General features: G+C 42.6%; 9 protein-coding genes and 2 long non-coding RNA genes across 24 annotated transcripts in view; 4 read left to right on the top strand and 7 right to left on the bottom strand.

The window, feature by feature from the left end:
* Window positions 1-15,813: 15,813 nt before the first annotated feature.
* Window positions 15,814-58,094, bottom strand: LRRC8A (leucine rich repeat containing 8 VRAC subunit A). 3 transcript variants are annotated; one of them, XM_072632614.1, is made up of 5 exons: window positions 57,401-57,500; window positions 56,749-56,932; window positions 53,931-54,055; window positions 25,252-27,417; window positions 15,814-18,069 (listed from the first exon to the last, which is right to left on the bottom strand). In XM_072632614.1, exons 4-5 carry the CDS (start codon window positions 27,406-27,408, stop codon window positions 17,794-17,796), a joined length of 2,433 nt encoding a protein of 810 aa, XP_072488715.1. In that variant the 5' UTR covers window positions 27,409-27,417; window positions 53,931-54,055; window positions 56,749-56,932; window positions 57,401-57,500; the 3' UTR covers window positions 15,814-17,793. The 3 variants fall into 3 exon arrangements, with proteins under 3 accessions (XP_072488715.1, XP_072488716.1, XP_072488714.1); XM_072632615.1 differs by lacking the exons at window positions 56,749-56,932; window positions 57,401-57,500 and adding an exon at window positions 57,912-58,094; XM_072632613.1 differs by lacking the exon at window positions 56,749-56,932 and having other exon boundaries at window positions 57,401-57,529.
* KYAT1 (kynurenine aminotransferase 1) lies at window positions 57,647-117,467 on the top strand. 3 transcript variants are annotated; one of them, XM_072632619.1, is made up of 15 exons: window positions 57,773-57,847; window positions 88,901-88,992; window positions 94,399-94,521; window positions 99,691-99,749; window positions 102,240-102,387; window positions 102,630-102,779; window positions 102,892-102,978; window positions 103,176-103,304; window positions 104,007-104,127; window positions 110,955-111,031; window positions 111,181-111,270; window positions 115,475-115,661; window positions 115,772-115,851; window positions 116,100-116,186; window positions 116,675-117,467. In XM_072632619.1, the coding sequence occupies exons 3-15, from the start codon at window positions 94,402-94,404 to the stop codon at window positions 116,738-116,740; spliced, it is 1,401 nt and encodes a 466-aa protein (XP_072488720.1). In that variant the 5' UTR covers window positions 57,773-57,847; window positions 88,901-88,992; window positions 94,399-94,401; the 3' UTR covers window positions 116,741-117,467. The 3 variants fall into 3 exon arrangements, with proteins under 3 accessions (XP_072488719.1, XP_072488721.1, XP_072488720.1); XM_072632618.1 differs by lacking the exon at window positions 88,901-88,992 and having other exon boundaries at window positions 57,647-57,847; XM_072632620.1 differs by lacking the exons at window positions 88,901-88,992; window positions 94,399-94,521 and having other exon boundaries at window positions 57,756-57,847.
* Window positions 117,468-134,191: 16,724 nt separating this feature from the next.
* Window positions 134,192-148,786, top strand: SPOUT1 (SPOUT domain containing methyltransferase 1). Of its 2 annotated transcripts, XM_072632626.1 has the most exons (14): window positions 134,192-135,617; window positions 135,947-135,989; window positions 137,505-137,627; window positions 138,335-138,494; window positions 138,770-138,859; window positions 139,090-139,139; window positions 139,816-139,946; window positions 140,129-140,201; window positions 140,691-140,789; window positions 141,672-141,774; window positions 142,999-143,146; window positions 143,574-144,922; window positions 147,547-147,989; window positions 148,621-148,786. In XM_072632626.1, exons 1-12 carry the CDS (start codon window positions 135,582-135,584, stop codon window positions 143,640-143,642), a joined length of 1,125 nt encoding a protein of 374 aa, XP_072488727.1. In that variant the 5' UTR covers window positions 134,192-135,581; the 3' UTR covers window positions 143,643-144,922; window positions 147,547-147,989; window positions 148,621-148,786. The 2 variants fall into 2 exon arrangements, with proteins under 2 accessions (XP_072488727.1, XP_072488728.1); XM_072632627.1 differs by lacking the exon at window positions 134,192-135,617 and having other exon boundaries at window positions 137,428-137,627.
* LOC140519529 (uncharacterized) lies at window positions 140,546-143,945 on the bottom strand. Its single transcript, XR_011972221.1, has 2 exons — window positions 143,817-143,945; window positions 140,546-140,835 (listed from the first exon to the last, which is right to left on the bottom strand). It is a non-coding gene; the product is annotated as an uncharacterized lncRNA (long non-coding RNA).
* On the bottom strand, window positions 145,667-167,349 carry ENDOG (endonuclease G). The gene is made up of 3 exons (XM_072632631.1): window positions 164,827-167,349; window positions 164,055-164,164; window positions 145,667-149,832 (listed from the first exon to the last, which is right to left on the bottom strand). Exons 1-3 carry the CDS (start codon window positions 165,325-165,327, stop codon window positions 149,550-149,552), a joined length of 894 nt encoding a protein of 297 aa, XP_072488732.1. The 5' UTR covers window positions 165,328-167,349; the 3' UTR covers window positions 145,667-149,549.
* A 117-nt stretch (window positions 167,350-167,466) lies between these two features.
* Window positions 167,467-189,117, bottom strand: TBC1D13 (TBC1 domain family member 13). Of its 4 annotated transcripts, none has more exons than XM_072632622.1 (13): window positions 188,915-189,117; window positions 188,549-188,711; window positions 186,756-186,829; window positions 184,591-184,631; window positions 183,813-183,874; window positions 183,448-183,547; window positions 182,314-182,396; window positions 181,819-181,978; window positions 180,154-180,364; window positions 178,782-178,945; window positions 177,671-177,831; window positions 177,266-177,323; window positions 167,467-171,143 (listed from the first exon to the last, which is right to left on the bottom strand). In XM_072632622.1, the coding sequence occupies exons 2-13, from the start codon at window positions 188,557-188,559 to the stop codon at window positions 171,078-171,080; spliced, it is 1,191 nt and encodes a 396-aa protein (XP_072488723.1). In that variant the 5' UTR covers window positions 188,560-188,711; window positions 188,915-189,117; the 3' UTR covers window positions 167,467-171,077. The 4 variants fall into 4 exon arrangements, with proteins under 4 accessions (XP_072488723.1, XP_072488724.1, XP_072488722.1 ...); XM_072632623.1 differs by having other exon boundaries at window positions 188,814-188,930; XM_072632621.1 differs by lacking the exons at window positions 188,549-188,711; window positions 188,915-189,117 and adding an exon at window positions 188,262-188,333.
* A 944-nt stretch (window positions 189,118-190,061) lies between these two features.
* Window positions 190,062-211,443, top strand: ZER1 (zyg-11 related cell cycle regulator). 2 transcript variants are annotated; one of them, XM_072632616.1, is made up of 16 exons: window positions 190,062-190,180; window positions 196,476-196,738; window positions 197,385-197,535; window positions 199,073-199,509; window positions 199,865-200,041; window positions 200,694-200,808; window positions 201,127-201,273; window positions 201,947-202,120; window positions 203,252-203,467; window positions 203,858-203,899; window positions 204,135-204,254; window positions 205,624-205,739; window positions 205,880-206,068; window positions 206,609-206,706; window positions 207,657-207,759; window positions 209,347-211,443. In XM_072632616.1, exons 2-16 carry the CDS (start codon window positions 196,581-196,583, stop codon window positions 209,402-209,404), a joined length of 2,301 nt encoding a protein of 766 aa, XP_072488717.1. In that variant the 5' UTR covers window positions 190,062-190,180; window positions 196,476-196,580; the 3' UTR covers window positions 209,405-211,443. The 2 variants fall into 2 exon arrangements, with proteins under 2 accessions (XP_072488717.1, XP_072488718.1); XM_072632617.1 differs by lacking the exon at window positions 190,062-190,180 and adding an exon at window positions 190,313-190,420.
* LOC140519530 (uncharacterized) lies at window positions 210,345-212,590 on the bottom strand. Its single transcript, XR_011972222.1, has 2 exons — window positions 211,812-212,590; window positions 210,345-211,687 (listed from the first exon to the last, which is right to left on the bottom strand). It is a non-coding gene; the product is annotated as an uncharacterized lncRNA (long non-coding RNA).
* Window positions 212,576-215,189, top strand: ZDHHC12 (zDHHC palmitoyltransferase 12). Of its 2 annotated transcripts, XM_072632630.1 has the most exons (5): window positions 212,576-212,714; window positions 213,012-213,163; window positions 213,288-213,368; window positions 213,795-213,961; window positions 214,159-215,189. In XM_072632630.1, exons 1-5 carry the CDS (start codon window positions 212,615-212,617, stop codon window positions 214,469-214,471), a joined length of 813 nt encoding a protein of 270 aa, XP_072488731.1. In that variant the 5' UTR covers window positions 212,576-212,614; the 3' UTR covers window positions 214,472-215,189. The 2 variants fall into 2 exon arrangements, with proteins under 2 accessions (XP_072488731.1, XP_072488729.1); XM_072632628.1 differs by having other exon boundaries at window positions 212,711-213,163.
* PKN3 (protein kinase N3) lies at window positions 215,036-233,841 on the bottom strand. 4 transcript variants are annotated; one of them, XM_072632611.1, is made up of 23 exons: window positions 233,710-233,841; window positions 232,486-233,629; window positions 228,971-229,253; window positions 227,739-227,875; window positions 226,127-226,241; window positions 225,840-225,979; window positions 225,106-225,289; window positions 221,580-221,723; window positions 221,162-221,271; window positions 220,780-220,923; window positions 220,498-220,573; window positions 220,263-220,428; window positions 219,668-219,794; window positions 219,450-219,517; window positions 219,097-219,160; window positions 218,768-218,859; window positions 218,419-218,595; window positions 217,473-217,535; window positions 217,171-217,247; window positions 216,595-216,737; window positions 216,364-216,471; window positions 216,101-216,181; window positions 215,036-215,838 (listed from the first exon to the last, which is right to left on the bottom strand). In XM_072632611.1, exons 2-23 carry the CDS (start codon window positions 232,501-232,503, stop codon window positions 215,626-215,628), a joined length of 2,730 nt encoding a protein of 909 aa, XP_072488712.1. In that variant the 5' UTR covers window positions 232,504-233,629; window positions 233,710-233,841; the 3' UTR covers window positions 215,036-215,625. The 4 variants fall into 4 exon arrangements, 3 of the variants coding, with proteins under 3 accessions (XP_072488712.1, XP_072488711.1, XP_072488713.1); XM_072632610.1 differs by lacking the exon at window positions 233,710-233,841 and having other exon boundaries at window positions 232,486-233,685; XM_072632612.1 differs by lacking the exons at window positions 232,486-233,629; window positions 233,710-233,841 and adding an exon at window positions 230,918-231,046.
* Window positions 233,842-245,405: 11,564 nt separating this feature from the next.
* The window catches only part of SET (SET nuclear proto-oncogene), a 7,820-nt gene continuing 7,780 nt past the window's right edge, over window positions 245,406-245,445 (bottom strand). The window contains exon 8 of the mRNA XM_072632609.1: window positions 245,406-245,445. This exon is cut by the window's right edge and continues 1,835 nt beyond it. The gene's annotated coding sequence lies outside the window, so the exon portion shown is untranslated.

Raw genomic sequence — 245,445 nt, 5'->3', positions numbered from 1 at the left:
GTTTATGTATTCATACATCTGTCCAAATCAAACATTTACTAATGTCTTGCTTTGTACTAAACCCAAACTAGGCGCTTGAGATAGAGGAGATAGGAGGCAGAAGACAAGGCTGTACAAAACCAGGTCCCGGTATCAGAAATTTGATCTCTACTGGGAAACAAGTGGGAGTAAGAAGAGAGAGCTTTGAGTTGAAGTTCTGAACTTGTAAAGCCCAAGTGTGATCATGGTACTCCCATGCTGAAGAGCCTCCTGGGACTTTAAGCTCAAATGGAAACTCCCAAATTTGATATGTCAATTCTTTCACAATCTGACTACAATGTACCTTTCCAAGACTCTTTCATACTGCCTTCTCCCCCTCCCCCAAATACTTTATATCCTTATTTGCTTTCCCCAGTCTCCTTTTGATTTCTGGACTCTACCTCTGCATACACTGTCTTCCATGACTAGAAGGTCCTTGGTCTTCAGCCTTACTTATCTAGATTCTTTTGGAGCTCAGGTCATAGGAAAGCCTTTCTTGAGCTTCTCCCCTCCCCCCTCCCCCACATTGTTAGTGCTCTCTCTCTTCTAAAATGATCTGGTATGCAAGAGCCTTAACCTTTTTAAGGTCATGGACCCAGGGATGGGCTGCAGCCAACTCTCATCAGGTCAGTAGAGACAATTGTTAAGTTTTCAGTCCAAGCATTTATACCCAGGAATTGTCAAACATTACAAATCAGGGCTTGATTTATGTTTTGGTGATTGTCTAGACTTAAGAAACTGAGGGAGAAAATGTAAACTGTGTAGATTAAACTTAAAAGTGTATCATGCATGTGTTTTTCCCCAGAGAGCCAGTGGTTAAAATATTAGCTAGCATAACACTATATGAACAGTCTGGACACCTTTGGTAGTCTGGTGAAACCTATGGACGCTTTCAAAGAAAATTTTTAAAAACCAACCAACAATCATTTATTAAGCACCTACTATGTTCTAGTCAGGGATTGTGCTGGGGGGGGAGGAGAAATAAGTATTTATATAATGATGGGGTGCTTGGGTGCCTGTACTTGGACCCCAGTTCTAAAATCACATTTCTTTCTAAAATCACATTTCTCCCTAACTTCAAAACACTGTCTCAGGGCAATTTCTCCCCAGCCCAAGGATAGCCTGCCCTAGATCTCTTTCTGATACTGATATAACTGTACCTATAGAATTTATTAGTTTGAACCTGTTGTATACTGGCTGAATTGGTTGTATACTGGGTCATAATGACATTCACTACTCACTGACCAATCATATGTATCCCAGACTTAGACATGTATACTCCCTTACATTTATCTTGTGTAATAAGACATTGATGAGAGTAGCCTGGGTACTATTTGGTCCAGACCTTTAGGTGACTTAATGATGTTTCAAGCCTAAAACCACACCTCCATGTATTCCCCACCTTGGACTATTTCCCGATGAACTCTGGGTAAAATACCTGCCTGTAGTAGATGCTAAATGTACCTGTTCCTTTAAGCACTAACCACTCCTTAATCTAACTAACTCCTTAACCTAATTTAATCTAACTCCAAGGGGCAATTAGATGGTGAAGTGGATATGCTGGGCCTGGAGTCAAGAAGACCTGAGTTCAAATGTGACCTCTGACACTTACCAGGTATGTGACCCTGGGCAAGTCACTTAATCCTGTTTGCCTCAGTTTCCTTCTCTGTAAAATGAACTAGAGAAGGACATGGCAAACCACTCCAGTATCTTTGCCAAAAATGGGGTCACAAAGATTTGAAAACTGAACAACTAACAACTTCCTGACTTCAGGCCTAGTGTTCTATCCACTAGACTACCAGCTATCCAAGCATACAAATACAGTAAAAAGCATGAAAAAATCCATAGTGCAAGGAGCTTACTTTCTGACAGGTATGGCAAGTATATCTATAATACTTGTCATATTATAGACATTGTATTATATTGCATAACTATATACTATACTGTACATGGTATTATATAAATATACAACACATAAATATACAATATACTGCACATTGTATTATATAAATCTGCAATATATTATACATTGTATTCTATTATATAAATAGATTGCATATTGTAATATATACATACTATATCATATATTGTATTATATAAGTATATATCATTTTATTTATTATCATATTATATGAAAATGCTTGTTGAATTGGATAAAGGAAGTTTAAGCATCAGAATTGCTGAATTCTTTACCCTCCTTTGTGTTAGGGAGGCTTCTCCAAAGTGGGGCAGGCTCCTTAGGGACTGCTATCCTGAAAGGAAGAGAGGCTACAGAAGGTCTTTAATTGAGCCCTCCAAAGCATGTTGTGTATAAACATGAGGACCATCCCATTCCTCCTCCCCTTCAAAGACTTTAGAAATAGAGAATTTAGACCAAGGGTGGGGAACCTGTGACCTCTAGGAATGACTTTGAGTGGGATAGGTTTAGTGAAGACTTCTCAGATTGTAATTCTTCTCCCAGGGGTGAGGTAAGACTGAGAGGCTCAAGGTTACTGTATTTTTAGAACAGAATAATTCCATATAAGGATATAAAACTGTGTAGTACATTAGGGTCTCAATGACTGGATAAAGTTTACCTAATTCTTCAATGTCTTCATTTCAAAAGGGATGGGTTAGATTTCGTGTCTAGAATGTAAGATCATATTCTCAGCTAATGAAAATAATGGTCAGGGGTGGGGAGGGACTTGCGTTAGGGTCTATATAAATCACTGCCTTTTCTTTGTCTTTGTCTTTCCTACTCCAGGTAAACTGGTGTAGGATTGTGGTGTAGAATCTAGTAAATAAACTTCCTGTCATCACTTTGAGAGGCCTCTGAGTAATTGATTTAAGTAGGGATCTGAACCATCCCACACAGTTTGGGGGCTCGTCCGGGATCTGTGATTTTTCAGAAAGACGGCTGGCAACTCAGTTCAAAGACTAGGCGCCCGTGGAGAGATTCCCCCATGCTCTTTGAAATGGGGTCACCGGGCCTCCCTCTCTGCAAAGTAACAACCCAAAGCAGAGGAACTCAGTGAGGACAGAAAGAATAGAGATAAGGACTCCAAAGACTCTGAAGCTGTGAAGTGTATGAAAATGCCAACCAGTTGGTGTTGAAGGTTGCAGTCAGGCAACTTGTACGTGTATGACCCGGTGGTAAGCACGGGAGGGAGCCTGGGGGGGTCAATTTGTTGAGTCTTAGATAGACTCGGGGAGAAGGTGACGACTCCCAACCAAATTAGTGGACTGCAGGACCCCAGGGTGAAGGGCCCCCCCAAAAAACGTTTGCCAGGTGACTGATGGTGGGTGGGTGACCCCCACTGAGAGCTAGCAAGGGAGCTAGCAAAATTTGTTGAGTCATAGACTCGGAGGTGTTGATGACAACTCTCGTCCAAAAGAATGGGGAAGGGGCAGTCCAAACCCCACCGAGCTTCGGAATGGAGTCAGGAAATACCAGTAAATAGTCCTTTGGGAAATCAATTACAAAACTGGCACGAATTACCAAATTATAGAGGAAAGGACAAGAAGAAGATGATTAAGTATTATTGTTTCATATGGGGTGAAAAGATATCGGAGGAGGAGGCACAATCTGGCCCAAATATGGTTCCTCCGAGGATTGGGTTTGCCAAAAATTTAAACCTATATGTACTATTCTATTCTGTTACATGTTTTGTCTGTATATGTTGTGTTGGTATTTCTGTGTGAATGAAAGTCTGTATGTCTCTGTTTTTTTATCTGATAAGGTTATAAATTTAGCCAGCCAGCCAGCAGGAGCAGAAAGGCTGAGCTGAACTGTCCTTGAAATTCTTGTTACTCCTCTCTTTAACCCCTCCAGATTAGTTTCAGAGGGGTGGAGAGACAAGGAGGGAGAGAAAGGGAGAGAAAAATTATTTTACTGTTCAGTTTATATGGTTGGTAACAGAAAGTAAAAGAATGTAGAAGTGTCAGGTTAGGAGTAGAAAGAAATAAGTTATGTGCAGTTTCAAAGGGGCTTGAGGGAAAGGCAAGAGAATTTAAGCAGATAGAGATGATGAGAGGAGCAGCGGTACTGTGTAATCAGAAGGCTTGGAAGAAGTACAAAAGGGAGGGAGAGAATTTATCTTTTTCCCTCAGACCAAGGAAGCATGCTAGCAACCATTTAACCATTTCCTGCCTCACCCAAAAGAAGAAATTTTAGTGTGATGGGAAATAACAGAAAGTTAATTGAATTCATTCTGGTCATATTTGGAATTGTGAATAGGTAAAATGTGTCATTCTTAATTTAATGTTTCAGATAGGTTAGAATTTATTAAAGTTTGGTGGAAGTAAGCAGAAGATTAGAAAGTAAAAAAATCTCAAGAAAGCAACTGAGAGCTGAGAGTTTTGAATTTAGGTTTAATTAGATCAATATATTTGATGCCAGACAATGTATTTAAACTAAAAAAAAAAATAAGTTTAGGTTTTTCTTTTTCTTTGAAGAGTGGGAGGGCCAGAAGGGGGTGGCCTTGGGAATCCTGGCACAAATAAGAGGAGGGCAGAGACACCCAGTGGCATTTCTGCCAAAAATGTTAGATCCAGAAATAAAAGGATAGGTATTTGTTAGATGCAACGTTAATCTAATGTAATTGTTACACGATTTTAAATTTATAATTTATTACATATAGATTGGGGTTTTAAAAGGATGTGATAGAAATTTGATAATTTGAAACTTATATTTGGTTATAAAAAAAGAGCTGAATAGGTTAACGGCTTTTTTTAAGTTTTAAGTAAACTTAAATTAAGTTTAAATTTTTAGGTAATCCATCTAAATATTGTATTAGGAATTGCATTGTTAAGTTAATTAATGAATTGGTTAAAAAGAGCTGTTATGAATTTTTTTTGTAAGAGTTTCCTTGTTGTAGCATTCTTATTGAGAAAATGAGAATGCTTTAAAAATGTACATGTATATATATGGGTGTGATTTTCAAGCCCGTTCCATCTGAGGATGTATTATGTTAAAAGTTTATTTCTGCTGTTGAAAATGAAATTTTAGCTAAAATTGTTTTTGCCATGAATCAAGCATTTACTCTAAAGTTATGTTTGTAAAAGAAAGTTTATGGGCAAATGTGAAAAGGCTTTGGGTTTAGGTCTTTTCTTGCTATTTCTGTCAATTAGTTTCAAGGGGATTGTGATAAATTATAAACTGTTCGTAAGAGAGGAAATATTTGTTGTATTAAGAAATACTTTGTAAAATCTTTTGTATGGGTTTTTGGAAGGCCTATCTATCCAATTTGTATTTGTAAGTTACAAAAGTGGGAAGAATTTAGTTTCTCTAATAGGATATGAAAAGGCAATTGATGTCATCTGAAATTTATTGTTCGGGTTCATAGCTAAAACAATTTGTTATCACTTACGAAAATTATGTTTGCCATTTGTAATTCTAATGCTAAAACCTAAAGCTGGTACACTGTGTGTATATGTGGGAAAAGAAGCAGTCCTCAGGCTAGTAACAAGTACAGCCCCAGCAGCTGAGGAGATTGTATATAGAACTTGCTTGGTGAGAATTTGAAAATGTATAAGAAATGATCTTCAGTGATTGGCTTTTTAGGGCAAATTTAAGATCTAAGATGTAAATAATAACCTGGGAACATTCTTTCTAAATCTAATGGGAATAAATAGATGTTGTATCATTGTTCCATAGAACAAGATTGGGATTTAAAGTTAACTGTAATTGTATTTTATTTACAGAAGGATTCAGGGAAAGGAATCCCTTACAAAAAAAAAAGGGGGGGGTGGCCCCAGGTGGTCTGGGAGCTCCAGGAATGGTCTTGATGGGAGTGGCCAGTAAACTGGAGATTTGGACTGATAGAATTAAGAGGGGGAAGTAGAATAGACTTGGGCATAGTGATAGAGTGGACCTTAGGAGAGCCAGTTCACGTGGAAAAAAAAAACCAAAAAAAACCAAGGAGTTTTCAAAGTGAGGTTTTCCAGGGCCTTTAGACAAATGGGACTAAAACTCTTTCGGGGTAATGGATAAAGGTCCCAACTTGGAATGAGATCTTTACATGTTACAAAATGATATAAAAGCAATTAGTATTAAAACAATTGACTGAATTAATTACTGAGACTAAATCAGAGACATCTTCAGTTTGGGGAAAAGAATTTCAGTCTAATTTTCTTAAGAGGTAGGTAGCCTCTGGTAATATCTGGCATTGAAAGTTAAATGATTGTTTGGATTTGAATTCATTACATGAACATAAAAATCCAAGTTAGTGTTTGAACTTATCACATGTGTAGCTCATTCTTTTAGATTGAGCAGGGTTAGAAGGAGATAAAATAGTTTGGGAAACAGATATAAATCTACTAGAGCAATGACTTATGATTGTTATTCAATCAGGAACTAGAACATGTATAGAAAGACATGTAGGCTACTTAAGACCTGCTTCAAAAGATGTTCCTTGGCCAATGTGAAATTAGTCATGTCTGAAACTGATTATTGGAGCTTGATATTTTAAGATTTTTGTGGTACTATTAACTGACTGTTCTTCTGAGTCTAACTCCAGGTGTGGATAGCAAGAGAGGTGGTCTGAGCCACTGATCCATGATGCCAGTAAGCCTGTGAGATGCTGGTATGAACTGCAAAAAGGCGATCTCATGGGAAGGTCGGGAGAGCGGCTGTTCAGCCTGGGCTGAGGTAGGATTCTCCTGACTCAATTTCCCCACTGACACCTGGTAGACTTTAAGCCTGGCTGAATGCCAGTTGACAATCTACTCCTGCCTGGAACTGACATGAAGTAAGGGAGATGTTGTTTCCCTGCAATGTCCCTACTCTTAATGGCAAATTCCTAAAATCAAAAGTTTTTTAAGTAATAATACCAGATCTGTTGAATAATAGATTGTTGGTAGGGAACATCTGAGGTTAAGTCTAAAATTAAGCTAATAGGTTTAGGACTTTAGACCAACAACAATAAGCTAGGGTCCTTTAATTCTTAGTAACAGTGTGAAGACAATCAGGTCAAGGGCTTGTGAGGCTAGCATGCATAGTTATTATTTTATCTTAGTTGGTTAATGTTAAATGAAAAATGGTTTGTGGACTATATTGTAAATGCTTTAAAAGAAGCATCACATAATCAGAAGTTGGAATTGTTTTATGATGTGATATGCACTGTGTTAAAAATGATTATTTATTGTGTTTATGTAAGTACTAGAGCCTGGTATTGACTCCTTAGTGAAATCTCATCTTCCTAATGAGAGAATGAGTAATGAATTACTGTGAAATGTAGAAGCTGCATTTTAATGTGAATTTTTTCTTTTTTAAAAAAAATGACAATTTGTCAAAGTTTCAATTTTGATCTTTGTAAGAGTGATAGGAATGGTAATCTAAGATGGTATTAAGTTCAGTTTTGTAGGAGAGTGGACATCTGGATTTCTACAAGAAGATAAAGAGAAGAAGATGCTGAGATGCTGTGCTGAAGACTGTTTGAAGGAGCATCCAGATCAGAAAACTGCATAAGATGATACTTCTCCCCAGACTGCTGTATGAGATGGAACCTCTAAATGGACAATTCATTAATTTACCTTTCCCTTTGAATCTCTGTATGAAGGGAAGGATTCATAAGGGAAAGAATGTGAAGGGGTCATGACTATGACTATTTGTGGAGTTGCATATATATGAATAGTACTAAGAATAACACAGAATATAAAGAATGGGTATGGAAGTGGGAGAATGGGACACATAGGATGCTGTTTGATACTTTCTGGAGTGTAATCAATAGAACTGGGGAGAATTATCAACATTATATATGGAAGAGGAAGCAACAACTATGGAGGTGTAAATTAGAGATCATGAAAGGAGGACCATTAGGCTGGGAAGATGTGAAGTACTTTCTGGCTGTGGATTATAGGGTAAGACTGTTGCTTAGAGGAAAATCCTGGTTTGAGAGGACATTATTGGATATGTGGACAGACAGCTTATACTCACCTTCCGTTAAACTGGAGGGGTGTTTGTTATATTGGATTGGTGAGACCTAAATTCTTTTTCTTGCCTGAATCAGGGAAACGGCATCTGGGGGTTCCTCTATATGATGATCTAGCCAAAAGGAAGAGGAACATTGACACTCCTGGTGAACTGGTGTAGGATTGTCCTGATTCTTGAGAATCTAGTAAATAAACTTTCTGTCATCACTTTGAGAGGCCTCTGAGTAATTGATTTAAGTAGGGATCTGAGCCATCCCACACAACCTCAAGGTCACAAGTTCCCCATCCCTGATCTAGAGGAAGGAATCATTAAAATTTCTGCTGAGTGGAATGGTCCCACTATTGATATCTCCTCTAACAGAGAGTAAACTTCTTGAGGTTAACTGAGCTATCAAGGCTTTTCCTTTGTATCTTCCAGTCCTTACATGTAGTAGGTACTTAATCAATAGTTGTTGAACTGAACTGAATTCTTATACCCTAGGCAGTTTCTGGTTGTTCTTTTCCCAGGCCCATGACAAATGCTAGGAAGTTTTGGCCCTTCCACTCTGAAATAGTCTCTAGGAAACCAAAATCAAGCCAGTCCAAGGCCTTGTAGATGGGGGCAGTTATCATGGAGCCTAGCAAAGCCTTACACAGAGATTAGAATAGTTCCCAGCTATTTTCTGTCCTAGACTGGTTGGTTTGCATATTAATGACACAGTTTCCCAACTGCTAGCCAGAGCCAATAAATCAGCTGAAACCTATTAAAACCCACCACAGAGCCTTTCTCTGAAATGACAGCTTTGTTCCTGTTAAAGCTTGAAGGGACAGAGTGTCTCAGGCTGTGAGAATGAAGATGAGATCTGACTCTTGAGATTGCTGGCCAGCAGTCAAGTCTTGCCCTCTGAGACTGCTTCCATGGTGGACAGAGGTTTCTAGGAGAAGGGAATGGACTGTAAATACCCCTGCATCGGAGGCTGGACCTTCAATTAAGAACAAGCTGGCGAGGAGGATGTGAGTGGAAGTTGTAAAAGGAGCTCTGAACTTCTTTCACCCTAAGAAAGGTCTTGGTCCTAATGAAAGAAAAGAAATCCTAGAATTCCTGTATATTAAAGCTTAGAAAATAGAAGGCAATACATTTATAATAATAGCTGAAATTAAAAAAAAAACTTAAATGGAATTGAGCATATCACAATGCTGAGTCAGCATGTTCATAACCAGTAGGAGGCACCAAGGTTTTGGGGACACCTTGTATAGTATAAATGTATGTATACATATGTGGGGCAGTAAGGTGGGACTGAGGGTCAGAGAGATCTATGTTCAATCCTGCCTCAGACACTTAGCAACTGTGACTGTGGGCAAGTCATTTAACCTCTGTCTGACTCAGTCTCCTTATACATAAAACACACATGATAATATAGCACCTATCTTACAGCTCTGGTGAGGATCAAATAAGATATTTGTAAAGTGCTTTTATATGTATATGCTAGTTATTACAAAATCAATATCACTAAGTTTTATTCATCTTTTTTTGCTCTCCTGCTGACCAGATTAATATTAATTAATATTAATTACTATTTAGGGTGGCAATGTAGTCGAGTGGAACGAACACTGTACTTGCACTTGGGAAAGACCTGGGATTGAATATTGCTTGTGATCTGGGGCATAATGTGACCATCTCACAATCTCGGTAGTTTGTTTCCAGATGGATAAAATAAGAATAATCATACTTGTGGTTCCTGTTTCACAGGATCATCATATGCAATCAAATCAGATAATCTATGTAAAATGCTGCATACAATTTAAATTGTATAATAAATTTAAACAAATCCATGAAATATTATTTTAAAAATTCCATCTCCCACTTCACCTTTGCACAGGCTGCTCTTTCCTATGCCTGGAAATGATTTCCCTTCTAGAATTCCTAGCCTCCTGCAAAGTTCAGCTCAGTTACCACTTCCCCAAGTGAGGCCTTTTCCAAATTCTCCAGGGCCTGGTGCCAACACCATTCCAGATCAGGACCAAAAAACTTGTGTCTACTTTGCATATGTTTTGTATCTATTGATACGTTATTTCCCCCTTTAGCATATATGCCTCTTGAGAGCAAGAGCTGATTCATTTTTGTGTCTGTATCCCTAGAGCAGTACTAGGTCTATAATAGGCACTTAACAAATGCATCTTGATTGTTAAAAGTAAAATAAAGAATTATAGGTCTAGAGCTAGAAAGGGCCTTGAAGATGGATGGGTGGTTTAATCTTATTTCTCCATTTTACAATTGGGGAAGCAGAAGTCTAGAGAGGTTAAGGAACTTGTTCAAGGTCACACTCCGGTAGGTCCAAGTCAAGCTAATCTAACTGTCCTACAATGAGATGACACACCTCGAGCTAGAAGTGACTTCAGAGGCAATCTGGTCCACACAGGTAATAAAGAACAGTCAGAATTTGAACTCAGGTCCTCTGATTCTAGGCATTGTTCTTTCTATTGAACCGAGCTACATTTTAACAGTTACAAAGTATTTTTCTCTAAAACAGGTCTTGGGTGAGAGGAATCTGTGATTTTATCAGGCTGAGGAAACACCTTCCACCAATACATATTAGCATCTTGTCCTAGCGAGTTGCCTGAGGTCAGGAGAGGTCAAGCCCATTTGTCCAGGGGCATATAAGTGTAAGGGGTAGCCCCTGAATCCAAGTCTTGCCGACTCCAAGGTCAGCACTCTAACCTGATTTTACAGATGGGAACATTAAAGCTCAGATTAAGTGATTTGCCTGTGATTATTTTTGCTTTGAAAAATCTATGACAAAACAGACAGTTTCAGAGGAAACTGGGAAAATTTGCACGAACTATTGTTGCAGAATGAAGTGAGTTGTATAGAAAAATGACCCTGAAAGACTTCAGCATTCTGATCAATAATGTAATGACCAATCATGATTGGGGGGACCAGTGATGAAAGCATGTTACCCCACCTCCTGGCAGAGATGGGTTCAAGATGCACAATGTTTTTAGACATGGCCAATGAGGGAATTTGTTTTACTTGACTATGTATGTGGAAATGGGAGGGAGAAAAACAAATGCTTGTTAATCGAAAAAATAACAAAATTAAATTTGAAAAAATAAAGTGCCTGCTTATAGTCCTTTCTGAAACAGAGCTGTTCCAACTAGTACTTAGATATAAAGCAGCTCCCCATAGCAAGAAGGTGGCACAGACACCCATTTATCCCTCCCACCATTGCTCATTCAGCCCCCAGGCAGTTGAAAGAGGGTGTGGATCATTTCCAGTTTGTTTTTGCATCCGAAAGCAAACAAGACCAAGTTCAGTCCTGGTTGCAACACAAAAGACCAGTGGCATACCAGGGCACCGGAAGTGAGAGGGAACTCCAAATACCAGAGCTATTAGAGTCTATGGGAGGCTTCAATTCACTGAGTAGGGTTTGGGGTAGAAATGGGGAAGGGTGCTATTTCAATCAGCAGGACTTCACAGGCCTATGAACTTTCAAAACTTCCCAAACACATCAATCCAAGAATAGCTTGAGGTCAACAGCAGACTCTCCCAGTTAGCAGTAAGCAGGGCCACAGAGGTCTCTGAAAGCTTGGTCATTCCCCAAAGATTAAGTGAAAACAGTTTCTATGGGGTCAGAGCATCACAGCTTACAGGCAGGAAACAACAGAAGTTTCCAGTCTGTCCTATAGAAGGTGTCCAAAGAACTCCCTCCCCTCTTCCTTAGTTTGGAACCTCAGGCAGAATAAACACTTAGTTCAAGACCACTGTTTCCTGTTGACCTAAGCAAGCATCCTTTTCTTCAAGGCCCCTCCAAATATGCCATCCTATGCTCTATTGGGGATTCACAGAATCAGAATGTTAGAGCTGGGTATGATCTTAGGGTCATCTAGTTCAACTTTAATTTTATAGGAATAGAAAACCAGGGTCCAGAGAGGATAAAGAACATACTTGCCCACATGATACAGAAAGTAATGGGGTCAAGATAATAACCCCACACTATTTTTCTTGAAGCCCAAACACAGATGACAGATCTTATCATGCCAGTGCCTCAGAGTAGCTAAGGAAGCCATTGGGTGCTCTTAGTGGATAGTGAACTCCAGAGTCTAGCCTCCATTATATCTACGTCTCCAGAACTGGGAAAAGTACTCTCCCTGGCATCAGTGGTCATTTAATCAAATCCCCCTTTGGGTAAGTTTTTTCACTTTCCTGAGCCTCAATTTCCTCATCTGTGAAAGGGGAGAAAGGTTCTGACTCCATGGCTCTGAGTTGAAGGGCATACATGAGTTGAAGGACATACATGTTCCTCATAAGTGGGAACTGGAGAGAGCCTTCAGCCTTATACAATTATCCCAACTCCCAAACCCACTAAGTTTCTTATCCTTTTGGCTAGCCCTAATTATATTATGAAGTGTTAATCATTAAACTGAATCTTCAGCCTCTCTCCCTGTCAACTGGCTCGATCCTTACTGCTTAGACAAACCTATCTTTTAAAAACTCCCATGACCATCTGCTCACTTTATTCACCCAGGGGTGAGGAACCTGCGGCCCCAAAGCCACATAGGGCCTTCTAGGTCCTTGGGTGTGGCCTTTTGACTGAATCCAAATTTTACAGAACAAATTGTTTTATTAAGGGGATTTGTTCTGTGAAGTCTGGATTCAATTCAGTCAAAGGACCATACTTGAGGACCTAAAGGGCCACATGATAGAGTTCTGTGAAGCTTGGATTCAGTTAAAGGGCTGCACTTGAAGACCTAAAAGGCCACATATGGCCGAGAGGCTGTAGGTTCCCGGCCCCTGCAATACCTTTCCTCTTTTTCTAGCCAAAATTCCAGAAAAAACTTCCTATACTCATTGCCTCTACTTCTCCCCACCTCCCTTGGAGGCTGGAAGCTTCTGGCTTCTGATTTCTTCACTCTAATTATTTTTTGCCTTTCTTTGTATTCCCTACATCCGCACAGTGCCTAGCACACAGTAAGCTCTTAAATGCTTATTGATGGATTTGACTCTCAAATATCAATATTTATGGGTTCAATTCTCATGTCTACTCTGATGACTCACATCTATCTATCTATCTATCTTCAGCTCTAGTCCCTCTCCTGAGTACCAATCTCACATCATCAAATTTGTTTGCATGGTGGAAATTAAACAGAGTAAGCATTTACATAGCACCTACTATATGCCAGGCAATGGGCTAAGGCCTTTTATTAAGGGGATTTGTTCTGTGAAGTCTGGATTCAGTCAAAGGGTCATACTTAAGGACCCAGAGGGCCACTCACTCCTAGCTAAGCATTTTACAAATATTAGCCCTTTCAACCTCATCATAATCCAGTTAAGGTGGGTGTTTTTATGATCCCCATTTTGTACACGAAGAAACTGAGGTAGACAGAAGTTATCTGCCCAGGGTCACACAGCTAGTGCCTGAGGTTGGAATGGAACTGGGTCTTCCAGACTTCAGGACCAGCACTTGATGTCTCTGCACAGTCAAGTGGGAATCTCAAAATCAACACACCAAAAACTATCTTTCTCACCCCAGATCCAAAATTCTTTCCTAATCTCTCTATTTCTCTTGAGTTTGCCACCATGCTTCTTGCTTAAGCAATTTAAATAACATAAAATTTAAAAGCTTTTTTTTGCATGAACAAAATCAAAGCAGCCAAGATAAGAAAAGAGGCCCTCAAAGGCCTTCAGAGTCAGCATCATTTAGATTCCTCCTGCTTCCTTACCCCACATATCTAATCAATCACCAAACCTTGTGGATTCAACCTTTTGTATCTTTGCTCTTCTCTTCTCTCCCATGGCAACTACCCTACTTTGGGGCCTTCATTATCTGTTGCAAGGACCAGTGCAGTAGCCTCCTGTTTGGTCTCCCTGCCCCATCTCTAACCCCTTCTCAAACAATCTACCACATAGCTGCCAAAGTGATATCCTTAAAGCACAGAGTTAACCATGACATTCTCTACTTCAAAAGGTTCCAGTGGTTTTTTTTTTAGCTTTGGGATTAAATATAACTAATAGCAATTCCTTGCTAAAAACCCTTCATAACCCACCTCCAACTTACCTTTCTAATATTACCATAAATGACTCTCTTCCGGAACCCTCTGGTCCAGCTAGATTGGCTGTTCCTATATCTATAACATTAGATGGAAAGGGCAGGCCTCCTTGCCCTTGGATAGCCTGCCCCCCTTCCCCTACCACCAATGACTAGAATGTATTCCTCCCACCTCTTAGAATCCTTAGTTTCCTTCAAAGATCAGCTCAAACAACACCTTTTACATACAAAGCCTTTCTTGTTCCCTTAAACAGCTAGTGTCTTCCCACCACACAAATTACCTTGTATATATTTGTATGACCCTACCCCCCATAAGATGGAAATAAATTCTTTGAAGGCAGAGACTGTTTTTTGTTTTTATATGTCCAACACCTAGAATAGTGCCCAGCACACAGTAAATGCTTAATAAATCCTTGTCTGCTGGCTAATTTTAAAAAAAATAGAAAATGAGATTACTGGAAAAGATAAGACCAAATGCAACTAGACACAGAAGCCTGGTGTTTGAAAACCCCCAAAATGCCAATGATTGGGGGAAAAACTCCCTTACTCAACAAGAACAGCTGGAAAAACTGGAAAGCAATTTGGCTGAAATTACGTTTAGACCAGGGCCTCAAAGCACATCCCACAACGATCTTCAAATAGATTCATGATATATATATATAAAAGGTCCTATCACAGGAGAATGGAAGGAAGTACTTTTCAGATCTATAATTAGGAGAATTCTTTACTAAGCATGGGATAGAGGAAATCATAAAGGTAGACAATTTAAATTACATAAAATTTAAAAGCTTTTACATGAACAAAATCAATGCAGTTAAGATAAGGAGCTCTCAATTGTTTAAAAAAAAATCTTGGTATTAAAGATCTCTTATAAAAGTCTAAGATCTAAAATATGCAGCAAATTGGTCCAGATTATAAGACCAAAAGCCATTTCCTATTAGGTAAGGGAGTAAAGGATGTGAAGAGTTTTCAATAGTAGAAAGTTACTAACAACCATATTAAAAAAGGCTCCAAATCACTCATAACAAAAGAAATGAAAATTAAAACAACTTTGAGGTTTCAACTCACATACATCAAACTAACAAACATGACAAAAGGCAGAAATAATAGAGATCTGGAAGGCTGGTTCATGGAGGCATGAATTGATTCAGTCCTTCTGGAAGATCATTTGGAATTATGCCATCAAAGCAATACATTATTCGTATCACAGGACCCAGAGATCCCTCTTTAGGGCATATTAACCCCAAGGAGGTCAACAGTATATGGTAAAAGGGAGTTGACAGGGTATATGGGAGTTGTAGGGAGATGGCCTTTTTCCATTTAAAAATAATGATAGCAAATAAAAGTCCCACATACCATGATAAAATATTCTTTTTTTGTGGTTACAAAGCTAGAAACAAAGTAGGTGCTTGCTCACTGACTAATGAATGGCTAAAAAATTTGTGGGATATGCACATGAAGATATATTTGTCAGTTTTGTTTTTCTTTGTTGTGAGAGTTCATGTAAGGAAATGACCCTGATGTAAAAATAACCTAAAACAAATGGCATTAATTTTAAAAATGGTTTAAAAATGAACCGTAAAAATAAAAATAAAGATAAAAGGATGGGAAACAGACTGAAATCCCACGCCTGAAGGCAACACTCAGACCATGCAGAGATCATCACCTCATTCCCATCAGAACCACAGTCATGCATCTCACCACTCCCTCTTCCCCAGCTTTTTCAGGTCTAGACTGGGGCACAAAGGGTCAGCATCAGCAAGAAAGCATCTATGACTTCTCTTGTAGAAGGGCAGATTCATGGCCAAGGCCAGAGGATGCTCCCCACCCTCACCCAATGATGTGGAAACAGCAAGGGGAATTTTGATGTCATAGCTTTATTGGATATGTGAACTGAGTCAGCGAGTCCAGACCCAACTGTAACGGATTGCTTCATGTTTGTCAGTCTCTAGTGTGCATTATCTCGTAAGATTACAACCAATACAGAAAAAAATCATTAAGACAAGAGACGCTAAAACGTGCCCTAGTGTCCTATGTGATCTAAGGCAGGGTCAGGTGGCACCTCGGCTTCACTCCACCCCAGACTGGTTTGGCAACATGCCCAAGGAAACAAATTGGCATTAAAATAAAAGCCCCTTCTTTCTCCTCTTTTACAGAAATGAGACACCTGGGGAGAGACCTTGGAAAGCTATACTTTCAAAGCCTCTCCCCACTCCCAAGCTACATCCCCATTAAAGGAGCATAATGGTGATTATCGTAGACCATGGTAAAGGAAGAGGAGCCTTCCCACATGGCCCCTTGTATTTGGGGCTGAAGCTAATGGCAGCTATCACAAGAAAGTCACACCATGAAGCTGAGGGAGGGTTCAGGAGTGGAAGCAAAATAAGGCCAGTGATGTTAGGCAAGCCCAGAGTTCTGTCTTCCAGGCATGATGCAGGTAAACTGCCTCCAGGTAGAGTTTACCTACTGCTCATGATACTGCTCCTTAAAACTGTATGGAGTGAAGAGGGATTGGGGAAAGAGGAAAAGGAGAGGACAGAGCACCAGGTTCATTCAGGAATTTGCTAACATGATTGCTCTATCTCCATGTTGCTCCCAAGTCTGATTTCTGCTGTTCAGCAAAATTCCCTTTGGGTGAGAACAGCAGAAATAGACCAACAGCTGCTGCCAGAATACCAGAAAAGGGAAAAAAAAAAGTTCACCCCAAGATCAGAGAGGAAAAAACAGACCTTTTGGTCTAAGTTCACGTAAAATGCTGGCAACACCTCCCAAACCTCAAGGGAAAAGGAAACACAATTCATTGTTGTCCTGTTGCTTTGCACAAGGGAAACCACCGCCCTATCCTGAGACGTTCCTATCTACTGGCCCTTAGTGTCTTTTTTTAAAAGTTTTATTTATTTTTAATACCCAAACCAAAATTTAAAAAACATTTTGCTTTTAAAAAAGAATCCTTAAAAAAAAAAGAAAAAAGGATCTAAAACCTCCACAAAAACTCAGACATGTCTCAGTGGACAAGTTTCAGACTTTTCTTCTTATCCCACTCAACTTGTTGCAGGCACCACAGCAATGTTTTGGAAAACCAGCTCAGTCCTCATGACCCCCTCTTTTTACCCCTGACCCCTGGGTCAGACCTTTAGCAGCATGGAGGACTGAGCAGGGAAACTGTCCAAGAGCAGGGTCACAGCTGGATCTTTTGGCTAGAAAATGGGGTTGGGGGAAAAAATGCACTTCTAATATCATTAAAAAACAAAATTAAAAAAACACTACCCCAAACACCCTATTATCTGCGCTGAGCTTTCAAGGGAATGTATAAGTTATTTGGGAAGAAAGGAGGCAGGCCAGAGGAGGAGGGAAAAAATAAATACCAATAACCAACAATAGTCATCAACTCCCCTAATGTGAGCAGAGGCCCCCTGGCCCTAACTCAGCTGCTTGGAGAGAGACATCACCAGAAGAGGCTATCCTGATCCACTGACCCTGACTGTCCAAATACTGCATGGTCTTCTGGTCTGCCCCAGGCAGAGCAGGACCAGCCTCTTTTCACTGCCTGTGCCCAATCTGATGGCAGTTTCTACCGGCTCCTGTTTCCTCTTCAGTTCTGTGATCCTGGAGCCTTGCTTCCCTCAATTGGTGCAAGAGGATCAGCCTGCTCTCCACTTTGCTGGGCCTGCTTGGCTTATCTCTGGCCTCAACACTCAAGGATTTCTTGGCTAGTTGGACGTGAGAGGATGGCGGTAGGGGGGGAAGTGAGTCTGGAAGCGGGCCTGGAATGGAATGGGCTCAGCATTGCCTACGCCAGCAGCATTGGGAATCATCCCCTGGACTCTCCAGAGGGGGTTCAGGCCTGCTCCTTGTCTGCCCTCCACAGCCGCTCCTTCACTTCCAGGGGCAAGGTGTTAAAGAGATCCTCCTCTACCACCAATCCGCTGCGCTTCAGCAGGGGACACTCCCCCAGCTCCACAGGCAAGCATTCCAATCGGTTGCCCCGAAGCTCAATCTGGGTCAAGTTGGTCAGCTCACCCACCCGGGATGGCAGTGACTGTAATACATTATTACCCAGATGCAAGGTCCGGAGCTTACGACACTGGAAGAGTTCAGGTGGAAGGCCCTCAATCTGGAAAAGAAGGCAGGGAAAAGAAAATTTCAGTTCCAGGATTCCATAAACCTTCAGAAACTCTGGACTTTCCAGATTCCCCAGTCCAGCACAGGGACTACTGCCCACCCTGCATCCCTCATCTGCCCAGGATCTTTGGGGCATTTTCCTCTTCAATTTCTTCCAGACCATACTCTGTACCATTTTCCCCCAGCAAGCACTGTGAAGGACAACAATGGTTATCATGTTTGATTATTATGACAAATATTGTATTCGCTAATTGTCTTGAACATCTATTGATCAATTCTATACTGAGTCTTCTGACTTTATTTTTCTAGGATGACTGAAACTCTTCTGGGTTGAAATATTTACCAAGATAGGTAAAAATGCATTCCTGCCCTCCAATAAAAGTGACCCATGCTGCTGCCTCTATCAGGTTTGATACCCAATTCACCCCTTATACTTTGGAATACAAAGCAGGATGGGAGACTGCCAGCTCCTTTCTCCCAGAGAGAAGAGTAACCTTTCCTTCTGTTCCTGAGCAGGCTACTCTGGAATGCACAGGGTAGTCCTGTCACCCCACAATGTTCTTGAGGGAACAAGGGAAAATAAGGGAAGGGCTTAGTTTCCCTCTCTCCCCAAGATAAGACTGCCTAGGCTAAGGAGAATATGAGGACAGCAGCTAGTTCAGTCTAAGGGCAAAGGTTCACTGGGGCAATCCTTCTAGGGGGGGCCCTCTGCCCCTCAACTTAGCAGGCCTCTTAGGGATGATGCTCCCTTGCTCTGTTCAGAGAACAAGGAGTCCCAGCAATTCTCCATGAAGGTCAGCAAGAGCTCCAGCTTCCTTTAATAGCCACATCCGGCATCTATTGCCAGGGATTTCTCTAAACCCTTCTTATGCCTATTTATATTTCTAGTCTGTCCTTTTTTGGCGGGGGAGAGTAGTAATGAATTCTGGATTCAATACCTTGTGGTGTCAAGTACAGCTTTTTTCTGTTTCTAAAACTACCTCTTTTCAACTTCAAAGGAAGAGGAAAGGAGCCTCAGTTCTAACCTTCTAAGATAAAGACCATTAGCCTGGGAATCAGAAGGCTTGAGTTTCAATTTTGGCTCTGTCCCCAACAAACCAGATGACCTTGGGTAAATTACTTTCCCTCCACAGGCCTCAATTTCCTCATCTGCAAAATAAGGGGACTGGACAAGATGATCTCTAAGCTCCCTCTCAGTACTCAAAAGCCATGCTTCCTTTATTCCATGCCCCCACCCCTTCCTCCCCATCCCCTTTAAAGACTGATCACGTTTACTCAGCCTTTGTCTCTCCAGACTGAAAAGGCTTTTTGAAAAATGAAAACACCTGCCCTGGTTTCATATTCAGTTCCTTCTTCCAGTGCCTAGAGACACTGGAGCCCCTAACCCAGAGTAGTTGGTGTAGCTTCATCCCAAGCAGACACTGACACTGTTTAAAAGGAATATCATGACAAAGTTTTGAATTACAACAGCCTGTTAAGAGTACAAAGGTGGCTTCTCCAGTATAGGCTCATGCTTTCCCAAGATAAAAAATCTCAAAATTTCAAGGTCAGGAAAATTATCTCCCTGGAGGGAGGCAGACACACACACAGAAGGACAGCCTTACCAGTACAAAACTTGATACTAACTATTAAATCCCCAGAGGTCTAGGTCTGGAATACACCAAAGCTACTGATCTCACTTCCAAAGGACACAGTGTTGTGGTTAGTTCAGATCAAGTTTCCACCCTTTTTCTAGAAAAATCCCATAGCCAAAGGGCTTCCTCTGATGACAAGAGGCCACCCATCTGGACCTACTTCTCCAAGTAGGTAAAGGGCAATATTTCCCATGACATCAAAGCAGGTGGGTGGTTGAATATTTACCATAGCTGGAATTGACCTTAGGTTCCTTCTCAGAACCCTCCTGCCATCCCAGGGAGCTTTTTCAATAACTGTATAGTCCCCCTCTGCCTCTTATCTTCTCCCACCAGAGAAGCTCCTTCCTTCATCTGGGTCTTTAATGGAAAAACAGATCCAGATTTTTTGGAGGGGGAGAGGAAGGGAGGAAAGAAAAGGAGAAAGGGGGAGAGAAGGGAAAGGGAAGAGAGAGAGACAGAGACAGACAGACCCTCACCCTGACTGAATAGGCATCTGAAAAGAAACAAAGTCCTGTGTTCAGCTTGGCCCAATTATGGGTCTGGGAGGAGAAACCTAGAGCAGAAATAAGGACCAAGGTGGTTTGAGGAAAAGCTACTGAAGTGCGAAAGTAGGCATACTGCGTTTGCCAGCCCATTTAGTCACACACAGATGTTTCCACAGAATCCAGAGCCAGACTCCTGAAGCGTCTGAAGGGTTTTCCTCTAACTGAGAGGATCCAAAGTGGGCAACTAAGCTCTCCTATCTTCACATCCTCTTGTGTGTGGTCTGCCCCCAGGAGACTATAAGCTCCTGGAGGGCAAGAACCGTCTATTTTTGAATTTGTATCCCTAGCATTTAGCACAGTGGCTGGTACATAGTAAGCACTTAATGTATATTGACTAATATCCTTTTATTCACCTCTGACTTCCTTTCACTTTCCTCACAGCTGGTATTCCTAATGTGTGGTGCAGGAGAAAGCACTCTGGATTTGGAGTCAGAGGACCCGGATTCAAATTCCAGTTCTGACATTTATGACACTATCTGGGCCTCAGTTTCCTAATCTCTAAAGGGTTGGAACTGGTAGATGGTCTTTGAAGTCCCTTCCATCTTATAAACTATGAACTTCAAGACTCCAATCAACCAACAGGCATTTGTTTAAGCATCTACTATATGTAGGATTGGGCATACAGATACAGATACAAACAATGGAAAGATTTCTACTCTCAAGAAGCTGATGTTCTATTAGGAGAGACAAGACATGGTTGTGTACACACAGAACATACACAGAATAAAAGGTGGTTAGGAAGGGTAGTCACTGGCAGTTGGGGGGATTTAGGAAAGGCTTTGTGTAGAAGGTAGAAAGACAGGGAGTGTGGTGCAGGAATAGACAGTCGGTGCGAAAACAAGGACTGTTGCTTTTCATCTCTGTCTCTTCAGTGTTTAGCAAAGTGCCTTAAGAAATGTTTCTTGGATTGACCTGGTTTAACCCACTCTCATTCTCACACGGGGGATACGTGGTCCCAAAAGGCCATTGCTAGTGCAGGCATGAGGTGATGAGGGATATGTGGTCTCAGCAGCTCAGGAAGGATCTACCCCTAAGAGGCATCAGTTTTATCTAGATGCAACAGAGAACTCTAAAGGGGAAGGAGCACAGAGTTGTGTGTAACACTCGCACACAGGTGAGTATCTCAGCATAGTCTGCTGATCTGCTTCAAGTTAGAATTCTGCACACTAAAAAACTGGGAAAAAGCAGGAGATAGGTTAACAAAAAATAGCCCATTTTCATGTAAACGTGTACTCAGAAAAGGCAGGGCAGAAACATAGGAAATGATTACACAGACTGCTAAGTAGGGCTTTCGAATTTCCAAGAAGGTCTCTGGCAACACAGGCCAAATTCGACATCCTTCTCTTCCTCCCTTACTCATCTGGAGGAGCCCTTTTTTCCTCAGAATGACCCTAAGACTGCCAAAAGCCAAACAAAAGGATAAGCTGGAGAACAAATTTCACAGGAAGAGAGCTGGCAGGCAGCACAGCATCTCTGGGATAGATAAGAGAGTTCTTGAGAGCCTGACACCAAAGACACCAGCCTCTCCACTACACAGCCTTTCTCACAGGCTTAAGGCTGTACCTGCCCACTGCTCTTATACAGTGGAGGTGAGAACAGGGAAACAAGTGGTCTGGAAACTGGACTGAATTCCCTTGGGACCAAACCAGGGTAGTGGATGACAAAACTAGATTTAAAGTTAAAAGTGCCATGAGAAGCCATCTAGTAAAACCCCCCTCATTTTATAGATGAGGAAAACAGGATTCAAAGAAAGTGACTTACCCAAAATCATACAGATGCTAAGGATAGAATTTGAATTCAGATTGTTTGATTTCAGGTCCAGCCCCTTTTCCATGGCATCATGCTGAGTCTTAGATCTGGCTCTGCTACCACTTCACTGTATGACTTCAAAAAGTCCCTTTATCTTGTTTCTCAGTGCTCACATCTATTAGGAGATGTTAGCGGAATTGGACTGGGTAACCCACCCCCCCAAATCCCTTCCAGCTCTAACTTTACAGCTCTGTTCTACCCACCCTCCTTATTAACTTAACTCATGCTACTTCCAACCTAAGATACTAAAGAATTCTCCTGAGAAAGGGTTAAAGAATGTGATATTGAAGGGAAGATAATATTATTGTCCCAAATATCTGCACAATTATTTCCAAGGGGGGCACTGAGCCCCTGCTCTCTATTTTCAAAGGAAGCAAGTTTAGGATATAGCAGGAAAGAGGGAGCCAGTGAGATGCTTGTACACTTCACTGCTATTGAAGTCTCTGCTTAAATGACCTGTGACTTTTCTTGGTCTTAAAGGACTTGTAGGGATGAAAAATTCACCCTGTACATGTCCAACCTGTGATGGGCTCCACCAAAGTTAGCTAGCTTGGTCCTAGGACAACAAACACACACACAGCTTGTCACTGAACCCATATTCTAAGTCTTTCCAGCTTGGTATGACAGCCACTTGTTTGGCCTTCAAGAATCCAAGGTTACGTTCATTTTTATGATGAAACATCACTGAAGGACTTAAATGGAAGATCTTGTTGTTGTGTTTGTCCTTCCTTCTCAAAGAGGACCATGACATCAAGATGATGACATGACTTGCAATTGACTTTGGTTTGAGTGAGGGAGGGCTGTGCAAGGTCACCAACCTCACTTTCTCCTCCTGAGCCATCTGGGTCCAGTGGCCTGATATTTATCAGGACGACTGGAGATAGTCCAGGATGCAATGTGAAACCCTGGCCCTTTCAGACTAAGGTCGCATCACATTCTCACTTTGAGTGAGATACACCCATTCAATGAATAGGCTTCTTTAACTGGTTGTTCAAGGGATAGTCTCTTTAATTTAAAAAAAAAAAAAAAAGATCAAACCCAGAGAAGACCCTCAGGTTCCTGGGTAAAAGAGAAACAGTTGTTATTTAGTATTTAAATCTACTCTGTGCTAGGTGGGTGGGGAGTTGTTGTCCAGACTATGAGCTCCAGAGTGAATTGGGTTTGAGGCCTGATCTTTCAGCAAGAGATGTAGCCAGTGAGGAAAAAAGGCAGCTTTTGAGTAAATGGAAGAAGGTTAAGATAGAAGCGGGAAACTTCTGGTAAGTGATTAAATTTAGGGAAAGAAAAGGTTGGTGATCTCTAGCTTAAGAAATCTTAGAGAATGCACTTGGTTCTTGGTCTGTTCAGGTATGCTCCTCTGGGCTAGAGCTACAGTACATAATCTCTTTAAGTTCCATGTTGTTCTAACTATATAAGAACTAAATATTGGATGCCAACAAGTTACCTGGCATAAAACATATGCCATTCCTCTACTTGTTCTTCTTTCAGCACCAGAAAGATCAAAAGTGGGCTACAAACCTTTTATAATCCACACATTTAACCCAACCAAAATGCTTTACAAATACTCCCCGAGAAAGCAAACTTCAATATATGATTCTCCTATAGGGTAGGAGGTACATGGAACAACTGTGATATTATTTAAGAAACTCAAACCACAAAAACCACAAGAAGATCTTTCTGTAGGTCCCACCCCTTCTTAGCCTAGTCACACCCAGAAGTGTGAGGGTATAACAGAAATTACAAATATTTCCTACTTCAGGAGGTGTCCTAGGCACAGTTCCCAAATTATCACAAACCCTCTAGGGGTAAGACCACCAAAGCAAAGAGGCTGACCCTGAATAATCCTTATGAGAAGTCTCATAATATGCTATAAGCTGCATACTTTTATTCCAAGAAAAGGTAAATGAAAGAAAGAAAAATCCAAGTCCTCTAAGTTAAGTATCTGGATACCTTTCTCACAACACCAATTCTCACAGTATTATACACTGCTATGGTAAGAGTAGAAAGGGTCTTTAAAATCCATTTTAATATCTCTAACTGAAAACACTGGCTGATTAGAGTCTGAAGGCTGGTTTCATGTCAGCAGTTAATATCCTTCCTCAATGAGTCCTTTTCCCTACTAACAGATATACAGATGAGGATGGTTCTTAGCCTTATTCTGTGTCATGGACCCTTGAGCAATCTGATGAAGCCTATGGATCTTTTCTCAGAAGAATCCTTTTAAATAAAGGAAATGCTCAATTTCGGTTAGAGGTAACTGAAAATAAAGATGTAATTTTTTCCCCATCCAAATTCATGGACTTGTTGAAATTTACCCCTTAAGGGTCCATGGATTCCAGATGAAGAACCTCTATGATAGATGAGCTAGACTTGAAGAAGTAGTGTATTTGCCCAGATTCCCAGTCCAGCCAACAACTTACTGTTAAGGCAACAAAGTTACCTCACTTCTTAATTCTCTAAATTTCATTCATGCTTTTCTGAAAAATGTAATTCCTAGGAAAGGCAAAGAAACAATCACAGAAATGTCATTTTCTTTGTATGAATTAAGCTCCCTATTCCTTTCAGCTAATCTAAATCCTTCTGCTCTCTCCTCCAAGATTCTTCTAAGAAAACAAAAGTTCACTTTCAAAATTCTGATTAACCTACCTCCTTGATCTTATATAAACTGCACAGGCTCCTCTGCACTGGGTCCAACTCTGTACTAGAGTGATTTTTGAATGTCTTACTAAAGCTTTCCTTCAGTCCTATCCACTTTCTATGTCAGTCAGTAATCTCCTTGAGGGGAGTAACTAGGTCTTCTACTATTCTTGTATCTCTCTCCAATATTCACTGAGATCAAATTATTTTATGTATTCAAGTTTTCACAAGCTCCTGTATAAAAATATACTTCTTGACCAGCAAAGTATAATAGAAAACACAGGAGGTGGAGTCAGGAGACTTATTATTTGAATTCAGGTTCTGATACCTACTTGCTTATACGACCTTTGGGCATGTCACTTTACCTGACGACCTCTTATTTTTCATCTATAAAAATGAGAATAATAGTATTTAACACTACTATCTATTTCTTGGGGCCATGGTGAGGAAAATACTTTGTAAAATTTAAGGCACTATAGAACAAGAGTTGTCATCACTTGCTTCATCATCTCAAGCGTCCCCCACCCCTTAATTCTACCATGAACTTACCCGATTGGCTGTCACAGCCAAATTCTGAAGGTTCTGTAGCAGTCCAATGTCAGCAGGAATAAAGGTCAAATTGTTGTGACTGAGATCCAGGTAGCGCAGCTTGCGGCAGTAGAAGAGCTGGGTAGGGATCTTCTCTATCTTGTTGCGGTTCAGGTAGAGACGCTCCAGGTTGGTAAGGTTCCCGATCTGGATGGGGATGTAGGCAATCTGGTTGTACCACAGCTTAAGGCAGGTGAGGCGATGCAGGTGCTGGAAACTGATGATCTCTTCTATGGTCTTGAGGTTGTTATCCTTCAGATCGATCTCCTGTAGGTTGTGGAGACTGAAAATGGAGTGTGGGATGCGTTCTAGGTCACAGCGAATCAGTTCCAGCTCAGTCAGGTTCACCATCTTCTTCAGGCTGTTGAGGACAATCAGCTTGGTCCCTTCATTGTTGATGGAAAGCTTCTGGAGATGGACACCCACATCTGTGACCACCTGTGGAAGCTTGGTCAGGTTGCTCTTAAGCCGCAGGACCTTGAGCCGCTTCAACTCCCGCAGACCATCTATCACAATATAACGGTTGTTCTCCGCACTCAGGTTACCAGTAAGGTGGAGTTCCTCTAGAGTCTTCAAGCTATAGATCCACAAAGGGATCTCTTTGATATCAGTGAATTTGATGTGCAAGGCCTTGAGGTTCTCCCTTAGGAAGGCCAGGGCAGGGGCCTCAATCTTGGCTGCTGTATGGTAGAGCCAAAGCTCCTTGAGGCTGGTGAGCTGTGCAATGCTGGGAGGGATGGTCACATCAGGGATGAGCTCCAACTTGAGCACCTCCAGCTCAATGAGGTCGAACACCGTGTCTGGAATTCCACTTAGCATGAACAGGTGCAGCTCCAGCTTATCCTGGGAGTTCTTGGTGATGCGCTGCCGCAGCTTCTCCAAAGTCCACTCATTGTTGAGGTTCAGCTGCCTTAACTTATTTTCACTCACCTCTGAGAGGAAGACAGCAAAGCGCTTGGAATAAAGGGGGTCATACTGGTCAATAAGGTGCAACATGAAGGCAAAGTCATTTTTCACATCAGGGATGTCACTGTAACTACTCTCTTCTCGGATGGACTCAAATGAGTACTTCTTAAGGGAGCGTCGGAGCATCCACCATAGTGTATACATGCATATCAGGCCATAGAAGATCACCAGACTAATATAGAAAGAAGCCAGGATCTTGAAGAGAGTGGCTAGAGGGTGAGCACAGCGGTAGGTGCGGTAGCCTGTTAGGCTCTGAATGTCTACAGTACAGTCAACATCAAATTTTATATTGTTGACATAGTATACTGTGTAGCTAATAATTAGGATAAACTTGATCACCTTGATGATTGTCTGCCGCATGTAGAGGCGGTAGACAATGTCTCCTTCCTCCACATGAGTCCGAAACTTCTTCACTTTCTCAAAGAGAGCTTTGGCCTGCTCCCCTTCCTTCTTGTCTAGTACTCCCGTCTCTGATCGGTCCACAATGCCTTGCTCAATTCTTGACTTGCTCCGCTGCAACATGGGCACAGTAGCCTCCACATCTTCACTCACAGTTGATGACTTTTTGTCCATGGAGCCATTCATCTTGCTAAAGGCTGGCTTAGGGTCACTCTCCTCCACCACTGTCTCTGAGAGTGCCCGGGTAGTCCAAGGTGAGTCAAAACATTTAAGGAGGATAGAGACAAAGTGCTCCAGTTTCGAGCTGGTCCGGGGAAACTTGAACCAGAAGTTACTGCAGGCCAAGAAGATAAGTGTATGGAGCAGCACCAAATAGGGGAAATACTTGGCAAACCAGTGGAGCCGGTTCTCATAGCATACCGCATCCACATAGTTGTACTGATGACGATCGAGGTCATACTTGATTCCTTTGGGCCCTGGGTCTGGAGACGTAAGGATTGTAGAGTTGTAATAGGTGGGATCTGGGGCAGGAGTAGACCAACCTTGAAAGGAATCATTGCAGGAGTCTTTAGTAACCCATTTACAAGGGAGACAGATCATCTTGTCCTGGGTGACCTGAAGGGTTCCCCCAAATACTGCTATCATCAGCATGACAATGGATATGTAATCTGTGAAGACATCCCACCATGGCTTCAGGATTCGGTAAGCTGGCTGAGTATCAGCAAAGTACCGGAGCTCAGTGACAGGAATCATGGTTTAAACCTGAAAGGAACCCACAGGCAGGTATTATTGGCAGAGGGCAGCCTGGTTTTCCCCAGAAGAGTTATTAGCAAGTCATCTGGGACTAAGTCAGAGTGAGATAAAAGACCAATTGTTTTAAATTCTACTTGAAGTCTAAATGAAAATCACATCCACATCATTTAAATAACATCTCTTAAATAATCTTCTAGAGACACCAACAGGTAAAGGAAAAGACAAAAGGCTTTCACCCCATTTTTAGAGGCAAAACAAGAATGAGAAGTTAGATAATTTGTCTGTGAACACTTGGTAAAAATCAAAGGCAGAGACAAAAATTAGACCTGGTTTCCCAATTTTTAATGGGAGATTCTATCCATGAGGGCTCTCAATCATCACGACACAACTAATAAATAAACTTCCTTCATTTCTATTTCTTCCTCATATTAAGAATCATTTTTCCGTGTCAACCAAAAGGATCCAGATGTCACTTTTAACAAAAGATTCTGTCTAATCTGAATCTTGCTTTCTATTAACTCAAAGAAAGAGAAAATTAATTAAATATTCAAATGATTAGGAGTAACACCAGAAGAACATCTAGTCTACATCCTTGTCTCCAAGTACTCTTCTCCTACATAACCCAATAAAAAAATATTTAATATACATGTTTAAAATTAATTATTTAGTATTTAATATTAATTTCAACAGCTCTGTCTCAAGACAATCAACACTTTCAGGTGAAAGGAAAATGTCTAGGAAATTTGAATTTGGTCACTCTATTATTAACAAAAATAACAACAAAATAATCTTTTCTATTCAAACATCACCTTTCTTCAAGTAGTCCTAAGTATTTCATATCTTCAACACACCTAGGATATGCTAACATGACTGTAAAAGATAAATGTGAAAAAAGAGGGGAAGTCAGGTTACTCGAAAGGAAATGAGGCACTTGATCCCCATGGGGGAAGGTCATGATGGATCCAGAAAAAACAGATGCCAGGAGCCTTGATTCCCTAGGCTACCAGAGCCAAGATCACAGGTTTCCAGGAGCCAGGTCATAGCAAGGATAGCATATACCACCCCCCAGACTTGGGGGTTTCTAGAGCAAATATCCATATTTCTAGAGAAAATACCCATATTTACCCTCTCCTTGGAGGGCTTAATTAAGTCATAAGCAGAGTGACTGAAGGCTAAGCCATTCCAGGAAAAGGACTAGAGGAGAGAGTCACCCAGGAATGGCTTTGTGAATCCACAGGGTGGTAGCAAGATCTCTATAACAGGGATGGGCTTCCTTGAGCCACCTACACCGTAAAGAAACCAGCCATGTTATAACTTGCTGAATCACACAGCTCCACCTTCCACTAAAAAGCAAAGATACCACTTGCTCCTAGTCTTGACTGGTAACTCCCACAGCCTGCATCTAAAGCAGTATCTATAATTTAAACATGTCCAGGAAGAGCCACTCATGAAGTCCATAGTACAGAGAATACAGATAATGGGAGTTGCTAGCATGATCTAAGTCACTTGAAGAATCCGTAAACCAGAGACTCGAGTCATATGAGCCAGCTGCCCTGATGCTCAAGGTCTCCTCCCTGACTCTCTCAGACTGGGCGCCAACACTGAAGGTGGGGTGGGTGTCCCTGGGAAGGATGTGGTTACAATTGCTCAGCCTTTAAAGAAGGTTGGGGGATGGGAAAAGAAGTTATGAAATAGAGAACGAGGAGCTGGGCCTAAGGCAAATTAAAGTCTCTGATGAATAAACTGGTTCCCTTCTTCAACTCTCAGGTACATTATCCCTATTTAATGGAGGAATGAAGATCATGAAAGTTCTTTTGTTTAGCAGTGATGTATCCAGAAAAGGGCAACGAGACCAATGGATTTGGTGGACTCCGTCAAGAAAACTAATCTAATGGAGTCAAAGTCTCTCCATGGATAATTTGGGAGCAGCTCTCTGCTCAGTTCATCAGGAGAGACAGACCTGGTCTGATTATTGCATCAAGTCATCCTGGGTAGTTTCCTTAAAGGAGGATGGAAAAGTTGACTGCAGGACAAGCTAGGAAGCTTGATTATAGCACAAATTTGGGGGAAGACAGCTCAACCCTCTTGGCCACAATTGTTACTATATCAGTAAGAGAAGCGACTTTGGATTGGCTCATCTAAATTATCAACATGAACTGAGTAAACTGGGAAAGGAGAAACAGTGCTCTTAGTAAAGTCAAGAGGGCAAAATCCAACAGGCTTTCTTCTGATGTCCCTCCCTCGGCTATAACATGGAAGGAGAGAGATTAAGGTTCAAAGGATAGCTGTCCATCTCCTTCAAATGCCTGCCCCTTTGGAATGTGTCAGGTACATATCACACAGTCAGAGGGTTACTGGAGTCCTCCTTACACAACATGACATCTTTGAGCAGCTGTTCTCACAATTTAAAAAATACAATTTTATAATAGCAATAATAATAATGATGATGGAGTTAGAAAGGGCATGAGACTATTAATTATTATTGTATGTAATTGATAATTATTATCACAATAGCTATAAAAGCCCTACACTAATGCCTCATCATGGCCTGGAATTAACCTAGGGCACTCAAAAGAACATAAGCTCTAGCAGGATCTGCCCAACTGAAAAGGCTTTGAATTTGGTCTTGAGGCAGGGAAGACCAGCCTGGCTAAGTACAGAGAAGCCACACGGTGACAATATCTTTAGCCCTGACTACTCAGAGGCCCTCAGTCCTGGGAAGTGCCTTTCTATTTCCTCAGTGACAATGTAGAATAGTGAAAAAGGAGGCAAAGTACAGGATAAAGAATCACATGATTTTTAGATCAGTGATAAACATGAACTCAACTGGTGGTACTCTAAATATGAGATCCTTATTCAAAAATCACAGGGAAAATATTACTAGGGGAACCAAACTGTATAAACATTAATATTCTTTTTATAAAAGAAACCAGAAGATAGAAGCTGTAGCTAAATGAAGAATGACTCACAGGTTCTCTGATGACTAATTAACAAACATTTTAGGTGCCAGATGCCAAGGGGAACCAGGGGCATAAACACAAAAGTAAGACAGCCCTTGCCCTCAAAGAACCTAATAGTCTATTACAGGGATACAACATGTTCACAGATGAATAAATATAACATGTACAAAGTGAACACACAATGAATGACTCAGGGGAAGAGGTATGCACTAACCACTGAAGAAATGGGGGAAGGCCTCTTGAAGGAGGTGGCACCTCAGATAAGCTTGGTTCCAGAAGTGTAGGGGTGAAGAGGGAGGTCAGTGCAAATATGGCAGGTGGTGGAGAGAGGCCAGCCTGTACAAAGAATGGCGTGGAGGCAGGAGATACAATGCTATGTAGGAGAAACAGCAAACAGGCTAGTTTGGCTGGACCACAGACCGCCAGTAATGTGTAATCAGCCTGAGAAGATAGACTGAAGCCAGATTGGGAAGGGCTTTAAACGCCAAACAACAGAGGCATTTGTGTTCTATCCCAAAGGGAACCTCTGATGCTTCTTAAGTAGAGGAGTGACATGGCCAGTCAGACCTGCACTTAAGGAGTATCACTTTAGATCTGTGGAAGAAGTCTTGGAGAGCCACAAGAGCCATTTGAAGGCTCTTCCCAAGATTCTAGGAAAAGCAGCAATGAGGACCCAGAGTAGCTGGGTATAGTGATAATGAAGCCAAAAAAGAAAAGTGCATCAGTGAAACAACGATGAAATACACAGAAGAAAGTTCAGAGTCACAGAGAAGCTGGACAAAGTTGGAATCACTGTGTTTAAATCTATTATGTACCTTATACATCAAAAAACTCAAGCTGTACATAATAGAAACTTATAACTTTGTAAATAATTATCTTTTTCTGTTCTTTTATGTATATGAAAATGATAACTTTTGTTGATGTCTGGCAAGTATGTCATAAAAACAGACATTTTTTAAAAGCGAGGCAGTAAGTTGGAAATCTGGACAGCTTTTTCTAGGAGTTTGTCTCTGAATGAAAGGAGAAGTAGAGGATGAAAGTTGGAGGGGATGGGAAGGTCAAACAAAGGTAGTGTTCTATTTTGTTTTTTTAAATGATGGGTGAAATGTGGACATGACTGAAGGCTGTAGGGAAAGTAGCCAGTCTATCAGAAAAGAATAAAAGGACTGGCATGTGGTAAGAAAACTCACAAGAGGATTCAGTCAGTATGGCTATGTGACTTCTAGCAGTATTTAGCAGGATGGAAGCAGAAGCAGAGAAGGAAGATGATGCAAATAATTCAGGCTCTAGAAAGGAATGAGGCACATGCCTTAGGAGTAAGGGATTCGAGGGTCCAAGACAGTGTTAAAGTTGAACTGAAGCAAAGCCAGGATAGGAATGATGACATGGGAAAGCAGTCTGAGTTGGAGGTAGGATAAGGAGAGAGAATGGATTTAGGAGGGATAAAGCACAGGGAGGGCTGGAAGGACAGGTAGCTGTGGTCAGGTACAGGAATTTAAGAGTTACAGATAGAAGAGTTAAAACAGATACAGGGGATGATGATGAGATCAAGGGTATGACAGCCCTATGAGTCTAAGGTAGAATGAAGGTGAAGATCATGGGAGCTAATGAGACTGATGAACTAGAGACTAATATGAATAATGAACACATAATCAGAAAACACTAAAAGAACTTTATAATTCAAATTAATGTAATAATTAATCTTCGTTCAAAAGGAATAATGGTAAAACCAACTTCCTTTCTCTTGACAGAGAAATGATGGGGTACAGTTATAAAATGGTACATTACTATTAGACATGGTTTAGGTTGTTGTTTTGCTGAACTGTTTTTCTTTTATGTAAGGGAAGGTTCTATATGGAAGAATTATTGGAAAATGACAACAAAAAGCATTAATTTATTCAATGCAATTTTAAAAAATGTATTAAAACCCTATGATGCAGCTCAATTATACCTCAGGGAAAAAAATCATAGCCTTACAATCATACATTAGCAAAATACAAAAGAGAGGTTAATGAACTGAAAAGGCATTTTTAAAAATTAGAGAATTACTTAAGCCCAAAAAAAAAGAGTTACTTTTAAAAAGTAGAGGAGGAACAGCTAAATAGGGAACAAAAAAATCCCTAGAAATAATAAAACTAAAAGCTGATTTTAAAAAAGACTAATAAAATTGACCAATCCTTAGCTAATCTGAATAGAAAGAAGCTAACGAAAATCAATAAGTTAGCAAATGGCCAAGGTGAAGTCACAGCAAAACCAGAAGAAACAAAAAGCATAATGAGAACATATTATTGAGTTAGATGCTAAAAACAGAACACAAAAAATATAGAAATACCTCCAAAAAATATGTCTAAGCCACCAAAGTACCAGACAGAGATCATTTAAAAAGCCAGTCTTGGAAAAGGAAATGGATCTGGCTGTAAAGGGTCTGAACTTGATGGATTCACAGAGAATGGAGAATTCCATCAGACTTTTAACTATGTGGTTAGTACTCATACTTCACAAATTATTTTCAAAAATTAAGAAAGAAGGAAAGAAAGAACTCTACTAGATCCTTTTATGACCTAAGTATATTCTTGCTACTTAAGAACTAGGGAACAATAACACATGGAAAGAAAACTATAAGCCAATATCATTACTGAACATTGACTCAAAAATCTCAAACAAAATCCTATCAAACAGATTGCAGCAATTTATCTATGAAATCATTCATTATGGTCAAGTGACATTTATACCAGGGATACAAGGATAGTTCAACATTAGGAAAATAATTTACATAATTAGTCATGTTAAAAACCCAAACATCCAAAACTACATGATCATCTCAACAGATGCAGAAAAAGTCTCTAACAAAGTACAACACTCTTTCTGTGCTAAAATTCCTACAAAGTACATAGGCATAGAGAGATTTTTTTTTTTTACTATCATAAAAAAGCATCTACCTTAAACCAAAAGCAAGAATCATATGCAATGGGGACACACAAGAACCTTTTCCAAGAAATACAGGAATAAAGCAGATTCCCACTCTCTTCACTATTATTTGATATAGTCTGGAAATATGAGCAATAGCAGTAAGACGAAAGGAATTAAAGGAATAAAGACAGGTTAATAGGAAATAAAACTATTCCTGTTTTGCTGATGTTGTGATGATTTACTTCAAAAGCCGCAGGAAATCAGCAAAGATACTAATTAAGGCAAAGAACAGCTTCAGCAAAGTTGGAGGTTACTTAATAAATTTTCAAAAATCAACAGCGCTTTTATATAACAAAACACAAGAAGCAATAATAGAAAGGGAAATCTCGCTCCAAATAACTACCAAATCCATAAATTATCTGGAGAACAATCTCCCAAACCACATCAAAAAACCTGCATATATTCAACTCAATTACAAAGCACTCCTTAAAGAATGAAAGAAAAACCTACAAAACTGGAGGAATATTCAGTGCTCATGGCTAGCCTGTGCTAATATAATAAAAGTGACAAAACTACCAAAATTAATTTACACTTTTAATCCCAGACCAAGCAAATTTTACCAAGAGGATACTTCTCAGAATTGATAAAATAATAAAAAAATTTCATTTGGAAAAACAAAAGATCTAAAACATTAAGGAAAATAACAAAAAAGAAGTAACAATGAAGAGAAAATAACACTTTCAGTCCTCAAACTATATCATAAAATAGCAGTCATCAAAACATATGGTTAAAAACTTGAGAAATAAAACAATGGGACAATGGAGATTCAGAAATAATAGCATTCAATAACCCAGCATTTGATAAAGTAGAAAAAATAAGTTACCTAGGGAAAAACTGCCTATTTGATAAAAATTGCTGGGAAAACTGGAAAGCAGTTTGGCAGAAATTAGGCTTAGACCAACACCTTATGCCATACTCTACAAAACATCTTAAATGTATATGTGATCTTAATATGAAAGACCATAATATAAAAAGAAATTAGAAAAGAAACAGATCATGTATCTCTCACAAGAGACAGAAGAAATTACAAAAGACAAAATAATTACATGTATAACTGTATAAATAATAAATACTTGTACAAAATAATTTACAAAAATAAAAGAGTGATTACTTGAAACTGAAAAACTTTTATATAGACATCATTAATGCATCTAGTTTAAGAAAGGATCTAGCTAAATGGGAAAAAAAAATTTGTATTAAACTTTTCTGACAAGCGTTTGGTATCTATGACATATAAAGAATTTATAAATAGATATAAGGCTAATCTAATAGCTATTCCCCAACAGACAAATGGTCAAAGGATATGCACAAACAGATCTCAGAAAAGGAATGGTAAAGCATTCAAAGCCACATTTAAAAAAATCCTGGGGGGTGGAGCCAAGATGGCGGAGTAGAAACACACAAATACGCTAGCTCCCGAACCCAGAGCCCATGAAATGTCTGTAGTAAAGAGCTGCCAATAAATTCGGGAGCAGGAGAAGCCACATAACAGCGGAACGGACAAGATTTCTGTTCCAGAGAGCCTGAAAACCTCTCACAAAAGGTTCTTCGCGCTGCAGACTGGGAGCCGAGCACAGCCCTGCTGCGGCCGCCCGGTGCTGAGAGGAGCAGATCTGAGTGGGGAGCAGATCCAAGCAGGCTTCAGGGACAGAATCTCCAGCAGCCGCGCAGGTCCCTCCACCCACAGGTGACAAGGGTCGGTGAGAGGGTCTCTTTGGTGGGTGGAGAGGGGAGTGGGGCGCCCCCATAACTCAGGCCCCCTCGGGAGGCAGCAGCGGAGGCGGCAGCAGACAGGGGCTCCCAAAGCAGGCAGGAGCCTGGATCCATTGTTGAAGGTCTCTGCATAAACCCCCTGAGGGAACTGAGCCCATGAGGCGGCCCTGCCCCCAATCCGGGCAGCTGAACTTAATCTCACACTGAATAGCAGCCCTGCCCCCGCCCAAAGCCTGAGGCTGGGAAGCAGCATTTGAGTCTCACACCCCAAGTCGCTGGCTGGGAGGATCCGGTGGCAAGGTGGGTGTGAGGAGAATATTCAGAGCTCAAGTCACTGGCTGGGAAAATGCCCAGAAAAGGGGAAAAAACCAAGACTATAGAGGGTTACTTTCTTGGTGAGCAGGTTTCTCCTCCCCTCCTTTCTGATGAGGAAGAACAATGCTTACCATCAGGGAAAGACACAGAAGTCAGGACTTCTGTATCCCAGCCCACTCAATGGGATCAGACCTGGGAAAAGCTCAAAAAGAGCTCAGAAAAATTTGAAAATTATGTTAGAGAGGTGGAGGAAAAACTGGGAAGAGCAATAAAAGACTTGCAAGCAAAGTATGAACAGCAGATCAGCACCCTGCTAAAGGAGACCCAAAAAAATGCTGAAGAAAATAACACCCTGAAAAATAGGCTAACTCAATTGGCAAAGGAGGTTCAAGAAGCCAATGAGGAGAAGAATGCTTTCAAAAGCAGAATTAGCCAAATGGAAAAGGAGATTCAAAAGCTCACAGAAGAAAATAGTTCTTTCAAAATTAGAATGGAACAGATGGAGGCTAATGACTTATGAGAAACCAAGAAATCACAAAACAAAACCAAAAAAATGAAAAAATGGAAGATAATGTGAAATATCTCACTGGAAAAACAACTGACCTGGAAAATAGATCCAGGAGAGACAATTTAAAAATTATGGGACTACCTGAAAGCCATGATCAAAAAAAGAGCCTAGACATCATCTTTCATGAAATTTTCAAGGAAAACTGCCCTGAGATTCTAGAACCAGAGGGCAAAATAAATATTGAAAGAATCCACTGATCACCACCTGAAAAAGATCCAAAAAGAGAAACTCCTAGGAATATTGTGGCCAAATTCCAGAATTCCCAGGTCAAGGAAAAAATATTGCAAGCAGCTAGAAAGAAATAATTCAAGTATTGTGGAAATACAATCAGGATAACACAAGATCTAGCAGCTTCTACATTAAGGGATCGAAGGGCATGGAATAGGATATTCCAGAAGTCAAAGGAACTAGGACTAAAACCAAGAATTACCTGCCCAGCAAAACTGAGTATAATACTTCAGGGGAAAAATGGTCTTTCAATGAAATAGAGGACTTTCAAGCATTCTTGATGAAAAGACCAGAGCTGAAAAGAAAATTTGACTTTCAAACACAAAAATGAAGAGAAGCATGAAAAGGTAAACAGCAAAGAGAAGTCATAAGGGACTTATAAAAGTTGAACTGTTTACATCCCTACATGGAAAGACAATATTAGTAACTCTTGAAACTATTCAGTATCTGGGTACTGGGTGGGATTACACACACACACACGCACACGCACACACACATAGAGACAGAGTGCGCAGAGTGAATTGAATAGGATGGGATCATATCTTAAAAAAAAATGAAATCAAGCAGTGAGAGAGAAATATACTGGGAGGAGAAAGGGAGAAATGGAATGGGGCAAATTATCTCTCATATAAGAGGCAAGCAAAAGACTTTTTTAGTTTGGGGAAAAAGAGGGGAGGTGAGAGAAAAACATGAAGTTTACTCTCATCACATTCCACTAAAGGAAGGAATAAAATGCACACTCATTTTGGTATGAAAACCTATCTTACAATACAGGAAAGTGGGGGATAAGGGGATAAACAGGGTGGGGGGGACGATGGAAGGGAGGGCATGGGGAGGAGGGTGCAATTTGAGGTCGACACTCATGGGGAGGGACAGGATCAAAAGAGAGAATAGAAGTAATTGGAGGCAGGATAGGATGGAGGGAAATATAGTTAGTCTTCTACAACACGACTATTATGGAAGTCATTTGCCAAACTACACAGATTTGGCCTATATTGAATTGCTTGCCTTCTAAAGGGAGGGGGTAGGGAGGGAGGGAGGGAGGAAAAGAAGTTGGAACTCAAAGTTTTAGGAATAACTGTTGAGTACTGCTCTTGCCGCTAGGAAATAAGAAATACAGGTAAAGGGGTATAGAAAGTTATTTGGCCCAACAGGACAGAGGAGAGGATGGAGACAAGGGCAGAGAGGAATGATGGAGGAGAGAGCGGAGTGGTGATGGAGGCAATTGGAATGCTTGGTGTTTTGGGGTGGGGGGAGGGGACAAGGGGGGAGAAAATTTGGCGCCCAAAAATTCTGTGAAAATGAATGTTAAAAGTTAAATAAATAAATTAATTAATATAATAAAAAAAATCCTTCAAATCATTAATTATTAGAGAAATGCAATCAAAACAACTCTCAGGTTTCACCTCATATCCTGCAAATTGGCAAAAAAAAAACAACCCAAAAATGGCAACAGTAAATACTGGAAGAGTTATGGAAAGACAGACATTCAAATACATTGTTGGTGAAATTGTGAAAGGGTACAACCATTAGGGAAAGCAAATTGGAAATGTGCAAATAAAGTGACTAAAATGTATTTACATTTGAACCAGACACTACACTACTGAGCTTATACCCCAAGGAAAGCACTGATAAGAAAAAAAGCCCCTATAAACTCCAAAATATTTTTAGCAGCACTTTTTATGACAGCTAAGAATTGGAAACAAAATAGATGCTCATCAACTGGGGAATGGCTAAACAAATTATGGTACATGAATGTAATGGAAAGATTTATATGAACTAATATAGAGTGAAGTAAGCAGTCAAGAAAACCATATACACAGTAACTACAACCATGCCAATGAAAAGAACATAGCAAAAAATAAATAAAAAGTAAATGTAACAAAATAATAAAGATGAAGTAGAACTTGAATGCAGAGATAGATACTTCCCTCCTGTCCCTTTCATGTACACAGAGGTTCTATACTGCACGTTTTCAGATCTCAATTTATCCATCAGTTGTGCTTACTGTATGTCAGATGGGATGGTTCTCAGTAAGGGGCTGGGGAAGGAATACAAGGGATACTCTTGTGATGACGTAGGAAATTACTGCTCTTGTTTTTCAGTAATTCAGTTGCATCTAACTCTTCATAACCCCGTGGGACCATCGCATGTCAATGCTGTCCATGGAGGTTTCCTTGGCAAAGATACTGAAGTGGTTTGCTGTTTCCTTTTCCAGTGGATTAAGGCAAACAGATGTTAAAGGGTTTGTCCAGGGTCACACAGTTGGTAAGTGTCTGAGGCCAAATCTGAACTCGAGTCTTCCTGACTCCAGGCCCAGCGCTCTTCACTGAGCCAGCTAGATGACAGAAAATATCAATAAAAATTATTTTAAAAAATATTTATTAAACATCTATTATGTTCAAGGTACTGGGATAGATACTAAGGATCTGGAGATAAAAACTGAAAATGGTCCCACAGTTAAGGAGATGTTATTCTACTAACAAATGAAGAGATCAGGAAAAACCAAGTGTAAAAAGTGGCCCCAGAGCTGTCTTCAAAAAACATAAGGACTCCAGGTGATAGAAGTGGAATACAAGTACTCCAGGTCTGAGGTGTGGGTGGCCTGTACAGAGGCATTAGACACAGTATCAGGAATGCCAAAGAGCAAGAAGACTGTTTGACTTGAACACAGAGTTTGTGAAGAAGAACATGGCAAAAAAGCCTGGAAAGATAGGCTGGAGTTAGCTGTGAAGGGTTTTAGATTCTAAACAGAGGAGACTGCATTTTATCCTATAGGCAAAAAGGAGTCACAGATGGTACTTGAGTAAAGGAAAAATATGATTGCGCCCAGGCTTTAGGAATATCCATTTGAAAGCTGTATGGAAAATGAACTGAAGGAAGGAGAGCAATGATTTGATATTTCAGTAGTCCAAGTGATTAAGTTCTGAACTAGGACTGTGGCTATGTGTGTAAAGAAAGGGGAATGGATATGAAAAGTTTTGTTACCATAAAAATCAACAATTTTGGCAAAGAAGAAATAAAAACAAAATAGTTTCAATCTAATTTATTTAAGACAAGTTACTGAGGTAGAAAAATGAGGAACGAATAAAGGAACAGAATGAAGCAAACTCAAACTATCCCCATGTTCAACTGATTCAATCAACCTGGCACCAAAAGAGACTAGAAAGTTTCTAGAAGAGATTAATAATCACTCAAGGATTTAGCTTAATTATTCAAACAGAAAACCAAAAGAATAAGGAATGCCTGTTGCTACTATACTATGAAGCTCAATGGCCAGCCTGTAGAGCTTGCCCACCGGTACATATATGGAGGACACAGTAAAGGTGTACAACGAACAGAGCTCAGCTTTGAAGAGGAAAATAATGCTCAGGCTGGAGATAGTTTTGGAAATTGCATGGTGCCTCAAATAACTCAGGCTTCTTCCTGAAATAAAATCCATCTTTTAAACACTAATATTTTTTACTTATGTATTAATTAATAGACCAATGCACATTTATCAAACTCTACTATGTGCCAGGCACTGTGATGGCTATAAATGATAAAACATAACAGTCAGGAATCAAAATTACAGGTCATGGAAAGGACAACAACATATGGTGACTATGAGCAGGTTGTAGCATAGTACCAGTGAAGAATTATGCAGAAGAAACTGCATTTAAAGGATATTATTATTCCCCAATAGTTAAGTGGCCAAACAAATCTCAAAAGAATTACAAACTATTAACAACCATATAAAAGAATGTGACAAATCACTAATAAGAGAAATGAAGATCAAAAGTGAGGCTTCATTTCACCCAGAAAATCTACAGATACCAAAATATATGCACAATTAATGTTGGAAGGACTGTGGAAAGATGGGCTCATTAACTTATTATTAATAGAGCTGCAAGCTGGTAACTGCTCTGGAAAGTAAATGGAATTGTGCAAAAAGAAAGTGACTAAAATATCCATAGTCTTTGAGCAGAGATTGCACTGCTAAGGCATATATCCCCTGACCCCAGGAGGTCGTTGACAAAAAGAAAGGGGGACAGAATCACCATGTACACCACAACAGAAAAGGCTTTTGTAGTAGCAAAAGAATTGGAAACAAAGTTGGCGCCCATTGATCAGGAAATGGCTAAACTAGTCCATGAATGTGATGGAATATTACTGTAAGAAACAATGAAAATGATAAATACATAGAAGAAAAGCAGAGGAAACTTCTAGGAACCACTACAGAGGGAAAGAAGCAGAACCAGGACTGCAATGTACAAAATGTCGACAACATAAATAGAAACAAGAACAAAGCAACAGAAACTGAAAAAGGCAAAATTTAAAAGAACCAAGCTGGGCCCATAGGAGCAACTATTTTCTCCCACCTCCTCAACCCTCTCAATGCTCCTCACCCCCCTCCAGTTTCTGATAGAAATAGGAGATCATGAATATGGAATACTACATATTAGACTTTATGACTAGTTCTTTTTACCTTTTTTCTTCTTATTATAAAGGATGGCTATCTGGAAGGGGCAGAGGGAAGGAAAAAAAATGTAGGTGCTGCAAAAACAAAAGATATCAATAAAAAAGTCTATTTTAAAAATCAAGGCTATTATTTAGAGAAATGCAACCTGGAAAAGAAATTAGAACATTCATGGATTAAGAGTGAGGGTGAATGAGTGTTCCACTGGTATTCCAACAAATTCAAGAAATCTAGGGGAAGTCCAGCAAAATGAGGCAGGTGGACATACTACAGAGAATCATGGAAAGTCATGGATAAGAATCATATAGGATTAAAAGGTGAGGATGGGTTTCGATCCATACCACTGAAGGAGTGCCCACATTAGGAAATCACAGCCCAACTGAAATACATTGTATTTACTGAGCACTTTAACTGAGCTTTGTAAACTTTCTTCATAACACCAGAGCAAATAGTAAAAGGAGGATTTTTTTCCAATTTTCCAAATGAAGAAACAGGCTCACAGAGCCTCACGAGAAGTGACTTCCTCATGATTTCACATCTACTGTGTGTAATAGCCCAGTCATCTTGACCTCCAAGGAGTTATGCAAAAGACAGGATAATTTATATGAGTAAGATACTTTGATTTTTTTAGCCTAAGGGCAAAGAATTAAGGACCATGGTGCTACAGGGTTATAAATCTCTCCTATATGGCAAAGAGCCCATAAGATTTTGATTGACTTGAGACCCAGTTACACTCCCTCTCTTGAAGGATCATCTGGTAGATGGCTAAAACCTAACTTTTTTCATGTCCTGGGGACCCCCTAACCCCCTACTCCTGTTTCTCTCTTAGGCAGTCTATTGGGTTGACCCAGAAAGGGACCTTGTGTATACTTTCATTCCTGACCTATAGGCTTATCCAGGAAACACAGTATAAACATGCACCTACACAAATATTAGGCTGTGACCAGAACTGTTGGTGTTGCTGTTGATTAATTCATTCTTCTAGGAAACTTTGAGAGGATGTGGAAAAATAGGTTACATTAGATCCCACGGCTTGTTTTTTAGTCTATGTACAAGACAGTCATTCAAGTCAAGGGTCTTTAATCCCAACAGTTTCTGGTAAAGACTGGAAAATAATTTTTAGTTTAACAATAGAAACCCTGCCACCATTCTAGGACCCAAGAAGAACTTCAAGTCACTTTACTTCTAAGCTTCAGTTTCCTCATCTGAAAAATGAATGGTTTGTCTCTAAGGCCCTTGTTCACATTTTTGCCATCTTTGCCAATTTTCTGGTATGAGGTAAAACCTCAGAGTTTTGATTTGCATTTCTCGTTAGTAATTCAGAATGTTCTTTCATATACTCTTGGTGTCAGAAATCTCTTTACCAAATCCAAGAAAGCTCCTTAATGCTGCTCCTTAATGTCACCCTAGCCTGTCTTCACTTTAGTATCAAGTATTGAGAATTATTCTTTCATCTTGGAAAGATCCTAGTTTAAGGGAAAAGATGGTTTTCCCAATCCCACTTTCTAGAGGAAGAACTAGAGGCATTGTGCAGCTAAATGCTTTGCTGGTGTTCCTGCACTCAGATTCTAGTAGTAGAGTAAGTTCCTTCTGTTAGCCCTCCCATATCTGAGTAAAAAACTGTAGCATTCCATGTTTGGCCCCCAAAAAGAGATATAAGAAATGAGACAGCAACGGTATAGCACTTTGCAAACTGCAAAGAGTGCTACAAATGCTAGCTACCTCCCTTCTTTGCAGGGTGAGGAGAAAACTATGGGCATGGAATACTGCATATGGTATCAGACTTGGCTGCTTTGTTAGGTTAGTTTTGCAGAACTTTTTTCTTCTTTGTTATAAGGACATAAGGGATAGCCCGCAGGGAAGAGAGAAGAGAGGAGTACATTGGGAAATGAAGGTGAAGTAAAAAAAAAAAAGATATAAATAAACATTTCAAAACATAAACAAAAAACCAATAACATGATTCTTTAGTGGCAAGGGCTTAAGAAATATTAGTCCTGAAACCAAGGGGCAGGGCCCTTAGCTCCTGTGAATAAGCCCACTGGCCTGTCAACCAGGGTAAAACAGGAATCAAACACATTAGAAATACTCAATTACAAGCCACAAGCCATAGAGCCAGAAGGGAGTCCTAGAGATAATGTAGCAATTTGACCTCTAAATTTTAAAGAAAAATAAACCAGACCCAAGAGAAGTGAAGTCACTTGTCCAAGATCACACAGGTAATAAGGACAGAACCAGAATTCAAACTGGTCGTGTGCTTCCTAATCCAGTGTTCATTCTACTGTACCCTATAAACTTCAATCTGAAATTCCAAAGATAAGACAAAACTGGAGACAGCCATGGTGTGGTATATTTAGAGTCTATTTTTCACTAGCTACTTCATTAGGTTACTATGGAGTTGAACTGAAATAACACACTTTGTAAATAAAACATTAGAGAAATCTTGGAAGGGTTGTGGAAAGATAAGCATACAAGTACATTGTTAGTGCACTGAACCCAACTGATCCATGCTATTATGATGATGCTGGGTGGAGGACAGACTGTAGCTGACTGTTGCCACGTTCTAGCAACAGTTTAGTCCTCCTAGACTCAGAGACACTGAGTCTAGTATTTGTCCTCCTGGCAGAGAGGAGGATACTTCAGAGAGGAGAATCTTGCAAGGTAGTTAACTTGATCAACTGTACAAAGTCCAGACACCTCCTTCGTCCCAAAATCCCCATCAGGCCAGGCCAGCCAAGAAATTTATTCCCTGTATCTTGGCCAGCTCTTTCATACTTACACAAAAGGTAGGCTCATTAGGAAATATCTAGGCCAAGAAGTGAGAAAAATAAAAAGAATCATAAAAGGGCAGGAAGAACACAAAAGTTATCCAAAGTTCTTCAAGAAGGCAGAACTGTATCGAACCCTACATTTTCTCCACATATACAACCATGTCAGCTCAGCCAGGAAACAATATCAAAATTAGACACTCTTTGCAGAAAGCCTTAGACAGCAGTCAATCACTAAAAGATCCTAAGGTACCCTGGCTACTCCATGTTACAGTCCTTCAATTTCAGGGATAAGGTCAACATTCCACATCCCTTATTCTTCTCCACCCACTCAATGGTCTGACCTCAGAGCAGAACAAGTGAGAGAGAGAGAGAGAGAGAGAGAGAGAGAGAGAGAGAGAGAGAGAGAGAGAGAGAGAGAGAGAGTGTGTATGCGTGGGAGGAGGGAAGGGGCAAGCTCCTATTCAGACAAGTCTACTCCATTACAGTACCTTCTTGGACCAGTTGCTTAGTCAAAGTTTCCACCTCTGAGAGGCAGGGATGTCACTAATGATGAGAAGGATTGATGAGAAAAAGAAACCCTGCTAAATCCTAAGAGCACTGAACACAAAGAAGGCTAATTTTGACTTTTACTGCCTTTCCCCAGCTCCTATTTCTTTTTTTTTTGCACTTTAATAGTACTTTATTTTTTCCAATCACATGCAAAGATTGTTTTCAACGTTCATTTTTGTAAGATTTTGAGTTCCAAGTTTTTCTTTCTCCCTCCCTTCCCTCCCCTCTTCCCAAGACAGCAAGCAATCTGATACAGGTTATATATGTGCAACCATGTAAACATATTTCCACATTAGTCATGTCATGGAAGAAGAATCAGAACAAAAGGAAAAACCACAAGAAAGAAAAAACAGAAACAAAACAAAGAGAAAATAGTCTGCTTTGATCTGCATTCTGACTCCATAGTTCTTTCTCTGGATGTGGATAGCATTCTCTGTCACAAGTCTTTACGAATTATCTTGGATCATTGTATTACTGAGAAGAGCTAAGCCTATCACAGTTGATCCTCCCACAACGTTGCTACTGCTGTATACAATGTTCTCTCCTGGTTCTGCTCATTTCACTCAGCATAAGTTCATGTAAGCCTTTCCAGGTTTTTCTGAAATCTGCCCCCTCATCATTTCTTACTGAACAACAATATTTTGTTACACTCATCTACCACAACTTGTGCAGCCATTCCCCAACTAATTGGCAGCCCCTTGATTTCCAAATCTTTGCCACCACAAAAAGAGTTGCTGTAAATATTTTTGTACATGTGGGTCTTTTTCCCTTTTTTATGATCTCTTTGGGATACAGACTTAGTAGTGGTATTGCTGGATCAAAGGGTATGCACAATTTAATTACTTTTTGGGTATAGTTCCAAATTGTTCTCCAGAATGATTGGATTAGTTCACAACTCCACCAACAATGAACCAGTGTTCCAATTGTCCCACATCTTCTCCAACATTTATCATTTTCTTTTTCTGTCAATATTGGTCAATCAGATAGTGAGGTGGTACCTTAGAGTTGTTTTAATTAGTATTTTTTTAAAGAATAGTGAATTATGATCAACTCCTCTTTCTGAAGCTCCCCAGAGTCAATCTCTACAACTCACCAAGCTATTCACCAGCTGCCTACTCATCAGACCCTGAAACCTGCTGTCAAGTCAAGAACTAGGTGCTACTCCTTGGTGACCAAGTTCTTTCCTCATCTATCACTAATTTCCTAATCCTCACAGCCCACCAGCCAGCATTCTCTCTACTAGAAGGCTTTCCCTCCTATCACTATCACTTTTAGCCTCATCCTTTTCAGAAGAGTCCCTGTTCTCTCTCTTCTCTAGCTTGGCCTCTCAAATGTCTTAAATCCAGAAGCTCTTTAAAAAAAAAGTTCTGATGCCTGTGGCTGTTTGTATTATAGTCATTTCCCAATCTACTCCTCTGACCATTAAACTCTCTTTCTCTCTGTGATTTTATTGGGAACTTCAGGTAAGGCATTCCCTCTACCAATGCAGATGTGCAATCACTCTACAACACAAATCTTAGTTTCCTGGGTCACTTGAGGTTAAATGACTTGCCCAGGGTCAACCAGCCAGTCTATCAGAGGCAGGACTAGAACCCAGGTCCTTGAGGAAAGGAGGCCAACACTCTGTCCACTAAATCACTCTACCTTTACAGAATCCTCCCTTTTAAGAAGGACAATCAGTTAAGCAGAACAGAACCACAAAGTGTGATAGCATGGACACAACTCTGCACCTGCTGACCTTCACCCAACTTTATATACTTTATACTTTTCTTACATTTTTTGAGTGATTGCTCATCTTTTCTAGGGATCACGATTATTCATTACAATAAATCTGAGTTTGGATGCCTCAAGTGTTACTTTCATTTACATCACTGGAGTCATCACAAATACTGTTCTGCTCTTCCTTTCTCCATTCATATAAGTTTTCCTGTGTTCCCCTGAATCACTCATCTTTGTCATTTCTTACCATACAATAGCATTCCATTACACTAATAAACTACATTTGTTCAGCACTCAACCCGTCACCCACTTTGCTTCCAATTCTCTGCCACTGACAAAGTGCAATTAATATTTCGGTATTCAGGGAATCTATCTGTCTCTGGACCTTCTCAGTCTAAAGATCAAGATGGCTTTTTCATCTTTGTCAGTTTGACAGGTGTGGAATGAAACTTCATGGTTGTTTTAACTTACATTATACCTCTTTAGTGATTTGCCCTATCTTTGTCCATATAGTTACCGCTGGTTTGTCTTTTCTTAAACTGTTCAGATCCTTTGATCATTTATTTTACTGGAGAAATCTCTTACCTCTTAAAAGTTAGTTTCTCTTATTCTCCCCTCTTTCTTATGTCTTTGTTTAAAAGATAGCTTTCAGGGAGGAGAAAAAAGGAAGGGGTGCCTTAGAAAACATAAATGATATAAAAAGAAGGTATCAGAAATGGTCAAAGGATATGAACAGGCAATTTTCAGAGGAAGAGGTTAAGGCTATCTATAATCATATGAAAAAATGCTCTAAATCACTATTGGTTAGAGAGATGCAAATCAAAACAACTCTGAGGTACCACATCACACCTATAAGATTGGCAAACATGACAGAACAAGAAAATGATAAATGCTGGAGAGGATGTGGGAGAGTTGGAACACTAATTCATTGTTGGTGGAGCTGCGAGCGCATCCAACCATTCTGGAGAGCAATTTGGAACTATGCCCAAAGGGCTACAAAAATGTGCATACCCTTTGACCCAGCAATATCCCTACTAGGACTATATCCCCAAGAGATCATAAAAATGGGAAAGGGTCCCACATGTACAAAAATATTTATAGCAGCACTCTATGTAGTTGCCAAAAACTGGAAGTCAAGGGGATGTCCATCAATTGGGGAATGGCTGAATAAATTATGGTATATGAATGTAATGGAGTACTATTGTGCCATAAGAAATGATGAACAAGAAGACTTCAGAGAGGCCTGGAAGGACTTATATGACCTGATGCTGAGTGAAAGGAGCAGAACCAGGAGAACTTTATGCACAGCAACAACCACAGTGTGTGAGAGTTTTTTCTGGTAGACTTAGATTTTTGTAATAACACAAGAACTTCTTACCAAAAAAAAAAAAAATCCCAATGGAGGATCTCAAGGCAAAATGCCTGCCACACTCAGAGAGAGAAATATGGAAGTCACTCACATATTGTAGCAGATCATGTTTGTGTATGTGTATGTGTTTGTGTATCATGTTCTGATTTGTTATACGATTTCTTTCATTTATCTTAGTCTGACTACATAGCATGACTATAGTGAAAATATACTCAATAGGAAAGTATATGTAGAATCTATACAGAATTGTATGCAGTCGTGGGGAGGGAGGGGGGTAGTGGCGGGTAGGTGGGGGGGATAAAATCACAATTGTATGGCAGTGATTGCTAAACATTACAAAATAAAAAAAAAATATGGAAAAAAAAAAAAAAAGAAGGTATCAGTAATTACTTAATTAAAAAAAGACTTAGTTCCCTTCTGGGGAAAACTTACTCCATGCTCCAAAAAACGATTTGGAAAGGATCTATAAGGGGAAAAAAGATGAAAACCTGAAGGATACATATTTTTAAAAAGAGAGAAAAAGAAATTCAGTTCACTGATCCTCAGGCTTGGCTCTTCTATTATTTCTAATTCCCTCAGAACTACATCTATCACTTTGAGATTGTAAAGCTCCTATGAGTTAGGGAAGGCAACTCAACAATGGACCCCACATTGTGTTATGGACATTTCATTTGCCTCCTGTAGTGCCCAGCACAGCATCTGATACACCTGTAGGTGATAGCAAATATAATCCATTTGAAGAGGAGAAGAGAGACAAGGGGAAGGGAAGAGGAAGAGAGGAAGGTGAAAACAAGGAAAGGTCTCTGAGGAAGTATCAAGTCTGAAAAGGAAGAATAAGAGTAGACAATCTTTTTAAAAAGTGATGCTACTTGATTTTTAAGTTCGTTAAAAAAAAAAAGTGCTATTGACTCCAATTCTCCCAGTATGCCAGAGTGTTCTTAATGAAATCAAGACTCTCACTGGGTAGGTAGGAAGCAGGAGGCAGCAGCAATCAATAAAAGGTGGAGAAAGAGCCAGAAGGTCATGAGGTAGAGCACAAGAATCTCTAAGTAGTGTTTTGAAATGGCAGGTGGGATTACTTAGCTACAAAGAACTTCTTGGATATATAAAAGTGGTAGGAACCAACCAGCTGCTGAGGTAAGGTCACTCATTTTCCCTAGAGGACTGTAAATTGGCCCCCGTCAAATCTGTGTTGTTTGGCTATAGTAGTTGTCAGTTTCCAGGCCATTTTAGCAGGGCCTAAGTCTCTAGAGATCACTTGATGCATCTATTCCCACAAGAATTATGCAAAAAAATCCTCCAAATGGAGGTGCTGCTTTTGAGGAGGCACCAACTAGCTAGCCCCATCCCAGCTGGCTGACTCACCCCTGTTCTTGCTAAAGAGGTCTATGAATTTTCTTTTTAAAAATACCAATCCTTGGAGCCTCTAACCACCTGGAGACCCTTTGTGTTCACTAGCAGTCCCCAGGTCACCCTCTGAGAAATGACTTTGATGACTTCTTCTCACACTTAGAATTCCATAAGAATAGGAGCAAGAAAGGAAGAGAAATTTAAAGTTTAATCTCTCTACTCATGCACTAGGGAAGCATCAGATTCCAACATATGTCATACATCTACTGAATGAATCCTAATGTACTCAGAATCTTTACCTGGGGCTAATTCAATAATGTAGAAAATAGGGTGGGGATTGTGAAGACAGAGACACAGACTCTGAGATTGCTGCTAGGAAGATGTCACATATATTATACTAATTCTGGGCACCTTGGGTAGCATGGACCACCAGGCCTAGCAGCATAATGGGTAGTCACATTGGCATGGTGGTAAAGGAAGGAAAACTCCAAGAGTGAGGACAGGACCCCTAAGTATACATCATGTACTATCTCACAGGACTATGGAGAATCACACATGGAAGAACACCTGGAGAGAAGTCTCCTCTCCATTTCAGCTCTCTGAGGTAACACCCTGGTCATCCTGTGATAGTTACTGCTTTTGTATACATTCAAATGTCAACAGTATTAATCCAATGTTATTTGTTTCCATCACTCCTTACCGCAACCCATCTCTCTAGGATTTATATCCAGGAGGGGCAGCAAGACTTAATTGTGGATTAAATGAATAGGAATTTGCTTCTAATAAAGAAACCGCCCAAATGTGCCCCAACCAACAGGTTCCTAACTCACCTGAACAGAACTTTTGATTGGGCTTTGCTACCTGAAGGCCTAGGTAAACAGCACACTTCTGTTTAAGCAGAAAGAAAGAGTGTGACTGAAAAAGATCCCCAGAAAAATGCTGTCCACATCCAGAGAAAGAACTTTGGAGTCTGAATGCAGATGGAAGCATACTATCTGTTCTCCTTTTCTTTCATTGTTTTGTTTTGTTTCTTCTTTCTTGTGGTTCTTCCCATTGGTTCCAATTCTTCTTTACAACATGACTGATGTGAAAATGTTAAATCTGAATGTACACGTAGAGACTACATTAGATTGCATGCCACCATGGGGAAGGGGAGAAAATTTAAAATTCAAAATCTAATGAAAGTGAATGTTGAAGACCAAAAATAAATAAATGTTTAAAATAAATTAAATTAAATTAAAAAAAAGAAAGATTCTCAAGCTGGACGAGGAGGAGAAGCTCCCATCCCTCAATCCTCTCTAACTCAGAGCTAGAAGAAAAGGAAGGCTGGAACAATTCATTTCCAGGTATATTTCTGTAACACTTTCCCAGGAAAGAATCATTTCTAAGAAGTCATTTTTTAGTATAAGTTGGATAAGGGTTATTAGGTCACCTGATCCTTAACCCAGGATGAAGTCAGTCGGTGGACAGGGAATAGTGGACACAGAAATACACAATGCCCTCCCCATCTCCCCCACACATGCCTACAAACTGGAAAGACACAAAGGCAGACACTGATGGGGGCACTGCTTTCGTTTCCTTCTAGTTGGAGGGAGCTAAAAGAGACAGGAAGGGTTGTGTCCCCCATGCAGAGTCCACCAGACATCACTAAGAGCAACTTCCAAGCAAATGGTACACGTAGATAGCCCCAGGTTACCCGCACCCAATTGTGGGGTGAGTCAACCAGCTGGGATAGGGCTAGTGCTTCCTGATTAGATCCTTTCCCCACTTCCCTTGCACCCCCAGGAACAGCCACATCCTCTGCTCACTATAGAAGTGAGATCTTATACATTGAGCTGATTACAGTCCTATGCCAAATTTTAGCTCAAGTGATTCTTAGAACTGCATTCAAGTCTTGAAACAGGTTTTCCTTTTTAGCAAACTTATTGAAAGAAGCACTGGTATTTACATGGTGGGAACGTTGAGTAAGAGGCACCAATCTCTTCCTCTTATCAACTCCCCACCTCCCTTTCTTTGCCAAAGCTACCTTGTATTCCAAACACAAACACACTATCCCCCTTTGCTCTCTCCAAGCGGCCAGACTTTGGCTTCAGGACAAGGGCAGCAACCAGGCTCAAAGCCCCTCTGACAAGTAGCTACAGAAGATCAGCAAGAGAGAGTTCTTAAATCTACCTGAGTACTTTAAGATCCTGCAACTATATGTCCTAGAAGGCTCCCTCTCCTAGGCCTACCAGAGACAAGAAATGGTCCCATTTCCCAGAATCAAAAGAAATTTAGGTCTCATTGAGAGTCCATTAAAGGTAGTACCTGCAGAGCTGTTTAACTGATCCTCTGGGAATGTACACACTGAGTCATCAAAGAGCCTGTCCTGACAAGCAAGGAGAAAGAGCCGCTTACCTCAGAGTCAACTAAGGCTTCCTAGATGGATAATGAAATGCCCAAATGACTTCCCCAGTAATGGTGTATGTAGCCTCTTCTCCCTCCATGATCTTGGAGAACAGGACAAAACTACTCTTCCACAAATTCAGAACAATCTCAAGCTGGATATAAGGACAGAGATTGTAAAGGCAGGTCCAATGCCTTTTGGCTCCTGACACCTACAATCTCTCCTTGCTCTAGACCCAGCTTTCAATGACAAGACAGACCACTCTTCCTTCACCTGATACCAGAAACAACTTCCTGATGCCAACAGTAAGTAAAGGCAGCTTCCTAGGGATTCTATTACAGAGATACTTGGTAGAATGATGCAAGAGGAGAGAGATCAAAGCCAGTCTTTCACACCAACAGATGATCAAGCCATTCATCATCCCTCATCACTCCTTAAAGGCTTGGCAATTAGGACTCTGGGGGCATCCAGGTGGCATGGGAAAGCGATGGAATTTTACAACCACTTTTTACTCCATTTGAATGCCACTCTGGGTGTGAAGCTAAACTGTATCAACACATTTAATCTTGAGGTTTCAAGCACTCCAGAGACCTTTAAACACAAAACATACTCACTCAAATAAAACAGTAAAGAACATTAGCAAAGAAATCCAAAAAGAGTAAAAAACTTGTCTAATTAAAGAAAGGCCTCAACCCTTCTAGAAACCTCTCCCACCCCCTCCTCCAAGGAAGAGCCCAGCCCCTTGATGACATCACTAAGAAACAAGCAACATCACCCCACCCAACCCCACAAGGACAACTCAGCAACTTCAGCTATGTGATGGAGCTGAACTAGCCCTGAATTTGGAGTCAAGAGCTCCAAGTGCCCATCCCCACCTGCTACTTGTGACCTGAGTGACCTAGGGCAAACCACTTCATCTCCTTGGGCTTCAGTTCCCTCATCTGTTAAATAAAGGGTTGGACTAGATCTGATTCTCTTAATAATCTTAAGAATTATCACTCAGTCTAGACATTCTGCTGTGCTTCTAGAAAGAAAAACTGGGTTCAGATGTCAAGAGTAAAGGTGAATTCCACTAGAGAAGGAATTAGAGACAGAGACTAGAACTGGATCTCCTGAAGGATCTCTGACAATATGTGTCCCATGTTAGAAGATAAGAATAGGCATCAAAGAAAAGGAAGAGTGAACACCAAAGGAGGGCTAAAGTAAACTTTTGAAAACATCCTTAGGCAAGAAGAGAAATCCTAAGAATAACATACAAGCAAAGGATTTTGTGGCTCTCCCCAGATCCTTCCAAACTACCATACACTCCTCCCTCCATAAATAACAAGTTTCTCCACAGTGCTCCCAACCAAGACATTATATTGACATAGTTTATAAATATCAGCAAGGCTTTGAAACCTCCCTAGGATTTCCCATAACCACCCAAGAAAGGACTCCCAAACCAGTCACACTCTCCCATCTTTAAAAAGGTAAATACTTCTTTGCCCAAAATGCTACAAAAATGTGCATGACCCAGCAATACCACTTCTAGGACTGTATCCCCAAGAGATCATAAAAATGGGAAAGGGTCCTACATGTACAAAAATATTTATAGCAGCTCTCTTTGTGGTGGCCAAGAACTGGAAATCAAGGGGATGCCCATCAACTGCAAAATGGCTGAATAAATTGTGGTATATGAATGTAATGGAATACTATTGTGCTATAAGAAATGATGAACAGGAAGACTTCAGAGAGGCCTGGAAACACTTATATGAACTGATGCTGAGTGAAACGAGCAGAACCAGGAGAACCACGTACATAGCAACAACCACAGTGTGCAAGGATTTTTTCTTGTAGACTTAGAACTTCATTGCAATGCAAGGACTTAAAAAATTCCCAGTAGTTTCTTAAGACAAAATGCCTTCCACATCCAGAAAAAGAACTATGGAATTCAATCGTGGAATGTACCAGATCATTTTCTTCTGTACAACATTTTGGTTTGTTTTATGATTTCTCCCATTCATTTTAATTCTTTTATGCAACATGGCTAAGGTGAAAATGTATTTATTAGGAATGTATAAATAGAACCTATTTAAAATTGTATGCTGTCTCAGGGAGGGAGGGGGGAAGGAGGGGGAAGAAATGTGGAAGTGATTGTAGAACACTGAAAACAAATAAAATAATAATAAAAAATAAAAAAAAAGTGGAAGAATTTCAAAGTACTCTCTGAATAAAAAATTTTGAAGGGGAAAAAAAAGGTAAATACTTGAAATTTAAAATTTAAAAAAAAAATCTCTGTTAGCACAAGAAGTGATCATAACCAAAATGTGCTCCAAGATCAAATTTGTCTCTCTGGGATGAGAATGTTGCTATCAGGGACTGTTTGGTTCTCAGAGGAAATCACACTACCAAGCTAGACACCGCATTTCTCTTTCTCTGGCCACCAGCATTTGCTTCTCAGGGAAAGCAATATGGACTGGAACCCATACTGTCTCAGCCAGGATGTCCCTGGACGTTAGAAGGAATTCTTACCCAAGAAAAGCAAGATGCTCTGCTTCCTGCCTTGCCTCCCTGCTGAGAGGAATGGCAGAGATTACAGCCCCTGACCTCTGCTTCCCTGGGGGTAGAGAGTGCCTAGAAAACAAGCAGGAAACTCCTGCTGGGCAAGACTAAGATTGGGTGATCTTGTTCCTAACAAGCAAGAAAGCCTGAGAAGTCACACTAGACTTAGACACAGTTTCCTTTTTGTTGCTCCAAATCCTGATAACAAATAACAAAATCCAGATTCAAGGATGGGAAAGAGAGACAGGATTTCAGCCACAGCCACTTAAGAGTCATCAAGATGAACTCTCAAAGACCCATTCTACATGACTGGGTCTATGTAAAAGATCTCTCAATATACTTAATTTTCACATTTAAGTAGTATACTAATAACCAGATAAAATAAAATCAAAGAAAAAGAATTACTCTACTTCTAATTTCCACCAGAATTCCAGAGTAATACAGTGATAGACACCAGAGGAACATAGAGATTGTTGTCCTTTGCCCTCAACCACACTCAAGCCTTGCATAAGACATTTCAGTTCCTTTCCATTCGTGCTTAGAGCCCCAATAAAATTTAACTGGCTTTCCTGCCCCTGAGGCTTAAAAGTCAAGGGGGAACATAAGAAAGGAAGCCAGGGCACTTACCTTGCAGCTGGTTTTGCTATCTACACTTCAGTCCTCTGTGCTGGAGTTGGACAGCATCTGTATGGACTGGATTCTGATTTGGTTCTGAAGCGCCACATTCCCCAAGAGCCATGGAAGCAGCCCCCCTGTAAGGAAATAAGAACCCAGCATCAATAAACGAGGTACCAGGAACCAGCAGCCCAAACCAGGGATAAGAACTCAGAGGACCAGGACTCTACTGCCCAGAGCTGCTCTCAACTATATCTTAAAGTGGGTTAACCTGTACCTCAATGCCCCTTTTAGCTATAAAATGGGCATAATCTTTGCTTTATGGATGTCACAAAGGAATAAGGTCCTGGCTAGTTACTCTAAAAGAAAAAAAATTCCAGGAATTATTATTGCCAAAATTTCCTAAGGAAGATGGTATTCCATAGCAAAGGAAGACAAACCTCAAATAGTGGGAATGCTGCCAGGTTGGGATTAGAAGTTAGGGAGCAGATGGTTTAGGGAAAGATTCCTTCTGGGATTTAAAGCAGAATCAAGGCCCTAAAGTATATCATCTTCCAGTTGTTAGACTCTGTCCCCTCTCAAATTATCTTAAATTTCTATACCTCCAGTACATGTAGGCTCCTTAGAAGGTAGACCTGTTTCATTTGTGTTTTTGTATCTATCCCCAGTGCCTTGCACACAGTAGGTACTCAAATAAACATTTCTTGATCCGTACTCTACTCTGTGGAAGTATTTAATGAATGTTTGGTAAATGATTCACAGAATCTCAGAGTCTGAAGTGACTTCAGAGGTCATTTAATCCAAACTGCATTTAGGTAGGGATCCCTTTCCTCTTTCCCCTCCACTAGCAAATGATCCCTGATGTGCTCTTCCAGTACCCACAAGAAAACATCTAGGGACTGGGGAAAAACTGACTGCTTAAGGCAACTCCTTCTACTTTTAGACAACTCTGATTTGTAGGAAGTTTTTCATTTCATCAAAGTAAGATCTTTCCTCTCCACAACTTCTATCCATTACCACTAGTAGTTTTACCGTCTGGAAACAAAAAGAACAAATTTAATCTTCTTTCACCTACTTCAAGAGAGCCTCTAAACAATACTTGGACCATCTGTGCTTTCCTCTGACCAGTCTTAAGCTAGAATGTTTTAAGATGTCTCAGTAATTAAGCAAGATAGAGTTATTTCAACTCTGTGAACCCAACCTTATGAGGTATGGGGAGTTATTTCCCATTCAGGGGGATGTCCGGGGAAAAGGGAAGTAACTTTTTAAGACTTTTCCCCATAAAGTAAGGTTGAAACAACCTCACTTTGCTTAATTGTTGGGTTATCCTAATATGGTCTGTCTTGAGACTGTCCAGTGAAATGCAGTGAGCACACACACATAGAACATCACTTCAACCTCATTTCCTCTGGGATAAACCATCTGTCCTTCCACACCCAAAAACCTTTGCTTATGGGAAGAATTTGACCTTCATGCCTATGATGCTAATATGACCCTGCCATCTGCATTGCCAGGCTCTGCAGAACTGCCCCCTCATGACAACTTCTGAAAAACCAGCTTTCTATATGCAGGACACATCACATCCCTCTGTTTTCTAATCAGAATACTTTACTGACCAGCTGGCTTTTCAGAGAGGAGGTAATATGGTATAGTGGAAAGAGAACTGGACAAAATCAGATGACCTAGGTTTAAATCCTCACTCTGCAACTTACTAATTATTCAACCTTCAATAAATTGCTTCCTCACTTTAGCCTTCAGGTTGCTCACCTGCAAAATAAGTGAATTGAACTAAATAAGATTTAAAATTGACCGTTTCAGCACTAAGTCCTATCATCCTGTGAGGCCGGGATGTTATTTATTGGGAAGCAGCATAGATGCTTCAGACAGATACAATAAATGCTAAATTTAACAGGAAAGAAGAAGAAAGCACAAGGAGATTTTTTAAACCATGTGCCAATTTCAATTTAACCTATGTTTCCTTTCCCATTTGTTCTCCTGTCAACCCCTAATGCAAAGACTTCCATGAGAGCAGGGAATAGAAGAAGAAAGGACTTTCCCAAATAGAAATACACTAAACACCTCTCCCTTAGACCAGAAGTCAAGGTCTTCCTCTGTCCCTCTCAAACAGGATGGCATCAGTTGAACACCAGATGATTACCAAAAAATTCTGCAACTGATATTAAGTATCCAATGACTTAACAGGTAGCCTCTTGCCAAAAGGAACAAGATCCTTATCCAAACCTTGTCTTCCAGGCCCAAGGGAAAGGGAAAAAAAGGCAATGGTTGAGGAGTTTAAAAAAACAGCAAGCACCAACAAACTCTCAACCCCCAGCAAAGAAGACCTGAGGGAGCATGATCATGGTCTTCAAGTATCTAAAGGGCTTTCATGTGAAAGAGACTGATAAGTATGTATGCATGCTTGACTTCACCGAGCAAAACTAGGTACAATGGGAAATTACAGGGAGTTCCATAATCTGAATCTGAAGAAAACTTCCTAACAATAAGAGCTGTCTAAAAGTTGAACAGGAGGAGAGTGAGTTCTGCATCACTGGGAGGTCTTCCATAGGCTTGCTTGCTAGCCATGTGGTGGACTGAACTTCATGCTTCAGCTAGGTTTGCGATTAGAGGACACTGAGCCTCCGATTAGAGATTACAACCTGTAAATTACTACCACTAGGGCCCCTGCAACCGAGCCTCTTCCTTAAAAGTCTAGGCTCCCTCCCAATCTCGTGCCCTTCCAAGGGAAGAAACCAGGCCCCTGATACTAAAGGCTCTGCACACTGGGCTGGGCCCGAGGGGAGAAATCCTTGTTTTGTCCTACCCACCATACCTGGGTAGATGCTGTCATCTACTCCCCAGAGGGCACTGACCGAGTACCACCCCCCTCTGGAGGACTCAGTTTCCCTCTCTGTAAACGAAGGGATGGTGGATGATCTCCTAGATCCTTTCCAGCTTGGAAACCTTGCAATGCTGATTCTCTACGGAACAACCGCTGAATGTGGCGGAGCCCCAGCCTAGGTCGGAAATGGGGTGGGAAGAAAAATTTAACAGCCCCTCTCTCCCTTCACCCTGTGAAGGGGGGCTCTCCAAAGCTGAGCAATATCCTCCCCATAGAGTCAAGGGACCTCTGAAACTGAGTGACACCCCCAAAGCCAAATGATCCCCGAACTGGGATACCCACCCAAAGTGAATGCCCCCCTAAACTAGGTGACGCCCCCAAAGCCAAAGGACTCAACAATGCTAGGTGACAGCTCCGAAGCAAAAAGGAGGCTCTATGCTGGGGAGGGCTGGGTGACACCCCCAAAGGAGAGGCGGGGGAGAGCCCGAGGAAGGGAATGCGCCTGGCACCTCCCTTTCTCCCCTAGGCGCCTAGGACAGGGTTCCGTCACCTCCTAACGTGGGAGCTCTTCCCCGGCCCAGGTTAGGGGGCTGGCCCAGTCTGCCCCCCGGCCCCGGCCCCGGCCCCCGGCCCCAGCACTTACGCAGCAGAGCCCGGCAGCCTCCCGGCGCCCTTCCGCGATTCGATCCCGCCGGCTCCTTCGGCCGGCGGCTCCTTTTGTTTGTCCCCTCACTGCACCACTCGGGCTCCTCCGCCCCGGACGTGACGTCACCCACGGCGCACGCCTCGGGAGGGGCCGCGAGGGATGAAGAAGGGAGGAGGGAACAGCCCCTCCCACCGCCTTATGAGAAAGTGGAGTGGGGGAGGGGAGGGAGAAGAGGCGTAGCCATGTTGGTGAAGGAATCTCAGGCCACACACGGTCTCCCCGAAAGCGCCATCTTACTTAAGGGCGGATGTTTGAAAAAAAAGAGCTAGCGGAGCGCTATTAAAGGGACAGTAACTCCAGGTTAGCCCGAGTCTAGCTCGGGGAGGAAAGCGAGGTCTTGCGATCCAAACTTTCTCCTCCCCTGCAGCCGCGCGCGGGCGCCAGGTGAGTAGCTCTTCCGGACTGGTGGAAACAATGGGCGGAATGCATGCCAACAAGGTTTGCTTACCTGCAACGCCTAGAGGTGCCCAGCGGTCCTGTGCCTGTCACCGGGCGGTGCACACGCACAGCCGGCTACCAGCTGGGGCCGGAGGAATCGCGGGGCACCGACGGCCCCCGCGCCACCCGAGCTGGGCTGTCTGCTCTCGGGGTCCGTGCGGTGGATTGGACACCGTCGTCCTGGAAACCAAGAAACGTGGCTTCTAGCCCGCCGGTTCTGCCTCGGCTTGTGCGACCTTGGGCCCGGCCCCTTGCCTTTTCTAGGTCATTGCCCAATGTCGGTCACCCGTCGTCACCTTTATCATCATAATAGCTCCTATTTGTCCTATGCTTTTCAAACCTTAAAGCGCTTCCCCTCCCCCCTGCCATTCATTAATTAATTCATTCAAAAAACCTTGATTAAGTGCTGGGCACTGTGATCCTGAGGGGGCTGACCGGCTTCTGTCCTCCAGAGGCGTTTGACATTCTTTGGAAGAAAGCTTTAAGTACGAATATAAATTGTATCTGAGGCAGGATTTGTATTTAGGTCTTTATGAGTCAACGTCTAGTGATCCGAATGCTGCTGCACCGCCTGGCTGCCCCTGTGATGTGTAAATACAGCTCCGAAGATAGCGCACCAGGGCTGGAGTCAGGAAGATCTGAGTTCAGATTTGATCTCAGACACTACTAGATGTGTGACCCTGGACAAGTCACTTAACCCTGTTTGCCTCAGTTTCCGCGTCTGTTCAAATGAACTGGAAAGGGAAGTGCAAACCACTCCAGTATCTTTGCCAAGAAAACCCCAAGAGTGTGATACGATTGAATAACAAAAGGGGTTAGGTGGGGTTGGGAGAATCATTAGGAATCTGGAGGAATCAGGATAGATTTTCTGTAGGATCCACCATTCTGCCAGTTATCCAGATTCAAAACCTAATTCGTCTTTAATTCACTCCCCATAGCCAGTCACTTGCAAGGTCCTGTTGATTCTCCCTAGACAACATCTCATGTTCATCCCTTTCTCTCTTAACTCATGGGGTCACAATCCTACTTCAGTCCTACATCAACCCTGCCTGGACTGTTGCAATGCAACATTGCAATACCTCATGTCTCTCCCTTTTCTGATTAGTGCTCCCCAGCACTGCCAAAGTGATGTTCCTAAAGCACAGGCTTGACCACAATCCTTTAGAACTCAAGTTTCATCTCCTATCCAAGGCCATTCCCTTTGAATAGGTCATAAATGAATTTTCAAAGATTAAAATTTATATTCCCTTTGGGTAAAGCAGCAGCAGGTAAGGATGTGATACCCTATGTAGGGAGAGAAAGAAAGAAAGCAAGCTGTGTTGCCCACCTGGAAGTTTGGTTCCTAGTGGTCAGGTTGTTTTTATTAATCCTTAATCATTAGATGGGCTTTGCCTCTGTCACACTGAGACCTGCTAAAGACCTTAGTTTGAAAACATCAAGGTCCTCTTCTGCATCTGGGGCCATCCCCAGTTATCCTGATCTATATCCTACCACTGGACTCAGATGTCTCCAGAGAAGAAAGGGAGGTTGATGACTTTGCACAGCCCTCCCTCACTTACATCCAATTCAATTACATGTCATGGCATCACCTCCCTGATGTCTTGGTCCTCTTCAAGAAGGCAGGACAAACAGCAGTAAATGAATTATCATCTGCATTTTATATCTGGGGAAGCTGAGGCTTAGAGTGATTTGAGTGGACATCCTCAGGATTGCAAAGCTAGAATTCAGGTATCCTAATCCCAAATCTCACACTATATTGGGACTAGCTGAAGCATGGCCACACAGTTAATGAATATCTGAGGCAGGATTGGAACCCAGGTGTCTCCAGCTCCAAGTCCTTTATTCTTTCCAGCTATTACTCAGGGTTTTCCCTTAGAGAACTTTCGGTTAAATACATTTATTTTTGTAACGGTTTTTGGAACAGTTAATATCTAACCTTCAATTAGATACTAAATATCTTTGTAATAGCATAGGGTTTCTGGCTGCAACTGAAGAGATCATTAGCTGATATATTTCCTTCTGAAGAGGTGAGGGATCCAGAATTTCTTACCCTACATGGATTTTTTTTTCTTCATAAAAAAATTCCCTCCTTTAAGAGGCTTCCAGTTCAGTTGATAAGACAACCACATGAAAAGTTCAATACTAGTCTAAGAGTTAAATAACAACACAGGACAAAAATACAGATATCCTCATGATTCTCTCCTTTAAGCCTGGAATTTTCTGTCAGTCTGCTTAGGCTCAGGGCTAAAAAGATTGTTGTCCTTGATAACTAGCAACGTTCCTTTTTATGTTTAACCTAGAGTACTTCCATAAACATCTATGGACATACAGATTTATGAAAGATATGTGAAGATCCTCTTAGGGCCCACTACTAGTAGGAGCTTCCAATCTCTGTGGCACACTGCTGGTTCACTTCATTAAATTTAGCAAACATTTATTAAGTACCTAGTATGGACTAGACACTCAGGATATCCAAAAAAAACCAGTCTTTGCCCTAATGGAGTGTACATTCTACTGGAAATAATCCAATAGCTTGACATTTACAAAACACTTTCAGGTTTATAAAACACTTTATGTTTTTCAAGCTTCACAACAACCACATGTAATGTAGGTATTACAGCTGTTTTATCCTAGTTTTACAGATGAGGAAACTGAAGCTTTTTAGTTTTCTTGCTAATATGGAAATGTTTTGCATGAGTTCACCTGTATAATGGTTGTCCTATTGCTTGCCTTCTCAGTGGGTAAGGGAGGTGCTAGAGAGAGGGAGAGAATTTGGAATTCAAAATAAAAGTAAATCCCAAATAAGGACATAATGTAAGAAAAAGAAAACTTGGAAAACTTGACTTCAAATCCTGCTAAAGCACTTACTAGCTGTGTAACCTTGGGCAAGTCACTTAACCTCTGTCTGCCTCAATTTCCTCATTTGTAAAATCAGGGCTAATAATGGCACCTACTTCCAAGGGTTATTGTGAGGATGCGGTGAGGTAATATTTGTCGAGCCCTTTGCAAACCCTAAAATGATACATAAATGCTAGCTATTTTTGTTTTTGTTGTTGCTGACATCATCATCATTATCATTCTTACCATGGTCCAAGATCTCTTAAGTGGTAAAAGCAGAATTATTCCCCATGTCCATTCTAGATTCAAGTTCAGGTTTCATCCCACTATACCAAGATGCTATTTGAATTTTTCTTTGGTGATTATCTTTTTGGGGTTGACAGATAACTGGCCTAGCATAGACAGTTCTATGCAGAGGCTTTTCCTGTGCTAATCCTGTGCCCAGAGCTTTGTTCATACAGACTCCTAAACAAAGTAACTAGTCCAGTAGAGATCAGGTGGAAAGAGGCTGAAAGAAAGAAAAATAAACACAGGCGTCCTTCGGGTGGGACCTACAGTAATGACACAGCAAGGTTTGGGACTCTCCGAATAATTCCTTTGTTACTAAAGATTCTACATTCCTGGTATGTGCAGTTGAATTAGTGAGATATCTAGCTTCTAGGGAATTTTAAATTTCATCAATATTTGTCTAGGGATATGAGAATGAGTGAGGTAGTTTTTTCAAAACATTTGAAGGTCTGTCATTTGCAGGGGGTAATTAGATTTGAATGTCTCTTGGCATTTTCTCCAGCTGTCTCCCATGCCTGGAACACTCTCCTCTGTTCTGACTACTGACCCCTCTAGCTTCCATTAAGTCCCAGCTAAAATCTTACCTTCTACAAGAAGCCTTCCCTAAACTCTCTTTTAATGATTTCCTATTTGTCCTGTATGTAGCTTACTTTTCATATAATTTGTTTACATTTTGTCTCCCCCATTAGATTGTAAGCTTTTGGAGGGCAAGGACTGTCTTTTGCTTAGTACAGTACCTGGCACATAGTAGGAGCTTAATAAATGTTTACTGATTGGTTGATTGGTTGTCTTGAGTCCAGATGATAAAACTAAAAGCAATAGATGGAAGTTGAAAATGACTTATTTCTGCTTCACCTAAGAAAAGATCTCGACCATCAAAGCTGTGAGATTCTAAAGGACTGCCTGGTATGGTAAAATAGTGAGTTCCCTGTCACTCGAGGTAATCAAGCAGAGGCTACATGACCACTTGCTGGATGGATTCATGATTTAGTAGGATTTGAACTAGATGACTTCTATCCTAATTCTTTAAGTCTGGGATTCTCTAACAATGATTATAGTACACATAGTGGAGTATGGTTATGGCTGAAATTCTAACCCTTTAACCACCTCTCTTATTCCTTACTTACATATGAATAAATCCTTTGAAATGTAGAATCAGGTCCTTTCAGAGTTGGAGTGAAATACCGAGGGCATCATGTCCAGCCCCTACCTGAGCTGTAAGGGCAACTTGGTTTTAGTCAGCACAGCCTTTCTGCCTCCATTCCTATAAAATGAGGGGGTGGGTACCCTAGGAAGTCTATCTCTTAAGTCCCTGTCCAGTTTTCATATCTTATCTGTCAATACTTTGATATCCTTACCATGCCTGATGGGAATATTTATAAATGGCTTATCTCCCATTATCCTTCCAGGAAGGTGGAGTGTTTGATGCCATCTCTTCTGCAGTCTTACTCTTGCCCTTGGTGACCCAATTCCTCCCCAGAATACCTGGGTGTTTACATTTCACCTCTGGGCTTCTGGAGTTACTAATTTGACTGCTCTTCCTGAAAGCAAAAGGAGTTGTTTACAGGTGACTGGTTGTTCAGCTAACTTGTTATCTGGCTTCTATGTGCTCTTGTTCTGTACTTAATCTCTTAATCAGCAAATATTGCTCTTGCTGAGGAGCTAATATATTTAAAGTTAAATGTTAAATATGCTTAGTGCTGCAAGGGATATAGAGCTATGTAACACCTAAGATGGGGAACTGATCCCTAAACGCTGGACACCTGACCCTTTGCCAGAGGAGGGCAACCAGGATGGTGAGGGGATTCAAAATGATGCAGTCAGCCGATCTGTTGAAGGAACTGGGGATGTTTTAGCCTAGGGAAGAGATTTTTTAAAAATATTTTTTCCAGTTGCATGTAAAATTAATTTTTAACATTCTTTTTTTTAACTTTGAGTTCCAAATTCTGTCTCCTTTCCACTTCTCCCTCCTCCCTAAGATAGCAAACAGTTTGATCTAGGTTATACATGTGCAGCCATGCAAAACATATTTCCATATTAGTCATGTTGTAAAAGAAAACACAGACCCCCCCCAAAAAAAGCATGAAAAAAATAAATTAAAAAATAGCGTGCTTAGATCTGCATTCAGATTCCATCAGTTAGCATTTTTTATCCTAAATCTTTCTGAACTGTCTTGGATCTTTGTATTGCTGAAAATAGCTTAAGTCATGCACAGTTGATCATCATGCAATAATGCTGTTACTGTATACAGTGTTCTCCTGGTTCTGCTCACATCAATTTGTGTCTTTCCAGATTTTTCTGAAAACATTCCACTCATCATATCTTATAGCATAATAATATTCCATCACAATCACATACCACAACTTGTTCAACTATTCCTCAATTGATGGGGATCCCCTCATTTCAATTCTTTGCTGCACAAAAAGAGCTGCTATAAATATTTTTGCACATGTAGGTCCTTTTCCCTTTTTTATGATCTCTTTGGAATATAGATCTAGTAATGATATTTCTGGGTCCAAGGATATGCACAGTTTTATGGCATGGGTCCAAATTGTTCTCCAGTATGGTTAGATCAGTTCACACCTCCACTAACAGTGTCCCAATTTTCCCACATCCCCTCCAACATTTGTAATTTTCCTTTTTTGTCATATTCACCAATCCAATACAGGTGTGAAGTGGTACCTGAAAGTTGTTTTAATTTGCATTTCTCTAATCAATAATGATTTAAAGTATTTTTTTTCAAATAACTATAGATAGCTTTGATTTCTTCATCTGAAAATTGCCTGTTCACATCCTTTGGCTATTTATCAGTTGGTCAATTTATCAATGACTTGTAGTCTTATAAATTTGACTCTGTTCTTTATATATTTGAGAAATGAGGCTTTTATCAGAGAAACTTCTTGTAAGAATTCCCTCACCCCCAGTTTTCTGCTTTCCTTCTAATCTTGGCTGCATTGAGTTTGTTTATGCAGAACCATTTTAATTTAATATAATCAAAATTAATTCCTTTATATCCTGTAATGCTCCCAATCTCTTGTTTAGCCATAATTTCTTCCTTTATTCCTTATATATCTGACAGCTAAACTATTTCATTCTCCTCTAATTTACTTATGCTACCATTCTTTATGTCTAAATCATGTACCCATTTTGACCTTATTTTGGTATATGAAGTTGGTCTATACCTAGTTTCTGCCAAATTGCTTTTCAGTTTTCCTAGCAATTTTTGTCAGATAGTTAGTCTTGTCCCCAAAACTGGGATCTTTGTGTTTATCAAAGACCAGATTATTATGGTCATTACCTGTTGTGTATGATGTAGCTAATCTATCCCACTGATCCACCGCTCTATTTCTTATCCAGTACCAGATTGTTTTGTTAATTACTGCTGTATTATATAGATCTGGTATGGCTAGGTCACTTCACTTTTTTTATCATTAATTCCATTGATATGCTTGACTTTTTATCTTAATAGATGAATTTTGTTATTTTTTTCTAACTCTATAAAACAATTTTTGATTGATTGATATGGCATTGAATAAATAAATTAATTTAAGTAGAATTGTCACTTTTATTATATTGGCTCAACCTACCCATGAGCAATTAATATTTTTCTAATTCAGATCTGACTTTATTAGTATGGAAAGTGTTTTATAATTGTGTTCCTTGGTTTGTCTTGGAAAGTAGATTCCCAAATATTTTGTATTATTTAGATAAAGTTATTTTAAATGGAATTTCTCTATCTCTTACTGCTGGACTTTGTTGGTATTATATAGAAATGCTAACATTTATGTGGTTTTGTTTTAGCAACATTTTTATATTAGCAAAGTTGCTAATTATTTCAACTAGTTTTTTAGTCGATTCTCTAATATTCTCCAAGTATACCATCATATCATCTGCAAAGTGATAATTTTGTTTCCTTATTGCCTATTCTAATTCCTTCAATTTCTCTTTCTTTTCTTATTGCTATAGCTAATATTTGTAGTAAAGTATTGAATAATAGCAGTGATAATGGACATCCTTGTGTCCCCTGATCTTATTAAGAAGTCTTCTAGTTTATCCCCATTGTAAATAATGCTTGCTGATGGTTTTAGATAAATATTATTTATCATTTTAAGAAAAACTGCATTTATTCCTATGCTTTTTAGTTTTTTTAAAGGAATGAGTGTTGGACTTTGTCAAAAGCTTTTTCTGCATCTATTGAATAATCATGTGGTTTTTGTGGATTTCATTACTGATATGGTCAGTTATGAGGATAGTTTTCCTAATATTGAACCAGCCCTGCATTGCTAGTATAAATCCCACCTGGTCATAGTGTATAATTTTTGTGATGTACTGTTGTAATCTCCTTACTAGTATTTTGTTTAAAATTTTTGCAGCAATATTCATTAGAAAAATTGGTCTGTAGTTTTCTTTTTCTGTTTTGGTTCTTTCTGGTTTAGGTATCAGCACCATATTTGTGTCATAAAAGGAATTTGGTAGGATTGGGAGGAAATTTTTATAGGGGAAAAATGTTCCTAGGAGATACTTTATGTTAACCGTCCATTGAGTGGTAGCATGTTTTAAACAATTTGACTCATGTAATTTCCTTAAGGGCAAAACCTGTTTTGTTTTGTTTTTGTCTTTGTATTTTGGATGCCTAGCACTTTTTTTTTTTTAAAAAAACCAGATCTGTGATTTTGATTTAAGAAGCTTCAGGAAGAAAGACTTCCTCTGTCTAGGTAGATCTGAACCTTCTCTGTATTTTATAGTCTTATTAGAGAGTTACCTAGATCCAAGGTGTCAAATTGAAATAGAAACTGGGGGCTACTAAATGGTACATTATGGTTCCTGGGGGCTGGGAGGAGAGACATATTGACTTAGAAAACCTTAGGAAACATTAACATTATGTTTTATTGCATTTTCATTTATTTTGTTAGATATTTCCCAAATACATTTTAATCTGGATAATCAGGAGTGTTTATACAGACAGCTTGTGGTGGGGTTGACTTGTTAACACCACTGACTTAGAGCATTGAAAGGTTGAGGGACTTGCTGGGGTCATAGACTGTTCAAGGCAAGATAGAACTTGGGCCCAGGTCTATCTCATGCCAAATACCAGCTCTCCTTCCACTATTGTGTTTTCAGTCATTTTTCAGTCATGTCTGACTCTTCTTTGGGGTTTTCTTGGCAGATACTAAAATGGTTCGAATGGTTTGTCATTTCCTTTTTCACCTCATTTTACAGATGGGGAAATTGAAGCAAACAGGGTTAAGTGACTTGCCCGGGGTCACACAGCTAGTAAATGTCTAAGGTCACATTTGAACTCAGGAGGATGAGTCTTCCTGACTGCAGGTCTGGCACTCTATCCACTGCGCTGCCTTAGTGGCCCTTCCACTATACCACATTGCTTTTTGTCTTAGGCATAGTAAGACCTTAACGAATGTTGGTTGAATTGTCTCTACCTTGTCTCTATATCTCCCATCTGTCTATTCTTTTCCCAATCCACAACCAATACCCTAATTCCTGAGGTTCTGGTCTTGGAGTCTTGAAGGTCAAACCTTGCCTCTGGCACTTACTAGCTGTCTGAATTCTATGTATACCTTTGAGGATTCTGTAAATAACTTATCAAAACCTTCATCTCTTACCTGTGCAGCAACAGCTTTGTAACTCATTGGTCCCTTTCCAGTGCAACTTGCATAGGCAATTAGGATTCATCTTCCCAACATACAACTCTACTCATAAAACCCCACTGTCTGTAGGATAAAGTGTTCAGATCCCTTAACATGACATTCAAGGCCCTCTACAATCTGATTCCAATCTACCTTTTCAAGTCAGATCACCTGTTACTTAAACAGACCTTACTCACCATCATTTGTTCACATGTGGAACCTTCCTACCTCATGCCTATAGTTCATTCATGTTGTTTCCTCATGCTAGAAAACCTTGTCCCTCCCTCAAATCATTGGTGAAATTATGTTCATTTCCTTCAATGTGGCTTCTCTGATACACTTCTCTCTAGCTTCCCACCAACAGTCTCCCTAAATCCCAAAAACATTTTGTTCTTCTGCACTTAAATTTTGCCTTGTGTTTTAGTCATTTTTGTCCATGTCTTTTCACTCCCTAGATTGTAAGCTCTTTAATGATGGAGACTTTATTTTATTCATATTAGTATATTGTTCATTGCCTAGCATGATGGTCCATGACATATAACATGGGGTACTTGATGTTTGTTGAATGAATGAATGAACAAACGAATGAATGAATTCAGGGATTGTTGGGTAGTTATAGTTTTGTGTAAGGGATTTTTGTTATTGTAACATGGGCATGCATTAAGGAAGCTCTATAAACTGAACAGTCAGCTGGACCCTGGAGGAAGCTAGAGGAAGGAAGTGAGTGAGCTCAGAGGAAAGACATGTCAGGAAAAACGTTTTTTTCCTGTAATAGCCAATGCCAGCTGTGGCCTCCCCAGTTCACTCCTGATCCCTAAGCTTTGGGCACCTGACCTTTTGCTGGAGGAGGGCAACCAGTATGGTGAGAGGATTCAAACCATGTAATATGGAGATCAGTTGATCTGTTGAATGAATTGGGGATGTTGAGAATATTCAGGGATGATCTCTGCCTTCAAATATAGAATATAGCTTCCGATGGATGTACATTCCTTGGAAACAGGGACTGTTTTGTCTTTGTCTCCCCAATATCTAGCACAGTGTCTGATACGGTAAATAGTTTGTTGAATAAATATTGAAAAGTCATTAGGAAGAAGAATTTTAAAAAATTTTTTGGATTGACCCCCTGAGGGCAGAACTGGGAGAAATCAATGGATATTATAGATTTTGTTTAAATATAAGGACAGACTTTCTAATAGACATCCAGTGATAAAACAGGTTGCCTTTGAGGTAGTGAGCTTCCCATTACTTACTAATTTCCAAGCAGATGTTGAATGACCACCTATTAGGAATACTGTGGAAAGAGTACCTGAATTAGGTAGGAAACTGGACAACATGACCTTTAAGGCTCCTAAAGCCCAAGCTAGAAGCTTGAAGATTCCTTGATTCTGTTCTCTAATAGCAACTCAGAATAGACAGGATCTTAAAATGGTAGAGGTGGGAGATTTTTAGGGCATCTTGTCTAACTCCCTCATTTTTGAGATAGGAATGCTGAGGCCCAAAGTGGTTGAGTAATTTGACTAAGATCACACAGTAATATATAGCAGAAGTGGGACTCAAACTCTTTCCACAACACCAGTGTATTTCTTACTTTGTATTTTGCCAGCCAGCCTAGCTACTAAATATGACCTTCTCTGATTGGGGCTTGTCCTGGGGGAAAAGGATGGGAAGTTAGTGGTGGTTGATAATATCATGGGATCTTAGATCTAGAGCTGAAGGAGACTTCAGATACCATCTAGACCAACCTATTCATTTTAACAGATGGGAAAACTGAGGCAAATAGAGGTTGACTATTGACGGTCAAACAGCTAGTAAGTACCAGAGGCAGGATAGGAACCTAGGTCTTTTTCATTCCATGGCTGGCACTTAGCAAAAGAGAGGTAAGTTTATTTTTTAAAATAATTTTGAATGAAAATTATTTTTATATAAATAATATTAAAAATAAATTTGAATTCAGATCCTCTGACTTTAGAAATTCTATGTTCATATTTTACTGATTTACTTTTAGAAAATAATTTATTATAAATTTGTTACTGAATTTTCATGCAACCAATTAAACTTTCTTTACAGCTGTTTTCTTTAAAAATAAATTTAAAAAAAAACAGTTTTACTTCATAAACTAAGTCCAGTGTTTTGGTTTCTAAACCTCTTCCTTTGCTTCAGAATTGATGCTTTTCTGATAATGAAAGCAAATATGACTCTCCATGGGGAAGCATTATAAAATCTAAAGCTACAGTTTAATTTCACATAATCTGGAAATTGAGAATTGAAAGGGACCTCAGTGTCTATCTAGTGCAATCCATAGAGAAAAGCAATCCTTTCAATCCCACATTTAACAAGTGGTCATCCAGCCTCTCTTTGAATATCTAAAAGGATGGGAAACCTGTCCCTCTCCAGGCAACCCCAACCACTTTTGAACAGCTCTCATTGTTAGGAAGTTCCTCTTGGTATCAAGCCTCAGTTTCCCCCTTTGCACCATCCACCCCCTTGCTCCTGGTTCTTCTCTTTGGGCCCACCAGAACAAATCTAATCCCTTCTCCCCATGACAGTCCTTGAAGAAAGCTGTCATGTCTTCTTTTCTGCAGGCTAGTCATCCCCAAATCCTTGAACTGATCATTCTATGTCATGGACTCAAGGCCTTTCACCATCCTGGTTTATCCTTCTCAGTATAGTTTCTAGTTTATCGACATCCTTCTTACACCCCTGTACCCATAACAGGACACAACACTCCAGATGAGGGTTGAAGAGGGCAGAGTATACTAGGGTTCGGACCTCTCTGTTCTTGGCAACTACCCGTCTTAATGCAGCCCAAGATCCATTCAAATTTTTGGCTTCAAACTTTGACTTCTATTGTGCTTCTTCTTGGTGGTGGTGGTCAGTCATTTTTTCAGTTGTGTCTGATTCTTTGTGATCCCATTTGAGGTTTTCTTGGCAAAGATAGTAGAGTGGTTTTCTGTTTTCTTCTCCAGCTCATTTTACAGATGAGGAAACTAAGGCAAGCAAAGTTAAGTGACTTGCTCAGGGTCACACAGTTAGTAAATGTCTGAGGCCAGATTGGAACTCAGGAAGGTGAGTCTTCTGACTCTTGGCCTGGCTCTCTATCACTGCACCACCTAACTGCCCTTCTGTTGAGCTTGCATCCCAATAAAACCCTTTCTTAGCACAACCAGTATCTACCCATGCCTCCCCCATCTCATGTACATGAAGCTGATATTTTTGTACCCAGCCCAAGCTTTACATTCAGCCCTCTTGAATTTCATCTTATAAGGTTTGGGCCAGTACTCTATTGTAGCCTCTCAGGCTCCTGTTTGATCCTGATTCTGTCATCCACTGTGTTAGTCATCCTTCCCAGCTTTGTTTCATCAGTAGAACTGATGACTATATGCCATCCTGTCCTTTTATCCAAATCACTGACAAAAATGTTAAATCTCATGGGGCCAGGCACAGATCTCTGGGTCCTCCACTAGAGACCTCCTGGGTAGAGACAACTAGGTGGTGTAGTGCATAGAGCTCTGGGCCTGAAGTCAGGAAGACCTGAGTTCCCACATGATTTCAAACATCCTCTACCTGTGCGTTCCTGGCAATTCACTTACTGTCTGTGTCTCTTAGTTTCCCCAAATATAAAAAGGGGATCATAACAGTACCTACCTCTCAGGGTTGTGGCAAGGATCAAATAAGATAAAATTTGTAAAGTGCCTGACACAGTACCTGGCAGAGAATAGGAGCTATATCAAGTCTAGTGATGATGATATTGACATGAACTTGTTAGTACTGTCGTCCTGAATCCTGATTGTATTATCACCTAATCCACATCCCTGTCTTCATAAGAATCATGTGAGATACTTTATCAGAAACATATGTTAAAATCTAGGTAAATTATATCCAAAGCACTCCCTTCATCAACTAGTTTAGTAGTCCTATGAAGAAAGGAAATGAAGTACAGTTATCTCTTCCCACACTGTGACTTTCCCCATTGTGGTTTTAATATATTGCCGGTTGGCATAAGAAATTAAATGGGAATTTGGGGGGAGTTTTTCAGAAGTTGCAGATGACACAGGAAAAGTTTAGAAACTTAAAAATGCATAAATATATGTGTAGTATTATATAATATTAACTCACATTTCACAGTATGGTACTGTAAACACCCCATAAAACAAAAGAAAAAATTCAGACTTCTCTGGTATGAAGGGAGGACCAAAAAAATTTACACCGATTTTTCAGATCCTGGGGCACTGTGCCCCTGAACTTCACGATGTGGAAGGGATAACTATATTCTGGCATAACCTGTTCTTGATGAAGCCATACTTCCTCTCTGTAATCACTGCTTCCCTTTTTTAGGGATTCACTTCAGCTTGCTCTTTAATGACATGTTCTAGAATTTTCCTAGTAGTCCAAGTCAAACTGACTGGTTTATAGTTAGTTTAAAGGCTCTTCTCTCCCCCCCCCCTTTTTTTTTTTAAAGCAGGACACTTGCCCTTCTTCATTCTTGTGCACTTTTCCTGTTTTCCTTGATATTTCACATCTTGATAACAGTGGCTTAGCAATCTCTGTTCTTTCAGCACCAGAGGATATGGTTCATCTCGGTCAGGTGACTTGAATTCATTATGGACTGAAGCTGTGCTGTTTCTGTCTCTCTTGACTTAACTTGAATGTCAACTCCCTGTTAGTCATTTTTGCCTTGTCACTTCTAATATAAAGGTCATTCTCCTTTGCCATCTGCCCCAAGCAAAGGTCCTATCCATTCTCTGATTCTCAGGTTCCTCTCTCCCCCCGTTTTTTTGTGTCAACTGTGGCTTCTGCAAAAGGAAGAAAAAACCTCTTTTGGTTGCCCTTACCTTCTCTTGACAGCTTAAGCTCATTCTGAGCTTTAACTTTCCTCAGAATTTTACAGGATAACACCAATCAGTAGTCAACTTCTGTTACATAACCTATCCTTTGTGTGTATATTTACATACATACATATGTATGTGTGTGTTTTATATATATGTGTGTGTGTGTGCATGTTGTGTGATTGGTATGTATCACACACTTATATCATCTATCGAGGCTCTGACCTCAGTCTTCCAATTTACATTAACATGTTGGGTCCTTCAGAGAGCACCTGCGTACATCTACCCCCACTGTTTTACAGTTCCAGAGATAACTCAGGGGTTTGTGAGGTTCTTCTAATGCTACTGTTCATGAGTCACCATGCTGTGTGTCTCACCATCACCACCGCTATTAATCAACCTGTTGCTGCCTCTTCAATATCATCTAAACAGTGACTGGTATTTTGACCAGATCATAGCTTGTCAACATCATTGATAGCCAATTAACATCGATTTGCTTTTACACAGGGATATTTACTGAAAAACTACAGTAAGCACCAAAGTTTGGAAATAGACCTTGAACAGAAGTCCGCCCTCCCCTCTCTACCTTAGTCACTGGGGAGAATGAGCTCAAATTGAAAGAAGCTGCAATATCACTTTCCACCCACCAAGTTCACTTCTGGGCTCATTATAGCCAATGGAAAAGTTGTTCTCTTGATTGCTGAGCCTAATGTCTTGGTGACCAGAGCAATTTGCTATGGGGCTGGGTCAAACAGGTCACTCCCCAGGGCTGATTTCTCACTGAGGTTGACTGCAGTAAGCTTCTAAGATAATAAACCTAGTCTGTTCCACCTCCTGTACATATTCTGGGAAAAAATGAAACACAACAAAGATAGAAAAACAGCAGCGCCATGGAAGGCCCAAGGTCCTTCTACCCAAAGGCCTACAAAAGTTCATCTTCTTCCTCATTCAAAAACCAGAAAACAAAGAGAGAAGTCAAATTCTCTGCTAAAGTTCTTTGTAGGCACCCTCATTTCTGGCTCAGAAGCCAAATAAAAGACTTTTCATCATACTCAGTAAGCCAAAAGAACCCGTGTTAGAATACCTACATGCGCTCTAAAGGAGAGGGTAGGACCTTTCCATTTTATGTTCTCTGAAGCAGCTTCACTGATCCTGCATTTGGCTAGTTAACAGACAGAATGCACACGCTGTATACATTTTTAAAGAACTGGGCTCCTCTTGGTCAATCCCTCATTAAATGTGCATTTCTTTTAAAAATCTAAATTAGCTAATGAATTTCCTGTGCATACACATACATAGTCTCTTCAGATAAATCTCATTTTTCTTCCTCAATGGAATCATTTTCTTTTGTACCTTCAGAATTTCATTTTTGAGGACCTCTTATTCCTCCTAGACGGATATTGCTTGAAGCATTTTAATCTGCAATGCTACCTATCTTTGCTACGAATCCTCTGAAACTTGCTTTCCACAAATCTTGAGTGCATATCATACTATGCCAATTTCCTTTCCTTTGTCATGTACTTTAAGATGGAATGATCATTTCTTCTGGCAACTTTTTCCTTCCTGTTAGTATCAGATCTAGAATAACATGTCAAGAAATTATCTGTTGCTCTGTTTGTGAGTGAGGAAAGAGAGAGAGAGATACAAAAGATATCTGGATTTAATTACTACTATTTTGCTAACAATAATAGTACATATTTATAATAAAATATTTTCCTAGGGGAAACCAGTGCTGAAATTCATAAATTTCATAAAAAATAAATTCAGTTTTAAATGCTGTAGAGGAGTTTCCTGCACTGTCTGGTTGGGAGATAAGGCCACTTGGCCTCTAAAGTCAGAGCCTGGCTCTGATAATCTATATTGTCAGGCCTCTTTCAGTATTCCATATTATAATTTTGTTCTAGCTCTGACATTCTACATCCTAAGGTCTCTCATACTGCTAATGCTCTGTGTTCTGTTGTCACTTTCCTTTAATTTAATTCAATGGGCATTCATTAGATGCTTACTGTATACAAGACCCTATTCCAGGTGATTGGAGATAATTTGATGGATCTATGAGCTCCTCAGTGTGAATATTCCTTTCACTGATGCTGATTGCAGCCCATCTATACTTCATCATCCTATGCAATTTTTGTCCATATCTATAAATCCTGGAGGGTAAGGGTGGGGGTGCCTGGAGGTAAGTCCATCTATCCAACATGCTTTCCTCTATATCTCTTGACATGACATATGGATCAGTGGATTTTGTGTGGTCCATTTGTTAGCCTTTACTGTCACTCCATGACCAATCTACCTCCTTTTCTTGTCATAACTCTTCTTCTCTCATTATTTTTCTCTTGCATAATTCTTCATTGGCAGTAAGCTTCATGCCACCACATATCCTTCCACTGTCCTTTGAGTCACCTGAAATTTTGATTCTTTGGAGACATAGTTTATGACTCATATCCAGACAGCACTACCTGAAGCATACTAACATTCAGAAGAAAGGCACCAGCAAGAAAGGAATCACAGGCAAGCAGGACAGCTTTGAAAGTTACATGCCAAATTTACTTAAAAAGAAAAGCAGTTACATGCTAGGTGTGTGGTTTCATGTATAATCCTTTTCTGTTTTACTGTTTATATGAATAGACTCACTTTATTGGATGATACTTAAGTTCAAAATTTTAAAAAATTGCAGGAAAATAAAAAGTGGGCTGGGGGGTCCTTGTTTTAGGGAGATATTTGGGATCATGAAGAGCCCTGAACCTTTTCTCAAATACAATCTAAATATTTGATATGAATAATCAGAGGGCCATTGACCTTGTTTACCTCTTCCAAAGAATTTTATGTGATTTCAAAATATGTTCAGGAGACACCTTGCTTTAAAGGCAGGATTTTCCTGTAGTAGATTTCATGCTTTATCATGAACAAACAATGAACATTGTGGGATCTTATATTTTCTGCATAGTTCTATCATTTGTGTGACTGCAAAAATGTTTTCTACAAAATATTGTTTGTAAAAAAAAAATTGCTTGCAAATGTCTGCCCATTCCCCTCTCCAACAATGAACTTAGTACATATATAGATTTTTCTTTTATAGGTTTTATAGGTCTGGAAAATTAGGCATATATTTTTTATCACATTTTCTTTTTAAAATTATTTCTTTGTTTTTAATTTTTAACAATTGCTCCTACAAGATTTTGAGTTCCAAATTTTCTCCCTCAACCTCTGGTCTCTCCTCCACAAGATGGCATGCAATCTGATATAGGTTATATGTATACATCTTATTGTACATATGTCCACATTAGTCATGTTGTAAAGAAGAATTAGAACCAAAAAGAAGGAACAAAAAAGAGAGAGAAAAAATTGTATGCTTGAATCTACATTCAAATTCCGTCTCTCCTTTCTCTGGATGTGGATAGCATTTTCCATCGTGAGTCTTTTGGAATTATCTTGGATCATTTTATTACTAAGAGGCGTTAAGTCTATCAAAGCTGATCATTGTACAATGTTGTTGTTAGTATATCACCTTTTTCAGTAATGAGGTCTATAGGTTTGGTTTGGTTTTTAAGGGTTTCATGTCTTCCCCCTTTTCAGATGTCTTGGGCATCACTCTCTTTGTGCACTATCAGAATTGGCTCCTTCAGTGCCTGTATCCTTCGTGTATGCTTGTTTTTCCCACCTTTTTCTGTAATGCCATTTTGTACTCTGTTATTAAGTACCTTGGAAATTGTGGTGTTAAGGGTCCAAAGAGGGGGATTTGACTGCTATTTGTGGACAAAAGAGTTTGTTAACAAAGAAATTGATACATCTGTTCGGTTTTTTTTGGTTCTCTTGCTGTCCTCACTAAATTCTCTAGGGATGTTTTGGCTTAATTGGGCCCCTTGCCAAAACTTTCAATAAATCTGTTTTTCCTTCACTGCTTTTCCATTTTATGAGACAACAGAGATACTGTTGTTCATATTTTCTTCTAAAGATTTACATCTTCCTCTTAAGATTTTACAAATAAGCGCATGTTTTAAACCAGTGTTGCTCTTCCCTTAGCAAGAAGATGTAATGTTGGCTAACTGAGGAGATTTCTAGACCCTTTTGTTCTCCTTGTTCAGTCAACCAGCATTTATTAAGTGTTTATTGTGTGCCAGGGGCTCAAATAGTGATACCAAAAAATGAAATAATCCTTACTATGAAGTCAGTAAATCAATAAGCATTTACTTTTTTAATTAAGATTTTTTTTGTTTTAATTAGCCAAAATCTGCCTTCTTACTCTCCCAGCCTACACCTCTGCTCCCTGCCCTCTCATTGAGAATACAAGAAAAACAAAGCCCATTATACATTATCGTTGTTACCGGTGTTCAATCATTCAGTTGTGTCTGTTTGTTACTCTGTGTACCATAGGGTAACTCCAGGCCCTTCCCTCTTCCGTTATCTCTTGAAGTCTGTCCAAATTCATGTTTGTTGTTTCCATGATACTATCTAGGCATCTAGTCCTCTGCAGTTCCCTTTTCCTTCTGCCCTCAGTCTTCCTCCCAGAATCAGGATCTTTTCCAATGAGTTCCATCTTCTCATTATGTGGTCAAAGTATTCAAGCATCATTTTCGGTATTTGACCTTCCATTGAATAGCCTGAATGATTTCTTTAAATATTAACTGATTGAACCTCCTTGCTGTCTAAGGGACTCTCAAAAGTCTTCTCCAGCACCACAGTTCTAAAATGTTGATTCTTCAGTTCTCCACTTTCCTTATAATCCATTTCTCATAGTCATGCATTGCTACTGGAAAAACCATGTCTACATGAACCATTGTCAGCAAGGTGATATCTGCTTTTTAGTATGCTGTCCAGATTTGTTATAGCTTTCCTTCCAAGGAGAAAGCGTCTTTTAATATCATAGCTGCAATCACCATCTGCAGTGATCTTTGAGCCCAAGAATATAAAACCTGATACTACTTGTATTTCTTCTCTTTCAGTTTGCCGGGAAGTGACCTTAGGTTTTTTTTGTTTTTTTATGTTAAGCTTCAAGCCAGCTTTTACACTGTCTTTTTTCACCCTTATCAAGAGCTTCTTAATTCCTCTTCACTTTCTTTCATCAGAGTGATATCAGTTATACACATTTATAGTCAATCAAAACAAATTCTTCATTGGCTATATCCAAAAAGAATTTGTCTTATTCTGTATTGAGCCCTTCACCTCTCCATCAGGAGGTAGGTAGCATGTTTTATTATTAGGTCTCTGGAATTGTGTTTGGTCATTATGTCGATAAGAGTTCAGTATAATAGTATTCCGTCACATTCATGTAGTATAACTTGTTCATCCATTCCCCAGTTTATTCCCCCTCAGATTTTTATTCTCTGTCATCTTAAAAAGAGCTGTAACTATATTTGTACATCCTTAGAGTTTGTTTTGGTTAGGACTAATCTTTCCCCTAATCTACCCTCATTCTGATTCCCTCTTCCCATTTTCCTTTTTCTCTCCTTTTTCCCTGTTGAGTGAAATGTATATCTTTATCCATCTGTGGGTTCATACGAATTCTTCCTTTTTTAATCATTTCAGATAGGAATATGTTTCAGTTGTCAGCCACTCCTTCCGTCTTGCTTGTGTAAAAATCTACCCTTGTACCTTATGTGAGATAATTTTCTCCAACCTTCTTTTCCCTTCCCCTTGCCCCATGCCCAATGTATTTTTCTACCCCTGTCTTTACATTCTTTTCTTAAGAGTGTCTTAACAAAATCATTTGCAGGCCTTCTCTAATTGGACATCCTTTATGAATCCTGATGATTATAAGGATCAGAGGGGACACGTATCATCTGCTCTTATTTGAATGTAATCAGTTACTCCTCATTTGGTCCTCTATCATTATCCATTCATGTTTACCTTCTAACATTTCTTTTCATTCCCATGTTTGAACTTCAAAGTTTTTCTGCAGCTCTGGTCTTTTCATTGAGAATACTTAGAAGTTCTTTATTTCATTAAAGATTCATTTTTTTCCCTTTAGCATTATTCTCAGTTTTTCTGAGAAAGTTATATTTGACTGTAAACCCATCTCCTTTGCATTCTAGAATATTGTATTACAAGTTCTCTACTCCTTTATAGTGATTGCTGCTAATCATGTGTCATTTTGATTGGTTCTTTGGTACTAAATTTTTTCTGATGGTTACAGCGTTTTTTTTTCTTTTACCTAGAATCTCTGGATTTGGGCTGACATACTGGGAATTTTCATTTTGGGGTCTTTTTCAGGAGGTAACTGGTAAATTTTTTTTTCTATTTCTACTTTTCTGTCTGATTCTAAAAGATCTGGGCCGTTTTATTTTAAGAATTCTTGAAATAGGATGTCTAGACTCTATTTTAGATATGGTATCCAGATAGTTCAATGATTCTTTAACTTTTTTCTCCTTGATCAGTTTTCTAGGGCAGTTGCTTTTTGCTATGAGAGACCTTATATTTTCTTTTGTTTTTTTCCAATCTTTTGACATTGCTTAAATATTTTTTGTTGTTGCATAGAGTCATTGGCTTCTATATTGTTCAGTAAATGTTCAGGGAGTTTGTTGCTTGGGCAAGGTTTTATATCTCTTCTGCCAAACTGTTCTTTAATGTATCATCATTGTGAGTGGCTATGTTTGTATAAATGGAAGCACACTTGCCAGCAATAGTGAGGAGAAGGGAGATATATTTCCCTCCATCATATAGTTACTCCTAGTGCCCTGAGAGAGTTTAAATGTAGCCACATCATGATGGTCCTTCTCTAGGAAGGCCTGCCAGCATAAGGGGAGGTGGGGACGGGCTATATACTGTGATGCATCAGGGTGTTACCACTCTGATTGGAAGGGGCAATCTCCAGTCATCCTGATCTATATCTTGCCACTGGGCTCAGATGGCTCCAGAGAAGAAAGTGAGGCTGGTGACTTTGCACAGCCCTCCTTCATATAAATCCAATTCACTCACAAGTCACAGCATCACCTTCCTAATGTCATGTTCCTCTTCAAGAATGAAGGACAGACAGCAACAATTTTCTCCAATTGTTTCTTCCATAACCGTCATGTCTTTTCTAATTTTTTTTTCCTTAAGTATTCTCATTCTATTAACAAAAGCATTTTCAACTCTTTTTTTTTTTTAAATTCTTTCTTTATCTCCTCAGAACTTCTAACTGATTTTTTTTCTTAAGCTGTATTTTTCTCTAAGGCTTTTACTTGTAGATGTTTTAGAGTCATTCACCTTTTCTGTGTTTGTGTATTAAGCTTCCCTCACACCAGAGAAGCTCTTTGTAGTGGGATTCTTTTTTGTTTGCTCATTCTTCCAGCCTATTTCTTGACTTCATACTTGACATTAGGTCTGGTCTCTGCCATCCCTCTGGTAGAAATGTCTGGGCTGGGCCTGTTGCTGCTTCCTTGGGGTGTTGAGGGTTCTTCCAGGATCTCAGGGACAGGCTGGGGACATTCAGTGCTCCCAAAGTGATCTGATCCAAAGGAAAATCTGATTTGCCACTCCTTTTCCTCTCATACACATACCTTCCCCCACTCCACGTCTGAGCTCTGCAAATTCCTCACCTAGGTTTGGGTCTAAGCAAGAATAAACTGCTGCTAGACTCAGCCTCTGTCAGCCAGCTAGAAAACCCTGTTGGTTCAGAGTGGAAAAATTGCAGACTTCTCCTGGTCTGGAATTCTGACCTTGGTGATTCCTTTGCAGGCTGGGCTAGATGCTAGAAGAAAGAAAGACCTTGGGCTGAGTCATACCACTGCTACAGACTCCTAAACTTCTCTTATCTATACGCAACCCACAACCTCCCTACCAGGGAAGGACTGTCCTCTAAGAAGTGCCCCTTTTCAGTACACTCTGGGTCCATGACTCAGAGCTAGGTCATGTACCAATTCGTGCCAATGTCAATGGCAGTGTCGTGGTCAATGTGCCAATTCATACCTGTCCCTATCAGTGTGCCCTGGGGCTATTTCCCTGGGGATATACCATCTGGTCTTATGCTCCCTGCATATCCTTCTGCACACATTTCCCTGGGTGACAGAGTATCCTTCATGTGGCTGGACTTAGTTTCCTGTGTCTTTGGACTTCCCTGCCTCTCTATCCTGAGCTGGACTGGACAAATGACTCACTCTGACTTTTTCCTGGATTTTCCCTTCTGGATTCAGTCTGGTGCATTTTCTAGATGTGTCTGGAGGATTTTTTGGAGGGCAGCTTACTACTCTACTTCCTACCATACCCCCATCTTCAACAGCATTAATTAAGCAATCACCATGTGCCCAGAACTTGCTACAAGCTGGAGATAATACAAAGAAAGGAAAAACCATTTGTCCTCAAGGACCTCACATTCTAATGAGGCACATAACATGCAAATAACTAGGTGCCTATAAGATATATGCAGAATAGTGGAAAGAATTTTTACAACTTGTGTCTCTGACAAAGGCCTCATTTCTAAAATATATAGAGAACTGAGTCAAATTTATAAGAATACAAGTCATTCCTCAATTGATATATGGTCAAAGGATATGAACAGGCAGTTTTCAGAGAAAGAAACTAAAGCTATCTATGGTCATATGAAAAAATGCTCTAAATCACTATTGATTAGAGAAATGCAAATCAAAACAACTCTTAAGTACTACATCACACCTATCAGATTGGCTAACATGACAAAATAGGAAAATGATAAGTGCTGGGGAAGGTGTGGGAAAATTGGAACACATTGTTGGTGGAGTTATGAACTGATCTCACCCTTCTGGAGAGCAATTTGAAACTAAGTCCAAAGGGTTATAAAAATGTGCATATCCTTTGACCCAGCAATACTACTTCTAGGTCTGTATCCCAAAGAGATCGTACAAATGGAAAAAGGACTTACATGTGCAAAAATATTTATCGCAGTTCTTTTTGTGGTGGCAAAGAATTGGAAATTGAGAGGATGCCCATCAATTGAAGAATGACGGCACAAGTTATTAGTATATGAGTGTAATGGAGTACTATTGTTCCATAAGAAATGATGAGCCAGGAAGACTTCAGAAAAATCTGGAAAGACTTGAATGAACTGATTCTGACTGAAGTGAAGAGACCCAGGAGAACATTGTACACAGTAACCACCACATTGTGAGATGATTAACTTTGATAGATATCTCTTCTTAACAATGTAAGGATCTAAGACAACTCCGAAAGACTCATGATGGAAAATGCTGTCCACATCCAGAAAAAGAGCTATGGAGTCTGGATGCAGATCGAAGCAGACTGTTTGTTCTCTCTTGTTTTGTTGTTGTTTTTCTTTCTTTCTCCAGGTTTCTCCCATTGGTTCTAATTCTTCTTTACAACATGACTAATGAGAAAATAGGTTTAATATGACTATATATAGAGCCTATATCAAATTATATGTCATCTTTGAGTGGGAGAAGGGGAGAAATGGGGAGAAAATTTGGAACTCCAAATCTTATGGAAGTAAGTGTTGAAAACTAAAAATAAATAAATAAATTTAATTTTAAAAAAAGGTACATGTAGAGTAGGTGGAAGGTAATCTCTGAGAGGAAGACTCTAGCAGTTGAGAGGATTGGGAAAAGCCTCCTGTGGGTGGGAACTTGAGTTGAATCTTAGAGGAAAACAGATTCAGAAGTGAGGAAGAACATTCCAGCCATGGACAGCCAGTGTACAGAAACCAAGATAGGAAATAGAATGTTGTGCATGAGGAACAGCAACTGGGCCAATATGGCCAAACAGAAGACTTTATTTGATGCTGGAGAGTGTCATGAGGGCTCACTGAATAGTGGGATAATATGATCCAATGTTACAGTTTAGAAGAATCACCTTCTAAAGAAAAGAGGATGAATTGGAGAGGGAAGAGATATGAGGGAAAGAGACTAAATTGGAAGCTGCTTTAACAGTCCAGGAAAGAGGTGATGAGGGCCTGAATTAGGGGAATGACTATGTGACTGGAAAGAAGGGACACAGAGGAGTGATTCTGTGAAGGTGGGAACTCACAAGATTTTAATATCTGGAGTGAGTTTGAGTAATAAATCCAGAATAACATGGAGGTTATGAGCCTATGTGATAGGAACAATGGTGGTGCCCTTGATAATTACAGAGAATTGGGAAACAGGGGATAGTTTTAGGATAAAAGATAATGAATTTTGTTTTGGACATGTTGAGTTTGGGACATCTAGTTTTTTAAAAGGTCCAAAAAGAAATTGATGACTAGAGTTCAGGAGATAGAATAAGGCTGGATATGTAAATCTGGGAATCATTAGCAGGGTTGATAATTGAATCCTAAGAACTGATGAAATCACTAAGTGAGATAGTATAGTTGGGAATTCGTAATCTTTTTTGTGTCATGGGCCCAGTTGTCAACCTGATGAAACACTATGGACACCTTCTCAGAATAATGTTCTAAAATATATAAAATGAAATATATAGAATTATAAAGGAAGTGAATTATATTAAAATACAGTTATGAAAATAAAAAAAAGTTAATGATCCTCCCCAGCTAAGAACTCGTGGCATGGAGGGGAAAGAGATGAGGGCCTAGGACAGAGCTTTAGGAGACACCCATGTTGAGTGGGTAGGACCTGGATGAAGATCCAGCAAAAGAGACTGAGAAGTAACTATCAGATAGATAGGAGGAGAACTAGAAGGAATCAATGGTAATGAAAACTTAGAGGGGAGAGAATATTTAGGAAAAAAAAGTAAACAACAGTTTCAAATGCTGCAGAGAAATCAAGGATGAGAGCTGTGAAAAGGTCATTAGATTTGTCAATTAAGAGATGATGGCAGAGGGGGAAGGATGGGGGGGCAGGAATCTAGGCAGCACAGAAACAGAAGTTGTCAATAAAGATCCATTTTTTATCAAAAGGGACATTGGTTATTTCAGGTGAATGGTGAGCTCAGAGGTCACATTACAGGGTTCAGAAGAGAGTGAGAGGAAGTGGAAGCACCTAGTCTAAGAATTTCTTCCAAGAGTACAGTCAAGAAAGATAAGAGAGATAGAGGATAATAGCCAATGGAGATGATCAGATCAGGAAGGGGTATCTTTTTTTGTTTGTTTGTTTACTTTAAATTTATTTATTTAACTTTTAACATTCATTTTCACAAAATTTTGGGTTCCAAGTTTTCTCCCCATTCGTCCTCTCCCCCCACCCCAAAACACTGAGCATTCTAATTGCCCCTATCACCAATCTGCCCTCTCTTCTATCATCCCTCCCTTCCCTTGTCCCCATCTTCTCTTTTGTCCTGTAGGGCCAGATAACTTTCTATACCCCTTTACCTGTATTTCTTATTTCCTAGTAGCAAGAACAGAACTCGACATTTGTTCCTAAAACTTTGAGTTCCAACTTCTGTTCATCCCTCCCTCCCCACCCATTCCCTTTGGAAGGCAAGCAATTCAATATAGGCCATATCTGTGTGGTTTTGCAAATGACTTCCATAATAGTTGTGTTGTGTAAGATTAACTATATTTCCCTCCATCCTATCCTGCCCCGCATTGCTTCTATTTTGATCCTGTCCCTCCCCAAGAGTGTTGACTTCAAATTGCTCCCTCCTCCCACTGCCCTCCCTTCCATCATCCCCCCTACCCTGCTTATCCCCTTCACTCCCACTTTCCTGTATTGTAAGATAGGTTTTCATACCAAAATGAGTGTGCATTTTATTCCTTCCTTTAGTCGAATGGGATGAGAGTAAATTTCATGTTTTTCTCTCACCTCCCCTCTTTTTCCCTGCACTGAAAAGTCTTTTGCTTGCCTCTTTTATGAGAGATAATTTGCCCCATTTCATTTCTCCCTTTCTCCTCCTGATATATTTCTCTCTCACCGCTTAATTTCATTTTTTTAAGATATGATCCCATCCTATTCAATTCACTCTGTGCTGTGTGTGTGTGTGTGTGTTTGTGTGTGTGTGTGTAATCCCAACTACTCAGAGACTGAAAAGTTTCAAGAGTTACAAATATTGTCTTTCCATGTAGGAATGTAAACAGTTCAACTTTAGTAAGTCCCTCATGACTTCTCTTTGCTGTTTGCCTTGTCATGCTTCTCTTCATTCTTGTGTTTGAAAGTCAAATTTTCCTTTTAGCTCTGGTCTTTTCATCAAGAATGCTTGAAAGTCCTCTATTTCATTGAAAGACCATTTTTTCCCCTGAAGTATTATACTCAGTTTTGCTGGGTAGGTGATTCTTGGTTTTAGTCCTAGTTCCTTTGACTTCTGGAATATCCTATTCCATGCCCTTCGATCCCTTAATGTAGAAGATGCTAGATCTTGTGTTATCCTGATTGTATTTCCACAGTACTTGAATTGTTTCTTTCTAGCTGCTTGCAATATTTTCTCCTTGACCAGGGAACTCTAGGATTTGGCCACAATGTTCCTAGGAATTTCTCTTTTTGGATCTCTTTTAGGAGGTGATCAGTGGATTCCTTGAATACTTATTTTGCCCTCTGGTTCTAGAATATCAGGGCAGTTTTCCTTGAAAATTTCATGAGAGATGATGTCTAGGCTCTTTTTTTGATCATGGCTTTCAGGCAGTCCCATAATTTTTAAATTGTCTCTCCTGGATCTATTTTCCAGGTCAATTGTTTTTCCAATGAGATATTTCACATTATCTTCCATTTTTTCATTCTTTTGGTTTTGTTTTGTGATTTCTTAGTTTCTCATAAAGTCATTAGCCTCCATCTGTTCCATTCTAATTTTGAAAGAACTGTTTTCTTCAGTGAGCTTTTGAACCTCCTTTTCCATTTGGCTAATTCTGCTTTTGAAAGCATTCTTCTCCTCATTGGCTTTTTGAACCTCTTTTGCCAATTGAGTTAGCCTATTTTTCAAGGTGTTATTTTCTTCAGCATTTTTTTGGGTCTCCTTTAGCAGGGTGTTGACCTGCTTTTCATGCTTTTCTTGCATCTCTCTCATTTCTTTTCCCAGTTTTTCCTCCACCTCTCTAACTTGATTTTCAAAATCCTTTTTGAGCTCTTCCATGGCCTAAGCCCATGGAATATTTATTTTGGATGTGTGGGATACAGAAACCTTGACTTTTGTGTCTTTTCCTGATGGTAAGCATTGTTCTTCCTCATCTGAAAGGAAGGGAGGAGATATCTGTTCACCAAGAAAGTAACCTTCTATGATCTTATTTTTTTTCCCTTTTCTGGGCATTTTCCCAGCCAGTGACTTGACTTCTGAGTATTCTCTTCACACCCACTTCACCTCCAGATCTGCCCATCAAGCGCTTGGGGTCTGAGATTCAAATGCTTCTCCCCAGCCTCAGGGCTTTCGGTGGGGGCAGGGCTGCTATTCAGTGTGAGATTAAGTTCAGGTGCTCAGGTTGGGGCAAGGCCGCCACACGGGGCTCAGTTCCCTCAGGGGGTTTGTGAGGAGACCTTCAACAATGGATCTGAGCTCCTGCCTGCTTTGGGAGCCCCTGTCTGCTGCCACCTCTGCTGCTGCCTTTCGAGGGGCCCTGAGCCATGGGGACACCCCACTCCCCTCTCGGGGAGCCAAAAAGACTCTCTCACTGACCTTTAGTGCCTGTGGGTGGAGGGACCTGTGCAGCCACTGGAGATTCCATCCCCGAAGTCTGCTTGGATCTGCTCCTCTTGGTGCCGAGTGTCCAAGGCAGGGCTGGGCTCTGCTCTGGGTCCGGTGTGCAATGGATCTTTGGCGTCAATTTTTCAGGTCTCTCTGGAACAGAAATCTCCACTCTGCTGTTCTGTGGCTTCCGCTGCTCCAGAATTTATTGGGAGTTCTTCTTTACAGGTATTTTATGGGCTGTGGGTTTGGAGCTAGCACATGTGCATCTTTCTACTCCGCCATCTTGGCTTCTCCTAGGAGGGGATATCTTTTAAGGACTGTGGAGACATCCTTTGTAGGCAAGGAAGGAGCTAACCTTCTATCTGAGGACATAACATGGACAAAACAAATGAATGAATGAATGAAAAAGCATTTATTAAGTGCTTTCTCTCTGAAAAGCACTCTGTTAAGGGCTGGCAATACAAACAGAAAACTGCAAAACATTTTCTGCTATCAAGAAGCTCACATTTCAATAGGGGGAGAAGGAAAAATAAGAAATCCCAGCTGAAAGTCAAATGGGGTTCCTTAGGGTGCAGCAGCAAAGCAGATAGTCACACATCTTCCTTAATATCATTCCCATTGATAACATTAAATAGTTGATGTTAAACCATTTGAAAATATTGAGAATTTTGATGGCAAGAACTTTCTTTTCTGGTACTTTGATACCTGTGGCTATTGCAAGGGCAGAGGCAATGGACAGAACCTGTCACTTTTACCAGGATCTCTTTCTTACTTACCTTACTGCCTTAGCAAGGTTGGCTTCCCTGTTCCAACACTGGCAGTTGGTCAGTAGTTGGTGGTAGCCCCTTTTCCATAAGTTTGTGCCCTTGGATGAAGGCTGTGGGGGCCAGGTTGGAAGGAGAGTGGGAGAGGAGGGAGCAAGGTTACTACTAAAGCAAGAGGTCTTGGTCTTACCTGGTTGTCTGCAGCACTTGACTGGTAGTTGATGTTGGTAGTTGTAGCTTAGGTAGGCCCCTTCTGTACAAAGAATGTTCCCCTCAGTGATGGCAGTGGGAACTGGGCTGGACACAGGACAGGCTGGGCTGGAGAGCCATTCAATTTCTTGGGCTTTTGTTCTTTGTCTTTTTCCATCAAGGTTTAACGTGGCATTGTCAGTGACTTGACCCAGTTACATATATCAGAAATATGCAGAATAAATACAGGATAGTTTGGGGGTGGCACTAGTATTTTGGGAGGATCAGAAAGGGCTTTGTATAGAAGGTAAGACTTAAGCAGGCTCTTGAAGAATTCTGTAAGTATAGTAGGGAGTTTTTCACTTCCTAAAGAGTAGCACATTTCAGACATACGGATGTCCAAATGTGGGAGACGGAGTGATGTGTGAAGAACAAAGAAAAGACCAGTTTGGCTAGACCATAAAGTGTAGGAAGAGAAGTAATATATAATAAGCCTAGAAAGATATGTTGAGGTCACATTTGTGAAGGACTTGAAAAGGCAAATAGAGGAGTCTTTATTCTGTGCTCAGGATACTAAGGAGACACTAGGGGTTTTGAGCAAGAGGAATGACAAGGTCAGAGCTAGACTTAAGAAAAATCACTTTGATAGCTGAATCAGGTCAGTGGGCATTTATTTACCACCCACCATCTTTCAGATACTATGGACACAAAGAAAGGTAAAGACAATCCCTGCTTTCTGGGCTGAGGAAGGATTGAAGAGAGGAGAGATTTGGGGGAGGGGGAGGCCAATTAGGACGCCATTTTAGGACATGACAAGGTAGGCAAGAGGTAGTGAGGTTCTGAACCGAGATATTGGCTGGGTGAATAAAGAGAAGTGGTTATGATGAGATGTGTAGGTAGAAACAAGGTTTGACAGCTCATTGGCTATAAGGAGTGAGGAGTTCAAAAATAACAATGAATCTGATGAATCTGATATATGAATCTGATACAATGGAAAAATTGTGCTTTTACAAAAATAAGAAAGTTTGAAAGAGCGATGGGTTTTAGGGGAAAGATAATGAATTTGCTTTTGGACATGCCAAGTTGGAGATGTCTCTGAGATATCCAATTTGAAACATAGGCAGTTGGTGATGTGAGACTAAAATACCCAGGTACAAGTAACTAGGATTAGATATATAGATTGGTGAGTCATCTGCATAAAGATAATCATTCAGTTCTTTGGAGTTGATGAGAGAGAAAGACCGAGAAGGAGAGAAGGCCAATGACATAGTCTTGGGGAACATTCTCAATTAAGTGATAAGATATGGATGGCTGGGGGACTTAAGAAAGAGTGGTCAGAGAAGGTTTATTTTTCTTGCCTTCTCTATCAGTAGGGGACATAAGAGAGAGGTAGGAGAATTTAGAACTAAAAGCAAAATAAAATTGAGGAGAAAAGAATTTGAAGGGTGTTACTTTTTCCTAGAGTTTCTCTATCTCCTTATCCTTTGCAACAAATGCTTGCACTTAAGTGGTAACTTTCTTCCAGGTGGTCTTTTTGCATGTCTCATAAAGCATACACAAATACAGATGGTCAGTGAAATGATATTTCCTGACTTGTTTCCTTTTGACACCTGATGAAGGAGCCATCCTTCCATTTAGTGCCGATTCCTTTTGTCTTGTGGGTTCATTGATATTAAGACCAATATTGACTTAATTCAGTAATTATACTTGTAGGAGTAGTAGAAAAGTGGCCAGGGTTTCAGGAAGACCTGGGATCATCCTACTCTGATACAAAGGGGGTGGTCTGACAATCACTTAACCTCTTAGTGCTGTAAGCAAGTGTCAGAGCAGATACGGTTGTGTAAAAGAAATCATAAGAATGTGACACATGCATACACACACACACACACACACACACACACACACACACACAGAGTCATGATCCTCCTATCTCTTTTATCATAGTTTTTTGGGTATACATTCCCTACCCTTACCTCCTCACCTCTTAGATTATAAACCCCTTAAGAGCAGGCTCTTTATATTCCTATTACCCAGTCTAATGCCTGGCACTTAAAAAATGTTTCTCTAATTGAATGAAATAATATGTTAGATTAAGATTCAGCAGTCCTATAGTTTCATGGAACAGGCCAAAAGAACAAAGTCAGAAAAGGCAGGTATAAATTCCTATGGTCTGGGATGCTATCTGTAATTACTGAAAAGGATTCTGGGGAGACTAGATCTGGAGAGGCCTAGACAAAGTAGGCTTCAGGGAGCTGATGAGTTCACAACCAGGTGGCACAGTGAATAGAGCCTGGGCCTGGAGTCAGGAAGACTGGAGTTCAAATTTGGTGTGAGACACTTACTAGCTGTGTGACCCTGGGCAAGTCATTTAACCCTGTTTGCTTTAGTTTCCTCATCCGCAGAATGAGCTGGAGAGGGAAATGGCAAACTATTCTAGTATCTCTGCCAAGAAAACTCCAAATGGGGTTAGGAAGAGCCAGACACAACTGAAATGACTGAACAACAATAGCCTGAAGGAGGAGAGGCATAGGAATTGCCAGAGAAAGGGAAAGGAAGAGGCTAGAGTAGTCCCTCTGATAGATTATAGAAGGAGGCCACTGGACAGGAGTGAGAAGAGCATGACACTTAGGTGTCATTGGCTAGAGTAGCTGTGTGAGAACGGAAGAAGACGTTCTGATGACTGTATTACATAATAGAGGCAGGACAGAGTTCAGCATTGTCCAAATATCTTGGATATTCCTTACCCTTACCTCTTGTCTCTACCCCAAGTCTCTCTATTTTTAATATCCACCCCCTTCCCTGTCTTATCAATTAAAATTCTCATTGCATCCCTATCCCCTCTTCTCTTTTCAGTCATTTGTTAAGGCTGAAAACTATTCCTGGTGTCTAATTTCAAGCCATTTCTTCAAACTCTGGAGGTAGTGGGTGGAGAAATCCGGTTTTACCACTGGACCTCAAGATCTCTGCTTACCCTTCTGACTTGTGTAATTCTTTCAGTCTACTGTCAGGAATTCAGGTTAGCAGTTTCTTTTCCCTGGCTGGAGCCACTCAGGAGAGGACAGCACTTCTGGAACACAGTCAAACTCAGAGTAAGTGGATCTGTCATCTGGCTTCTCTAGCCTCACCCCCAGCTGCCTGCCCCCAACACCCTGCTGAATTTATAAGAACTACCGTTTAGTGTAGGATTTGGAGCTGGACCAGACCATTGAGATCCTTGAATATAAACCTCTTGTTTTAGCTTACGTTAGCTTTTTAAAATGTCTTTTGTTTTTAGATCACATTTCCCCCTAAATATATCCCTCCTCATCTCACTGCCCAGGGAATCTTCTCTTAAAAAAAAAAAAATGCCGCGAAACCAATGCACATCTCCTTGTCATCTGGTCACATGTGCAATAGTCCGGGCTCAGTTTCATTTCATTCTTTCTGTTTACATTGTAGCAGTCACATTATGCAGATTGTTTCCTCACCTCCCGGAGCCATTTCATAGATGAGGAAACTGAGACCTAGAGAGGTAATGTGACTTTTCTGAGGTTGTAAATGGTAATAGATTTCAAACTCAAACCCTCAATTCCATGGCATTTTCCAATGCACTTTATCTCTTTTTTAGATTCCCCTAGGGAAATAATTTAACCACTACATGCCTCACTCAGTTTCCTCATCTGTAAAATGGGGATAATAATAGCACCTACCTTCCAAAATTGTTGTGAGAATCAAGTGAAATAGTAATTGTAAAGGTCTTTGCTGGCCTTAAAGCACTATGTAAGTGCTAGCTATTAAAGTCCTATTCTGTTTCTGGTTTTGGTTTTAATCCCCTAAGGTGTCAGCTGAAGTTAAACTTCAACACTGTAGAACTGGAGTTGGGGCAAGACTGTGGAGGCCAAATCTGAGCTTAAGAATTAATGAGGTGATTTGTTATATGATTTCTTTCATTTATCTTAGTCTGACTACATAGCATGACTATAGTGAAAATATACTCAATAGGAAAGTATATGTAGAATCTATACAGAATTGTATGCAGTCGTGGGGAGGGAGGGGGGGAGTGGGGGGTAGGTGGGGGGGATAAAATCACAATTGTATGGCAGTGATTGTTAAACATTACAAAATAAAAAAAAAAAAAGAATTAATGAGGTGATATGGATGCTGAGGAGATCTGGATCTCAAGTTCTTAGGAGCTCTCTGATAAAGAAATTCTCTCCACCAATGCAGGTCAGCAGTTTTGAATGTTAGGGAATTTCCTGTAGTACCAAGGGCTAAAGCCCAGGACCACAAGGTCAGTGTCAGATGGAGCCACCAAAAAAGGCTAAGAGTGACCAATAGAAGCATAACATCCAGAAGGAGGGAAGTTCTGATCTTAGCATCCTCAGCTCTGGTCAGACCATAGCCAGAGACTGTGTTCTTTTCAAGGGGACAGATTTTCTTTTTTCTTTTCTTTTTTTAATTATTTATTTGTTTGTTTGTTAATTTTTAGTTTACAACATTCGTTTCCACAAACTTTTGAGTTTAAAATTTTCTCCCCCTCCTATTCATTCCCCCTCCGCAAGATAGTATGGAATCTGATATAGATTCTACATATATGCTCACATTAAACATATTTTCACATTAGTCATGTTGCAAAGAAGAATTATAACTAATGGAATGAACCAAGAGAAAGAAGAAACAAAACAAAACAAAAAAGAGAGAGAGCAAATGGTATGCTTTGATCTGCATTAACACTCCATAATTCTTCCTTTGGATGTGAATGGTATTTTCTATCAGGAGTCTTTTGGAGTTAGGTCCTTGCATTGCTGAAAAGAGCTGTCTATCAAAGTCAGTCATTACATAATATGGCTGTTACCATGTACAGTGTTCTCCTGGTTCTGCTCCCCTCACTCAGCATCAGTTTATATAAGTTTTTCTGAAGTCCACTTCTTATAGCACAATAAAATTCCATTATATTCATATACCACAACTTGTTCAGTCATTCAAGGGGACAGGACAGATTTTCATAGGGACATGGGGCAGAGGAGCCTGATCTGGAGGAGAGCAACCAGGATAGTGAGAGGTATGGAAGCCATATCACAGGAAGGATTAAAGGACATGAAAATGTTTAGCCTGGAGAAGGAAGACTAAGAGGGAAACAATTGCTGTCAACTTTTCATTTATTTAGTGACTTCTCAATGCTTGACTTGCTGGGGATGCAAAGTAAAAGATAAAAGTTCTTGGGCTGAAAGAGTTTACATTGTCTTGGGGTAATGCAAATATACGCAAATGGATTAATGCAAAGTATGTATAAAATAATTTCTTTCTATATAAGATTTTATTGATGTTTTCTGTTTCTTATTACAAAGGGGTAGAGTAGGTGGGTGGGGAAAATATTCTCATATCTTTTCATTCAAGTTCTGTTTCATCTTTTTAATTTTGTTACATTAACTTTTAACTTTTGATTTTTTGGTGTGCAGTTCTTTGCATTTACGTTGTTGTAGTTGTGTATATTGTTTTCTTGGCTCTGCTAACTTTATTTTGCATCAGTTCATATAGATCTTTCCATGCTTCTCTGTATTTATTACACAAATAATTTCTTACAGCTCAGGAATATATAGTTTGAGGTCTGGAAGTGCTATTCCTCCTTTGTCCTTACTTCTTTTCATCATTTCAATTGATATTCTAGATCTTTTGTTTTTCCAAATGAGTTTCATTATTATTTTACAAAATTCTATAAAATATCCCCTTGATAATTTGATTGTTCTAGCATTAAAAGTAAAAAATAACTTTGAAAGTATTATCATCTTTATTATGTTGGCATGACCTAGCCATTAGCACTGAGTATTCCTCCAGCTATATTGATTGTTCTTTAATTCTTTAAGAAACATTTTGTAATTTAATACATGAGTCTTTTGTGTCATTCTCCAGATATTTAATGCATTTTGTAGTTATTTGGAATGGGATTTCCTTTTCCATTATTGCTTCTTGTGTTTTGTTATTTTTATATAGAAATGTTCTTGATTTTTGAGCACTTTGTAACCTGCAATTTTGCTGAAGCTCTTAATTTTCTCAGTTAGCATCTTTGCTGATTCCCTGGGGTTTTCCAAATAGCTATCATATCATCAGCAGGCAGGGATAGTTTCATCTCCCCTTTACCTTTCTTTATTCCTTTATTCCTTTAAAATCTTTCTCATGCTAGCATTTCCAGAACTATATCAAATAATAGTGGAGAAAGCAGGCATCCTGACTTTACTCCCACATTTACCGGAAGAGGTTCTAGTGTATCCCTATGGAATGTGATGCTTTCTTTTGCTTTTAGATAGGTGCTTTTTGTGATATTAAAAAAGGTCCCTCTGTGCCTATATTTTGTAGGTTTTTAGCACAAAAGAGTTCTGTACTTTTTCAAAGGCTTTTTCCATATCTATTGAAATGGTCATGTGGTTTTTGATGTTTTTAATATGATTAATGTGTTGTTTTCCTAATGTTGAACCATCCCTGCATTCCTGATATGTCTCACTTTATCACAATGAATGATTTCTTTAATAAATGGCTATAATCTGTTTGATAGAATTTTGTTTAAAATTTTTGAGTCAGTGTTCATTAGTGATATTGGCCCTTAGTTTTCTTTCTGTGTTCTATCTTTCCGTAGTTTAAATATTAGGACTGTATTTGTCTCAGAAAAGGGTTCTGGTAGGATTCTTTCTTTTTCAGTTTTTAAGAATATTTTGTGAATATTCTTATTCTATGTGAATAAGAATATTTTTAAAAGTTTAATAGAATTTTACTGTGAGTCCGTCAGGACCTGGAGTGTTTTTCTTTGATATTTCCTTTACAGATCCTTTTAAATCTATTTCCTTTGGGTCATTTAAGATCTCTACCTGGTCTTCTGATAGTTTGGCTATTTTGTACTTTTGAAGATTTTCCTCTATTTCTTTTTTGTTCTTAGGTTTGTTAGCATATGGTTGTTCATAATGTGTTCTGACTATTCTTTTTTCTTTCTGATTTTGCTGTAGATTTCACCTTGTTCATTTGAAATTTTACTAATTTTGATTTGCTGCTTTCTTCTTAATCAGATTAAGTAAGGGTTTATCAATTTTATTAGTCTTATTTTTTAAAAAATCAGCTTTTAGCTTTATTTATTATTTCTATGGGTTTTTTGTTTTCAATTTTTCCCCCTCTTATTTTTAATATCCCTTTTATGCTTAGTTTAGGTTTGTTTATTTGTGAGTTTTTTCATTTTTAAGTGCATATTCAGTTCTAGTTCTCTCTTTTTCTATTTTGTTGACATATGATTATAAAGACATGATTTTCCCCCAGGACTGCTTAAGCTATATCCCAGAAATTTTGGCATGTTGTTTCATTATCATTTTCTTTTATACAGTCACTAATTGCTTCTATGATTGTTCTTTGACCCACTTATTAATTTAAGATTTCATTGTTAAGACTCCATTTGGGGCTGTATCTTTTATTTGTGGTTTCTGAACCAATGACTATTTTTATTGCATTACAGTCTATAAAGGATGTGTTAACTATTTCTGCCTTTTAAATTTTGTTTGCAATATCCCTGTGCTGCATGGTCATTTTTTGTAAAATATGTTTATTCTTTTGCTGTCCCATTTGGAAGATGATATAAAACTTTTAACTCTAGTTTCTTTAGAAATTAATATTTTCTGTTGACATCCAAAACTGATGGAGGAATGTTGAAGTCTTCTGTTATTAGTGTTATGCTTTGTCTTCTTGAAGCTTGCCACCCTCCCACTCCCCAAATTATGTGTGTGTGTATGTGTATGTATATATGTGTATATTACTCGCTCTAAATTTGAATCTGCATTATTAATGTTTTCTCCATCATTTTCTTAAGTCTAGAGTCAACAATCAACAAAATAATGAATCATGTCCTGATTTGTATCCTTGCACTTTCCAAGGTGTAAAGGCTTACCCTGAAAATTAAATAGTTGGCTTTCCAGTAAGAGCAAACTCCCACACTACCCTGATTATATGGCTCCTAAAAATTGAACCTTAGGCTGCCTATCCAGGGCAGTTACATCTTGCTTTTCCCATCTATAAAATATGTAGAATAATTCCTAAGGCCTTCGTATCAGAGAGAGCACATGAGGAAAGGAAAGGGCTTAGGGCCTTTTGGAAGTCAGGGTCAAGTGAATCCAGCCCCCAACCATGGGTCAATCCATATGCCACATATTCTCAATATAGCATGGGGACCCAGTCCCAAATCCTTCTTAATTTGGAACCTCTAGAGATAGGGTTCTTAACCTTTTTTTGTGCCATGGACCCTTTAGCCATGGACCGGTGGATCTATGAAGTTGTCCTCAGAATATTGTTTTTAAATGCATAAAATAAAATACATAGGATTATAAGGGAAACCTATGTTGAAATACAGTTATCAAAAATTTAAAAAACATTTCCCAGACCCCTGAAACCTCTTTATGGAATGGTTCCATGGATTCTAAGTTAAGAACTCCCAATACAGATGAAGCCCAGTTTTACCCCCCCTTCTCCTCTTCTGCCTTTGGAAGGGGATGTCAGTGGTGTCTCTGGTGTCTGGGAAAGCCATGCTCAAGAGCCCCTCAGTGCTGATGGTGCTGAATCAGCTGGGAAGGAGATCGGAGGTGAAGCTGGCCAGGCCTTTGCACCAGATGGTAAGTGTGTTTGCCCCTCTAGGCTCCTGGTAGTGCAGAACCATTTCTCTTTTCTTCCCCCTCAAATCATAATTCCCTCCTCTAGATACTGCACCAGGATTGGATTAACCCTGCAAGAAAGCTGTAAACCCCTCCTGGCCTCTCATGTCTCCTTGGGACTACAGAGAGTTATTTAATCCAACTCCCAGTGAGTGGGTGCTTTACTCAAGGCTACAGAGATAGTATGGTACAGGGGGAATAGCACTGGAGAAAGATCACCCATAGTGCCAGACTTGAAACTTCTGCCCTGATATTTGACTGTATAACCTTAGATGAGTCACCTAAACTCCAATCTCAGTTTCCTCCTTTCTGAAAGAAAGAAGTTGAACTAGATGGTCTATAAGATTTTTCGCCAGGTTTAAATCTTATGATCCATTCAGTAATTCTGGAAATGAGTTCCTTTGGTTTTTGTGTATTTTGTCTCATTAAATTTCCAATGACAAAAGCCCACCATGAAATTAGAAGTAAATATGTATACATTCATGCACACATATTATCCACACATACATATATAAGTATATATACATGTCTGTGTATGCACACTTGTACATAGAACTGTGGGGCAGCTAGGGGGAATAGTGGATAGAGCACCAGCCCGGGAGTCAGGAAGATCTGAGTTCATATCTGGCTTCAGACACTTACTAGCCGTGTGACCCTGGGTAAGTAGCTTAATCCTGCTTGCCGCAGTTTCCTCATCTGCAAAAGGAGCTGGAGAAGGAAATGGCAAACCACTCTAATATCTTTGCTAAGAAAACCCCAAATGGGGTCATAAAGAATTAGACATAATTAATTGACTATATGTACACACATGCAAGTGTGTGTATTTACATATAGAGGGAAAATACATATTTTTCTTCTCCTGTATCTGTGATTTCATTGGTATAAGGAGATCCTGAAGAGGAAACTCCTATCAATGCAGATAAGCACCTTATCTGTAATTTACAGTTTTATGAAGACATCTGAGAAGGTAGAGGACTTGCCCAGAGTCAGGTAGTCAGGTAGTCAGATTCCAAGAAGCAGGAGAGGAACCCAGGTTTTCCTGATTTGGAGGCTGGCCTTCTGCAACCAAAAAATTGTGCAGGGAGCTAATTTTGGCATGCTTCTAAATTGTCAAAACCCTCTCTCCTCTGTCTTATACATAATTTCCAGCTCCCATTCTAATATGTAGGTCTCTAAATTAGAAGCTGTTTCAGTTTGGTCTGCAAGCTTTACTTTACACACAATTGAACCAAATGGTAAGATGTCATTGTGTGAAGAGGTAGATTCCAGGGCAACAGAATCTTGACAAACAACATTTAAAGGCTGCATTTGGTGGCTTAAATAAAAACTTTTTTAGAAATAGAAGCCCTTCTCATCCATCCCCCCACCAAAAAAACCCCAAAACAACCCACTACAACAACAAAAACCATCCCTGCACCAGTAGTTTAAAGGCACTAACTTTAAAACAGGACATGTCACAGATTGAGCCATCACTAACAAAACATGAATGGAAACCCTTGTTCTTTTCTGTTTAAAGTTTGTCTGAGTACAGTCTCAATTAAAATTCTCAGTCACACTGTTTTCAGAAAGTAATTTACTTGGGACATGTGCCTATTTTGGGGCTCCGCAGACGCGTGATGCGACTCTGGGTTTTGGTTGTTCTTTGGGGTTATTTTTTTTTTCAATATTTATAGTTGTACATCATATAGCTCTTGTATTTGGAAGTTCTGTCCCTTTCAAATAAACATGATGTATATTGTTCTTAAGGGAACATAACTGACCCATAAAAGCTTTTCTGAAAATTTTAATTTTAATTTTAAGTAGCGACACCAAAAGGGAAATCCAGGTACTTGGACTCTATTCCAAGGCTATTTCAGCTAGGGTTCCGTTGCCTCAGCTAACCTGTGTTCATGGCTAACTTAAAAAAAAGTTTTCATTATGAATAATCATCAACAAACACAAATATTCCAATACACAAACCACAAAAAAGATCACTCGGTAGTTTAAGTGTATATTAAAGCTAACACAGTAGTAACAAAATTGGCCTGTTTGTATCTCCTTCTGACCTTTTCTTTTTCTTCTGTGTATGATTTTTATGTTTTCTTAGCTAACTTTTCTAGATAGAAATTTGTCCCTTTTTAAGCACCAAAACTTTTTTTTTGGTAAATTTTAACCACTTTGAATGGAAACTTTTTTACACATTACTTGACTGTAAATAGTCTGTACTGAACCTAAATTATTTTTTTCTTGATAAAGAGGCAATCAGTAATATTTATGAATATCTTCTCCTTAGTTAATAAGCATTTGTTAAGCACCCATTATGGACTGTTGTTGACTCTGTCCTGTCCAACAGGATTTTCTTGGCAAAGATATTGGAGTAGTTCACCATTTCCTTCTCCAGCTTATTTTGCAGATGCAAACAAGGTTAAGTGATTTGCCCAGGGTCACACAGTGACTGAGGCCCGACTTGAACTCAGGAAGGTGAGTGGTCCTGACTTCAAGTCTAGTGCTTTATCCACTGCACCACCTAGTTACCCTGCCGGCTTTTTAAAATTTTTTTATACAACATTGCTTAAGGCTTGGGTGGAAGCTAAGTCATTGGGTGACCTTAGTCAAATCACTTCCTGCACACCTTCCTCCCTGTCTTCTTTGTATAAATGGGAAAGCTAATCAATTTGAAGTTCAAAGCCTGCTATGTGGTAGGTCTTGGGGATATTATGAAACACTGTGACATCAATAGTGAAAAGTAGGGTTGTTTATTCCCATGCTTAAGTGGCCCCTGGTTTGATGCTGCTTTAGTTTTTGTGTCTGCTTTTTTTTTTTTTAACTCTGTTTTTTTCTCTTAACTATATCTGGCATAATTTCTGTCCGTTGTCAATGTATCTGCTTCTAGTAGCTTCTCTCCACCTCTTGAATTTGATTCTGGCTGGGAAACCTGATTTTTAAGTTTGTTGGAATAGTGTGCAAAAATAATTCATCCAATTCTGAGTGAGGGTCGGAGGGGACCCTCGTAGTCAAAGGCATGAGCTTTGGTGTCTAGGCTTAGTAACAACTTTCTTGGCTCCTCTGAGATCATTTCCTTCTTTTCTCATTCTTAAGGCAGATAAATGGCACCCTGCCATCCTGCCCCCATCCTTCCTTCTTGGATTCCTCTATTTCCTTGCGCCTCTTCCCCATCCCCCTCAGCCTTTCTTGGCTTCTTCACTTCCCATCCAATTCCCCCAGTTTATCCCTTTTCTTCTTTTCTCCTTTTCCTATCTTTCCCAGTTGTTTCCCCACCCTATACCCTGAGTCTCCCTAATCCTTACATCTCCCTAAGTTTACACTCCTTTAGTTCCTCTTCCTTTTCTCTCAGGCTCTTCTTGTGGCTTCAGTTCCCCTATTTTCTCTTCCGTGCTGCGTTCTCCCTGTCTCCCCCAAACTGTACTTCTTATCCCTTCACTACCCTCTTTCACTTCTCATTTCCTCAGCTTTCTGTCTTCATCTGTCCTCTGCTCTTTCTGTCTCTCGCCTTCCCATCCCACTTCTCTCACCCCTCCCTACCTTCACTCTTATCCCCATAGCCTACTTTTTGGGGGTATCCCCTTCTTTGTATGCCAGGCTTTTTGGCTCTTCAAAAGCCTCTTGGTGTAGTTCTATGCTGGAGCTATTTAAGGGAATAAATATCAACCCTGCTGACTATTATAAATACTCAAATTAACTGCAAAGATCCTATGAAGTAAGATGCTGTTTGAATCCAGAAAAAGAACTGGCATGTGTATGTATACATATGTGTATATATGTGTATGTACACATATATCCATGTGAATGTGCATATATATGTGTGTGTACGTACACATATATCTGTGTGTATGCACATATATGTGTATGTATGAGTGTGTATACAACCCTCCCCCCATTTGTGCCTAATGGTAGTGAGTGGGATAAGTTTAGTGAAGACTCCTCAGATTGTAATTCTTCTCCTAGGGGTGAGGTAAGACCTAGAGGCTCAAGGTTACAATATTTTTAGAATAGTTCCATATAAGGATATAAAACTGTGTAGTGTATTAGGGTCTCAATGATTGGATAAAACTTACATAATTCCTCGATGTCTTCATTTCAAAAGGGATTGGTTAGATTTTGTGTCTAGAATGTAAGATCATATTCTCAGCTAATGAAAATAATGGTCAGGGGTGGGGAGGGACTTGCGTTAGGGTCTATATAAATCACTGCCTTTTCTTTATCTTTGGCTTTTCTACTCCAGATGAACTGGTGTAGGATTGTCCCGATTCTCGAGAATCTAGAAATAAACTTTCTGTCATCACTTTGAGAGGCCTCTGAGAAATTGATTTAAGTAGGGACCTGAGCCATCCCACACAGTTGCCATCTCAAAGTTTGGGGTGTGGGAAAGGAGGGAAAAAAATGAATGTCACTTGATAACTTTAAAAACTTAAAAAAAAAACCCACCCTGCTGGACCAGAACCACATCTGTGACTGACCACAGACAAAGGGTAACACTGGCCAGGCCATGACCAGCTGAGAAGAGGGTAAGGTAGAATACATGTTCCCCAGGGGTCACTTTAGCCCCAATCCCTGAATCAAATTAGAGAACTAGGGAAGAGTCTTCATTTGATCTGGGGGAAAGGAGGTATGGGGAAAATGTGGCATAATTACTAATCTGCAGAAGGGGACATCTGATGAAGAGCCTGGTTCCTAAGGACCAGCCTAGAAAAAACATCTAAACTAGTCCTGGAATAGACAGAACTGGAACAGGCCAGGCATAGTCTGAGATCAGAGATCAAGCTTGGAGTTAACCTGAGAGTTGTTTTTGTTTTGTTTTTTTTTAACAAGGCACCTTAAAAAAAAACAAAACCAGGCGACCTTTTACTTTTTTAAACGAGACTACTTTTTTTTTTAACCAGGCTACCTTTAAAAAAAATAGACTACCTTTTTTTTTTAACTAGGCCACTTTTCTTTTAAAGGAGGCTACCTTTTTTTTAACTAGGCTACTTTTTTTTATCTTGAGATAAGGGGTGGAGCTAAATATGATTGGGCTGAGTTGGAGCAGAGGGAAGAACACTTTTCCCTGGGGTCTAAGGGAGAAGGAAGCCTCCTTCCCCTACGTGTACCTTCACACTTTGTCTCTCACTCTTTTCCTTTCTCGCTGTTCAGGTCAAAATGTCCAAGCAGGTTCAGGCTCGAAGGCTGGAAGGCATTGACAAGAACCCTTGGTGAGTTAGAGTGTGTGTCTAGTGTTTGGGGGAGAATGAAAAGGGCTGGGGGGGGTACTGAGGGGGGGAAAGGAGAGAGGGAATGAGGGGCAAAGGGGATGGGGACACAGAGGAATTGACCAGAACTTTTGGTGATCCAGGACAAAGGTTTGCATGATCTAGGAAAAATGGATGTTGGGATGGCAGATGTGCAAAGATTTCATGCGGAACCTGCCTTAAAAAGACACTTGTTCTTGTGCCTTTTCCTATTGAAGGGAAAATAGCTAACCCTATTTAGTAGGAGGTGGGGGAGGGGGAATGAGGACTTTAAACCCTGGGATTTCGAAAGCTTTCTGCCTACACAAAAGTGAGATTAGACTTGTTCATTCTACCCTCCCCACCCCTCCCTTCCTGTGGTGAGAAAGATTTTGTAGCCCAAACTCTCATGACCGGGAGAGGAAGGAGTTAATTAGGTCTGTGGATCTTCTAGTCTGGGAAACAGGTTTTCTGAGGACAGGATTGGAAGAATAGGGAATTAAAAATACATACCTGTCCCTGAAGCACAGGAGAAGATGGTGTCATGAGGGAGGGCATTAGTGAATGCTTAGACCTAGAGGACATTCTGATCTGCTTAGGGACTGTGTGTTCCATGCTCTGAACAATGCTTAGGGGATGTCCAGAGATGGGTGAGATCAATCTGTCCTTAGCAAGGCCTCTGTCTGCCTCAGTTCTTCAAAAGTGAAAAGGTGATCTCGATAGTACCCGCCTCCCAGATGGTTGGGAGCATCAAATAGAGTAGTATTTACTTAGCACAGTACTTGGCATTAAATTAATTAATTAATTAATTAAATTCTTGTTCCCTTGCCCCTCTCCTCTCAAAACTTACAACTGGACCATGAATAGACCCATAGAAGATCCCAATAATAGTAATAGCTAATAATAGCCAACATTTCTATAGCCCTTACTATGTGCCAGGCATTGTGCCGAAAGTGTTAGCATTTTAAACTAAGTAAGCAATGACCTTTGTAAGGACAGAATAGAATAGGAACATGAGAAGGTTACATCAGTCAGTAGATGACCATTTCTTAATGTACCTGGAATTTACTACGTTCTAGGTGCTGTGCCACAGTCTGGGAGTACAAAGAAAAGCAAGTATCTACCAAAAACTCTGTGCAAACATCATTATATATATAGATACAAGATAAACTGGAAATAATCTCCAAGGGAAGGCCCTAGCACTAAGGAGGACTAGGAAAGGCTTTTTATAGAAAGTGAGACTTTAGCAAAGACATGAAGGAAGTCAAGAGATGGAAATGAGGAGGGAGAGCATTCCAGGTGTGGGAGACAACCAGTGAAAATGCACAGGATTTAAAAAGGAGGGGTGGAGGGTACTAAGTGGCACAAGGTGGTACAGTGGCCCTGGAATCAAGAGGACCCTAGTTCAAATCCGGCCTCAAACATTTAACTTACTAGCTACATGATCCTGGACAAGTCTCTTCACCTCAATTGCCTCCCAAAAGGAAAATGCATAAGGTTGGGAGCTGGGAGTGTCTTGGGCCAGGTACAGCTAGGAGATTAGTGTCACTGGATCACAGAGTGAGTACATAGAGGGGGATCAAGTATAATAATAATGATAACTAGGTTTGCAAACAGCTTTACACATATTTCATTTTCTTCTCATAACAGTCCTAGGAGATAGGTGTTATTATTTTCATTTTATAGATGAAGAAATTGTGACAAACCAAGGTTAAATGACTTACCCAGGGTCGGATAGCTAATATGCTGCTAATATGGATTTGACTCCAGGCCCAGGACTGTCTAATATGCTACCTATCTGTGATGAGTACAAAGGCAGGAAAGGAACCAGGTGATTGACAGAACTTTCATTAAACTGGCTTTGAAACCAGTAAGGCTTGAGTTTGAGTCCTGCCTTTGAGGCAACCTTGCTGTGTGATACTGGGCAGGTCACCTAAGTCCTTAGTGTGAAGGCTAGTAATGGCCATGGACAGGATGGGAAGCAGTGGGGTCTCCTCTGTTCCATGACTGTTGTACTGTGTGACCAGAAGCTCCACCACTTATTTCCCAAGGACTTTCTGTAGAAACCTTGCTACAGAATCCCAAAGGCCCAAAGGAGGACTTCAGGGAGAGGGGAGGGTAGAGGAGGCAAAAGAAGGAGGGTAGAGGAGGCAGAAGAGGGCTGCCTGAAAGCCTAGACGTGAGTAGCAAAGGAAGGGAGCTTAGGAACTGGCAGTGTGATCCTCAGCAAATCACCTCTCTGCACCTCAGTTTACTTATCTATAAAATGGAAGAGTTGGACTTGTAAGGTCCCTTTCAGTTGATCCTATGACCCAGTTCTGTGTTCTGGCTTCATGCTAGGATGACCCTTTGGGGCACTGGAACAGACCAAACACCAATGTCTCCCACCTTCTGTCCATGTCCTTGGAGAGGGGAGAGATGTGCTGGTCTCTGTTCCCTAATTCTATTTTTCCTGGTTTTCCATTCCCACCCTAGGGTGGAGTTTGTGCAGTTGGCCAATGAGAATGAGGCCGTGAACTTGGGCCAGGGCTTCCCTGATTTTGCACCTCCAGAATTCTCCATTGAAGCTTTCAAACAGGCTATCGGTGGAGACATCATGCTCAATCAATACACTCGTGCCTTTGTGAGTCCCCCTCTCCCTTTCCCTGCTCAGTCTCTTCTTCCATTCCTAAGCCACCCCACCCCCATCTAACCTGAACACTAGTACCAGACTTAACTCACTACCTTTCTGCATTCTTATCTTCCCCATAAGAATGGAGAGATTTGAGCCCCAACCAAAAAGGATGAAAGGGAAAACTGTAGCCCACCTGGAGAGATAGTCTGGTGATCTTTGACCTTGGCAGGTCCTCTCGATTCCCTCCGCAGGGTCACCCTCCTCTGGTAAAGATACTGGCTCAATTCTTTGGGAAACTGCTGGAACAAGACTTGGATCCTCTAAAGAATGTGCTAGTGACAGTGGGTGCCTATGGGGCCCTCTTCTATTCTTTTCAGGCCCTAGTGGATGAAGGAGATGAGGTGAGATGTGGAAATAGTGGGGAGATAGAGGTCTGAGGGTAGGGGGTTCAATATAGAGTGAGTATCTAGTCCTAATGGTGACTTCCCTTACCTTCCTTTTGTCGGTCCCCAGGTCATTCTCATTGAACCTTATTTTGACTGCTATGAGCCCATGACAAAGATGGCTGGTGGCTGTCCTGTGTTTGTGCCATTACGACCGGTGAGAATTTTAAGGGACTCCAGGCAGGGTGGGGTTCAAGGGCCAAATCCTTGGAAGTGAGTGTAGCTGAATCCTGTCCCCTTTAGGGACACATGGGAGGAAGGAAAAGGGTAAAGAGAAGATGGGACCAGGGAGGCATTAGGGCAGGAGGAAGACCAGCCTTGGAAACTGAGGGCAGTTCTGGCTTCCTCTACTAGCCACCAACCCATGATGGCCAGTTGATGTCCAGTGGTGACTGGAAGTTAGACCCAGATGAACTCGCCAGCAAGTTCACTCCCCGGACCAAGGCCATTGTCATCAATTCACCCAACAACCCTTTGGGCAAGGTAAATAAATATTATACTTTTCTTGGAAGGTCCAGGAAGAAATTCATCAGAACTTCCATTGTAGAAAGCCCTTCCACCAATGCATATTAGCATTTCTAAGTCATACTCTTAGGGATTTAACAGTGTCATACTGAGAGGTTTGGCACGTTGTCCATGATCACACAGCCTTTGTGTCAGAGCCAGAACTTGAATCTAAGTTTTAGTAGTGCCAACACTAGCTAGCTCTCTGCCACTTTATTTTGCTGCCTAGTTCCAGTTTATGTTTATATAACACCTTATGGTTTACAAAGCACTTTACATGACATTCTTTACCTTATTTAATGCTCCCAACAACCCTGTGAGGTTATGCAGGTATAAGACCTTATTTGACAGAAGAGGGAAATGGAGGAACAGAAAAATAAAATGACCTTCCAGGGGTTATATAGTCAAGAGAGCTGGACTTGAACCCAGGTCTTTTGACTGAGTTCAGTGTTCTTTCTACTTTATTATAATATACTACTTAGGGCAGGCATAAAGTATCCCTCAGTCATTCTCTCCTCCTTTGACTGGAGCTGGGTTGTCTCCTACCCCTTGGGGTTCTGAGTTTGCATGCTATCAATGGTTCCCTCCTCCCTGGGGGGAGAAGGGTGGGTCCCTGCTGGATGGTATTCCATCTGGGGCCTATTTTTTTCTCTTCTCTTCCCTCTGCTCCTTTTCCTCCAGGTGTTCAGCAGAGCAGAACTGGAATTAATAGCAAATCTGTGCAAAAAACACGATGTCCTGTGTTTCAGCGATGAGGTTTACCAGTGGCTGGTGTACGATGGAGAGAAACACATCAGCATAGGTATGGCAACCTTGAGGGTGGTCTCTCCCTGAACATAAGATGACCTGATGGGACCAAGCACTGGTTAGTACAGTTAATCAGTCATATAAATGATAATTTATTAAGTGCCAGACACTGCCAAGCACTGGAGATAACAAAGAAAAGCAAAGTTAACAAGCCTTCTTTCATGCTTTCTGTTAGCAAAACATTGTGCCAACTCCGGGGGTCAACACAGAGTTTGGCTGAGATATGGTCCCTGCCTTCATGGAACCCATGGACCAAGAATCCCACCTGCAGCATTCCAACCCAGTAGTCACTGAGCCTTAGCTTGAGGACCTTCAGTGAGAGGAAAGCATTATCTCTCAAGGCAGCCCACCTCATTTTGGGGGTGACCTTAACCATGAGGAAGTTTTTCTTTACATCCTTTAAATCTTTTCCAAGACATCATTGCTTCTGATTCTGCCCTCTGAGCCAAGCAGAACATATCTGATCCCTCTTCCTCCTGTAACCCTTCAAATAGTTGAAGACAGCTGTCATGACTTCTCCAGTCTTCACTTCTCCTAGGCTAAACATTTCCAGTTCTTACCTCTCCCTTCCTTCTGCACCTAGTGTACTCCTCTTTCTCATCCCTTAAGTATTTTTTATGTCATTCCCTCAAATTCACCTTATACCTGTACCCTCTCTCTATGTATATTCCTTCTAGCTGTACTATTAGTGATACAATTTTTTTAAAATTATAAGTATCATCTTCCCATATTGGGATGTAAACAGTTCAACTCCACTGAATCCCTTATGTTTTCTTTTCCTTTTTACCTTTTTAGGCTTCTCTTGGGTCTTAGTATTGGATGTCAAATTTTTTGTTCAGTTATAGTCTTCTTATGAAGCCTTGAAATCTTTATATTTCAGTGAATGGCCATTTTTTCCCTTGAAGTATTATGCTTAATTTTGCTAGGTAGGTGATTCTTGGCTGTAGTCCTAGCTCCTTTGCTTTCCAAAATACCATGTTCCATGACCTCCAGTTTAATGTTGCAGCTGCTAAGTCCTGTATAACCCTGATTGTGGCTCCCTAGTATTTGAATTGTTTCTTTCTGGCCATTTGCAGTATTTTTTCCTTGATTTGATAGTTCTGTAATTTAGCTATAATGTTCCTTGGGGTTTTGATTTGGGGATCTCTTTCCTGAGATGATCAGTGGATTCTTTCAATGCCTATTTTGCCCTCTGGTTCCAGGATATCAGGTCAGGTTTTCCTTTTAAAAACAATTAATTTATTTTTAGTTTACAACATTCAGTTCCACAAGCGTTTGAATTTTAAATTTTCTCCCTCCTCCCCCTCTTCTCTCCCCAAGATGGCTTGCAATCTGATATAGACTCTCTCTATATATTCATATTAAACATATTTTCACATTAATCATGTTCTAAAGAAGAATTATAATCAATGGAATAAACCACAGGAAAGAAGAAACAAAATAAAGAAGAGAAAGCAAATTGTATGCTTTGATCTTCATTCAGACTCAGCAGTAATTCTTTCTGTGGATGTAGATAGCATTTTCCATCATGAACCTTTTGGAGTTGTCTTAGGCATTACTGAGAAGAGCCAAGTCTATCAAAGTCAGTCATCATACAATGTGTGTATTACCGTGTACTCCCAGTTCTGTCCCCCCACTCAGCATCAGTTCATATAAGTTTTTCCAGGTTTTTCTGAAGTTCACCTGTTCATCATTTCTTATAGTCCAATAGTATTCCACTACATTCATATACCACAACTTGTGGCAGTTTTTCTTGATAATCTCTTGAAAGATGCTGTCCCTGTCCTCCTTTTGTTTGTGGCTCTCAGGTAGTCCAGTGATTTTGACATTGTCTTTTCTTGGATCTGTTTTCCAGATCAGTTATTTTTCCAATGAGGTATTTTACATTTTCTTCTATTTTTTCATTCTTTTGAGTTTATTTGATTGATTCTTGACATCTCATGGAGTCATTATCTTCCACTTGCCCAATTGTAACTTTTAAGAACTTGTTTTCCTCCATTAGCTTTTGTGCTTCCTTTTCCATTTGGCTGATTCTACTTTTTAAGCAGTTGTTTTCTTTTTCTAGGCTGTTGACTATTTTTTCATAATTCTCTTGTATCACTCTCATTTCTTTTTCCAATTCTTCTTCTGCCTTTCTTACATGATTCTTAAGCTCCTTTTTGAGCTCTTCCATGAGTTCTTCCTGGGCTTGAAATCACTTCCCATTTTTGGGGGGAGCTTTGCACATAGACATTTTCACATTGTTGTCCTCTTCTGAGTTTGTGTCTTAATCTTCCCTCTCACTGTAATAACTTTTCTCTGGTCAGATTCTTTTTTTGTTGTTTTTTGCTTATCTTGTTTGGTCTTTTTCCTTTCTTTTGAATTTTAGCTCTGCTCCCAGGATGGAAGGGGCATTGTCTTAGGCTTCTTGTGCCAGGGACTACAGGTTCTGTCTCTTTACTTGGTATTGCAGTGATGTTGCCCTGAGGCCCACAGGGGACCCTCATATCTCCTGCTGCACTGAGGGGGTTGCAGTAGTGGATGGCTGGTGCTACTGAAGGCCCGTAGGGGTCTGGCAGCTTACCTGGTGCTGAGTTGGGGTCTTAGTGCTGGTATTTCCCATTGATATTTCTGCACTGAAGCACCTGGTGGTCTGGCTGTTGGAGGCTTCCTCTTTGTTTGAGGCTATGCTGAAGTATGTGGGGGTTTTCAGAGGTAGAATCTGCCAGTTCCCTGGCTATGCTGAGGCACATGGGGGGAGGATCTAGTGTTGGCATTTGCTTGCTCTACAGAACTGGGGCTTAGGATTTCCCCCTTGTTTGCTGAGGTGGGGCTTGCTGCTGTCTTATTGGGATGTTTCTTGTCCTGGATAGTCTTCACCTATTATCTGAATGAGACAGACCTTTCTTGCCAATTTTCTAAGTTTCTTGGGCTAAAAAATTGTTTCACCCTGTCTTTTTGTTGGTTCTGTTGTTCTAGGATTTGTTTTGGGGTGCTATTTATGGTTGTTTGGAGGTGAATATGGGAGAGTTACTCCACTGCTTACTCCACCATCTTGGCTCCCAGAAGTCGTTTGATAGCTGTCATTCTTAAGCTTAAATCTGTCTCTCTGAAACTTCTATCTAGGACCAAAGAGAACCCGTATAATCCATTTTCTATGGGACAGTTCTTCATATAATTAAAAACAGCTATCAGGTCCTCCCCTCTGCTTTTCCCCTCCCCCAGGGTGTTTTTCAGGCTAAACACCCTCATTCTCTTTCATCTGTCCTTATGTAACATTGACCTAAAACCTACCAGTCTAGCTACCCTGGCAAAAGGGAAATAAGGTTGGCCTGCAGTGACCTATGCTTAATGAAACCCTGCTGGCTTTTAATGATCACTGCTTGCCTTTCTAAATGCCTCATAGACTCTTTAATAATAAGTTCTAGAATTTTCTCTGGAATATAAATCAGGCTTGCTGGTCTATCATTTACCCACTCCGCCCCCTTCCCTTTGTTGAAAAATGGGACCATGGTTGCCCTTCTGCATTTCTTCGGGTCTTCTCCCTTTCCTGAGATCTTTCAAAGATGGATGATAGCAGCTCAGTTCATCCTGTTGGATAGTTCTTTGAGATCTTGTGCATCCAGGCCTAGCAACATGAGCTTAGTGGTGGCAGATAGATAATCAATAAATCTACAACCATTTATTAAGGGCACTGTACTAGGTGCTGAAGATGTAAAGACACAAATGAGCCAGTCCCTGGCCTCAGGGCGCTTACGTTCTACTTTAAGGAGACAACAGATATACACACATTAAGTATATACAAAATAAATGCAAGGTAATGGGGGCGGCATTAGCAGCTAAGGGAGGGGGCTCAGGAAAGGCTTCATGTAAAGGAAGCTGCTTGAGCTGAATTTTGAAGGAAACAAGGGATTCTAAGAGGATGAAGCATTCCAGTCATGGGAATTTCCTATGAAAAGGCAGAGATGAAAGTCAGTATCATGTGTGAAAGATATAGCAAGGTTGGTATAGCTGGAGGGTAGAATGCACAAAGAGGAGTCAGGTATAACCAGTTTGGAAAGGTGTTTTGGGGACAGGCTGGGAAGGGCCAACAGAGGATCTTACACTTCACCCTAGAGGCAACAGGATCATAGATTTAGAGCTGGAAGAGACCTGTAAGGTCAGCTCCTCTTTTCACGGATGAGAAATTTGAGGCCTAGAGAAGTTAAGTGATTTGCCCAAGGTCACAGAGCCAGGAAGTGGCAGAGCCAACATTTGGCCCTAAGTCCTTCGCCTCCTTACATTAGAATCTCCTGTTTGCCTTGTTGCCCAGACTTAGCGCATTCACACAGACATCTGAAGTTTTGAGCTTCGTTGCTGACTTTCTTCTTGGATATTGCCCTCGGTGGCTTCCCTACCTCTTCCTATGGTATACCTATTGCTCCCTGTGGCACCAGACTTGTCAGATCTATGCGGGACATTTTCTTCCTCTTGCTCTTTTTTTCAGTTTAAAATCCTCTTGATTAGATTCATAAGACTCTCCAAAAGGATGTTTTTAATGCTCCCTCCTAAGGCATATTCCATTCTTGTTCAAGACCCCATCATTCCTATATTTTTAGCAACAGTCCCCAAATCCAAATCCCACCCACAGGCACTCTTTTTTGTTGTTGTTGTTTGTTTTTTTGTTTTTTAATTAAATTACTTTATTTGTTTTCAGTATTCGACAATCACTTCCATATATCTTAGATTTTTTTCCCCTCCCTCCCCCTTGCTCCCCCCTCCACAGTCCCTCCCTTAGACAGCATACTATCTTATATGGGTTCTACACGTACATTCCTGTTAAATACATGTTGCACAGAAGAATTAAAATGAACCAGAGAAACCATAAAACAAAACAAAAAGGCACTATTTTTTAGCCAACTGTTTACTTTCCAGATCTGCCTTTCTTTTCTGAACTCCTTACCATTGATTGATGGTAATGATAAAAGTACCACCTGTGCCCTGAAAGCCTTCAGGGTTTTGGGGGGTCTTTTGCCCAGAACTTCATAATCTTTAGCAATTCTCTGTGAAGTGATAGCCTTTGTCCCTACCTGACTTACGAGAAATGAGAAATGACAGTGACCTTGTCTTTGACAATTCTTGGGAAAACAGCCTACCTCTCTGTTGTAAATGTCAGGTTTTCCTCAGGACCCCTCAGCAGGGAGTTACCAATGAACACTATTTGCCTTTTTTCCTTCTGACTATTACTGGATGTCCTCTTTTTTGATGGGACCAGTAGATTCACATGTTCCTTCATTCCTTGGCACCTAAGACAGTCCAGCTGCAGTTAGTCCAGCTTCCCAACTTTCTATGGGAAGAGCCTCATGCCTGTTATACAGCTCCAAATATTCTTTTCTTGCTTTTTGGTGACATATCCTGTAACCCTCCAGTCACCTGACAGAAGCAAGAATCCCCCTCTGCATTGCTATATCTGTTTTCATCTTTGTTTTCTCCTTGATATATTTATTCTCATTTCATTCATTCATTCTTTCAAGGAGCGCTTCATTCTCCTTAATAATCTGATAAGCAGAAGGGCTTCAACCCCTTTCACTTTCTCATATAGGACAGAGACCAACTTACACTTTGGGTATATTGGTAAATACTCCCAATGTCTGTCTTCTTTTGGATAGCTCTCTCACTGAATACTTACGTCTGAGGCCTCTCTGTGAGATGTTATTCTAATGAAGTCCACTTGCTTGGTTTCACCATGTAACTGATCTCTAGTTATATCCTTTTACTTCTGTAGACTCTCTGTCCCTACTTGGGAGAGGAACGATACATTTGCTTGTCACACAGAAGCCGAGAAAACCCAATTATGCAAAACAGAAGAACACAGGACAAAATAAAATTATCTAATGAGAATTACCTACCTCATTTCACCTGGTTATCTCCAAATGTTTCCATCTACTGTTGCTAACCCTGGCTGCTGGATCCTCTATCTACAGCTGGGTAGCTGGCTTAATTTGTTTAGCAAACCAAACACAAAGACAACCATCTAGTGAGATCCTCCTCATTTGCTAAACCTGCCTCATACTCTTCAGATCCCTTCCTCTACTTCTATGGTTGATAGACTTCCTTTCCCCACTAAGAGGAGAGGGAGGCTTACTTATTTAGTAGACAGGCACAGGAATGTTAGATGAAATCCAGTTGTCCCATATGTTCTTCCCACCTCATTTCACCTTGTTCTTGAGTTCCACCTATTTCATCTGAATGACACTGTTCTCTGTCTCTATTTGAAGGGCTAATTTACTTAGGAGATGAGGCACACATTTTTAAGACACAAAGCAAAATCCAGTTGTCTATTTAGATCTTCACACTTCATTTTGTCTTGCCAACACTGTTTTCTTTTTCCTTATTTATCTGGGTGATAGCCTTTCCATCCTCCTAGCCTTTACTGGGCCCCTGATGCTTCTGTGGGTGTTCTTGGCACATAGGGAATGTGCAGATAGTTGGACCGATCCCATTAGAAGAGAGCCTGTGTAATAAATGACAGGAGGATGTTTTCAGAGAAACCCGGGAAGACTTACATGAACTGATGCAAAGACAAATGACTTTGAAAGAATTAGGGGCTTTGAGCAGCAGCATAAAATAAAATTTTAAAAGAGAAAGGGAGGGGAGAAAAGAGAAAAGAGGTAGAGGGAAGACAGGGAGAAAAGAGAGACAGAGAAGAGAGAGGGGAGAAGGCAGAAAGAGGAGAGAGAGAGTGCCAGATTGTGCTGTGGCTGCCACAAATACTGTGCCTTGGCCTCTTGGCCTGCTGTAGCCCCCCAATCACTTGACCCCGCACCAATACCCCCAACAGCCACTTTCGCTTCTCCTTGGCAGCCAGTCTTCCAGGAATGTGGGAACGCACCCTGACTATTGGCAGTGCAGGAAAATCTTTTAGTGTCACTGGTTGGAAGGTAAGCCTTGGGAAAACATGGGGACCTGAAAGATTGGGGGGAAAGTCTGGTTGAGAGCATGAGTGAAGATGTTAAAAAAAAAAAAGGTAAGGTTTGGAGAGCATGGGGGGTCAAGGGGCAAATCTAATCCTTTTCTTCCTCTGGTCCAGGTGGGCTGGGTTCTCGGCCCGGATCATCTTCTGAAGCATCTTCGGACTGTCCACCAGAATTCCCTGTATCACTGCCCCACACAGGCCCAGGTGAGTGGTTAGAACTGCTTTCTGTCAAGAGGTGTCCTGGAATTTGGGGCAGGGACTCTGGAGATTCTAAAAGACTACTGTCTGTGAACAGACCATGGGATAGACCCCCTCTCCTCTCCATTCTCACCTGCACCAGAAAGCAACGGCAAGTGTTCAGAGGAAGGGGTGACCTCAGGAAATCTGATGGATCAGGAGGCCACTGTAGCTAAAGCTAACTGATTCTAGCAAGCATTTGACAGAGTCTCTTAGTTTAATTTGTGGATAAGATGGAGGGATGTGGGGTTAGGCTAATAATAGCACAGGAAGTGGTTTCGGAATGGTTGAATGTCCAGTCCTAAAGAAAGAAGAACAGTCGCTTGTGGTTCAGTATCAATCTGAGAGGAGCCCTCTAGTGGAGTGTCAGAGGAATGAGTCATTGGCCCTGTGCTGTTAAACATGTGAATCATCACTTGGGATAAAGGCCTGGATGGCAGGCTCATCAAAACACAGGTAACACAAAACTAAGAGGGATAACTATGAGTTTAAATGTCCAAGTCTGGTGTCAGAATAACCTTAACAGAGTAGGATGAAATTAGTAGGTGCAGACTTAAAAATTTACATAGGTTTAAAACCTTAAAATCACAGATATAATTTAGAAAAGCTTGGCTAGATAGCAGTTTGTCTAAAAAAATGAGATGGGGGTTTTTAACGGACCACAAACTCGTTGTTAGTCGACAAGTAGAGCAGCAAATAGAGTGCCAGCCCTGGGGTCAGGAAGACCGTCCTCCTAGGTTCAAATCTAACCTCTGATACTTCACTGTGTGACACTGGGTAAGTCAAGGCACTTAACCTTGTTTACCTCAGGTTCCACATCTGTAAAATGAGCTAGAGAAAGAAATGGCAACCTTTGCCAAGAAAATCCTAAATAGGGTCATGAATCAACAGCAATAGCAAAATCTGTCATGTGTGATTTTAGACTTAAGAGTTGCAGATTATCCAGGATTAGGGAAGTGATAACCTTGCTGTACTCAGCTAAATGATATATGAACATTACATTCAGTTCAGTCACATTTAGGAAAGATGTGGACAAATGAAAGCATCCAAATGTAAGTGACCAGGATGGTGTGAGGGCCCATGCAGAGCTGGCCTGGAGTCCGCTCTAATCTTGAGAGTTGGTTGTTAAATTTTAAGTGTGAGCGTTTCTACCTCAACAGTCAGCAATCATTGCAAATCATTACAAATCACATTTTGTTTTGTTTTGTTTGACTGTCTAGAGTTAAGAAAGTATAAATGATGCAGATTAAACTTACATGTGTACGTGCATGCATTTTTTTCCCCCAGAGGGCCCAGTTATTAAACATTTACCAGTGCACTCGTAGGCTCTTGCCATGTGAGGATCAGCTGCAGGAACTTGAAATGTTTAGCTTGAAGAAGACTTTAGAGAAGACTTGATAGCTGTGTTCAAGTGTGTGAAAGGGTCCCATGGGACAGAGAGGTTGGCCTTGTTCTGCTAGGCCCTAGAAGACTGAACTAAGAGTCACTAGTAGAAATTAAAGGGAGACAGATTTTGGCTTAATAGAGACAGACACACACACATTTTAACAACTGGAGCCATCCTAAAGTGCCTCAGAGGTCATATCCTCCTGCCTTCATTAGAGGCCCTCAAGCAAAAGTTGGATGACCAAGCATTGGGTAATACTGTAGAGGAAATTCTTGGTCAGATAGGAGTTGGACAAGATGATGTTAAAGTTCTCTTTTACTTCTGAGATTCTGTTATTAGATATATTTATTGAACCTTGCCCAGTCTAGGTACTAGACACTGGCTGGTAAAAAGAATCATGGTATTGATCCAGTTGTCAGTCAACCATTATTAAAAACCATACTTTTAAATCCATCCTTCATAGGTCTGTCAGAATAATCTTCCTCAGTTACAGGTCTGATGTGGTCACTTTCTTCCTGCTTTGAAACTTTCAATGACTCCCTAGTACCATTAAGGTAAAATATAAACCTCTCAGCTTGACATCTAAGAGTCTTCAAACTGGGATTCAACCTGGCTGACTGGCCTTATTTCACAGGCATTCTATATTCCAAATGACCTGGATGATTCGTAGTTTTCTGTATTCAATATGTGCCTCTTGCACCTTATGTTTTATCACTTTGTCTCCCCTTTCAGAATTCTTATGTTCCTTCCAGGCTTAACTCAGATTTGAGCTCCAGCATAAAGCCTTTTCCTGACTCTTCTCCTCTACTCCCAAGGGGCAGCTAGGTGGTGCAGTGGATAGAGCACCAGTGCAGGAGTCAGGAGGACCTGAGTTCAAATCTCATTCAGACACTTAACACACAGTAGCTGTGTGACCTTGGGCAAGTCACTTAACCCCAATTGCCTCATCCTGGGCCATCTCTGGTCATCCTGATGAATATCTGGTCACTGGATTCAGATGGCTCTGGAGGAGAAAGGCTGGTGACCTGCACAGCCCTCCCTCACTCAAAACAAAGTCAAGTACAAGTCATGTCATCATTTCTCTGATGGCATGGTCTTCTTTGGCAATGAAGGACAAACACACACACACTCCTCTGCTCCCCAACTAAAAGTATTTTCTCTCTTCTCAAATTTTCCCAGATGCACACTTTTTTATGAACATCTTTTTTTATCCCATACACTCTACCTTATATATGCTTATCTGTCTCATGTCACATCACTTCGGACATAAACTCTTTGAGGGAAGGGGCTGTCACTTTTTAAACTTTGAATACTGAGTGCCTGGTATATAGTAGGTACTTAGTAAGTGTTTGTTGAATGAAAAATTATGCCAGTTAAAGGTTGTACTGTGTCTTAATCCAAAAAGTGTGATCTCTGCTTAGCTCAGTAGAGGCATAACTAGTTTAATCAGGGAGATGAAATATTTAGACCAATAACTATAATATAGTCAGAATATGATTATGTGCCAGAAGGGAGTTCAGACGAAAGAGAGTTTGCCATAAGTCAAAATGGCTGTAAGATCAAAATAATTGAAGTAGCATTTATTGTTTATGTATAGTAAAGTCAATATAAAATGACAATTTTACATAACTAATTTATTGTCATGCCATCCCAATTAAATTACTAAAAATTATCTTCCTGAGTTAAAAAATAATAACAAGGTTCATTTGGAAGAACAAAGTGTCAGAAACTTCAGAGACCATGAGAAGAAAGATATAAAGGAAACAGATTCAGTAGTGCCAGACCTTAAACCATATTAAAGGTGAGAGCATTGTTGAGGCAGTCTTTCAGACAGAATGTGATTGGATTGGAATGTTGCTGTGGCCCAGGAAATAATGAGTTGAAAAGCATGGAAATATCTGGAATGATGAAGGAGGGTGCTGTCCACCTTCAGAAAAACAGATGACAAGCAGAAATAAGCATGGTGCAGACTAACGTGTATGAGTGTATATATATACATGTGTATCCATGTGTGAGATTATAAAGATGCATGTGTATATGTGTGTATCCATGTGTGTATGTATCTGTGCTTAATTACAGTCTTTGGGGTGTGGGGAAAAATATTGAAGTACATGGTAGAGAACAAAAGGAAACCTATAAGGAGGCAAAGAAAAGATGTGCAGCTCTGAATACAATGGAAATTGATTGTTTTAGCTTGAATTGTCTCCTATGTTCTGCTATGTACAAGGCAATGTTAGATTTCTTTTCTTTTCTTATTTTATATTTAAGTTCAAAATTTAAAAATGTATAAAAAAGAAAAAATACAAAATGGTTAGAGAAATGGGATTAGAATGTAAACTACTTGGGAGTATGAATGATTGGAAAGGGGAGATAACAGAGATGGAGAGACCAGTTCAAACACTCCTTTAATAGCCCTGGTGAGAGGTGATGAGAGTCTGAACTAGGTTGGGGATGATAGAGATAAAGAAATGACAAATGTGATAATATTAACTCACGACTGCATAGCACTCTAAGATTTACAAAGTGCTTTACTCACAACATACAAACTTGTGAAGTGAGTAGTACCAGAATTGTGATTATCTCTTTGACAGATAGGGAAATCCAGGATCACAGAGGGTAAGGGACTTACCCTAGGTCACAGCTGAGTGGCATTGCAAATGAGGACTGGGTCTAGTTAGGACGGAAGGGGACATGTCCTAGGTGAATCAAAGGCTATCTTTGGGCTCTTGGGATTCTCGACAGCATCCCAGGTAGCCCCTATCCTGTCTTTCTCCTCCATTCCAGGAAGCTGTAGCTTCCAGTTTTGAGTGGGAACTGCAGTTCTTTGGTCAGCCTGAGAGCTACTTTGTTCAGCTGCATAAGGATATTCAGAAAAAGCGGGACCACATGATAAACAGCTTGCAGAGCATTGGCATGAGGACCATCGTCCCTCAGGGCACCTACTTCCTCATTGCGGACATCTCCACCTTCAGTGAGGCAGGGGAAAGGGGGTCAAGTGAGGTTGGGGAGAAAGGGAGAGGAGTAAGGGAACATCCTGGGAGTTCATCAAGGGCCTTCATGGGGTTCCCCCATTTCATGCAGAGAAAAAGATGCCCCACCTCCCTGGCTCAGAGGGGGAGGCCTATGACTCTCGATTTATCAAGTGGATGATCAAACACAAGGTAAGTACCTGAGGGTTGCAAGCATGACTTTGCTCCCCCTGCAACTGCACCCCCCCTACACTCAGATCAGATAAGACCCTTTCAGTTCTGATCATCTGTGATGCTCTGGATTCCTGACCCAGAAGCAGCAGCTGGTGTCAGAAATGAACTCTGATTCTATCCCCTCTCCTTCCCCCTCCCTCACACCTAGGAATTCTCAGAACTTCTCCCTTTTCCTGGGCCTGGACTTGGTTTTTTCTTGTCTCTAGGGCTTGGTAGCCATTCCAGTCTCAGTGTTCTGCAGCTCGGAACAGAAGAAGCATTTTGACCACTACATCCGGTTCTGCTTTATGAAGGTGAGTGTGTGCATGCTGGGGAATAGTTTGCAACCAAGAGATAGGATAAAGAGTGGTACCTTTACAAGGCCGCTACTGTAGCTTCCCTCTCCTCTTTACTTCAGAGGGAATTTTTTTTCTTCTCACATCCAGGGATATAGGGATCCAAATTCATGCCAGAGACTAGCATTCAATGCCTCAGTGATATGTCTGGGGGATAGAAATGGACAGGTGGGCAGATGCCTGACCCATATCCATAAATCTGGTTTTTTTTTCCTGTCCAGAACCACTACTCCTATGTGGTTATTGCTACCTCACCTTCCCTGGACCCCTTCACAAGAATACCTATCTTCCCCTGGCATGACCATGGGTTCTTGTCCACCATCACTGCCCCTGGCATCAAGGGTACACCCCCAGCACTGGAAAGGGGCAAAGAGGGTTCCAGTGCAACAAGAGGAGGCTTATTGCTGGCTCCTGGGCTAAGCAAGTTGGTTTCAATCTCTGTTTAGAATGACTCCACTTTGGAGGCCATGGATGACAAGCTACAGCAGTGGAAAAAAGAGCTAGAATCCTGATTTCTGCACCGAGATATCTCCAATTTCTCCTCCAGCTCACTTTACTTGATCGGACTCTTCCCCCTCTCTCCATCCATCCTTTGTGGGTCAAGTGTTCCCAGGTTTGGGGGAGGGAGGAGGGAAGCTCATTAACTAGGACCCAAGTCAGAGAGAAAGGGAAGGGATGAAAAAAGAGTATAGCAGCCCCAGGTCTTTCTCCATTCCCCCTCCTAATATACCTTAGTGAAAGTCTGCTCTCCCTTTTATTCTGGGATTTAGGGACCCAGGAGCCCTCACCTATCCAGCACCCACATTCCCATCCCTGTCAGAGGAAGCATTCAGCATGGTTATCGTCAGGGTGTTGTCTCTCTGGCTGGACTCTCCCTAGAACATCCTTCCCTCCTTTATCTCTTCCTCTTCTCTCTGCTGAATCATAAAGTGGGATTTCCCTTCTCCCTCTGAACACCTGCATCAGCTACCCCAACTGTGGGATAGATGCCAGCCAAGCCAGAAGTCACCCAAGGTTTACATGGACACCTGACATCTTGCTTTCATCCCTCTGTGGTCCCATGTTGCTGTAACTTATCTTGGTTTTTCTTCCCCTTTCACTTTCAAGGGGCTGGGTCAACGGTTAGGCTGCCTTGCATAGCCAGCCAATGCTGGGGGGGATCCCTTCAGATTTAAATCAAGAGCATTTACCTCAAGAAAACAGCCATATTTTGCCCTTAATAAAATTTATTGCACCCTATGTAGGCTGCTGTTCTCTGCTCAAAATCCCTTTGCTCCTAAGTGGTCATTTCTCACTTCTGCCCCAGAAAATCCCTCGTCTTCTCCAAAGCTCATCTCAGATATGCCTGTCTACAGGAAGTCTTGGCTGATCCCCTCCAGTGCTAGGGTTTCCCCCACCTTCTGAAATTACAGCACATTTTCTTTGTACATCTTTGCTGCATACGTATACATGTGGTTCTCCCCAACAGAATGTTAGCTCCTGGAGGTCAGGGACTGTCTTGCATTCATCCTTGCATCTCCAAGGCCTAGTGTTTCACTGTCTTGTTGACCGTAGATAGAATTCTTGATCTAGAAAGGACCTTATGGATTATCTAGTATCTCAGATCCCTTCATTTTGTAAATGAGAACTTTCAATCAAGGGCTCCTTCCCCTACACCAAGCTTCCCTCCTCAACCAGAAAACTCCCAAAGCCAAATAGGGTCTACTTGCCAAGTGAATGATAAAGACAACAGATCCTGAGTTCAGAGACCAGAGAGACAATTTCATCTGATGAGATCTGTGAAGGGATCATAGACTTGGAGCTTTCTAGCTCTGAGGACTTATGGGGGGGTACTGTCTCACCCACCAACACCTTCTGTCAACAAACCACCAACAAGCATTTATTAAATGTCTACTTTGTACTAAGCACTGCGCTGAGCACTGGGGGGGGCCAGGCGGGCCAAAGAAAGACAAAAGCAGGGTCTGGGCTCTGAAGAATCTTACATTTTAATAGAGAAGAAATTTAACTAACCAGGTACATTTAAGCTCTATACAGAGCAGGTGGGACGAAATCTCAGAAGGAAAGAGAGAAGGGCTTGAGGAGCAATCAAACTGGGAAAGGCATCCAGCAGGAAATAAGATTTCTGCTGAGTATTGAAAGAAGTCAGCGAAACCAAGAAGTATGGAGTAGGGGGCAGAGCATCTGAGGCAAGGGGGACAAAAGGCACTGAGATGGGAGGTGAAGGGTCATGTGCAAAGAACTATGTAGGCCAATGTAGCTAGTGGAGGGAAGCCTCCATCACTTCCCAACCATGCTGTTAGGCCCCCTCCCCCTTTACAATTCCTCTTTTTTGCATAGTCTCCATTAGAATGTAATCTCCTTGAGGGTAGGGGCTATCTTGTTTGCTCATATTTGTACCCACAGCACATGCCACCTGGCACAATAAGCACTTAATAAATGCTCTGGCAAAGGTGGGATTTGAATCTAGGTCAGCTGACTCCAGAGTTGATGATCCCTCCATGTATGCAGGCTGCTTCCCTATAAAGCAGAGGTTCCCAAACATTTGACTTACTGCCCCCTTTACAAAAAAAAAATTACTCAGCATCCCCCTGGAAATTCACTTTCTTTAACCCTTTATTGTTTTGTTTTCTGAAATTTGCATCATTTAAAAAAAATAGAATTGTTTTATAAACAGTGCATCTTAAATTTAATAATTTACTGTAAATTTGTGGGTTTTTTCCTGCACTGGCATTTTGATGATGCAATATTGCATCATATAACTGTGTAATGTCATAGTGTAAACAAGCCACTATACACACATACTCCTTCAGATGTATGCTGCTCACTTGCCTGCCAGTACTTGCTTGCCACCTGTCCACAGACTTAACCACTGATCCATTATAACTTGCATTTTGTGTGTTTATTTGGAAAATAATGTCACTACCACTTCAACTCTGTTATACAAACATTGAAACATGTACAAACAGTTTTTCAAAATTTTCTTCTTTCCATATGCTTCCACTACCCCACTATTTTTATTTGGAGGTGCCCCCCCAATTGCGCCTGAGGCTACTACCTGGCTCCCTGCCCCCATTGTTCCAGTGCCCCTCAGTGATTGGTATCACCCACTTTGGGAATCTGTGCAAAGTGATGAAAAAATTTTTAAGATCATTTTTTTTTCCTGGAAAGGATTTCTAAACACTAAGAAAGTCTTGCCAGAGATGCTCTGGTTTCACCACAAAGTCTCGTGGAAGGTTAGAATGAAGATGCCCCCAAAGCAGTGAAACATGTCCAAAACAGACTCCCATTACATTTCCCTAAAAATTCATTTCTTCCTCCAGAATCCTTATTTCTGTAGAAGGTACCATTATGGTCAAGAAACCCAGGTGTGTAGCCTTTGTGTCATCCCTGACCCTTTCCTTTACCCCTCCACATATAATCAGTTGTCAAATGTTATCCATTTAACCTTCACATGCCTCTTATATCTGTGCCCTTCTCTCTACTTATATGAGCCCTAATTCAGGCCCTTTGATTTCTGACCTGGACTGAGCACAGTGCCTGGCATATAATAAGTGCCTAATAAATGCTTGTTGATTAATTATTGCAGCAGCCTCCTGATTGGTCTTTCCCTTCTTCATACATGAATCTAGAGTCACAGAATTAACATTCAAGGAATCTTCAATGGCTCCCCATTGCTCTAGAAAACCTAGTATAAAAAACTCATCCTGGTATTTTTATAATTTTTATATAAATTTGATATGTAATATATTTATAAAAATATAAGTTTTATAATTTTCCCCAATTACATGTAAAGACAATTTTAAAAATTTATTTTTTTAAATTTTGTGTTCCAAATTCCTTCCTCTCACCTCTCTGAGATTGCAAAGCAATTTTTTATATAGGTTATACATGTGCAGTCATGAAAAATGTATTTCCATATCATTCATGTTGTGAAAGAAGACACAGACAAAAAAAAAACCCACAGGAAAAACCGTGAAGAGTAATATGCTTTGATCTGTATTCAGACTCCAATCAGTCCTTTCTCTGGATGTGGATAGCATTTTTTAGCATGAGGCTTTTGGAATTGTCTTGGATCACTGTACTGCTGAGAACAGCCAAGTTATTCACAGTTGATCATCATACAGCATTGCTGTTACTGTGTGCAATGTTCTAGTTTTGCTCACTTCACTTCATGCTGCTCTCCATTTCTCATACCACAATAATATTCCATCATAATCATATGCCACAGCTTGTTCAGCCATTCTCCAATTGATGGGCATCCTCTCAATTTCCAATTCTTTGCCACCACAAAAACTGCTGCTGTAAATACATTTGTACATATAGATGATGTCCCTTTTTTTAATGATCTCTTTGGGATGCAGACCTTGTAGTGATATTACTGGGTCAAAGGGTATGCAGTTTGATTGCCCTTTGGGCATAGTTTAGTTCACAATTCTCCCAACTGTGCCTTAATGCCCCCATTTTCCTCCTCCAACATTTACCATTCTCCTTTTCTGCCATGTTAGCCAATCTGGCATTGTCAGGTGGTACCTCAGAGTTGTTTTAATTTCAATTCTCTAATCAGTAATGGTTTGGAACATTTTTTCATGATTGATAGCTTTAATTTCTTCATTTGAAAACTGCTCTTTATATTGTATTCTTATAAATTTGACTCAGCTATATGAGAAATAAATTCTTTATCAGAGACATTTATAAAAATCGTTTCCCAGCTTTCTGCTTTCCTTCTAATTTTTGTTGCATTGATTCTGTTCATACAAAAAGTTTTTAATTTAATATAATCAAAATTATCCATTTTACTTCTTGTAATGCTCTCTATCTCTTATATGGTCATCAATTATTCTTCTCCATAAACCTGACAAGTAAACTTTTTTGCTATCCTAAGTTATGGTATCACCCTTCATGTCTAAATCATTTTGACCTTATCTTGGTATATGGTGTAAGATGTTGGTCTGTACCTAGTTTCTAACATACTGTTTTCCACTTTTTTTTCCCATGAACTTCTTTTTATTTTATTTTTAAAAATTATTTTATTTGTTTTCAGTGTTCTGCAATCACTTCCATATATTATAGATTTTCCCACTCCCTACTCCTCTTTCCCCACTCCCTCCCCAAGATGGTGTGCCATCTTGTTCCTATTAAATACATTTTCATCTTAGTCATGTTGAAAAGAAGAATTAAAATGAATGGGAGAAATCATTAAACAAAACATAATACAAAAATAAATGGTCTGCTTCATTCTGCGATCCAGTTCTATAGCTCTTTCTCTGAATGTGGAAGGTGTTTTACCTCAAAAGTCCATTGGGAATTTCTTAGGTCCTTGCTTTGCTATGAAGGACTAAGTCTACCAGAAAAATTCCTCACACACTATGGTTGTTTTCCACTTTTCTTAGCAATTTTTGTCAAATAATGAGGTCTTGTCCTAAACACTTGGATCTTTGGGTTTATCAAACACTAGATTACTATAGTTTTGTGTACCTAATCTATGCCACCAATTCACCACTCTATTTCTTAACCAGTACCAGATTGCTTTGATGATTACTGCTTTATAATACAATTTGAAATCTTGTATGGGTAGACCACCTTCCTTCACAATTTTTTTCATTAATTCCCTTGAAATTCTTGACTTTTTTTTTCTTCCAGATGAACTCATCCTGGTATTTAAAGCCCTCCAAAATCTAGCTCCAGCTGACCTGCCATATATCTATATATTTTTTTTTATTAATTTATTTAACTTTTAACATTCATTTTCACAAAATTTTGGGTTCCACATTTTCTCCCCTTTTGTCTCCTCCCCCCACCCCAAAACACTGAGCATTCTAATTGCCCCTATCTGCCAATCTGCCCTCCGTCCCTCCCCACCCCTTCCCTTTGGAAGGCAAGCAATTCAATATAGGCCAGATCTGTGTAGTTTTGCAAATGACTTCCACAATAGTAGTGTTGTGTAAGAACTAATTATATTTCCCTCCATCCTATCCTGTCCCCCATTACTTCTGTTCTCTCTTTTGATCCTGTCCCTCCCCATGAGTGTTGACCTCAAATTGCTCCCTCCTCCCCATGCCCTCCCTTCCATCATCCCCCCCACCCTGCTTATCCCCTTATCCCCCACTTTCCTGTATTGTAAGATAGGTTTTCATACCAAAATGACTGTGCATTTTATTCCTTCCTTTAGTGGAATGTGATGAGAGTAAACTTCATGTTTTTCTCTCACCTCCCCTCTTTTTCCCCAAACTAAAAAAGTCTTTTGCTTGCCTCTTTTATGAGCAATAATTTGCCCCATTCCATTTCTCCCTTTCTCCTCCCAATATATTTCTCTCTCACTGCTTGATTTCATTTTTTTTTTAAGATATGATCCCCTCCTCTTGAATTCACTCTGTGCACTCTGTCTCTATGTGTGTGTGTGCATGTGTGTGTGTGTTATCCCACCCTGTACCCAGATGCTGAATAGTTTCAAGAGTTACAAATATTGTCTTTCCATGTAGGAATGTAAACAGTTCAACTTTTGTAAAGTCCCTTATGACTTCTCTTTGCTATTTACTTTTTCATGCTTCTCTTCATTCTTGTGTTTGAAAGTCAAATTTTCTTTTCAGCTCTGGTCTTTTCATCAAGAATCCTTGAAAGTCCTCTATTTCATTGAAAGACCAATTTTTCCCCTGAAGTATTATATTCAGTTTTGCTGGGTAGGTGATTCTTGGTTTTGGTCCTAGTTCCTTTGACTTCTGGAATATCCTATTCCATGCCCTTCGATCCCTTAATGTGGAAGCTGCTAGATCTTGTGTTATCCTGATTGTATTTCCACAATACTTGAATTGTTTCTTTCTAGCTGCTTGCAATATTTTCTCCTTGATCTGGGAACTCTGGAATTTGGCCACAATGTTCCTAGGAGTTTCTCTTTTTGGATCTCTTTCAGGTGGTGATCTGTGGATTCCTTGAATACTTATTTTGCCCTCTGGTTCTAGAATCTCAGGGCAGTTTTCCTTGAAAATTTCATGAAAGATGATGTCTAGGCTCTTTTTTTGATCCTGGCTTTCAGGTAGGCCCATAATTTTTAAATTGTCTCTCCTGGATTTATTCTCCAGGTCAGTTGTTTTTCCAATGAGATATTTCACATTCTCTTCCATTTTTTTATTCTTTTGGTTTTGTTTTGTGATTTCTTAGTTTCTCATAAAGTTATTAGCCTCCATCTGTTCCATTCTAATTTTGAAAGAACTATTTTCTTCAGTGAGCTTTTGAATCTCCTTTTCCATTTGGCTAATTCTGCTTTTGAAAGCATTCTTCTCCTCATTGGCTTCTTGAACCTCCTTTGCCAATTGAGTTAGCCTATTTTTCAGGGTGTTATTTTCTTCAGCATTTTTTTGGGTCTCCTTTAGCAGGGTGCTGATTTGTTGTTCATACTTTGCTTGCAAGTCTTTTATTACTCTTCCCAGTTTTTCCTCCACCTCTCTATCATGATTTTGAAAATTGTTTGGGCTCTTTAAGACCTTTTCCCAGAACTGATCCCATTGAGTGGGCTGGGGTTTAGAAGCACTGACTTCTGTGTCTTCCTCTGATGGTGAGCACCGCTCTTCCTCATCAGAAGGGAGGGGAGGAGAAACCTGCTCACCAAGAAAGTAACCCTCAACAGTCTTGGTTTTTTTCCCTTTTCTGGGCATTTTCCCAGCCAGTGACTTGACCTCTGAATATTCTCCTCACACCCACCTCACCTCTGGATCCTCCCAGCCAGCGGCTTGGGGTCTAAGACTCAAATGCTGCTTCCAGCCTCAGGGCTTTGGGCGGGGGCAGGGCTGCTATTCAGTGTGAGATTAAGTTCAGGTGCTCAGGTGGGGGAAGGGCCACCTCACGGGTTCAGTTCCCTCAGGGGGTTTATGCAGAGACCTTCAACAATGGATTGGGGCTCCTGCCTGCTTGGGGAGCCCCTGTCTGCTCCCGCCTCCGCTGTTGCCTCCCGAGGGGGCCTGAGTTATGGGGGCACCCCACTTCCCTCTCGACCCGCCAAAGAGACCCTCTCACCGACCCCTGTCACCTGTGGGTGGAGGGACCCGCGTGGCCGCTGGAGATCCTGTCCCTGAAGCCCGCTCGGATCTTTTCCTCTTGATGCCGCGGCCGCAGCAGGGCTGTACTCAGCTCCCAGTCCCGGCGCCCAGTCCGCGGCGCGAAGGACCTTTTGTGAGAGGTTTGCAGGTCTCTCCAGAACAGAAATCTCCCTCGCTTCAACGTTCTGTGGCCTCTGGGTGCAGAATTCGCCGTGAGTTACTTCTTTGTAGATGTTCTATGGGTTGTGGGTTCGGAGCTATGTGTATGTGCGTCTTTCTACTCCGCCATCTTGGCTCTGCCCCTCCTGCCTTATATATATTAAACCCCTTTATATAGTATGTATTAAGACCTTATATATAAAACTCCTTCACAAACTCTATGTTCCAGCCAAACCAGGCTACTAACTGTTCCTATGAACTTGAAAAATCATCTCCCCCTTCTCTACCTTTCTATGGTCTGTTTTTGATGCCTGGAATGCATTCCCTTTTCATCTCAGGTGCCATCTCCTGTGGGCAACCTTTATTACTGATAATCATTTAATATCATTTTTAGACCTTAATAAGGGCCCGAGCCTGAACCAATCAACTAGAAGAAAAGCTTGGACCTAATAGCTTCTTTGTTCTCTGAATTAAACTCAGAGAATACTTCTTTTTATGTCAACAAGGCCAGATGGGCTGACTTAAGAGCATTTCCTCTGTTCATAACCATTAAATATGAGACCCTTAGCCCAAGACACTATCTTGAATAATGGGACTTTTTCCATATATTAATATTTTATGGACATACACTATGTTATGGCATGTTAGTGGTAAAGAAAACACAGATATCCTGGGATGTAATTTCAATTGACACTCTGTCAGCTATCTTATCTTATTGTATTTACCACCTATTCAATTAAGAAAATTTCTTTCTCATAGTATGGTTAAACATGTAGAGATCATAAATTTCAGTGACGTAGAGACCCTGAATTGGGAGTGTTCAAAAACATATTTAAGGCTGGTCATTCTTGTATCAGACAGGCGGAACTTATGTTTTGGTTCCTTGTATGTACAAGTTTGCTAGCTGTATGGGAATAAACAATATGAATTTACACATCATCTAGCCTGTTTGCCTCCTTTAACCAAACTTTCAGGTCAACACTGCTCTCCCTAATTCTTGATGTCCTCTTCCCTCTGAAATTACACTGTATATGTATTTATCTGTGTACATGTCTTCCTGCCTCCCCCTTTCTCACTCCCACCCAGCCAAAATAGTTCATTTTTGTCATTTTATCCTAGAGTCTGGGGCAGCTAAGTGGTGCAGTGGATAGAGCACCAGTGCAGCAGTCAGGAGTACCTGAGTTCAAATCTCACCTCAGACCCTTGACACTCACTAGCTGTGTAACCTTGGGCAAGTCACTTAACCCCAATTGCCTCATCCTGGGCCATCTCCAGTCATCCTGATGAATACCTGGTCACTGGATTCAGATGGCTCTGGAGGAGAAGTGAGGCTAGTGACTTGCATAGCCCTCCCTCACTCAAAACAAAGTCAAGTGCAAGTCATGTCATCATTTCTCTGAAGGCATGGTCTTCTTTGGCAACAAAGGGCGAACACACACATCCTAGAGTCTACCATAATCAGTCCCTCACACACAGTAGGTGATGAATCAATGCTTATTGAATTGGTCTGAATGTAAGGAGGAGTGAGACTTAGTACACTCAGGACAAAGCTAAGGTCATCAATCCATAAACAGTAATTGAGGATCAGCCTTAGTGTCAAAGTCAAACCATACCTTGTGATATAGTGGAAAAAATACTTGATTAAGAGCCAGAGTGTTAGAAATAATCAAGAATTCTATCTGTCCAGGAGTGAATTTAAAGAAAAAAAAGATGTTTATTTCACGTCTTTTAAAGAATGACTTGGCTTCCAAGCAGAACTCAGCACTAGCACTTGTTAAGTTAGTTATGTTCATCCAGATTTGAATTTCACACCTTGAACCCCATTGGCCAGCATTCCAGGGTTCACTAAATCCCACCCCTTGATTATATCTTCATTTACTTTATTCTTCATTTAATAAAGGAATACTCTTAGTCCCCTCCCCTTTCACTCTACATCAGATAGCATGATTGAGGAGTTTTCAATTGCCAAGAGAGGTGAAAAAAGTGAATTTGAAGATTCCAGAGCAGAAGGTCAATGATAAAGGTGGGTTTATGGCTCTCATCTTCATCCTTTGTGAATAAGACCTGGCCTGGCAGTTCTTGTTGATATACAGGAAGAGGCCTTTTCAGAACCAAGAGAAGTAGTAGATATGCTAATTTCCAGGCTCCAGCATTCCCCACCCACTGCCTTATACAAGCAGTTTTGTCTCTGACGTTAGCCATCAGTATGAATTATAATTTCTGTCTTTATATAATTTCTGTGGAAACAAAATTCAATCATATCTTACAAAAGGATGCAGGGTAAATAAAACAAATCCACATAAATCAGCAGCATTTCTATGTATAACCAACAAAACCTATCAGGAAGAGTTAGGAAGAGAAATTACATTCAAAATAACTACAGAAGCTCTAAAATATTTGGCAGTGTTATCTACTAAGATTTACCTAGGGACTACGTGAATCCAGCTATAAAACACTTTTAAAGACAGATGTAAGTAACTAGAGAACATCAGTTGCTCATGGGTAGGTCAAGCCAATATAATAAAAATGACAATACTACTCAAATTATTCAGTGCTGTACTAAATTCCCAAAATAATATTTTATAGACCTAGAAAAAAATACTAAAAATTCATATGGGGGAACAAAATCTCCAGTCTCAAGAGTAATAATGGAAAAAAAAAAAAGCAGGAAAGAAGAGAATCTACCATCCCTAGATTTCAAACTGTACTACAAAGTAGTCAGTAAACATGTAAGTGCCCACGATGTGTCAGACACAGTATTAATCATGGAATGCACAGAAACACAAGGGATGTCTAATGGGGGAGACAATGTTGAACAACTATGAACAAAATGATATTAAAGTGATAAATTGTAGATAGGGGAATCAGAAAAGCCTTCATGCAGAAGGGGGAGTTTTAGCTGAGGCACAAAATGACCCAGGGAAGCCAGAAGGCAAAGATGAAGTAGGAGAACATTCCAAGCATAAAGAACAGCGAGAGAACGTGACAGGAGTGTCTTATTTGAAGAACAGCAAATATCTGAGGAACAACAAAGTATGTGGGGAGGGTTTAAGGTGTAAGAAGGCTGGAAAGGGCAGAAGGCAGGTTGTAAGAGCTTTGAATGCCAGCCAAAGTGCAGTTATCCCCTTCCATATCTCGGGGCTTAGGGATAAGGTGCCCTCTCAGTCTGGAAAATCTGGAAAAATTTTTGGCCCTCCCTTTGTATCAGAGAAGTTTGAATTATTATGGTATTAAAAGATAAAATATGTTGATATTATACAATACTATAGATGTGTTTTATGCATTTCTGAGTTTCTAAACTTTTTCTGCTGGCCTTTGCATGTCATCTGCAGCTTTTGCAGAACTCTCCCAAAATACTTCTTTAATTTCTTATGCAGACCCTTGACATATCAAAACCTTGTGGATTGGGAAAGTCATGACAAGGAAGGGATAACTATTTTACATCTGATCCTGATGGTGATAAGAAGTCACTGAAGTTTTTAAAGTAGGGTATTATAGATGGAAGGTGAATCAGTGGGCTGTTGCAAGTATTAAAGAAGTATTAAAATGATTTGTTATTGGTTAAAAAAAAACACAGAGCTTGATCAGTGGGACAGCTTAGATAAACAACATACAGAATTAAACACACTAAGGCAGTATAAGCCCAAAGATCACAGTTACTGGGGGAAGATTCATTCACCTATTTAACAAGAACTAGTGAGCAGGCTGCCAGAAATTAGATTTAGATCATCGTCTTATACCATACATCAAGATAAGTCAAATGGATACATGATCTAATCTAGATATAAAAGGTCATATCATAAGCAAATTAGTGGAAAAAGAAAGAAATTATGTTTAAAATTAGGAGAAGAGTTGGTGACTAAAGAAGTGATAGAGGGGATCACACAAAATAAAATGAACAATTTTGATTATAAAATTTTAAAGTTTTGGCACAAACAAATTTAACGTGGTAAAACTTAAGAGGAAAACAGGCAACTGGGGAAAAATCAATGCAGCAAGTTCTTCTGATAAAGGTTTCACACCCAAAATATTTAAAGAATTGATTCAAATTTATAAGTCTAAGAATCATTTTCCAACAATGGTCAGAGGGTATGAACCAGAAGTTTTCAAAGATAGACAAGTAACAATCTTGAAAAAATGCATTAAACCATGAATAATGAGTGGAAGGCAAAGGATAGCAGCTTTGGGGTTCTACCTCACACCCATCAGACTGACAAGGATGACAAACAAGGAAAACGATAAATGTTGGAGGGTCTGTGCAAAAACAGACACACTCTTAATGCACAGTTGGTAGAGCTATGAATTAATTAGTCCAACCAGTCTTCAAAGTAATTTAGATCTATGACCAAAAAGTTACTAAAATGTGCATAACCTTTGACCCAGATATACCAATACTAGGCTTATACCTCTAAAGAATTTTTTTTTAAGGGATCTATATGTATAAAAATTTTTGTACCAGCCAAAAATTGACAATTAAAGAGATTGTCATCCCACTGGGGAATGGCTAAATAAATTTTAGTAAATGAACATAAAGGAATATTACAGTGCTATAAGAAATGATGAAATTAATAGTTTCAGAGGAAACTGGGAAGGCCTCTATGAACTGAAGAGAGTGGAATGAGCAAAAGTTAAGAGAATAATTTACATAATAACAACCTTGTGGAAGAAAAACAACTTTGAAAGACTGCAAGAACTCCGATTAATGCAGTGATAAACCATGAATCCAGGAGGCCACTTGCCTCCTGACAAAGATGTAATGAACTTAAAATGTACACACATACATTCTGAATGTGGGAATTTGTTTTGTGGGACTATGCAGCTATATACTGCATATACTGTTTTTTGTTTTGTTATTTTGCTCAATGTGGGATGGGTGGCTGGGGTATTAGCAGTGACTGATTAAGAAATATTTTTAAAAGAACTAAGGTGGTGGGTTCAAGTAGCTCAGCCACTTCTTACTTGTGTGACCCTGGGCAAGTTACTTAACCACTGCTTGCCTCAGTTTCCTCATCTATAAAATGGTGATAATAATTGAACTTACCTCCCAGTATGGTTGTGAGGATGAGATAATAATTGTAAACACATAGTAAGTGTTACATAAATGTTAACTACTACCATCATTGTCGTTATTTCTATCTTTGTGATACCAGGTAAGTCACTTAACTATGGCAGGTCCCCGTTTTCTCATATGTAACATAAGGGCATTGGACTAGATGCCCTCCACAATCTCTTCCAGCTCATTCTGTTCTCCTAGTCCAGTTCAGAATTTCTGAAATTAGTAATGACCAATTCCAGCAGCTTCTTACCAGGCTTAAGGGCAACCCAAATAAACCTGTAACCCCAATTTAAATGGTCACTCAGAGAGGGACTATTTTTAAAAATTTGTCTTATATTGTGGACACATGATATAATCTAGATAGAAAAGGTCACATCAGAAACAAATTAGTGGAAAAAGGAAGAAATTACGTTTAAAATTATCATCCATGAATCATCCCTGAATACAAACATTTCCATATACAATGGACAGGAAAGAAGATTGTCTAAGAAACTGGGATCTTCTGTTATGTAAGTTGTTTTTTGTTTTTTTTTTAAGAGGCACTGTACTAAGCTCAACAAGATGGGGGCAAGGGTAAATTGCTATGTCCCCTTCCACACTTTTTGTTTTCTTCAGTGTATTTTAAAAACTGTTTTTAACTGATGTTCTTTCCCCTACTATTGCTAGGCATTTGAAGAAAGCAGGTCTCAAAGCCAGGTTCAAACCTTGCCTCTGACACTGTGTCACTTAGATCACTTAAACCTCTCTCTGCTCCAAGACACAAATAAGACTCTAAGTGGTAGACTTGTGAAGTGGAACAGGTTTCTTCACATGAGCATTTCCTTTAACAACATCACAGGTCCATCCCCTCTTCCTTGCTCTATCACCACCCACCTCCTTCACTTCCAAGTAGACTCTTGTAAAAAATATGTATAATAAAGTAAAATATAACAGGACAGCTCTCTCCAAGGATGGATGGCTTTCTCCTTCTGTTCTCCTAATCCAAAGGTATCAAACACATAACCCACAAGCTCCATAGAGCTAATATTTCTAGAGTACCTACTATGTATCAGTGCCCTAAGCACTTAACAAACACTATCTCATTTGATGCTCATAACAACTCTGGAAAGCATGTGCTATTATATTACAGATGAGGAAACTAAGGTTAAGTGACTTGCTCAGGGTCACACAGCTAGTGTCTGAGGCTAGATAGGAACTCAGATCTTCCCGATCCAGGCCTAGTACTCTATCTACTGGGCCATCTAGCCACTACGTGAGGTCCAAAACACTACCAAGGGCCCCTCTTATGACAACTAGATTAAAATGTAATTTGAAAATATTTAATACAATAAAACAGAGATAACATTAATATGTGGTTTTCTAAGTCAATCTGAAGTCTATTTTTACTGTACATATAGTTTTTTCTCTTGCAGAAATATAATAGTTAATTACAGAAAATAAAGACAATGTTTTCCTACCATCTCTCCTCAGCATGTATCAAATGAGTCTATCTTTGCATTGTATTGTTAGAATGTTTGATTTTTTAAATTGCTGTTATCCCCTTCTTTTACAGAAACATGTTTAATTGCAGCAAATAAAGACAAAAGCCCTTCAATAATATTTCTCCACTGTATGTGTATGTAGGTGTGAACATCAATTTTTTTAAATTAAGCACAAACAAATGTAGTTTCATAAACTAAAATTAGTATTTATTTGATAAATTGTTAGCAATATTTATTTATATTTTAAGACAAAAATATTTTTCAGTTATGGACAAGTGCCTAAATTTAGACAGAAGAGGTAAAAATACTGATGACAAGGCAGTAAAATCTTCACTAGCTGGTTGTAGTATACCTAAATTGACAAGAAACAGAAAATATGTTGAATCATTTTTGCAATATGGATTTACTTCTAGCAGCGATGATGGTGTGTACAAATCTCTTTGCTTAATTTGTAATGAAGTTTTGGCTGCAGAGAGTATGAAACCAGCCAAATTAAAATGGTGTCTTAATACCAAGCATGCAGCATACTACGATAAACAAAAGGAATATTTTGAACTTTTCAAATCTTCAAATAAACAAAAATAATGTTTTGAGAAATGTGTTACTGTCAATGAAAAGTATTTACTTGCATCTTATGAAATTTTGTACTTAATTGCAAAAACTAAGAAGCCCTGCATGATAGGAGAGCTCTGGTTACCTGCTGCTATTCAAAAGTCAGAAATAATTCATAGGGAAAAGTACAGGGATGAAATTCATAAAATTCCTTTATCAAATGGTAACTGTTTCAAAAGAATTTCTGAAATTAGTAATAACCAATTCCAGCAGCTTATTACTGGGTTTAAAAGCAGCCCAAAGTCTGCAATTCAGTTAGATGAAACAACTAGTATTTCTAACATGGCAGTTGTTACTTTGTGTAAGATATGTTTACGAAGGAAGCACACATGAGGAACTAGTGTTTTGTCACCCTTTGAAAGGGCACACAAGAGGGGAAGATAAATATCTTAAAGTCAATGAATTTTTCACAAATGAAGGTTAACAGTAGAAAAATCTGCACTGTACAGACAGTGCTGGAGTAAAGGTGGATTTGTAGCAAAAGTTAAAGCTGGTGGCAATGAACATATCATTTTTACTCACTGCATGATCCATCGGAGGGTATCTACAGCTAAAAAAAAATCACCAGTTAGATGTTGTGCTCCACAATATTTTCAAAACCATTAATTTCACTAAAAACTGTGCCTTTAACTGTCTTTTGTTTTCAAACTTCTGGAAAGACATGGACTCTGATTATGAAAGCTTATTACCATACGTAGAGGTAAGGTGGATCTCAAGAGGGTGAAGTTTACAGATTACTGAAACTGAAAGATGAAGTTGTATTTTTGACTGAGCAGAAATCCTATTTTGTGAATTTTTTTATGACATGTCTTTCAAAACCGTGTTATTTGTCAGATATTTTTTAAAAACTCAATGATTTAAACATGTTGATTATAACATATTTATGTTAAAATATAAAATTGAAAGTTTTACTAAAAAAGTAAACATATGGAAGAATAGGGTAGAAATAGTTCTTTAGAAATGCTTACAGCTACAGGTGATTTTCTAATTGAAAATAACCTTCCCAAGGATTTAATTGTAAGAGTTATAATTGATCATTTGAAGTGCCTGGAGACACAGTTTCAGAAATATTTCCATTCAAATTTTGACTCTGAGAAACTAAGGTGGGTTCCTAAGTCATACTCAATTGAAATTAAAAATGTCAGTCTCTGCCATCAAAACTTCCCGAAGAATTTTCCGTGTTATCAAACAACACAGGTTTAAAACTTGAGTTTCCTAAAATATCATTAAATGAATTTTGGCTTGGGATTAGGGCAGAATTTCCAGCAATTTCTGAAATGGCCCTACACATGGTTCTGTCATTGTACTACCTATTTATGTGAAGTGGCATTCTTAGCACTAATGATTATAAAATCAAAATATTGATCAACTGAAAAATGGTGAAGATGCTCCATGTTTTGCAGTACCAACTATTCTGTCAAGACTTAATTCTATATGTAAAAATAAGCATATCCATCTCTTTAGTATGCAAATATCTTTAATAAATGGTAAAATTATATGTATATCAAAGAATTGTTTTAAAATAAATTTCTTTAATTTATTATCAGTAAATGTTTGTCTGATTTGTAAACCTATTTTATATACCTGGGGTCGTAGGTGAAAAGGCATTGCAAGTGGAAAAAGTTTAAAAAGCCCTACACTATAGGTGTCCCTCAGGGATCTGTCCTGGGCCCTCTTCTCTTCTCCCTCTATATGACTTCATTCAGGGATTTCATCTGTTCCCATGGATTTAATTACCATGTCTATGCTGATGATTCTACCTATCCAGCTCTAATCTCTCTGTTGACTTCTAATTTCCCATTCAATCTCAATCTCTAACTGCCTCCTTGAACTAGATATCCAAGACATCTTAAATTCAGTATGTCCAAAAGAGAACTTACTATCTTTCCCTCTAAACCATTCTTCCCCTCCCTCCCAACCTTCCCTATTATTATAAAGAGCAACATCATCCTCCCAGTCCCTCAGGAGCCCAACCTAGGAGCCATCCTGGGTTCCTCCCCGCCCTATATCCAAGCTGGCACAAAGGTCCATCCACTTCACCTTTGTAACATCTCTTAAACACACCCCCTTCTCTCCTCTGACACTGACACTGAAGGCCCTTGTCACCTCCCACATGGATTACTGCACTAACCTGTTAGTGGGCCTACCTGTCTTAAGGCTCTCTCCAGTTCAATCCATTCTCCCTTTGGTCATGAAAGTGATTTCTTAAAGTGCAAGTTCAATCATGTCACACACACCACCCTCCCCTTGATAAACTTCTACTGTCTCCAAGAGCAAATACAGAATCCTCTTTGGTGTTCAAAACCCTTCAAAACCTAGACTGCTCCTACCTTCTTAGTCTTACATCTTACTCCTTGACATAGTCTTCTGATCTAGTGACACTAGCCTCCTGGGTGTTCCACAAGACACTCCACCTCTTGGCTTAAGGCATTCTCTCTGGCTGTCTCCTAGGCCTGGAATGATTTCCCTCTTCCACTGTGACTACTGACCATGGCTTCTTTGAAGTCTCAACTAACATCTCATCTTCTACTGGAAGCTTAACCCTAACCCCTCTTAAGTGTAGTGCGTTCCCTGTCAATCATCTCCTATTTATCCTGTATATAGTTTCCTTTGTATAAATTTATTTTCATGTTGTCTCCCTCATTAGATTCTAAGTTCCTTGAGGGCAGAAACTTTTTTTTTGCCTCGTTTGCATCTCTAGTACTTAGCACTATGTCTGTCACATAACAGGCACTTAAACGTTTGTTGACTGAGGAAGCAGCACTTTCTTTCCCCCCATCCCCCTCTGTCTTTTGGTTTGACGCCACAGAGGCTATTTATATAATTTATATACGTATTTATATCTACTATGTAAATATACATTTATTTATATTTAAATAAATATAACAGCTATACGTAATAATAAATAACAGCTCTATGTGACCTGACCCTCAAATGCTTCTTTCTCAAAGCTCCGGCGTAATACTGTGCCTACCTCACCTAAAGCTCAGCTCATGTTCCGACCCTCTCATCCTTTCTCAAACTGTCCCTCTGTTTCTTCATATATACGGAACGCTCGAAAATGGAAAGCCCCATAAAAAGTCATATATGTTCTAGATATAGGCTGGGTCAGAAGACTGAAGACAAGAAAATCATCGGTCTGGACACTCTTCCTCAGTTCTGGTCGATGTCAACCCCGTCTTCTATGCCCTGGTTACTGTATCTAAAAAGACTGACAACCAATAAAACCGCCTTCCTTACACTGCGCGGGCTGCAAGGACTCATGGCTTCATCTCCACTCATGCAGAGCGCAAGCTTCTTCAGACTTCAGCAGTCCGTCTGGCACTTGGTGAATGACCCCAAGGTGATGGATAAGCCCCTCCAAACTTACTTGGAAAACATGTCAGATCCGTCAGAACTTGCGACAGTCAGCCTGACCCCTGATCCCCAAGCTGGCGTTCTGCCGGGCTGGAGGACATCATGAACCTCACTGGGGGGCAGCTTGGCAGCAGATCTAGCAGAAGAATACCACGCAGTGCCAGATCCCAGCACTGCTCGAGCCAGTGTAGGCTGTGGGTCGTTAGACCCGGATTCTAGTCAAGGCTCAACCACTAATTTCACCTGGTGCCCCCGGACAGATGGCTTCCCTTCTCTGAGCCTGGGCTGCCTCACCTGGGAAACGGGAGGACAATCCGGGGTCTACTTCCCCTGAACTGGAATGAGGAACAAATGGGAAAAATCATTCCGACCCTGCACACAAATACAAAGGACAGGTATTCCGCAAGGCAGACCGGGGGCGCTTTCGGGCGGGGGCGCGGGCACCGGCAAGGCCTCCCGCGGGGCAGCTCCGAGCAGCTGGAACTCCGCTGGGAAGCCGGCTCCGTGACACGTGCTCCTCGGACGAGGCACCGCCCCCGCCCCGCCCCCCGCCCACCTAGAGCTCGCTGATTGGACGGCTGAACGAAGAGGAGCCGTGGTCTCCAGTGTTCGCTGCTGATTGGCCGGGGGGCGGGGCCACGGAAGTAGTGCGTGGAAGATGGCGGAGCTCGTGGGGAAGCGGCCCCGGGCCCAGGTGGGGCCGGGGCGTCGGATACCACCCTGGGGGTTGCGGGACTGTACGGTCCGGGGACGGACCGCCCTTGGGAGGCGGCTCGCACCATAGGGGGTCTTCTAGTGGGCATGTTCTCTTGGGGGCTGTCGATGACCCCGGGACCCCACGTGTGGCCTTCCCGCGGCGGCGCTGAGCTACCGGGGTGCAGGGGGCGATTCGGAGTCGGGGGTCCGGGGCAGTGCAAGCTCGGTCCTGGCCGGGCATCGGGCTTGGTCCGGCCAGCATCCAGGCTCAGCTTCTGCCCGAGGGAATGGCGTGAAGGCTCAGTCTTTGATCTGCTTCCTTTCTAGGGAGAAGTACGAAAAATCGAGTGGCGGAAACTGAAGAAAGAGAGTAAGGACCCCGAGGGCAGGAATGATTTAGGGTGGTTGGTTTTTAATGTTTTTAATTCTAGGCTTGGTGTCACTCTTATCTCTCGCTTGGCGTCCTGTAGAATGCTAGAACTTAAGGGCTGGAAGAAACCTTAAAGACATCTTAGTCTTAACCCTCATTTTACAGGAGAAAACTGAGGTTCAAGCAGGGGAAATGACCCCACTGAAGTTCCCCAACAAACCACAATGGTCTTGCCATTGTACCAGACCTTTTGGTGGTATTTAACATCTTTATTTTGTTTTAATTTTAGTTATATTACTGTCTTTTGGTTTTGCATCACCATCTGTTCCAAATATTTCCCTCTTCCCTTCCTTTCCTCAGAGCCATCCTTTGTAACAAAGAAAGAAAGCAGTTCAGCAAAACTAGCCAACATGACCAAGTCTGACAATGTATCACACCCATAACCCCCCCCCCCCCCCCCCATCACTGGATATATAAATACAAGTAAATAGGTTAATCCCTGCCCTCAAGAAACTTCAGTCTAATTGGGTGTGACTACATTGTTGGGGAGGAGTGCTTTGGCAGTGTTGATCAGATTACTGATTTCAGTGTTGGGGTAGGAAGATGTGCAGGATATGTTGGGAGATGTCCTGGAATCAGGCCATGATGAACATGCAAGGACTGGGTCTAGGCTGCTTAAGATGAAAGCTCATCAATCAGAAGCCGGGGTTCTCAGGGTCAGAATCTGAAGTGGAGGTTGGAGTATGGCCACAGGAAGATGGCCATCTTTAATGGCTATAGCACAGTGGCCATCTAAAATATCTGTGTAGCAATAGTTCTTAAAACTCAGGAAGAAAAAAATGGAGGGGAGAACGGGAGTGGACTCAAACTAACTTTACCTTAATACCTGATGTCTTCTACAAGATGGATCAAGTAACTGAATATGAAAATTCGTGAGAAAATGAATTAGGTTTTTAGATTTTTATTTTATAATTTCAGAAAACCTAAGTAATAGATAAGTCATCTAAGTTTGCTTAGGGAATTTCATTCAGGCTTCATATGTTAGGTTTAACAAACCATTTTGAGTTCGTTTTAAAAAAATGTGCTAAAGGTTTCATTTTTATGTATCCTTGATTTTTTTACATTTTGCCAGCATTTTATTCTTAAGCCAATTTTAAGTCTTTGATAGGCAATATAGTGAGAAAACTACTGCACTGAGAAGTCTCCAGATTTGAGTTTGAGTCTTTATGCAAACATTTACTAGCAACGTGATAATAAACAAGTCACTGAATCTTTCAGCCTCTCAGTTTTCTTACCTGTAAAACAGAAAATTATACTTAAGCCTTCTATCTCAAAGAAAGCAAACCATAAAGCGCTATCTAAAGGTGAGTTTCCTATTCCACAGAATTTACATCATTTAGAACTTGTTCCATTTTCTCCATCTCCCTCCCACATTTAGATTGAAAGTGCTACCTCTATCCCCACCCTAAACGTATCCGATCATCCCCATCCCCCATTTGAAGATCTTCCTTCCAGGAAAAGAAGAGAAGAAGAAATGGAGAGAGCTAAAGATGATAAAGAAGTTGGAGAAGCAGCGAGCGCAGGAAGAGGCCGAGAAGCAGAAAGAGGAGGCTGAGGAAACACAGAAGCAAACAAATGGTATCTCCCAGAGGCCTTTCTCCAGGAGGGAAAGTGCCCCAGGAAATCAGTGGGAGCCTGTTCCTTAGTTCCCTTGAGTTTTTGCTGTTTTCACTAGGCCTGTGGCAGCTGGAGTCTCCTTTGGGGAATGTGGACAAGGTCATTCAGGGGTCATATCCAGGTGTGATTTGAGGGGCTAAGCATCTTCCCCAAACAGTCACAAACCCACCATGTCCCCTTTTGTACTCACTAGTCACCATGTGTCACGTTCATAGAAGTCTTTCAGGATGGGAATCTGGGCCAATCCCTGCATTTTACAGGAGAGGAAACCAAGGCCAAGAGAGGGAAAAGTGGTTCACCAAAGCAAAGTGGTTTACATAGTAAAGTAGTAGAGCCAGGATTAAGCCTTGGATTTCTAGAGCAACTACATTAAGAAACTGTCCTTTGCTTAAAAAAAAAATAAAATCCTTGTAGGCATTTTCAGTAATTAACACCTTTCCAGTGGCATAGTAAACTGTGAACAGGACCCTCAGAAAGAGATTCAGAGGAGGGTCTGGAATGGTAAGAAAGCAGCGTCAATGCATGCAGTCCTGGAGGCTGCATGAGGGAAAAGGGGTGCTAGGGAAAGAACCTTGAGGTGAGCTGTCAGGAGATCTCCTTTCTAGGCCCATTTCAGGAACGTTCACTGTATAAATCGTGGAAAGTCATCCCTCCTTTGTCTCCTCCAGGGCGATCATACACCCTGAGTGTGGCCCTCCCTGGCTCCATCCTCAACAATGCCCAGTCTCTGGAGCTTCGAACCTATCTGGCTGGCCAAATTGCCCGAGCCTGTGCCATCTTCTGTGTGGATGAAATTGTGGTGTTTGATGAAGAGGGTGAAGACGTCAAGTAAGGAGCTACCCAGACCAGGGAGGGAGAGGGCAGTGTTGAGAGAAGGATGGGGGAATAGGGCTTTTGCCTGCTGAACACATACAGGTGGCCCTATGGAGGTCAGGGACCAGAATCCCAGCACATTATAGTCAAGTGGAAGGGGACCCGAAGCCTGTTCCCTGGGTAAAGAAGGCAAGAGCTGGAGCTATCCCTCCTACTCGTGGGGACAGCTGCTTCAGAAGCATCTGGAGGAGCTGAGTGTCTGAGTCAAATAAACCTTCATCCCTTTCCAGGAGCGTTGAGGGGGAATTTGTTGGCATTGGCAAGAAAGGACAGGCCTCGGTGCAGCTGGCTCGAATTCTCCAGTACTTGGAGTGCCCACAGTAAGATGAAATTTGTTATGGGGAGAAGGGAAAGACGAAGCAGGAGTGGAAGGTGGAAAGCCTCTCCTCAGAGAGTCCCCCCTAACCTCACCCCCCACCCCACCCCTTACCCCCGAGAATGAAAGAGGATAAGGAAGGATTGGACAAGCAGGGTCAGGAGGAAGGAAGGTGCTGAGGGCTGGACTGGAGGTGAAATTCTCCCTGGAAATTCACTGAGGACTGTTTCCTAGGTACTTGAGAAAAGCCTTCTTCCCCAAACACCAAGATCTGCAGTTCGCAGGTAAGAACTTGACTATACTCCCTTATCTTTGGTGTCATTTCTCCTGCTCTTAAATCTTCCTGCACTCCCACCCTCTATCCCTGTAGCTGTGTCTGAAAGATCAGTTATCCCTAAGGCCTAAGCTCCTGTTCCTCCTCTTCTCCACCTCCAGCTCATTGTGTAACCCTGCACAAATCCCCTTCAGCTCTGAACCTTAGTTTCATCATCTTTAATGGGAAGATGATGATACTTGTAGTAGTTTCACAGGCTTGTGAGAAAATTGCTTTGCAAACCTTAAAACTTTGTATAAATGTGAGGTATTGTTATTAGAATCCAGATGATAGGTGTTAAGTGGATTTACTAAGGAAGGCTGGGAATGTTCATTCTACATGTTTGATCCTGGGTTAGTCAGTCATGGAGAGCAGATGTCATCTTCATTCATTTCCCCCATTGTGAGCCTCAGTTTCCTCCTTGGTTAAAATGTGCATGTTTAACTACTTGGTCTTTGGAGTTTTTTCTAGCTGTGGCATTCTCTGACTTTTTCCCCAGTCATATAGTTCAAAAGTGACCAAGCAAGGATTAGAACCCAGATCTCCTGACTCCCAGGCCTAGACCCTTTCCTCCATCCCACAGCGCCCTCCGGAGCCTGTCATCATCTCCTGTGGCCACCTTCAGTTCCCTTCTCCCCTTTCCTCAGGGCTGCTGAATCCCTTGGACATTCCTCACCACGTTCGGCAGGAGGAAGTTTTGGAGTACCGGGAAGGGATTGTGTTAGACAGGCCTACTCGGCCTGGACGAGGTTCCTTCGTCAACTGTGGCATGAAAAAGGTACCCTGCCTGGGGGCTCCCAGGCCTGGAAGACTGTAGCCTTCACTAATTTAGCACAATGCCTTGCATATAGAAGGAGCTTAGTAAATGTTTCTTGACTCTCAGTAGGCATACCTAATTTTCCCAGGTGGGAAGGGGGAGATTCCTTGCTCAGACCCAGACACAGCCTCTTCCTTCCGTAGGAGGTGCAGATAGACAAGAATCTGGAACCTGGTTTGAGAGTCACTGTGCGTTTGGACCAGCAGCAGATCCCAGGTATCTTGTTCTCCCCGACCCCAGCCCCTCTCATGAGGCCTAGGTGATGGATGGACCTAAGGACCTGGGGGAGTCCTTGCTTAGGAGGAAGCTGGCTCCCAGCTGAAAACTCAACCTTCCTCGGTAGATTGTCTCAGTGCAGTTTGTCTGGGTTTTCTTGGCTTCTGTTGTATTTCACCTACATGTCATACATACTAGCTTCTCCCCTATAAGCTCCTTAAGGACATTTTCATTTTTGTGTCAGTACACAAGTCATTGATTGTTGGATTGTGCCCCATGCATACTAACACTGTGCCTTTTCTACATTTTGATATCTTCTTCAGTGGCTAGTACAGACTTCTGTATACAGGAAGCACTTAGCAAATGTTTATTGAATAAATTGACTGGTTGGAATCCCTTCTTAGAGATGGGCTTGCTGAAGGGGCCCAGGTTTACAGGGAGAAAGGTCTCACAGTCATCTTCACAGTCTCCTTGCTTCTTCCCTTCCAGAAAGCAAGAGCCTCAAGGGACGAGTTGTATCAAGCCAGGAGCCCCGAACACATGCTGGTCTCTACTGGGGCTACAGTGTCCGCCTGGCCTCTTGTCTCAGTGAGTACTTGATCTTCCTGCCTGTGGTGGCCATTGGCTGGTGTGCCTGAAAGAGCAGTGGTCTGACAGTCGAGAGGTGTTTTCAGTCTAGTCCAGGCTATCCCCTTATCTTTGTGTTACCTGGGACACATTATGTCTAAGCTTTGGGTCTCTGTTTCCCCATTTGTAAAATTAGGGGAGTGGACTGAAAGATTTTCAAGGCCCTTCTTTGTACAAGAGAGAATACTGGATTGGAGCCAAAAGACCTGACTTTACATGCTGTTTGACCTGGGCAGATCAGCCTCCCTCTATTGACCTTGTTTTCCTCATTTATAAAATGAGAGGGTTTGATCAAGCCAGGGGTTCTTAACCTGAGTGCCACAAGCCCCTTTGGCATACTGCTAATAATGTTTGTTACAAAGGAAACTTACCATATTGAGATAGTTTAGATATTTTTTTAAAAAGGTCACAGACCTTAGGTTAAGAACCCCTGGACCTGCTTGGTTGTTTCATTTATGTCCAACTCTTTGTGACCCCATTTTTGGTTTTCTTGGCAAAGATACTGGACTGATTTGCCATTTCCTTCTCTAGGTCATTTTACAAATGAGGAAACTGAGGCAAACAGGGTTAAGTGACTTGCCCAGGGTCACAAAGCTAGTAAATGTCTGAAGCCAGATTCAAAATTAGATCTTCCTGACTCTGAGCCCAGAGTTATATTGATTTCCCCACCTAGCTTCCCTTCTAGCTCTAATGTCCAGTGGTCATAAGTTGTTTCTTCTTGGCCCAGTTTGGGCACCACCCAGAAAGTAGGTCTCATAATTAGATGTTCTTCTCAGAGTAGAAGGGAGGAGAAGTTGCCTGAGCTGTATGTCAGTCTTAACTAAGCTGAACTCTTCTCTCCAGGTGCAGTGTTTGCTGAGTGTCCCTTTAAGGATGGTTATGACCTGACCATTGGAACCTCAGAGCGAGGGGAGGATCTGGCCTCAGTCCAGCTGCCCAAATTCAAGTGAGCTGCCATCAGAGACTGAAGCACCAAGGGGTGGGTGGGGAATGAGAGATCAGAGGAATTAAAATACTGAGGAGCTAGGAGTTGACTGGTGTTCTGGAGTTCCCTTCTCTCCTATCTATCCACTCCAAATGCAGAAAATGGGAGTTATATCTGTACCCCCCACCCCAAAGCCATGAGCCTGTACCCCAGGAGGATTCAAATTAATTACCACTGGTCACAGCTACCTGCTGCGTGCCCAGCTCTGAGATAAGCCAGAGAACATATAGAATTCCTCTTGCCTTCCTTTTCTAGCAGCACCTTAGGTGGGGGGAATAAGGGGGAGTTATTTGCCCATCTGCAGCTCTTGGCTGTAGACAGAAAGATGAAGTCAGAATATTGGGAGTCAAAATGAGGAAATGACTTAGTCTGACCCCCAACATGTTACAGATTTGGAAATGGGACCAAAGAGGTTATTTAGGTAGAAACTGCCTCTGACAGACTTTATTACCCACCCAGCTGGGGAGATGAAGGGATTTGGGATAGGAAGGCAGGGGAAGGTTCCCCAAAGGCCAGCTGGTCTGATACCCCAAGAGAAATCCTCTGCAGTATCCCTGCCAAGTGTTCCTGTAGTCTGTCTGGACAGTGCCAGGAGTGGAGAACCCACCGTCTACCTCTTTTTGGTTTTATGAGGCAATTGGGGTTAAGTGACTTGCCCAGGATCACACAGCTAGTTAAGTGTCAAATGTCTGAGGTAACATTTGAACTCAGGTCCTCCTGACTCCAGGGCCAGTGTTCTAGCCACTGTGCTACCTAGCTGCCATGTGTGTTTGTTTTTTAAAGGCAAACAATTCTGAGTAATGTAAAAATTCGGATCAATGCAATCACTGTCTACCTCTTTCTGACAGGTTTTTCCTTATAGGCCAAAGTCAGCTTCATGATAGTTTCCACCAGGAGGTGGCCCAAACTGAGCAGTGGGTGTTGTCAGACACACAGTGAGCTTGTCTCCTGGAGGCTCTTTGTCAGTGTAGAGGCTACGCATGAAAGTGGCTTGTGTTCATTTGTGTGGTGTGTTAGAAATTAAGAGAAGGGGTGGTTAGAGGCTTCCTAAAGGAGGCTGGCACATGAGCTGAGCTCTGGAGGCTGAAGGAGATTTGAACAAACACTGGAAATGTGAACTCCCCAGTTTGAGCATCCGCTCTCACTCTCCCCTGCTTTCTGCTCTTCTCTTTTCTCTCCTTTAAGCCATGCCATGGTGGTGTTTGGGGGCCTCCAGGGGTTAGAGGCTGGTGTTGAGGCTGATCCCAACCTCGAGGTCACGGATCCCAGCGTCCTCTTTGACCTCTATCTCAACACCTGTCCAGGACAGGGCAGCCGCACCATTCGGACCGAGGTAAGAACCTTAGTGACCTTTCTTCCTGACACCACTTCCTTTTCCCACTGGCCAGGGCTGAACCCTGGAACTGTCCAGAAAAGCCTTTCCCCTGAAGAATTCTCTTGCCTTCCTTTTCTAGCAGCCCTTGGGTGGGGGGCATCGGGGGAGTTATTTGCCCATCTGCAGCTCTTGGCTGTAGACAGAAAGATGAAGTCAGAATAGAGTCAGAATGAGGAAATGGCTTAGGCTGACCCCGTGTTACAGATTTGGAAATGGGACCACAGAGGTTACTTAGGTAGAAACTGCACACATCCCAGAAAGTGCCCCCTTCCCCGGGTGGTACTACTGCCTGAGCACATGTTGAGGGGTACTGTGGGCGTGGTGAGGGGTGGTTCCCGTACTGGAGGCCGGCCAAGTCAGGCCTTGCGGCTCCCTTCCCTTCCAGGAAGCCATCCTCATCTCCTTGGCCGCCCTGCGGTCTCGTGTCACCGAGGCCGGGGCCCGGCCAGCCTGAAGGCCTCCTTCGGTGCTGCCCTTGGGACTGAGCGCAGCCCACATCCCTGGTGCCGCGGGACGCCCGGGCCTGAGCTGGCAGGTGCCAGAGGGACGACGAGGGACCCCCGGGGGAAGCCAGCCCCGCTTGGGGCTCCGCCGGCGGGGCCGGAGGGCGGGGGCCTGGCCGACTTACCCAATAAAGTCATGGGGCGGCGCCCCCCCAGCTCGCTCTCCCAAGCCCTTTCTCGTCCATTTTGGTGCGGTCCAGCAGGCCAGGCTCTGAGCCGCTGCCGCGGGCTGGGCGGCCTTGGGCGGCCTTGTGCCTCCGGGAGGTGGGCGGGGCAGCACTCAGGCCGCCTTAGGGGAGGGGAGTGCACTTGGCACCCGTCACGTGGCCTGCCCGGAGGCCCAAGTGCCCTGGGGAAGTCACAGCCGCAGAACCGAACCAAACCTGTAGTGATCCAGCAGGTGTGTGACGAAGCGGACGTGGTGCCTCCTGGGCGCCGGAGCGGGGAGCGCAGGCGCGCTTGTCCCGCCCCCGAGAAAGTGGTTGCGTTTCCAGGTGCGGCCGTGAGGGGGCAGCACCAGGCCTCTTACTCACATTCGCACTAGGACGTCTATTCCGACCCGGCGCCCGCAGGGATGACGATGTCATGCCCCGCCGGCTCTCCGCGCAGGCATCCTGGGCACGACGTCCGTGCGCACATCCCTTATCTGTCCCTTGGCCTGTTTCCTATTCCCACCGTAGCAGCCTGCATCCTCCCCCCGAGCCGAAGCCGGCTTTCCTCCGAGGCCCGGGGCGGCCCCTCCCGTCCGCCAGCCGCGGTTCCGGACGGAAGCCGGGCCGCAGCGGGTCAAGCGGAGGGAGAGCACCGAGCCGGGTCACGTATTTCAGGGAAGGGGCAGGATAAGGGGCAGGGCGGGAGCCCCAGGGGAGGGAAGGAGCGAGGAAAGCGAGGGTGGAGGGGAGGGGGAAGGATAGCCCTGGGAAGGGGACTTCAGCGGGCTGCGACGTCCCCAGTGTAGAGACCCCCCGGGGCCAGTTACCCCCCCAGCCACGCCTCCTCATCCCGGGCCACTCTCGTTCCCGTCCGTGAGAGGCCGGCCCACGTGGTAAGGGACCCCACGGCCCAGGGCTCGCCTCGAAGGGCCCCTGCAGCCTTCATCGGTGAGAGCTGGCCTGTAGGAAAACGTTTGTAGCGGCTGTGTGTGGCGGTGAAGAACTGGGAACTGAGGGAGTGCCCCTCCATGGGGGCTGCCGAACGAGCTGCGGTGTGTGAATGCGGTGGAGTAAGAAGGGTGAGCAGGCAGGCTTCGGAAAGCCTGGGAAGACGGGTGAAGGGGTGGAGGCCAGCTGGGCTAGACAGCCCTCCTGAGCCAGGCCGTGATCCGGGACACCTCCAGCACTCGTGATGGAGAGTGGAGACACAGCCAGAGTGAAGACCGTGCGTCTGAGGGCGGGTGGAAGCAGGCCACTCTCTCTTTTGATGTTTTGTTTTTTCTTTCTCGTGGTTTTCTCTTTCGTTCTCCTTTCACAAGATGACTAATGGGGAGACGCGTTTAATAGGATCATATATGAATAGCCTATATCAGATCGCATGCCATCTTGGGGAGGGCAGAGCAGAGGGAAGAGGGAAGCATCCCACAAAGCGGTCCCTTTATCCAGCAAGATGCTGAAACACTGCCCCATAAAATATTCAAATATTTCCCTAGGGGATTTCCTTGGCACTAGAGTATCCAATAAGTCCTGGATAGATAATATAACGAATCCCTGCCAAAACAAAGCGCACCCCAATAAATCTTGGATGAGATCACCGTGGTATTGCCTGGGAATGGCACCGATCCCCTCAGTTCTCTCAACATTCTCCTGAACTCAGTTCAACAGGTTGTGTCGCCAGGAGGCAGCTATAACCATGATCAGTGACTACTGGGATTCTCAGCGCTAGGGTGGCCCTAGTTTATGTGTTGGGGGATACACCCCACTGTGGTTCCCGAGACTTGCACTGGAGAGTTTGCAATTTAAAATCAAACACCATGATAGCATTAACTCTTAAAGATAAAACTTTTATTAAACGACAAGGCAAAAGTAGGAACAATCAGAAAGTGTATTCAGTAGAAGGCAGGAGCATGCATAACCATGACATTTACTCAAGAACGCAAGATTATCAATCTTGCTCAATAAAAGCTACAGCAGAGAGCACATACAAGAGGGGGCATAGAAGTAGGGAGACCCATGTGCTTAGGACAAGTCTGGAAGGCAAGCAATGATGTCCTTGGTCTCTTTAGAGATGGTGCTCTCTGCACCAGCAGGGTAAAATTATTTGCCTGCTACCTGTACCCATTCTGGCCCTCACAGGTCTCTTGCTCATCAGTTGATCAAAACTGCTTCTCTGCTCTGCTCAGCCATAGAAACAGTGACAAGGTGACAAGCTTTTCAAGCATAACAGCCTCACTTGACAGGCACAAAGAAAGTGTCACATTCTTTCAGCCAAAAGCAGTTTCCTACGGCCAGAATACTGCAAAGCGCTAATAGCTCCAATTAGATTTTCCTTATCAAGCTGTGTAGATGGTGAGAGGGTCATACAGCTTCCTCCACTCAGCTCTCCAAATAGCAGGGGTTACTGTTTTACCCAATCATCTCTTAATAAAAAGTCACATCTCACAGCAAAGCTTGCCTTTCTCCTCCTATTCCCTCCCCTCAAAACCAGAGAGGACAGACTAGGAAGGGTGGGGAGCCTGCCGCCTTGAGGCCACAAGTGGCCCTCTAGGTCCTCAAGTGCAGCTGCAAGGCCACAGGTTCCTCACCCCTGGACCAGGACAACTCAGGCAAACCCATAAAAAGTTTTCCATCTCTCAGGCTAAAAGGAGTTAGAGGGCAATCTTGACTTTCTCTAGCCAATCAGCTCTCAGCAAAGCGCTGCTTCTGTGCCAATAAAAAGTGCAGATCCTGCATGTTAACTTTGTTCAGCTCCTGTCAGCTTGGGTTCAGTCAGTCTCCCTTCCTGCCTTAATGTTCATCTGGTCATCTCCTACCCTTTCTTCCCCTTCCTGTGTTCTCATACTTCTAATATCTTAGATCAGGGTCTCCTTGTAAGTGTTACATAACCTATCTTGGAGTTGAGAAACTCAAAAATTCCACATTTCTGTCAGGCATGACCAGCAGTCCTTATATAATCTTCCCATAATCCCCAAATACTTATTTGACCTATAATTTATCAGCTATTCCTTCATAAGCCCGAAAAAGACCTGATGGATCACGATGCCCTGGTGGCCTTAGCTGGGGCTCTGAGCTTAAACAGGACTTCCAGGTGAATTTATCTGAGGGCAAGTTCCCTCTCAGGCCCTCAGATGTCTGTGTCCCCCTCAGCACTTTATCTGGCCATCTGTGGGATATAGCTGCTTAGAGTAGAGACCGAAAATTCAGGACTGGTGGGCTGGGATGGTATTTGTTGATTTATTGATCAGGACAGGCAGTGTTACTTAAGTATTTCACTTAAGAAAACTTTCACAATGTGAATTAGCTCAACAAAATGGCAGCAAAAAACCTTAATGAGATTTGTTGTACCTTAATTACAAATCCAATGCCCAGAGAAAAGAGTGTGGCGTTTTTTGCGATGACACTAGAGTACTGGCTTAGGTTTGGGGCAGGCCTTTAGGAGCAGGTTTTGTAACCCCTAAATCAACTTTTTAAGACAAATTCAGTGGGAGATACCATACTCCAATCCCAAACCTCCCACTCCCCCTCCCATGAAGGAGATACTGTGGGGCTATTCCTGGGTATGGGGTGGATGAAGCCTGCCAATTACTAGCATCCTATTTTAAGTAATCATTTCTGCTAACTAGGTGTTTTTCTATGCTCCTTAACTTCTGAAAAGTCCCAGTTACTCCATCCTTGGCATTCCCTGGTTTTCTTATTTTAAAAGGGACCCTGAAAAACTGGAGATGAAGAGCACGCTGAAAGAGCTCAATACCACAAGTTGAAGGAATCAGGATGCTTAACCTCCAAGAGACATCACCATTATCACTGACGGGCCTTAAGAACCAAGTGAAGACTGTTCCGTGTAGCTTAAGAAAGCACAACTAGAATCAATGGGGGGAAATTAAAGAGGCAGACTTCAGATGAATTTAACTAACATTCAGAGCTATTAAAACCTGAAAGGGTCATATATGATTTTTATATATAAACAAGTAAGATGACTCGTCATACTGTCACAAGCCCTTCCTCACTGGGAGTGTCCAAACAGAAGTCTGAACTGCCCCTTCTGGAGTACTTAATGTTCACCACCCTGGGCCTGATTCTTCACCAGGCCAAACACTATCTTATTCTTATTCTGGAATCCTTCCAACAAATGGCAGCTGGATCTAAGTAAGTATTCAGAGGTCTTTTATGCTTTGTGCAAATTCTGGACAGGGTGAAGTACTTCTATAAAATACTGGGGATGGTATTCTATGCTAATAAACTCAGTCTGATGAAGGTTCCCAAAAATAATTCTGGGAATGGTTTGAGAATTTTGGGAGTGATCTGAAAAAGGGGAATCACTTATCTATTGTAGAATGGCTTTTAATCATATTGTAGTTCTTTAGACTTTTACTAACTCTATAAATGCTCATCAGGTAATCAAAGTGATCTATTTTATAGAATTATCTGCATCACAGACAGCTACAAATTCCTCCCCTCCTAAGAGTTGGGAGGATTACTCTTCTTTCTCCCCTAAACTGTCAACAGCACAACTTTTTTATTTAACCAGTTTATCTACTTGGTATTGTAGCCTATGGTGTAACAGGCAGGGCTATTCCCCCAGTACTTGCAGCTCTTTGTTTATCAAAGACTAAAGTGCAGTATGCTTTTCCTAAGGCTTACTTAGCTACCATATTCCACTGATAAGATTTTCTATATTTTATCCCATGCTAAACAAATTTGTTAATTGCTACTTTAATAATTTGAGATCTGACAATACCAAACCAACTCCGTTCCTACTTTTTTTATTATTTCCTAGGTATTCTTCACCTTTTATTCCTCAAGATGAATGATATGACTTTGCCCAGCCCCTTGGCAACATCCTCCACATAAATTGTTCTTCTAATTACATAAAGTATCCTCTTAGTAATTTGGTGTATCATTGAAGCCAGAGATGAAAGAAATATAATTTTTACCAAAATGCATGCTTGAACATTGTAATTTTTGTATTTCTTTTTAACATCTCACCAACCCCCTCATTTCAGATGGGAAAACAAAGACTAAACAGGCAAAATCACTTTGCAAAAAGACCTACAAGTAGAGGGCAGTGGGGATGGAAACAAAGTGCAGTCTTTATAGGTGTGATGACGGTGCCCAGTGGCACCGGATGTCTCCAACAAGCTGTAGAATCCTTGGGATTTTCTGATCCTCTCCCACCTAAGTGTATGCCCACCCTCCACCCACCCTCCTGTGGTCGGTGGGCCATAGACCACAACCAAAGAGCACCAGCAAACCCTTTCTTTATTACAAAGTTGAAACTCGACTTCAAGGGCTGTGAGGAGTACCCCCTCTAGCCTATTAAAGGTGGGTTCAACAAAATACAAGCCACAAGTACTGACACTTCCCTTCCACATTATTAGGTGCCTGAGAACCTCCTAAAACAGGAAGGGAAGACAGACCTCCCCCAACAAAGTTGGAATGCCCTAGCCTGATCTGTCTCCCAGAAGAAGATCCAAGGACAAGCCTAGGTACTCAGGGGTAGTGGCGTACTTCTCACCCCCAAAGATGCCCAGGAATAAAAAGGGAAGGTTCAGGTATCCACCAGCCCTAGGAATTCTGGCATTTTACAGATGGGGAAATGACTTCCACAAAGTTAGAGATGACAAGCAGCAGAGCTGCCCTGTCTAATACTCTTCACTACACTGAGCTGCCCCTTGTTCTGTCCCTTTGCTGTGCCTCTCCACGCCTTTACTTAGCCCCAGGGGCAATGGCCTTCAGGTTGCTTGTCCGTGTGAGAATGTTGGGCACAAAGAGCAGCCCAGAGGCCCGCTCTATGCTTTCAATGGGAACCAGGAAGCGCTCCAGTGGGATATTCTCATCCACAGGTGCATTGGGCATCACGTACGAACGGAGCTCGATCTGCCCCCCAGGAGCCTCCAGGATCAGCACCTTGAAGAAGTGGGTGGGCACTGCCACATTGTTCTTGCCAATCACCTGGTACTTCACATACATTTTCCCATCAGCTTCCCTCCTGGATGGAACAAAAAAGACAAGGAAAAGCAACGGACCAAGATCAAAAGACATTCGTTAGTGTTACAATGTCCCCAGTAGGCCCAGGTCCCTGCCCTCAAAGCTTACAGTCTAGTTAAGTCAAGAGGCATTAATCAAATCTTTATTGTGTGCTAGACAGTGCCCTCAGGGAGCTCCCAATCTAACAGATAAGACAACAGGCAAACAACTATATACAAACAAGATATGTGTGTACACACACACACACACACACACACACACACACACACACACACGGCAAAATGGAGATAATTTCAGAGAAAAGGCATCACGATTAAGAAGGGCTGAGAAAAGGTTTTGTTTGAAAAACGAAAAAAAAAAGTTTTTGTTTTGTCTGAAGCTTGAAGGAAAATCAGGGAGGCCAGAAGGAGGAGATGAGGAGGGAGAGAGAGTCAGAGAAAGTTAGCAGAATCAGGAAATGGAGAGTCTCGTATGAGGAACAAGGAGCTAAAGTTGAATACAAAATTGAGGTTGGACAAGGGGAGGCAACAAAGGTCCCAGAGCACAGGTGTGAGCTAATGATGGAAGCCAAGGATAGTTACTTTGGCAATGACCCAACAGTGGCTTTAGTTAATGACAACTGTAAGCTAGTAGGACTATATCAAGACAGACATCTTCAAAAGGAACCGGGGATCCCTTTATTGGCTTTTTAAAATTATGTATTTTTTTCAATCCACAAAAATCCACTTTCTTTCCCTTTCATGCCAACCCCCTCGCCCCCACCCTCAATTAAGAATGGAAAACAAAACCTGTTACAAACATGTATGGTCAAGAAAAACGAATTTCTGCATTGGCCATTTTGAAAAAATGTTTCATTCTGGACCAAGTCCTTTCCCTCTGTTAGGAGGTGGGTCCCATGTTTCATCTTTAGTCTACTGGAATTATGGTTGGTCATCACACTAAGCAGAATCCCTAACTATTTCAAAGTTGTTTTTCTTTACTGTAGTGTTGTCATGTTATGAACTATTCCCTTGATTTTGTTCACTCTGTTCTACATCTGTTCATAAAAGTCATCCCAGGCTTCTCCAAAACCATCCCCTTCATCATTTCTCATAGCTCAATAGTCCTCCATCACATTTATATACATAACTTGTTCAACCATTCCCCAGTCTAAGGGCATCTGCTCAGATTCATTCTTTGCCACCTCAAAAAGAGCTTTTTTTTTTTTTACGTCTTACAAGTTTGTTTTGCCTAAGTCTAATCCTTCCTTTAACCTAACCCCCCAATTCCCTGTTTGCTCCTTTCCATTCTATTTCCCTGTAGAGTAAAATTTATTTCTACATCCAACTATGTATATGTACATGTGTGTATTCTTTCATTTTTTTGATCAGTTCAGATGAGAGTTTGGGTTCAAGTGTTTGCTACTCCACCCCACCCTACCTGCTTTGTTTGTATAGATGTCTACTTGCACCCTGATTATTTGACATAATTTTCTCCAATACTTCATCCTCAGTATGTTGCTATTCTCTCCTCTTTCCACTTTTCTCTTAAGATCATCTAGATATGAATCCCTCCCACACCTTGTCTAATTAGACTCCCTCTTTGACCCCTGATGATGACAGGATTCATAGGGGACATACATACCATTTCCCCATATTTGAACGTAAGCAGTTCTTCCTTTTTTAGTGCCCATGACTATTTATTCATGTTTACTCTTAATTCTTGTGCTTGAACTTCAAAGTTTCTATGCAGCTCTGGTCTTTTCATCCAAAATGATTAGAAGGGCACTTTCATTAAAGGTTAATGGCTCTAAGTTTATATCTTTTGCCTTCTGGAATAGCGTATGTGGTACAAACTCTCCACTCCTTTGTAGAGTGGTTGCTAAATCTTGTATGATCTTTACTGTGGCTCCTTAGTATTTGAATTTTTTTTTTGGCTGCTTGTAGTATTTTTTGGAAACCTAGTAGAAGCTCTAGATTTAGCCATGCTGTTGTTCCTGAGTTTTTATTTGGGGGTGTCTTTCAGGAAACGGTCAGTGGATCCTATTTCCACTTTGTACACTGGTTCTAAGAGATCTGGACAGTTTTTTTTAAATTTGTTTTGTTTTCAAGATTTCCTGAAATATGATGTCTAGGTTTTCTTCAGTAGTACCTTTCAAGTGGTCCAGTGATTTTGGGTTTTCCCCACTCCTGGATCTGAATCCCCAAGTCAATTGTTCTCACTATGAGATACTATTTCATTTTTTTTTTTGGCCTTCTGACTTTGTTTTAATATTTTTTTGTTTCATAAGAGTGATTTAGCTTCTATTTGGTTCATTCTACTTTCTAGGAAGTTTGTTGCTTTGGCAAAGTTTTGTACTTCTTAGGCCAAGCTATTCTGTGTCTTCCATTTTTTTGTTCAAATTTATTTCCTCTAGAGTTCTCATTTAATTTATAAAAACATTTTAAACTCTTCTTAAAACTCTTGCTTTATTTGTTCTAGGAATGTTAATTGAACTTGTGCCCAAGTTGTTTTTCTTTAAGGAAACTTAATTCTCTACTCGGTTTGCACCTTGAGCATGCCTGTCACCTTAACAGTTTTATGATGGGATTCTCTTTCTGCTTCCACCTTCTTCTTACCCTACCTTCCTGATTTCAGACTTGATAACAGGGCTGCATGCTACTAATTCCTAGAGGAAAGGTCTGGGCTGACCCTAGTAGTGCTTTCTTCAGGAATTGAGTATAGTGTTATTTCAGGATCCCAGGGGCAGCTCAGGCTGGGAACCCTACAAACTTTCAGTGCTCCCCAAACTGTCTGATCCAGAACAAAGTCTCATTGCTTTCCCTGTCCCCAATTCTCCTCCTCTTCCTCCTCCCCCTTGCTGCACTGAGGTCTGCAAGCTCCTGATCTGGATTTGAGTCTGAGCAAGAGTAGACTGCTGCTATGCTCAGTCACTCTTATCCACCTGGGAAGCTCTTTTGATTTAGAGGGACAGAACTGCGGGTTTCCCTTTGGTCTGGTTTTCCCCCTGAAGTTTTCAGATACTATCAGCAGCTGGAAATGAAACTCTGTTCTACTCCTAGGATCTGAGGTGCATCAGGACCCATGGCTGCTCCCTACCCTGGAACCAGTTCCCAATATCAGTCTGTCCTATGATTCTGTGAACTGGGCAAGCCTCAAAGATTTTAAATGGCTCCTATTTCTACACCTGGCACTCAATGCCCTGGTAAGGGTCTAGGACAGGGGTGGAGAATCTGCAGCCTTGAGGCCACATGTGACCCTTTAGGTCAGTCCCTTTGACTGAATCCAAACTCCACAGAACAAATCCTCTTAACAAAAGGATTTGTTCTGTAAAACTTGGACTCAGTCAAAAAGCTGTACCCGGGACCTAGAAGGCCACATGGACTTCCTCTTGCTCTGGTTCACAGCTCCTTCCTATGCTGGACATTTCCTGTGTCCTCAGACCTCTCAGTCTCTCTTCTTATGCTGACCGGACTGGAAAAATGACTCACCATGACTTTCTTGGATTTAATCACCAGGATTCAGACTGGTACAGGTTTAAGATTCTTGGAGGGAATTTTTTGTGATGATGATAGTGATAGGTTTTTGGGGGTAAAGGGAAGCTCTCTGTACTGCTTCCTGGTACTCTAGCATCATGGTTCCACTATCTTATTTGCCTCTCCAGGTCTCTCCCCATACTGTCTACTCTCAAGTACTACCACCTGGTTGAATTCCCTTATTTTATAGACAAGAAAACTGAAGTAGGGTGATGACAACTGAGTGATCAATAAACAAGGATTTATTAAACACCTACTATATATGCTAGCCACTGGGCCAATCACAAAGAATACAAAAACAGAAAAGAAAATGCTCCCTTGCCCTCAAGGAGCTTACATTGTTTTGGGGGAGATGATATTTACAAAATATATATACAATTAGTACGTGATTCACTTGGTTGTTGAAACTGGCAGAAAATGAGCTATTATGAAAAGAAAAATTACTAAAATCAAAATGTAAAGGACATAAAGAATTGATCCTTTAGAGGTACAAAAAGACATTCGGTGCTTGAAAAACTTAAAATTCATGTGTGAAGCAGGAGTTATTCGATTAACTATGAGGAGAGACACAGGAGGGCCAGACAGGGAACTAAGAGGACGTCTTTGAGGACGGAGGAATGACTGAGGCCATCTGCCACTTCGCATGTAAGTGTTCTTAGAGCTTGCAAAGTTAAAATACACGAAGTGACAAACAACTGTTTGGAGACTATGGGAAGATTAAATATGGCCTGCTAGTGACAAAACTAAGACAAAGGTGAATTTTGTGAGTTTTACCTCATAAGAGAAAGTAAGAGCCACCATATTAAGCAGTAAGAGGCTCTGACCTAGAATGTGGGAAGACCTGGCAGAAACAGTCACTGAGAGGAAGGCTTCAGCTGCTGCACTTGGGAGCCTGATTGGGAGAAATGAAGCACTGCTTTGCAGGCAACACAGGGAGAGAAGGGCATCTCCTGAGAAGTCCCTGGCTCTCTCTTTGGGTTTGAGGCGGAAAAACTCAGGAGGACAGAAGCAAAACTTGACTCAAGCACAGCCCCCCAATTTAGATATTGAGGCTGCTGTGATGAACAAACCATGAAAAGCACCAAAGACTATGAGGAAATATTTTCAATTGGGAGATAACCTGGAAGTAAACCCCAAGGAAGAAAGTTAACAGCACAAAAAGCCAGGTTGAACCTTAAAGAAAAAAATGTTCTAGACACAAGAATTACAAAAATATGTGGAAGAAATGAAACGAGATACAAAATAAAATAGTGCAGAAATAATGGCAGATGACTGATGAGGAATTCTGCCCAAGAAAGAAATGAATGCCCTGAAAATCAGAATGGGTCAAACATAAAACAAGACCTCAGTAAGACAATAAGAAATATGAAAACAAAATCAAAAAGAAAAAAATGTACAATATTTTTTTAGAAGACCTGGAAAAAGGGTCAAAGGAAGATAATTTAAGAATTATCACACTATCCAAAAATCACGATTCCCTCCAAAAGAAAAAAAATTCCCTATTTCAAGGAATTATAAATTAAAACTGCTTAGTTAGAACTTTTAGGACACAAGGAGAAAAATAAAAATAAAGAGAATCTACTCGTTATTTTCTCAGAGAAATAACAAAATGAAAACTCCTAGGAATATCATAGCCAAAACCCAGAGCTTCCATGTCAGAAAAAAATACAATAGCCAAAAGGAGAATATAAAAGTATCAAGAAGACACAGTAAGGCTCACAAAAGGCTTGGGAGCTGTCATGATAAAGAAGAGACGTAGGAATGCCACTCCAAAAGACAAAAGATAGAGGCTGAGTACCAAAAATAAACTGTCAAGGAAAATTAAATATAATTATACAGAGGGGAAATGGACCTTTAATAAAAGAGGATTTTTAAGCATTATGGATGAAATGAGTAGAACTGAGCAAACATTCTGAAACAGAAACAGAGGACCCAAGAGAGATGCAGAAAGGTACAGACATGCACTGAACCTGGAAAAGAGCTCCGTAGGGATGAACTGTCTTCTCAGAACCAACTATATTGAGACAAGTAAAATGACAGAAAGGGCCTTGTGTAGTTTTTCCCCCCATTTTAATGGTCTCAAAAGAAGAAACAATTGAGAGGGACAGGGGACTATTCTAGGAAAGAAAGGAGTGGTGGAAAAATCACTACCACACTTTGGGGAAACATAAGATGAAGAGTATTTAAAAATGAAGGAATGAGGAGAAAGGGTACCCCATATACTTCATTTACATCTAAACTGAACAAAAGATTGGTTACAAAGAGACGCAAAGAATAAGGTATAGAAATACATTAATCTCAAAGGGAAAACAGGAGAGGACAGAAACAAGGGAGAGAAGGATAAGTGAGAGAACAGTCATTAGAAAAATAAAGTCCAATATAAGAGAGAGGAGAGGGGGAGAAAAGACGAAAAAGAAGAGTTAACCTTGGGACCAAGGGTGGGGCAAAGGTAAGAGAAGTACTGGAACAGGCTGTTCCTTTTAGAGACCAGTGCTTTTTTTTCTCTTCCACAACATTTAATGAGACACAAAATAAATGCAATGAAATTGATACAAAGTGAACACAAACTCAAAAATAAAATGGAGGTTAGGAGAGTTCTGCGTGGGTGAGGCTCCAAGTATCCATATCTGAAATGTATACAGTGATATGAGGGATGGAGATCTGCTCTCATTGACCTCTACATGGGGTCTTTCCTAAACCTCCTGCCTCCAACTGCTGTTGCATTCCAACTCTAACTAGCTTTGATTTATTTTATAGTTAGCCTGTACATACTTGCACGTTGTCTCTACAAGTTGCACTCAAGCTCCTTAAAACAAGGGACTGTTTTATGTTATTTTTTGTATCCTTGGTACCTAGCACAGTGCCCACTGCATAACAGATGCTTAACAAAGGGTCAAGTGCTTATTGACCAATTATGTGTGTAGAGCATAGCCAACGCAGGAGTGATGACCTGGGTGGGGAGTGTGAGGTGGGGGGACTGGAAGTCATGGTGAATATGAAGAACAGGGTTGGGGCAGGAAGGCACCAGGAAAGATGGAAGATGAGAGGTCATAATCTTGAGAGAAGAGCTCACGAGCTCATCTTGGGGTGTTCTCTCCTCTAGAATCTTGGGCTCCTTGTCTAGGCTTAGTTCATTCTTTGCCAAACCCGAGCCCTGGGTTCCTTTCTTCCTCCTCTACAGCTGTTCTTAAGTTGTCGAGCATCACTAGAGGAAGTCTTGCAACTCTGCCATCTGGGTCCACTACAAAATCTTTCAGTATTAAAACCAATTTATTAAAAATAAATGGAACTAGCCCTTTGAGTTGCTGTATCACAAAACTTCAAGCCAAGATTTTTAAAAAATGAAGCATTTTCAACCACATTGCTCTGTTATTATTAATAAAATTTAAATAACTATGAAAATATTATTAATAATGAGATGGAAGAGCAAAGAGTTTTAATTAAGTAAAATTTTTTTAAAACAGTGTTTATTCCATCTTTATCTCATTACTTCTCATTTCCTATTTTTTGTGTATGATTTTACAATACAGATAATATTTTACAGTGATACTATTTTATTACTTGAGGTGGGAGATCACAGAACTTTGCAAACCACCGATGAAGGATAGAACAGCTCAGTAGACTTGTGGGACCCAAGCCAGGATGCAGAGAACTGAGTAGACTAGTGCTTCTTAAACTGTGGGTCCTGACCCCATATTTTAAAAAGCACTCAGGGGGTCACCAGGGGAAAGTGTAAGAAGCCCTGATACAGAACACAGGTGTCAGGCAAAGTCTATTTGACTACTTTCCTCTTCTCTGTAAAAATGGAAGTGGAGACAAAAAAAGGAATAATTACAAGAGGACAGAATGAAGAGAAATATACAATTAATCATGAACATGAATGGGACCAACTCAATCATAAAATGAAAGACAGCAGAATGGATTAGAAAACAGAATCCAAGAATAAGTTGTTTACAGAAAACATACTTAAAACATAAAGGTTCACATAAAGTTAAAATGAGGCACTGTAATGAAAATAATTTTGCTTCAGCTGAATAAAAACAAGCAAATCAAAAACCCTAGAAATAACAATCATGTTTTCAGATAATGCTACATGAAATATGAACATAAGAAAAGAGCTATGTTTAAAAGCACTATAACAAATCAATGTCAACATTTTAATGTATACACACCTAATGGTAAAGCATCAAATACTTAAAAGGAAAAATTAACTGAATCAAAGAAAGAAATACATAGTAAGATTATAGTACCAGGGGACTCCAACACACCACCTACAGGCCTAAGCAAATCTAATGAAAATATAGACAGGGAAAAGTAAGGACCTGAATAGAACTTCGGAAAAATTAGAAAGCATAACACTTATCTCTCAGGTTTGTTGCGAAGCTCAAATTAGATAATATCTGTGAAGCACTTAGCACAGTTCATACAGTAGGCACTGTGTAATGCTAGCTTTCATTATTATCATTAATCTCTGCTATTACTGAATGGGAATAGAAAGAAATTTACATAATTTATCTGTGCATGGCACCTTTACAAAAGGTGACCATATATTGGGTCAAATACACCTTATGAAAAAATTTAGAAAAGTAGAAATACTAAACATTTCAATAAGAATGATATTAAAGAATGTCTCTGAAAAAAGAAAAATTAATTGAAGACTAATAGAATTCTAAATAACTGATGGGTCAAAGGACAAATTACAGAAACAATAGAAAATTTCACAGAAAATCGTAACAGACAACATATCAAAACTCATGAAATGCAGCTAAAGCATTCCTTAGGGGAAAATATGTATCTCTAAATATGTTCATCAATGAAAGAGAGAAAGAATAAATGAACTAGGCACAAATCTAAAAAACTTGAGCCAGAACATACCAACCTCTCCAACTAGGCAAAAAAGTAGAAATTTTAAAAATCAAGGAAATAATTAAAAAAGTTAAAAGTTAAAAAATACTGAATTGATAAATACGACTAGCACTTGGTTTTTTATAGCTAATCTAATGTAAAAAACAAAAAGGGAAATCAAAAAATTTTTAATCAAAAATGAAAAAGGAAATTTCACAACTGACTAGGAAATCAAGAAAACTGTCAGAAACTATTTTGCCTAACTGCAAGCTAAGAAAACTGATAACTTAAAAGGGAATGGAAGAATATTTACAAAAAATATTAACTACTCAAATTAACATAAGAAATATGTAAGAATAATATAGGAAAAAATACAAAATATATTAAATCAAATATTAGGAAAAAAAATTGTATAAGCCATAAAAGATCTCTCAAAGAAAAAAAAATTCAGGATCATATGGATTTTTAAGGGAACCCTATTGAAATTTAAGAGCAGTTATGAAAGGACTTTTTTGATATCTTTCTACAATACAGATATGAACTTGATAACCTAAATCAGAGAGAGACAAAGCAGAGGTGGAAAAACCAAGCAAAAAACCACAGACCAATATCCTTAATGAACAGTGACGCAAAAATTTTAAATAAAATATTAGCAAATAGGCTAACACAACATATTACATACTATGACCACAATGTATTTATATACCAGGAACACAGGGTTGGTTCAATATAAGATTATAAATAATAATAATAATATAAATTATTAAAACCACATGATTATATCAATAGATGCTGGAAAGGTTTTTGACAAAATATATTGCCTATTTCCATTAAAAATGCTAGAAAACACAGGAATAAAACAGACCTTTTCTTAATGTGATAAATATCAGGTATCTAAAACCAAGAGCAAACATTCTATGTACTGGAGAAAGGTGAGAGATCTTTCCAGTGTTGCTGTTTGCCCTTCATTCTAGAAGATCATGACATTAAGACGGAGATGTCATGACTAGCAAGGGAATTGGATTTAAGCGAGGGAGGGCTCCAATTGGATGAGCAAGGATGCCCAATACTGCCACTACAATTTGATGTAGCCCCAGAAATGCTAGCTATAGCAAGAAGTCAAGAAAAATCAAGAAAGAAGTCATAGGCAAAGAGGAAAACAAAACCATCACTCAGCAAACCCTACAGTCACATGAAATTAATTAAAACAATAAATTCAGCAAAAATGAAAAATATAAAAATAAATCCATATAAATCAGCATCATTCCTGTATGTTACCAAAAAACCTTCCAAAAACAAAAATCCACAACCCGGTAAGAAGACCTAGAAAGAGAACTGCTTTCAAAAAAACTACAAAAGGTATAAAAATATCTGAAGTTTATCTATCAGGTACTCCCCAAAATTAAAAGAATCCCACTATAAAACATTATTTACAAAAATAAAGACAACTCTAAATAATTTGAGGAATATTCATTGCTCATGGGTAGGGCGGGTCAATATAATCAAATGACAATATTAAGTTAAATTAACTTATTTGGTGCCATGGCAATTGAATTACCAAAGGATTATCTTGCAGAGCTAGAAAAACTTTTTTAAAAATTCAAATAAAAGAACAAACTAAAAATAAATAAAAGAACCTAAAGGCTAATAATGGAAAAAAAAAAAGGGAAAGAGAAGGAGGTGGACCTCAGCATCAAATCTCACAGCAGAAATCATTAAAATCATTTGGTACTGGTTATAAAAAAAAAAAGGTGGGGACAATCAGATTAGATATATAATATACCAAAACAAATAAACAAAAAAGGGAAGTGTTCACTAAACACAGAGATCCCAGTTACCAGAAAAAGATCTCACTATTTGACAAGACTGCTAGGAAAACTAGAAAGCAGTATGGTCAAAATATAGGCCAACATATTATGTTGTACATATGTCAGGATAAAGTCCAAACTGATACATGACTTAAGATATAAAGGGAAGTATCATGAGCAAATTAGAGGAGCAAAGAAGAAATTGCTGCTCAGATCTATAGTTAAGGGAAGGGTTCAGGACAGAGTGGATCATAGAAGATAGAATAGACAATTTTGATCATATAAAATTGAAAATTTTTTGCCCAAAAAAATCTAAATTAACCCAAATTTGAAGGTGGGAAAAAAAATCTTTACAGCAAGTTTCCTCTGATAAAGGTCTCATATTCAAGATACATAAAGAACTGGTTCAGTTCACATATATAAGACTAAGAGCCCTTTCCCCAATAAAGACATGGTCAAATAATATAAACAGACAATTTTCAAAGAAAGACATCCAAAATGTCAATAGCCTCACGAAAAAATGCTCAAAATCACTATTTGAGAAGGGCAAATTAAAGCAACTTTGAGGCTCCCTCTAAACCCATGAGACTGACAAAGATGACAGAAAAGGAAAATGACAACTGTTGCTGGGGCTACAGAATTACAGGCACACTAATATACACCATCGATGAAGCAGGGAACTGGTGTATGCCATCCTGAAATGCAATTTGTGCCTATGCCCAAAAGTTACTGAACTACTACCCCGTAACTAGTTCTATATTCCCTCAGAGATCAAAGAGATAAAGATGCATGTGTTCAAAAATATTTATAGCTAATTTCATCATAGTAACCCAAAGTGGAAAATTAAAGAGCCTGCCCATTTATTGGTGAATGGTTAAACAAACTGTGGATTATGAATGTAACAGAGCATCATCGTATCATAATGATGAAATAGATAGTTTTGGAGGAAATTGGTAAGATCTATAAATTGATGTCAACTGAGGTATATAGAACAAATTTATACAAGAACAACGTTATGATGAAAAACACATTTTGAATGACTTTAGAATTCTGATCAATGCAATGATAAACCCCAGCCCCAGAAACGTGCCACCCACTTTTTGCCATAGAAGTAATGGATTGAAAATGCACAGTGGGATGTTCATTTTTTGGACATGGCCAATGTCGAAATTTATTTGGTGACACTATGCAAATCCTTTAGAAAGGTTTTTTTATTTTTGTTTCAATGCTGGGGAGGGGAAGGGGAGCAGTGAGAGGGAAAGAATGAATGTTTAAAAAAGAGTTAAGGATATCTTTATCGGGAATACTGATTTTGTGTAGATGGGAAGCAAACTGACTGGTGCTCAGGAGCTAAGGTGAATAAGAAGAATGTATTCTCCTCAAAAGTTCCCCCTAACCTCCATAAAGACTCTGAATTCGTAGCAAAATGGTGATCATCTTTGTTAGTGAACATGCCAGGCACTGCACGAAGTGGTTAAATACAAAGTAAATGGATGGGGAGTCAAGAAAGACCTCGCAAAGACGATGGTGCTTAAACTGAGCTTTAAAGGAAACTAGGATTCTGGGGGCAAAAGAGGGGAAGAGTGAATACCAGGCATGTGGAACAAATAAGGCTTGTACAAAAGCCTGGGGAAGGGCAATGGAAAGTCACTCAAGGCCAGTTTGGTTGCACCACAGAGTATGTGAAGGGGAGGAACATGTGATAAGTCTGAAAAGGTACTATGGAGCCAGAACACAAAGAGTTTTGAAGGTCAAACAGAGGAGGCTAAATACAGGCTAACAGCAACCTGGAGCCCCTGGGGCTTTGGGGGAATGGCGTGCCAAGGTCATACCTGGGCTTTAGGGAAATGACTTTGGAAGCTGTGGGGAGGATGGAGTGCAGAGGAGAGAGACTTTACGCAAAGGGATTGATTAGGCGGATACTGAAATAATCCAGGTGAGAGGTGATGACAGCCCAAACTAAAGTGGAAGCCATGTGAGTACAGAGAAGGTTTGATATGAAAATAATAACAGCTGGCATTTTTATAGTACTTCAAAAGTTTGCAAATATTGTACGTCTTATCTCATTTTATCTTTACAACCACCCCAGGAAGCAGGTGTTGTTATTAGCTACATTTTGCTGATAAGGAAACTGAGGTTGAGAGGTTAAATGACTTCCCCAGGGTCATAGAGTTAGTAGATGTGTGAGGCAGGATTTTAACTCAGGTCTTTCAATCCAAATCCAGCACTCTGTACACTGTCACATAGCTGCCTCAAATTTTATGGAGGTAAAATTGAGATTTTATACCAAGGTAACTGGAAGGATGGTGATGCCCTCCACACAGCTAAGGAAGATACAAGAAGTATTTGGCTTCTCAGGGCAGACACTTGGCTTACAACCACAGTCTGAGGGCAGGACATCGATGATGATGTAGCAAAGGAGACTGGGAAGCAGACAGGCAGGTAGAAAAACCAGAAAAGATAGTCACAAAAACCCAAGGGAAATAATCATCAATAGTGATCAACAGTGATCTCGAGGAGAAGCAGGACCAAAGAACAGCTCTTTGTCTTGACCTTTCCTGCCTTATCATGTTTCTCCCCATCACACACTGTGGTCCAACCAAACTGGCCTTCTTGCTGAGAGGGTTTTCATATGAAAAGTGAGGTCTCTAGACAGATTACAAGAAGTTAAAAAGTTAAGAGGAAATGGAAAAACTGTAGACAGCTTTTTCCAGGACTCTGGTTGAGATAAGTAGTCTGACAGCTTGGGGGAGGATGGTAGGGGATAGGGGAGCCACTGGTACATTTGTAGGCAGCAGAGAAGGAGACAAGGAAGAGATTGAAGAAAGCATGAGTGTGGGTAAAAGCTACTGGAGGAGACAGGAAGAAAGTGAATCAAAGGTGAAATATCAGAGTTGGTCTTTCCTATCAGAGGCTTCCATCAAGGAGACTGATGACAAAGGATTTTAATACAGAAAGAAGGGGAGAAGATAGAACTGAGATCAAATAAATAGGAAGAGGAGGGGTATGAAAAGGTTTGGAACTACTGCTGTGGGTAATGCAATTGTCAATTAGGGTATAGTAAAAGGATTGTCCTTAAGTTCTGAGGGCCCCAAAGAAATTCAGTAACAGATTCACAGTGGGCTCAGAATAGCTGGGACTTCCTTAGGTACAGTTCAGCAACAAGTGAGAAAGAATAGAGGTGGATGAGGAAGTTACACCTGGCATGATCAACATATGAGATAAGGCATTCCACAGAATGGTGTCAGGTTCAACTGTTTAACTTCTGTTATTATCGTTTAGTTGTTTCAGACTCTTCATGACTCCATTTGGCGTTTTCTTGGCAAAGACACTGGAGTAGTTCCTTCTCCAGTTCATCTTACAGATGAGAAAACTGAGGCAAACAGGATTAAGTGACTTGTCCAGGGTCACACAGACAGTAAGAGTGAGGTTGGATCTGAACTCACAAAAGAAGAGTCTTCCTGACTCCAGGGTCAAGACTGGGAAAGAAAGAAAGTGGGGGCAAGACAGGGGGTGGGGCTGATGATTTGGCTGAACATTGAGGGACCAGAAGTCACAGTGAAAATGAAAATCAGAGAAAGAGAGACAGAGACAAGAGGTGAGGGGCAATAGAAAATGATTCAATAGTGCAGCTTCTGAATTCTTGATCCTGGATTTGGAACATTTATGAGCAATGGAGAGATTGAGGGTATAACCATCTGTGTATGTGTAGGTGAAGCAGTGAAGATGATATGACTGAAGTTCACACCCACAGCAGAATCTGATAATCCCTACAAGCAGCCCCAATCTGGGCATTCAACAGGACTGACCAGAAAAATATCCCCAGAGAACCTACCTGCAGAGGTAGAGAGGGTGGGGGGCAGTGTTTATAATTCTGTCTCTCCCTGGTGTGGACTAGCTCAGGCCAACACTTGATGGCTGGATGTACTAAGGTGAGGTGAGAATTTGGTGGAAAGAAGTCGGGAGTGGGAGGGGGCAGGGGCCTCGATGCAAAGCAGCAGCCTCTCTCTTCTCCTTGAGACCAAGCCCCCTCCTCCTTTCTCCAGGGAGCTCACCTGGGTAGGAAGAGAGGACCAGTGCAGACATAGACATTGTGATAAGTTTGGGTCAAGCTTCTGCAGTACTTTTCCAAATTGTTCCAGGCGTTCTGGTTTAGATGGGGGACCTAAAAGAGAAAAAACAAAAAGAGGGAGCCCAGTCGGAATGTCCTATAACTAAAGACCTCACTAGGCCTCTCCTGAAGGGTACCTGGCATTTACCTGTGGGAAGGAGACACAAGTCTATGGGGAGAAAATGGTAAGTCAGCACAAAGACTCCGAGCGAAACTGGGAAACACCACTGCAACTGTTTATAGTTTGCAGATACTGTATCCTCCCGTACGCAGCTTTGCACGTTGGCTTGGAACTCCTAGAGAGCAAGGACTAGTCTTGTGCTTTCGAGTGTGGCACAAGGCCTGACGCACACCTAGTACAGGAGGCGCTTAATTACATGCTCCTAGACTGACTCACACCAACAGGTATAACCACAGTGCCGTGAGGCGAGTCTTTCCAACTCTGAGACCTATAATCCTAAAGCAATTCCGGATTCGTCTACACTGGGGTGTACTTGGGCTCCTCCCGTTACACCAAGGGGCAAACCCTAGGAAAAATGGGCCCATTGTAAGGGTCCGAGGTAAAAGCCGGCCTGTACACCGAGATTCAGGAAGCCTGGGTGCTGCAAACTGGTGGTCCTGGGTATGCCCCCTCCCCTCTCCTCCCGGCCTCAGTTTCCCCGGCTGCACAAAAGGCGGGCTGGGCAGGCGCGGGGCCCCGGGCTCCCGTCGCTGACCTGCGGCGCCACGTTGCTCAGGTAGAAGGTGTCGTCCATGGCCTTCTGGCTCCAGCGGTGGTTGGCGGCGGCTGCCAAGTGGCCGCGGTCGAAGCCGCTGCCCCGGTAGTCGGCGTTGGTGGCCCGATGGTACACGTGCACAGAGTCATCCTCCTGGAAGCCGCAGGTCTGGCGGTCGCCGGGGCCCCGCAGCCGCTCGGGCTTCAGCTGCTCGATGACCCACAGGGCGCTCCGGCTGCGCGGGTCGTAGCAGAGCACGTAGGACTCGCGGCTCTTGAGCTGCGCCAGCCCCGGCAGCCCGTACTTGGCCAGCTCCCCCGGGCCCGCCGCGGGGACCACGGGGCCCGCTGCCGCCGCCGCCACCGGCAGCACGGGGAGTCGGCTCCAGAGCCCTCCCACTCCCGGGCTGGCCTTCCTGTTCAACCAGGCCACGGCTCCCGCCCCCAGCCCGGCCCCCAAGGCCAGGGACAGCCCCGGGACCAGCCAGCGGCCAGCCTGCATGTCACCCGCCAGCAGACCTCGAGCCTCCCTCGGCTGAAGAACGCACCGACCTTCGGCGTTCGGACTCGCGCCCGGAACGTCGCTCTTAAAGGGGCCACGGCCCACGGCCCACGGCCCACGGCCCACGGCCCACGGCGCCGCCTCCCGAGGGGCTTAGCTCTCCAAGGAGAAGCCACTCAGCAACCCGGAAGTTCCAGAATCCTCGCGCTTACGGCCGACCCCCCAGTCCGGTGTTGCCCTTTTAAGAATCTGATTTAGGATCTAGTCAATTGCTACCTCTAAGTATTTGACCAATAGCTCTAATTTCCGGCCTTAGGGCATGGTTACCTCCTAGTGCGGGAGAACGCAGGCGAACATTTCAGCGAACCAAAGATCCTCCGGGAGAGGAATTATCCCCAGCTACGTCCTTTTAACTGGAGGTCTATAAATATAGGCGCAAGGCCAGAAGATGTTTAATAAATATCTGCTGGTGGGCAGTAGGCTGTTGTAACTCCACAGAACAAAAGGATACACAAATGTGAGGTTTTATACTGCCTTAGAGCAGGCGCAAAAGGAGCCTATCAGGTGAAGCTGTTCTGCCACTTTATTTGAGAGGTTGAGTAATGGGAATAGGCTATCAAGTGTTGGGGGTAGGGGGAGAGAGTCTTGGGCCGTAACCAAGATCCGCTCAGATCCGGTTCGTAGTTAATCTCATTAGATCATCTTGAGGTGGGAGGTATTAGTTATTTCCATCAGAATATCTAGGTGGGAGCTGAGGTCTCAAAAGGAATCCGAGAATCCGTGTTTATTTAGCTGGTCCTTCAGGTTACATGTCTTTGACCTCTAAGATTACTATTTCTGGGGAGATGCACCACCCCTTCTCCACACTGGCAAGGCAGGTTAGCTCCTCACCTCGGAATGGTCGTGCCTCATGCCACTTCCTTTCAGATGTCCCCAGGTTCTTCTTGAGTCAATCAAATGCACAACACAAGTAACATCTCATTGTATAGACAGAAAAACAGACACTAGGTTGTGAACACCATTTTCTTAAAGGAAAAATTCTTCGTTTTCAATCCCAGTCTTCACAAGTTTCAGCATTTTATCAGTTTACTAAAGCACTTCCCTGATGTCATGGTCCTCTTCGAAAAAAGGACAAACACAACCTAGACTGAGCAGCCTGAATGGGGACCCAAGCAGCTGGGTGATTCAGCTCTCCCTCTCCTCTCCAAAGGAAGGTAAATTTTGATGGCCAGAAGCTGCCCAGTTAACTTGGTTTATTAGCTAGATTTTTCTTTTCTCTTTTCCTTCCTTCCTTCCTTTTTCTGTATCTTAAATCCAGTTCACTCTAAAGCTCACAGATTGGACCACAACAGGTCCCTGCCCAAGCTCCACTTAATGGCTGTATTTTGGGCCCTCCTTGCTTAGAGTGAATGTCAATGATAAATGTTTCTCTTTGGAACAGTAATCCTGAGGGTCTTCCCCTCCCAGCCTGACTTATTTTTCTTATTTCTAATTAAAGGGGCCATCCCTTGATTCACTTCTTAAAAAGGCCTATTCACTGAATGGGTGTTACCTTACTCTAAATGAATATCTTAAAAGGCCTTAGCCAAAAAGGTCCAAGGGTCTCTCACTGCATCCTGGGCCATCTACAGTCATGCTGATATCTGGCAACTGAACCCAGATGGCCTTGGAGGAGAAAGTGTTGTACTCTTTATCACTGCTCTTGTACTAGAACACCTACTGACCCAATAGGTCCAGTGTCTGAATCCTAAATACAGGGAATGTATTTTGAAACTGTTGCCTTCAGACTAAAAAATGTCTGAACTCTTACCGTTGCAAATTCTGCTGGATAATGTCTGACACTCTGAGATAAAAATTAAAGTTATTAACCAAGCCTGGTTTTCAGTCATTTCTCCCAGTAGGGATAACCAACAGTTGTATTAGACCAGATTTGGCACCAGAGAATATACTGGTTTTGAAGGTTTCACTTCCCCTCTTTAGGCCTTGGTTTGGGGAGAGGGTAGACTAGATGATCCCCAAGTTTGTGGCATCTCTAATGCCAGAATCCTGATACTTCTGGTATCACAATAGTTCTCTGACCTCATCATAATATCTTCTATTACAGAACTGTTTTAGTACAACTCAATCATATCCAGTGGGTCCACTGCAAAGGAAAGACACATGATTTATTAAGACAAGTTGTTATGAACAGCACTGATTAAGACACAAAAAATTTAAAAGAAAACACATTCTGAGCAATCCAAAGAAATGCCTTCTGGATACCACACACAAAAAAACTGGAAAAAGTCTGAGGTGTGGGCTGGGGCCTTAGGTCCAGTTCTTGAGGAAGTTCTCCAATGGAAAGGCCTGCCTCTAGCCAGCCAATGCTACAGGTACCAGCCTTTAGGAGACCACTGACTTAGGACCCAGGTCTGTAGACCCGACCACTTTCATGAGTCCACCATTTGAATCTGGGGGCTTAACCAAAGGGAAGGAAAGCCAGATCTGCACCAAACTAGACCAACAGTCTGGACCAGAGGTGAGGAACCTGCAGCCTCGAGGCTACATGCGGCCCTCTAGGTCCTCAAGTGCAGCCCTTTGACTGAATCCAAACTTCAAAGCCCAAATTCCCTTAACAAAAGGATTTGTTCTGTATAACTTGGACTCAGTCAAAAGGGTAGACCTGAGGACCTACAGGGCCACATGTGGCCTCAAGGACACAGGTTCCCCACCTCTGCTGGACACTTCCCAATTTAAACCTCTCATGGCTTGACTCATTGCTAACACAACATCCTCTCTATAACCCCAGCCTTCCTTACATGGTTAAGAAAGTATGAGGACAGTACAGAGAATAGCGGTAGGCTACTGGGGTGATCAGGTCCCATCTTTGTTACAGGATTATATATATATAGCACAGTATAGGCCCGGAAAAGGCAAAAAGGGAATGTATCTGAGCTTATCTGGGCAGTCTTGGCTGGACCCCTGAGCCAGAGCCCTCAGGCCATAAAAATATTGAGGTACAATCCTGGTACTTTAAGGTAAAACAATATTTTTCCAGCCTAGGGTCCTTGGAAGAGGGAAAGAAAAAAAAAAGCCAGAGAAGGGATCACCTACTGTACTAGTCCATGAGAAAAGCAAGTGAACAGTCATAGAGGGTCTGACTTGGAAAACATGACACAGCTTCCTTCCTCCTTCCTTTGAAGTTTTACTCTTTTTTCTGAAGGGGGAATAGAGGCAATCAGAGTTAAGTGACTTGCCCAAGGTCATGTAGCCAGTGTCAAGTGTCTGAGGTTGAATTTAAACTTGGGTATTCCTGACTATTCCTGCTGTATTCACTACATCACCTAGCTGCCCCTTCCTTTGTAGTTTTAGAAAATGGTCATCCAGGAGGAAAATCACTGAAAGAATACAGCAAGTGCTTCCTTGATTTTCTTCTGTCCAGTAAATGGAAGGAAATATCTAATTCTCCCAGGTACTTCAAGTAAGTACATGCCCTATCACTTAAAATTCTCCAGGATAGTAGGCAGAACTAAAGCCTAAAGAATTTAAAGCTGGGGGTGAGGGATGGAGAATATCTGCTACAAGCAATTCTTTGCTCAATCTGCCTCCTTATTGCCCCAGACTACCACAGACTCCACAGTTGCAATCAGAAGTGCGGAATTAAAAGGAATCACCCACAACACTAACTAAGCAAGTACCGGGGGGGAGCAAAAATGAGAGGAAATCATATATATGTATTTTTTTCTCTCCCTCCTTTCAGAACCAAGCCTACAAAAGTGCCAGAGATGTTCAGAAATTGTAATTGGACTGCTACAAAAAGACAAAAAAATGCAGGAAGAGTAGTAATAGGATTCCCAGGTAACTTGACAAGTCATTAGGGCCATACATTCATTTCCACCACCAAACTTGCCCATCTGTAATAAATAATGGAGTTTTAGTAAACTCTCCCAAATACTGACAGGACTAGAAGGACAAGAGCAGGAGACAGAAGCTTATGAAAAAGATCCTGTTAAAAATGAAATGAGGACCCTAGCCTAACAAGTGGGACCAGTAAAAGAAACTGTCTCCTTATCAGGAATATGGCAGAATTCAAGCCTGGGAAACAACTACAGAGGCACATGACAGGGAGAAGGACTGGAGAGTCAGACCCATGACCCTGGGACCTACTGAATGTCATGTGATATGGGAAAGGAAAAAAATAAATAAACCTTAGGATTCTTCCCTATGATACCTTATTCTTTCTAGCTTCTCCTAATACACAAATTCCAAAGAGAAATAACATGCTTTTGAACACATTCACCCACTACTACATCAAGGCTAGAGCCAGGAAACCCTTCTAGGATTGTTCTGCTTTGGCATCTATGCCAATGGAGTGCTGGTTTGTTCCTAAGCAAATGGACTTCCCTGTACTAGCACATTTGGGCTCCTCAGTCCTCATTCTTTGGAGATAAAGCCCTACTATAAATTAAAATAAGCGCCTGCGTGGCAACTGACTCCAGTGGGAATATCCTGCTGATCCCAGTCTCCTCATTATTTGGGGAATAATCCCAAATTGTCCCCAAATCACTATAAGCTAATAATTCTAAGCCATTTTCCTATTAAGAACTCTCATTTCCAGTTAAAATCTTGGATCTGAACTGAAGAAACAAAATGCATTGCTTTCCATAGGTGCTGGGTCCCTACCTCCGATCTCTGAGCCCTTTCCAGGCAAGTGGTAAGGTTCTAGGGTTCTAAAGACAAAGAGACTTAAGGGAGGAGAGGCAACAAAGGTTTTCTGGGTGGTGTTAGGCCCCAAACATCCATAGGGCAAAACTTTGTGACTCGTGATCTCCATTGAGCAGTGAAGGAACCAAACTCAGAGAACGCTGGGCCTGCCAAAACATGGCGGACAGAGGTTTGAAGGCGAGGAACTCGAGGGCGCAAGAGACATCCAAGGTCCTGACTCTGTGCAGTCATGGAAGCAAAGTCTAAGCTCCCCAGCACTGCCACTGTCCTCAGCTCCCTGGAAATAGGGTCTTAGTGTCATCAGGTGATTCACTACCGGGGGATTCTATTCAACTAATTCCTGTGATAAAATTGGTGAAGAAAATAGCCCTGAAATAAGGCAAAACAGAAGAGTGAAAGAGAGAGGGGAGAAAGAAACACAGAGTGAAAAGAAGCTCCTCATTATCAGCCTCTTGGTTCTTGCTAGTGTTGCTTTCTCAGGGAAGGAGCTTTCAAAGCCTCTGTCAGGAGGAAGAATGAAGGGAAGGGTCTCTGGACAATTCTTTACTTCCCCACCCCCACGACATATGGTGAGGCAGATCCAGAAGCAGGAAAAGCAATAGCTGTGATCCCCAGAACAGGACTTAGGGAAAGAGAGGGAGGCAGAAACATGAAGGGACCCTTATCAACTTCCAGGCAGACCTTCCAAAGAAAGTGAGTCTGGTTGGCTCCAATCCTGAAATGGCCTGGAGGAAACTGATCAAAGGGTGTAGAGTGTGTGGTAGAAATTGAGAAGGGAATGGGAGACATTAGACAGATAATGAAAAGTCAAACTAAGAAAATAAAATACAATTATAAAAGAATGGAGCTGCTTCGGAGGTGCTGATTAGGTCATGTGGAGAAGTGGCACTGGGAGCAGGGTATTCAATTAGCTTGAACTCTACTGCCCCAACAGCTCCAAGCAAAGCGGAGGCATCTGGGAGTCTCCAAAGGCTAATTCAGATTCAGCCTTGACCACTGGGCCTTTCCTTAGGTAGATGGGAGTCCTAAGCCTCCCTGCTACCAGCCTACTTCGAGTCTTGGAGCTCCTTGGCTTTCTGTAGGATGTGACGAACATCTGTGATGGGGTAATCCTGGAGAGGGACGAAAATGACAGAGGTTTGTAATATGGATGTACCCTTACCATCAGCAAAGAATTCAGGGGCTGGAGGAAGCTGCTGCTAAGCCAAGGAATGTTAATAAAGTCCTTTTTCCTGTGCAGTCCATAACTCACAAGAGTTCCAGCTTCCTTAGGTAACTCATCTAACTGAACATCCACCCTAGATGGACTTTGTTTGCACTTCTATTCCACAGATGGTAAAGCTGGTTTCCTCTGACATTAACTTTATGTTCCCTCGGTAATGTAATGTAAATGAACCTGATAGTAGTCTTTTTTCCATCACTCAATCTGTCCCCACACTCTATCTCTGATTTCCACACTGTCTTTCTGTGGCTTCAAGTGAGTTCTGTATGTTTAGTATATACATACACATGTACGTACACCATGTATAGAACACCAAACGTTGTACTATAGGATAAAAATAGGCCCCTCCTTTAAAAAGGATGGGGAAAGAGTGGCCAACGTGTCCACTCAAGATCAAAAAAAGTTTTAAAAAGTTATGGGGAGAAGAAAGGAATACATGACCACACTCAAAAAATTTAGAAACAGAATGTAACCCAAGTAACTGACCAACAACCCTTGTCTATAGCTACTTTGGGACGTTTTGCAATCTATCCTTGGTCATCCATGTTTTAGCATATAGTATGAATCAGACAAGGTGATAAAAGAACTGCAGTTGGTGGCAGAAAGTCTGAATACTGCTTCAGACATTTATCAACTGGGAAGATCAGGCAGGAGAAAGATACCACCACCAAGTGAGGGTGTGCCCTACCCTCCCTGACCATCTTTAAGCTAGTCACAGAACTCATATGGGACAGAAGAAGGGCCAAAATAGGGAAAACCTACTTCCACCTTCAGGAACACCCTGCCCCACTTCCCTTTTCAGGCTACTCACCTCTTCAATGAGAAAATATTTGTAAAGCACAGCCCCTGGCCTATAATAGGCACTTAAATGCTTGTTCCCTTTCTCTTTTGATGAGACTGAGGACCAGGCCTTATCATCTGTCCTTCCCCCATACCTGGACAATGCCATGGACCTGCTCACGTAACCTAAGGACCTCTGGGTCTTGTCACTGAACTCTTAGGATGTTCAGGTCTTTCGAGCTACCTGGTAGCTGGACTTTCTTTTTTGTGCTATTTCCCTGAAGTAAGAGTATGGAGCTCCTGGAGAGCAGAGATTCCTTTGCCTTTTCTATTTGTATCCCCAGGGTTTGGCACAGCCAAGTGATTAATGCTTTTGTATTCATTCAACCCTGAGCAAGTCCCTTAACCTCAGCCTCAGTTTCCTCCTCTGTAAATTGGGGATAATAATAGCAACCACCTCTTAGAACTGTTGTAAAGATCAAATGAAGTAACATACCTATAGCACTTTGCAACTTTCAAGTGCTTTATGAATGTTAGACATTATTGCCCCCTGTCTTCACTACACTGTCATTTATTTTTAATCTCAGCCTGTCTACTGGCTCATGTCCTACTGCCTATAAACATGCCCATGTCTCCCTGATACTGAAAAAATCCTCACTTGATCCTTTCCATCCCTGCTAACAATCGCCTTCTATTTCTTCTGCCGTTTGTTCACTTACAATGGGTGCCTCACTTCCTCTCCTCTCTTTCCTCTTAACCCTTTACAATTTAACTTCTGACTTTACTGAAAGTACTCTGTCCAAAGTTACTGATGATCTCTTAATTGCAAAATCTAATGGAGTTTTCTCAATCCTCATTCTCCTTGACCTCTCAGCAGCCTTTGACACTCCTGATCATTCTCTCCTTGCAAAGTTTTCAGGACTATTTCTCCTGGTTCTTGATCTTTTTGTGTCCCTTTTGCTGATGTCTGATCTAGCTCATGCCCTCTCACTATAGGTGCCCCACTGGGTTCTGTCCTGGGCCCTTTTCTCCCTCTGTTACTTCACTTGGGGATCTCATCAGCTCCCACGGATTTAATGACAGTCTCTATGCTGATGATTCTCAAATCTACCTATCCTGCTCTAATTGCTCTGCTGACCTCTAATCCTGCATGTACAAAGGCCTTTCAGACACCTTAGATCCTATGTCCAATAAACGTCTTAAGTTCATTATGTCCAAAACAACTCATTATTTTTCCCCCTACACCTTTCCCCCCTTCTACAGAACTTCTCTATTTCTGTAGGGGGCAAAACCATCCCCGCAGTAGTACCTGGGATGTCATCCTGCACTGCTCATCATCTCTCTTCATTTACATCCAAGCCGTTGCCAGGGTCTGTTGATTTCACTGTTGAAGTACGTCTCTTGTATCCAGTCCCTGCTCTCCTCTGACACTGCCACCACTCTAGTGCAGCCCTGGACTGCTGCCATGGCCTGCTGCTGGGGAGCCTGCCTGCCTCAAGTCTATCCTTGCTCCTATCCATCCTGTATTCAGCCATTAAAGTGGTTTTCCTAAAGTAAGGTCCAATTATGTCACCCCACTGCTCAGAATTCCTGTGGCTTCCTATACAAAACAGTGTTTGGCATTCAAAGTCCTCCATAACCCAGCCCCCTCCTACCTTTCCTGTCCCCCCAACATGTGCTCTTTGACTCAGACACAATGACCTCCTGGCTGTATCATAAACAAGATTCTCCACCTCTTGGCTCTGGGCACCTTCTCTGGCTGTCCCCCATGCCTGGAAAATTCTGCCTCCTTGGCTCTGACCAATGACCTCTGTGGCTTCCTTTGCATCCCAGCTAAAATCCCATCGTCTAAAGAAAGCCTTCCCCAACTCCTCTTAATTTCAGTGTCTCCCCTCTGTCCATTATCTATTTGTCCTGTAAATACTTTGCTTATATACATACATATTTGTCTGCATGTCGCTTCCCCATTAGATTATAAGCTCCTTGAGGGCAGGGACTGTTTTCTGCCCTTTTCTGTATCCCCAGCACTTTAGCACAGTATCTGGTATATTTGCTGTTCAGTTGCTTCAGTCTTGTCCCCACTCTTTGGACCCCCATTTGGGGTTTTCTTGGATTTCAAGTATCTTTACACTAGAGTGGTTTGCCATTTTCTTCTCCAGCTCATTTTACAGATGAGGAAACTGAGGCATCAAATTTTACATATACATATACATATTTTTATCACACAATTTTATATTATATATTATAAACTTATATAACTATATATCACATGAATAATTTTATACATGTGTGCATGTTATTGTTGCTACAGTTGTGTCTGACTCTTTATGACCCTATTTGAGGTTTTCTTGGTAAAGATACTGGAATGGTTTGCCATTTCCTTCTCCAGATCATTTTTCAGATGAGGAAACTGAGGCAAATAGGGCTGAGTGACTTGACCAGGGTCACATAGATAGTAAGTGTCGGAGGCCAGATTTGAACTCAGGAAGATGAGTTTTCCTGACTTTGGGCCCAGTGCTCTATCCACTGTGCTACTGAGCTGCCCTATACATGGCACATAGTAGGCACTTAATAAATGTTTACTGATTGGTTGTGTTCGTCCTTTGTTGCCAAACAAGACCATGCCATCAGAGAAATAATGACATGACTTGCACTTGACTTTGTTGTGAGTGAGGGAGGGCTGTGCAGGTCACCCGGCTTACTTCTCCTCCAGACCCATCTGAATCCAGTGACCAGATATTCATCAGGATGACTGGAGACAGCCCAGGATGAGGCAATTGGGGTTAAGTGACTTGCCCAAGGTCACACAGCTAGTGAGTGTCGTGTCTGAGGTGAAATTTTAACTCAGGTCCTCCTGACTCCTGCACTGGTGCTCTATCCACTGTACCACCTACTGATTGATTATCACTAGGATTAAGAGGTTCAAAAACAGTGGTCTAGAACTTAAGGGGATCAGAGTGGTGATAAATCCAAGGAAGAAATATATGTAGTGGCAACAGAAGGAGGGCAGATAGTCCTGTTTCCAGGAGCAAACTTGGCATCACGGCAGCAGATCTGAATCCTTAAGAACCAGAGCACTGCAAGTGGTAAAAGAAGCCCAAAGGGGAAACAATGTGCTCAGGGGCACACACCCAAATTAGGGCCCTCTACACCCCTACTAGTTAGCTGTGTAACCTTAGGTAAATCATGTACCATCATGTTGACTTTCCTTTTACACCTTTTGCCTTCATGCAGCAACCTTTCCTCCTCTCAAATCTATTCAATCAAAATTTTCTAACACAACCCATATTAAATGGGTTAATTAAAAGTCCAGAGATCTGGACTTGAGAGTATAGAAGACCTACCCAAGTTCAATTCCTGCCTCAGATGTGTTGTGCTTGTGTAAGCCTGGCCAACTAATGTCACCTTATTCAACCTCAGGCTCCTCATCTGTAAAATGGGGATAATAATAGCACCTACCTCCCAACATTGTTGTGAGGAAATGAGATAATATGGGTAAAGTGCTTTGGAAACCTTAAAATGCTACATAAATACTAGGTATTACAGAAGCTGTCACATATCTATCTCCAGGCCATTCTCCACATCTCTTACTAGAAATTCTGACCTTTTCTTTCTGACCATAACTTCCTATCATTCTACCTCTCCCTACGCCTTTCCCCTCTTGGTCCTTATTTCTAGATGACTCCCACCATCTACCTCCTATGTATGAGATACTAAATGCAACTGGAGGAAGTCTCACAACTGTTCTGATCACCATACATTAAAAATTCATACATAAAAACTTCAACTGGGCCCTTACTGCAGCAAGGCAGTCATTTTATTCCCCCAGCTGACTCTTCTTCTCACTCCCTACAGAAGCTATGTCAAGCCCCTTTCCTTATCATGTCCATAAGTCTTTCCTCCCTAGCAGGTGAGGACCTTGTCTCTTATTTTACTGAGAAAACTGAGACCATTCATATGAGCTCCTCTTCTCTCATTCTCTTCATCTCACAACCTCCTGACATCCTCTTCCATCCTCTCCTTCTTGTTAACTCTCTGTATATGCCCTTGATCCTATCCCCTCCCATCTTCTCTGGCAGGTTACAATCTCAGTCATTCCCTCTCTCTCTCTCTCTCTCTCTCTCTCTCTCAAATCTTTAACCTTTCAGTCTTCATGTTCCTGGGCCTCTCTGCTCTATGTGACACTGTTGCCCACCCCCACCCCCGCCTTCCTGCTGATCGATACCCCCTCCTCTGGGGTTTTTTTGATATTCCTTCCTACCTGTCTAGTGTCGCCTCAGTTTTATTTTGCTAGCTCATCATCCATACTCAGTCCCTTAACTGTGGATATTCCCTAAGGTTCTGTCTTGGACTTCTCCTTCTAAATGCTTTCTTGGTAACTTTCTCAGCTCACATGGCTTTAACTCTTTTCTCACTCACACACACCATCCTGGCTTAGGCCTGCACCATTTCTTGTGAGACTATTGAAATGCCCTCACTAGCCCACTCTGGTCTAACCTATACTATGGACACCAAAGTAATTTTCCTTATACACAGACATGATTGTGTGACCCCTCTACTCAGTCAGTTCCAGTGGTTTCCTATTGCATCTGGGATAAAATATACTATTCTGTTTGGTCTTTCACTCTCTATACATCATGATCTACCTGTTTCACATTCCCAGACATTACTCTCCCTTATGCATTTTGAAATTCAGACTCTCTCTTCATGTCCCATGACACTCCTTCTCAGTGCCTCTGCACTACTCACCTCGCACTTTGGAAATGCGTTTTCTCCTTCTTACCTCCACCTCACAGAATCTCCTTCTGTAAGCTCAAGTGAGATCTTCTGCATGCTAATCTGCACCTCCCAAATTACCATGTACTTAAGAATTTAGTAAATATTTGCTTTATTGTTATACTGTGTGTATTTATTTATGTCCCTGTTTTCTCCCCCATGGGAATGTAAGATCTTTGTGAGAAGGGACTGTCCTATTCTTTGTACTCTGTACCCTGGTGCCTAGCACAGAGTAGATAATAAATACTTACTGATTAACTATCTCTTCCCCCCTGCCACCCTCAACCGTGGTACCTCTCAAAACAACTGTTACCATTAATCTTCAAAGAACAAAGGCTCTCTGAGCCCCCCATCTCCCTGTCAGTAGTCTCCCTGAGAGGATTCCTCTGAAAGGATAGTTCAACATAGCTGTTGGCTCTACCGTTCTTCTCAGCCTGGATTCTCCCAGGCCCTTACCTGAAGCAGCCTCATGTTTAAGGTGAAGTCCCCTCCCAATAACTGCTCCCGGATCAATCTAAAGAAAGCAAATTCCAACACAACCTTCAAATTTCAACAAAGATATCCATAGACTATAGACATCTATCACTAACAGGTCAAGATATGGTCCAGATGTTCCTGAGAAAGGATCCTGCTTGACCAATAATGTCTTTCCTCCAACCACCAATGAGGAGTTTTGTGGAATGCTCTCCAAAACAATCCCAACATCAAATCATCAGAGTGATTTCTCTACTTAAAAACCCCATTCTGGCCAAATAATAGAGTTCTTTATTCCTTCTTCTGGCATTCCTCCCAATCCCATCCCATGGCCTCCTCCACACTGCCCAGTTGAGGGAGAGCATTTCTGATTCACAGGAAACTCACATCAACATGGCGCAGCAGACAAGGAGGAGGAAGTCAAATCGGTTGTCATCAGCGAAGAGGGTATCCCAGATGCGGATGACATCAGGAAGCAGGAACTCCTGGGACAGTAGCAGCGTCAGCCATCGGAAAGCAAAGAATTGTGGCTTGATGTTTTGCTCTTGCTATGGGTTAAGTGAAGGCAATTTGGGGTTAGGATAGCCATCTCTGGGCAATTGTTCTTCCAACATCCTTTCCCTCAAGAATCTGTTTTAACCATATCTCAACTGAGCATCCATTTGCAAGTCATATTTTAAGTTATCAGTTCTCTGAACACACCTCCTACCAGGACTGCTGAAGGACAGGAAGTCATCCAGTCAACAAATATTTATTAAATACTTAGTATGTGGGCACAATGTGTACTGTAGGCACAATGCTAAGCAGTGGCAACACGAAGAAAGGCAAAAAGAAGGTCCTTACCCGCAAGGAGCTCATACTGTACTGGGAAAGATAGCAGGCAAAAAATTATGTACATACAAGATATTTACAGGATAAATGGAAAGCGATACCAGAGGGAAAGAGGGGATAATGGGGAAGGAGAAAGAGGAGGAAGAAGAAAAGGAAGAAGAGGGACAAAAGGACAGAAAAGTCTCCTGTAGGTGGGATTTGAGAGATGAGGCAAAAGAGCATTCCAGGCATAGCGGAAAGCCAGTGAAAAAGCCAAGAGTTGGGAGATTAAGTAGTATGTGTAAAAAAATAGCAAGAAAGTCAATGGCTCTAGATTATACAATATTTGGAGGTAAATAAAGTGTAAGAAGACTGGTAAGAAGAAAAGTAAGGTGGAAAAAGAAAGGTGGGAAATAGTAAGGTTTGCCAGAGAATTTTATATTTGTTCCTGGAGGCAATCAGGAACCACTATTGTTTATTGAGTAGCGAATAAAATGGTGAGATGCACTTTAAGAGACTCACTTTGGCAGTAAAGAGGATGAACTGGATGGAGTTAGAAAAGACTTGATGTAGGAAAACCAACCAGAAGCCCTAAAATTCCAAGTTCTCCCTCAATCATCAGCTATATGTAGACCAACACTGATAATTACAGGAACAGGATTAAATGGTCCCTGACGGCTTTCCTCACCAGCTTCAAGTAGAGCTCCACATCCTTCTCCTTCAGGGTAGAGTACACCTTTTCCATCTTGTATGTGATGCCACACTGGGAGTCATCCAGGCTCTTGATGAAGTTGTCTCGGATCTCAGACATCAGGTTGGTGAAGCAGAAAAATGTGTCTGCCTCAGCATGTTCTGGAAGAGACCCGAGGGGCTGGGGCTGGGGGCTTCAACCGGCACAGAGAAAGAGCAAGGAAGCAGTTATACGTCTTCCCCACCACAGTCCTCCGTTCAGGCTGGGGCACCCACCTACAATCCTTTCCTCTTCCTCGGCTCTGCCGAGACAAATCTTAGCCATCCTTTGGGGCCTCACTTAAATCCTTTGTCTGTGAAATCTTTCTTGACCAACCCATCCCACAAGGATCCTACACTCCTCTACATGCTTAGCCATGTCCTAAATCGTGCAAAGGAAATGACTGTGTACTGCCTAACATCTTTAATTGTGTGCAGGTGGTTCCCCTTGCTGTGTTTTTAAGACTACTATTTTCATTTAAGTCCTTCACACAGGTGAAAAACACAGGTTTTCTCTCCTTTAAACAAAGCTCCTTGAAGGCAGAGACCATCTCTCTTTGCATCCCTTACTTTACCAATTATAGTGTCCCAAGCACAATAACAATAATGATACCTTACATTAGTGTAGCACTTTGAGATTTTCAAGACAATTTCACAAACATGAAGTTCTTTGTACTACTCTTAGGGACTAAGTGGTACTACATCTATTCGTTGAGTCATCTACAGCATGGGCCATGCTTTATTTATATTTGCATTGCCCAGAACACACTTCTCATAAATGTTTGCTGAATGAATACATTTTATCTTCCTTGATCTTCACAATAATTCAATAGAGTTAGCACTGATTAAGCATCTGCTATCAACAGCCTGGGAGGCAAACAGGGCAGGAATTACTAAGAGTGCAAGAAAAAGAGCACTGGACCAGGGCTCTTGTCCCAGTTGGACACCAATAATGAGCCACAGGACTGGAGAAAGGTCATTTCATCTTTTTGATCTTTAGGTCCTGATCAGCATCATAATGAGGGAGATGAACCCAGTGGTCTGAGATCCCTTCCAATCATAACCTTCTGATTCCTATTTGACAGAAGAAGAAACTGGGAAAGACAGTGGTTACAGTTACTGGCAAGGCCAGGATTAGAATCCAAGGCCTCCCAAATCCTAGGTCCAATGCTCTTTCTACTATACAGTAATGCCTTCCCATAATGTTTCCTGATTTTTTCACTGGATTTCATTTCCCCATTCCTTTGAGAGGGAGGGGAAATTGGGAAAGTAGGGATCCTAGAGGCAGAAGCAGGAACCTAGGGGTAATGGGTCATTCTTGAGTCTCTCACCTTTCCATTCACTATTGGGATCCGTAGCAAAGGTGTAGTAGAGAGGCCCCACGATTTCATTCATACCCTGGACGTAAGCAATGCCTGGGTTCAGCTTCGCATAGATGAACAGAATTCGCTCCACCACTTCCCAGTGGTATTCACAACCATTGGGCAACATTTGATACTCACTTAGTGAATTTTTAGCTGGGCTCTTAGGAGGTGAGCTCATCTGTACAGAAAGGAACTACATGTTAAAGAAAACCCTCTGGAACCATAAGGCCTATTCTCCAACTAAGGAGTGTGTGCTAGAGGTATGTGTAGTTTAGAGCAGAGTGTCAAACAGGCAGCCTGTGAGCCACATGAGGATGGAGGCAACACTGCCCAGTATAGTCCAAACCAGACTGAGATATAATTAAGAAATATTTGACAAAATAAATAAAAATACAACAAAGCATAGACAACATATTTTAGAACTAAGCCAATATGTCCCTGCAGGAATCCTAATGTATGGATTAATGGGTCTGTATCTATTTGAGTTTGACAACCCTTGAAAGATTCTGCATTGCATCGAGGGAAGCCAAGAAAAGTTCACTGCAAGAGGCTAAGGGAAAAGTAATGTCTTAATCAAATATTTAATTAGTTTTTCTATTAATTCTGTGTCTTGTAAGACTCAAAGGTTATGATGGAATAGAAGGTGAGTTGACACCCAGTGGCAAGAAGGAATACCCCTCCAGACAACTAGAGAGATCTCTGAATGGAAAACCAATGATCCTTTTCCTGCCACCAGAAGACCAGCAGCCAAAGACAAAGGGTATTCAAAAGGTTAAGCTTACAAGGTTATTTCTTAATATACTTCCTTTAGTGAAATACTTTCCTGGATCAAATAATATTTTGCTAGACATCTATGGAACCCTTGTAATGAAGATCATTTGGAACTTTCTAAAACTTGGCATAAGCCCATTGAAAATGTCTGAATGTTTCTTTTTCTTACCAAACACTCTTGTTCATATATAAGAATACCTATAACTACCAATGATTCTCAAGATAAAGATATGTATGTATACACACACACACACACACACACACACACACACACACACACAAAACACCAACTTCTGCTACTCTCCTAGACATAAGGTTACCAGAAAAGTGTGGCCTATGATTTGATTAAAAAAAAAAAATTTCACTGCAGAAATTCAACACTAACTTGGTGCTTATAAAGAGAATGTTTTCAAGCAGAAAAGGACATACGTCAAAAATGACATGCATAGATTTGGAAAAGAAGGAAGGAGCACAATTTTAACTGTGTTAAAAAAATACAAGACTAACAAACTCTATATTTTACCTATTTCACAAAGCTTGCCTCATACTACAAAAAAATTTGAATAACTGGGACATCATACAGAACAGCCAGTACTAAATTGTTACTTAATCCCCTGTAATACTCACTTATCTTGCAAAAGAAGCAGTTTCTTAAAAATATACTGTAAACTTTCTTTGTGAATAGCCCTCATTAATGGTTATGATGGCTTTGAACCACTTAAGAACGATCACTAATATCAAGAATGGACTACCCCAAACAACCTGGAATGGCTATTGCCCTGTGGGCAGCAACAGGAAGGAGGATGTCTGAGAAAGGAACTGCTTTATGAAGGTTTCCATCCCTCCCACTCTGGCTCTCACATTGGTGACTCCGCTCCGGTTTTTTGCCACTGTCTGTGATTTCAATGTAGTCTGCTCCACCCGCTTGCGGAGGGTTTCAAATTCATTCTGAGGGTCTAGGATGAGGAGGCATGGGTAATCTGTAGGCCTCTGAAAAAAGGATATGTCTGGGCACAGCCTCCTAAAGCAGGAAAGAAGACAGGAACACCAATAAATCTATGTTGAATGAATGAAGCTGAGACAGTGAAAAGGATCTGATTCCAACTCAGGGATGCCAAGTCCTAGCACCACAGGCAATCAGCCTCCAGATTCCTCTTCTCCAGTTCTATCACCAATATGGTCTGGTTTTCAGCTTCCTGTATACAACTCCATAAACTGCTTTTCAGGCCTCCTTACCACAGGCCTGCTGGGGAAGAAACAGCAATGTGCCAAGCAACCACAAAGAACTCCAAAGTGGTCTGAGTGCCTTATCTGGGTCTCTTCCCACTTCCTCCACCTGGCCGACTCCACACTCACCGGACATCTTTGTCTATCTGCAGTAACACCTCATTGTCCTTGAAGTAGGTGTTCCACCGACTATCAGGGTTTGGATTGAGTGGCTAGGTAGAGAGAAGAAGTAGGATCAGTAGCCTCATCTCAAACAAGAACAGTCCAGAGTCAAGGACATTTGTCAAGCTTGGTTCTTAGGACTGTAAAGAGATCCTGCCTCCTACATAAGGCAGGGAAAAACAATTATAGTTAGACTTGTCATCTATAGCCCCAAATGTGGTCAGCCTTGGAAATTTCAATGTTTTTAGCTATGCAGATGGAACAAGAAGGTATCATGACCACTGCCAAAAGGATAGATTAGTCCAAACTTCTTAGTCTAGCATTTAAGGCCCTCCGCAATTTGGCCAAAGGCTATTTTTCTACCCACTCTGCCTACTGCTACTCTCCTATATGAACCCTCAGCCACAGTCAGATTTTTTTCATTGTCTTCCAAACATATTATGGGCCTTCTCACCTGGGATGCTCTCTTCTCTCTGATCAACTCCTTCAAGGGCCAGGTCAAAGAGAACCTTTCTTGTAAACCTTTTTATCCCATGGTAAGCCCTTACTCCTTTGAACTTCCATGGTATAGTTAAGCTTTTATTTGGGACTAGCAAAGCAAGGAAAGAGTGGTCTTGTTTGCTTCAGCTAAACTGTAAACTGTGGCTTATATTTCTTTTGCACCCCTTACTGCAACTAGCAATCTCTGGCATGGAGAGAGGTTCAAGGCATGTGTATGTGCTTGATGCCTCGCCTAGCTTGAAAGAGCAGGTTATTCCATTTCAGCTCTTGCCCTTCTCTAAATCTGAGGAAAGGGCAAGAGAGAAGCAGCTCCTGATTTATCAAGGTCCTGGGAGGACAGTGGGACAATAGCTGCCCTTGGAAGTCATTCAGTTAAAAGCTATGTTTGACAATCATCAGTAGGAACAGGGAGGCTAGTAGAGGAATGGAATGAAGCAAAACCACCCCCAGAGGCAGGAAGGTGGGGGAGAGTGATAAAGAAAGACATAAGAGATTTCTGAAACCAGGGAGAAATCCCTCTGGGCTGCAAGCACCTGCTACTCCTAACAAGCACCTCTTCAATTTCTTTAATTAAATCAGCAGTTGGCCCTTGGCACTCACATGGTCTTCAAAAGTGACATCCTCTCTAGATACACCCAGGTTAGCTTTGGCTATGCCAGGCTGAATGATCATTTCTCTCAGGAACTGGGAATACAGCTCCCTGTCAAGAGGAGAAGGAGATAGGTCAGCAGCATAGAGTAAAAGGCTGGCTCCTTCTTTACACACACACACAGGCACACACACGTGCACACACACGTGCACACACACACGCACATGCGCACACACTCACACACCTTGACCAGAGCTCTTGATCAATTCAGCATAAAGATAATGTGTCTGGCTTTCTTCAGCTGAGACCAACTCATTTCTCCTGGGGAAAAAACTGTGATTGCATTAAGGAAAAATCACTCCCCTTGGAAGCTCACCTCTGCTTGGCCAGGATGGAGGTCCATGAGGCCCTCTCCAAGGGGAGGTAGTTCAAAAGAATCTGCACAAAGGGAAAAGATTGAGGTTCTGGCATTCTGCACTGACAGGAGCCCTGGGGAAGAAACGCTGGGAGATTTCTGATAGGAACAAGCTCAGAGATTGTATCCTTAGGAATGTGGGGATGAGATTACCCTTTACTCTTTACTCAGTGGTTTCACTCCTCCTGCCATACCCCAAAGTCATCCCTTGTCCCTGCTTTTCTTCTAATATGTCTTCTAAACTATAACATCAGCCCTTGTTTAGAAGATCCTCTGTTGGGCTACAGGAAAGCTGGAAGACAGAAAATCTGGCTTTTCCTTCTGGCTTGGGCCAGAGCCACTGAGCAAATCCATGATTTCTTAAACCCCATGCATATCACCTCCCCACATCCCATAGATGAAGGCTTTTAAGGCTCAAGGACATTTGAAGGTCCTCTGATTGAAGAAGAGAGTTAAATTAGGGTTGGGGTTATTACCTGATTTCCTGAAAGGGATTACCTGTTCTAGGAAGTATCAAGGAAATGTTTACTCTGTGACTGTTTATGAATGAGTTTGGTATGAGAGGGCAGAGAACAAGCCCCAAAAAGGCTCCTGGAGAGAGCATCAAAGAGGAACAGAAAACCAATAACCACCAGCAAAAGCCTTCCAACCAGTAGTAGAGAGCAAGAGGAGGGCTACCCCATGCAGAAGCTCATGTACTCACAGGGGGAGCTAAAGCCAAGCCCCCAGGAACACCCACCTTCCAGCAAAGGCAGCGCAGTCCACCCTCACAAGGGATCCCTGTAGAATACATCAGGCAAAGGTCACTCACTTGGGACAGTGTCTGCACATAAGGGACTACGTTTAAACTCATGATGGTGGTAGGGATGGCATAAGATACAATGCCAAAGATTTAACTTATCCCTTAGGGATCACTAAGACAGGATCCTGAATACATACCAGAAGCAGCTAGGAGTTTCTGCTTCCAGGAAGGCATTTCTCTGTACCCTAACAAAGCCAGGCAATGACCTCATTTACTCTAGTGGTAAAGAAAGATTTGATCAAGCACAATGCTTGAGGAAAAAAAGACATTCTTGCTCTGCATTACAAACAGATCAATGAACATTCTGAATCTTCAATTTTCTCCTCTGAGGAGAGGTTCCAGAATTCCAATGGGACGTATCTATCTGTGGACCCCGAGGGGAGGATCTTCTCTCAACAAGATGTTTTATACATTTCAAATGACTATATATCTAATAGATAAGTCAACATATCCTCTGACTTAGCATAAAACTCATCTAAAACGTCAGAGTCTGTAGCGCAATCAAGGTACTCTCTCTAAAATCCCTGGAGATTCAATGTCCATCCACATGCTTTAGCTTAACATTTGTACACAGGAGGACAAACCTCTCTTGATTCTGAAGGATTTCCATTTTACAAATGCATCAGTATATAAAGAAACTCAAATTGTAAATTCCTCAACATCTCAATTTAATTTGAGGCAAGAAAAGAGCCTTTATTTGGCATATCTTACTTAAAATGGTAAGAGACAGGCAGCATAGCTTAGAGCAGAGGTATCAAACATATGCAGCCTGCAATACTCCTGAGTGTGGCATTAAGCCAGATTAAAATGTAATTGAGAAATATTTGACAAAATAAATAAAAATATCAAAAAACAGATAGCACTAATACGTATCTATAGGGATTCTTATGTAGGTCCAGTGGCCCCATTTCTATTTCAGTGTGACATCACTGGCTTAAATGATAGAGCACTGGACTTGGAGAGAGCCTGGACACAAATCCCACCTTAGGTAGGTGCTAGTTTCATTGGCAAATCACTTTAACTCTCTGGGATTTGTTGATCTCATCCGGTAAACAGGGGTAGTAATAAGAGCACCAAACTCAAAGGGCTGTTGTGTGGATCAAATGAGATGACATTTTTCAATCACTGCAAAAACTGTAAAGTACTATACAAATGAGCTATTGTACTATTTTGTGAAGGAAAGAAACAAGTATTTATGAAGCACCTACTGTGCGCCAGACACAGTGTTCAGTGCCTTATACATGTTATCTCATCTGATCATCACAACAACCTGGGGAGGTGTCTGCTATTATGTTCCCCATTTTACAGATGAAAAAACTGAGGGAGGCAGAGGTTAAGTGACTTGTCCAAGGTCACACATCCATTTAGTGTCTGAGGATATCTAAGGATAGATTTTAACTAACTACAGGCTCTACTTCTTCACCACCCAGCTGCCCAAATTATTTTAAAAAGAAGCAGTTTCTGCAGGATGAGACATGATAAAGAACCATTTAAGTCACCAATGATATTTTTTAAAAGCCAGGTAAAGAACAGATATCTCTTCTCTGAGTGTGCACAGCGCCAGTTAAAACCAAGTTAAACATTGATACAATCAGTGTTTCTTGGCTGGAATTTCACCACTAACCAAAGTTCAATATGGTCTTGTTCAGTTTTGGAGTCAATCTTATGATTCTAAGAAATGAGGAAAAAACAGAAGTAATTCCAGGACAAACCAGATGAAGGCATTTAAGAAGTCCACTACATAGCTCCTAGAACTAGGGTAGGCTTCTTTAAACCTAAAAAGTTCCCCAGAACAGCATGACTCCTACATGGAAGAGCTCCTGGCTGAAAATGCTGTGATAGCTTCAGCAACTCTAAAGAGGAAAAGATCTTGGAGGGGACCTTTAATTCTCCTGACAATGGTAACCACTGTCATCATACTAGGTGTGGATCAAAAGCCCAAGTCCATCATAGTCACAGGCAATTCAGTTGCAAGGATACTGGCAAATACTTCTAGGGACTATTTCTAGAACTATCTTAGATCAGGCCAGGTTTGGAAATGAGGCCCCTGTTCCTGCCTCTCTATTCTTAGTCCTATTCCCAAGAACATAAAATTGCCTTACCACTGAAACTGAGTTCTCGAAGCTTCCCCAGGGCAATTTTGGGCTCCCTCAGGACATCCTGGAAATCTGCAATTCTAAAAGAAAAGAACATCACCATCAAAAGACCCATAGATACCGTAACTCTTTAGGGTAGGGACTTGTCTCCAAGACTTCTCTCATTCTCTGGACATTTGTACTCACTTTTTTTCAGAGTAACATATTCTGTCAACTGCTGCAGAGTTGCTTTCTCAAGAAAACTTTTGGCAGCTACTTATTAGACATACTAACAACTTAAAAAACCCTTACTCAACATCAAATTAGTCCAAAATAAAAGAAACTCAGAGTGAAGGACCTCCCAGATCATCTAGTCCAACCCTCTCATTATACACAGAAACTGACATCCAAAAAGGAGAAATGTTTTTGCTCAAAATCACATACTAAACTAGTCAATTTGAAGACAGTCTAGAACATGGGCACCCTGATTTCCAGGCCCATGCTTCCCCTAAAATACATCCACTTGTACCATAACCTTTGTGAGTTATGCCAACTATTTCACTCAAATTTATTTTTGCAATCTAAGCTGGGCCATAGGACAAGACAGGAAAAGCCAATAATAAACCTGAGGCTTTTATCACTTCTGAAGGTGAGGCAGGGAACTATGACATATGGTTTCTCCTTTCTTACAAGACCGAGAACCATGACTGGCATCTCTCAAGTTCCGAGATGATAGTAAAAATCACCTCTGACTTGACAAGGCCTTCCCTGGAATACGGGGTTCTCCCCCAAAGCTGCTACACTAATGGAAGGCGGCCTCCTGCCAACAAAGGAATCTGGAAAGACTCTGGTCTCCCTTCTGCCCCTCACTCTCCCATGACTAAAGAGACTGCTGATCAGAAAGCAGGGAATGCCCAAGGCCTGGGACTTGGAGAACTAGGGAAAGAGAACGGGGTGATAGAGGGCAAAGGAAGCCTTATGAAAATGAGGGAAGGTATAGTTAAAAGAAAATGAAGATTCTCTACAAAAGAAATGGGTGGGGATGAGTAAGAGGTGATGGGGATTTGGGAGGACGGGAGAAGAGGAAAGAAAAATGGCAGCAAAAGGAGTTAGGATGGAGGGCACGGAGGAGGAAAAGGGATGGAGAATGCAGAGGCTGGAAGAAAAGGGACGAGAGTGTAGCAGGGGCGGGGGAGGCAAAGAATGGGGGGACAGACGAGGGACAACAGTGAGACCTGGGGGAAGAAGGGGGAGGACGAGGGATGGGGGGAGCGCTGGGCAGGGCAGGGAGAGGACAGAGTCCCAGAGGAGGCAGGGTGGGGCGGGGAGGGCCCGGGGACAAGAGAGAGCAGAGTGCGGGACTTGTCGGGAGCAGACAGGGTCCCTGGGAGAGAGTCCCCTGATCCCGCCCGCACAGCGGGGAGCAGGATGGGGGGGCGTGTTACGGGATGAGGGAGGGGACGGCAGCCGGCCCGGCCCCTGTGCGGTCTCCGGTACGACCCCCCCAGCCCCTCGGGCCCCCACACAGCTCACCGGCTCTGGTGCCGACTCGACATGTTGTTGACTTCCGGATTCGCCCCCCCCCACCCCCCAACCCAGCCCCCTGCGAATGCCACGGAGCGCAGAAAAAAAGCCTCCGGCCGGAAGCGCAACCCCTGCGCCGCCGTTCCGGCCGGCCGCCCCGCCCCCGCAGCCCGCAGCTCCCCGACTCCGGACCCCCAGCAGGCCACAGTCCAGCACGGACTCCGCCCTCCGGGCTCCACCCACTCATCGCCTTTGCCTGGGGCGGAGCTTTCCCTGGGCTCGGTGGCTTTTCCTACCTGGCGGTCATCCTTTGTCCAGCGCCCTGAGGAGCCTGGTCCTGCCCGAGCCGCCGCCTGGCTGCGGCTCCCCTAGCGCCCCCTGGGGAGCGCACAAGGCCCCGAAGCTCCGAAGTGACTAGAGCCTGCGCGGTCCGCTAACGGGTCTGCCTTCAGCAGGCACCTGATCCACGTTTGTGGAAGGAAGGAAGGAAGGAATCGGTGGTTATTGGATCTGGGCCAGAAACTGGGCTCAGAAAAGGACAGTGACCCGCCAAGGACTCACTGCGAATCCCTGGCAAAGCTAGGCTGTGGAGGTCAGGGTCCCACGCAGGAGCGGGGCTCCTTCCTCCACGGGTCAGTCGCAAAGGAAGGTTTCCCACTCACCCCGGCACCATCCTGAGATACTGGGTGCGTGTGCTGAGAGGACAGAAGACACTAAGAAATGCTGGATTGGGGGTCGGAGGACTCCAGTCCTGGTCCTGACCCTGGCCAAGTCACTTAGCCCTCGGCGGAAAGAAGGGGGCTGGACCGGCCAGTCCCTAAAGTGCCTTCCCGCTCTGTCTATGGGTTCGAGTCCTGCCTCTGCTGTTTACAGCCTTTCTTCCAGCTCCAAATCCAGTTCCGTTTTCCATTACACCACACTTCCCAACTCCCTCATTTCTCAGAAAAGGAAACTGAAAGCCAGAGAGGGGAAAGGTCACGGGAGGGAGGCTGCCCTTCACCAGGGAATCGAGACTTTCTGAGCGCGTTTCCTGGGTCCGGCAGCTAGGTGGCACAGTGGCGAGAGCTACTAGACCTAAACTCAAGATAGATCTGAGTTCAAGTCCGGCTTAAGCACTACTTGCGCGAACTCCGGATGGGTCACTTAACCCCTGACTGCCTCCGTTTCTTCATCTGCAAAGTGGGGATAATAAAGCACCTACCTCCCAGAATTGCTGTGAGGCTAGAATGAGGTGCAACATGGTTTTAAGCGCTATAACAACTATAAATGCATACTTTTGTTTTTTCACCGGAGGGTGGAAGAAGGCTGTGTCTGGGCGGAGCCTCTGGGCGGCCTTCTTTCACAATCTTTGTTCTATTAAGAGAAGCCCCAGCCTATGCTCTCCTCCCCACTTCCAGCAATCGTGGTGCAGAGGGAAGGGACCACTTGATTTTAGAGAAAGTCCCGGGCTGGAAAGGCTGGGGAATGGGGTCGAATACGTCCGGCCATTCACTGGAACAAAGAGGCTAGAAAAGGTGGGGCGGGGGGGGGGGGGGGGGGGACTAGAAGAGCGCGGCCGCGGGAAATGTGGCAAAGAGTGGAAAAGCCGGAGAGCCGGTGCAAGAGCGGCCGCCATCGGCAGCAGAACCGTCCCTCGGCGCCCCCCGTTCCCCGCCGGACTTCGGAGCAGGGGAACCCGTTCGTGGTTGCTAAGGGGCGGCCCCGGAAGTGACGGGCTTCGGGTTTGTTGACAGCGGCGGCGGCGGCAGCGGCAGCGGCGGCGGCTGGGCTGGAGACGGAGGGACCGAGAGGCGGACGGAAGAGCTGGGATCAGATCCGGGAGGACGGGCTCGGGGCCCGGAGCCCAGAGCCAGGCGCGGGCGGGCGGGCCGGCTTCCGCCCCTCCCCAGCACCGAGGGGACCGACGCTCCGCCGACAGCCGGGAGGAGGTGAGTGCGGGATCCCCCAGGCTGCCGTGGCTCTCCCGGCTCCGCGATCCACTGGATCCTCCCCTTCCCGCCTCCCAGGATCCTGCGCCGGGACAGCCTCGCTCCCCGCTGCCCAGCGCCGGCCGGATCAGATCCATCCGGTGGGGTCTCCAGTCTGCGACCCACTCGATTTTGTCCTATCCTTCCCCAGCTCCCGATCCTCGTGCTCCCCCGCATCTAGTGGGTTCCTGGCCTCCTGGGGTAAGAGTCACGGCTCCCCCCCCATCCCCGTGCGATCTTAGGGCCGCCATCCTCCCTCCGTTCGTCCCTGCCCAGGTCCGATGCCCCGTCCGTGCTGGCTGCCTCCGCCTTCTGCTCGAGGCTGCTAAGGAAGCCTCTCCGGGGCGACTCCTCCCCACCTCCGCCCGACTTTCTCCCGGGGTCAGCTCCACCCGAGGCAGAAATGCCTCCTCCCCCGGGCACCCCGCCCCCTCAGTTCTTACCCAGAATTTCCCACCGCCTCCCCATTTCCCCCACTTTCCCACCCACCTAGTGGAGTGGGGCTGGAAAGGGCTGCATCCTTTTGTCCTTAAAGCCTAGGACAGGATTTCCGCTTCACTTTGGAATGGACTGTGAAGCCTTCCCTGGCCCTCACCCTCCAATGAGATGACTGGATGGGATGTTGCTAGCGTGCCTGTGCTGTTTTGCAGTGTAAAAGTTCGGACTTGGTCTTTTCTTCCCTGTGGACAGAATTATGGAGGATGGGTTTAAGCTCTTTCTCTCCAGCCGACCCATGTGGTGCTAAGCCTCCAAGCCCCAAAGTTATGGGTGTCCTAATAAAGGCTGCTTCTAAGTAATGTAATATATATGGCAAAGGGAACCCCATCCCTTTGGGTTGTTAGAGCTTGTAGTGGCCAGAGAAATAGACTATTAACTTAAAACGAAACCAGTCTAGCAGTCCAACTCTGGAAAGAAAACTTGCAATAATGATGCAAAAATTCACTGAGGCACTGTGGACGGAGCCTAATCTGGGGATTTTCTGTTTCTTTTTCTTTGAGTTTGTGCCTGCGATTCCTTGGAGTAGGGAAGTGAGGATTGCCTGAGACTTGACACTAATCATACCAGAAACATTTCAATTTAGGTGAAATCTAGTAAAAACAAAACAAAAACCAAATATCAAAAATAGCCTCAGAAAAGAAAAGTCACAAGCACAATCTAAATTCTAAAGCATGTGTGTCAGTGGAGCAATTCTACCCCCCTCTTTGTCTTGGTATTGGGAATAGGGTGGGACTGTGCAGAGGGAAGAAATATGGACTGATGGTAAAAGTTCCACTCTTGTGTCTTTTTTTAGCTGTGGTAGAGCCACCTCCTTTCCTCAGTTCCCCCCCATACACACTCTCCTGTACTGTGCTATTGTGTCGGATTAAGGGCTAGGGCAAGACGAAGATCCTTGATATAGTGGATAGATTATTGAACCTGGAGTCAGAAAGATTTGAGTTTCAGTTTTGCCCCAGATACTTACTAGCTGGACAATTCCAGGAAGGTCACTTAACTCTCTAATCCTCAGTTTCCTCATCTGTAAAATGGGGATAATAATAGCACCTATATTACAGAGTTGTTGGGAGGATCAGTTGAGATAATTTTGTAAAGGGCTTTAGCACACCTTAAAGTGCTATGTGCTAGGCATTATTATACAGCCTGGATGACTATGGCAGGTTCATAGAACCCAGTGGTTGAGTAAATTCTAACATGAATGACTTTTGAGATGAACTGGAAAGAACAGTGGTCTTCCAAATCCAAGGAGCACTGGGTCAGCTTCTTCAGACTACTGACCACAAGGCACCAAGTTTTCCAAGCAGATTTTTGCATCATGGCTTAAATGTGTGTCTGCTCCTCCTTGGGCTCCCAATCCCCCAAATATAATACATGACCGTGTGGAGTTTTCAAAGCATTTTTATATTTCACTAGAATCTCACAATCACCCTTTGAGGTAGTCAAGGCATGGTTTATTATTCTTTATGTATACACAGGGAATCTGAGGTTCAGTGAAAGTGTTTGACTTGTATGCAACTATGCACTCATTTTCATAGTGAGCTAGGACTAGAATCCAGCTGTCTCTCATACACTGTCAGATTTCAGTAGTTATATCAGTGTCTTCTCACCTGTAGCCTTATTTTTAAATAAATAGAATAAAAAGCAGTAAGACTTCTCTACTTACTCCCTGCTTCAATGCCAGAAAGCAGGGAGCACACGAAACCTTTTAAGACCCCTGATTGCTCACCTGGACTGGGTGCTAGCTTTCTATATATGGCTCAACTGCGTCATCCTCGATAATAATGTAGATGGATATTGGCCTAGGACTTTATAGCTTCAAGTCTCCTCTACTCTCAATTGACTAATCAGAATGTGTTTATCAAACAATTTTATTTTATTCAAGGCATTGTACAAGGAGCTAGGGGTGAGATACAGATGAATACCTTCTAGGAACTTATAATCAAATTGAAGAGATAAGATAAATTAAGTAAGAATATATAGGTAGTCTGCGTTAAGTGCCAAAAGAATGAAATAGACTATAAATGGTGTAGGGATTTAAAGGAAGCCAAGAGAAGAAAGAAGAAAATGAGACCCACATAGGAGGTTCTTGTTCTCCCCCATATTTGATGACAAAAGAGTAGCAGAGCCCAGAATGGACAGTAGGCATTCTGAATCCCATTTTGGCATGGTGCACTCTGACCTTTAGTTCCTCAGGGTCGTGCCAACAGCTCCATGCTAATGTTCCCCTCCTTTTCTCCTTGATTTCTGCCCTGGTATCCCAATATTTCTTTCACGTCATTCTCGGTTCTAAATCTTAACTTCCTGGGTTGAGTCATTCTCCACTCCTCATTTCCAGTATGATGCCCAGGCACAGTATTCCATGACTCCTGAGATTCAATAGTAGCTTCCTAGGTGCCAAGACAATTATTGGGATAGCTGGGGCCTTACACTCTGACCTCTTGCTCTTTGATCTAGACAAATTCTCTGGGCTGATTACACCTTCTCTCCCACTATGGTTGGACCAATTTGACTCTGTTATTCTTTTAGTTCTGGAGAGCTTCCAGCCTCTATAAATAGGGCATTTGTTTAGATTTTCCCCTGAGTGTCTTGGTTAATATTTCACAGAGCCAAAGCTGCTCTAAGGCCTTGCCCTTCCTGTCTTCATCAAGAAAAATTCAGCTTGCCTTTGGGGTTTCGTTGAATTGAATCTAGAGACCTAAGTGTACTTCTGCTACCAGCTGTAGGCAAGTTGCCTTCCCTATGTGGACCTCAGTCTCCTTTCCATTCACTCCCTCAACCCTCATCAAATAGCCATTATCTGTAGTCTCTGGGGAACTAGAGAACCACAAGATTATTACTCTTCAGTGATCTATTATGATTAACTATTTTTTTTTTTGACCTGTCATCTGTTGCTGAATTTCTGGATTGGCCATGGTATATGATGGGGTCCTGCCCAGATTCAGACAGAACCCTGGGACAGGAAAAGGGGGTAAAGGGATCTTGTAGACTGTCCCATGTCAGCACAAGTGACACAACTCTTGAAAACATTCTTTTTCCCTGGGGTTCGCTGTCTAAGGACCGTTTAGTGCCACGACTGGAACAACTCTCTTCTCGCAGCCCTCTCTGTTCCCCATCATCCAGATTTGCATGGCCAAAGGAATGGGTCAGCAGACAGTCCAGTCTCCTCTGTATGTCTTGTGCCAGACTCTCCGACCCCAGCAGAATCCTTTGATGATCTGGGAACTAGGCATCTGAGTTGGTTGTTGTGCACAAGCCACTACAGACAGGCAGTTTTCTTGGCTCCTGAAATGCAGAGAGGGGGCAGCACTTGGTTTGGAGTCCCTAATCAGTAAGCCTTTATCTTCCCAGCTGAAAGGATTCATTTTCTCATCAAATTTTTAAAGAGCATTTTGGGATCGCCTTTGCCTCTGTCACTCTTTCTATCATGTTTATCCATGTTCACATCATATCTGTCTTATAGTAGAAGGGAAGGTTCAGTGTCAGTTTGCTCTTTGTCCCTAGCAGCTAGCACACTGCCCTGAATATAGTGGGTACTTATATATCTGGTGAATGCATGAGCCCTGGCTCTGTTTTTAGCACCATGTTAATCACAGTTTTAAAACAGAAGAAAAATGTAAGATGTGGTCCCTTTTCTGTAGATCACAATCCACTGTAGTTAGAGAGACAAGTCATGAAATAGTTATTTGATAATTTGGAGCAGTGTGTGTTTAGTGTCAAATGAGTGATACAGGCTCTAAGTATTTTAGGAATTGTAAAAAGATGCAGATGCATATGGTTTGAGAGCAGAGTCAGAGAAGGCCTAAGGAAAACTATGCAAATTGACCTGAACCTTGAAGGATTGGTATTATATAGATCCAAAAGAGGAATCTGCATGCACCTAGCCATGGCGGCAGGATTGCACATGGTGTTCAATGGATAGTGAGTAGACTGGCATAATTTGAACAAAGAGTCATGTTGGGTAGCAATGAGTATTCTAGAAACCTGAAATGCTAGGCAGAGAAGTTTGGATTTCAGCCATCTTAGCAAAGAGGTGCCTCCCTGCTAGCCTTGGAAGTCCCTTCCCCCTTTGCTCCTCTCAAGCCTGAGGACAATGGCACTCAGGCACCATTGGACATTTTGTGGGAGAATAGTTAATATTGGCAAAGTAAGGCCATACTCAAGCATCCTGTTTACTGTACTGTCCCTTGAGGGTGTCACGTCGCCAGAGGGATAGTTGGCACAAAAGACTTATTGTATGAGGTACATGAGGCTAGTGGGAGCACAGGCCCTGTGCCCAGGGCTACACAAACCCCACTCTGTCTGAAATTGCCAGAAGGTGAAGCAGAAGGGATAGCCAAGGCTTGCTTCCTGACGCAGGAGTCCCCAAGGGATCTGTTCCTTGGAACAGCCCTGGCAGTGGGAGCCTGAGATAGACCGCTTCTTTGCCAAAGCCAGCAGGTGCCAGAGAGAGTACATGGAGTAGGGGTGGAGGAATTGAATCAAGCCAAACAGGCTGGCATACCGTGTCAAAAAGTTTAGTAGGAGAACAGAGACAACAGCTAAACATATCCAAGGATATCCAAGAGCAGAATCTAGGACAGTGAAGCCTCCAGCCCAAGGGACCTAAGGTCTACTGAGTGGGGAAGGCATTATTTCCCAGAAAAGAAATACCCACTCCCATCCAATTTTAAAAATTTTTAAGATTGCTAAATGGTGGAAGGAGACATAGCAGAGACTCTCATATCCAATGTCTCAAACAGTTAAACACCTCATGACCAACATGGAAAGGAATCTCTCCATATTCAGGCTGACCAGTCCTCAAATGAAAGACTTAGAATGCTTGACCAGGATCATAGGAGGTACTATATACCTCCTAGTAATCATCTAAAAAATGTGATAGATGAGCATCTCCTCAAATTCTTATCTGGGATCCTGCATACTTTTAATTTATCCACACGCATCTACACACACACACACACACACACACACACACACACACACACACACACACACACACACACACACACACACACATATATACTCATCCCCCCATACCACAAACATATCCCATTCATGTACAACTTGTCCCAAAAGCCCCTTACCTACTTGTTGACAGGCCAGACAAAGATCATCCTGGTCTTTTCTAATTCTCCTAGCCCACTCAGACTTGTCTCTAGCTTTTGAGTTTGGTGATGACAACTAAGCTTCCAAACCAGAGAGGAAGGGATCCAGAGGGAGCTGGGGAAGAATAGGGTCCTGGGATGAGAATGTACTGCTTATGAGTTCTCTCATACATCTGGCAGTTAGGAACTGGACCATCCAAGAAAGCAACATCTAACCTAGAGGTTAACCCACTCTCATGGACTATGTTTTCCACTATTGGAAACTTAGGGAACAGTCTGACGCCACTTTCGCTGTCATAAAATGACCTCAGTGTGGAAGTGGGTGGGAATTATGGATTAAAGAAAGTCTCTCAACAAATGACATAAGAATGTGGTTGTCAAGACTCAAATGAAGTCTGTATGTTGGTAGCTCACCTTATTCCTGTTGAAAGACTCCATCACAAGCTCAAATTCTTAACTTGACTCCAATTTTAAGACGATGAGGAACTGTTGCTGTTCAATGCTTTAAGATCCTTTGCCTGGGCTCCAGAAAGAAGACTGACCTTTGATCAGTTGTGTTGATGTCCATGTTCGCCAAGAGGATCCCTAAGCCAGTAGAGGAGGCTATTTTGGTTGGAGCAGCCCAGGGTTGTTGCTCATCTCGTTTTCCTTGTTTCCAGGCTGTCTGTACCTCAAATGTCTCTGTGACTACCACCAAGACAGGACTCTCTATCCTCACTGGGGCACCCTTGGCTCAAACTGCACGCTTGTGCCCCAGCCCCAGGATGGCATCGGACAGCCCTGAGTCCCTGATGGCACTCTGCACAGACTTCTGCCTCCGAAATCTAGAGGGGACCTTAGGTTATTTACTGGACAACGAGACCTTGAGGCTGCACCCAGACGTCTTCCTACCCAGTGAGATCTGTGACCGGCTTGTCAATGAGTAGGTCAGGGGTTAGTGGAGGTGGGGGGAAGATATATGTACGTATGGGGGTATGTTTCCAGTAAGTGAATACATATGTGTATAGAAGATTATGGGATGAATGAAAGTATTCAGGATCCCAGATGAAAACTCTCAGGTACTCAGTCTTTCATCAGAAGACTGGCTAACCTAAGTGTGAAGTGGCTTATTTCCAAGTTGATCACAAGGCACCAATGTCCAAATGATGTTGTTTACAATTTTTCGGCCACAACATCTCATGGAGACTATTTACTAAGGTGTAGTGAAGTTACAGGGAAGAATACATTTATATGTTTGCTACATGAAAACCAAGGATTCAATTTTACCACCATGAAATGGCAATGATAATACACCATATTTGTATATTTTAGCGTTTACCAAGTACATTCATATCTATCATTATATTTCATCTTCACAACAATCCAGGGCCACAGACAGGGCAGAAGCTATTTCTCCCATTTGACAGATCAGGACACAGCTTTGTGGAAGAGATGAGACTTGATCTAGGTCTTGAAAGAGGCGGCTAGAGTTTGGATTGACAGAGAAGAGCTAGGAGGGTGTTCCAAGTACAAGATAGTTCCCTTTTTCCATCTCCTAACCCCAGGACTGAGCCATCCCTCTTCCTCAGGTATGTGGAGCTAGTCAATGCTGACTGTAATTTTGAGCCCCATGAGAGTTTCTTCAGCCTCTTCTCAGACCCCCGAAGCACCCGTCTCACTCGTATCCACCTTCGAGAGGACTTGGTACAGGACCAGGACCTGGAAGCCATTCGAAAGCAGGTAGGCTGGTATGAAGCCTATAGAAAAGGGGTGGGTGGATTGAACAGACAGAATCCCCAAATAAACTCATGAAGAGAATTGGGACAGAAGAAGTATTAGGTTGAGTTTATCGCATCTGAGAATTTTGAAGCAAAAATGAGGATGTGGGAGATAAGGGATGATAACTGGAATAATTTTAGAGAAAGGAAATCTTATTTTATACAAGGGGCTATCAAATTTGGAACACATCACCTCTGGTGGCATACGCTGAAAACAGAAATAAGACCATCATAGGCTGTCTAAAGCAGTGGATGATGTCTTCTTAATAGAGTATTTGTTAAGGAAAGCTGGGGGTGTTTGGGGCCTGACCCTTAGCTTATGAAGTTGATGTCAGGGCAAACAACCTCCTGAGACCCTTATTATAAATAGATTCCTCAACTGAGGTGCCATGGTTATATTACTGCTATTAACATCAATCCAACCAGGTTAGATTCAACCCATGCTTTGGGTTAGATGTTTAGATGCTTTGGGGAGTGTGGAGGGTGAGGAGAGGGGATGAGGGAAAGGGGGAATGGGAATAAAGGGCAACATTAGATACTATCCCTGTTCTTGGTCTAGTTGGAGAAATAATATGTATGGGAAGAACAGGGCAGCTAGGTGGTGCGGTGGACAGAGCACCAGTGCAAGAGTCAGGAGGACCTGAGTTCAAATCTCACCTCAGACACTTGATACTCATTAGCTGTGTGACCTTGGGCAAGTCACTTAATCCCAATTGCCTCATTCTGGGTCATCTCCAGTCATCCTGATGAATATCTGGTCACTGGATTCAGATGGCTCTGGAGGAGAAGTGAGGCTGGTGACCTGCACAGCCCTCCCTCACTCAAAACAAAGTCAAGTGCAAGTCATGTCATCATTTCTCTGATGGCATAGTCTTCTTCGGCAACGAAGGACCAACACACGTATGGGAAGATAGTATGGAAATAATACATATGGAAAGATAGTTTTTTCCCTAAGATCTAATATATTTTTATTTATTTTGTTAAATATTTCCTAGTTACATGTAAAAATTGCTTTCATTTTTAAACATCTCTCTTCTAAATTCTCTCCCTCCATTCTTTGGAAGGCAAACAATTTGACATCGATTATACATGTGACATTATGTAATATATATTTCCATATTAACCATGAGCAAGAAAGGTTTCTGGAAGTCCATGTCTGTCCTGTCTTTTCTATCTTGTGTAACTTGATAATAGTAACAGTGCATATTTGTATATACCACTGGGTGTTTTTGAAGGACTCTCACATCTCTTATCTCATTTGAGCCTCACAATATCCTCAATGGCATGGGCAAGTATGCTTCTTTAGTTTTATCAGTGAGGAAACTGTGATGCTTAAGAAGTATGAATTGACTTCCTCAGGGTCCTCCAACAAGTGACAGACCTGAGATCTGAACGCAGGCTTTTGATGCCCATTCCATCCCATTATTTACTGATACCAGATGGAAAGGGGGAGGATGAGAAACAGTTGTAATTCTCACACATCTCCATGGCTTTCTTAGGATCTGGTCGAATTATACTTAACCAACTGTGAGAAGCTGACTGCCAAGAGTCTGCAGACACTGGGTAGTTTTAGCCCCACCCTGGTTTCCTTGAGCCTCTTTGGATGCAGGAACATCTTTTATGAAGAGGAGAACCCTGGGGGCTGTGAGGATGAGTGTGTGGTCAACCCCACCTGCCAGGTATTGGTTAAGGACTTCACCTTCGAGGGCTTCAGCCGCCTGCGGTTCCTCAACCTTGGCCGAATGACTGAGGGGATTCCTGTGGAGTCTCTTCTTCGACCTCTCCGATCTCTGGCTGCTCTGGACCTTTCAGGCATCCAGACCAGTGATGTGGCCTTCCTGACTCAGTGGAAGGATAGTTTGGTGTCCCTGGTTCTCTACAACATGGACTTGTCTGATGAACATATTCGTGTCATTGTTCAGCTTCACAAACTCCGGTGAGCCTTTTTTCTCCTCCCCTGGTTTTCCCTTCACCCCCATTGAACTTTCTGGGGACCCCCAAAAAAGGACCTTCCTCAAGATGGAGATAATTTAGGGACTCTGAGTCTTCTTTGGGACTGGGGGCCATTTCAGAACTAGCTGTAGTTCTCTGGTCTCCAGGCCCCAGGCTGATGTTGAGTCCTCCTTTCTGAGGAACTCTATCCCTCCATCTCAGACACACAACTGAACCTGGTTATTCTGGAACATATTCAAGTCCCAGCAAGCTTGTTCCCAGAATGGTCTGGATCAAGGGAGTATCATGCTCCCAAGCAGACCAGCCCCTGACCTCCTGGACTTCCTGTTGTCCTCTAGGCACTTGGACATCTCTAGAGACCGCCTGTCCAGCTACTACAAGTTCAAGCTGACCAGGAAGGTGCTGAGCCTTTTTGTTCAGAAGCTGGGAAATCTGGTGTCACTGGACATCTCTGGCCACATGATGCTAGAAAACTGCAGTATTTCTAAGATGGATGAGGAAGCTGGGCAAACCAGGTAGGAACTCGATAGGCTGGACTAAGTAAGGTATTCCCAATCCATTTTCCCTGGGGGATGGTCTCCCTTTGGGCTGTACCAAGTCATGGTGTTAACTGAAGAAAATCTTTGCCCAAGTCCAAGGCTCACTCAGGATAGGATGTTAGAGTTCATTTTCCTGACCCCTGATCTCCTGATGTCTCAGTGTCCTGTGATCATCTACTGGAAAACAGCTTTGATTATTCACTTCCCCTGAGCCATAGGAAACCTAATGCTTTGATCTGGATAGAACATCCTCCATGAAATAGTCTGGGTAAATTCCCAGGTCACTGGGTAGTGTTTCTTAGAGGTCAGGACATAGCTCTTCTCTCTACTTCTTAAAAGACTATAGAAAATGTAGCAGATTCCCCAACATTCCCTCCCTTACTTTCCTGCCTCGTACTGACTATCAGTAAGCCCAGCATACTTTAAGGAAACCAGCACTCCCTTGTAGCTCATTTAAAGACCCTAGATACTAAGAAGATGGGTTAGCACTGCCGCATTGTGCAAAATCTATATTCAGCTTCCTAGTCTGAGCTGGGTCTAAAGTGGTCCTTTCTTGCTATGGGGCAAGAATCTGCATGTCCCGTTAGAGGCTGCAGCAACTGACCCCCCTGGTGGCATCTTTCCCCAGCATTGAACCTTGTAAGAGCAGCATCACCCCCTTTCGGGCCCTGAAGCGACCTCTGCAGTTCCTTGGGCTTTTTGAGACTTCCTTGTGCCGTCTGACACACATTCCAGCCTACAAGGTAAGAGTCTAAAAGAAGTCAAGGCAGTTTATGATTTTGGAAGGGATCCCTCTCAACTTTCCCCTAATCTCTGACATTTTACCTCAGGGACAGCAGGTTTGACAGGAGACCCAGAGTTTCCAGAAAAAGTAAGAGTTGCTCTCTTGAAATAGGAAGTTCAGGTATAATGGAACCACCGCATTGAGGCTAGAACAAGTAGGAGAGCCTAAGATCTGGGGATTCAGCTAATTCAGGCCCTTGTGATTCTCTCTCTGCTTTGTTGTCCAGGCAGATCACAGAACTAAATCCCACTTTTCATCTTCCCATACATACCACCAGGTGAGCGGTGACAAAAATGAGGAACAGGTGCTAAATGCCATCGAGGCTTACACAGAGCATCGGCCAGAAATCACCTCTCGAGCCATCAACCTTCTTTTTGACATCGCCCGAATAGAGCGCTGCAATCAGTTACTCCGAGCCCTGCAGGTCAGCCGACCTCTCAGCTCTCAGTCCCTGCCTATCCCCAGCCCTCACCCCAGCTTCCTCTACTGTAGAGCTGCCCTCTCCCAGGCCACATTGTTCTGTCACAACAATCCTAGTGTCCTCCTGCAATTATTTTATTGGAAAGGATCCTTTTTTCTTTACAAAGACTTCTCTGTCTTGTTCCAAGGGAAGTCTGGAATACACTTGGTTTCTTAGATCTGGACTGAAATTGAGAAGGAGGTCCTGGGACTATTTGTCATCTCATGGGGTAGGGGAGGTTCATCAGCATTCAGCCAACATCTGAGCAAAGCTGACCTGGGGATATGGCCATGAGGAGTAATTACCCAAGGCCCCACAATCCTACAGTGATAAAACAGATGGGAGAGGAGAATTAAAACACTGAGTTATGATCAGTCAGTAGGGCCAGCACCCAAGATGTCCACTTCCCAACTCCACCCTCCATCCCAGGCTGCTTGTTTCCCAAAACTGTCTTTTCCCCTGAAGCTTCTTAGTGTTCCTTATATCCCAGTGCCTTACACTAGTTGCCATATCACAGTTGAAGTGAAAGAATAAGGAAGGCTTGCTTACAGGGTGAGTCCCCAGGACAATTTGCTTCTGGCTCCAAAGCACCCACTTATCTCCTACCCCTGGCTCTCTCCTCCTTCTCCCTGAACAGCTGGTCATTTCTGCCCTCAAGTGCCACAAATATGACAAAAATATCCAGGTGACAGGCAGTGCTGCACTTTTCTACCTGACCAACTCAGAGTACCGCCCTGAGCAGAGTGTGAAGCTCCGCAGGCAAGTCATCCAAGTGGTACTCAATGGCATGGAATCCTACCAGGAGGTGACGGTGAGAACTCCTGTCTTTAGCTGTATATCTGCCTGGGGGGAAAGGGGAAAGGCGGTTGACATGAATTGAGTTCTCTCCATGCCATCTTGTGCTGGCCTGCACTAAGGGAACTTTCCGTTTAATGGGGAAGATGAGGCAGAAATACATAATCCTTACATAAGGACATTTAACAAGAAGGTGACTTGTAATGAGCTCAGCACTAGGTGGCTGCTTTCCATCTCTTTGGATAGACTGCCTTTCCTCCCTCACCTCTGCCTTTAAGAATCTTTGGCTTCCTTCAGTTGAGCACCTACCTTGTCCGCAGAATTGTGCTAACAAGGATAAGACAAAATGAAAGACAGTTCCTGCTTTCATATTATCTTCTGATTCAGCCAAGGTGCTACCTCCTCTGCAGCTTTTTATTTGTGAACTTTTATTTACTTAGCTGTTCACGTGTCATATATACTAGTAGAATTTACATTCTCCTTGAAGCCACAGACTACTTTCCATTTCCATCTTTGTATCCTTTCCCTAAGAACCTAAGGAATTGTATTGCCGGTCACATCCCCTCCATTTGCCTTAGCCTCCAGACTCCCATGCATTATTCTTGTTATGACTGATCTGACTTTACCTGTCAATCCTTCCTGCTCTATTTCATTACATCTTCTCTTCTATTCAGGTGAATCTGTTCACTGTCCCTGGCACCTCTCAGTCCCTCTTCTAGTTTTTTTGTGGTTATTCCCTATCTGGATTGCCCTCCAACTACTCTCTACCTGAGTCCTCAACTCCCTCATCTTCCAGGAAGACTTCTCCAACTACCCCAGGCCACAGATCTCTCTCCTTCTTAGAGTCAACACTACATAATATAGCACCTGATTTTTAACATTCTTTTGTGATGTTATATTTCATAGCTAGACTGAGCTCCTTATGGGGCAGGGGCTTCTTGCTTTTCCCCCTAGCATTTAGCTGGGGCTTGAGAAAGACTTGATTAATTTGTGATTGGTCTACGTATGTGTCTGAGATAGGGTGGCAAATAGGGTTAGTCTGGGAAGTCTTCATGGAAGAATTGGAGTTAGGGAAATGGGAGGCATAGGAAAAGAGTCAGGGTAATGAGATATGACTGAGCACCACTCTCCGGTCCACCCTTCCCAGGTTCAGCGGAACTGCTGCCTGACACTCTGCAACTTCAGCATCCCAGAGGAGCTGGAGTTCCAGTACCGGAGGGTCAATGAACTCTTGCTCAGCATCCTCAACCCCACTCGACAGGATGAGTCAATCCAGCGAATCGCTGTGCACCTCTGCAATGCCCTTGTCTGCCAGGTGGACAATGACCACAAGGAGGCTGTGGGCAAGATGGGTTTTGTCATGGTGCGTGAAATGCCTGGGGTTGACAACCCAACCTTCTTGATGTAGATCATTTTCTGCCGATAGGAAAATTCCCTGGACTACATGAATTCTCTCCCCAATATCCAACTTGTATTTCTTCTTACCTCTGGTTGAGGGCAAGGGAAAGTCTTTTGGGAAAATAGCTTAGCTAATGGGAAGGATCTCCTAGTTATGAACATTTGGTAAGTATTGGAATGGCTGATCACAGGTAGTTTGAGGAGTGCCTTCTAAATAGATGTGATACTTCCTGTTTGGGTTGGTTTAAAGGGAAACAAGGATAGACTAAATAGCCATAGAGATCCCTTCCAGCTTTAGAATTTTTAGGAGTCATGATTGGATACCTACGTAATAATTTATTTTCTCTGCCTACAGACCATGCTAAAGTTGATTCAGAAAAAGCTAATGGACAAAACAGTAAGTTTCTACATAATAACTATCAGCTCTTCTTCCCTACAACAAATGGAAATGGTTTGTTCCTTGGGTGGGATCAGTCCCTCCTCAGGACCCCTCATGGGGCAGTGGCCTGATACCTTTTAAATGGCATCTCCCCTATTGGGTATGGGTAGCCTCGCCTTCTCCTATGCCAGTAATCTAGGTATACTTTATCCCTGGGAAATAGCACAGACTTATCCAGTGTTTCCCCCTGCAGTGTGATCAGGTGATGGAGTTCTCCTGGAGTGCTCTGTGGAATATCACGGATGAGACGCCAGACAATTGTGAGATGTTCCTTAACTACAGTGGCATGAAGCTCTTTTTGGAGTGTCTGAAGGTTAGCGCTGCTTGGGCAGGCCTGGATGAGCCAGGCTGGGACCAGCAAACAGCATCACTGAGGCATTATTCACTCTTCAAGACCACATGGGAATTGGGGTCTTGGTGTTGCAGTTCCATCCTTCTATTCCTAGATCCCACTTACCCATTCAGCTAGTTAATTCATAGATGGAATGGGGTGCCTGCATTGAGTCCATCTGACTTAGGGATGATGTCATCATCATTCACCCTATAGGGATTTATCCTAGTAGGCAGGGTTGCTCTCCCTGATATCAAGTTCAAAGGTTAGGTCTATCCCAGTTTCTCTTAGTATTCATGTCCTAGCTCTGCCATTTAGAAAATGTGACTAAATTTTTTTTTAACATTCTGGTTACTTCCCTTTGAATCCTACCATCGTCCATTGAACATTCCATGAAATGAAACAAATAACTGAATACCTAGGCCACATCTTAAAATATATGCCTCATTCTGTATTCCAGTGCCTCAGAAGAATAGCCAGGAGGGTTGCTTTATCATCATTTCTGAAGTGTCAGTTGGTCACTTCACAGTTCAGAAGTCTTTCATTGTTATCCAAATTCTTTTCAGATCCATTTATATTTCTGGTCTCTTGGTGTTATGAATTCTATAGACTTCACTGTAAGGGATAACTTATCTTGTTCTAGTTTCAAAGAAGGCCTTTTCATTTGAATACTTAGAGAATATTCCGTGTTTGCCCCTTCCCATTTTGCTTTTGTCTCTGTAGACCTCAATCATGTTTCCTCTTAGCATTCACCTTTCCAGGCTGAAGAGAATCATTTTTTTTTTTATCTGTCCCTAATGATTACTTGTGTTATACTCTATACTGCTCCAGCCTATGGGGGATACAAGAGAGAGATAGTCTTATAGTCCCTGCCCTCAAAAAGAACTTAGTCTAATTGTGAAAATATGACTCATGCATAAGAAACGTATAAAATGCTACAAAGTTTTGCATAACTGAGTACTGAATTATGCAGTGTTAATTTCCCTACCATAAAGGGGTCACAGAAGGGAGTACCAATGAGAGCTGGCATCCTTGGAGAGGCTCAAAGGAGTGCTTGACTCAGACCTTGAAGACATAATTTGGACAGAAAGAATAGGATGACAAAGAGAACAGAAGTAGAAATGAGCAAGTATATTGTGGGAACAGCCCTATGGAATCTGCTCTGCTCTGAACCAGCATAGGGCTTTTCCCTAATTCCTAATCAGAGACATGGAACCCCCTGTAAACTTTTTCTTAAAGAGTTTTCCATACCTAAAGGGAAGCCTTTGCTTTAATGGCTGCTGTCACACCTCCTTATCCTCCCTGGCCCACACTCCTATATATGCCTCTTCATCATTTCCCATTTTCCTAGGAGTTCCCAGAGAAGCAGGAACTGCACCGGAATATGCTGGGACTCCTGGGAAATGTTGCAGAGGTGAAGGAACTGCGGCCCCAGCTAATGACTTCGCAGTTCATCACTGTCTTCAGGTTGGTGCTTCCAGAATTTGGGCCCCTCATTTCAGGACTAGTGACCATACTGAGTCAGACTAGTTCCTAGTCCAGGATTCCAGTTATGTTAGCCAAAACCTTAACCCCTTCTGAACCTCTGCCTGTCCTCTCCTTGCTAGCAACCTGCTGGAGAGTAAGGCAGATGGAATTGAAGTATCCTACAATGCCTGCGGTGTCCTTTCCCACATTATGTTTGATGGCCCAGAGGCCTGGGGAATCTGTGAACCTCGGCGGGAGGAAGTAGTAGAACGAATGTGGACAGCCATCCAGAGCTGGGATATCAACTCCCGGAGAAACATCAATTACAGGTAATTTGAGGGTAGTTTAGGACTTAAAGAAAGCTGGAGGGAAAAAGGTACATGGTATGACTCTCCTAGTGAAAGGTGTAGATAGAGTTCATTTAGTCCCCTCTACTTATCCTTGACATTAGATCATTGAGTCCCAAGACAGGGAGAGTCACTTAGTTCCCCTCCCCTCTTTCCTGTAGGTCCTCCTTCCTTGACCACAAAAATTGAGTCTCCCCTTCCTAAAGACCCACCAGAATTTTATAAATTCATAGCCACATAGTTTTTACTTGAATCTAATTGCATTTCTTGTTGTATTTCTTTCATATCATATAACCAATTTACCACATTGGGTTAGTTTGAACCCAAGACATTGGATATACATTTTTGGCAGCCCATTTGAATGCTACCTTTCCCTGAGCCATCTCCATGAATAACTGGTTCTCTGTTGCCCAAAAGTCCTTTCCTTCCTTAGCCCAACACTTTGGAACTCTCAAAAATATATAAAAACACAAGGAGACCTACTTTAAAAATAGCAGAGGTCACGGTATTTTCTCTTTTCAGGTCATTTGAGCCAATTCTTCGCCTACTCCCCCAGGGGATATCCCCTGTCAGCCAGCATTGGGCAACCTGGGCTCTGTACAACCTTGTGTCAGTCTATCGTAAGTACCTGCTCATCTGATATTCAGATAGATCCATTTTGTCCAAGAGCTTGGAAGGAGACCCTAAGGAGAGATAATCACAAATTATAGCCATAGTCCTTATCTCATCTAGAGCACCTGGAACTGAGCTAAGGCAGACAAGACATACATCTTAAAAGTAATTTACAAACCAACACGTTTCAGTGATTATAAAGCTGCAAACTGGATGTTCAGGAGACATGAAAATAGGGGACATAACCATTATCACATATTTATTGCAATGAGCACAAGAACTTGAAGTCATTTCCAAAACCCCCTTGGTTCTCCACTAAATTAAAAAGTCATAGTTCTGCCTTGTTGACAGCCCTCAGTTGTTACTGTCAGTATTTGGGGCCAGAACTAAAGAAATCAATGCTTGCCCCAAAACCAATATGAGAGAATTGAGTCTTTCTGCCGACTTTAGCTCCCCAGATAGGACCGTTACCTTGACCTGAGTCATGCTAATAAATCATTCTAGGAAAGATAGGTCCTAGGGGACAGCACAGCCTTAGTACTGCCAGTCTTCTGACTCATTAGGCCCACTTTCTATGCTGGATCTGCTTTTCCATCTTGCCATGTCTCCACTCTTTCTCTTTGGGTCAAAGAAAGCATATAAGAGCAAGGCTAAGCCTCTGGGCCAAGAGCCCTATCCTTCTCTGTTGCCTGCTTCATCTACTCCACAGGATATAATAATCCTGTGGCTAAAAATGAAATCATGTATATAAAATACTTTGTAAACCATAAAACACTAATTAAATATGAGTTATTGTTATTGTAGCTTCCAGATTATAAGCTCTTGGAGGCCAAGGACTGTTCTTTTGTAGACCTATCTGTTACCTATACTGCCTAAATAAAGGGCCCTTTATTCTGTGGGCACTTTATAAATTCTTGTTGAATTACCTGTGACTTGTGGCTTCCCACTCTCCACACAGCGGACAAGTACTGCCCCCTGCTGATCAAAGAAGGCGGCATGCCACTTCTGAGGGACATGATCAAAATGGCTTCTGCCCGACAGGAGACCAGGGAAATGGCCCGGTAGGAAACAAAGATGTTTTAATACTTCACTGCATGCAACTGTGATTTTGCAGAATTGGTATACGGAAGTTTTGGGGGGTTAAGACAATGCAGAAACTCACAACCTTGGGTGGATAAAATTCATATCCTTGAGACCCAGGCAGCAGAGGCTATTGACAGGTGGGCTTAGAACAAGGGTCAGCTAACCTGGATAATGGAAGGATGAGCTGGGTCATGAACAGCCACATCATATTGGATGCCCTCTGGAAGGACAGGTAACCAAAAACCAGAAATTCATGGCTGTGCTTCCAAACTCTATGTGGAGATAAGGGATTGCTTTCATTTTATGAACCAAGTTATCTCGTTTCCCCTAGCGTCTCCATTCTATTTTGTCATCTCTGGGTTGGCACCAGATTAGAATTTTTTATTGTTCTTGGTCAAAGGCTGTTATAAGACTTACAGAGCAAAGAATAGGTACAGTGTGATCTCTAAAAACAAATTATAAGAATTAAGACAGAACAAAGTTGGAGTGAATTTATAAATATGAAACTAACATTTCAGAGTTAATTTCATAAAAGGAATACTCACACCAATACCTCAAATGTTAACCAACAATACCTAAAGTCACTTTAGCTCTGGTTTTTTAAATGGCAGGTACATATAGAGAGACTCTAAAGGTCACCTAATGTCTGTTCCAGATAAGGAACTTGCCTTTTCTGATATTCTCTTTAGTCCAGAATTGGAGTGGACAGAGAGCTAAGTTTGCCTTAGAGCCCAAGACCTGGGTTTAATTCCCACCCCTGACATTCTGGCTGTGTGACCTCTGAGAAAGTCACCTAAACCCTCATTGGCCCCAGGCAGCTAAGATCCCAATTGCAGATAAATGCTGATCTACATTGGTAGAAGTTTCTCACCCAGAGCTTTCTATGTGGATGAAAGAGGGAAAAAAATTGAACTTCGCACTAATTTAGGCATTAGAACCTTGGTAATTGTTCAGAAAAGACATTCTACACAGCCTGTTTCACAGTATACATTCTTTGCTCCTATAAAAGGATGAGTGAGATCCCTATTTAGCTCCTTCTTCTCTGGGGGTAAAGTAGCACTGACTGTTCTAGATGGAAAAGAATGATAGATGTGAGCAAGAATTGGATAGGTAGTCAATGAACCACACTGGCCAGAGGAATTTGGGCATTAAATATCAGTTATCATCCTGATACTGACCAAATGGATAGGCTGAATGGGAGAGCGTGGTGAGAGGAATTGGAAGAAACAGTGAGTGATGCAAGTTTGGTTGCCAAGTAGAGGGAAAGAGGTAGGTGGTGGATGAATGAATAAGAATGACTCAAAGGCGACTGGATCACAAGACTAATGAAATGCTTGTCTGGCTATAACATACATATGGTTATTAAGAACTGCTGTCCATGTCCTAATGCCATCATTCTAATCCTGCTGGCAGACCAGTATATCTAGGCATACATCTTTGGTCTACCTGGGAAATATGAGATCGATAATCCTAACACCTGATGCTCACTCTTGGTACCCTGAAGCCTCCTTTTTCTAGGCCCTGCAACTAAATCATACCTCCCATTCTTCTTATGTCATCCTCAGGAAGGTGATAGAGCACTGCAGTAACTTTAAGGAGGAGAACATGGACACATCCAGATAGAGGCAATGGGCCCTCCCGATTCTGGCCTGCACAGGTCCCAACTTCTCTCTAAATTACTGTATCTAGGGAGGAATTCTCACCAGCCTGGCTGTCGGAAGGCCCCCATCCTGTGCGTGTGGGACCCCAATGAGATGAAGGTGCACTGGGGGAACTTTTGCACAACCAATGCTTTTCCTTAACATTAGTAAGATATATATATATTATATATATATACATATATATATATATATATATATAATTTTTTGTTAGGAAGTGTGAATTGAAGTTTTGTGTGTATGATTTCTGTATAAAAACAAAAGAAACATCCCCCTCCCCAAGTCCTTGCAACATTCTTTGGCCTTTTTAAGTCCACAGAGAGCCTCTAATAGCCATTCCTCACCAACCACCCACTGACTCAAAGCTTGGAAAATTGTGACTTTCAGGTTCTTTCTTTTATTATTTCCACTGTCCCTATTCTGATGTGCAAGGCACCAGCCCATCCCTGGTCTCCTGCACCAGATCCCTGGGATAGCTAGGAGCCTAGGCTAGGTTCTCAGTTAGGCCTGGTGGGGTTTGAGGCTTAGCAGTAAAAGAACATAGAGAATCTTAGAACAAACCCTGAAGAGGTCCTAGAAAGCCTAGGGTCCTTGGCTGTTGACTGTTAGAGAGGCAAGGCCTGTACAGGGCCATTCATGGTGCCAAGGCATAGACAGTGTTGATTAGGAGACTCATAATGGACTGAGGTCTTTAGCCTTTGTAAGCTCAGAATCACCCTTACCCCTTTGGAGAGACTAGTAGTACCCTGTCCACTATTCTCCATGATGATTTTTTTGTATTGATTTTTGCAAGCCACAGATGTATATACCCACTCTGAAGCCATGCTGCTAAGGTGGCATTAAGCTACTTCCTTTCTTCTCCCTCTCCCACTATGGCTCAGGCCTCCCTCCTCTTCAAATAAAAGGGGAGTGAAGGATCTCTTCCTCCCAAAGAAGACACAGTAGGGACACATTCCTCCACCATCCCAGCAGATGCACATGCTTAAGATGCCTGCCTCCAAGTCCCTGGAGCTACTCAAGTGCTTGCCTATCTCAGGCCTTCTTCCCCGGATAGCTGAGCTGGCTGTGCTTCCCTGTTCCCCCTCACCCAACTAACCCTTGGCAGCTGACCACCCTGTCACTGCTTCCCTGCATCTGTTGAGAGCCTGGAGGAATGACTCAGAGCAGCTGGAGGAGACCTGGGGACAGCTGGAAGTGAGAGCTTGCCAATTAAGAGCCCTCAACCCCAGCATACCTTCTCCCCACTCAGATATGCATTAGAAACTCTGCATCAAGAGTTGGGGCAGTTCCCCCCAGGCCAACACTGTGGCAACAGACATTTCTCCAGACCAGCACAACAGACACTTTTCAGTGGTGCAGCCTAACCCGTCCCATTGGGAGCAGGCAGTACCATGGGGCATTGTAATCTCTGACTTTTCCTTTGGAACCTCTGTGCTTTGTTTTGGACAGTGTGAGACTTGTATGTATTTTTAAATATTTTGTTCCAAACCCTCTCAATTTTTATTTTATTTTTTTTTTGGTGTAATTTTGAATTGTTTTAAGTTTGGACAGGTGGGGGGCGGGGAGGGAGGGTAGTCAATGAGATGTGCTTAGAAGCCAAACACTCAGAAAATCTTTTCTCCTCTTCCTCCTTCCCAGTCCCTCCTACTAGCCTTCTCCCTGAGTGTTTATCTCTCTATGAAACAGGATGGTGTAGGTAGGAGAATGGAAATACCTCTATTCTCCTTGTTTTTCTCATGCTCAGCTCACAACAAGGGGTGAGCCTGTGTTGGGTGAACTCTGAATTTTCTAGTCCTGGTAGTGGGCCTGAGTTTGAGCCATTTGCCAGCCATCCATCAGGGACTGGGTATTTCCCCACAGAGCAAACCTCCCCCCTTCACCCCCAACCTAGACTGTCCCTGCTATGAGGACCTTGGCACAGCCTATTGCTTTGAATGAGCATCCAGATCCTGTGTAAGCCTCTGTAACTTGGGATGTCACAGAAATACATTTTTGTGCAAAGTGGAGGGGGTGTCAAGAGTCTTTATTGGGGAAGGATGGGACTCCTGGCTCACAGGGCCGTACAGCTATACACGAAACAGAAGTCACTTGCCTCTGTTATTAATTCATCCACTTTCACTTGACTGATGGTTGCATGGGTGGGGAGGGCTGGGCTCATTCCTCTCAAGGATCAAGCTGTGCCACACTTTACACAAAGATTCGGTCCGTGTAACCACGGTTTATGGCCCCGATCGTTGTAGGGTAACCCCTAGAAGATAAAGTCAAGCTTGTGGGGCCTGAGCAGTTACAGTAAACTCCATTCCTGCTTATTAAACAAGCCAGGAAGACTCGGGTTCGAGTTTCACCTCCGACACCCTGGACAAGTCACTTACCCTTCTCACTGCTCTAGGCATCCCCACCTGAGCTGCGGAGAAGGTGCTGAAGTGCGTCGGTAGGAGTAGTTTCCTGCCCGTGTGGGTGAGATGGCAGCCAAGGCGGAGGGGTTGGCACCTGGGGCCGGGCCTTCTCAGTGCCCCCTCTGGAGTAATTCCAGAGGCTGGCTGCAGCCGGAGGCATGATTACCTTCAATTATTCCCAATGTAGAGGACGTCCCTCCCCCCAAGAGTAAGAAAGGGGTCCAAGTGCCGCGGTGAAAGGAGGGGAGGGCCCCTGCCCCGCCCATCAAACAGGCCGCGTGCCCGGGGTTGGGGTACAAAGGCAAAATGAAACAGCCCCTGCCCGATCCAGGAGACCACATGGCGCTAATGTATACCGAAATGGAGGTGACTGGCGGGGTGCCTGTGAACGCCAGGTGCTGCCAGGAAAAGGGGAGCAAGCCAGGGCAAGACGAGCCACCCCCGAGGAACCCAGGCTCGGGGCCATTTTTCTTTAGGCCCATTAAGTTCCGGGGTGGGGCCTGCGGGAGGCGAGGCCGGAGGGTGTGGCCACGCGCGGGGGCGAGCATTTTTCAAAGAACCCTAGAGCGCGTAGCCAGGCCTCCTCCGCACCTGTCAGCCCCGATAGTCCCGCCTCTGTAGCTCTCAGCCAATCCCCGCTCCGGGCGCTTTATGTAATCCCGCCCTCCTGTCCTGGTCCTCTAATCCCCAGGCGCCGAGGAGCGTTCGACCGCCTCTTCCGGGTTTGCGGTTGGGTCGGGGTGAGGGGCGGGGCCGGGGCCGGGGCCGGGGCAGAGGCGATGGGGCCGCGGGCGCTTCTCAGCCCGGGTGTCCTAGTTCGGACTGGGCACACTGTGCTGACCTGGGGGATCACGCTGGTGCTCTTCCTGCACGAGACCGGTGAGGCTGGGCCCCGCCCGATCGCAGCCAGACCCTGTGGGAACCGCCCCCGACCCCGGGCATCCGCTTCTGGTCCCGGCCACCGCCCGGCACGCGCCGGCCCTTGAATGCGGGAGCCCGGCCGGCCGCGGCGCCTGCCCTCCTGCGGGTCCCCGCGCCCTCCTGGGGGTCCCCGATCCTGTGTCCCTGCCCCGCTTCTCCCCCACCTCGGCCGGCTGCCGGGCAGGTCCTCCCCGTTTGTCTCCCTCGCCCCTATCTCTGTCCTTGGGGGTCTTTTTTTCTGTCCCCCGCCTGCAGAGCTGAAGCAGCAGGAAGCCAGAGGGGAGCTGCTGCAGCCGTTGCTCTTCATCCTGCTGGTGCTCTGTTCTCTGCTGCTCTACCTGGCCGTTTCCCTCATGGACCCTGGCTACGTGGGGCCTGAGCTGGAGTCCGCAGCGACCCCGCTCCAGGTAACCCCGCTGCCCCGGGAGCTGCACCCGGAGATGGGCCCCTTACCCCGCCACACTTTGAGCTCCTGGGTGCGGAGCGGAGCGTTAGGCAGCAACCTCCCTTCCTGTCTATGTTCGTACCCAGAAAGAACCCAAGGAGGAGCAGACCGCTATGATCCCCCCCAAGACGCTCCGGCTCCGGCGCTGTGGCTACTGTTTGCTGCAGGTTGGTGAAGGAGACAGACCCGAAGGGCCCCTCCATGCCTCAATGGGCTCTTTGAACTCCCTCAGCTTGATGGAGTCCGAGGAACAGCCGACAGGCCGTCCAGGTCCCCACTCCCTCCCTACCCCCAGCTTGTCCTGTCTGGGGTGTGATTCATCTTCCCCTGGAAGCTTTCCAAACTCTGCTCCAGTTTCACCTTCTCCAGGAAGTATTCCCAGCCTCTACCTACTTCTGGCCTTCGTGACCAGGCCAGCTACCCTCACAACTAGTTAGCTACAGCCTTGTGGGTGTTTTTGCAAGGGTATCCTCTCTCCCCTTTGGGAACTCTGCCCCTCCCCTTAGCAGCCTTAGCGTCCCTACCCTCAAAATGAGCGCTGGTCCCTGCCCCGGTTCTAACGAGCTGCCCTCATCCCCTTCCCACCCCTGCAGCAGCCCCTTCGTTCCAAACACTGCCGCTCCTGCAAACGCTGTGTCCGACGTTTTGACCACCATTGCCCTTGGATTGAAAACTGTGTGGGGGAGCGCAACCATCCCCTCTTCTTGGCCTACTTGGCAGTTCAGCTGGTGGTGCTTCTGTGGGGCTTGCACCTGGCCTGGTATGTATTCTCTGCCAGGATCCGGTGTGAGGGAGACAGAGAAACTTGAGAAGGGACAGGGTCTGGGACAGCCCTTACAGTGTGAAACCACAGGGCAGTAGGTGCCCACTGCTTTCTAGACTCTAGGGGGGATTCAGATGAAGATGGGTCTGTTTCCTCTTGGAAGGATCAAAGTTCTTTCCCCCTGCTCCTTGCAGGTCTGGCCTCCATTTCCACGAGTCCTGGCAAAGCTGGTTCCAGCACAATGGTCTCCTTTTTGCCACCTTCTTGCTGCTGGGCCTCTTGTCAATTGTGGTGTTGCTGCTTCTGGTCTCTCATCTCTACCTAGTGGCCAGTGATATGACCACATGGGAGTTTATCTCCCCACACCGAATTGCCTACCTCCGCCACCGTCCTGATAGCCCCTTTGACCGTGGCCTTGCCCGAAACCTGGCTCGATTCTTCTGTGGCTATGGGGCTGTGCCCTGGGAGGTACTCTATGCCCAAGAAGAAGAGGGAGAGGCTGTGTAGGGCCTCTAGTGGGAGTGAGCAGTAGGGGCAAACTCTTTGTTGGCCACCATTCAGGCTTATACGAGCCTGTTAAGGTTGCACCTAGACTTCACACCATCTTGTCACTTCTGTCCCCATAAAGTACTGGGGAAGAAGGTCACCTCTTGGCTACCCTTGATGCATTTGTGCCTAACCCTGGATTCTTTCCCATTCTCCATGTCTGTGGCAGGTTGGTGGACCCCCTGGGAAACTACTGAACTGCAGAACAATGCCCCCTTCCCAGAAGACAAGCTTCATTTCAGAGGCTTATTAAGCCTCTGGGGATTTGGATGATAGAACTTCTAAGGGCCACCTGGAAATGATCACAAGGGTAGCATAGGTGAGGCCTTGGCTGGCTCAAGGCCCAAGGAGGGAAGCAAAAGGAACCGAGGGTCAAATATGCACCTAGTCTATTTATGTAAGCAGCCCTGTTTAGTGGAAAGGTCTTTGAATTTTAGTTCCCAGTGAAGCCTCAGAACCTTTATATTTTTCCTTCCTTCCCTTCAGCATCCCCAGCCTTCCCAATTCAGACCAGTTCCCCTAGGATTCTGCAGTTTACAAATTTAATAATCCAAAAAGCAGGTAGACTGTTTAAAAAAAAAACCCCAATGCACCCTGCTTCCCACAGTGACCCTTTTGGGGTGTGTGCTTTGTACAGAAATGTTCAATAAACCCTGGCTGCTGACCAGCCTTGGCTCCAGCTGCTGTCACCAGCTCACTCCCTAACTCCCACATCCTTCTCCCATCCCTAACTCTGGAAGATCCTATAACATCTAGAGAAGCCTCTTCCCCAGCCTTCCCTGCTTGTCTTCAAGGAAGCAGAGGGGAATTATTGGGACCAGAATGGGGTTCATGAATAAGGAAAATCATTCCCTTCCCTGGGGTGGATAATGGCCAGTAACTTCAAGGGGAGGAAGCAGTGCAAAAGTTGTGAGAAATTCTTCCTAAAACTTCAAGGTGAGTAGAAGATGGGATCTGCCCACAGAGGAAAGAAAGGCCTGCTAGGGGCATATAAAGTACATAGAGAAGGCCTACCAGGCTTCCCTCTGCCCCCCAGGCTTGCTTTGTAAACCCAAATGGGTAAAGAAGAAAGAGATGTGTTGTACTACTGAAGGCTGCCCCACCCCACTGCTAGCTTAGACTTCCAGGAACCGGTCTGAGACAAAGTCGAAACCCCGGAAAGCAGCCTGCTGGCGGGAGTTGAGTGGACATCGGGGATCAGGAGGCGTCAGGGCTGGGGGCAGCACTGTAAACTCTTGGTCAAAGTGACGGAGGTCAGCAGGCCCACGTAGCAACGGCACATAGGGAGGCTGGACCCGGCAAGAAAGCAGAGCCTCCCAATCTGTGGACTGAGATAAGGGGGAGAGAGGGAAAGAGAAGAGAGATCAAAGGTATGAGTAGTTCTCAACACCTTCACATCCATCTACTCCCAAATACCGCCTCACCCAATTTCTTCAGATGTCACGTTCCCTTTTTACCTGCCCACCCAACCCCACCCCCTCCTTCTTGACCTATTTTCATGGTTGACCCAGGAATACTTGTTCACAAAGCAAGGCACCAATTCACAACAGTTACGCACACATACTCTGCTTGGAGGTACCACCATCTTACCCTGAAGAAAGGATGGATTTTTATTTCTTCCGCATCCTGCTGACCTGCCCCCAAACGCTTCTCAGGACACTTCTGGAGTAACTAAGAAGACACAGGGAACAATGATCACTTCAGGCAACCCAAAGCAACTTCTTCCTCACAACAGCTGACAGACAGGAGTAAGAGCTTTAAATGTCTGGGGGATGAGGATGGAACAGAGGGCCAGGGAGCTGTGCATCAAGGTTAGGGCACCACAATATCCTGTCTCTGGGCTGGGTTCCCACCTTCTGAATGAGTGCAAGTCCCTCCACTGACAAGAAGTGGGGATAGGGAGCTTCCTCGTTGACAATGCAGTCGAATACCTCTTCTTCTGTGTCCCCAGGGAATGGGCACTGTGAAGACAGGCATTTCAGGTGGAGATGAGTTAGCTCCTATCAGATCCCTCCTACCTGGCTTCAAACCCCAAAGAAGGGTGCTTTGAGCTTGTGCAGCAGAATAGTGGGGAATGGACTCACCTCACCCACCAGCATCTCATAAAGTAGAACACCCAGCCCCCACCAGTCTACTGCTCGTGTGTATGATTCATCCGTCAGCACCTCAGGTGCCAAGAACTCTGGAGTTCCACAGAATGTGCTGGTACGGTCTCCAAAACCCATCCCTGAAAGGTCAACATCAGTACCAGATCAGCTGACCAAAGGAGGTGGGGCTCGGTATTCTCTGCATAAGCACCTAAAACTAATTCCTAATACTTAAGCCAGGAAAAAAAAAGTCATCTTCCCACTGCTTTTCAGACCAAAGCCTCCATCTGCTCCATGCACTTCATACACAGAATTCTTGCCTAAGAACCCTCTGAGGATTCCACATAGCCCCAGTAGATAATGGAGAATAGAAACGTAGCTCCTCCTAGGTGGAACCAAACTGAGTCTTGAGCTCCTCTAAAGAGAAGATTGAACAATGGAATGAATGTTCACTCAGCACTGGCTACATTTGGAAGCTATGTGAGAGCAAGGTGCCAAGAAGGCTATGGGGAGGACCCCTGGGTTCCAAGCACCCATTTGCCAGGCTGCCCTTTGCCCCCAGACTAAGCTCACCTTCCTTACACAGCCCAAAGTCAGCGATCTTGAGAAAACCCTTGGCATCCAGGAGGAGATTATCCAATTTCAAGTCTCTGATGACCAAAGGGAGAAGTGGAAGTAAGGCAGCAGAAGAGACCACTGAGGGGACTAGGTCCTGGGGGCCTCAACTGATCGGCTCCTTGGGAAAAGGTGGGAAGGAAAGGAGCTTCTCTTCCTATCCCCCAACCGGGGCATCTCCCATGAAGGAGTCCAGACTCAAGTAGGAGAGTCCCTTATACCCCTTTCCTTCTTTGGCAGGCTGAGTGAGCTTCATTTACCTGTAAACAATTTTCTTCTCGTGCAGAAACTGCAGGCCTAGGACAACACAGGCCAGGTAAAACCTGGAGAGAGATCATAGGAGTTAGGGAACCTTAGAGAAAGTCTAGGGATAAAAGCTTGTGGCCTGGGATACATAGGGATAACCAGAGAGAGGGCAGGAAGGAAGGTACCATCAACATATGAGTGAAAAATGGAGGAGAGACAGACCCCATCCTCAAGGACCCCTGCTGTCATGGGGAAGATGTAGTATCCACACTGGCCCCAAAGGCTTGTTGAAATCTTACCTTGCTTAACTCAGGCACCATCTTTTCTACAAAGCCTTGCTAGATCTCAGCAGCTGAAAGTGACCCCATCCATTGGAAATTTGACTGGAGCACTTTCTATCTCTCCTTTGCCTCTATCACTCTACCTCATATTACACTTAGTAGTATTAGCATTTACACTGTACTTCTTTCTATATCATGGCATCTCTTTTGAACCCCACAACAACCCTGCGAGGTAGGTGCTATTATCACATTTTACAGATGAGGAATTTGAAGCTGATTTGCCCAGAGTCACATAGCTACTACATCAGAAGCCAGATTTGAATTCAGATCTTCCTGACTCAGAGCCAGCACTCCATCCAGGGCACCACCCAGCTGTCTATTTGTGACTATGTCGAGTAATAGATGAAACTTCTTGAGGATAGTGACTATCATAGGACAGTTTGCATCTTTGAATCCCAAGACCCAGCACAGTATCTTGAACATAAGTATTGGTTGAACTGAATGAAAAGATACAGATGTATGCACCAACACCTGGCCTTTGAAGCCTACCAGGGGTTGTGGGTACCCTACCAGAGGGAAGAGCATACTGCCAACCTGGCAATGAGGCAGAGAAAAGGAAGCTAGGGAGCAGGGGAAAGAGGGATGGGGTTGCAAGGGGAGTGAAGGGGGAAATGCCCACCGAGCTTGGGGTTCAGGAAAGACATCAACATGGATTCGCATCATCAGGTCACCCCCAGGTACAAATTCAGTCACGAAACAAAAATGGGTGGGAGTCTGGAAGCACACCAGCAGAGAGAGCAAGAAGGGGTGACCAGAGCGGCCCACCATCTCCAAGATCCGCTTCTCACAGTACAAGCTGCATAGAGGGAAATGGGGTGTGGGCATCAGAGCCTAGGGTAAGAGGCTAATTCCAAAGGGTATTCTTGATCTGGGGCCAACTGCCATCCCTCTCCCCATCTGCTTGCCTTGGAGACAGCCCTGGTTACTACAGCCACCCCTGAGGATAACAGGTGCTCCCATCCATTCACCTCTCCAGTTCATCCCGGCTCAAGACATCCTGTTTCTTCAGTGCCTTGATTGCATAGAATATCCCCGTCTTCTTATACTGAGCAAGGAGGACCTGGGACATAGAGGAAGGCTGGGACTAAGAGGGAGGTTCCTATACCATCCAGTGAGAATGATCTGCTGACATCCCAATGAGTGCCTGTATCTGCCAAGCTCTATCTTCTCCCCAAGGAGAGGATCATTTTCCATCTCCTACTTTCTAGGCTCTCCCCGCTTGCCACCCCCACTTCCCCATACCCAAGAAGGAAGTACCCTATGACCTGAGACCTCTCTCCCTGAGGTCCTATGGTACCTTCCCAAAATGACCACGGCCCAGCACAGCAACACAACAGAAGTCTTGGAACTTGGGAGGTTTCCTACAAGAAGGAAGAAGTGTGGGTGCTGGAGGAAGGGGAAGGGCAGCTTGCAGAATAAGAGAAAAACTAATACCCACTAGGAATACTGTATTCAGCCTCCTGGGCCCTGGCTCCTCTTACCACCTAAACCTTATACTTCCAACAATTAAGGCCTGGAGTCTGACATGGGGCATCAGGGTCACTGCCTCTACCTCTGCCTCACCTCCCACCCCCATACAACCTTATCACACAGGGATTCCCTAGGTAATCTGAGAAGACTCAAGCTCTGATCCTGAGTAGTGGTGATTACCTGCTAGGTGTAGTGCATTCCCCCTGTCTCAGACTGTTCCTGTATTCCATGTGGGGACGTTTGGTACACTGCAAGAAAATGGGGTTGAAGAAGAAGAGCTCTTAAGATAAAATTGGCCTCCCCTCCCAGAGACTATTCTGGCCCCGTTCATTCCCGGGATGGAAGAGAATAAAAAAATATCTAGATGCCCCTCAACCTCCACCCTGTTGCCCGCTCACCGGTGACTCCACAGAAGCTGAGTCCAGGGGCAGATAGAGACGTGGGGGCTTTGGTGGCAGCTGCTCCCCCACCAGGGCCTTCCGTGGTGGGGCCCCCCCAACCAGAGGCTTCGTCAGAGGGAAGGAACTATGAACAGTGGGGAAGATGCAACAAGGAGATGAGGCCTCCATGAAAGCATGGCGTTTTAGAACTTGAAGGGTCATCTCTCATCCGAACATCTCTTTGTACAGGTAAGGAAACTAAGATGGATATTAAATGCTCAATTTCACACAGGAACTAAGTGGCAGAAATAGAATTCGAATCCAAGTCTTGTAACTACAAATCCAGTACTCTGTCCTCCACACCATGGATCCCTAGCGTAGTAAAGTAGCAAAGTCCATTGTGCATAAAGGCCTAAGGTCTGTCAGTTACCCCCTAGTGACTTTGGGCAACTCATTTAACAACCATAGGCTTCCTCAGTTTCCTCATCTATATAATGATGGGCTTTAGCAGGATCTCTAAGTTCCTTCATCCAATCCTAAACTATTACCCTATGAACATCACCTTGGATAAACAAAGAAAGCCTTTTCCTTCTCCACTTCCACTAAACCTTACCTGGGGGATGAGGAGCCAGGGGAGTCCTGTGGGGAGGTTGGGGAAGGCCGTCCCCCAGGAGGGCTGAGGTTACTCAGGGTGCTGCAAGGAGGCAGCAGGCTCATGACCAGTCTACCCCATGCAGCCATGCTGATATTCATCTGTGAGGCCCGGAGGAAATCTTGACCTGGAAGAAATGCAGCTGGGTCAGCTCAGCCCCCTCCACCCCCACCCCTCGCCTCCACCAGACTCTCACCGCGGTGTTTGGAGAAAATGCATTTCTGTCTCTGAAGCCGGGGCCTCCTTTCAATAACAGGGTCACAGAACATCACCTAAAGGCGGCATGGAGGGATGAGAGCCCATAGGGTTGTATTTTCTCCAGGGAAGCAGCTCTCAATCTAGGGTTATCTCCCCATCCTTTCCCATCTCCTACTTCCTAGCTCTTCATTTTCTTTTTTGATTTTGTAATTCTGCCCAAAGTGAAAATAAGGAAAGAGGAAGAGTATATAGTGGTACAGAGAAAGGGGAATTGTATTACCTCCACAAAGAGCCGACCCTGAGGCTCCAAAGCCAAGGACAGGGTGTGGCGCGCATTGTCCAGGAAATCCTCCAGTCTTAAGAAAGCCACACCGCACAGCTCTCGCCAGTCCCTCCACTGGACCCCAATCTCCAATTCACGAGACTACAATGGGAGTTGGTTTTGGGGAGACAGCTCTCAGTTCCCTAGGGACCCAGCTACCTCCCAGTGGAGCCAGCGTGAGGGGCAAGCTAAACTGCAAGGCAATAGGGACATGGGCGGGGGCCCAGACACCAGGAAAAGAAATCTGCTCTGGGGAAAGGGGAGGAGGCAGAATTCTGACTCGGAAGAGTGTAAGTTCCACTCCACTGAGTACTGACCAGGGCCAGTGTCTAAGCCTTACCCGCTCTAGGGGGATCAGGAAAGTCTGGTCCCAGGCCTGAGCACTCACAGGCCCCCAGCCTGTCTGGCCCACCACACGGTTATCCACCTTCAGCACTGCCAGAACCTCATCTGTAAGGGGCAGACCCAATGAGAACAGCACATGGGGTACCAAGGAGTGCAGGCAAGAGTGCCAGGAATTCAGTGGAAGACATGGCCAGTGAGATGGGGAAGAGTGTGCCAGGGAACTTAGGGGGCAGGAGGGGGCTAAGTGGGGCACAGGAGAGAAAGAAGGTCACAAAGAAGGTAGAAACTCCTCTGCCATGGGCAAGACTAAGTTACAGGTAGGGTGCAGGGGCACAAAGCTCCAGAGGAGGAAATATCAAGGAGAGAAGGATTACATAACCCAGAGTCCCACCTTGGTCCCTTCCAAAACTCACTGGTCAGTTCCTCAACACGATGCTGTTTGCCCCAGCTCCATGGTCGACTTTCTCCTGGGCTACCCACCAATGTAGCCACACGGGATCGGCCAGGAACCACGTCTAACAACTCCTGACATCCTGTGAGCCGAACCTCTAGGGTCCCTGTGGGGTACAGTGTCAGGTTCAGACTTAATCTTCTTTCCCCTTATCTTTGAGCTCAAAAGACTCAGAACTTAGAGTAGGGAAATATTAGCTGAAGAATGAAGAACATTCTTCAGTCAGGACCACTTGGCCCCTGGCTTCCTCTCACCTTTCAGAAAGTCTAATAAGAGAGGGAAAGAGAAAGCAGAGAGCCATATCTGCAGTCATGGGAACCAGAGGAATTGTGGGAGGGGATGCCTACCACTCAGAGACCAATCATTTTGAAGCTGTTCAATCATCTAGGGTGGGACAGGGACCAGATCCTTAGAATCAGGGAAAAGGAGCTGCTAGAGCCCATATGATCTGCACCATTCAAAAGCATCAGAAAATTCTAGAACATCAATGGTCATCTAGTCCAACCCCTACCCAAAGCAGGAATCCCTTCTAAGACATCCCCGATAAGTAGTCATTCAGTCTTGGAGTTCACTCCAAGACCTCCACTAATGGAGAACCCATTATCTCCCAGAGAAGCTCCTTGCGTTGTGACATAGCTCTGAATATTAGAACATTTTTCTTTATGTTAAGCTAAAATCTGTCTTCCTTTAACTTATTCACTGCTTCTAGTTCTGCCCTGTAAGACCAAACAGAAAGAGTTCAATCTCTCTTCCATATAACCACCTTTCAAAAATATTTGAAGGCAGCAATCACGAGTGATTGATTAATCACCTCCACACTCATGGTAACTCTATTTCCTGAATCAAAAATAAAAACTCATGAGCTGACAGAAGCTATTTCTTTTGCTAAGTCTTATTCAAAGTGTATTTCTTTTCTTAAATGTGAGACACTTGGAAAATTCTTTTTCTATGTTAAGTTATTAATAGAAATGAATGAACGAAAAGGCATTTATTAAACTTTTGCCAAGTATTGTTGTAAGTGCTGGGAATTAAAAAAAAAGTAAAGAGAGTCTCTGCCTTCAAGGAGCTTATGTTCTAATAATCCATCCAGTCTTATTGGCTCTGATCTCAGGGGGCACAGGAGGAGACATGGCCCCACCCTGGAGGACCTGACCCTCAGCTGAAGAGAAAAGAATAATGCTACCACGGAGGATCTGGAAAGTGTCAAACAAGTGGCATATTTATGTAAATGCTGTGAATGTTCAGAAGGGAAAGATATCTCTGACCACTCTAACCTTCAAGGAAGGGTAGGCACTTGAGATGGGACTTAGAAGACAGAAGTCACATAAACCTTCCTCCACCCCAACTCCTATTTACATAATGCCTCAAAGTATACAAAACATTTTCTTCTCAACAACCCTGTAAGATAAGGAAAAATATTATTATTCCTATTTTAGGGATGAGGAAACTTGAGAATTTGTTGGTGTCAGGTGTGACATCAGAAGACACCTGAGTTTGAATCTCACCTCCAATACTTATTTATTAGCTGTGGAACCCAAGTCCAGCACTCTGGCCACAATATTAAGAAGAGAAAGAAAGGCATTCCAAGCTGAAAAACTGGGAGAAGATTATATTTTTATCTGTTGTGTCTTATTCTCCAATCTTGGTGTCAGCTCTTCTAGAGTAGGGATCATGCCTTCTTCAAACTACACAGAGATCCATCAGAAAATAATGATTGATTTGATAAAAAGAAAGGTCCCACAGACATCAAATTATCTATACTAAAATAGCCACCCAACATCTGGAGAATGGCTAACCTTGTTTTCTGTACCTAAATGCAATGGAATATTACTGAACTGCAAGAAACAATGAAGTTAAGAATACGGAGCAGCATTGGAAGGTTAATAGAGTAAGCAGAACCAGGTAAACAACTATGACTACATAAAGGGAAAAAAACAACAATAACAAAATAAGTGAGAGAGAATGATTAGAAATTATAATGACTAAGCTTGCCCCAAAGATGGGATCTGAGAAGATGCTACTCTCTGCTTCTTTGTTGGGGAGGGGTCAGGAACATGAGTGTGGAACACCGTATGTATGTCAGACTTGTTCAATCTGTTAATTTTGTGGAACTTTTTTTTCTTTATTACAAGGGATGGCTCTCTGGGAAGGATGGGGGAAAGGGCTGGGAAATGTTAGTGATATAAAAATGAAAGCTATCAATAAAATTTTATTTTAAAACTAAGTCATTTTATGACACATAATAATTGGTTAATAAATGCTTTATTTCCCTAATAAATGCTAACTGATTTATTAAGCAGAAGCAGAGATACCCAGTTCTAGGACAGAAGCAAGGAAGAGAGACAGAGAGAGAGAGACCCCAGGAAGTTCAAGTCCTTGGTGAGAAGATACCCACTTAGTCCAACAGTCACCCCATGGAACACATAAATATCCATAAATATGCTTGGGGAGGAGGATCTAGGGTTGTTCCCCTCTCCCTCTTCTCTCCTAATTCAGAGGCATTTCAACCCTCTCCCTCAGGGCATCTTGAGGCTGGACTCTCAGCAACTCCCCTTCCGTACCCTGAGGTTCTCAAAGCAGACAGTTCTCTATCATTTTCTTGATACTGATACTGGGTCTTTCAACTCAAACACAAGGGGGAGGGGAGTTGAAAAGAAGGACATAGAGAGGTTAAACATGGCAGAAAAAGAGAGAGATGACAGACATGAGGGAGCCAAAGGAAGACAAGAAGAAGGGGACTGAAAAATACAGACTCAAAGAATGTTAGAGCTGGCAAGGACCTTACAAGAGAGGATGTTAGAACAGAATTATAGGATGTCAGAGCTTAGACAGTATCCCATTCAACTCAATGTCATTGCAGGATTCCCCTCCATAAGATGTGGTCATATAACCTCTGCCAAGATATCTCAAGTGACAAGGAAGCAAAGGGAGAGTTATTGCTAGTATCATTATAATAGTGTTGGTATTATAATAAATAATGCTACTCTGCATTTGTGGAATAATTTCACATTTTGCCAAGTATCTTTCTTCACTTTCATTAATACTCTGGCTCTTCACAATACCCCAGGGAGGGAGTCAATGTCCAATTTGGTAATATCATTTAACTTGCAAATAAAGAGAGGTCTAGAGAAATCCAATGAGCTAAAGTTGCCACCTCCTGCCCTCTAGCTCTCCCTGACTTCCACTCCACAGTGGAATAGTGAGTCAGTCTTCCTGACTCAATATAACAATCTCTCTTTCTACTTAAAAGTAAGGTTTGAGAGGTTGGGAGAGAAGAGGAGAGGTTAAGCCTGAAGAACATGGGGAAATCTCACACCCACCAGGAACACCATATTCACCCTCCCCAGCCCTAAATTTTGTACCATAAAGGCCAGGCAGAGGCAATGAGGCAATAACCAAGCTGAGGGTAGGCATCAAGGTCACTGCCTCTAGCCCCTCCTCTAGACCCTCAGTGAAGATTAAAAGGGGTAGGGGATTGTGTTTCTTACCTGTGAGGGCTATGGGTTTGATGAGGGACCCAGTGGGCTGGGGACTCCCTGGCATGCCTTCCCGTAGCTCTCGGGCCACAAGGATTCGGAGTGGATGAGCTGGAGGAAGTTCTGTCATTAGCCGTTCCAGAGCCAGCCGAAGTAAGTCCAGCTTCTGCAAGGACTCTCGAAGCCGAGTCTGGGCCTTCAAGACAGAGAGAGGAAATGGAGACAGGGTAGAGAGGCCAGTAGGGCCCCCCGACCAGATGCCCTGCCCCACTATCTCCCTCTGAGGTTTCTGAGTGGCCCATCCAGAGGACCTTATCAGCCTATTCAGGGACTGGGAAAGGAGGAATAGACCAGGAGGACCTGAGAGGGATAGAGAGAGGAGGGAAAGAGGAAGAAGAAAGGGTGAAGGCGGGGCAGAAAAGATATTATCAGTTGAGTTGGCACCCGAGGTTGCAGGGTAACTTAAGAGGATTTAAATCAGGAAGAAGCCTTAGAAGTTATCAAGCCTATCCCCTTTGTTTTACGGATGAGAAAACTGAGGCCCAAAGAGCCAAAGTAACTTACCCAAGGTCACCCAGGTAGCAGGAACAGAATCAGGACTTGAAACCAGATCGTCTGACATTAAAATGACTCCTCTTTTCACTTACCATCCTGCCTTCTTCAGAGGATGGGATCCCAGAGGACCTGATACCCAGTCAGTGGGAACCGCCCCCCCACTGTCTTCAGCCTTGGGTCTCCAGTCTCACCTCAGACAGGGCCTTACGGTCCTGCAGCCTGCGGCCCCCCAGAAGTTTCACCACATTCTTGGCACCCTCTGCTACAGCTGTCTCAATCCGAAATCGATGACGAAGGTCCCCAGCCCGCAGCTCCCTTTGCTGTTCTGGCCCTGGAACAGTGTGTGCATGGGAGTAGGTGGGGATAGTGTGGGTGGGAGGAGAAGAGACCCATGGGAGAAAGGTCAGGATCAGGCTATCCCTTCCTCCCCACTACAGACCTCAGGCCCTTCCCCAGCCAGGGGCTCAGGGTACTTCACCTGGCACCAGGGCCTCCCCAGAGGCTCCCAGCTTCCCGATCTGCATTCGGAGAAGCTCGATTTTCACCTTGCTGTCTCGAAGCATCTGTTGAGCAACTGAGAGCAGCCTGCGTTCCTGTATATTCAGGGGAAGCAGGGGGGACTAGGCCATTAGAGGTCCCAGCTACCATACCCATGCTACCTACAGGAGACCTCAGACACAGCCTTCTCTATCAAGCCAAACTGTCCGTCCTCTACTCCCAAACTCTACTCAAAAACCCCCTGCAGAAGAGAAAATTCAGATACCCCATTTGTATTAGCGATCAATTCTCACTGGATGGGGTGTTACTAACCAGGAGGATCTGGGAGGGCTTCATGGAGGAGGTGGCATTTTGAGTTATGTCTTTAAAGGATTAGTTAAAAAGGGGGGGGTAATTAGGGTAAGGGAGAATATTAAAGGCATGGAGGAAAACATGCAAAGGCATAGCAGTGGGAGAATCCTGAGACTATTTTTTTTGTCTTTCCATGATAATCTCTTAAACATCTCCAGCAGTCATTAACATTTAAGTACTTTTAATGTACCAGGCACTGGGCTAAGCCCTGGAACAGTCCCTGCCCTCAGGGAGCTGACAGTATAGCAGGGAAGATGACAGTCAAACAGCTACATACAGTCAAGCTATAGAGAGAAAAAACTGGAAATTATCAGCATCACTCTAGAAATAAGGGAGACCATGAAAGGCTTCTGACAGGATGGGGGATCTTAGCAGGAACTTCTCTTGTTCCCTTGCTTTCTCTCCCTCCTCACACTGGGGAGCTGGCCAGGGATGGGGCTGTATCTCCTCTACCACCTCAGGACCTCCCTGAGGGCCAGAGCCACATTTGCCTTGTCAGCCTGAGCCCCCCAGGACTGATGGTTGTGTCCCCACTCGGACCATGTCCTCCTGAGGGCAGGGACCCAGGTCTCCTATTTCCTTTGTCTTATCCACAGCTCTGGTTATGTCATTCCTAGGCTCCAAATTGTTCAGTCTCTCCCTACTGCCAGCCCAGGCAAGGTGCAAGTCAATTAGGTGCCAACTAAACCTGACTATTTATTATCTGGCACCTAAACAGTTCCTGATCTTTCCCATCACTGTGCTTTTGCTCCAAGTGTTCCCCATGTCTGGAATATACTCCCTTTCCCTAATTCCCCTGCTGAATTCATGCCCATTTTTTAGAGACCAAATTCAAACTCCCTCCTCCTCCATGAATCCTGATCCTCTATCAGACCTAACCAAGCACTTCCTTTAGGATCTAATACACTTAGGTACCTTGTGATAATTTGTATTATGAATGACTATGTCATCTTACTTCCCTACTATGAGGTAGTGTCATGAGGACAGCATCTCATCTCAATTCTGTCTCTCCCCCGGTAATGAGCACTGTACACAGCAGGCACTTAATAAATGTTTACTGCTGTTGTCTTTACCCAGAGTGTTGTAGCATTTGGTGTGAGAACACAAGAAGGTATTCCCACGATAAATGCTCAGTTTACCAACCTAGTCCCCACTCTGCAGGTGAGAGAACTGCCCCAGGCCCAGGCCCAGACCCCAGGGATCCTCGTGGCCAACTCTAAACTAGGTTATGAGGGTCTCACCTTTGGGCTGCCATTGGCATAGGTGTTAGTCATGTTCTCCGCTCCCTGTTTCACTTTCAGCTCTATCTGCAGCTGCTTCCGCAAAGCTTCCAGATGTCTGGTCACTGGCTTTTCCTCCCTTGGGTGAGGCTCTGAGGCTGTGGAATTTACAGGAGAAAACAAAACCCTGGCCTTTGCCTTTCTTTCCTGACCCTTTGTTCAAGAGCTCAGGATGAGAAGACAGGAGGAGGAGGCAAGGATTAGGGTGGAGAGTGGGGGGAAGATCTCCTAAGCTCCTTGGTCCTCAGGACACATGCCAGCCTCTCCAGCACATTCTATAAGATAAGAGCCTGTGGCAGCATAGGATAAATATGGTCATGTCAAGGAAATCAGGTGATAGTGAGACGGAAGGGCTGTATGCCCCAGTGTCTCTATACTACTCAAAGTCATCTATAGATGATGCACTAGGACAGAGGGGTTCTTACTCTGGGGTCTGAACTTGTTAAGTTTCTATTTCAATAATTGTATTTCACTATAATTTGTTTTTTTGTAATCCCATTTTTTTGTTTTGTTTTGTCTGCAATTAAGAACATTATTCTGAGATGGGAGAGAGCCATTAGGCTTTCCCAGACTGTCAAAAGGGTCCACAACCCAATAAAGGTGATCTCTTTCCCCAGAGAGACCCCAGGGTCAAGGGTGTATGTCCTCCATCAGACTGAGCTCCTGGAGCAAGGGCGCCTCTCATATCCAGTACTCCCTTAAAGTAGGGACCCAAGATGCTTTCAATTTTAGTTTTGCTGAACATCGGCTCATAGTGTTTAGAGGTAAAAAGGCTGATAGGATCAGAGATTTGAAGCTAGAAGGAACTATCTTTAGAGATCATCTATTTTAACCTCTTCATTTTTCAAAGGAGAAACTGAGTCACAGAAGAGGGAAGAGACTTGTCCAAGAGTCACACAAATAATAATTAGCAAAGCTAGTGTATGAATCAAGGTCCTCTGACTCCACATCCAAAGTTTTTCCCACAAGGCCAAGTTGCTTCCATAATAGATCACTAAGAAGAAATGGAGAATGCTTAGAGTATAAAACAAAGCCTCCAGACCACATCCCAGCACCTCCTCCATACAGTTCCCCAGTGTTTCTATCAGACCCAGCTCTCATGGGTTGAAAGAATGAGGGCCTTGGCCTTTACTCTTTCCTCATATTCCTAATTTCCCTAATAGCCAGTCCAGCACACCCCAGCAGGGTCTCACCAGCAGGGTTCTGGGCCTCATCAGGAAGCAAAATGTGAGCATTGAGCTCTTGCAAGTCCCAATGGAGCTGCTCCAGTCTTCGGTTGGAGGAGCGTAACAGCTGGTCCACATGGTCCAGGTTTCGACGGGCAGTGGTGACCCGGCGGAGGTTTTCAACACCTTCTTTGATCTTTAGCTCTTTCTGAATGGCCTTTCGGATCACCTCCTTCTCACCTTCCAGCCGATGCTGGGAAATGGGGTCTGGCAAGCTCTCACCTGACCCCAGCTGCACTGTGGAACTCCCCTGCAAGAGATAAAAGGAGGCAGAGGCATAAGTTGGCCAGATGTGTGTGTGTGTGTGTGGGGGAGGTCAGAGGCTTCCCCAGACTGCCAAAGGGATCCATGACTCCAAAAAGGGAAAGAATCTTTGTACTAGAGGGACCTGAGAGTCAAGGGTATATATCTTTCATCAGATGAGCTCCTCAGGGGCAAAAAGGTCCTGGGAGGTCCTTGGTGAGCTGACATCAAGCTTTTTCTTTCTGTCCTCTATCCCATCTGAAATCTCTAGTCAGGAAGACATCTGGAAGAGCTGAGTTTGTCCATCCCCCTATTATTTGCTAGTTCTCTTTTGACAAAGGAACACAGCAATTGAACAATGATTAAGTGAACCTCTGCTTTTCTATGACAGTCAACCTGGAATCTCTATGCAAAGCCATACAAATTAAAGCTTGGTCTCATCCTGACCCCCAAGTGATAAGCCCAACTGAAGTCAGCTACATGCAGGTGAACCCAGAGTTAGAAGACAGCCCTGCCTCTGACACTCATTAACTGAGTAATTCTGGACAATCCCTTGTCCTCTCAGCCTCACTGTCCTCATCTGTAAAATGGATTGGGTGGTTGTTAGAAAAGTGCTTTGTAAATCTTAAAGATCTCTAGATGTTGTTATTATCAGCCAGCATCAATATTATTTACAGGCTAATGTCTGTCTTTCTGCTCTGTGATTCTAAATTAGTTCCAGGGCAAGAAGAGAAACCTGAAGCCCCTACTTCCTTAATAGGCCCTTTTCAACTTAAGTGGCAGAAATAAATATAGGAATGGTAGGGCCCTGGTGTTCCGACAGTCAGACAGGAATTCACACCCAGAAGAATGAAATTCCAACAATAGGATTTCTATCTGTCCTCTAGTATCATAATCTCCTTTAAAGGTCATCAGTCCAGTTTTCCCTCACTTCCTCCCCTGCCCCCATTCCAGGTGAATTTTATCCAAGTCACTTAAGAACTTTGGTGGGGAATCCCCAATTCCCAAGATTCCCTAGGAAGGCATTTCCACCATCATTTATCCACTAAGTCCTTCCTAGTAACTACCACTAAATCAATCTAGTTTTTTTCCTTATTCTGTTTGAAGGAATATTAAACCCTCACACACACAACTCAGTACGACCTCTTCTTGCCTGGCTATAAGCTTTCAAATTTTCCAAAGCAGTTTCCCATTCATTATCTCACACAAACTCAAAAAGTCAGGGTAGGGGGATTCTTATTCTCTTTTTTCATATGGGGAAACTGAGACCCCAAGCAATGAAGTACCTTGCCCAGTGTTATACGCTGAGTTAAAGACAAAGGCAAGACTAGAGCCTAGGTGTCTGGACTCCCAGTCAAGGAAGTCTTTCCGCTATTCTATCAATGGCAATTGATACCATTTCCATAGAGGAGTATCTTCAGATGGGGCTTAGATACTGAGAAGAACAAAATTCTCTGGTTAAGAACCCAAGGACTAGATCTCTGCATCTCTAGAGATGAGGAAGAGATTAGTCTCACTAACTTGCTCAAAGGAAAAAACCAAAGACTCTGTTTAGGGGCTGCCAGATTTCAAAGCTAAAATACTTTCCAGTAGCAGAAACTGACCTCATCTTGTTCAGCCACCACCCAAGAGATACCCCACCCAGGAGACCCCTTCAAACTTCTGTGTTACCTTGGGGGTCACACCAGTCTCCATTATCTTGGCCTTGGGGGGGAAAGAGAAGCCCCAACTGGTCTCTAGCTGCCCTCTTGTCTGCCCCTCCCTGTCCGGCTGGGGCTCAAGACAGGGGTGGGGGCCCAAACGGCTCAGGAAATCCTTCACCCTCCACCCGCTCCGGGCCCTAGGCCAAGCTCCTGAGCAAACAAAGATCCCATGGAGTGGGGGGCCTGGCCACTAGGGTCCTGAGTCACTCTCCCTGGTAGGGAGGTTCCCAGCCAGGAAATCGGAAAATGTGTACAAGCTCCCCTTGGAACAAACCAGCCAGTCAAGCAGGGGGGATGAAGAGGCTGAACAGGGCCCAGAGTAAAGACAACCTAGGCAAGTTCATTTCCCACACTAGCAAGGGCTATGACCTTCCCCCCCCCCCCAACTCAGTACTCTCTTTTATATAGAGGAAGGCTCTTCATACCCTCTATTCCCACCATATTCTCTATGTTTCCTTAAACTTGGACATATCTCATAGTCTGCTGGACCTGGAGAGAGAGATCTTGTAGATCCTTTAGTATTCTGAGTAAATTCCACAATTTTAAGAATGGGGAGACTGAGACCGGGAAAGGGTAAGTAAATAAGGTAAAAAATCCAGTCAGAGGCAGGGCATGTCCCAGAGCAGGCAGAATGGTTCAGTAGTGAGGCAGTGGCATGTGAATAGAAAGAGAACTGGATTTAACATCCAAGAACTTCAGCTGGAATCCCAGGATCTGCTCCTTATGGTTGGGGCTTTCCATTAACATTATCTGTGTGATTTACTTGCGGGCAAGCCTCAGATTCTTCCTCTGTAAAGTGAGGGAGGGGAGTCCCGTCCAGTTCCAAATCTAACAATCATCCAGCGACCTCCAAGGGCCCTTCCAGCTTAGAGCTGGAATTCTAGGAGTCTTGGGTTTCCAGACTCCCAATCTTGAGTCTTTCCATTACATCCCACTGGCCCTGAAGAGGGCAGTGGAAGTGAGTGGGAGAGATGGCCAGGGGGCAGAAGTTTTAGGCCAACCTTTGTGAGGGGGTGGAAGGAAAGGGGGTCCCTCATCCCCTCCGAGCCTCCATAGTTGGAAGAGACCCCAAGTCCAGGGTTTCTCTTGATTGCCTTCCTGGAGAGAATGGGAGGAGTTAAAGCGGAGAATCCTAAACTTTTTATCACGGACTCGAGTCCACAGATCCCCTGAAATGTATGCAAGGACGCCTTGTCCGTGGACCCTCCTCTGGAGTGAAGGGATGAAAGTTTGGAGGGTAGGCTGGTGTGTGTGACTGGGAGGCCAGGCCCAGGGGAAGGCCTCCCGCCGTGGCAGGAGGTGGGGGCAGGTGAACCTCCCCCATGCCCGCCCGCGGGAAGGACCTGTTTAGCCGCTGCCCCTACCCTTGAATCACCCCAGGAGCACCCCCCACTTTGTCTGCCTGGTCGCCCCTCTCCCCCACAATACCAAGGCCGGCTCCCTGCCCTTTGCAGAGGCTTAACCGCCCTCCCCGTCTGCCCAACCCCCCCCCCAGGTGTGCCCGCCCCTCCCTCGCAGCTCCTCCGCCGCACTCACCTGCCGCGGGTCCCCCATGCTGCCCACAGCCGCTCGGGCCCCGCAGCTCTGGCTCCTCCGGAAGCCCCGGCCCCTCCAACTGCCCTTTCAAACTTGAAACTTCCCGGGGCAGCAGTGCCCGAGACGCGGGAGCCAGCGCCCCCTCTCGAGGATGGAGACCCTGCAAGTCCCTCCCGGGATCCCGGGAAATCCCGGGCTCCAGTCCCGAGCCCCCAGACCCCGAGTCCCTCCCGGGATCCGGGGGGTCCTGTCTGCCCTTCCTCAGGATCGGGGACCTGGGGCTTCGGGAGCCCAGAGCCCCGCAGCGCGCTCAGCCCCGTCCTGAGGTCAGGTCCGCGCCGGGGTCTGGAGAAAGCCCCCCCAACATCAGGGCAGTCCCCGGCCTCACCCAGCCTTGCCCTGGGCGCCGCAGCCGGGGGCAGGTCCCGGGGCTCCCCCTGAGAAGGAGTGGGGCCTTTGGCATCTTGTGTTCCCTATCTTGGGGAGCAGAGCCGGCCAACAGAAGAGCGGGCACGAGTGGGCCGAGAGTTCGAACTCTAACTCAGCTATCTGTTTGTGCCTCCTTGGGCTGGCATTTCCCTCTGTGCTTCCGTTTCTTCAGCTGTAAAGCCTGCAGGTTAGACAAGCCGGTCTCCAAGGTCCCTGCGGGCTCTAAATCCTGCGTGCATGGTTCTGGGGCTCCTCTGTTTCACAACGCACCCCGCAGGAGGCTGGCCCCTTCGGTGTCTGGAGACGCCCGACAGCCCCTCACGGTGGCGAGGCAGAAGCTCGGGTGGGAGTGGGGACTCTGAGCTGCTTATCTGCGTTTGGCGCCACGCCTAGCGTAAATAGCGCTTCACAACTGTGTATCGATAGTCGTGGACACTGCGGGATCCCAAGTCGAGGGGGGAAAGGAAATAACAACACCAGGGATTCGATTCCGCGCATTTACGTGCCTCCCATGTGCCAGTCATTGTCCTGGGGGCGGTAGACCGGAGGAAGAAACAGAGTCCGCTCTCAAGGAGCTTACATGCTGCGCCGGGGACGGACCGCATGGGAACCTGAACCAGCATGAACCAACCGGAGGAGGAAGAGATCGCCGACCACCAAACTTCCCATAGGAGGCGGTGGTCCCTAAACTGAGCTCTGAATGAAGTTAGGGATTCTGGAAAAGAGTTTAGAGGAGTGTTAGACCGAGAGAGCCCACCTCAGACACGAGAAAGTCTAGTCCCGTTTCTGCCTTACCCTGGCTGTGTGACCCTGAGTAAGGCACCCCTCTCAGCGTCCCAGGCGACTCTAGCATAGGGCATGGGCCTGACTCCACTGGTCAGGGAGCTCTTCCCAGGGAACTCCTTACATTCGTGACATCACAGGCTCATTCTTAAAAAGAAAAAAAAAGCTTGAAATGCTAGGTTGAGCAGTTTCTATCTTATCAGAGAGGACAATAAGGGAGGGGGGACTACCCAGTTAGACCTGTGCTTTAGGAATATTATTTCAACGACTGTGTGGAGGATGTAGTGGAGAGTGGAGAATTCAGAAAGGGAAGTGATTACTATGGCAGTCATCCAGGCAGGAGGTGCTAAAAGTCCGACCTAGGGTGATAGTCTTGGGAGGGAAAAGGGGAGCAGATGGGACATAAGTTGTAGAGACAGAAAAGATAGGATTTAGCAGCTGATTCAGTGGGGAAGGAGACAGGAAGTGGGAAGTCAGGGATGACTTGGATTAGGCAACTGAATGACTAGAAGGATATATAATCTATAAAAACAGGAAAATTGGGGGGAGGGCCAGGTTTAGGGGAAAAGATGGAGTTCTCTTTTGAACATGTTGAGTTTGAGATACTGATAGGAGATCTAGATGGAGACAGCCCTAAGCATCTCAAACTCAGCAAGTCCAAAAAAGAATTTGGCATCTTACCCCCTCCCCACCCCAAATCTCTCTCCTCTTCTGAATTTCCTTACTACTCCCAAGGGCACCACTAGTTTCTCAGTACCCCAGGCTGTTAGCATCATCCTCAATTGTCGATCAATTTGTTGCTCTCCATCACCTTCTATATCCAATCTGTTTCCAAATGTTAGCTCTACCTTTACAACAACTTTCATATGTCACCTCTCCCCTCATACAGTCAATAAATAGTCAATAAGCAATTATTAAGCACTTACTATGTGCCAAGCACTGTGTTAAGCTATGTGGATACCAAAAAAAGTCCCCTCCCCCACCACCAAAAATAGTCTCCGTCCTCAATGAATATACATTTTAATGGAAGAAATGTGTAAAGAAGTAGGAGCATGCAAAATGTTTGTCCTTCATTTCAAAGATGATCAATGATATAGACGAGAGTGAATTGGATTTAAGTGAAGCAAAGTCATCTGTCTCACTTCCTCTTCCAGAGTCATCCAAGTCCAGTGGTAAGACAGAAGTCAGGACGACTGGCCACACCGGGATGAACTTGGTGTCTTCTATATCTGACCAAGCACTAAGTGCTCCACAGCTCGTGCTTCAGCCACCTTCCTGGACATTGGAACAAATGTTCTCATCTGCCCATTCCCCCAGGGGAAGTCTTGGAATGCTTGGGTGGACCACCCCCCCATCTAACTGACAGGTTTGAAGCCAGTTGGTTACCTGAAACCAGGTTAACCCTTCTGCCAAGAAGGTTCCCAGGGTGGGAGCCAATGCACTTGCTATAGCTTCTTGGAGCCACAGGTGAGAGTTGGATGCCAGGTGGACACCAAAGGTGGATGACTAGCCCTGAAAAGAGCCTGACAGCCCTCACACCAGAAGTTCTGGTCCACTTTAAACACCCCATATACCTCAACAAAATACATAAAAAGTAAATGAAAGTAATCTTAAAGAGAAATGAAAGCATTAGCTGCTTTTTCAGGGGAAGGGAGGAGTTACAGACATGAGGAAAGGCCTCCAGGGGAAGGCAGGACTTGATCTGAGTCTTGAAAGAAACCAGGGAACTCAAGAAAAGTGAGGGGGCAGAACATTTCAGGCAGGAGGGACAGTCTTGAAAAGACCAGGAGTAGGGGAGATGGAGCATTATGTCTGAAAAGCTGCAAGGCATCCAGGGTGGCTAGATCACAGACGGTGTGGAGGGGAATACGATATTAAAAGACTGAGAAGGCAGGAAGAGTTTTAAACGCCAAGGGACTTGTATATTTGATCCTAGGGATACCAGTCAATGGGGCACCCCCAGGTGGGGGGAGGTATGACAGTCTGGCTTCGTCCCTGTAGCTGAATGGGGGTTAAATTAGAGAGTATTAAGGAATGAAGACAGGAGATCAGATAGGAAGCTATTGCAGTAGTCCAAATGAGAGGTGATAGGGGCCAGAAATAGACTATATGAGAGGAGAGAAAAGGACATAAATGAGAGATGTGAAGGCAGAAACACAAGAATATGTGGTAACAGGATTATATGTGTGGGGTTAGAGTTGAGGACCTGAGCACAACAGAGACTGCAGACCTGAATGAGTGGGAGGACAGTGACACCCTGGACATTTAACAGGGAAGTTTGGGAAGGGCAAAGATGAGTTCTGTTTTGAACATGCTAAGTATGAGACGCTTACTAGACATACCCTAGCACTTAGCACAGCAATTGGCATAGAGTGCGCACTTGATAATGATAGCTCACCTTTATGTAACTCTTACTATGTGCCAGGCACTATGCCACATGCTTTACAATTATTATCTGATTTGATCCTCACAACAGCTCTGGGAAGTAGGTGCTATAATTATCCCCATAGTACAGAGGAAGAAACTAAGGTTAAGTGACCTACCCAGGGTCACACAGCTAGTAAATGTCTAAAGATGGATTTGAACTCATCTTTCTAACTCCAGGTCTGGTGTTCTATCAATTGTGCCACCTAGTGGCTTGTTGACTAACTGACAGCAAGCAAGTTTGTAATATGGGGCTGGAGTTCAAGAAAGATTAGCACTGGACATACAGATTTGGAAGTCATTTGCATAGAGATAACAGTTGAACTCCTAAGATCAGAGACTTGAGAGAGAAGAGGGCTCAGAGCAGAGCCTTGGGAGACAACCACAGTTAGGTATTTATTGAGCACTTACTACGTGGCCAGGTACTGTGCTAGATGCCAGGGAAACAAATACGTGAGAACAGAACAATTCCTACCCACAAGAAGCTAATGTTCTAAGGAGGAAGGAAACTACATAGATGGGGAGGGTGGGGGAGGAAAGCAATTCAGCAAGCAAGCAGGAGGAAGAGTCCAAAGAGAGCCCTGGTGAAAGTGATACAAAGCTTGGCTGTCTTAAAATGGTGGTCCAAAGGAAGCAATCGCCAACGAGAAGAGGGCCGCAATATGGAATCTACAAAGAGCCCAAGCAAGAATGAGGGTGGGGATGGCGCAGGAGATGCGATGTGATCCAGTAAAGGAGACTTCCTAGGAGAATCAGACTGGGAGAAGAATCAGGAGAAAACAGAAGGTGGGGGTGGGGTGGGGAAGTTTACCTCATCTTTAACCAATCACCAAAGGGTAGGCCCTCCCCAAGAGCCCACTCTCCATCCTCTAGACAAGACCATAGTCCTAGCTTCCAGTCTGACCCACAGAGTCATCTTCTAGGGTATCAACCCCTAGAATTCAAGAAGGAATTCATTCATCCTTTCTACCACTTACACTGACCTCTGGGCAACTGCAACAGGTGGGATGGTAGGTCAGCCTAGCTAAAGCATTAATGTACTCTGAGAAACAAGAGGTCAAATCAACAAGGATTTATTAAGGGTTTATGATGTGACAGGCAATATACTAGGTACTGGGAATAAAAATACAAGGAGTAAGAAAGATGGTCCCTGACTTCAAGGAACTTTCTTCCTCCTCCTTTTTTTTTTTTTTTTGTTCATCCATTTTTTAAAAATTAAGGTGTTGTTTGTTTTTTTTTTAATTTTTGAGAGTTCCAAATTCTATCCATCCCTCCTTCCTTTCCCTCCTCCCTGAGCTGGTAAGTAATCTGACATGTGCGGTCATGTAAAACATTTCCATATTAGTCATTTTGTGGAAGAAAACTAGACTAAAAAAAGGAAAGAAAGAGAAAAATAGTATGCTTCAGTCTGTACTCAGTGGCCATCAGTACTTTCTCTGGAGGTGGATAGCATTTTTCATCATGAATCCTTTGGGATTGTCTTAGATAGCTGTATTGCTAAGTATAGCTGTCATTCACCATTGTTCATTGTACATTATTTCTGTTACTGCCTACAATATTCTCCTCGTTCTGCTCACTTCATTTTGCATCAGTTCATGTGAGTTTTTCCAGGTTTTTCTGAAATCATCCCAATGGAGCTTACATTCTTAATGGAAACCACAAAGCGCTACAGAAATGTGACCACTACCTCTTCCCAAATCCATGTAGAGACAGCCTAACCCTAGAAACCATAGATTTAGTAACACTCTCCATAACACTAACCCTACTTCCAACCTGGCCCCACAGCCATGTGCAGCCTAGCAAAGGCTCACCGTTCACTGTCCACTCCACCTAAAACTCAAATAACAAAGTTCTTATCAAAGTTCTTGGCACTGTCAAATGGTTCAACATAAGAAAAAAATATATGACTTTTGCTGGTGGAATGATACTACAGATGTTTTATCAACTGCCTTGCTGATAACCCTAAGGACCACTGGTCTTTTCCTTCCATCCTGCAGGTAATCCCTCATGAGTGGTTTCTCCCCTGTTAGAATGTGAACTCCTCGTTGAGACCAGTGACTGTCTTACTTCTGTATTCCCAACATTTATAACCATACTTTGCTTATAGTAAATAGCATTTGATAAATGCCTTTTCATCCATTCAAATATTCCTACCAGCAGAAGGAAAAAAAACCACTTATTATGTGTGCCAGGAACCACTCTAAGCACTTTATAAATATCTCATTTGATCTTCACAACAACCCTGGGAGGTAGGTGCTATTATTAATATCTCCATTTTACAGTTGAGAAAACTGAGGCAGGTAGCACTTAAGTGACTTGTGCAGAGTCACACAGCTAATAAATGTCTGAGGCTATATTTGAACTTGTCTTCCTGACTCCAACTGAGGCACTTCATTCACAGTCCTACCTACCAGCCCAACACCCTAGCTGATGGATCAGCATCAGCACAAGGGAGGTTTGAGTTACTGTCATTTTTCTTCCTCCCACTCCCAAGGAATGAAAAGCTAGATCAAAACCATTTACAGACTCTCAGACTTCAGTCCTACATCCAGCTCAATCTTGGTGCCTTTGAGTGGTTGATTGTAGGAATTAAATCTAGATAACCTCAGAGAGGTCAATCTTCCTGGAGCTCTGTGGTCTTCTATTGCATTCTAATTACTTCACATGTGTATCTTGTCTCTCTAACTGGACTATAAGTGCCTTAAGCAAGGTTCTTAACCTTTTTTGCGTGTCAAGGACTCCTTTTCAGAATAATGCTTTTAAATGCATGAAATTTAAAAAAACAGATTTACAAAGAATACCCCAGGTGATCTTGTATCAGCATAGCATCTAAAAAAGCACAAAACACTAGAAGAGAAGGTGATTGAAGAAAGACTGCATTTGACAGACTCAGGTTTCATTTCTGCTGTTATGACTAATGAATATAGCGTAACTTTGGGCAACTCACTTCCTCTCTGTCATCGGACTGAAAGGGACTTTACACATCATCTCTTTTCTCTACTTTCTTCAGTGTTACCAAGAATTCTGTCTTAAACACTTGAGAGCCTGAAAGACTTATTAAAACAGCAACAACACCTTTCTTTTCTTTCGACTCCCCCATCCAATCAAATGTCAAATTCTACAGATTCTACTTTTACCATCTTTCTTCTGGCCATCCTCCCTCCAGTCCGCTGCCACTGCAACCAATCTAGCTTTTAATCACCTTCCACTACAATAACCTTGAAAACTGGTCATCTTGCCTCCAGTTTATGCCCCCTTTGAGTCATCTTTTTAAAGTCTAAGTCAGTAATCATGGGTGGGGAAACCTGCAACCTCAAGGCCCTTTAGATCCTTTGACTGAAGTCAAAGGACCATACTTAAGGACCTAAAAGGGCCACATAAGACCTTGAGTCTGTAGGTTACCCATCCCTGGAAGTAATCTTTATAGTGCACTTTATTTTGTACCTTTTATATATCACATAATATCACATATTACATTATTTATCATATCCCCCATATAGACTAATACTCATAAGGGCAGAGAAACTATAGGCCTTGGGCAAGTCACTTTGTGCCTCAGTTTCCTCATCTGTAAAATGGATAATGATTGCACCTACCTCCCAGGGATTTTGTGAGGGTCAGATACCTGGTACATAGTAAATGCTATATGTAAACTACTATTATTATCTAAGCTGTACATCAACCTCTCACCCCCACCCCCACGCCTAGCATAATTGTCTGCTAATCAGTGTTTGTTTACTTAATGAGTGATGTACTGCTCTAATACTTTCCTCTTCAAAAACCTCCAGTGGCTTTCCACGCTTCCCAAATAAAACATAAGCTTCCCCATCATGATTAAATTATAAATCCAAGGCCTCTTCACAATGCGGTCCCAACACACTTTGGCTTCAAGACCATAAAATTATAGATATGCAGCTGGCAATCCCTTCCAGTCTCTTTACCTAACGGATGACAAAAGGGGCCCAGAGATCAAATCAATCAATCAGTATTTATTAAGTGCCCTCTATGTCCCAGGATGAGAAAAAAATAGTCCTTGCTCTTAAGTTGCTTACATTCTAAAGGGGAAGATGTTTACATATGTACCTGTATATACAGAATAGATGGCTTCACCATTCTTAGAGATAAGATTTGAACTCAAGTCCTTTGACTTCAAGTGGAGTACACATTCTGTTGTAACACCTCTCAGCCTTATTCTATACTGTCATACTAGTCCCCTTTGTATTCTACTTACTGGTCAAATTGGACTATTCTCCTGACCTTTTAAAATTTTTTTAAATTTATTTTTATCTTGAACTTTCAAATCTCTTCCTTTACTCACAGACCCTCACACTTAGAATGTTACCTCCCTTAACAAATTTCTCATAGAACTTTGCCTGAACCTCCTTGCATTTATTTCTTATAGTGAAAGATCCTTGCCATATCCATCTTTGTATCTAGGGCCTATAGCACATATATTTTTAGCTCTGATCTACTTTACATTTTTATTGATTTAAAATAGTAATTTTCATTTCCAAATGTATCCCTACCCTACCCTGAGAGCTATCCCCTATAACAGAAAATGGAGGGGAGAAAATATTTGGCAAAACCAACACAACAGCCTCACAGTATTAACAGTGTTCCATACCCATAGTCCCCCACCTCTGCAAAGACAGAAGGGAAGGGGGACTCCATGGGTTCAGATTCATCACTCTTCCTTATGTTATGGGTCATCCAAATATGCCATTCTCAACCTAACATCTTAAGTTGTCTTCATTCATCTAATAAGCATTTATTAAATACCTACTCCATGCAATGTTCTGTACTTGTTTTTGGAGTTAATACCAAGACAGGCAGTCCCAGGCCTCAAGAAATCTATAAATCACCAGAGGGTGATTAGATCTAAGCACAGATAAACTGCCAATTAAAATATAAACACCCAGTGTCCTTATTTATCTACTTCCTAGGGGAAGTTTTGTGATGAATCTATGAAATTAGATATAAAGCTATGTACTACAAAGGATAATTCTAAGTTCCTTGAGGGCAGGGGCCTTTTAATTAATCTTTTAATGTGCTTTTAGGGACTATTACAGTGCTAGACATTCTCATTAGCCCCACTGCATCCCCAAACAGTGAAGACATTCATGTGGCCATCCGTAAACCATGCTACTCAATTCTGTCACTACAATCTCCATCACCTACCTGAATTAAAGTTACACTATCAACACGGGACACTGTCCAGCCTTTGTTCCACAGTCATTTCTTTCAGACCTAAGCAACATTGTAACCCTTTGGAAAATTGCCAAAATCTAAGGAAATTGCAATGGGAAATTGGGATAATTAGCAGGTTTAAGAAAGCAGTTTAGTAGGGGCCATACTAGTTGCACTCTTTTCTATGGATATTTCATCACCTACATGCTACTCTGGCTTGTCTAGTCACCAGCCCTTTTTAAGGCAACTATTTATGCATTTTGTTAATTCATGCTCTGTCCATGTTATTAGCCTATTAAATTATAGGTACTTCAAAAAGTAAGAATCTTATCTTAAATTACTTAGTACAAAGGACAGCACATGAAAGTCTGTCAGTGATCAAGGATGTCTGCAATTTTTGGTAAGATTTTCAATGCCTTTTCTCCATGAAAATGAACTGGCTTTTATTTGGTATCACTGCCTGAGATTTGAAAGCAAAAGTGAAATTAGAAATAGGCAATACACAGGATACTCTAGGCTCCCTAATCCAGATGACATAATCACATGAGAAATCAGCAAGGCAGCATGGACATAAGGAAAAGAGTTAGTATTAGTATTAGTATTAAAAAGAATTAGTAAGTCCTCTACACTTGAATTATTTCTATTTTTCCCAAACTCTGGAAAACAGTGATTCATGCATGCAGATGAGTATAAATGAATGTCATGCTGACGGTTTCTCTCTGAAGTCATTGATTGGTGAAGTGAACTGGTTAACTAGTACCTGTTGCTGACATTTTAAAACATGCATTTAATTTGCCTTAGCACTCTTGGGGAGCCAAAAGAGGTTATACTTAGGGGATTCTAGCCGCTGCTGGGTGTCTGAGCTGTTAATGCCCCTAATCATCTGTTCAATACAGCCATGACTGGATTATGTTTAGGATAAGAGCAAAGGAGAGTATTTCCCAGCAACACTGTGATCAGTTTATCAGGACCCCAGTACAAACCCTTTTGAGATCTGGAAGATAACTAACCCTTTTTCATCTCTAATTCTGCTCTGTCCCTTTCCTGCTCTGCTCTGTTAAAAGAGCAAAGTTACTGAAATACTAATGCTGTGACCCTGCTGAATCCTCGGACTGATCAGGTCATTGATCTCTAAGAAAGGCTTCTCCTAAAACAAAGTAGCTAGCTGGACTTTGGGAAGTGAGAGAGTTGATCTTCTTACTGATGCTGCTTAGGAAAAAACAGACCTCTCTGATCACTTTCTAAATATTTTAATCACCATCCTAAAGGGGAAAACCAATTTCCCTCCCATTCCAAATAGGTCAAACCATCTTAAAGTTATATAAGATGCAACCTCTACAAGGTTAACCCTTTTCTTTACCATTTTATCTTAGCAGTTCATAGAATCAACTCCTCCAAATCTAGACTTGACATGTGAGTGATGTCATGTATCAGATTTACAAATACCCTACATCTCAAAACGCCTCCCCAATTCCTGTTTTAACCACAATCCTTTCCCTTTAACCCTTCCACAAGTACTCTCGTTAGTTCCAACACTAATAAAAAAAAATTCAAAATTCATTTGGAGCAACAACTATGTCTCTTTTTAGACAAACTCAGATTTATTACACCTGAATTAGCACTGGCTTCTTCAAAGTAATCACCATAGTAGACTTTATACTTTTTATCTTTAATGCTCTCAGACGCACAAGACCTTGAGTCCAATTTCACAAAACAAGGCTTTGTTTAGCCGTTTTTCAGTCATGTCCAATTCATTTTGGGATTTTCTTGGCAGATACTGGAATGGTTTGCCATTTCCTTCTCCAGTTCATTTTACAAATGAGGAAACTGAGATAAACAAGGTTAGATCACTTGCCCAGGATCACACTAGTATCTGAGGCTAGATTTGAACTCAGAAAACAAGTCTTCCTGACTCCTGAGCCAACACATTTATCTACTGTGTCACCTAGCAGTTCAAATAAGGTGATAATAACCCAGACAATCATTTGGGGGATAAAGGTTTCTATGAAATAAACTGACGTTCCACTGTAGCTGTGATGGATCACTCCCTCAAACAATCACACCAAATGCCTCAGGTACCAACTTTAATAGGCTCCCCAATTTGTATAAAATCTGTTTATTAAATTGATCTCAAGCTAAAGACACCAATCTGTGGAAGCTCTCAAAGAACTGATTACCTGTTTTCTCCTAGGTCCTCAGAAAAGCCAAAGTAGCTCTTCTAGTCATCTAATGGTATTTATTCTCTTTAGTTATTCTACAGTAAACAAGTGTTATTTTTATATCATTGTCACCATTTTTCTCTTCCTCTTCACTTCCGTTAAGAATCTTGTCCCTTCAAAAGTGAGAACTTTTGAGAGCTTAGAACATTCCAGTTAAATCTACACATGAACAAATCGTGAGATTTTAAAGCTGGAGGGGTAATTTGGTTCAACCTCCTTAATAAGGACACTGAAGTCCACAGAGGCTAAAATTAAATATGCAGGGCAGGGCAGGACAGGGGTGAGATCTCAACCAAGTTTGGGATGTCTAATCCTATACTTCTGCCACTGCACCATGCTATTACTCTTAAACCAGTCTCCAGACCAATAAGACTTTTTGAAAACATCTATCGCAATCTTCAGTTTTGCTTCTCCCTGAACATTATAAAATGCACAATAGCTGCAGTACAGGACAAGTCATAGAATGCATTGAGGACACAGTTGAGATGAATTATGGTTTTCAATCACATTTCATTATGACACTTGCTGTCCCTAATCTCGACAAGCAATACTGAGAAAAATCAATTCTACACTATTTTCTAGGGGGCGGCATTACACAGTAAACATGCTGTCAAATTATTCTGTTTAGTGTACTGTTATTGTTCATAAAATATTCTTTAGCTATGCAAGTTTGCTCTATACCAGGCTTCTCAAAAGCAGTGGAATGGTAGTTCCCCAGGTCCTTTCAGGGGGTCAATAAGGTGAAAAACATTTTTGTAATACCATACGTTGTAATTTCTAACAGTCATAGTTATAACTCACATAAACAAAAGTTCTTTGGGGGAAGGGCCCTCACAAAATTTAAAGTATAATGCGATCTTCACAAAAAATTTCTCCACAATTTGATGACTACCATGCTAAAATATCTAATTCAACCCACATCCAACACTACATATTAGACAAGTGGTCACTCATCCTGGTTAAAGGTGATTGACCACCTAAATCAAAAGCCAGTTTTACAAATCTGCATCTCTGCCCCTTTCATTTATTGTAACTAGTTCTACAAAATAGAGCCTAACAGAATAATTCTAAATCCTCTTCATGTGTACTAATGTGCCAAAAGAATCAATATCCACCTCTGATTCAGAGGTTGCTTTTCTCATAATTTCAAAACTCAGGAACAACTCATGAATTGTTCACCAACCTAAACTAAGTGGTTTCTGTGAAATGATATGTTTAAGTAACAAACATGGATAGCCCAAGAAGTCAGGGCACTAATTTGACAATTTTAAAGTGGATTATTTATTTACAATTTTATTCCTCTGAAAAACTAAACACTTAGGCAATTAAAGCTATCTTGCAAGGACAGCAATTCCTTAATTTTAACCCATTAAATTCATTTCTAAATTTTGCTGAGGAAACATTAAAGTTCAGACCCAATATATCCCAAACAGTTCTTTGAGAAACCTGAATACAACCTATTATAGTGATGAAATTACTCCAAAATAATTACATACAAAAAAAAAATCAGTTTCAAAACAGGAGTTTCACTCGTAAAATTCATCCAAGGTCATCAAGTATTTTAACCCCTTCCCACTACCACCCTTTATGGCTTTTAATACATTTCTTGCCCAGCAATCATATGAGCATATTTGTTTACAAACCTAAGTAGCAGCACAAATCTTTCTTACTCTTTAAAACAAGCGGCATGAAGTAGAGACCTTAAAAACCACCTAATCAAATGACAATTACTTGCCCAAGGTCATTTACTAACATTAGTCCCCTACCCCAAACCCACAAATTACAGCAGCCACCCAGTAAGAGGACATAAATTAGCAAATCACTATTAAAGTTCACAAACAAAAATCTCTGCTTATAAAACGAGGACCCCAGTCCAAAGAATCTTTATGTTCCTTTATTGGAGCAAGATTCCTGACCG

The sequence above is a fragment of the Notamacropus eugenii genome, chromosome 1 (assembly GCF_028372415.1).
Source record: "Notamacropus eugenii isolate mMacEug1 chromosome 1, mMacEug1.pri_v2, whole genome shotgun sequence".
Classification (NCBI taxonomy): Eukaryota; Metazoa; Chordata; class Mammalia; order Diprotodontia; family Macropodidae; genus Notamacropus; species Notamacropus eugenii.
Note: the sequence above shows the minus strand (reverse complement) of the source record. Positions and strands in the feature narration are given on the sequence as shown.

Coding starts and splice junctions, on each gene's coding strand:
- TBC1D13 (XM_072632621.1), bottom strand. CDS start 188,284: ATGTCGAGTCGGCACCAGAGCCG. Junction 182,397..183,447: donor ATGTCACTTTTGAAGACCAT/GTGAGTGCCAAG, acceptor CTCTCTACCTAG/CCACTCAATCCAAACCCTGA. Junction 181,979..182,313: donor CAGATAGACAAAGATGTCCG/GTGAGTGTGGAG, acceptor TTCCTGCTTTAG/GAGGCTGTGCCCAGACATAT.
- PKN3 (XM_072632612.1), bottom strand. CDS start 230,941: ATGGAGACTGGTGTGACCCCCAAG. Junction 216,472..216,594: donor ATGAGATGCTGGTGGGTGAG/GTGAGTCCATTC, acceptor CTGTCTTCACAG/TGCCCATTCCCTGGGGACAC. Junction 215,839..216,100: donor AAATCCATCCTTTCTTCAGG/GTAAGATGGTGG, acceptor CCCTTATCTCAG/TCCACAGATTGGGAGGCTCT.
- ENDOG (XM_072632631.1), bottom strand. CDS start 165,327: ATGCAGGCTGGCCGCTGGCTGGTCCCGGGGCTGTCCCTGGCCTTGGGG. Junction 164,165..164,826: donor TGAGCAACGTGGCGCCGCAG/GTCAGCGACGGG, acceptor TTTCTCTTTTAG/GTCCCCCATCTAAACCAGAA. Junction 149,833..164,054: donor GGTCCTCTCTTCCTACCCAG/GTGAGCTCCCTG, acceptor TGTTCCATCCAG/GAGGGAAGCTGATGGGAAAA.
- LRRC8A (XM_072632615.1), bottom strand. CDS start 27,408: ATGATTCCTGTCACTGAGCTCCGGTACTTTGCTGATACTCAGCCAGCT. Junction 18,070..25,251: donor TGGCTGTGACAGCCAATCGG/GTAAGTTCATGG, acceptor CTTCTTTTCCAG/ATTGAGGGCCTTCCACCTGA.
- ZDHHC12 (XM_072632628.1), top strand. CDS start 212,822: ATGCGGGAGCCCGGCCGGCCGCGGCGCCTGCCCTCCTGCGGGTCCCCG. Junction 213,369..213,794: donor GTGGCTACTGTTTGCTGCAG/GTTGGTGAAGGA, acceptor CCACCCCTGCAG/CAGCCCCTTCGTTCCAAACA. Junction 213,962..214,158: donor TGGGGCTTGCACCTGGCCTG/GTATGTATTCTC, acceptor TGCTCCTTGCAG/GTCTGGCCTCCATTTCCACG.
- SPOUT1 (XM_072632626.1), top strand. CDS start 135,582: ATGGCGGAGCTCGTGGGGAAGCGGCCCCGGGCCCAG. Junction 138,495..138,769: donor GAAGAGGGTGAAGACGTCAA/GTAAGGAGCTAC, acceptor ATCCCTTTCCAG/GAGCGTTGAGGGGGAATTTG. Junction 143,147..143,573: donor GCCGCACCATTCGGACCGAG/GTAAGAACCTTA, acceptor CTTCCCTTCCAG/GAAGCCATCCTCATCTCCTT.
- ZER1 (XM_072632616.1), top strand. CDS start 196,581: ATGGCATCGGACAGCCCTGAGTCCCTGATGGCACTCTGCACAGACTTC. Junction 201,274..201,946: donor AGTTACTCCGAGCCCTGCAG/GTCAGCCGACCT, acceptor CTCCCTGAACAG/CTGGTCATTTCTGCCCTCAA. Junction 207,760..209,346: donor GAGACCAGGGAAATGGCCCG/GTAGGAAACAAA, acceptor TGTCATCCTCAG/GAAGGTGATAGAGCACTGCA.
- KYAT1 (XM_072632618.1), top strand. CDS start 94,402: ATGTCAGTGGTGTCTCTGGTGTCTGGGAAAGCCATGCTCAAGAGCCCC. Junction 99,750..102,239: donor GGCATTGACAAGAACCCTTG/GTGAGTTAGAGT, acceptor TTCCCACCCTAG/GGTGGAGTTTGTGCAGTTGG. Junction 116,187..116,674: donor TCCGGTTCTGCTTTATGAAG/GTGAGTGTGTGC, acceptor ATCTCTGTTTAG/AATGACTCCACTTTGGAGGC.